The sequence below is a fragment of the Ornithorhynchus anatinus genome, chromosome 2 (genome assembly GCF_004115215.2).
Source record: "Ornithorhynchus anatinus isolate Pmale09 chromosome 2, mOrnAna1.pri.v4, whole genome shotgun sequence".
NCBI classification, from domain to species: Eukaryota; Metazoa; Chordata; class Mammalia; order Monotremata; family Ornithorhynchidae; genus Ornithorhynchus; species Ornithorhynchus anatinus.
In genome coordinates this window covers 85,660,756-85,949,113 of record NC_041729.1, presented here as the reverse complement: position 1 = coordinate 85,949,113, position 288,358 = coordinate 85,660,756, and the positions used below count along the sequence as shown (strand labels likewise).

General features: G+C 41.5%; 1 long non-coding RNA gene and 1 other non-coding gene across 2 annotated transcripts; both read left to right on the top strand.

Annotated features, from left to right (window-relative positions):
- The first annotated feature begins 93,532 nt into the window (after window positions 1–93,532).
- Window positions 93,533–283,163, top strand: LOC114806373. Its single transcript, XR_003754401.1, has 4 exons — window positions 93,533–93,583; window positions 112,172–112,266; window positions 280,808–280,919; window positions 282,157–283,163. It is a non-coding gene; the product is annotated as an uncharacterized LOC114806373 (long non-coding RNA).
- Window positions 279,010–279,147, top strand: LOC114809838. The gene has a single exon (XR_003757612.1). It is a non-coding gene; the product is annotated as a small nucleolar RNA SNORA7 (small nucleolar RNA).
- Window positions 283,164–288,358: the final 5,195 nt, after the last annotated feature.

Here is a 288,358-nt window from a genome sequence, read left to right as displayed (position 1 = left end):
ACTTAGTGGATAGAGCACGGGCCTGGGAGTCCGAAGGACCTGAGTTTTAATCCTGGCCCCGCCATATGTCTATTGTGTGACCTTGAGCAAGTCACTTCACTTCTCGGTGCCTCAGTTACTTCATCTGTAAAATGGGGATTAAGACTGTGAGTCCATATGGGACAGGGACTTTGTCCATCCTGATGAACTTGTATCTGCCCCAGCACTTGTAACAGTGCTTGGCACATAGTAAGCACTTAACAAGTATCATTATTATTGTTATTATCTCATCTTGTTCCACTTATCACTTGTACAGTTGAACAATTTCACTGGTGTCACTTTTTGGCCATACTTAATCTCAAGTGACAAGACAAGATAATGAAAAATGATGTTTGGAACCTAGTTTCCTAGCACTGAGGCTACGTTCACTTTCACACAGTTACGCTGCATGGGACAAGGGAGGAGAATGAGTGACTGCAGGATACCCAAGAAAGAACTCTATGGGTACCCAGGCAACTGCAAAGAGGGCAGAAGAAGTGTGTTAAGGCCACAGTAAAACAAAGCCTTAAGTAAGTTGCATCCAAACTGAAAACTGGGAGTCGGTTGCTAGAAATAGGTCAGAATGGCATACTGCCATCCAGAAAGGAAAGGCTTTTTGGGGGCAAAAGATCACATGGAAAGAAAGACAAGGAGACAATAAAGACAACAGCTCTAGACACCACCCTCATTGTGGACAAAAATGTAATTAGAGACAACCTTTTTGTATGTGCACTGCCCAGGTCTATGTGTCCTGCATTGGACTTTTCCACCACATAAGGACTCATAGATAAACATTCACCATCAGCGGTGTGTTCTTGGAATATAAAGGATAACTAGATATAAAGCTGCTGAGTGAAAAGAACAAGGACCTGGGAGTAAGAAGTCCTGGGTTCTAAGTCTGGCTCCACCATTTATCTCCTGCATGACCTTGGGCAAACCATTTATTTTCTGGTCCTCAGTTTCCTTATCTGTAAAATGGGGATTAAATACCTGTTCTTTCCCCCATTATTTAGATTTTGAGCCTCATGTGTAATAGGCATCATGTCCAACCTGCTCATCTTGTGTCTTATGTCCATTATAGTACTTAGCACATAATAAGGACATGAATATCACAATTCTTTATCATTTGTACATACTATGGATTTTTTTCTTTGCCATTTATTTCTATTTTTTAAGGTATCTGTTAAGCGCTTACTGTGTGTCAGCCACTGTGCTGGGGTAGATACAAGATAATCAGGTTGAACACAGTCCATGTCCCACATGGGATTCACAATCTTAATCCCCATTTTACAGATCAGGTAACTGAGGCACAGAGAAGTTACCTTACTTGCCCAAGGTCACACAGCAGACAAGTGTGAGAGCTGGTCTTAGAACACAGGTTCTATCCCTGATTCTATGAGAAGTAGCATGGCTCAGTGGATACAGCACAGATTTGGGAATAAAAAGGGCATGGGCCTTAATCCTGACTCCACCACATGTCTCCTGTGTGACTTTGGGCAGGTCACTTCACTTCTCTGTGCCTCAGTTACCTCATCTGTGAAATGGGGATTAAGACTGAAAGCTCACCTCCTCCAGGAGGCCTTCCCAGACTAAGCCCCATTTTTCCTCTGCTCCCCTTCCTCTCCCCATCGCCCCGACTTACTCCCTTTGCTCTACCCCCATCCCTGAACTTTAGCATTTGAATATATATGTACATATTTATAATTATAATTCTATTTATTTTATTAATTGTGTGTATATATCTATAATTCTATTTATTTATAATGATGCTACAGATACCTGTTTACTTGTTTTGATATCTGTCTTCCCCCTTCTAAACTGTGAGCCCATTGTGGGCAGGGATTTTCTTCTATTTGTTGCTGAATTGTACTTCCCAAGCACTTAGTACAGTGTTCTGCACAGAGTAAGCACTCAACAAATACGACTGAATGAATGAATGAATGTGGGACAGTGACCATGTCCAACCTGATTTACTCATATCTACCCAGCACTTAGAATAGTGCTTGGTGCATAGTAAGTGCTTAAAAAGTACTGTAATTATTCTTATTATTGTTCGGTCCTGTTGACTCCAGGCCCATGCTCTATCCACTAGGACATGCAGCGTCTCTAAAGTAGGTTATAGTAGTATAAAGTTGGCTATATCACTTTTGTCTGCATAAGCTTTTTTTGTGTGTGTCTATATTCTTCATTTTATAATAACACTTCCTAGAGCTAAACACTGTGTCAACATCATCAGTGATATTTATTTCTGAGATTTTCCCTGGGTTAAGTGGGTAGCACATGTCATGTTCCGTTATATACATGAGGGCAGCTTCTAACCAGACTCTTGTGCCCGAGTCCAACTCCAAAATACATAGGAGTTTGTGCTCTTCTACATTGGACAATCCCTTATTGGAGTATGGGGGCAACTATGACCACTGAATTTGAAAAAGGATCTGGGAAAAGAGGAAGGGGACAGAGAAGACATGCAGACCTTGGAGCAAAGGATGATGGTATTAGGGCTATTTTTCCTGGAGAAGGATACATGAGATTTTGTACAGAGTAGATGAACACTCTCCCCTCCTGTGGTCCCTCCTGACTCCTCTTCTTCCTCCAGATTGAGGGAGTCCTGCAGTGCAGTGTGGCCTAGAAATGTAACGAGCAATGGTATAGTGACTAACCCTCCTCCACTTCTGTGGCATCCTCTTCATCTCTGGAATGACCTTGAATGTTGAGGTGCATTAATGGGGAGGGGAAAGATTTATACAGAACAAGGATCATCCATAGGTGTGTGTCCCTATACTCATATGTAGGTATTCCTAGCCTGCATCGGGGAGGTTGCTGAATGAATGTTCACATTGTGCCAGGAAGAATCACAGGCATCCAATGCAACTGAGGTGAAAGAAATACACTCTTTGTTGAAGTCACACTGAAGGTTGACCTAGGAGACTGTTATGCCAAGGCAGCACTGCAAAGTGTCCAGATGTCCTCAGGACTTTATACATACATGCTGCATCTCTTAAGAAACTTGGGCGAGGCCTACGCCATGAACCATATTTGGCCACACCTGCCATTCCCACCAATTACAGCAGGAGGGGCAGATGAATGGAAGAAAGCGTATGACGTAACGCTATGCGTTCTGCCCTGAGGACACAGAGATGCTGGGTTTTCTGCCTCTGAGTCGTCTTCTTTTCTCTTTCTAAATGGTATGCTTCAAAGCCGTTGAGCACAAGTTTTTTTTTTTCCTGTGGTGCAACTGTTTACCTATTCCACCCATGCTTGGAGCTCTTGTTTTGAGGAGAAAAACCACTAAGAAATATGCTAACTCTCCTTGAGTGAATAATCTGAATCGTTGAAAGGATCCTCACACTTTTTCCTTAGCAGTTATTTTCCATCTGAGCGGTTTCTGGGTAGTTAGTATATAAAGCTGTGTTAGTACTGGCTGGGTGTAAACTGCCATCTAAAGAAGTCTGTTGTGGGGTGGGGGGAGGGTTGTGTACTCCCCTTTTAAAGCAGAATGGGACCCCTGTAGTAAGAACTTCCTCTTTAACCAAATATCAAGCAAATTAACCTTTTAGTGTGCTCCTAGGAGTTTCTCAAGAGAAAGAGCTTTGTGGTGACATCACCAAAATCAAAGGTTAGCCCAAGTGTAAAATGAAATCATCAGGACAGGGGGGCCCTGAGGGAGACTCAAACTCTGTAATTAGATCGAAGGCTCCAAGGAAACGAAGGCTTGTTTCAGGAAGAGCTTTTGCAGAAAGTAATTGGGGTATGTTTTTGCATCAGTGCTGGTGTTACTGCATCACTTACAGCCTGAAAATAGCTGTAATTGTGTATGATGATTGAGTCATTGCCTAAATTTAGTATATCAGGCCGAAAGCAAATTAAATGACTAACACACACTTGACTTTGATACCCATCTTATCTGTGGTTTGGGTCTCGGAAAACATTCTTGGCCTGTAACTGGGTGGGAATTTGGGAGTTTTAGAAGAGCTGGAGTGATAGGAAGGAGGTAGAATGCAGGCAGATGCTTTCCTCAGGGGCTCTGCCAGGGCACCTCGATTCTAACTGGCACTGCTCCGATGCTTTTGGGCACTGAGTGGGTAAGTGAGACTGCCAATTGTTCTGAATTGTTCCTGGGGTGGATTAGTGAAAAGGAGAAATGGCTATTAGGGGAATAAGCTGGAATCGTCACACTCATTATTGTGGCAGCTCGAACCAGGCACGAACCAAGTTCTCCACAGTGAAAAAGTGAGTCGAATACCAACTGACTGAGCTTCCTAAGCTCCTCCCCAGGAGATCACTATAAGTATTCATATAAGCCTGTCTCTTCTGTTGCTTGCAGGGACCCCATTTGGTCTAGCCGTAAGACTGAGGTTTGGCTTGATTTATCAATTTCTGCCCCACTTTATAGTTTCATATTTGGCACGACCTAGGATTGGACCAGTGAACAATAAAACCTAGAGACGGCCGCCTCAATTCCTGCTATTGCCCTGTGGTACCTGGTGCTAGCAATGAATCATCGATATTTGCTCAGTGTCACCATGTTTCCCCTCTCTCCCCCCTCCCTCCCACCTCCCATCCGGCTTCCCCACCCCCATCCTTAGATTCCCATTAAATCTATTTGTTCCCCAGATCTAGGCTGCATTTAGATGCTGCACCGGCTCATCTCTAACCCCATTTCAAATCAGAATCTGAATATTATTTACCATCTGCCTCTAAGGGATGCCCCTGCCAAGTCCCTTAATTTGCTATAATTGGCAGGTTTTCAGTGTACATAATTTATATAAAAAAAGCTATACCAAAAAGAAGATTAATTAAACGGTTTCTTCTGGGCCCTTAAAAGTGCAGTGGCTTCCAGGAGAGGATGACTTTAAGGCCTTAAGGTCTTCTTTGTGTATATGCTGTCACAGCTGAGCACATTAAAAATGTATGTTGGGTTGGTCCCTGGTGTCTCTGTGCTGGTCAGAAGGATGTCACTGGCACCTGGGTAACATCACACATTCACACTGAATTAAACAGCTCACATTTGCATTTTTGCCTTTTGTTCCAAGCTTTCCAGACACTAGAAACTCTGAGACTGCAGCATAATTTATGGATACCTCAGTGTTGGCAATTCTGTTGCTGATATGATAGGGAACGCTAGGAAAAAAAAACCATCCAGATGTACAGAATTCTAAATAGAGTAAGTGAGAGACACAAACTGGTTCCGGGAAGAAACACATGTGGTTGGCAATTACATGATTTACACCTTCATTCTTCTGCCTTGTTTAGTCTTTTAGTAAGTTCCCAGTCTGTGAGGAGACTCCTAGCTGGCAGGAAGAGATTTGCTATGACATCCAGGCCTTCACCTCCAGCATTGACACACAGTTGCTTACTCCTTCTACAGATAATTTTTTACATCCTTATAAATTCCTGGAGGGGAGGGACTGGATCTTGTCTCTTATCATACTCTCCCAATTCAATTCAATCATATTTATTGAGCACTTTCTGTGTACAGAGCACTGTACTAAGCCCTTGGGAGAGTACAGTATAGCAATAAAAAGACACATACTGCTCTTGGTACGGTGTTCTGCACATACTAAGGGCTCAATTGATACTACTGAGAGCTTGACTCATTCTCAACAAGATTTGGCTATTTTTAATCTTCGGACCGAGAGGTGTTCCATTAGACTGTATGTCAAGGAGGGTATCTGTCACATGGCTCCTCTGACATTCTGTTGCTATTGTCGGAGGTGAACACTCGTTTGCTGGGTCCATGGATTTAAATCAGTAATGGCACTGCTCTTGGTCTTAAGTCATTCGCATCTGTTTATGGCGACTAACCACTTGAGGTCTTTCTGAGAACCTGATTTTAAGTCACCACCCTTTCCCAGATCCCAGACTCACCCCCTTCATGGTGTGACACCTGTGACTGACCATTTGGGGGTATCGACTAGAATCGCAGCCCATATCGCATGGGGAACATTGAAACTTGCTGCTTCTGTGCCAACAAAAGGGTCTCTGAATGTTCATTTATACAGATTGAAACTGATGTCAGATCAAGGCAGGGTCCCCAGTGCCCCAAGCAATGCTGCTATTGAAGTCATACAGTACATGATACGAGGAGTCAAGAGATGGGTGAGATGGGAAGCCCCCTTTGGTGAGTTACATCACCCTTAGGGCTTGGATCCTTTGTAATTACTCTTTAAATAGTTTTGATTTTAACATGGACAAGCCCATTCACTATCAATCCCAGCCTCATGACTTTGATGTGTGCAATTGCAGAGTAGGCTGGGGGGAGAGGAAGAACAGGCTCTTTTCTGTCTTTGAAAATGTTTGTCACTCGGCCTGATGGGCTGATATTAGAAAGACTCTTTAGGAGGAGAGCTAGAATTGTGAATACACCAGTGTCTGTTATGGTACCAGCAGAAAATGAATGCAAAAGCTGCTTAGGCTGGGATGCCTAGAGCATTTCAGTCAATTAAAATCCAACACAATTTTTTCTTTAAAAACGAATACATTTTATGAAAGAGCATGCTTTTGCCGGCAAGTCTTTTGTTCATGGTCTCTAAGTCCCTCTCCCTCCCTCATAGTATTAGAATGATAAATTTCCTGTCAGAGTTCTACTTGAAATTTCCACTCCTCTCCCTGTATCTGTCTGGAAGTGTTCCCAGAGAGAGTTCCTAGTGGGAATAACGATGATGGGAATAGTATTTTTCAGGAGCTCAATTGGAAAGGATGTAATGTAGCGTTAAAGCGTATGTGTTTCAGGTAAAGTGTCCAGAATCCAAAATAATCAAAGACAGGGCATTGCCTCTCAGCCTAGTTTCCCACATAATCATCTGAATGAACAGGAGTAATTCCTGAACGCACCGGAATCCCTGTATATAAAATCCAGTGATAATCCATGGTGGGATCTCAAACTATGAGAGTAATACATTTCGGTCATAGACTGTATCTGAAAACATTGCAGTAGGTGTGGCAGGTGGTGTTCAGTTGCTGAAGAATGGACTAGAGAAAAGACAATCTCTTGAATCCTCAAGAAATCTCTTTAATCCTCACATGCCTCAGTTTGGTTTATACACTACCCAAGGTGATAAGACCCTTCTAAGGCAATACAATCTGACCTTTTCCCTTTGGGCAGTGCCTTTAGATAGAAGCTAGTCCTTTTAGTATCTAGGTTCAAGGGGTAAATTGGACTTGACTGAAGTTTTCCTCATGTTACTGGGAATGGGATAAGAAGTCATTTTGTTGGTCAAAGATATTCCAAACCTTACATTTGCTTCTCATGCAATTGAAACCCAGTAATCTAGAGCTAAACTCATTAATTAATGATGCACATTGGGGTGTCATTTTTGCAAGAGATATTTTATGCATGAATTTGGGTCTGTATTTCATGCCGAATTCATAATGGAAAATTAAAATCTTTAGTGGGTGCCCACAAAGCGTCTACCCTGGTCTCAGAAAATGATCTGATTAAAAATCAGCACTAAATAAGCACAGGAATAAATCGAGTGGGAAACTGCTGGTTCCTGCAATTCTTTTAGATTTTTCTTCATCTAAAAAGACAAGATTGAGCAATCCACGACCTGCTAAATGCCAGCAAACCAAACAACCTCTTGTTCTGGAAAGAGAGCTTCTGGTCATCAGCTCTAAATTGCCTCAATCTCTTGTATTTCATCTTTAACACCTTGGCCTCGAATCTCTCCTTTGATTCCTAAGGTGGATGGGTTCATTGCTGTTTTTTCCAAATGACTTCACTGGTGGTGATATCCACCTTTAGGTGGATGGTTTGGCCGAAAAGAACTATGCACAAATCACAGTGACCAATCCGCATTTTGTGTGGGTAAAGATGGTCCCTAGCAGAGCAGTGCTGCTCTGTTTATCCCTTTCAGGGCCTGCCATTTCTATTTCAGCTTGCTTCTTTGGATTCTAGTGATCCTGAAACTTCTGCCCAAGATGAGTAATCCCTCTGTTACTATGCTCACTGCACTACACTGTCCATTACTATCTCTGAACATTCCTTTGAAATGGAGAAGCAGCATGACCTAATGGATAGAGCATTGGCCTGGGGGTCAAAAGGACCTGGGTTCTAGTCATGGCTCCACCACTTGTCTGTTGTGTGATCTTGGGTAGGTCACTTCACTTTTCTGTGCCTCAGTTTCCTCATCTGTAAAATGGGGACTAAGACCGGGAGCAACATGTGGGACATGGACTGAATACCTCTTCAATCTCAGCAACTAGAACAATATATGGCCCATAGTAAGCACTTAATGAATACCATATTTTAAAAAATGCCATTTGTGTGACTGGACTTCATTTTATCTTTAACCAATAAATCAATCAATGGTATTAATTGAGCATGTACTGTGTGCAGAGCTCTGTACTGAATGCTTGGGAGAGTACATTACAGCAGATTTGGTAGGCACGTTCCCTGCCTAAAATGGTCTTACGCTGTAGAGGGGGAGACATACATTAATGTAAATAAATGATTTATAATAGTTTATAGATATGATTAACAGGTTTGTTCTGCACTTCCCACAGCTAAGAAGCCATGTGACCTAGCAGGAAGAGCATGGGCATGGTGCTACCACTCCCACAGAGCTGCACTGTAGAGAACGCCAAGACAACAAGTCGAGGCGTGGCTCAGTGGAAAGAGCACGGGCTTTGGAGTCAGGGCCCATGAGTTCGAATCCCAGCTCTGCCACTTGTCAGCTGTGTGACTGTGGGCAAGTCACTTAACTTCTCTGTGCCTCAGTTCCCTCATCTGTAAAATGGGGATGAAGACTGTGAGCCCCACGTGGGACAACCCGATTCCCCTCTGTCTACCCCAGCGCTTAGAACAGTGCTCTGCACATAGTAAGTGCTTAACAAATACCAACAACAGCTCTCTCTTCGTCCCAGGAAGTCTCAGCTGGTGGGTGCCTCTTCAGGTACAGAGCATGGGCTGCCTACACAGGTTGGGTTTTAACACATCTGTCAATTTAAATAAGCCCACCCTGAGCTGAATTAGTCAGTTCCCCTTGCCCTTTCCCCTCACCCCGAAGATGGTCCCCCCTAGAATGAACCAGCATTAGTACCTGTGCTGTCAGTCAAGTTCCGTGGATTCTCATGGGTGGTTGAGCAGGAGGTTGGCATCCCTTGGTTTCCAGTGGTCCCTGTTCACTGCCCTTGGTCCTTCTGCCATTGATTCTGTTGACCTTCACCTGGTGGTCCGCTCCACCATTGTGAAACTACATGACCTGGGGGGAGGCAGGGAAAGACCCCAAAAGCGTTGGGGAAACACAAGACAGTAGAGTGAATCCCAAGCTATGATGAGGACAGGGGTTGGAGGCGTCCTGTGGTGGCAGTGTCTCCATGAGGTGTCGCACTCTGGGCTCCAGGCCAAGGCTTGGGGATGCTCCATGAGCTGTGGTGGTGGGGTACATGTTTGGGAAGGGGGTGGAAGTCGTGACCTGCTGGACCTGATCCATCAGTGACTGCAGCTGGGAGCAGAGGAGAGGAGGAGAAAAAACCTCTGCAGCAGCTCGAGGAGAACAGAACTCCACTGTGAAACAAAAGCTCCTCACTATTGGCTTCAAAGCTCTCCATCATCTTGCCCTTTCTTAGCTCACCTCTCTTCTCTCCTGTCTTGCTGCCTATCCCTGCCCTATATCCTACCTCTGGCCTGGAACACCCTCCCTCCTGAAATCTGCCAATCACTCTTCCCCCTCTTCAAAGCCCTACTGAAGGTGCACCTCCTCCAAGAGACCTTCCCAGACTAAGCCCCCTTTTCCTCAGCTCCCTCTCCCTTCCACATCGCCTCAACTGGCTCCCTTTGCTCTTCCCCCCATCCATGCCCCACAGCACTTATGCATATATGTATATGTCGATAATTCCATTATTTATATGGATGCCTGTTTACTTGATTTGATGTCCTTCTAGCCCCATCTAGATTGTAAGCCCATTGTAGGCAGGGATTGTCTCTCTTTATTACTGAATTGTATTTTCCAAGAGCTTAGACAGGGCTCTGCATGGAGTGAGTGTCCAATAAATATGAATGAATGAATGAATAAAGGCATCCTGGGGCTCACCTCTCTGCCACAGAGCCCGAGCCCGTGGAAGACAACGGCAACACATGGGAGTTAGAGGCTCTGGGTTATAATCAAGGATCCACCACTTGTCTGTTGTGTGACCTTGGGCAAGTCATTTAACTTCTCTGTGCCTCAGTTTCCTGATATGTAAAATGGGAATGAAATACCTGTTCTCCTTTCCCCTTTGGCTGTGAGACCCATGTGGGGATAGGCACAGTGTCAGACCTATGAGTATTGTATCTACCCCTGTATTGAGTACAGTGCTTGTCATGTTGTAAGCCCTTACCAAATATTACAATTCCTTATAATTATCTTTACCTTGATTATTATTAATAATATCATTATCATTACTTCCAGCTTATATCTGCCCTTTCTTGTTTGTCATAAAGCAATTTCCCACTTGCCATTTGAATGTGTGTTGTGTACTGGATGGAACAAGTGGAATAGTTGTCACATAGGGAAGCATGAGAGGAGAAAACAGGGTAGAGCAGGATCACCATGTAATCTTGCCAGACTCTAATCCTGCAATCTGAATTACACTCCAAGGAAGAATCTGTGTTCTCAGGCTCTCGCTCTTTCTTCCTGCTAACTCTTTTTGTTGAATAGAGAAACATGACATTCTTGTCTTGAGGAGACCATGAACATCCTCATGATGAGGACACACAAAAAAATAAGGCTATATATGGAAGGGAAGAGAGGAGGGGCAACTGCTGCCTTTGATTCTTCTCCTGCATCCTTTCCCCACTTAACATGGCCCTTCTTTGGGGCTACTACAAGAGTAATAAGATTTAACTGGATCCCCTCTTACTAGATGGAATACAGGCTATAACACTCACCATCCTGGTTGTTAAAGAACAATTCTAAATCAATTAATAAATCATAGTCATTAAGTCTTACTGTGTGCAGAGCATTGTGCCAAGCCCTTGGGTGAGTACGATACAACTGGTTTGGTAGACAGTTTCCACAACAAGTTTACAGTCTAGAGTCTAAATCCCCTCAGAATTCAATAGTCACATTGCTATTCACCTGCTTAAATATGAATTCTATTCATCACCCTCATTTACCACCAACCAGGGATCCTATCAGATGACCCGAGTAATTCCTGATATGATTTCATCTGAACAATATTCACAACCCTTTTGGTTAGCTCTGGTTGGCCAAGGAGAAGTGAAGATGACTGTGAAGTTTGTGAGACAGTGACGGTCTCCAATACAATTACCTTGTATTGATCTCAGCACTTAGCACACTGTATAACATATTCAGGGCTCAGTGTATGTCATTCCTAGGTCAAGGTGGAGGAAGCCCTTCTAGATATCCAGGGCAACCTGACACTGTGGTGAGGACTCAAACTGGGGTTTCGCAGGCCTGTAGCATCTTGGTCTTCCTGTTTCTCTCTGGATTTCTAAGACAAAAAGAACTCTCTGAACCAAAGGATTCCCGGTGTGTAAATAAAAAGAAAAAACAGTCAAGTCAGAGACGGTCAACTAAATTGAGAAAAAATTCAGGTTGCCTAACTCAATCCATCAATCAAGCAGTGGTATTTATTGAGCAGTTACTCGATACCAAGAGTTCCAGAGAGTACAATAAAACAGAGTACTTGGGAATGTACAGTACAACAGAATTAGCAGTCATGTTCTCTGCCCATAATGAGTTTCCCATCTAAAGGGAGAGATAGACACTAATATAAATGTACAAGTAATTTATAATATGTGATTTAAATATATGTACATAAATACGTAAGTGCTGTAGTGTTGAGGTGGAGAGAATAGCAAATGTCCAAAGGTCACACTTCCAAATGCAATGAATGATTCTGCATGTAAAATTTCCATGATCAAATAGAAAAATTGGGAGATAGGCAGACCTGATTCAAGTTGAAGTTTGCATAATTGAACCAGGTAAAAGTTCCATGGAGGGAAACAAATACATTATGGATAATGAGTTGAAGAAACTGATACAAAATTGAATTTAAAACCTTAGTTTAAACAAAGTCTGCTCCTTAGTTTATACTAAGATCAATACACATAGCATGTAAAATTTCATAAAATATGGCATACTACATTGCTTCTAGAACAAAACATTCAATATCTTTGATAAGCGTGGACTATTTGGGGGATGATAAATATAATTAAATACAGCAAATCCATACGAATGAAAGCTTGCAAAGAATTTTTCATGAAGTTACAACCAGACCTCCAGGTTGTGTGCAGCGCCATTGCAGTGTAAGAGAAATGCCTCAGCCACTGGAGATTGCATTATTTTATCAGCTATTGATTTTGTGGCTTTGGATTTGCATCCCCATATCAGCGGGTATAATCTGTGTTTTTTGACTTTTAAAATTTAGAGGGATTTGGGGTATCTTAACCCCAATGGTCCTGACTTCCTGGGTAATCTTGGTGGGTGGGAAGGAAAAGAAAAAGAGACAAGGAGGACTGAATATTCAAAGAGGTTTTCTGCTGACCCTTGAATTAGGACAGTGCTTTTCACACAGTAAGTGCTCAATAAATACAAATGATTGATTGAATTAGAAAGAAAAGAGCTACATTGTTTTTGCTCTAACTGTGATAGAGGAAAACTTTGGAGAAGAATGAGTAAGGAATTAATTTCAAAATACAAGGATCTGTGCTTTTATACAGGGCTTGTTCCCTGGATTTTGCCAGAATCTACACAGGTTCTTGCAAATTGCACTTCATTTCTTGTGTGTTCTTTTCCTTCTTCAGTTAAATGAAGTGAGGCAATGATTTTGTTTTGGAAGAACACTGAGTCTATATTTTAGCTCTTGATTTCTCAATGGGACCAGGTTCCCAAATAGTTGTATTCATTCAATCATATTTATTGAGCGCTTACTGTGTGCAGAGCACTGTACTAAGGGCTTGGAATGTACAATTCGGCAACAGAGAGAGACAATTCCTGCCCAACAATGGGCTCTGCCGACAAGAAGAAACTGTACACGGTACACAAACAATAGAAGCTTTATATTCCCTCTTTTCAGAGGGAGGCCCAGAAGCTCCTTCAAGCTGTGTTCTCTGTTGGTAGAGTAGATACCTTCACAACATTGCTAAAATCCACCATTTCCTCTTCATTCAAACTGTTACTATGCTGTTCCAAGAACTTATCCTACCCCGCCTTGACTACTGCATCTGCCTCCTCACTGACTGACCAGCCTCCTGTCTCTCCCCATTTCAATCCATACTTCATTTTGTTGCATAGATCAGTTATCAACAAAAATGTGCAGTCCATGTTTTTCCATGCTTCAGGAACCTCCAGTTGCTGCCCATCCACCTCTGCATCACACAGAAGCTTCTTACCATTGGCTTTAAAGCATTCATACTGTGCACTCTGCTTCTTTAGCTCCAGCTTATTCACTGTGCCCCGATCTAGTCTATCTCACTGCCAACACCTTTCCCACATTCTCCCCCTAGTCTGGAACACCCTCCACCTCCATATAGTCCAGGCCACCCCTCTCTCCACTTCCAAAACATTACTGGGGTCATATTTCCTCCAAGAGGCCTTCCCCAATTAAGCTCTCTTTTCCCCAGCTTGCTCTTCCTTCTGCATCATCTGTGCACTTGGATATGTGACCTTTAGACATTTGATATTCGCCCCAACCCCACTTAGGTACGTATCTTTAAATTATAAACTATAAATTATTCATAATAGTGACTGTCTCCCCCTCTAGGCTGTAAATTTGTTATGGGTAGGTACATGTTTTTTAATTTGGTTGTATTGAACTCTCCCAAGTGCTTAGTACAGTGCTCTGCACATAGTAAGCACTCAATAAATACAATTGATTGATCAATTGATCAAATGACTTCTCTAGATTTGATTGCAGTCCTTCCATGTCTTCCAATTTCCATCTGGAAGGTATGGCTGTGAGATCATGTGTCTCTGCCGATTTCAGAGCCCATCTATTTGGGGGGAACGGGCCGCAGCACTTTAATTTTTTTCCCTAAATGCCTGGGATGCCACTGAGATTTCTTCAGCATTTTATATCTTGTGCTTTCATCAGTAGCTGTGGAATTTAAAAACATGCATTCTAACAAGTCTTGTAGCTTTGGAGAAGGAATTTGTTATTGCTCCATAAGGAGCGGGAGAGTGAGAGCAAATGTTAGTGGGCCAAACCACAGCCGTTTTTAGTACTGCTCAGGCCGAGCTTTTTGTTTACAGAGTCCTCAGAGGGTGGGCACATCTGCAAAATAGCCTTCTCGAGCTACAAAATCTCAGAGCTGGATGTGCTCTTAAGGTTTCATCAAATCCAGCCTTCTGCCTACAAGCAGGACAACACAAAGGTATACTGTTACCGATGCTTTCCTTAGAGCTTTCTAGCAACAGAGGATTGACTGCAGCTTGCAGAGAGCTTGCTCCAATGTTGAACAGCCCTGGGGATCAAGCACAAGAGTATTGCTCTTTTTCAGTGGTTAGTAGGATCTCTAGTTTCTCTTGACAATCACTATTCCCACCTTTAAACCCTTATTAAAAAGATGTCACTTCCAAGAGGGCTTCCCCAACTAAGCCCTCATTTTCTTGTCTCCCACTCCCTTTTTCATTGGCCTTATACTTGTATTAACACCCTTCAATCACTCCACCCTCAACTCCACACACATATGTACATATCTGTAATTTATTTATATTAATGTCTGTCTCTCCCTGTAGACTGTAAGTTCCTAGTTGGCAGGGAATGTGTCTACCAACACTTAATAATAATAATAATGTTGGTATTTGTTAAGTGCTTACTACGTGCCGAGCACTGTTCTAAGCCCTGGGGCAGATACAGGGTAAACAGGTTGTCCCACGTGAGGTTCACAGTTAATCCCCATTTTACAGATGAGGTAACTCAGACACAGAGAAGTTAAGTGCCCACAGTCACACAGCTGACAAGTGGCAGAGCTGGGATTCAAACCCATGACCTCTAACTCCCAAGCCTGGGCAATTTCCACTGAGCCATGCTGCTTCTCAAAAAAATAATGTTGGTATTTGTTAAGTGCTTACTATGTGCAGAGCACAATTCTAAGCGCTGGGGTAGATACAGGGAATCAGGTTGTCCCACGTGAGGCTCACAGTCAATCCCCATTTTACAAATGAGGTAACTGAAGGCACAGAGATGTTAAGTGACTTGCCCACAGTCACACAGCTGACAAGTGGCAGAGCCGGGATACAGTGCTTGGCACATAGTAAGTGCTAAATAAATATGATTCACTGACTGATAGGCACTGGGGAACAATTGGTGGCATTTATTGATCACTTACTGTGTACAAAACGCTGTACTAAGTACTTGGGAAAGTACAACAGAATATATGACCACAACCAGATTCAGGGGTAACTGATAACTTGTAGAGGAACCAATATTCTGATGAATGTTTCCAGGAAAGGTCTAGGCTATATTGGTTCATAATATAAACATTTTTCTGGTGGAGGCTTCTATAGAGGAGACATTTGCTCATAGGTTACATGGAGAGACTGGGAAGTGAGATGGCAGGAGCATCACTTAGCTGCCAGAAAACAAAGCAATAAAGTTGATGTAATGATCTTCATATCAGGATGGGACTGGTTTACCTGTGTTCTTCCATTGCTGTTTGGTGCTAAACACAAGCTGCATTCTGAGAGAGCAATGGAGAGTGTTGAGAGACCATGGGAACTAGAAATAGTCCCTGGAATCCAATAAGATCTCCCGTGTCCTGGTTAAGTTGGGAAATTATCTTGTAAGTATCAGTGACTTTTACCTTGATATTGGGGATATTAATGAATGATTGGAGATACCTTGTGCTTAGAGCATTTGGAGTTCTTTTTTGAATGTTTAAGGCTTTTATTGATTTTATTCTCTGCACAGGTGACCCAGTGTTAGATAGTTGGGCACCCCTAAATGGAAAGCAGTGTATCATTGTTATTATTATTATTCTTGTTTATATTATTATTTGTATTGTATTATTTGTATTGTATTATTATTATGATGTTAAGTGCTTATATGGGTCAAGTGCTGGGGTAGATACAAGTTAATCAAATTGGATGCTGTCCCTGTCCCACATAGGACTCACAGTCTTAATAAGAGGTATAACAGGTATTGAATCCCCATTTTACAGATGAGGAAACTGAGGTGCAGAGAGGGCAAGTGACTTACCCAAGATCACACAGCAGACAAGTGGTAGAGATGGATTAGAACCCAGGTCCTCTGACTCCCAGGCCCCTGCTCTTTCCATGAGGCCAAACTGGTCCTGCAGTCATGATGGCAACTTCCAGGCTTCCTGGAATTTACCTGAAAGGAGAGGATGGTTATCCAACAGTCCCAGAAAAATATAATCTAAAGATATTTGCAGATGAACACACCCAGGAATTTGACCCTAATTGAATAAATATGCTAATTAATTGATTTGGGTCTCTGGGAAGGACAAGGTGCTGTTTTGGCTGGCAACTTCTCGTCCTTCCCTTGTTTTTCCCTCTGGGGGTTTTGGTTTAATTAATAACAGAATGGAGGGAACAGGGAGCCGTGGCCTCCCTGCCAGAAGAATGTCCATGTGTACCAGTCATTTCAGAGCTGATTGAGATGAAGCTGTGAAGGATGTGTTCCTGTAGCAAAGCACATGGGACCTTAGTTCCAAGAAAAAAACAAAACAAAATGCGTTCACTTCATCAGAGAGCTACTCCATGAGAGCAAACGGCCATGAGCCAGGACTGGAAGGGAAAATAGGCAGTGAGCCGGCCTGCCTGCCTGCCTGCTGGTCAGATTGTGCTTGTCTTTTCAAAAAGAAGGAAATTTATCCTTTTTACAATTCCCTTAGACAGCAGCAGTCAAGCCAAGTTGGCTCTCTAGCCAGCTCTTGTTTGTAAAATGTAATTCTGTGGTAATGAGCTGGTGACAACTTGAGGAAAAGAGTCTAAACATCCTGAAAACAATTCCAAACATGACTGAAGACAAGAAGGAAACTTCTAATATTCACCTCAGGGGAATCAAAGTAAACCACACACATACTCACACACGTATACATGCTCCAGACTATCTTAGCTATACATATATCCATATTTCCTCTCATTTGAACACAAGTGAATTTCATATGCACTTAAATGTGTACTTTCTGTGACTCAGATTGCTATTCATGTTCTTACTCATATGTAGCCAGAAAAATGTATATACTTCCTCATTTTTTCCTCTTTATTTTCTCCCAAAAGACATGAGGAATGTAGAAAGCAAAATTATCTCCTTTTAGTCCAAGACCACATTAGCCCTGGCTTCATTCTACTAACGTATTGAATGATAATAGTACTAACTATTTGAATGATAGCTCCTGCCCTACCCAGGAACCACCCTTCTCTTCATGCATGGAAAGCTCACATGGTCAGGTCACTGCCCGGTCTGCAGTGCATTCTGCATGCAGCAAATTCTCATAATACCCAGTCAAATGATCACCAGTTACCTACTTTTTTGACCAATATTCCCTCATCAGTGGATTGTATTTCCACTTTAGGGATGGGAGAAAAATGAGCAAATTAGTGGGAGTTTTTTTCACTTTGGAGAAATACAATAAAGGGATATGGACACATACCATTTTCAGTGCTCATTGTTGATTTTCACTCCAAGCTTTCTGATTTTTCCCCTTTTTCTCCTCTTGTGATTCTCTTGTCCCTCTCTTTCTCTGCTATTTGATAAGGTACTCCTCCTGTTTCTAGCTAAGTTGTCTCCACTTTTTTTATTTACTCCTTTATTTAACCTTACCAGAGGGCCCATCCAGTCTCTGGTGAATGAAGAAAAGTCACTTCCCCTAAGGACATTGCTCATATATTTCTGTCCTCGTGTCAGCAGAAAGCCTCTTTAAATATTCAGTTCTCCTTCTCTCTTTGTCCTTTCCTTCCCAGCCACCAAGTCTGCTTAGGAAGTCAGGGCTACTGGGGTTAAGATACTCCAAATCCCTCCAAATCTGAGAAGTCAAATAGAAGCCTGCTTTTCAAAGGGCGATATACAATGCTGGTCATTCTCCTCCATCAGTGACCAATTTCTTTGAAGCCTTCAACCACTCAAGGCCAGAGGCACAGGGATAAGGGAATGGGCCAGGGACTGGAAAAGTCTGAAATGTAATTTAGTAGCCAGGTAGACAGACTAATATTAAGGTCCCAGAGTGAGCTCTTGAGGCAGTCTACATTGGCAATTGAATGTGGCTTGGTGCTGACATTATATTTACCTTGTACAGATTCAGATTCAGAAATTAAATTTTCTCCTAAGGAATTCTCCCAAGAGTTACTGCTCATCCGGTGTCGCTTTAACTAGTACGTGCTCCAAGAAAATTGGCATGACAGTGGAGGAGAGGAAACACCTAAGCACTAAGAGGTGAAAGGACAGAATAGTTTTTTTTTTTTACTGAATCATCCTGCAGCTGACAACAATGAGTAGCTTTGCTGAGATACCCCAGCTCCAAGTAAAGTCCTTTCCAGCTCTTTTTGATTTGGGGCCAATATTTGGAAGAATTTTACTCCCTACGATGCTTCACAGGCCAAATTTAGATCTGCAAATCAGCTATTCTGAGACCATTTTAATGGAAAACAAGCACTGGCATAGGGGCTGAATACTTGGGGGAAACATGTCCAATCCCTTCTTTGGGCTTAGCACTTCAGAGACAAAGCCAATTACTTTACCCCTGCACCTTTTTGGGCAGGTAGGGCATCCACAGCTAACCTGCCCACCCTTTGGGGATGGAAAGCGGCTGGCATGGAGCCAGTATGGAAGCTGAATCCTTTTCCCTGTTGCCATGAAGTGGCTAATGGCCTGGTCCCAGGTTTTATGGGTTATAATCCTCCTTATCAGGTTGCAAAGTCAGAGGCTCCTTTTAATGCCATAATGTTGGTACTTGTTAAGCACTTAACTATGTGTCAAGCACTGTTCTAAGAGCTGGGGTAGCTACAAGTTAATCCGGTTGGACAGAGTCTCTTTCCCACATGGGGCTCCCAGTCTTTATCCCCATTTTACAGCTAAGGTAACTGAGGCCCAGAGAAGTTAAGTACCTTTCCCAAGGCCATACAGCAGACAAATGGCAGAGCCAGGATTAGAACCCATGACCTCTGACTCCCAGGCCTGTGCTCTATCCACTACACCATACTGCTTCCCTCTTGCCCCCTGCCTCACCACCTGTGAGCTTGAGCAAACCTGGAGATATTGTGCCTCTCTCCAGCACACTGAAGCACCATTAACTGTCAACACCCTGCAATCATCAGTAAATAACAGGGGTGGGAATATGGTCCAACTGAGCCTCTGGCAAAATGGGAGCCACTATGACTCCACCTCAGAAGACCTGGAGCTTGTTGTCTCTGCTTAATGGTATTGATCTGAAAATTGGCTCAGTAACTCCAGATGCCTTGTCCTGTCCAGTTATGGCAAGTTAAGCAGCACAAGAGCACTTGAGGAAAAGGAGAAGGATGAGAAGGAGCAAAAAGGAGGGTGAAACAGCGGCAAGTCAGAAGGGTGGTGTAAACTGATTCATTGAGCACTTTACTGTGTGCCGAGCACCCTACTAGGCCTTTGAGAAAGAACAAGTAAGAAGCAGTGTGGCCAAGTGGAAAGAGGGTGGGACTACAAATCAGATGATCTGGGTTTTTAATCCCCACTCAACCAATGCCTGATGTGTGACTTTGGGCAAGTCACTTCCTCATCTGAAAAAGGGGTTTAAATACCTATTCTTCCTCCCCTTTAGACTCTGAGCTCCACGGGACAGAGAATGTACCCAATCTGATTATCTCTGATTATCTAATGCTAAGCACTGTGGGAGGTACAAGATAATCAGATTGGGCATATTAACAAATGCTATCATTTTTTTAAATTATCATTATTATTACTGTCCATGGTAATTGCCCTTTCCTCTCTTGTCCTATCACCTCCCTCATCCTGGAACGCTTTTAATCTTACCTGAATTCCAGCAGCTCCTGCTTGATGACCTCTTTATCTCTAACCATTTTCCCTGTACAATCTATTGTCCCAATGATTTTCATCAAATACCATTCAGACCAGCTGTCCCTGCACTCAATAATCTGAAGTGCTTGTCTCTGCCATTCAGACAAAAATGACACTGTTGATCGTGGCCTTTGGAGGCCTCTGCTAAAAGACCTCTCCTTCCCTATCCAGTAAGTCCTTTCCAACCTTCACATCATGACTCAAGCCTCAGAAACTCTATCAAACCATCTCAAAGCAATCTAACTAATTCCCCTCCCACCTCTGGCCACCACCTAACCTCTTTCTCTTTTTCTTCCTACCCTCTTTCCTTTTATTTACCTTTATTCATGTTAGAAAAGTAGTCTGCAAATTGCCTACTGTGTGACATTGGGCAAATTACTTTTTTTTTCTTTTTTTGGTATGTGTTAAGAACATATTTTGTGCAGAGCTGCTCCTCTGAAGATAGGGAGGAGATAGAGGAGGAAACTGAGGTCCAGAGAGTTTAAGTAACTTGACCTTCCCACCCAGAGGGCCTGAGTTCAAATTGCCTGCTTGTCTGCTATGTAACCTTGGGAAAGTCACTTAACTTCTCTGGGCCTCAGTTTCTTCATCTGTAAAATGGGGATTAAATACGTGTTCAGAACTCCTACTTAGACTTCATTCAATAGTATGTATTGAGCACTTACTATGTGCAAAGCACTGTTAGCCCCATGTGAGATTTGGACTATATCTGACCTGATTGTCTTTTATTTACTCCAGCGTTTGATATGGTCCTTGGCATGTAGCTGAAGCTTAACAAAAAAACATAATTATAACATTACCAGTAAATTGGAAAATGGCCTTTGTAATATTTGCTTGTTGATCCTCTTTATTCCTCTTAGGTATAATGTTCTTAGATCATCTAATTAAGGTTCAGTTTTGTCTTTGGGCCTACAGGATGGTTTAGTGATAGGTCTACTTGTTCCGGAACAAGAACAATCTCTCCTTCACTCTTCTATTTGGGCAGGGTTATGCCCATCTGAGGGAGGCAGTGGGAAGAGTTTCCTAGCTATGGGCAGCCCAATCAATTGTGGTGGAGGAATGTTGCTAACACTCTGGCTCCCTGAAAAAAGTAGTAGGCTGTTGGACATGGAGTCTATATGAGACTCCACTCCAGACCATGCTCCATTTTGGTGGAGGGTGTCCAGGTCTAAGTGTGGCTACAGCTTGTCTGCACTTGCTCATGATGCGGGGCATGGCTTGGTGGATAGGGCATGGGCCTCTGAGTCAGAAGGACATTAGTTCTAATTCTGCCTCTGTGACTTGTCTGCTGTGTGATCTTGAGCAAGTCACTTCACTTCTCTGTGCACAAGGACAGTGTCCAACCTCATTAGCTTCTATCTACACCAGCACATAGAACAGTGCTTGACACTTAGTAAGCACTTAACAAATACCGTTATTATTATTGAGTAAACTGTCAAAAAATACAGAAAACTGACTTGAGCACTCCTGCACAATTGACATGGAGGTAGAGTGCAACTGCTCCCATTAAGCATTTGCTGATGGTTCTGTCCAGACCCAATCCTGCTATGTGCTACTGAGACACCCAGCTCCCCAAGGGTATGGGGGATGGTAGTCTAAGGAGTTGTTCTGTTGTTGTCAGTCAACCCATCACTCCATCAGATCCCATTCAATGTCACTCTTCCAGGAGTTTGTCCCTGTGACAACTCAAGGAATCCATTTTAATGGTAATGATTATGGGGCTTACCATCCAGAAGGAAAGTGAGGGATTGGAGATTATTTTTTCTAGGCACACACAGGCATTTGGCCACGATACTTTTCAATAAGAAAGCCCTCCCATGAGAATCATATATGATGTAGTACTTTGGCTAACAACAGGATTATGGCTGGAGCACACAATTATTGCAGTTGGGTTTTTTTTTTTCCTACTGAAGACAACAGGACACTAGGCTAGGAATCCAGCAATGTAAACTAATTTTGACTCCGGTTTCTATTTGTCTCAGTTTTTCAACCTGTAAAAAAAGCTTGGGTAAAATGTCTCTAGCCTTCTTCTGAGGACACATGGGTAAATATGTGTGACCAAGATTGAAGTTCTTTGGAGAAGCAATATGGCCTAGTGGCAAGTGCACGGGCTTGGGAGTCAGAGGACATAAATTCTAATCCCACCTCTGCCACTTGTCCACTGTGTGACCTTGGGCAAGTCACTTCACTTCTCTGTGCCTCAGTTACCTCATCTGGAAAATGGGGATTAAGACTGTGAGCCCCACGTGGAACAACCTGGTTATCTTGTGTCCTGGTTATCTTGTGTCTACCCCAGCTCTTAGAATAGTGCTTGGCACATAGTAAATGCTTAACAAATACCATAATAATAATAATTATTATTATTTGGAGGCAAGCTGCTCCACAGATATTATTTTATGTCTGTCTCCCCTGCTCGATCATAAGCTCTGAGATGGCAAGGATCATGTCTTCTAACTCTACTGTGATCCCTTAGCTACTTGGTTGATTTCTTTGCACATAGTAAGTACCAAAAATAATGTTGAATGATTGATCTAGTCTTCTTCTCCCTCCACCCTTAATAGTGCAGAACAAGATATTGTAAAAGCCAGTTAGGCAGGAGTGGAGAATCCTTGCCCTCATGAGGGGAAAAAAAAATAATGCCCAGATGGCTCTAGGGCTAGAAAAACAATGCATTCCTCTTAGGGGGTTTCTTTCATTTTCCATCAATCAATCATTAGCACTTATTGAATGATAACTCTCTAAACTCTTGGATGATTCCAGCAGAGTTATTGAACTTGATCCCTGCCCTCATGTAGCTTGCAGTTTAGTCGGGGAGTAGACAGTAAAATAAATTACAGACAGGGGAAGCAAAGAGGTTTAAAACGTATGTTCAAGTCCTATGGGGAGTTAGGATGAGACCTTAGGCAAATTGCTTAACCTCTCTGAGCCTCAGTTTCCTCAAGGACAAAATGGGAATAATATCTGTTTCACCCTATCTTTTAGGTATATTGTAAAAAGAATGAGATAATGGAGATGAAAAGGCTATGAAAAAATAAAGTGCTTCTAGACTCATTCAAATCATTTGAAGTCCAAAAGCACCAGAGAATTTTCTGCCCAGAATTCTCCAGCTCCCTGAGTATCCAACACATGCCTCTGAGGGGATGTGTGTTGTGGAGAGAGGAAGGAGCTGACTGCTTTCTGGCACCTGGCACCTCACACAAACTGAGGGCATAAACACTCTTCGGCTGGCCTGGCCACCATGCACAGTGGAAAACATCGCTCTCCTATGGGTCAGGAAGTGGGGAAGGGGGAGTCAATGCTTCACTCACTCAATCATCAGTGTGGTGAAGGGATGAGACTTCAGAAGGCACCCTCAGCCAGGGAAGTAGCCACAGTGGCCCAAACCTGACCTGAGCCTGAGGTCAGGGGGACATAGGCATTTTCCTCCTTAATCCACCCTTACTGTAAACCAGGTGTACTATGCAATTGGCAAGAAGGGGTTAACTGTATTTTTCTCCCCCTTTTCAATGCAGTGCATGAAAGAATTGCAAGGTTTCAGCCTTAAGGCCTTTATCAAAGGGAGTGCAGGAGAAAAGAGCTGTGGTTCTTTGATAATGGCTTTAGGGCAGAAACGTTAGTTTTCCTTTTGTTGGCTGTACTACCAAATAAAGTGCACATTTAAATTGGATGTAAAGCTATATGTGTGTACACACACACACCCACACACACACCCACACACACACACACCCATACTTTGGGCCTTTTAGAGTTTAGCAGCTGGGAACTTCAGGATATCTGGAGTGTAGTTACTGATTCAATCCAAGTTTCCAAGTTTAATAATAATAATGTTGGTATTTGTTAAGTGCTTTCTATGTGCCAAGCACTGTTCTAAGCACTGGAGGAGATACAAGGTAATCACGTTGACCCACATGGGGCTCAGAGTCTTCATCCCCATTTGACAGATGAGGTAACTGAGGCACAGAGAAGTTAAGTGACTTGTCCAAGGTCACACAGCAGACAAGTGGCAGAGCTGGGATTAGCATAGAGTTATTTATCCCATATTTTCCAATACACCAACAACCACATATTTCAAACTCCTCTTTATTAACTTCAGTTCTCAAGTAACCCTGGGGAAGATCAGAGGTATCCCAGGTTGCAATCCGGAACAACAGTGGGGCACTAATCCTAGCAAAATTCATGCTGAACTGCCTCCTCTAGGAGAATATATCCCTCTCAGTTTGCAAAAGGAGGTACAAATCATTAAATATTTAGTATAACACTCTGGAAACTTTTAATAATTTTTTTTAAAATTCAAGGTTAAAAAATTTCCCTGTTAGAATATTAGCCAACTTGAATGTGACCCACTTTTGGTTGTTGCTAGCTGTGAGCAAACTGCACAGCTGAACTAGGGCTCCAGCTCTCTAGATGTCAGTGGACATTCTCTCTGTTGTTCTTAATATCCATTCCTTCAGCAGTTATTTTTAATGTTAAAACATGAAGCAATTCTTCACCTTGATTTGCAATATCCCTCTTTTTTTTTTCCTTTTCACTGCCAAATGGAAAGTTTCATACTCATGATAAATTGGGGGTCAGAACTGTATTACGTGGTATTTTATGAAACAGAAATAATGGAATTATTTAATGATACATTTTTGTCACTGAAGAAATCTCTGGGGTGTCATGTTAAATATTTTGGTTAGAAAACAATATCACAAAGTGTAATTTGGGAATCAAGATATAAATAGATCAGGCATTGTCTCCGTTGTGCTGTAAGAAGAGCTGAATTCACTTTATTATTTTCATTTTACCTGTGGAGAAATTGAAACAGAGCAATGAATAAGTAAGGTGACATAAAAAATAACCAAGGACTAAGGGTATAGAAATCTAAACTCTTTATTGTGGATAGATCCCCAAAATGATGGGAAATTAGAGCAAGGATAAGGTAGGTTAATCCTTAACAAAGTGTGAAGGGAAATAGTGAAGCCTAGTGGGAAGAGCATGGTCCTACTAGTCAGAAGACCTGAGTTCTAATCTAGTCTTAGCCCCTTGTCTACTGCAGGACTTTGGGCAAGTCACCTAACAGCTCTGTGCTGCAGTTTCCTAATCAGTTCTGCCTCCTTAGACTGTGAGCCGCATGTAGGACAGGGACTGTGTCTGACCTGATTAGCTTGAGTACCATAATTATTAGTATTAACTTCATAAATCCACCCCCCACACCAGAGTTTGTACATTTAAATTAATTCAACATTTGCTTCTTAAAATTAGATTTTCAAATATGGACTGCCTTATAATATGGTTCATTCAAATTGCAAAGATGCAGACTAATGCTGTCTCTGTAGCATTCTTCTGGATTGTCCAGTGACTTATGTACTTCTCCTAAAGGGCAAGATTCTATGTACTGATGACATGTCAATGTTCTTCCCATAGAATGGTGTTACTTCTTTTGTCCTTATTGGATTTTTTTTAAGCTGCATGAACTAAAGTTGAAAATTCCATGCAGACGTCTCAAAGGAAGAAAGTTTGGGAAAGGCAGAGGGAGTTTTCCATTATATACCACTTTCCTTGGGAGGAAGAGTTGAAAGGAGAATATCTAACTATTTCAATCAATCATTTGTATTTACTGAGTTCTTAGTACACGCAGAGCCCTGTACTAAGCACCTGGAGAATACAGTGTAACAATAAAACACATAACAATATAACACATATCCTGAGCACAGTCAGTTTGTAGTCTAGAAACCCCCATTTCTTCCAAGCATAGCAATATATATATACAACCCATTTCCCACTTTCTTAGCTCTTGAGACCTTCTCTTTGTCAATCCATTAATGATACTTGATGAGCACTTAGTGGGTGTAGGCTAAGGTATTAAGTGTTATATCTTTAGTTTAAGTATGAATAAATGAATAAAACTAGAAGGAGTAGATTTCTGGTGGGTTCTGATATAGAGAAAAGACAGAGAAGAGCCAAAGTGATGGAAGATGATGGAAGGGTACAGTTTGATGGAGGTCTGAAAAAAAATTGACAATTCAAAACAAATTGCCAAATTGGCAATCTTCTTCATAACCAGATGTCCTCCTATGAAATGTGTCACTGAACTGCTAGGCATTTCTGACTCTCCAACTGCAGAAATCCCCATCCCACCCTTCTCTCTTGTCTCCTTGCCACATAAATAGTAATGAGAAACATATCCATAAAAGTAAGTAGATCGAGAGAAGAGCTCATATTCCAGTAAATTAGGAAACCCAAAAAGTTCAAGCTTGGTTTGACCTGGAATAACCTGAGCTATTTTCCCAAGAAGACAACATGTTATCCCTGTGAACCTGAACAGCTGAAGGCCATCTCATACCTCTGTGAATAAACAGAAGGCCACATCAGCTAGCCAAGTTTTGGGGGAGTTACAAAAGAATGCTCTAGAGCATTGGTTTTCCAAACCAAGTCAGTGAAAACCTAAGTACAGTTTATCCCTAGCCTCGTTGATGTCCTCCACTCCATTCTGGCAAATCCATTTATACTTCCTCACATATCTGCCACTTTTATCATATTCTTGTCTGACATGTCCTTCCCACAAAGGAGCATGGCACAGTAGATAGAGCACAGGTCTAGGAATATATAGAGTATGGCTTATAATCCAGGCTCCGACTCTTGTCTGCATTGTGATCTTGGGCAAGTCACTTCATTTCTCTTTGCCTCAGTTCTCTCATCTGTAAAATGGGGATGAGACAGTGAGCTCCATGTGGGACAGGGATTATGATCAATCTGATAAACCTGTATCTACCCCCATGCTTAGTCCAGTGCCTGACACTCAATAAGTGCTTAACAAATACAGCAATTATCATTATTATTATTAATATTAATAATAAACATGGTACCATCCCTCCTTCAGAAATCAGTTTAAAACTATCCTCCCTTAAGAAGCTCTCCCAGATTCCAGCTATTCTAATAACTATAAATCCATCAATCAGTCCATCAATTAGAGATATTTATTGAGCACTTAATGTGAGCAGAACACCGTAATAAGCCCTTGGAAAAGTATAATACAATAGAGTTAGTAGATACGATTTCTGCCCACAAGGAATTTACAGTCTATAGGATAATAATAATAATAATAATGGTGGCATTTGTTAGACACTTACTAAGTGCAAGGCACTGTTCTAAGCGCTGGGGTGATCAGGTTGTCCCACGTGGGGCTCACAGTCTTCATCCCCATTTTAAAGATGAGATAACTGAGGCACAGAGAAGTTAAGTGACTTGCCCAAAGTCGCACGGCTGACAAGTGGTGAAGTCGGGATTTGAACCCATGACCTCTGACTCCCTAGCCTCGTGCTCTTTCCACTGAGCCACACTGCTTCACTTAACACAGACAGAATAAAATGACAGATTGGGGAAATATCCTATTTGGTATCTCATTCCCCCCAGGAATCCTTGTGTACTGGTGGGTTTATTCATTTTCAGTTCAACAAATTTTGTGCATATTTATCATCCTTCCCATTTAGATTTTAAGATCCTTGGTAGAAACTGGAGTTTTCTGTGGAGCTCTGTATGCTTTGGCATCATTGATGAATGTTACCTAAAAGTCCTAGTCATGTTTCTATCCTTCTTGAACAGCAGTTAGGATAGTACCAAGTTTGAAGTTAGTCTGTGAAAGCATGTTTCAGGATTTTTTAGAGTGGAAACCTATCACTAGTACTACTTTGCTAAGGAAAAGAATGCTATTTCTTGTTCCTACAGGAACACTGGACTGAAACTACATTTGTCACAAAACGTTGCCTGAACATAAGTGCTTTTTTAAGATAAGTCAACAAAGAGCTAATTATAACATCCCCCTGCTGCAATAGGCTGGTTACCCATTACAGGGGAATGTTTTTCCAAGATTGCTTATCAGTGAGCTTAAAATGGTTCAGAGGTTTGTGTGGTTTGGACAAAACACGTTAGAGGCTATGTGAAGGCCCAGACTCTTCCACATTTTTTTTATGAACCTAAAAAACTCCTTTACTGTCATAGACAAGTGCTCCTTGTAATATGGTGGAGAGTATATTTGTATTCACGTATTTAGAATTAAAGATGACATTCTATATCAATAAATCATATTTATTGAGTGCTTACTATGTGCAGAGTACTGTATTAAGCACTTGGGAGATTACAATCTAACAGAGTTGGTAGACATGTTCCCTGCCCACAACTAGCTTGCAGTCTAGATGAGGAGACAGGCATTGATGTAAATAAATAAATTATGGATATGAAGATAAGTGCTGTAGAACTGAGGGAGGGAGTGAATAAAAGGTGCAAATCCAAATGCAAGGATGAGGCAGAAGGGATTGGGAAAAGGGGAAATGAAGACTTAGGGAAATCCTTTTGGAGGAGTTGTACCTTCAGTAAAGACTTTGAAGGTGGGTAAAGTGATCATCTGTCAGATAGGAAGGAGAAGGGCATTCTAGGCCAGAGGCAGGATAAGAGCAAGAGGTCAGCTACAAGATAGAGGAGATCGAAGTGTAATTAGTAGTGAGTATACAGTGAGTTTATTTAAATGTATATGTACAGTTGCAGTTTTTGAAGTATATACCACAGACTGTGAAATTCACCCATGAGTGTGTGTGAAAAGGTAAATGCAGCACCCACAATTCCTGCCACATTTTGTGCACAAATAAGACTGGTTCTTGCGGTGTTGACAAGTTTGATATTTTCAGGGTTTGAAACTGCTTCTCCTTTTTCCTTCTTGTCTCTGAATCAATCAGTACTATTTATTAAACACTGCTTTGTGCAAAGCACTGCATTAAGTGTTTGGGAGAGAACAATGGTGTTAGTAGATATGATACCGTCCCTCAAGGACCATGCAATCTATCAGGGAAGACAGACATTTAAATCAATTGTAGGTAAAAACAAAAGAATGTAAAGATGTGTTCCCTGTGGGCAGGAAATGTGTCTACCAAATCTGATTTATTGTACTCTCCTAAGTGCTTAGTAGAGTGCTCTGCACACAGTAAGTGCTCAATAAATGTCATTGATTGGCAGAGGGTAAGTACATCAGTGCAAAAGATGGCTATTTGGTTGATGGTGACTTGGAGTTGGGTGAATGAATTGGGGAGGAGGGCTATTAGGAGATCTTTGAAATTGGGGAGGGTTGAGGTTTGAGAGGAGAGAGGATCATTCCAGGAAAGGAGGAAGAACTGTACCAGGGGTTGGAGAAGGGACAATTGAGAGCAAGGAAGGGTTAGAGGATGTTCTTGGGAGATATAAAGAATAGTTGCTGATGAGAGCAGATTAAAAAAAAAATGAAAAAGCTGATAGAGAACCTTGAAGCCAATGGTAAGGAATTTCTGCTCGTTGTAGAGGAAAATAGGTACCTCTGGGCCAGTTTTTGATGGGGAGATGTGTATCAGGCAATATTTTTGAGTGTTGATCTGGGCCTTAACAAGAAATGTAAATTGAAGCAGTCAGAGGCTGAAGCCTAGGGAAACCATTCAGGAAGCTGATACCTTATTCTAATTGAACCAGGGAGACAGCTATTATTGTGGAGAGGAAGGGCAGGATCCAGGAGATATTGTAGCAAAAAAGCCAATGGGATTAAGTGGCAGAATGAATGTGAGCACTGAAAGTCAGTGAGAATTTGAGGATGAAATGAAGGTTGTGTATTTCCTTGATTGGGAGGGTGGTGGTATGAGGAAGTTGGGAGTAGGACTGAGTTTAGGAAGGAGGATGAGTAGTTGAATTTTATGCAGGTGGAATTTGAGTTGCCAGCTCAAATGGAGATGTCCTAGAATACTGAGGAATTGTGATATTAAATACCTGGAAAGAAGTGATAGCTAGAGAGGCAGATTTGGTACAGTGGGTGAGTTCCTTGAGAGAGTGAATTTAAAGTGAAAAATATAGGGAAAACAGGATAGAGCCTTGTGGGATACCTACAATTTGAAATGAGATGTGGAATAATAGCCAGCAAATAAGAGGAAGGAGGATAACTAGGTGAGTGCTGTGTAATAAAACCATGATCTGATAATGTTCAAGAAGGAAGGAAAAATATCAAGGGTCATAGGACAGAGTAGAGTCCATTGGATTTGGTTACAAGGAGGCCTTTGGGGACTTGAGAAGCAGCATATTATTATTATTTAAAGAGGGTAATATCAGAATGAAGGAAGCAATAGCCTGACTAAAGTAATATAGTAATGATGGTATTTGTTAAGCGCTTACTATGTTCCAGGCAGAGTTCTAAGCGCTGGAGTAGATACAAGGTATTCAGGTTGTCCCATGTGGGGCTCACAGTCTCTATCCCCCATTTTAAAGATGAGGTAACAAACACAGAGAAGTGAAGTGGCTTGCCCAAAGTCACACTGCTGATAAGCGTCAGAGCCAGGATTAGAATACACAACCTCTTATACCCAAGCCCATGCTCTTTCCACTGAGTCACATTGCTTAGTGATGAAAATCATCATGATCATCATCATCATCAGTGGCATTTATTGAGGACCTATTGTGTGCAGAGTCCTCTACTCTTTGGGAGACCACAATAAAACAGAGTTAGCAGACATGATGTTTGCTTACAGTTTAGAGTCAAGAAGGAAATAGGTGGAGAGGCAGGAAAGGAAACAGCTGGATGCAACCCACTGAAAGAGTTTGGAGTGGGGGAAATAGCTAGAGGGAGATGTGGGATCACTGGCTGAGCGGGATGAAAATGTTTGAAGACAGAAGAAAAGGAGCCATCAGAGTGAGACCGTGGAAACAGCAGTCTGGCCACCTATTTCCTCACGAAAATCAACACAATCAGGTCTGAGCTCCCCAAAGTCACCCCTCCGCCTCTCCCCTCCCCCCCACCAACCCTCTCCCCTACTTTCCCATCCTTCCCTGCAGTATCCTCAGAGGAGATCTCCTCCCTCCTCGCAAGTGCCACCCCCTCCACCTGCGCCTCGGACCCTATTCCCTCTCACCTTATTAAAACCATCGCCCCTGCCCTCCTCCCTTCCTTAACTTCTATTTTTAACCACTCAATCTCCAATGGCTCCTTCCCCGCTGCCTTCAAACATGCCCACATCTCCCCCATCCTAAAAAAACCCGCTCTTGACCCCACTTCCCCCTCCAGTTATCGCCCTCTCTCCCTACTACCCTTCCTTTCCAAAATCCTAGAACAAGTCATCTACAATCGATGCTTAGAATTCCTTAACTCCCATTCTCTCCTAGACCCCCTCCGATCTGGCTTCCGTCCCCTCCGCTCTACCGAGAATGCTCTCTCTAAGGTCACCCATGACATCCTTCTTGCCAAATCCAATGGCTCCTACTCCATTCTAATCCTCCTTGACCTCTCTGCTGCCTTTGACACTGTCGACCATCCTCTCCTCCTCCATACCTTATCTCACCTTGGCTTCACGGACTCCGTCCTCTCCTGGTTCTCCTCTTACCTCTCTGGCCGGTCATTCTCGGTCTCCTTCGCTGGCGCCTCCTCCCCCTCCCATCCTTTAACTGTTGGAGTTCTTGGCCCTCTTCTGTTCTCCATTTACACTCACTCTCTCGGTGAACTCATTCAGTCTCACGGCTTTGACTACCATCTCTACGCAGATGACACGCAGATCTACATCTCCGCCCCTATCCTCTCCCCCTCCCTTCAGGCTCGCATCTCCTCCTGCCTCCGGGATGTCTCCACCTGGATGTCGGCCCGCCACCTAAAACTCAACATGAGCAAGACTGAGCTCCTCATCTTCCCTCCCAAACCCGGTCCTCTCCTAGACTTCTCTATCACCGTGGATGGCACGACCATCCTTCCCGTCTCTCGGGCCCGCAATCTCGGTGTCATCCTTGACTTGTCTCTCTCGTTCACCCCACACATCCTATCCGTTACCAAGACCTGCCGGTTTCACCTTTACAATATCGCCAAGATCCGCCCTTTCCTCTCCACCCAAACGGCTACCTTACTGCTACGGGCTCTCGTTATATCCCGGCTAGACTACTGTGTCAGCCTTCTCTCTGATCTCCCTTCCTCCTCTCTCACCCCGCTCCAGTCTATTCTTCACTCCGCTGCCCGGCTCATCTTCCTGCAGAAACGATCTGGGCATGTCACTCCCCTTCTTAAACAACTCCAGTGGTTGCCTATCAACCTCCACTCCAAACAGAAACTCCTCACTCTAGGCTTCGAGGCTCTCCATCACCTTGCCCCTTCCTACCTCTCCTCCCTTCTCTCTTTCTACCGCCCACCCCGCACACTCCGCTCCTTTGCCGCCCACCTCCTCACCATCCCTCGATCTCGCCTATCCCGCCGTCGACCCCCGGGCCACGTCCTCCCGCGGTCCCGGAACGCCCTCCCTCCTCACCTCCGCCAAACTGATTCTCTTCCCCTCTTCAAAACCCTACTTAAAACTCACCTCCTCCAAGAGGCCTTCCCAGACTGAGCTCCTCTTCTCCCTCTACTCCCTCTACCACCCCCCCTTTACCTCTCCGCAGCTAAACCGTCTTTTCCCCCTTTCCCTCTGCTCCTCCACCTCTCCCTTCCCATCCCCACAGCACTGTACTTGTCCGCTCAACTGCATATATTTCCATTACCCTATTTATTTTGTTAATGAATTGTACATTGCCTTGATTCTATTTAGTTGCCATTGTTTTTACGAGATGTTCTTCCCCTTGACTCTATTTATTGCCATTGTTCTCATCTGTCCGTCTCCCCCGATTAGACTGTAAGCCCGTCAAATGGCAGGGACTGTCTCTATCTGTTGCCGACTTGTTCATTCCAAGCGCTTAGTACAGTGCTCTGCACATAGTAAGTGCTCAATAAATACTATTGAATGAATGAATGAATGAATGAATGAATGAATAAGGGAGGGGAGGAAAGTGGGAGCAAGTGCTTTTAAGTGGTGAGGGAGGTGGTATCCGATGCACAAGTAGAGGAGCTCGATTTGGAGAACAGGTGGAAGATCTCCTCTTGACAGATGGCTGGGGAGAAGGAGAAAAGGGGGAGGGCATAGTAAAATGTTGAAAAGGCAGTAGAGGGACTTCGGGAAGTTCTGGCCTAGACCTTGCCGTCTGGTGAACACTGTTCAAGTGTCAGTAGTTAAGAAGGGAAAGACATCAATCGGTCAATTGTATTTATTTAGTGTGTACTGTGTGCAGAGCACTGTACTAAGCATTTGGAAAAATACACTATAATTGAGCTGGTAAAAATATTTCCTGCCCATAAGGAGCTAACAGTTTAGAGGGGGACACTGATATAAATAAACAAACCCTGGCTGTGTACATGATCAGTCAGTGTTATTTATTGAATGCTTAAGGGTGCAGAATACTCTACTAAGCACTTGGGAAAGTACAGTACAACAGATTTGGTAGACACAAACCCCATCCTCAAGAATCTTATTGTCTAGTAAATGATGGATATTTATGAAAGCAAATGTTTCACAGGAGACACATACAAGGATATCTTATTTTGATGTCTGAAAAAGCCAGGTTAGTAAATCTACTTACTAAGGAAGACATCAGTGCAGAACTGGAAACACGGAGTTTTGTCCACAATGGCTTGCTTCATGTATCTGTCAGTGGCCTGCAACATTGTTCCTTCAGGAATTCTCCAGAGAGTTCTGATAATTGGGCCTTTTTATACGTCCTCTTTCCCTATCATGTCTGTGGTCTGTCTGAAGACAGTGATCAAATTGATGGGAAGCAGCATGGTGTGGTGGATAGAGCATGGGCCTGGGAATCAGAAGATCATGGGTTCTAATCCCAGCTCTGCCACTTGTCCGCTGTGTGACCTCAGGCACGTCACTAAACTTACCTGTGTGGTTACCTCATCAGTAAAAGGAGGATTGAGACTCTGAGTCCCATGCAGGACAGGGACTGTGTCTAACCCAATTTGCTTGTATCCATCCTAGCACTTGGTCCAGTGCTTGACACATAGAAAGTGCTTAACAAATACCATTTTGAGAAGCAGCATAGCCTAGAGGTAAGAGCATGGGCTTTGGAGTCAGAGGACATGAGTTCTAATCCTGGTTCCACCACTTGTCTGCCCTGTGACTTTGGGCAAGTCACTTAACTTCTCTGTGCCTCAGTTACCTCATCTTTAAAATGGGGATTAAGAATGTAAATCCCACATGGGACAACCTGCTTACCTTGTATCTACCCCAGCTCTTAGAACAGTGCTTGGCACAGAGTAAGCACTTGACAGATACCATAATTACTATTATGATCCTCACAGATGTTGTCCATTTCTTGAATGGCGAAGGAGCCATCCTTCTCAAATTTTGATCATTAAACTGAAATAATCTGATCACTGAAAAAAGAGACTTCTGTAGCTTCACTATTTCCAGAGTAGTCACTCCAGTTCCATATGTAAGGGATTTTGGTCAGAATATGCAGATATTTTCTTGGATTTATGGGAGTCTCATTGAAAATACTGGCCTCCTGCAAAATAGTCAACCTCTCTAGATGCTGGAATAGGCTGAAGCCATTCCCACTGGAGCCATTGAGAAGAAGCATGGTGTAGTGGATAGAGCATGGACCTGAGAATCAGAAGGTCATGGATTCTAATCCCAGCTCCCCCACTTGTCTGCTGTGTGACCTTGGGCAAGTCACTTTACTTCTCTGTGCCTCAGTTATCCCATCTGTAAAGTGGGTATTGAGACTGTGAGCCCCACATGGGACAGGGACTGTGTCCAACTTGATTTCCTTGTATCCACACCAGCACTTAACACAGTGCCAGACACATAGTAAGCACTTAACAAATACCATCATTATTATTCTCAGACTCCTCATCCTTCTTATCAAATTTCTCTGTCTCCACTGCCTACCAAAACCTGTATATATGTACATATCTATAATTATAATTCTATTCATTTTTATTAATGATGAGTATATTTATTTAAAATGATATTACTGAGGCCTGTTTACTTGTTTTGATGTCCATCTCTTCTAGACTGTGAGCCCATTGTGGGCAGGGATTTTCTTTATTTTTTGTTGAATAGGACTTTTCAAGTGCTTAGTACAGTGCTTTACACGCAGTAAACACTCAATAAATATGATTGAATGAATAATTGAAACAAACTGGAACCAACCAATATAAGTATTGTGGTAAGGAAGATAGGGTGAATAAAGGGTGCAAATCAAAGAGCAAGAGCAAAATAGAAGGGAGTGGGAAAAGAGGAAACGGGGGCTTAGTTGGGGAAGCCCTCTTGGAGGATTTGTGATATCACCAACAGGTCTCATTTGAGTTGTTCATGTAGTTTTGCTACTAGTTTCCGCTGAGCCACCCACTGGTCCAACAGACCACCAGATGATTAATGGGAAGAATCAGTGAAGTGTGATGTCATGGCAGAGAATACCTCTGACCTCAACAAGATCAGGCAACTCTACCCTGTGCACTTAGTTTTATATATATGTAAAATTCAACTATTTATTCCACTACTTCATCCTGTCTCACATAGGTTATTTCCTGTTGTATCTTTGTTTTTCCCGCCTGCCTCTTCTATTTGTAAATCATTTATGTCTGAAAGCTTCCCCACCATTAGACTGTAAGCCCCCTGAAGTCAAGGGCCATGTCTTTTGCTTCTGGTGCTTCCTCCCAAGCACTAACAGCCATATCCTCCACACCGTAGTCCCTTTATGAATGTCACCGATCAATTGATCGATTAAGGAGAGGGAGGAATAAAAGAAAAAATGGCTCATTCGTCACCATTGGCCTCCAGTTGCAGGAATACAGGTGTTATTCCGAGGGAAAATTAGCTGTTCATTGCAATAGAGCACCTTTCATCTCCTTCTCAAATACATATGATTGTGAGAATGGTAAGGACCAGTTAGATATCTACCTCAGTTTTCTGATTGCTGGTTTTTGTCGGTTTAACTAATATTGTTTGAAAGTGCTTTCTGGTGTCATATTTCTTTTAATTCTGTGTTAGCTGCTGTCTGTGTTTGCCTACTGGCTGCTGGAAAGACAAGTGTTTGTGATTCTAAGTCCCTAGAATATGTGAATTTGTTCAGTAGCACAAATATGTTTGCAGTGCATAAATATTATGCCACTTTAACAGATCATGGTCCAATGATATTTATGGTTTTGGTTGCCACCTGCCCTTATTTGAGCAATTTGTTCCTATGTGTATTTACTTCCCAGTTCATACTTATTTGTTTTGGAATTTTTTAAAGGAGAGAAAATGTAAAATGTCCTTGTCAGCAGAATTAAAAAGAATCACATAGCAGAACAGTATTGATTTCATCAAAGCAGAAAGGCAAAAGCCTGAAAATCTGCACAATTCCTCACGGACTCAGCAGAGAATGTGAGAAATGCTGACAGAAATAGCCAAATGGAATATGTCAAAGTTCTGATAGAAATTAAAGGAAAATTCTAATTGACTTTTTGGAAAAGGGTAAAGACAAGCTTGATTTTTGAAAATGAAAACAAGGACAATGGTCTCCCTTGTGTGACTGAAAAACAAAGATAGAATTTTTTCTTAACGGCAATGTTAATGTTTTCCCTAGAGTCTGTGATGATCCAAAAGCATTTTTCTTTCCTTTTGCTTTCATTATCATGTTTTTTTTTACTGTCTCTTGCTCTGTCAGATATTTATGCAAAATATTATGTGAATATCCACTGGATGCAGGGGGCATATGTTCTGTAGGGGTTGAGGATGGAGTTTTCTTTATCCCTTTCCCAGGAAATGATATGAAAAGCGTTTGAGTTAAGTACTGTAAGGAAAACTATTCTCCCGTCAAATCAGCCCTAGAGATTGTATCTACAAAAGTGAGGGATGTGTCAAGTATAGCAATAATCATGTGGGTTCAACAGCTGTCAACAAATTGAGGCCAAAAGATGACCTCTATTTTGCTTTTTCCTTTTCCTCAATTGCAGGTTTTTTGTGGGTTGTTGTTTTTTTTTTCCCCCTCTGGCTTTCCCTATCTAGATAACCGCATCAATTCTCCACTTCATTTTGCCAGTGTAGACAAGCTGGAATGAAACATTTTTACTGTGGGTCTAAGTCATATTTGTATTATCCCGAAAAGGTAATGTACTCTTGAGAACTGTTCCATGAGATTGGAAGGCTCAGGGGGACACTTGCCCTATCACTTCCAGCAATCCAGCCTTAAATGGGGAGCTGGATGATCACAGGTAGGGGGACATTTCATCTCTGGCTTGGAATTCCCTGTGTTACATTAACTTTCTTCTTTACATACGAGTTTTCCACGGAGTTTCCCAGATAGTATTCCTGAATAAAGAAATATAGCATACCTGTATTTGTTGTGGAATACAGCCGAGGGCCAGCCAGCAGCTTCCAGGAAATGTGTTTATATCTGCAGTATCTAGGTTGGGCTGTTTGGTCAGGATTTCCTTTCAGCCATCTCAGTACACTTGTGTACTTTTTGAGTGTTAATTTGTCATAGATTATTCATCCAATTGTATCTACTATTTATAACTGCTCAACTTTCTTCTATTATATAATGTCAATTTATACCTGCTTGTCTTCCCCATTAGATAGTAAGCTAGTCAAAGTTCTCTTCTAAGCTCTCCTGAAATTCCACCACCTTCAGGAAGCATTCCCTAATTAGTTTTCTTCTCTTGGGGTTGTATCCTCCCTGTTAGAGGTTGCGTGGCCTAGTGGATAGAGCACAAGTGTGGGAATCAGAAAGACTTAGTTTCTAATGCTGACTCCACTTATTTGCTGGGTGATCATGGGCGAGTCACTTAACTTCTCTGTGCCTCAGTTACCTCTTCTGTAAAATGTAAATTAAGACTATGAGGCCCACATGGGATATGGGCTGTGTCCAACCTGCTTAACTTATATCGACCCCTTACTAGAGTGCCTGGCACATAGTGAGTGCTTAACAAATATCATTAAAAAAACACTCCATAAAAAACTGTTGCCTCAGCACTTTTGTATAGATTTTCAGATTTACTTATGTACTCTCATATTTATTAGTCAGTTACCTGTCCATCTTCACATTCTATCTTCCTCCTATCTGCAAATTATTTTGTGGTCATCTTCTCACTTAGAATATATAAGCTCCTTGTGGGCAGAGATTTTGTTTTTTGCTTCTGTTATACTCTTCCAAGGACTTAATGTAGCACTGTTCACATAGTAGATGCTCAGTAAATATGAGTAGTTGATTTATTAGATGGAAATCGTGCCATTTAATTCATCTTTATATTACCCAAGTGCTCTGGCAATAGACATTCACTCAACTCAATGATAATAGAAATAATGAAATATGTATGGTAGTTCATAAATGGCAGATCATCCAGTCACTGTGGCTGAAAAACTTTCTGGGTATGCAAAAGTAGGGGAAAATAGAAAAGCTACTTTAATATCTATTTCATAACTAATAGCTTTACTGTGTCTTCCCTCTGGAATAGAAATTGTTGCTCTTCTCCTTTCTACCTGTTGGTGGCACTTCTGCCTCCCAGGACATAGGACCAGCCTAATTCATCATTTTTCCAGGAGTACATCACTATTTATTTTCCCCAAAATGAGGGGTCTGTTGGGTGGAAAAGCTATGCTAACCCCTATAAAAAAAATTTGAAGACACCGTTAGCAGAGGCCCTTTAGAAAAGATGGTTAGAGTGTGTTCCTGGGGGTGCCCTACCCATGAGAAATCCTCTGACAGGCAGTGTGTCTCAGGAAGAGGAGGACCAGATATTTGAGAGAAAACACAACTCTCTCCATCACTGAGACATGTTTGCATTATGGGTGGAAGAAATATAATCATTGAATTCATCTTGTCAAGCTAGCCTCTTGAGCCCAAATGGGAAATAGACCATTGTGTTTGCTTTGAGAAATATGTCAGAAAACATGTAGCTTTCTCCCAGAATGTTGGTTGACTATATAGACAATGTTGTTTCTTGACTGGTGGAGGATGGTGGACAACCACACACATTTTTTCTGGAAAAATTTTCTAATGCGCTTACTAATATTTTCTAATAGTAAGCTCTGGCAACCCTCTCCTTTTCCTGGGTGAAAACTGTGGGTCAAAGACCCTGTGATCTCCCATCAAGGTGTCAGATGTGGAGCAGAAGGATGAAATGGGATAGTGAGAGTTTCTATTTTTCTCTTCAGTAAATTTTTTAAGGGTTGTTGGGGGTGGGATTGGGGGAGGGGCTTCATTTTCATTTATTTCACTTAAATTCTAAAACATTCTCTGCTGGAATCTGGACATTTTAAAGTTTGATTTACAATCATCTAAACTCTGAATCAACAGAGGCCTCCTTCTAACATTGATTTACTCTCAGAGGGTCATTCATAAACACATTCATTACAGACACACTCCACAAATATTCAATAACACATCAATCACTGAGCTGTTTACGTTAGGAGACACAATTGAAATTGAACAATATAATTCAATAAAATTACTGGTCTTTTTATTTATTCATCTAAACCCTCATTGCTCAGGCCCTGTAAATAGATCTGTTGAAAACAATTCTCTTTTTGTTGCTTCAGGATTGATCTTCTTGAACACATGATTGGTCTTAATTCAGACAAAATATTTCATTCCTCTAAATGTATGAAATGGAATTAGAGCCATCTGATCGCAATAAGGGGTGAGGAAGGAAGCGGTGCAATAAAAGAAAATCAAACCTGTTTACAACACTGGGATCTAAACATTTGTGAGGTTTGTGGTTGTTGAAACTATATACATATGTTAAGGAAAGAAAATAATGAACGTTGGGTAAACATCAAGTTCAAAATGGTCTGGGCTAAATTCTCATTCTTCACTGCACCCTAAGGAACTCTTCCAAACACAGAACTCCCCTGGACTTCAAAGGGAACTCAATTAATACCACAGATACTTGGGACACAGAAGGGTACGACAGGCAGTGTAATGTAACCAAGAGGGGACCCTTTCTTAAAGATAAAGGTTTTAAATGTAGAATGACTTGTCAGGATGGCAGTGGAACACACTGGTGGTAAGGTACAGCAAATTGATGTCTTATGCAAGTGGTACATCTGAGTTTCACAAATCTGTTTTCCGTTTCCAGTTCTTCCACACCAACAATAAGCTTGATGAAGCCCTGGGGGATATTGGAAACAGAGGTTGCTAAATTCTTTGTGCAACTTGTTTGAATTGTTTTGTTTTGTAAATGACGGTATCAACATGGCACACCTGGCTTTATGTGAGGCTGGCTTTGAATCAGTGGAATGCAGAGACTGTGGGGAGAAAGAATTTTACAAACAAAATCGATTGTGGAGTCTTCTGACACTGGGGGCTTTGAAACTTCTAAAGTCTAAAAAATGGATCCTAAAGAACTGCTAAAATGGTGAAAAATGGTGATTAAATCCTGCCTCTCTATTTAGACTGTGAGATTCACATGGGACAGGGACTGTGCCCAACATGACTAATTTGTATCTACCCCAGTGCTGAGAACAGTGAATGACACATAGTAAATGTTTTCTAAACACCATTAAAAATAAAACAAAAAAGACTGTCCATTTTCTTTCGGGTGACTGGGCTTCTCAGGCCTGGACATCAGAAGGACTCGGGTTCCAATCCTTCCTTAACCACATGTCTGCTGTTGACCTTGGGCAAGTCACTTAACTTCTCTGTGCCTTAGTTATCTCATTTGTAAAGTGGGGATTAAGACTGTGAGCCCCTTGTTGGACATGGAGTCTGTCCAACCTGATTACCTTATATCTACCCCAGCACTTACTATCATGCCTGAAACATGTCTTCAAAAAATAGCGCCCCCCCCCCCCAAAAAAAAAAGAGGAAAAAGGCTGTGAGTTTGTCATGGGCAGGGGACATATCTGCTAAGTCTGTTTTTATTGTACTTTTCCAGGCACTTAGTACAGTGTTCTGCACTCAGTAAGCGATCAAAAAATAAAAATGATTCATTGAGTCACTTATTGATTTAATTTCTTCAAAATGGGTCCACTTCCAAATAAGAATGGAATTGTTGCACTCAGTTTCTTGTTCAGGAAGGTCCTGATGGAATTCTTGGGTTGAGTCAGCTTCGTGATTTCTCCCACTCCTGCCCAAGAATGAATCAAGAGTGGATCTGATAGCTTTTTTAATGGTAATTAAGAAGTCATTAAGATTGTTTGTTTTCAAGTAGTAGCATGTCTTAAAAAAATCACAATCGGCTTGTACAAAATCATGTTTGGTTGGGACCAGGCCTGAATGAAATCTACAGACCTGTCTTTAAGGTGTTCCAGCACTGGGGACTGATTGGACTAGCCCCTGATCACGGGGATTAATCTTCATTACTGTCTCCTGCCCCATAAATAAATTGATAAATTCTGTCCTTTGGTTTTATTATTATTAAATAAATAAAAATAAATTAATATTAATAATAATAATTAATATTATTAATTAATAATATAATAGTTGTGGCATTTGTTAAGCACATACTATGTGCCAGGCACTGTACTAAGAGCTGTGGTAAATACAAGATAATCAGGTGGGACACTGTCCCTGTCTCAAATGGGATTCTCTGTCTCAATCTCCATTTTATAGATGAGGAAACAAAGGCACAGAGAAGTTAAATGATTTGCCCAAGATCTCATAGCAGACATGTGGTAGAACCGAGATTTAGAACCCAGATCCTCTGACTCCCAGGCCTGTGTTCTTTCCACTAGGCCATGCTGCTTCTAAGCAAAGGCAAACACTGTTGGTCTTACAGTACCCTCAGATGGTACTAGCTGAATATAAAATCAGCCAAAGCTCTGCTCAGCCCTGCCTCCCATTGGCTTTTGGAAAACAGCTGTTCACCACCAAGTTTGTAATTCAGTTGTTATCAGTCCATTTGGTAAGATCAAAATGTGCTTGAATGGCTCTGAAGGTTAAAATATGTTGACTGAATTTTCTCTCTACCATTCCGGAAGGCCAACTAATAGGATCACTGACTGTCAAAAGCAGCCAGAGCCTGCGTTTCTCATGATAATGACACACAGTGGAATTTTTCATGGCTTATATACATCATGATACCTGCACGCTGTATGTCACATCAAGGATAAGAACAGCAGGCAGGCCTGCCAATAGACCTGTCAGGTCTTGCAAACAAACATGTGGAATTGCTCCTTCGTATGAATGACTGGATTCACATTGACTTGTGATGATGTAGGGACACCGCCAACTCTTTTTAATTTTGGCCCTTGTTCTCTGAGCCTTCTGTTGCCTCTTTTGCCATCTGTAACAGCTGCCTTATGTGTTTATCCAGAAGGGACATCCTGATTTTCACAGTTGATCTCCAGACACATCTCTTTACTCAGGCCGGTGACTCCATCCTACCTGGTCTGTAATAAAGTAATCATATCCTTGTCATTTAGAGGGTGGACCTCAATTATTCATCCCAAACATGCTCCTTTCTAGCTCCTGCCCAGTTTATTTTTCCATTTATTTTTTAATGGAGCATTCGGAAGTACTTTATAACAGTTTGTTGAATCCAGAATGATCATTCTTACTAAAATCATTAGACTGGTTTAGTAATGAATGAAGCAGTTGTGATTCTTATATTTATTACATAGATTACTAGGAATGTAAGAATCAATCAATCAGTGGTATTTATTGAGCGCTTACTAAGCCCAGAGAATGCACTATATTAAGTGTTTTGGAGAATACAGTACAATAGAGTTGGTAGATATGTTCCTTGCCCATAAGAAGTTTACAGTCTGAAGGAAGGGACATTAAAATGGATTACAGATCTGTATATGAATCCTGGGAGGGGGAGTGAATAATAATAATAGTGATAGTACTTGTTAAGCACTTACTATGTGCCGAGCACTGTTCTAAGTGCTGAAGTTAATTAGGTTGAACACAGTCCCTATCCCATATGGGGCTCACATTTTGCAGATGGGGTAACTGAAGCCAGAGAAGTTAAGTGACTTACCCAAGACACACAGCAGACATGTGGCAGAGCCAGGATTAGAACCCAGATCCTTCTGACTCCCAGACCATGTTGCATCTACTAAGCCACAAATGCTTAAAGGGCACTGATCGAAATGCATAGGGGGTGGAGTAGGGAGAGGTAGTCAGGTAAATGAGGGCTTAGTCAGAGCCTTGTTGGAGGAGATGTGATTTTAAATAGGCTTTCAAGGTACAGAGAATGGTGGTCTGTCAAATATGAAGGGGGAGGGAGTTCAGGCCGGAGGGAAGACTTGGGCAAGGGATCAGGGGCATGACAGAAGAAAATGAGGTACAATGAACAGTTTATCATTAGAGGAGTGAAGTGTGCAGGCTGGGTTGTAATAGAAAATCAGTGAGGTAAGAGAGTGGGGAAGAAATGATTGAGTGTTTCAATGCCACTGCTAAGGAGTTTCTGTTTGATGTGAAGGTGGATGGACAACCACTTGAGGTTCTTTAGGAGTGGGGAGCATGAGCTGAACTTCTTTAGAAAAATGATCCAATAAGCAGAGTGAAATAAGTACTGGAGTGAGTAGAGACAGGAGGTAGGAAGGTCAGTGAGGAGGCTGATGCCGTAGTCAATTCGTGATGAGATAAGGGCTTAGATCAGCATAGTAGCAGTATGGATGGAGAAGAAAGTGTGGATTATATCAATTGCACATCCAGGAAAAATGTCCTCAAGGCAGGAGGAAATGCAAGGCTGCAAAGAGGGAGAGAGGTCAGAGCTGGAAATGTAGTTTGGAGAATCATTCACCTGAAAATGGTAGCTAAAGCCATGGAAGCAAGTACCTTCTCCAAGGGAGAGGGTGTGATTGGATGGAGATTAGAAAGGGACTCAGAATTGAGGCTTGATGGACACCCGCAGTTAGTGGGTGGGAGGCAGAGGAGGAGTCTGTAAAAGGGACTGAGAAAGAGTTGACAAAGATGTAGAGAAGAGCCAGGAGAGGATATTCTAAATGAAGCCAAGGTTAGTTACTTTTTCCAGGAGAAGAGGGAGGTCTACCATGTTGAAGACGGTTGTTAGGTCAAGGAGGATTAGGCTGGAGTAGAGGTTGTTGGATTATGCAAGAAGGAAGTCACTGGAACCTTAGGGCAAAGTCTCTGGAGTGAAGGGGGAGGAAGCCAGATTGACAGGAGTCAGGGAGATAATTGGTGGAGAGGAAGTGGAGACAGCAGATGTAGGAAACTTGCTTAAGGAGTTTGGAGAGAAATGGTAGAAGTGAGATGGGACGATAACTGGAGGGTGCTGTGAGGTCAAGGTAGGGTTGTACTATGAGAGGTGATCAAGATCATCTATGAAACAGTGGGGAAGAAGCTACTGAAATTTAATGGTTGAAAATGGCTTAAGTAAGAACATAAGTAATGTCACTACTGTGTCTGATTAATGACACAGCCATCCCAATATTCTTTGTTTCCAGCAGTAGCAACAGGAGGACTGGGGGAAACAGGTGATGGTTAACCTGCTTGAAATTCATCCTCCTGACTAGGGATGGAACATCAAACATTCCAGAAGTCCCTTTCTGGAGGTTGGGGACTGTAAAAATAAATCAAAATCATCCCTTATCTCAAATTCATAATTCATTCCTACAGACTCAAGGGGATTTACTAGGGAAGTTTTGAATAATTCCTTAATAGTAGACATCCCAGATTAAAGTATAGATCAGATTTAAGCACAGATCCATATTGTGTTTCCTCGCTATCTAGTGTTTATAACCATAGAACATCTATTACTGTCTTATCAATAGATCTCAACAGGTGTGCTATGATAGCAGGAATCAATGCAGAATTGGAGGAAGGATATGTTTCTTTGCCATAAAATTCTGGCTGCACTAAGATGAAACCGATAGAAGCCTGTATGATTCACTGAATGCTGGTTGAGGGCCAACACAAAGAAAGAGATCAGTCAATCAGTAGGCAGCATTTATTGAGAATCCACTGGCTTAGTCTGCATGGGAAGCCTATCTTTCAAAAGGATTGCTTCTGTGGAAAAAAAATAATCAATTTTTGACTCAAATACACACAGTGAAACCCTAACCTTTAGCACCAAATAACATCAAGAGGATTGGCTTGTAGAGACAAAAATAATCCTTTTGCAGCCATATACCTCTATTCCATCCTAGAGATCCTAACACTAATAATCTTCACCTTATTGACGACAGAATACAGTTCAGGTTTTTTCACTTTCACTTCTCTCCCTTCCCTCTTGCCTCTGTTCATCATCCCTGCATTCTTAAGTAATGGGTCTAGTGGGTGTGGGTTGGGCTGGGTCTTGGCCTTGCTGGTCACTGACTTCTCTGGGCCTCGGTTTCTAAAGGATGATGTGAGCTATGGTGAGATTTCCCCCAGACCCTTGGGCGACCTTTGGTCTCAAAGCTATGCCCAAGGGCATTGGGGTGAGAATCTGGATCTCAGCTGTGTGCCCATCTATGCCTTATAGGGTCAGTGTCACCGACTTCTCCCTCTATGGGATCAGACAGGGGACATATCTACCAACTGTACTATAGAGTAATCTCTCAAGTCCTTAGTACAATGCTCATCACACAGTAAGCGCTCAATGAATATGATTGATTGATTGATCCTTCCACTGCTGCCAGCCTCAGAGGGCCACATCCAGAGCAAGCACTATGGCATAGTGAGAAGGGCACAAGTCTGGGAGTCAGAGAACTTGGCTTCTAATCCAGGCTCCACCACTTGTCTGCTGTGTGACCTTGGGCAATTCATTTCACTTCTCTGGGCTTCGGTTCCCTCATCTGTAAAATGGAGGTGAAGATGTGAACCCTACATGGGACAAGGACTGTGTCCAACCTGATTATGGATGTGGGTTTTAAACACAGCTCTGGCATATGTCTGCTGTGTGACCTTGGTCAAGCCACTTAACTTATCTGTGCCTCAGTTACCTCATCTGTAAAATGGGGATTAAGACTGTGAGCCCCACGTGGTACAACCTAATTACCTTGTATCTACTGTTCTGTACCCAAGAACAGTGCTTGGCACAAAGTAAGTGCTTAACAAATACCAACATCTTCATCATCATCTATTCCAGGGATTAGCACAGCGCTTGGCACATAGTAAGCTCTCAACAAATAACCATTTAAAAAATAAAGAACAGCTACCCAGGTCACCAGAGATCAGATGAAACAAGAGTCTGCAGCTACTGTTGTCTTTCACTTTTTCTCCTCGTAACACATACCTGGGCAACAGCAAGAATTCTATAACTTTAGAGACCAAACATATAAATTGCACATCCTTAGAAATCCTTATTAGGTCAGAGTGAAAGAAACACATACCTGTGAAGTGGCAACCAACCAGACAAGACTTGTGAGTAAGTCAGGGACAATGCTTAATGATACAGCCCCTTGGAAAAAGATAACAAAGATAACCAAGTGAATAACTCAAGTATTCAAGGCCGGTGACCATCTATTTTTTTCCTAAATGATTGCCGGGGATGGAAGCCCACAACTTCCCTTAGACATCTGTTTCAGTGTTTTTAAACCCTCCCAGGCACAGACAACTTCTGTTCAAGTCTCTCCTGCTTTAATTTAAATCTTTTTGTTTTTATTTTGCCCTCTGTGACCTGGAGAAGAATCAGGATCCTCCCTTTAAAGCCTTTCAACTACTGTTCTTGGATAGTGGTACTAGAGTCTATGTTGGCTTCTTCTAGCCTAGGGTAAATGATATCAGATTTCTGGGAGGAGGTGTGGATGGCTAATCCCTAACTTTCTCTCTTGGAATACTATTATAGGGTCCTCTGCCTGTGAACTGAGCCAAACTCTTCTTGAACCTCCGATTCAAGCACCTTGTTAGCTCGCTGTGGGCAGGGAATATGTCTACCAATTCTGTTGTTTTGTACTCTCCCAAGTGCTTAGTATAGTGCTCTGCACACAGTAAGCACTCAATAAATACCATTGGTTGCAACTGTTCCTAAGGAAAGATACTGACTGGAACTGGTTCTTATGGCCCTGGATATACATATCCCACTCGTTTGTCAATTGACTGGCTGTGGAGTCTTCCGGTTTTTGAGCCTGCTATAAGCTCACTACATGGTAATGTGGTCACACTTTCCTAATTTGTTCGTCAGAAGATTGTATGGGATGTTAAACCAGAGACAATATTAGCTAGGGACTCCACTAGTGGACTACAAGAAAATAAGTGATAGCGATTGTTGCCTGAATGATCACATCCACCTGTGGCCTAAAATATAAGGATGAAATTTCAAACCGCCATCTATTCTTCCTCAATACCTTTGAGAAATATTATCACTTTGGCATGCTGATATGATATTAGAAATGATATGGGAAATGAATATGTTTTTTGAAATGTTTTCTCTGCAACGTTTTCCTAGCAACTCAAATCCATCCTCAAATGTTTGCAGGCTTCTCTTAAAGGAACACAAAGAGCAGCATGGCCCAATGGTAAGAGCAGAGACCTGGGAATCAGAGACCATGTTCTAATCCTGGCCTTGCCATTTACCTGCTGTCTGATCTTGGGCGAGTCACTTCTCTGTGCCTAGTCACTTCTCTGTGCCTCAGTTTTCTCATCTGTAAAATGGGGATTCAGTGCCCATTCTCCCTCCTACTTATGTCCTGAGCCCCACATGGGACAGGGACTGGTTAATTTGGATTTACCCCAGGATTAATAGTGGCGCATGACACAAGGTAAGTGCTTAACATATACAATAATAATAAAAAATAATAACACATTAAAAATTTTTGCAATCATAATCAAAAGTCATGAAGCCAGACTAAACCCTACTGTTAAGGGAGGAGGTTTATGATTGGGGAAGAATAAAATCCATTTTTATGAGAAAAATACAATTAGTTACTTTTTAGGGAGCAAGATTTTTCAGAACTCTTATAAATAGAAGGGCCCATCTCAGCTTGATTACTTCAAAACAGCTTCCTGCAACCTCCCACTAAGTAGATGAGCAATTAGTATAATCACAGCAATAAGTCAAAGACACTTGCTGTTCAAATTTGGGTTGTGACTTTTCTTTTTTGGCTTTGCCTAAGGGCTGTAGGGGAAAAATAATCCAGCATTTTCCTCCAGATTTATAGAAGCAAAAGGCACACTGGCTCCTGAGACTTGGTTTATATTTGAAGGTTAAAGAAAGGGCATCAAATATTCTAGCAGTGCTGAAAAGAAGAGTGGCTAAGGTAGGGGTGTCTTGATATCAAGTACAGTCATGCAGATGGAAGTCTGGCCAACACACTGTAAAGCATAAAGTCTGACTGTGAGTCAATCTGCCAGTGGTACAAGGTGACTCAGGAAAAGATTTCATCTTATTTTCTGATATACAGAAACGTGAGGGGTGGGGGGGGATGGAGTTAGGAATTAAACTTAAACTGTTTCAAGACTGAAAAGAATTTGCTCTTAGCAATTGCTTTGTTTTCTGATAAAAAACAAATAAAAACCAAATTGATTTTTTTAGTTCAGATAGGTGAGCATTAAAAGCAATCACTTCCTGTCCATAGTTCTGAGGTGGCTTTGTAATACATACTTTGTAACCTTCACTTCCCTTTCATTTCTGAAATATTTCCTCTAGGAAGAGATGGTGAAGGAGAATCAGTTTTATGATATTAGTGGCAAGTGCTTTTCAGAAAAATTTTGGCACTGATCATTTTTAAGATCAGTTTTAGATTTCTATATGATGATGATGATGGTATTTGTTAAGCACTTACTATGTGTCAATCACTGTTCTAAGCTCTGGGGGAGTTACAAGGATATCAGGTGGTCCCAGGTGGGGCTCACAGTCTTAATTCCTATTTTACAGATGAGGGAACTGAGGCACAGAGAAGTTAAGTGACTTGCCCAAAGTCACCCAGCTGACAGGTGGCAGAGCAAGGATTAGAACACATGACCTTCGACTCCCAGGCCCGTGCTCTTGCCACTAAACCATGCTGTTTTGGGGCCACCTTTGACATCCTCTAAATTGAGGGATTACTATTTGGCGTTGGAGAAAGGAAGAGCCTTCCCATATTTTTGTGAAACACAAGAATTCTACTAATTTCCTTTATTATGTGCCTGCTAAGATTCAGGCATGGTATGTTGGATTTTTAATCGCTTTCATTTTTTTTTTCCTTAATCCCAAGTACTCCTTGCATGAGAAAACTGCAAACAGAATGGAATCCAAAATCCACCTTATGCTTTCTCATAACCTTATCAGTACCTAGAAAAGAATGGAGATAGTCAAATATTCTTGAGGTTGCCTGATGTTTTGAAAATAATTCCACATGGCTTGACATTTGCATTGCAACTTTTGTAGTCAACTGGGGATGCATGTTCTTTGTTTAAAGTTAAAGGAGAATTATTGTCACAGTTTGTCACAGCTGAAGTGGAGAGGGTAGATACATCATCAGCTAAATCTGGAAGAGTCCTATTTCCTGAATACATGCATATAAAAGCAAAGAGATTGCTGTTACTGTGCTCAGAATTATGGAGGAAAGCTTAAAATGGACACAAGAGATGGGATACAGTGGATGGCTAGTAGAGTCACTTAGTCTGAAAGAAGATGTAGGGAAAGATGAGAACTTGAGAGACTGGAGAGGAAATTCTAGAGGTAGAAATTCAAGGATAAAGGTCATCACCCTAAAGGGATCAGATTCTGGGAGTTTCAGCCAGACCGGAGAATTGCAAACTGGAATATGTATTTTCATGTCACTAAATGAAGACCATAATGATTTACATTTAGCTCTGTAGTTATAACAGCTGCCACCTTAGAATGCTGCAGCTGTCTGAAAGAACGCAAAAAATTACAAATAGTGGAGGATGATTGGAGGAGTGCAACGTTATTGAAATTTCAAGGGGAAATAGAGATTTGTAGGAGGCAGTAGAACCTTTATAATGCCCCAAGTCCATCCTGAAGAGGTGTTTGACCCAGAAACCTCTACAGGGTCAGGGGAGTCTCGAACTGACTCCAGTGGAGAGGGGTTGGTAAGGAGGGATGGGAAATATGGTGAGAAATGCCTTGAATCTTCTTTGCCCCCTCTTGCTCCATCTTGAGCATTTTCTAGAAGGGGACTTCTGCTAACCAACAGGAATCCTCAGGAAATCATCTCTATGTTTAAAGGGTGTCCTATTCTTTGTGGACTCTGAGATGTCTAGAGCTCCTACTCTGAGCTACAAATGTGTTTCTGTCCATGCCTTTTGGTTATGTCAGGCTCAGACACATTCAAGGGCCTCACTGTTTGTTTGCCAAATGGAAAAGGGAAAGAACAAATGACATTCCCAGAATGGCCATCTCGGAGTGCTTGTAAAGTTCCCATAAAGCTCTAAGTGGTCAAGGCAGATAATAGGGTTGGCACCCATTTATTTCATAGCTTCACCAAAAGGTGTTCTTTTCCTGCTTCGAAAGGAAACAGGCTGTGGCAAAGCTGGTAGAATAGGTAGAAGATTCTCTAAATTCTTGTCAGATTAGATTTCATATTATTATTTGATCTTGGTTGAGAACTAGTATGCTAGGGCATGCCTGGTAAAATCGCTTTAATTTGGGGACAGGATAAGGAGGGGCTGAGGTTGTGTGAAATTCCCGAATCACTTCCATTCTTACCATTTCTCTCCTCTCCAGTGACTGTCCTCTAAGCTCTAGGATTTTGGCTCCTGGCCAGATCCGGGATAGTAGTTATTGCTACACCCGCGCCCTCCCCTATGAAGGACCCTCAATGTGGCCATTTTAGAATCTGAACAGCTTTTTTCCTAGTCTGATCACACAGCAGATTGCACAGTAGTTGGCCTGAGAGCTGTTTCTGTTCTGGCTATCGAAAGACAGAGAACACGGAAACTACCCCACCTGCTCTAGGGTCACACTGTCAGGTCTGGTGCTCTCTAGCAGGGCACACATTTCTCCTATCACAACCATACGGGCAGCATGGGAGGGAGATGCAGAATCAGACAAAGCATCATTTCCAGCCCCGTTCTTCTTTACGTTACATAAGCGCCTCTGTTCGAACCAGGGAATAATCTCTTCCTGTGCCAATTACTGGCTAAGCCAGTCTCAGTCCCCAGGCTCTGTTATGTTCAGTTCCACTTTGGACTGATAGCTTACAAAAGAAGATCTGGCATTCTAAGGCCCTGATATGAGATCCATTGGTTTGACGACAGCAACATCTTTAGAAATGCTTCAGAAGGACATTGGGAGATGCAGATGAAAATGGCTTTATTCTTAAATTCACCTTATTCTGTTCTCAGCTAAGACTTCTTGCTTATGGAAAATCTGGCTTTAAAAATGTGCTCTGTGCTTTTTTTAGTGTGCCCATTTTTAGGGTGCAAGAAGTAGTTTCCTCTCAAATGATAGCTGTACAGTAAAACTCAACACATTTAGTATTTGCCAGCACTCTTTGTTTTAAGGAGGTTGGAGCTCTCAGCGATAGAAAAATGATTCTAGTGGGCAGGAAACGTGTCTACCAACGTGTCTACAACGGCCATGATGCTCTCGCAAGATCTTAGTACGGTGCTCTGTGCACAGTAAGCACTCAATAAATACCACTGTGAACTTATTGACGGGTGACAGTGGTAAGCTGCAAACAGGAAAAGTTATTTTCTCAAGGAGGCCCTGGGACCAAAATGCAGCTCTGAAGTATTTTCCTGCTCCCTTTTTTTCATGGTGGTTCAGATCTGTTAATAACAAGGCTAAAAAATCTTCCCTTAAACTGAAAAACAAAAACCAAAACGAAAGACAACCCTCTATCAATTGAATGATTTACCCATCCATTTCAAAAGACGAATAATGGTACCTGTTGAAGAAGGAACAGGCTTTCCCTATGATTAATAGGATAGATTAGGAGGGTTTTAAAAGAACCCTCCTAGCTCTGTGAATGGGTATTTGTGACGCTCAGAAGTGAGTCGAGGGGTCACAGATTTTCATCTGACCCCCTCACCTAACTTACCAAAAAATGGATCTTGCACATTCATGGTGAACCCAAATGATATTTTTCCACTCTACTAATTTTCAGCAAGTAAAAGCTATTGCGGGCTGGCATGATTACAGAATGATGTATGGGTAAAGGAGGATAAGGAGAGGGGACTCGCTGGCCTCCTGTTCCAAAACCCTGCAATGCCTTGGAGGGGTGGCAGGTGAAAGGTCACTCAATCAGGAGAATGGTGTGTGTGTGCCGGACGATGGAGTACAAGCCTCTTCCCAGGGTTAGGCTTTGTGCAACAGCTTGGATCCTTTCACAGAGTAGGCTGATGATATTCAGATTCTTTACTGAGACTAATTAAGCAGCATGCAAATTTCCCAGTAGATCACAGTGACTAAACCGTGAATTTTAATTTTTTTAATTAACAAAATGATTTTGTGTAGAAAGCTAGTTTTCTTTGTTAGATTAATATATTTTTTTTAATTTCCAAGGCCTTTTATTAATGTGATTTTTGAAAGGCAATTGGCTTGCTCGAGAGTGATTTGCTAGGGAAGCTAGTGTGCTTTGTTTACTGTTACTTTCATAATCTAAGGAAAATGAATGAGGACACTTTTTAAATAAGGACAAAAATTCCAGGAATGAAAATTAAGCACAAAACATTGTACGTTGGAGGCATCTCAGAAGCAAGAATGGTCTTGAAGGGGAATAAATGTTTTTCTCATTTTACCTCTTACTGAAGAGGATTAAATTTACGTCTGGGGCTGTCATGTGGAAGAGTTTGCCAGATTTCCAGTTACAGAATACCCAGCACCAGCTGTAGGCTGTCATCATCTTCAGCAGCAGCAGCATCATCATCAGTGGTATTTATTGAGCACTTACTGTGGATAGAGCACTCTTCCCTACCCTCTGCATCTAGGGTGAGATGAGATTGCATCTTTCAAATATGGGGCCACGCTGAGTCCCCCTCCTGATCGAGTTTCTGAGGAAAAGACCAAGGCAAAGGAGAGTGGGGTAATCTTGAATGAACAAGGTATATGGATTATAGGAACTGAACGAGATCCTCTCTGTTTTCCTTGACTCCTGGCTATGTCCTGCAACTTCAACCTGATTTAAGACTCCCCTTTAGTGATTAGACTAAATAAGTCTAGTGATTAGTGATTAGATAATCAGTCATTTAGTGATAGAAACAATCAGAAGTTCAAGCATTTCAGAATTAGAACAATGATTATTTGTAAAAGAAAATTATTGTCAACCATGAGAAAGACAAGATATTTGAATCTAAAAGGTCCTCATATTTCTTAGTTTGAATGCTGAAATTATATATAGTCTGGATTCTGCCACTTTTAAAAGGTGGAAGATCTTCAGCAAGTCAGTGGTGAGATCTGATGTTCCTTTGCCGTAGGATTTTCTCTCTGCACGGGTCCTTTACCCAGACACAGAAGGCACATGTGTTATGTTGGACTAAGCTGATCCAGCTCTAAGTTCTCTTAATATGAACTGGAGCTGAGAGATAGTATTGGCAGATGTACCGAACCTTTTAATCATGATGGGTTACTTAAGGACAGGCTGTTAAGCCACTGAATACTGCTGAAGTCAAGGCCATTGTATTCCAGTTATAATTCCCCAAGCCAGGATATAAAAACACTTAATGGGAGAAAAGTACTTCCCAATAAATTGTGAGCTCTCCAGAGACTCTTTCCCATTTTTGTTGCTCTTGACAAATGGTCCTCATAAATATCTGCAAAATACACATTCTGATGCTCAGAGTATTTTCCAAGACATCTGGTATCTTAGGTTTGTAGTTGTGATAGGAGAGAACATTCTATCACCGTTTCTATAACCTTGAAAAAAATTCAGAAGTGAACATTTAATAGTGAAATGGAGACCTCAGAGATGTGAATATTGTGAAACTATGAAGTGCTTATTTGTCTACATTCACTCAAAAAGTCCATCTCATTCAGTTTCTGGGTCTGTGAACTTGTCCTTTAGTCTGCGGGCTCATTGTGGGCAGGGAATGTGTCTGATGTTATATTGTACCATCCCAAGCGCTCAGTACAGTGCTTTGCACACATTAAGCACTCAATAAATACAATTAAATGAATGAATGGGTCCCAATAACCACTAGTCGCCTTGAAGCCCAGGACAGAGAACACTGCGATGGAGGTGTAGAGGGATGTCATGCTGTTGATTAGAGTTATGATTACAGCATCTTTTTCGCAGTCATTTCTGGAAAAAAAATAATAACAATGGTATTTGTTAAGTGCTTACTATATGCCAGGCACTGTACCGAGGGCTGGGATGGACACAAGCAAATCAGGTTGGTCACAGTCCCAATCCCGTGTGAGGCTCACAGTCTCAATCCCCATTTTATTTGCTATTGTTTTAATGAGATGTTCATCCCCTTGATCCTATTTATTGCTATTGTTCTTGTCTTTCTGTCTCCCTCGATTAGACTGTAAGCCGGTCAAAGGTCATGGACTGTCTCTATCTGTAACCGATTTGTATATTCCAAGCGCTTAGTACAGTGCTCTGCACATAGTAAGCGCTCAATAAATACTATTGAATGAATGAATGAAGTACCTTGTTGATCTAAGCAGACCATCAAGAGGTGGCAACTTTTGCCAATTCCTTCTTGTTTCCCAGTCATTTCATCCCATATGGTCTCTTCTGAGTAATCAGATGAGTCTTGCACTGCGGTTGAGTCTTCACCAGTTAAAACCATAAAGTGTCTCTGGACCATACTTAACAGTTCAGAATGATGCACTACAGTTCTATTCACCTCTGGTCATGGTCCCAATGCAGACTCTTATCTCTTCATAAATTACAATCTGAAGTTGCAGATAGATTGTCTAATTCCAACTGGGATGTTATAGGTCATGTCCAAACCATTGCTTGGTTTTGTGGGGTCGAGTGAAAGGGTACCCCTAAATTTACTTTATTTGGTAATTTGGATCATTTGTCATACCCACTAGGTTGTAAGAGCATGGTGTAGTGGATAGAGCATGGGCCTGCTCAGAAGGTCGTGGGTTCTAATTCTGGCTCTGCCTCATGTCTTCTGTGTGACCCTGGGCAAGTCATTTCACTTCTCTGTTTCTCAGTTACCTCATCTATAAAATGGGGATTGAAACTGTGAGCCTCATGTGGAATAGGGATCGCGTTCAACTCGATTTGCCTGTATTCAACCCATTGCTTTGTACACCGCTTGGCACATAGTAAGCTCTTAACAAATGCCACTATTACTATTATTATCCTCCACTTGATTCTAAGCTTCTTTGGGTAGGGGCCATGTCTACCAACTCTATTGCATTATACTCCCCCAGATACTTAGTACAGTGCTCTGCATCCAGTAGTCATTAAATACTACTTATTGATCCAGTCAGTACATATATACCTACAGCTGCAGATTTGTCATTTGATGCCGTCTACAATCTCTCACTTTTATAAACAGATCTGTTTACTTGAAAGTCATATGCAGATGGAGAGTATATTTGTACCTTCACCTTAACAGTAAATGGTAGCATGACACCCTGGAACTCAATAATTCACCTCAAATTATCTTCAAGCAGTGCTGTCTTTTGGCCCAAAGTCACATGGCTGATGACTTGGGACCAAAACCTTAGTCCAACAGATCTCTGGTTAAAATAATCCCCAAATTTGGTTGCTAATGGCAACTAAAGAGCTGAACTGTGCTATAATTTCAGGAGATTGTGGGCTTCTGCAAGAGAAAATGACTTTTGTTACCTAGAAAGCCCTCCCCCTGCTGTTCACCTTGATGTGTGTTGTCCTGGCAGATTCCAAAGCCCTTCGCAGCCATCCTGCCTCTCTATTCTGGATTGTCCGCAAGCCTTAGGAAGCTCTTCCCTCACTAACCCATTTCCCTCTCTTCCTTATATTCACTCTTCCATCCTTCCTAGCTGTCTCTCAAGAGGAGAGTTCCCATCTCAATCAATCAATGTCTACTCTTGTCCAGCACTGCAATGGGTACTATGTACTATGCTAGAATTAGCAGGCAAGATCCCTGCATTAAGGTGCTTAGAATCCAGCAGAGGAGACAGACACTAAAATAAATAACCAAGAGGAGAGAGCATTAAGTTCTTTCAAAGAACTCATTATTCCCATGGCTTTAATTACCATCTCTATTCAGAAGACTCCCTTGCCCCTGCCTTTCCACAAATCTGCAAATGGTATTTCTTCTTTTTTTTTTAAAAAAAAAAAGGTATTTCTTAAGTATTTACTATGTGCCGGGCACTGTACTAAGCATTGGAGTAGATACAAGCTAATCAGGGTGAACACAGTCCAAGTCCCACGTAGGGCTCAAAGTCTTAATCCTCCTTTTACAGGTGAGGTAACTAAGGCACAGAGAGGTTAAGTGACTTGCCCAAGGCCACACAGCAGAGTTGTGGCACACAGGGATTAGACCTCAGGTCCTCTGACTCCTAGGCCCATGCAAGACCTCTCCATGTGGATTTCCTTTTAGTACATCAAGGTCAATATTTATAAAACCAAACTCCTCATCTTTTCACCTCAGTCATCCCCTCCACCTAACTTTCCCTTCATAAGGAAGCACCCTCACCATCCTCCCCATTTCTGAAGCCTGCAACTCTGATGTTATCCTCTCTTCCAAGTCTCACATTCAGTCTGACATGAGTCATGTCTACAAAATTTCCTGGGCTCTGATAAGGTCATATTTTCCCCAGATTCTGATCCACACATCATCCTGAGGTCAGAGAGGCAAAGAGCCAGAAGTAGGGAAATGCACACTGGGGCTAAGCCTTCAGGGTGAAGGTTTCTGATCAACTCATGAGGTGGACAGTCTGAACGTAGCTGGCTACCATGGGTGGAAAATTTCACAGTGGCTATGGTGGTGGCTAACTTGGCAACTGCCCTCTGTGGATACATTGGCACTGTGTTGCAATCATTTTGGCTGAGAGTAGGCTCTGTGTATGAAATTCCTAGCTGCACGTCACAGTGTGCTACACTGCTGTCTTTCTAGTCTCTTGTTCCCCTGCCCCAGCAGGGCCATGACTGTAAGGAAGAGATTCTGAATGTGGCATTACCCAAACCAATAACGTTATCATTATCATTGGTTAAGTGCTCACTATGTGATAAGCACATTTCTAAATGCTGGAGTAATTACAAGACAATCAGGCCACACAAAGTCCCTTTCCCCTATGGGGCTCACAATCTAAATAGGAAAGAAAACTGACATTTAATCCCCATCATACAGATGAGAAAATGCAGGCAAAGAGAAGTTAAATGGCTTCCCCAAGGTCACACATCAGGCAACTAATAATAATAATAACTATGGTGATTGTTAATTGCTTTCTATGTATCAAGCACTGTTCTAACCACTGGGGTAGAAACAAGGTAATTGAGTTGGAGACAGTCCCTGTCTCACATTGGACTCACAATCTCAATCCCCATTTTACAGATGAGGTAACTGAGGCACAGAGAAGTGAATTGACTTGCCCAAGGTCACACAGCAGACAGGTGACAGAGCTGGGATTAGAACCCACAACCTCTAATTCCCAAGCCCGTGCTCTGCCTTTAGGCCATACTGCTTCCCAGCCGAATCAGGGTTCTAGAATCAGGTTTAGAATCTAGATCCTCTTACTGTCAGATCTGTGCTCTTTCCACTAGACCACACTGTTCTTCCCAGGTTTTCAGTTTCAAGTTTCAGGACCAAAGCTCATCCATCATTTATAACTTGAGACTTCATCTTCATTGTCATCATGGGTCCCATTTGCTTAACCTATCTTCTGAATGTATGCACTACGGGGCTCACACCTTTCTTGCTTGGACTAGAAAATACCAACTGAAAACCTGTTTTTCAGAGCCAACTGTGCTCTGAGTTGATTCAAGCTATTTCTCACCATCATTAGCAAAACTGCACTGAGCATTCCCAGTGTAAACTTGTCCTCCCAAAGGAAAGAGAGTTTAAGGCTAATTCAAATGTGGTCTCAGCTATTGTTCCTATTAGAGCAGGATCATTCATTCAATCATGTTTATTAAGCGCTTACTGTGTGCAAAGCACATAGGATCATATATCCATTAGAGTATCTTTACGTTTAGCTCTCTTATACTGCCTTTGCGTGCCCATATAAGCTGTACCATATATTTACTAGAAGATATATTTGCACAGTGAACAGGGCTATAAGGACGTGTACTGCATCTAGGTAGCAATTCTGAACTTGGGCTTCATACTAGGCTTTCATCAGTCCTAAGACCTAGGGAGAATCCAGTAAAAATCTTAGAGAATTGTCTTTTGATTTTCCAAACAGGACCCCGAGGATAGTAATAAGCGATTCATTTAATTCATCCAGAACCTCACTGAAGTTCAGATCTGTGCCTTATTTGATATGTATAGAAAGAAGGAGATGGGAAATGCACACAGCCGGCAAGGGCAGATTCTGATGCCTTTTTCAAAAAACAAACAAACAAACCGAGGAAGCCTTGTTTGCTATGTAGGAAAGTGTCATAGGGTTCTATTTTTTCATCCCAATTGTTCATCATTTACGTAGGCCATTTGAAAAGAGGGATGGGTGTGTGGGGATAGAAGAGGAAACAGCGTGAAAGGGGAGAGAGAAGAGAGGGAAGATAGGAAGGAGAACTGGCTACTGGAAAGGGCACAGGCTTGGAAGTCAGGAGACCTGGGATCAAATCCTGGCTCTGTCACTTGTCAGATGTGTGATTTGGAGCAAGGAATGTCACTTCTCTCTACCCATGTTTCCTCATCTGTAAAATGGGGATTAAATCCTACTCCCTCCTACTTAGACTGTAAACCCCATGTGGGATTCGATGTGAGCAGGGATTGTCTCTATTGCTGCATAGTACTTTCCTAAGTGTTTAGTATAGTGCTCTTCACACAGTATGCTCTCAATAAATACAATTGAATGAATGAATGACAAGGACCATGTCCAACCCACTTATCTTGCATCTACTCTAGTGCTTACTTAATACAGAGCTTAGCATATAGTAAGTGCGTAATAAATATCATTAAAAAACAATAAATCTGAAGAACTGCAAGGCCATCGATACACTGATTTTGCTCAGTCTTTTTTTCCTCTGATATGTTTGGGGAAATTTCTTACTATCCTAAGGAATCCAGGCATGGATTAAAACAAGCTGTCTCAGGTTCCAAGCGGGGAAAAGCAACACAATGGCTAATTCACTGTGTCTCGAAATACCAAGATACCAAGAGCAAATAAGTAGGTTTAATAAGGAAACAGTGAATGTTCTAAAATATTACCCTAAAGATTTTCAACTGTACATCAATCCCCTCTAAGAGATACACTTATAACATGAGTCAGGCTGTCTCCAGAGTTCTATTAGATTGGTTGACTAATTCTTTAATAAGGTTTTGAAATTAGCTTGTTCCTTAATAAGCCCTTAAAAAGGAGCCAAATGACAGATCTATCAGGTAGGCTCTGGAAAGCCTCTGCAAATGGGCATATTATTTACTCAAGCAACCACTCTGGCCTTCAAAATTATGGATCTTAGGAGGCCTGATAACCTTCGAAAGAAAATACAGCTATTGCTGCTCCTGTCTTTTCCTCAAGCCAAAGATATGATTTCTTCTTGGGTGAAAGGTTTTTGAAATTTATAAGACAAAGGAAATTAAATGTAACCTCCATCCACCATTAAAACCTTACACATTAAAATAGTATTAAAAGTGAAGTGTGAAGCAAAGAACATTTGAAGATGTGCTTCCTTACTTCTCATTCTCTAATTCTTACTATTTCTAGCCTTTCATTCATTTTCTTAGGGGCAGACTGTGTTTGCCATAACGTTGGATTCCCTTACTTTTGTTGATTTAAGTGAGACACACTGGGGGACTTTTTTTTAAAGTGGTGTGCTAGGATTTAGCTGTGGGTTGCCCATTAATACACCACATAGAATTTTACTCTCCATAATGACATTTAAATGGTGCTATTTGTTTTAAATGTATTCTTAGTAGGGACCTAAATGTTACCATAGTAAAAACTGCTTGCATAGGTTTGCATTTGGCTGTTTCTGGGCCTGGGTTGTTTAGGGTAGTGTGAGTAGGGGGCAGGAAGGGTGGTAGAAGGAATGCTTCAAAGAGAAGAAAATCGAAGGCTTTAGTATTTCCCTTAGAATTGTATTGTTTTTATTCTTTGGCATTTCCAGTCTAAAAGAGACACATTGGTATTTTGAATGGAAGAACTGGATTCAATGTCTTTAACTTGCTACTTCTCTGATGGAAACTACAGCAAATGAAGTGTATCAGCAAGTTATAAAATAGAATTTTTCTACTTATAAAATAAATTTTTTCCTGTCTGTGATTCTCTCCTACCACAAGCAAACTTAACTATATTTTGCTCTTAACTCATCCACCTTCAAGCCATTGCTCAATGGCTTTTCCCCAGCCAAAGTGCTTTCTCCTCTCAGCTTCACCAAACCTCTCTCCTCTTCAGAGGCCTTTAAAATACCCACCTCCTCAAGGATGCATTCTCTGATCATACCTCCATTCTCCCAATCACCTCAGGACTGCCAAGCACTTATTTGTTTTAGATTTACATATTCATTAATCAATTCCTCAAATCTTCTTTCACACTCTTTATTACACATCTATTTGTATGTGATTTCCTTCTCCTTAAGATCGTAAATTTCTCAAGAGCGAGAATCAATCAATCCATCATATTAATGGAGCGCTTACTGTGTGCAGAGCACTGTACTAAGCACTTGGGGGAGTACAATATAACAGACATGTGCCCTACCTAAAGTGATCTTACAGTTTAGAGGGATCATCCTCATTCTTCTTCTTTGTTTCCCATGCATCTATATTAATGTCTTGCATAGTGTAGCAGTCAGTGATTCTGATGATGCTGAATTGCCACAGTTGGTCAAATCAAAATTTTCCCAGCCTGAGGCAAGTCCTTTTACACCTGTCTGGCATAGAGAAGCAGCGTGGCTCAGTGGAAAGAGCACGGGCTTTGGAGTCAGAGGTCATGGGTTCGAAACCCGGCTTGGCCATTTGTCAGCTGTGTGACTTTGGGCAAGTCACTTAACTTCTCGGTGCCTCAGTTACCTCATCTGTAAAATGGGGATTAAGACTGTGAGCCCCACGTGGGACAACCTGATTCTCCTGTGTCTACCCCAGCACTTAGAACAGTGCTCGGCACATAGTAAGTGCTTAACAAATACCAACATTATTATTATTATTATGGTTCTGGAACTGCCTTCTCTTCCAGTCTGCTTGGCATCTGGCCCAGTCTTTCTGCTCCAACTAGTTAGGTTTTTATTCCTTTACTATGCACATACTTGCTGAATGCTGCCTTTTCTCAGAATCCTACCCATCTAAGGACAGAAATTCTTATTCTTAAGGCATCACTTCCCTTTAAATCTAGCAAATGAAGATATTCCTCCAATTATTTTGTACTTTTGTCCAAACAGCATCTTGTCCATTGTTCGCGAGACGTCTTTATTCACATATTCCGTACAGTAGCAATATCAGTCAATCAGTGGTATTTATTAAATTCTTATTGTTTGCAATATCAACAAATATTGAGCACATCAATTTTTCCAACTCAGTAACCAGTCTACACTTGAGAGATACAGAGATGAAAGCTACCACTGACTTCATTTTCAGACAAAGAGGACTCATTTCTGCAGATGAGTACCTTTCTCTTTTATCACTTCAACAGGAGGAGTCTTCATCAGCCCCTTTCATGGAGATTATATGTTTCCCAATTTACATAATAATTGTGGTACTTGTTAAGCATTAACTATATCTTAAAAATTGTACTAAATTGAGAAGTAGATACAAATAAGTAGCTCTGATACAGTCTCTTATCTTACATGGGGCTCCAAGTTTATGGGAGAGAAAAGTTATTGCATCCCCTTTTCCGATGGGAAAATGGAGGTCGAAAGAAGCAGACGGGGGGGGGGGGAGCCAGGATTTGAACCCAGGTGCCCTGACTCCAGGCCTGAGCCCTGTCCAGTAGGTCATGCTGCTTCTCTACCTTTAAAGGTCTCATTGGGTATAGCGTCTATAAGTGTCTCAAAAATAGGGCCCTATTTTCTCATATTCTCTTCACCATTCCCAATGTGCCGAATACAGTGCCAAATAAAATGGTTCTACCCAGAAGAGGTTAACTCAAAATGAAGAGTGTTAGCCAAGATGAGAAAAGGATAGTGCAGGCTGATAAAGGGCAGGGACTAAGGAGATGTTATTACACCCAACCAATACAAAGAAAAAACTTCCTGCCTCTTTCTACTCACCAAGACTTCTGAAATTAAGGAATTCATTGATAATATTAGTATATATTTTTATAGTCCTATAAGTAGTAACAATGTTGCCCTTAGGATGATGCAGGGCCCAAAGCAATTAAGCTGTCAAGGGACTCCAAGAGGAGATCATTTAAGAGGGGAAGTACAGTCTTAAATCTGAACCTCTATTGTTCTCCTGAAAGTCTGAATCCATCATGGAATTTGTCTATTAGGGAACAGTCTAGTGCTGCCAGAGTCTCATTGGGTTGGGCAGGGAAGACCTACTCCTCTGACACTCCATCACTTCCCTATCCCTGCCCCTCAGGAAGTGGGACTGTGTAGAATTGCCCCACTCAAGGTGGTGAAAGGAAGGGAAACAAGAACGTGATGGGGCTAAAGCCTGCTCCTGTGACTGCTTCCACCTCCCTACCCTGCTCAATGTGACAACAACTTTATGGAACCCTGCTGCTAAAGATGTGAGGCCTGGTACAATATCCCCAATTGCCCCTAACCAAAGGATGGGGCAAGAAGTAGACAACACAGTAGAATTCCTGCTGCAGTTTTAGTCATCCAGTTAATTTCCATCTTTCTACAAAAGATGAGCAGAGCAGGGAATCCATAGCCTCAGACTCTTTAAATAGCCCCTTGCTTCTGCTTCACATTTATTTTAAACAGCATTTACATTATCTTCAACATTGGTAATTACCTCTTTTGCTATATTGCTCTGATAAGGAAACAATTCTCTTATATAAACTTTGTCTCCCAGCTAGAAAAAGGAAGTTTGCTTTGCATGCATTACCATCATCTCATTAGATCAAGGGATATAAGATCCTACTATATCTCAGACAGTTTAAGATAATACAAAGGAAGTTTATTTCACAGGGTATGATTTATTTTTATGACTACCTGCAGTTGAATTTAGATTGGGATAGTTTTATTGGCTAGAAGAAAAGGTGTGCACTAATCCTGGAATGCATGATCATTAAATAAGCATTTTCTCCATGCTAGAGATTTGTCATGCTAAGGAGCACTAACATGATATCATTTCACTGTTTTTATCCTGAAAGTCTGAATAACCAGTGAAATTAACACTGCTGGAGTAAACACAAATGAGGCCAACACTGGAAAAGGGTCTGTTCTTCAACTTGCTTCTTTCACAGTTTCCCCCTCCAACATTTTCCCTTAGCAATAGGATTAGGCCCATGTGGGCAAAGTGGAGCGGAGATGTGACGGCCATTTGGTTCATCTGATCCACCTAGGCTGGCAATTCAGATGACTCAGGCCCTAACCCACTTTGGAATCTCTGTTATTTTGTGTGACCGGACTGCCTATGTGGATCAGAGTGGCTGGAATCATGAAATCTTTTCTCTACCATTGCTGTTTACGAGGGGTTGGAATGGGACCAGTGAATAGACCAACTTCCATGACACCAGCCACTTTAATGCTCCTTAGCAGGACACGTCTCGGATGTAAAAAAATGCTTAATTACTGATCACATATTCCAAGCTAAGTGCACACCTTTTCTATTAGCCAATAAAACCATCCCCCTTTAAATCCAACTGCAGGTAGTCAACCCAAGCTAATGGAGGGCAGCACAGCATGGGGTCTGGGACATGAGCTGCTAAGGCCAAACTCTGGCCGAGCCTCAGTGGACAGTGTAGATGGAAGCCGCAGGAGGCCTCCTTGGATCCGAGGGAAGATCTGCCTCCTGACAGGAAGCCTGGTGTTTGCTCAACTCCTTAATTCCTTCAACACTTCCGTCCTCCAGCTAGTCCCTCACCAAAGAGGAATTTCTGAGTCAAAACCTTTTGCAGAGTACTGTCCATACCATGGATTCATGGTTTCACCTCCCTGGGCCACACACCATTCTCCAGCCTTGGTCCAATAAATGTTTCTCGGTGCTCATTGTGTGAGCCCAGGAACGTGGCGCAGTGGAAAGAGCACGGGCTTTGGAGTCAGGGCTCATGAGTTCGAATCCCAGGTCTGCCACTTGTCAGCTGTGTGACTGTGGGCAAGTCACTTAACTTCTCTGTGCCTCAGTTCCCTCATCTGTAAAATGGGGATTAAGACTGTGAGCCCCACGTGGGACAACCTGATTCCCCTGTGTCTACCCCAGCACTTAGAACGGTGCTCTGCACATAGTAAGCGCTTAACAAATACCAACATTATTATTATTATTACCTTATTTTCCCACAGAGCTCATGGTATTGCCTATGTAAGTGTGGCCATTAACAAAAGGGTGGTGGATCCTGTAGAGAGGGACTGGGGCAACAGATTGAGCCTCTTGCCAAACCAAGTCCCATCTTCGTTAAGATAACTGTGGCACGGTAGTTCCAAGACCCAGAAGAGCTTTTCATTATACGAGGCCCAGTAGCTTGACAAAAATTGTGCTTGTCACTGTTTGTTTTAACTGTCAGCCTAATTCTGTCTTTAAGGTGGCTAGATCCCATTACTAAATTTTCAATATAGATTATTTTTAAGAGAGTGATCCATGGGGACGTTACTATCCATGTGGATGTTCCTGAGACCCTTCCGCTGCCTGTTTTTCATTTCTCAGCTCCACTGAGCTCCTGCTCCCTCCCACCTTACCCACTCACCACTTTGAACACAAATTTGATCTCTTCATTTCTAGGTACTCTACAATCTCTACCCTCATCAACTTTGACATCCCTCTATCTACAACAACCTCCTCACCTGCCTTGTCTCCCACACACCTCCTCCCCGCAAAACTGTGTCTCCAACAGAAACCTCCTATCTGCTGATTCCATCCAATTTTCTCAATTCATCATGCCCCATTTAGTCTCCATACCCAAACAAACTTCCCTAGACACCCAAATCGATACCCTCAACACCACCCTCTCTTTCGAACTCAACTCATTCCCTCCCCTATCTTTTTGTTGATCTTGTTCCATTCACCCACAACCCTAGATCACCTCCAGAGTCCATTTCCTTTGCTTCCGTACATGAGCCACAGAGCACTGCTGACGGAAATCCAGGTATCAGACTGACATCCACCTCAAGTTCATCCTTACGTGCTTTAAATCTGCCCTCTCCTCTTCCCAGCAACATTATTTCTCCGTCCTTATTGACTCCTTTGCCCATTGCCCTCACCAATTGTTCTAGATGCTTAACTCCATCCTCAAACTTCCTATCCCCCAACTTCCCCAGCACTTCTCTTACCCCTGCTGACTTGGTCATGTACTTTTATTGAGAAAATTGAAACAATCAGGTACAGTCTCTCTAAAATCTCCCCTGCTCCTCTACTGTCCCTCTCTCCTCCTGCCCCTTATTCAATTCTCCCCTCTTTCCCAGAAGTATCTCAAGAGCGGATCTCCTGCCTTCTCTCACAATCCACTTGCACCTACAGCCCCATTCACCTCCATTCACAGCTTATCAAAACACTTGCTCCTTCCATTCTGCCCTCCCTGACCACCATCTTCAACTGTTTGCTCTTCAGTGGCTTTTCCCCAACTACTTTCAAACATACTCATGTCTCCTTTATCCTAAAAAACCCCTCCCTTGACCCCTTTGGCTCCCTCCAGTTATTGCATCATCTACCTTCTACCATTCTTCTGAAACCTCCTTGATCAAGTTGTCTATACCATCTCTCCTCCACTTCTCTCCTTAACCGCTTCCAATCTGGCTTCTACCCCATTCACTCCACAGAAGCCACCCAAATGATCTCCTTCTTACCAAATCCAGTTGCCTCTACTCCATCCTAATCCTTCTTGACCTCTCAGCTGTTTTCAACACTGATGACCACAATCTCCTCCTGAAAACATTATCCCATCTTTGCTTCACTGACAAGGCCCTCTTTCAGGTCTTCTCTTACCACTCTGGCCAATCATTCTCGGTCTCTTTCACAGGCTTCTCGTCTGCCTCCCACCTCCTAGCTGTTGGAGTCCCTCAAGGTTCAGTTCTGGATCCTCTTCCTTTTTTGATCTACGCCCACTCTCTTGGGGAATTCATGGCTTAAACTACCATCTCTATGATTGCAAAATCCCCATCTCCATTCCTGATCTATCTCCTTCACTTCAAGCTGTTGCCTGTTTCCTGTTGCTGACTCATCTGTATGGATGCCTTCAAGTTAAACATGTCCATAACATAACTCCTTATCTTCCCACCCCAAACCCTATCCCTCCCTATGACTTTCTCATCACTGTAGATAGCAGCACCATTGTTCCTGTCTCACAAGTCCATACCTTGGTGTTATCCTCTACTCAACTCTTTCATGCAATACACATATTCAATCTGTCACTAAATCTTGTCAGTTCAACCTTCACAGTGTTGCTAAAATCCACCCTTTCCTCTCCATCCAAACTGCTACCACATTAATCTGTGGCTCAGTGGAAAGAGCATGGGCTTTGGAGTCAGAGATCATGAGTTCAAATCCCAGTTCTGCCACTTGTCAGCTTTGTGACTGTGGGTAAGTCACTTAACTTCTCTGTGCCTCAGTTACCCCATCTGTAAAATGGGGATTAAGACTGTGAGCCCCACGTGGGACAACCTGATTCCCTTGTGTCTACCCCAGAGCTTAAAACAGTGCTCTGCACATAGTAAGTGCTTAACAAATACCAACATTATTATTATTATTAATCCAAGAATTTATCCTATCTTGCCTTTATTACTGTACCAGCCTCTTTGCTGACCTCTCTTTCTCCCATCTCCCCACTCCAGTCCATACTTCACTCTGTTGCCTAGGTCATATTTATACAAAAGCATTCAGTACACTTGTCCTCACTCCTCAAGAACCTCCAGTGTTTGCTTATCCTCCTCTGGATCAAATAGGAATTCTTTATCATCAGCTTTACAGCATTCAATCACCTGGTTCCCCCCACATCTTATCTTGTTGCTTTCCTACTCTAACACAGCCCACACAGTGTGGACTCTTCTAATGCCAACCTACTCAGTTTACCTCCACCTCCTCTATCTCACTGCTGACCCTTCACCTGTGTATTGCCATTGGCCTGGAAACACGCTCCCTTTTAATTAATTAATGAGGGTATTTGTTAAGTGCTTACTACATGCCAAGCACTGTTCTAAGAGCTGGGAAAGATACAAGGTAATCAGGTTGTCCCACCTGGGGCTCACAGTCTTAATCCCTATTTTACAGATGAGGTAACCGAGGCACAGAGAATAATAATAATGTTGGTATTTGTTAAGCGCTTACTATGTGCCGAGCACTGTTCTAAGCGCTGGGGTAGACACAGGGGAATCAGGATGTCCCACGTGGGGCTCACACTTTTAATCCCCATTTTACAGATGAGGTAACTGAGGCACAGAGAAGTTAAATGACTTACCCAAAGTCACACAGCTGACAAGTGGTGGAGACAGGATTAGAACCCACCACCTCTGACTCCCAAGCCCGTGCTCTTTCCACTGAGCTATGCTGCTTCATATCTGACAGACAGTCTTTCTCCCTACCTTCAAAGCTTTATCTCCTCCAAGAGGTCTTTCTTGACTAAGGCATCATTTCATCTTCGCTTCTGCCCTTGCATTTGGGTTTATTCACTCCTCCCTCAGCCCCACAACACTTTACTCACATATCTGTAAAGTTATTTATATTAATTTCTGTCTCCCCCTCTAGGCTGTAAACTTGTAGGCAGGGAACATGCCTACCAACTCTTTTACATTGTACTCTCCCAAGCACTTAGTACAGTGCTCTGCACAGAGCTTAATAAATTCATTCAATTGATTGAAGACTAGAAAAGGCTAAAAACTCAGAAGACACATCTGCCTTGTCTTCTGAATCAGAGAAATCATTGTATTTGGAGACATTGCCTGTTTTCTCTGGACACCTTTCCTCTGGTAAACATAAAATTTTGCCTGGCAACTTAGCTGAGCAAAGTAGTTTCTCATATTTACCTGGAGCTGGAGCAGAAGCAGTGTGCCCTAGTGGAAAGACTATCAGCATGAAAATCAGAGAATTTGGATTTTAATCCCAGTTCCAAAATTTGCCTGCTGTGTGATCTTGGGAAAGTCACTTAACTTTTCTCTTCCGCAATATCCTCATCTGTAAAATTAGGATTAAATATCTGTTCCTCTCTCTTAGATTGTGAGCCCCATGTGGGTCGGGTATTGGGACTTATTTGATTAATATTGTTTCTATCCCAATGCTTAGTACAGTTCTTGACATATAGTAAGATCTTAACAAACAACACAAATATCAATATTCACTATTGAATTAGTTGGCTCCCTCTAAACTATTTGCTTTCTTCTTCTGACTCTCTGGATTTCCATAACAGGACCTCACTGCCCCTCATATTTGAGGCAAAAAGCTAAAAACCCTAAATAGAAATGACCAGGAAATACATAACAACCATAAACATGTCCTCAAATATCACTACTAATAGCAGAAAGGGAAACCAACCTATTCCTAGTGGCCACTGTTGCCTGTGACCAGCTAGGACAAGCTCCAATGGCCATATGTGTCCTTGTTTCTCCTCTATCCACAGAAATCAGCTTTGAGAACTGGCACAACTTTATGTAGTTTGATCCTGAGTGAGGATTGCAGCAGCGTGGCTCAATGGAAAGAGCCCGGGCTTGGGAGTCAGAGGTCGTGGGTTCGTATCCCAGCTCTGCCACTTGTCAGCTGGGTGACTGTGGGCAAGTCACTTCACTTCTCTGTGCCTCAGTCCCCTCATCTGTAAAATGGGGATGAAGACTGTGAGCCTCATGTGGGACAACCTGATTAACCTGTGTCTACCCCAGCGCGTAGAACAGTGCTCTGCACATAATAAGCGCTTAACAAATACCAACATTATTATTACTATATGGGCTGCCATTCAATGCTACTTATTGAATTCCTACAGAGTGCAGAACTTGTACAAATCAAGAAAAAGCCTTGAGCACTGTGAACATTGGCTGTGTCAGGAAGTAATCCAATGAATCTATTCTTTCCTCAAGATGAAAGAAGCTGATATAAACATAGTTACCATAATGAAACTTTGAGTTGGTTGAGGGTTGTTTTTCGTTTGAGTTAAAATTCTGCCAGGAATGCTGTTTCAGTCAGGCTACGATATGTTTTCAGTTCTTCATTAGCGTTGCAAAGGGAGCCAATCACAAGAATTTAAAATTCAACCTAGGTAAGAAGCTGATTTTAATCAGGGCAAATGGACTTCCTTGAAGTGTTAATAATACTGATAAATATCAGGGAAATCTCAAAGAAGCAAGTGAAATATAGTTCCTTCCAATTTGCTTTATAAAACTTTTTTTCATTTTCCACAGTCTTCTTAAATTTCACTGGGTGTATCACATGCTATGTACTAAATGGAATTTTTTCTTATTTTTCCCTAACTCTTCATTTCCCATTGAAACAAATGATGTAATACAATTTCTGGTTAAATCAGGGCTTTTCAGGAACACAATTACCAGGTGTAAAGAAATGCCTGTACTTCCACCAGCAATTTAAAAGCCAACCAGTAAGCCAGGAGACTGTCATTCTGAATTTCTTGGTTTTTGTTGGTTATACAAATACCTAACATTATTTGAACATATCTCTTGTTTTGGATTTAATCAGTGGAACTCATGCTTTTTGATGAGAGCATTTTGCCAGCACTATTCTGTTGGAAGACACAAACATGCAATTTTTTTTCTAAATATAGGAGAAAATTAAGTAGAACTCACTACTTCCCTTTTGAAAAATGATGGATGCTGTGAAACCTAACATCTTCAGCAAAAAAAAAAAAAATGTTTTAGAGAGCTGGATTATCAAATATAGCAGTTCAGTGGTTCAATTTATACCTGACAGGCTTCAAAGGCTCTGTATGCAAATCAATCTCCCAGATGCAAGGGTAATTAACGTGGGTCTGCTGCTGGGATCTGCTCTTCTATCAATTCTTCATCATGATTATTTAAGTGACTTAACAATGGTCTGAAACTATTTTATCCACTCTCTCTCTCCCTGTGTAGAAGAGAACTGTCACTGCTTTCCAAAACACAAGAGTCATTTTGAGATGTTCAGTAAGCACTGTAGGAAAGAATGATAAACATTTGAACATTGTACAAACTGTTTTCATTGGGATACATTTTTAAGTTGACCTCTGAACATTTTGGCCTCTGCATACCTACTAATTTGCTATTGATTCTTCCCATTGACATATTAGTTTCGGGTAATTCATAACAGCATGGCTCAGTGGAAAGAGCCCAGGCTTGGGAGTCAGAGGTCATGGGTTCTAATCCTGGCTCCGCCACTTGTTAGTTGTGTGACATTGGGCAAGTCACTTCATTTCTCTGTGCCTCAGTTCCCTCATCTGGAAAATGAGGATTAAAACTGTGAGCCTCATGTGGGACAACCTGATTATCCCCCCCAGCACTTAGAACAGTGCTTGGCACTTAGTAAGAGCCTAACAAATGCCATCATTATTATAACCTAATGTTATAATAAAGATAAGGAATTTAGACATAGTCCCTAGCCCACATGGGGATCATAGTCTTTCATCCAAACATTTCTCTGAGACATATCAAATTGGGCCTCCACTCAGAGAGGAAGAATCACAATACTTTAGTACTGTTAATAGTAAGAATAACTCTACTAGTTGAAGATGAGAGTGATGAAAACCACAGCTCAGTAGGTTTGTGCAAGGTAACTTCTAATCTAGGAGCTTCCACAAAATCCCTATGCAAATCACCTACCTTTCCTGCAGGGAAAATCATACTTTGGATTCAACTTCCCCACCAGGATGAGGAGAGAACTGGCTATAAAGTAGTGGCAAAATGTTGCTAATGGGAATGCAAATGTAAAATCTAAGCATATCTAAAGGAATATCACCAAAGTTTTAGTTGAAGAAAGATTCAATATAAATCATTAGACATGATCTGTTTTTAGGTTCCTCCATATTTTACTGTACCTTTTCATTTGATAAAAACACATGTACTTCTTAAAGGAGGAGCACTTTGTAGTTGAATGTAGATTACTGCTAATGTTTTCTAGAAATTAAATCCTAAATGACCACAATCAAATTCAGTTGGAAAATTGATGCATTTGGGGAATAGATACCTAAGAATTCCTTCCTCATACCCATTTCTCCACCCTCACCCCTGAATTCTGCTTCTTTTTTTCAATGTTGAATTGTCTTGGACATTTTTCACTTTTGAGTCTGGTAAAACTACAGTGACATAGAGCAAGGGCGATTTACCTCCCTTTTCAATGAAGAATTATAAGAGCACTTTGGTGAAAGTTCAGTCTAGCAAGATTTTATTCCATCTAATACCCTACTGTATTTCACATTTATGAGTCTTCTATGAAGTGTTATAAATAATTAAAGTAAGCTGCATATGTATATTTAAAGAAATAAGCAAAGCACATTTTATTATTATTTGATATTTTCAATTAGTAATGTGTAATAAGTCTCTCTTTCATTAGTGTATATTAGTGAGACTTTCTAATTAGCTATAAACTTACTCCTGAATAGTAGTCATTTTAAGTGCTCTATTTGGTATTAAAACAAACATCTCAAAATTACATGATAAGGGGATAATTCTTCATCATCATTAACAACTGCATTTATTAAGTGCCTATTTTATGCAGATATATGTACTACAAATTAAAACAAAAGGTAGGTTTCCTGTCCTTTAGCACTTTTTTTACTGAGGAACACCAATAGCATAAATGGTACAACCTATAATATGGATAGGTGTAAAAGGAATGGAAAAAAAATGTAAAAAAGAAGACAAATCAACCATTAACATTTCTTAACATTTATTTAGTAACATTGAAAATCATTGACAATCAGCATGGCCTAGTGAAAAGAGCACAGCATTGGGAGACAGATGAGCTGGGTTCTAATTCCAACTCTGCCAGTTGCCTGCTGAGAATGTCATTTAACTTCTCTGTGCCTCAGTTTCCTCAACTGTAAAATAGAGATTCAATGCTTGACCTCCCTCTTACTTGAACTGTGAGCAGCATGTGGGGAAGGGAATGTGTCCAAATTGATTAATTCTTATCTACCTCAGCACACAGAAAAGTGCTTGACACAGAGTAAGCATTGAACATATATCAGAAAAAAGGAAACTTACATAAGTGTGGTGGGGCTGAGGGTGGGGTGAATATCAACGGTGGGAAGGGAAATTGTCTGTTTAGTATACTCTCCCAAGCGCCTAGTACAGTGTTCTGCATACAGTAAATGCTCAATAAATGTGATTGAATGAAAGGTATAAATCCAAGTCCCAAGATGACACAGAATGAAGAGGGAGAAGGGGAAATGAGGACTTAGTTGGGGAAGCCACTGGGAGATCTGATTTTAATAAGGCTTTGAAGGTGCGAAGAGTGAACATATGTTGGATTTGAAGGGGAAGGGGTTCCAGGCCAGAGGCAAGATGTAGATGAGGAATTGACAGTGAGATAGACAAACTGAGGTATAATTAAGTAGGTTGGTGTTAGAGGAGGTGAGTGTGCCGAGATGTAGTAGAACATCAGAGAGATAAGGTAGGAGGGGGCAAAGGTGATTGAGTGCTTTAAAGCCAATGATAACGAGTTTCTATTTGATGCAGCGAGGTGGATGGGCAACCACTGGAGTTGGTTTATTAAATGAGTACTTTTTTTATGGAATTTAAGTAATTACTATGTGCCAGGCACTGTCCTATGGAGATGCAATCAGAATTTGTGGACATAATCCCTGCCCTCAGGGACTTACAATCTAATTGGGTGCTGGTGCGGAGGATCAGATTAATATCCCCTTGCCAAGAGGTCTGTCTCTGTCATTAGCAATAGAGTGCTTGATAAGACAATGTAACAATGACTCTCCTTGATGCTCTTTCTCACTGAGTTTAGCAATCTACCACATAACATATCTAACTTTTTCTTCTAATATCCCAATATGAGAATCCATTAATTTTTATAAATCTCTCTTGAACCTGCTGATTTATTCAGGTTGCTCAGCTTCCTGTGGTAACATATTCCATATGCTTACCACCTGCTATGCTAAGAAGTGCTTCCTTTTGTTTATTTTGAACTCAGGGTGGTGAAAGAATGATCCAAGATGCAAGGATATAGATTTATTATCAGTGTGTGTGTGTGTGTGTGTGTGTGTGTGTGTTTTCATTTATGTTGGTTTGGTAATTGGACAGGAGGATTCCCTTTCACGCTTGAATAAACGACCTAGAGAAAATGGAATTTGAGGTATTGTGACCCATCAAGTATATGCTCATATATATATATATATATATATATATAAGTAAATATATATGCCTCATGCTATTTCGAATGAGAATTAGAGAAAATGTTTGACAACATAATAGGGTATATAAACTTTGTCATTTTATTTATTTATTTATGTGGGGGCCGATTAATTGAAGTAAAAGAAAACTCTGATAGCGTCAAATGAAAACCAAGAGGTCAGTCTGAGAAGCAGTGTTCCAAATACAAAGAGCACAGGTCTGCTTGTTAGAGAATCTGGTTCTTATCCCCACTCCACCATTTGCCTGCTGAGTGATGTTGGGCAAATCACTTTAAGTCTCTGAGCCTTAGTTTCCTCATCTGAAAAAGGCTAGTAAAATAACTGTTCTTCCTCCCCTTTAGACTATGATCCCCTTGTTCAACAGGGGCTCACAGTCCCTATATCTGATATGCTATCACTGTATCTATACCAGAGTTTAACAAAACCCATGATTATTATTATTTTATTACTATCATATTGAAGTCAAATGATCACAGGATCTTTTTTTCTAAATTGATATAATGGAAAAGCAATCCAAGGGGTCACAAAGGGTGATTTCATGCAGTATATGATTCTGATTAAGTTTAGCATTCATCAATCAATTTATTAAGCAATTACTGTGTGCAGAGCACTGTACTGAGCATTTCGGAGAGTACAGTAGAACAGAGTTGGTAGACAGTTGCCATTGTTTTTACGAGATGTTCTTCCCCTTGACGCTGTTTATTGCCATTGTTCTTGTCTGTCCGTCTCCCCCGATTAGACTGTAAGCCCGTCAAACGGCAGGGACTGTCTCTATCTGTTGCCGACTTGTTCATCCCAAGCGCTTAGTACAGTGCTCTGCACATAGTAAGCGCTCAATAAATACTATTGAATGAATGAATGAAAGACACGTTCTCTGACCACAACTTACACTCATACTTTACACTTTACGGGGGCAAATGTACAGAAGTGTTACAGGTCTGAGAGTGGGTGAATAAAGGGTTCATATCCAAGTGTAAGGATGCCGCAGAAGGGATTAATAGAAGAGGAAATTATGGTTTAGTGGGGAAGTCTTCTTGGGGGAAAGCAAGGTACTGTGAGTAGGTTGGTGTTAGAGGAGTGAAATGTGTGGGTTGAGTTGTAGTAGGAAATCAGAAGGGTAATGAGCTAGGAAGGGGGAAAGTGACTGTGTGCTTTAATTCCAATAGTAAAGAATTTCTGTTTGTTGTGGAGGTGAATGGGCCACCACTGGAAGTTCTTATGGAGTAGGAAAACATAGACTGAGTGGTTTTGTAGAAAAATGATCTGGGCAGCAGAGTAAAGTATGGACTGAAGAGGGGATAGAGACAGGAGGCAGCAAAGTCAGCAAGATGGCTGATGCAGAAATCAAGGTAGGGTAGCATAAATGCTTCAGTTAGCAAGGTAGCAGTTGGAATGGAGAGGAAAGGGCAGATTTTAGAGATGTGAAGACAGATCTACAGGATTTGTTGACAGATTAAATATCTGGGTTGAATGAGATGAGCAAAGGATATGACTCTAGACTAACAAAACTAGACTGCAACAACAAGTAGAAGGAAGTTAGTATGACCTTCTTCCCTCGCTTCACACTGTCAGTATTTCTCATTTGACTTAAGATGGGAGATTAGGTTGAAGATGGAAATAGAATTGGAGTTGACTTCAGTAGATAAAATACGTTACAGTGATCAAATCAAACATACTCCTTAGGATCGGCTTTAAAGCAATAAATCAGCTCAACCCCATCTACCTTACCTTGCTGATTTCCAATTACAACACAACCTACAAAGTTTGCTTGGCTAAAGCCTACCTACTCCAGTACCTCAATCTTTGTCTATGTCAGAGTCACCTCATGCCCAAATCTTCCCTCTGATTTGGAACTCTCTGCCCCTGCACATTCAACAGACCACCACTCTTCCCATTTTCAAAGCCCTCCTAAAATCACATCTTCTCTAAGAGGCCTTTCTCAATTAAGCCCTTTTCCCCCTACTTCTCTCCCTTCCGCTTTGCCAATGTACTTTGACTTGTACCCTGTAAGCACTTGATAGTCATCCGACCCTCAATCCCAGAATATTGATGTACATATATGTAATCTGTTTATTTCCATGTCTATCTCCCCTTCTAGACTGTGAGCTCTTTGTGGACAGGGAATAGGTGTGCCAACTCTATGGTAGTGTAGTCTGCCAAGGGCTTAATGCAGTGCCCTGCACAAAGTCATCACTCAGTAAATACCACTGATTGATGATCAAAATCTTCTTGTCGATGTTCTGAAGTCTAGATTGTGTCATTTTCAAATTTGATAGTTTCCTGAATCTTTAGATTTTCACTATCGTACAACCTAATATTTTCTTTGAGGATTTTTTTTTCCCAAATCTGTGTACCCTCTTCCTCCTACAGATGAATTGTTGCTTTGTTGCTAGAGCATTGAATTGAGTGATTAGGATATGGTCTGACCTCTGTTTAACACAGGTGAAAAAACAATTACAGAAACAAAAACTGTGGAACCCATGTGGTTTGTTTCTAACATAATTGTTAGCCACTTCGTTTTCAATGTCATGAAGTGGAAGTTGCTGAAAACCTGATGTGTCTTAGATTAGCAAGGAATCGGCAATAAATTTTGGAGGAAGTTAACCTGGGTAGAAATTTCTTTGTGAGACTGTGTCCTTGGTCAGTGTACCTGCCTGAGTGGGCTGATTATTTTGCTCTTAACTACTAAGAATTTGTAAGAATTTATCATTTAGATTTGGTCACTCTAGGAAACACCATAGGAACAGTAGAAGTTGTGTGGGATGGGAAGCTTGAATTTGTAAAACAAAACAGCTACTATAACTATAACCCTTGTCTGTTTTGGAGCTGAAGGTTAGAAATATATATTTTAAATTGGATGATTCCTTTCCAAAATCATCCCTCTTTCCTGGGCAGACATAACATTGGCTGAGTCAATATGGGGCCAACAAATGAATAGATAAATTCATGAATTCATGAATTTCTTACTGGTAAAAATATCAGCAACCTAATTTTCAATTGAATGAAAGGGAAATTTGAAACTAGACCCCCTAGCCTCTAGTTAGGAAGAAGCACTGCTTAACTATATCCACTCCCTTTAGATCCTTCAAGCAGATATTTTTCTTTTCCTTCTGAAATTATGTCCTAGGACATGGCTTCTGATTTGGCTTAGGAGTCTGATTGGCAGTATCAGCCTGTGGGTGTAGATCCTCTTTCTCTTATCTGTTATAGAATTGGTACTGCGATTGTTTTGTCCCCTCCAGATGCTTCCTAAAGAAGAAACCCTCAGAAGTCTTGTTCTGATAAACCAAACGGCTTTGGCTATAACTCAGCTTTTTCACTCAAAGGGAAAAAAAAAATAAGTAGATACTGCACCTGAGCAATCTGGCTCAATCTCTTGTCTTTCCTCATTTTTTTCCCAACGGAGATGCAAGAAGTACCATTGCTCTTGACTTTTGCCTCAGTGACAACTTACTTAGACCCAGGAACTGTGGTCAGAGAGGTAGTGAAGAAGAAGAAGAAGACAGAGACCTGAGAAGATGAAAAGCTATAAAAAGCCTGAAATGTAGTCTGCTGATTCTGTGGACTTTCAGAGAGTTCCTGGTGCAAGCTCTGTGGAGGGCCCAGTGATTTATAGATTTAAAGAAGGAAAAAAAAGAAAAGAACATTTCTTTCAACAAAGTCATTCCTATTCACATTAACTAGGGATCAAAAATTAGTTTTGCCTTACAGAGATTCAGGTCCAAACCAGATTCTTCCTTAGGAAAATTCCTTTAAAAAATATGTCTGCACTATGCTGACATGGCCAATTTTTCTCTAGAGTTTCTTTCTTGTCCCATCCTCCCCTGGAAAATTCTTCACTATTATTCACATAGAAAACATAAAGAATCAAAAGAACACAAACCTTCTCATTAGCTAAGGTTTCAAGATTTGAATCTTTCTCTACAGTTGAAAAGCCTTCATTTGAGAACCAGAAAAGTAATTTGCCAAAACTTTCAAGAGAGAGCCTGTGTCCCACTTTGCTACTTTTTACATAATATCTTGATATTATTATTGTAATATTCCTAGAATTTTCCCTTTAAAAATATATATAGTGTCTTTAAGCCAGTGATGGATGGGTGAGAAAAATGGAGAGGAAAAAAATAGAAGCAATTTTTAGAAACTTGTTGGGGAAATTATCATTAACTCATGGAAATTCTTATCTTTCATATAACCAAACATTTTGTTCTTGGTACCTTCAAAACAAATATATATGAATATACAATTTATTTTAATAATAGTTCACAATAAAGATTTTTCACCACCAAAACTGGTTATTTTTATTCTACTTCACATTCTGCCATATAATTTGTCATAATTTGCAGCTCAAGTAAAGGAAACCCAGTACCTTTACACCTAAACATAGTGAATTTCAATGTCTAAACAAGCAAATTTCTGGTCCTAAGATATACTTCAAACTAAATTATCTGACTATTTCAACTGGATGGTATTTTTTGGCCCAAATAACCTGAATAATTCCAGACAAAAAGTACTTTTTAAAAGTTTCAATTATATGCATGCTTCATGCATATGATTATTCATTCAATCGTTCGTATTATAGATGTATATATATATATATATATTCCATTTTTCTTATCTGAAAACTATTGGAAATGATTTTCTAAGTCAAAGGTATCTAGGCTTCTGGACAGGTAAAGGTTTTGTACTCTACTGTTACCTTTCCAGTGACTGCTCTTTTTAAACCACACTTTTTCCATGTGAAGTCAGAATCTAGAGTTTTCTACTTAATTAAAAAGCTTGAGAATGTTTCCTTGCACATTTATATTTTACCAATACCAAGAAAAGATTGTTACAAAAAAATCTGAGAATATGCCCACTTGCTTCTTAGAGTCTGCTGTGTTTCCAGTTTCATTCCCAATCCAGTGAGGGATGGGAAACAAACATTTTCATCTCAGTTCAGCACATGTATGCACATAATAGCATATAAAGTTTATCTGGCTAACTTGGACTTTGGAGTCTTTCTGAGGCTCCTCAAGTTAACAGAGAGTGATAGGGAAAGGATGAGAAGTTGGAGACCCTGAAATCATTTCTGTGCATTACGGTTACTGGAGAGATCTCAGAGGGAACATGCATTCGTAGTGGGGATGTTTCAGACACCAATGCTGGTTTTCAGATCTGCCCTGGGGCAAGCCATAGCATACCTAGAACTGAATATTTGAAGTTGCCAATTTCTAACTGTAACCAATTTTCTAAAGCTGAGAAATAATGCATGAGCATGTTGAATTGTTGGATAGCCATATGAAGCCTAGGGTTAAATTTAGGACAAGGGTTAAGGCTAGGATTAGGGAGAGAGGTAGTATTGAGATAAACATCTGGGATTGTTCTTGATTATTGGTATTTTATTTGATTCCAGCAAGAACTAAACATTAGACCTGATTTGTTAGCAACTGACCCTTAAGGCATTAGGTTTCAGATAATGTTTATGATCTTTGAATCATTTAGAACTATGTCTAAAGCTGAAATTTCTACTAGAAATTCAATCAGGAATGATATCATTTCTTGTAATAGACATGCTATTGTTGTTCTGACAAGTGACTTTCTCATGATTGATGTTTATGTATATTTTTCAAGTTCCAAATCTCTTCCAATACATTTTTTATCTACTTTGCTTTGACAGTTTTCTGTCTTGTCCTCGCTTTTAAGACTATGAAGGACTTATCATCCTTAAACAGATATTACTACAGTACCATCATTCTTATACAACTTTTTAGGTGACACAGTATCCAGTCTGGACCCCTAGTGGATTCAGTCCAGATTCCTAGTTTGAAATGCTCATGCCTTCAGTGGAATTCCCAATGACTCCAATCAGAAATAATCCTCTGAAGAAATAATCTGTTGAGAACTTGCTGTCCATATATATTCTGCTGAGCTTCATTTCAAGAGACTTAGAAGAAAAATAACAAAGAATAGTATTGCCCTTTAGTTTATAGTGACTTGAGGCACTTGAACCCATATTCTGGACCCAGAAAGAGTCCAGAATAGGGAGTGTAAAAAGTGGTCCCAATCACTGTAAACAAAAAACAACTTTATTTTTGGCATTCCACTGAATTAAGCCATGTTGTAAACTTAATCGTATTTACTTCTTGCTGTCTTTAGAGATCATTTTGTAAACTTCAAAGGCTCATAAATTCTGAAAATGGAGAGAAATTCCAGTGCCCAAGACATTTTCAAACTTGCAGAGCCAACACGAAATCTTTAGGCATGTGGGAAAACACTGTATTCATGCTTAAGGCTCACATTTAAAGCTATAGTGTGCTGCCTTTCATGAAGTATTAAGATCAACAAAACAATTTGAAAAGAAGAAACAATGCATGCCATCTTGGAAATAGTGTCACAGGAAGCCTTTTGCCTCCACATGATAGAAATAGAGTAGGGTAGGTAAGAAAGAACACAGGGCAAGCATCTGGCCTACCAGGAGACACAGCAGATGTAAAAACAGGTGTGGTACATTGCATGTGAGAATGCCCATTTCACCTTTATTCATAGGTTGATCTGTGTGGAAATAGAATGAAGGGCTCATTATGATGGTGATGGTGAAGGGTCTTCTGGCAGAAATGACAGAACAAGTCTCTGATCTGAGAATTCGGGACCAAATACCTGTACAGAGGAATTGATTACAGTGCTAGTGGCTTGTGCAGAACCACTCACTCTCTCATCCCTGACAGTCACGTTCCCACTGAGACAGCCAGCACAGGTGAGTAGATGGAGAATGATGCTTTGCTCACTGTAAATGCATATGTGGTCTTTGCCCACGTTAGCCAGCTACAGGCAGTACCCAGGTCTCCTGATTTCTGGACCAGTGCTCTTTCAAGTGGACTCATGGCAGGGCTGGATCCTCCATCCATCAAATGTTTTCACAATTCTACTGATAGCTAGTGATATTAATAATAACAACTATGGTACTTTCAAGTGCCTATTATGGGACAATCACTGTTCTAAGCATTATTCTACATGGAGCTTACCATCTAAGTAGGAGGGAGTAAGATTTAATCCACATTTTACAGATGAGGTAAATGAGACACAAAAAAGTAAAGTGACTTGCCCAAGGTCACCTACTAGGTGTCAGAGGACATAGTCGCTAATCCCAGCAACTAGTAGGTGTGATGGGGAGCTGGGCTTAGTAATTAGGTCCTCTGACTCTCAAGCCCTTGCTCTTTCCTCTAGGGCATGATGGTTCTCTGATTACACTGAATACCAGATATTTTGTTCATGCAGCCCTCAAGAATTTAATAAAACTCACTAAATAGCCCTATGACCCCACCATTCACTCACCCACATTATCCAACCTAGGCTTAACTGACACTGTCCTCTTTGTTTTCCTGTTATCTTTCTGGTTGCTCATCCTTAGTCTTTTTCCCAGACTCTTTCTCTGCCACCCACTCTCTAACTGTGAGAGTTCCTCATGGCTCAGTTCTGTGTCCCCTTCTGTTTTACATCTAAACCCAATCCCTCAGAATTCATTTACCTTCATAGTGTCAACTAATCTCTACATAGATGATTTCCAAATCTACATCTCCAGCCCTGACCTCTCTCCTCTTCTGCTGTCTTGCATTTCCTTCTGCCTTCAGGCCATCTCTACTTTATTGTCCCACCAACAGCTCAAACCTAACATGTTCAAACCAGAATTCCTCACCTCCTCACCCAAACCCTGTCCTCCACCACCCTCTCTTTCATGTCTTTATGGATAATGCCACCATTCTCCCTGTCTTAAAATCCCATAACCTTAGTATTATCCTTGACTCATCTCTCTCATTCAGCACAAATAATCAGCCCATAACCATATCCTGAGAGCTCTGCCTTTACAACATCACTAAAATCTATCCTTTTCTGTCCATCGCTGCTACTCTGCTGATCCAAGCACTTATCCTATCCTTCCTTGAGTACTGCATCAGCCTCTTTGCTGATTTCCCTGCCTTCTGTCTCTCCCACTCCTGTCCATACTTGATTCTGCTTTCTAGACATTTTTTCTAAAACATTGTTCAATCCAGGTTTCCCCATTCTTCAAGAACCTCCCAGTGGAGGTCCATCCACTTCTGCATCAAACAGCAACTCCTTATCATTGGCTTAAAGCAATCATTCAACCTTCTCTTATCTTACCCCTCCTATCTTACCTCACTGATTTTTCTTCTACAACCCAGCCTGCTCACTTAGCTCCTCTATTGCCAACCTACTCATTGTGCCTTGATCTCATCTATCACACTGTTGACCCCCAACATACATTCATTCTCACTCTGGCATGGAACTTCTTGCCCCTTCATATCTGACAGACCACCACCCTCCCCACCTTCAAAGCCTTTAATAAAATCATATCTCCTCCAAGAGTCTGACTAAGCCCCTTTTTCCTGTACTCCCTTTCCCTTCTGCATCACCCTGGAACTCAGATTGTACTCTTTAAGCACTTGATATTCACCCCACCCTTGGATCTGCAACACCTTTGTACCTATTCTTAATTTGTTTCAATATCTGTCTCTTTTTTAATGATATTTGTTAAGTGCTTATGTGCCAGGCACTGTACTAAGTGCTGGGGTAGATTCATTCAATAGTATTTATTGAGCACTTACTATGTGCAGAGCACTGTACCTAGCACTTGATACAAGTTAAACAGGATAGACAAAGTCTGTGGCCCACATGGGGCTCACAGTTTTAATCCCCATTTTACAGCGAGATAGCTGAGGCACAGAGAAGTGAAATGACTTGCTCAAGATCAATTAAGTCATGTGTCGGAGACAAATTAGAACCCAGTACCTTCTGACTCATAGTCCTGGGATCTATCCATTAAGCCGTGCTGTTTTTTTTATACTGTAAACTCTTTGTAAGCAAGAAATGTATCTACCAATCTGTTGTACTGTACTCTCCTAAGCTCTTAGGACAATGCTCTGCTCAATAAATTGGATTGATTAAGACCAGCATGGATCGGTTTGTGGCTAAATAGACCTGTGAGTGTTCACATTCTGAGCAGTCACAGATTGGGGACTATATAAGTGCCCTGACCCTGAATTTCTTGTTTCTTGGTGCTCCCTAGTTCTTGCATGTGTTAGATTCTTCCAGGAGCTGCAGAGGGTTAAGACAACTGATAAAGATATGAATAAAGATTCAGGGCTACTGGTGGCATGATGACACATTATGTCAATCAATCAATCAATGCTATTTTTTAGTGCTTACTGTATGCGAAGCATTGTACTCAGCATTTGGGAGAGTCCATTACCATAGTTTCTTTCATCATCCACCATTGCCCCTTAAATTGGATTATGCTAATTATTCCTTTGTGATTCAGGTCATTTAAGTGCCTTTTCTCCTCCTGCTGCCTCTCCTCTTCAGCCAAGTGGCAGTGTTACAGGGTGCAGCTTGGAAACCCTGATGATCCTGGATCCTGACCAAATCAGGGCTTATAAAATGGCTGTCCTGGCCAGGTAGTCCCATTGGGAACCACTTGGGCCAGTCTGGATCAGTGGATGATCACCGGGTCACTGTATCAATCTCTGTAGGTGTCATCAATCAATCAGTCAGTCATATTTCCTGACCACTTACTGTTTCCAGACCACTGTACTAAGCACTGGGGAAAAGACAGTATTACAGTTGGTAGACACATTCCCTGTCCACAGTTAGCTTACAGTCTAGAAATGTCTATAATAGACATTATAGAAATTAATTATAGATATGCACATATATGCTGTGGGGCTTTGGGTGGGGTGAATAAAAGGTAATATAATCCAACTGCAAGGATGACAAATAAGGGAGAGAGAGAAGGAATGCAGTAATATAATCCAACTGCAAGAATGACAAATAAGGGAGAGAGATTATAATATGATGAATGAATGAATGCCCAACACAGGGACTAATGAAGGCTTATTCAAGGAAGACTTCATCATATATTAGTCCCTGTGTTGGGCATTCATTCATTCATTCAATTGCATTTACTGAGTGCTTACTGTGTGCAGAGCACTGTACTAAGCACTTGGAAAGTACAATTCAGCAACAGAGACAATCCCTACCCAATAATGGGCTCACAGTATAGAAAGGGGGTGACAGACTACAAAACAAAACAAGTAGACAGGCATCAATAGCATCAATATAAACAAATTCCTTCATTCCTTCATTCTCAATTAATAGGCCCTGAAGGCTGCTGGTACAGTTCTTTTCAGGAGACATTTTTGACACTGCCCATGCAGCACTGAGCATGTAGCACCCTCCACCACTAAATTGCTCCATAGGGTCATTTCCCAACCTTGTGTGTGTTTTAACACAGTTCAGTGAGTCCATTGGAGCTGCTCTGTCTAGTCAGAGGTTTGTTAATGTTAATGAGGAGCAGTGAGGTCTAGTGGAAAGAACATAGTCCTGTAAGTCAGAGTATCTGGGTTCTGTTCTGGTTCTGTCAGTTGTTTGCCCTGTGATGTTGGACAAGTCATTTAATGCCTCTGTGCCTCTTGTTTCCTCATCTGTAAAATGGGCATTTAAGATCTTTGCTCTCTCCTTCTAAGACTGTGAACCCAAAATGGGACAGGGCCTGTGTCCAACCTGATTAATTTATATCCACCCAAGTAATTAGAACAGTCCTGACACATAGTTAATGCTTAACAAATACAATAATAGCAGTGTCTATTACATGGTCCAAACCACTGTAAGAGGCTCCAAAACCACACCACTCAAGGTCCAGAAAGGGAAAATTTTGTTTCTTTAGTAAATGTTTTGAACATTCCCTTTTTTTGCTGATCTTATACCTGTGCTCATGCAAGCTCTCCATATAACTTGCAATGTTAATTATGTTTCTCTGTGATAAACTAATAAAAAGAAATGTTAAAAAGGAAAACAGCAAGGTCATTTACTCCAAATATATAACATGCTTCAAAGCCTCAGCAGTTCCATCTAATTATGATCTGTCTAGATAATGAGGCAAATTAGGAGAATCTGCACAGAGGAGAGCTACAAAGAAAGCACAACCCCAAGCCACCTTCTACAACATTTCAGCTATTTGTCTGGATTAATCAGGTGATAAAATCATTGTTTACCTTTTCAGTTAAAAATAAAGCCTTTCTGAGAGTGCAACTTCTCCATTTCAGTTAAATGTGAATCAGAATGTATTGCTTTATATCCTGTGTCTTTCCCACTGATTCACCTTATGAAGGAAAGATTGATTTCGACTGACATTTAGCCTAAATTAGAGAACATACAATTTTAAGCCATTGCCAATGGAATTTTGACTCAGTGAGGAGGAGTGTGGGATGGGGATTTTTTAAAGAATATTTCCAGACAAAAATAAAATGAGTGGGAATTCTTCCAACTGAATAATTCAGTGTATTTTAAGGCCCCACTAATTAGAGGCAAAGTATAGGACCTCAGAGTATATGTCTTAACATGAAGGATTTTAGCACAGATCCAACTTATCCCAAATAAGGACGTGTTGTGGTTCTCTCTTATTCAAATCTGTCATTTCAGAGGGTTTACCAAAAATAAAACTTTTAAGATATATACACAAGTAAGGACTGAAATAATAATGCCTTGGTCTTCCATGTAATTTATCTCCAAAGGATTTCTTGCTTTGTATATCACTATTTTAAATCTAAATAACCCTCTCTACACCTCTGGAGTCATGTTTGAGGAAAATGTCACTCTGCTTTATAGATAGGAAATATTTGGGCTCTGAGAGGTTGTATGATTTGCCCAACTACATACTATAAGCCAGTACCTGAATCTGTGATGGAGTACAAGGACTCTGTGTGTGTGTGTGTGTGCGCGCGGGAGCGTAGGCATACCCCATGATCCAGCTATGATGTGCTCCTCAAAAAGATGGTTATATTGGGAGTACATTTTTCCATAGACTTACGTGCAAATTTTTAGGTTCCCTTTAAGAGCCAGCCCTTTGAGCTGATGACCAGGTCCCATAGATAAGTAACAATAAATCAATCAGGTATTTATTGAGCCCTTCCTGTGTGCAGAGTACTGTACTAAGTGCTTGGGAGAGTATACTATAACACAGTTCATAGTCATGTTCCCTATCCACAATGAATTTACAGTCTAGAGAATCTAGAATGAAAAAATACCAATCCAGGTGCAAGAGCAATGCAGAAGGGAGTGGGAGAAGGGGGAAATGAGGGCTTAAAAGGGGAAGGTGTGCTTTTAATAAGACTCTGAAGCTGTAATTACACTGTAAATCCCTCCCAACTGCACCTCTCTGATAATTTGTTCTCTTTTGTTTTCTAGCAGCTCTCTTACACATTATAGGTTGAATTCTGGCTCCTCTCCACCTTTTCCCCCTCTTCCCCCACATTACAGATGGATAAATCTCTCTGACTAATTTATCTGCTCTCTTCACTTGCTGTTCCCCAACTCACTGTCTTCATTCCTCCCAAGAAAACATTTGAGCTGTAACTTGCTCTTGCCTCATCTCTGTTTCTTTTTTTTTCTTTTCCTTTTTTTTTGGTATTTGTGCCAGGCACTGTATGAAGTGCTGGGGTAGATAAAACCTCACAGTCTTAATTCCCATTTTATAGATGAGGTAAAAGAGGCACAGATAAGTTAAGTGACTTCCCCAAAGTCCCACAGCAAACAACTGGTAGAGTTGAGATTAGAATTCAGATCCTTCTGACTCCCAGGCCCATGCTTTTTCCATTGGATCATGCTGCTTCCTTGCTCACATTGTTCTACCCCATCTGGGAATTCCCTCCTTCCCCATATCAGAAAGATCACAGCTCTCTCCACATTCAAAATTCTCCTAAAATTCCACCTCCTCCAAAAAGCCTTCCCCAAATAATTTCTCAACACCCTGAGTCATATCATCGATTCTACCAGCTCTAGTTCTTCTGAAACTATTTATAACCTTCTCAGGACTAATTTATATATGTATACTTGATTATTTTGACTACTCTAGTTACAAATCTGTTTGTGTTTATCCCCCTTACTGGGGAGTAAGCTTCTCATGGTCAGGGCATGTATCACTCTTTGTTCTGTATTTACCAAATGTCTAGTACTCGTCCGCTCAACTGTATATATTTTCATTACTCTATTTATTTTGTTAATGAAATGTACATCACCTTGATTCTATTTAGTTGCCATTGTTTTTACGAGATGTTCTTCCCCTTGACTCTATTTATTGCCATTGTTCTTGTCTGTCTGTCTCCCCCGATTAGACTGTAAGCCCGTCAAATGGCAGGAACTGTCTCTATCTGTTGCCGACTTGTTCATTCCAAGCGCTTAGTACAGTGCTCTGCACATAGTAAGCGCTCAATAAATACTATTGAATGAATGAATGAATGAATGAATAGTACCTTTCTCTTCACCAAATGGGTGCTCAGTAAATAGTGTTCCAGCTATTATTATTACTATTTCTACTACTACTATTACTGGGACTTACTAGCTACCATCATCTTCACTCTATAGATTTGCCCTCAGAATGTTCATTTGAGATAGGGAGAGTTGTAGGATATTATTCCCATTTTACATATGAGGAAACTAAGGCACAGTAAGATCAAATGGCTTGAGCAGAGCAATGGCTTATGTAGAAGGCTTAGGGCAGAGCTAAGACCGGATCCAAGTTTCCTGACTTCTATACACTTGGTTTTTCACTAGACCATACTGCCTCTGTAATTAATCAACAGTATTTATTAGGTGCTTACTGTGTGCAGAGGGTTTGGGAAAGTACAAAACAATTGATAGACATCATCTGTGATCTCAAGTAGCTTACGGTTTAGGTGGGGAAACAGACATTAAAATAAAGTTTTGTTAGGGGAAGTGGCAAAATGCTGTCCCTCCTCAGGTTTGACAGACAAATTATTCTCCCTTTCTTCAAAACCTTATTGAAGGCACATCTCCACCAAGAGGCCTTCCCTGACTAAGCCCTCCAGTCTTCTTCTCCCACTCCCTTATGCATTGCCTTCACTTGCTCCCTTTATTCATCCACCCTCCCAGCCCCACAGCACTTATGGACATATATGTAATTGTATTTATATTAATGTCTATCTCCCCCTCTAGACTGTAAGCTTGTTGTGGGAAGGAATGTGTCTGTTTATGTTATATTGTACTCTCCCAAGCACTTAGTACAGTGTTCTGCACATAATAAGCACTCAATAAATATGACTGAATGAATAAGTGCTGTGGGACTGTGGCTGAGGTGACTATAAAAATGCTTAAATGGGTACAGACATCAATACATAGACGGCACAGAAGGGAGGTAAAATAGGGTAGAGAAATGAAGGGTTAGTAAAGGGAGGCCTCTTGGAAAAAAATATGATTTTACTAGGATTTTTGACGATGGGAAGAGTGGTGTCCTGTCAGAAATGAAGGGGAAAGGAGTTCTGGGTCAGAGGGCAGAATTAAGTAAGGCGTTGGCACCAAGACCAGTGAGATTGAGACACAGTGAGTATTCATTCATTCATTCATTCAATTCAATAGTATTTATTGAGCGCTTACTATGTGCAGAGCACTGTACTAAGCGCTTGGGATGAACAAGTCGGCAACAGATAAAGACAGTCCCTGCCGTTTGATGGGCTTACAGTCTAATCGGGGGAGACGGACAGACAAGAACAATGGCACTAAACAGCGTCAAGGGGAAGAACATCTCGTAAAAACAATGGCAACTAAATAGAATCAAGGCGATGTACAATTCATTAACAAAATAAATAGGGTAACGAAAATATATACAGTTGAGCGGACGAGTACAGTGCTGTGGGGATGGGAAGGGAGAGGTGGAGGAGCAGAGGGAAAAGGGGAAAATGAGGCTTTAGCTGCGGAGAGGTAAAGGGGGGATGGCAGAAGGAGTAGAGGGGGAAGAGGAGCTCAGTCTGGGAACGCCTCTTGGAGGAGGTGATTTTTAAGTAAGGTTTTGAAGAGGGAAAGAGAATCAGTTTGGCGGAGGTGAGGAGGGAGGGCGTTCCAGGACCATGGGAGGACGTGACCCAGGGGTCGACGGCGGGATAGGCGAGACCGAGGGACGGTGAGGAGGTGGGCGGCGGAGGAGCGGAGCGTGCGGGGTGGGCGGTAGAAAGAGAGAAGGGAGGAGAGGTAGGAAGGGGCAAGGTGATGGAGAGCCTTGAAGCCTAGAGTGAGGAGTTTTTGTTTGGAGCGGAGGTCGATAGGCAACCACTGGAGTTGTTTAAGAAGGGGAGTGACATGCCCAGATCGTTTCTGCAGGAAGATGAGCCGGGCAGTGGAGTGAAGAATAGACCGGAACGGGGCGAGAGAGGAGGAAGGGAGGTCAGAGAGAAGGCTGACACAGTAGTCTAGCCGGGATATAACGAGAGTGAGTAGATTGGCAGTGAACGAGTAAAGTGTGTGGATTGGGTTGTAGTAGATTAGTGAGGTATTTTAGGAGGTAGCGATGATCAAGTTTCTTAAAACTGATGGGAAGGAGATTCTGTTTGAAATGGAGAGGAATGTGTAAGTATTGGAACTTTTTAAGGAGTGAGGAGATGCTCACAGAATTGTTTTATAAAAAATATATGGACAGCAGAGCAAAGTATGCGTAGTAGTGGGGAGAGACAGTAGCCAGCGTAGTAAATGAGGAGGCTGAATCAATAGTCAAGGAGTTTAGAGTTCTTAAGACATGTTTTCTGCCCACAGAGAGCATAATACTCTTCCAAACTGTAAGCTCCTAGTGGGCAGGGAACATGCCTATCAACTCTGTTGTATTGTTTTCCCTCAATGGTGAAGAGCAACAGTGCTCTTCATACAATAAACCCTTAATAAATACCACTGATTGAGGTAAGATAGATTCATTCATTCATTCAATAGTATTTATTGAGCACTTACTATGTGCAGAGCACTGTACTAAGCGCTTGGAATGTACAATTCGGCAATGGATAGAGACAATCCCTGCCGAATCGATGGGCTTACAGTCTAATCGGGGGAGACAGACAGACGTTGGTATTTGTTAAGTGCTTACTATGCGCAGAGCACTGTTCTAACCGCTGGGGTAGATACAGGGTAATCAGGTTGTCCCACATGAGGCTCACAGTCTTAATCCCCATTTTACAGATGAGGGAACTGAGGCCCAGAGAAGTGAAGTGACTTGTCCACAGTCACACAGCTGACAGGTGGCAGAGCTGGGATTCAAACCCATGACCTCTGATTCCCAAGCCCAGGCTCTTTCCATTGAGCATTCTGCTTCTCTAAATAATAAATACCGTGGATGTGCTCAGACCATTGTGGTAATAGTTGGGATGGAGAGAAGGGGGATATTCTAGAGATGTGAAGGAAGAACTGATATGATTTGGTGATGGACTGAAAATGCTGTTTAAATGGGAGAGATGAGACAGGGATAATGCTGAGATTAAGTTCTTGTGAGACAGGCAGGATGGTGGTGGTGTCTACTGTGATGGGAATCTCAGGGGGAGGACATGGTTTTGTGGGGAAGATGAGGAACTCTGTAGCTGAGATAAATTTGTTTGAGTTTCCCTGATGCTGGTCCTATGTAACTTCTGTTGTTTTTGGATTATTGGCACTCCATAATACTGTACTCCTTGGCAAAACAAGATTACCCCACTGTGCAAGGTACAGGATGAAACCAGGGCCTGTCTTCATCATTATCATCAGAGGTATTTATTGAGCACTTACTGTATGCAGAGCACTGTACTAAATGCTTGGGGGAGTAAAATACTACAGATTTGGTAGACTTGCTCCTCTCCCACAGTGAGTTTACAGTATAGACGCTTGTTTACAATTTAGTTACCTCATCTATAAAATGGGGATTAAGGCTGTAAGCCACATGTGGGACAGGGACTGTGCCAAACCCAATTTGCTTATAGCTACCGTAGTGCTTAGAACAGTGCCTGTTATTTACTAAGTGCATAATAAATACCATAATTATGATTATTATTACTATTTTAAAGAAAAAAAAATATTAGCAGCATTGACCTCTGGCTCTGTGCTTGGCTGTGAGTCGAAGAAGTTAAAATTTCTCTATTGGATTCCTCTCAAACACTTGAGTGGGAGAGTTCTGAGCAACGGTTTAGTTGTAACAGAGGCAGAGAAACTCTTTGATAAACCTTTTCCACTCGTAACTTTTTTTCAACCAAGGGATTTCTTCTTCATGTTGGCATTTCCTCAAGCACCTCAGTATGCTTGTCATTTCCAACATTTGTAATGAAACCATATCCCATTTCATTCTCTTAGGAAAGAGCTCTTGTAGTAAACTTGATCCCTTTGGAGACAAAGCATGCACCTTAGTGACTTTATAGAGCCAATGCAGCTTCATAAAACCTAGCACTCCACCATTGAATATCTTTGGCCGTGGGAGGATCTGATTTATTAAATACGGACATGTCAGTCACTATAAGAAAAACAAAATGAGTCTTTTAACCTCAGCCAAAGGAGTCCATCATGACTGATACAATATATATAGCAATCACATTGTTTTGACAAAGGATGATGGACTGAGCTCTCTCCACTAGCCAAAGAGGACCCACCAATACCACCTCTGAGGTGTGTTAAGGAGAACAACTTCTCTCCATCTTTCTCCTCTATCCTCCCCTCTGATTTGAGAGGGTAATACTCTCTCTGGTCACCTGTATGGAGATATGCTCTTATCATTCACATCTTTTGGAAATATATATGGGAGCTGTGGTAGGACGTTGGTCTAATCCTGGCTCTGCCACCTGTCTGCTGTGTGACCTTGGGTAGCCACTTAACTTCTCTGGGCCTCAGTTACCTCATCTGTAAAATGGGTATTAAGACTGTGAGCCCCATGTGGGACAAACTGCTTGCCTTGTATCTACTCCAGTGTTTAGAACAGTGCTTGGCACATAGTAAGTGCTTAACAAATACCATAATTATAAACATAATTCAATTAGAACTGCTACGCTCTTGACAGATTTATGGATACAACCCCTCCTTTCTTCATCATATTGACTCTCCCTTCTGCTTCACCTATGCACTTGGGTCCATAGCCCTTGAGCACTCTGATACTCCCATCCCACAGCCCTTATGTACACCATTTCCATTTTCTGTAATTTATCTGAATATTTCTCTCCCCTTGCTCAGAGATCGGCTAGACTACTGTGTCAGCCTTCTCTCTGACCTCCCTTCCTCCTCTCTCGCCCCGTTCCAGTCTATTCTTCACTCGGCTGCCCGGCTCATCTTCCTGCAGAAACGATCTGGGCATGTCACTCCCCTTCTTAACTCCAGTGGTTGTCTATCAACCTCCGCTCCAAACAAAAACTCCTCACTCTAGGCTTCAAGGCTCTACATCAACCTTGCCCCTTCCTACCTCTCCTCCCTTCTCTCTTTCTACCGCCCACCCCGCACGCTCCGCTCCTCCGCCGCCCACCTCCTCACCGTCCCTCGGTCTCGCCTATCCCGCCGTCGACCCCTGGGTCACGTCCTCCCATGGTCCTGGAACGCCCTCCCTCCTCACCTCCGCCAAACTGATTCTCTTTCCCTCTTCAAAACCTTACTTAAAACTCACCTCCTCCAAGAGGCCTTCCCAGACTGAGCTCCTCTTCTCCCTCTACTCCCTCTGCCACCCCCCCTTTACCTCTCCGCAGCTAAACCCTCTTTTCCCCCTTTCCCTCTGCTCCTCCCCTTCTCCCTTCCCATCCCCTCAGCACTGTACTCGTCTGCTCAACTGTATATATTTCCATTACCCTATTTATTTTGTTAATGAATTGTACATCGCCTCGATTCTATTTAGTTGCCATTGTTTTTACGAGATGTTCTTCCCCTTGACTCTATTTATTGCCATTGTTCTTGTCTGTCTGTCTCCCCCGATTAGACTGTAAGCCCGTCAAATGGCAGGGACTGTCTCTATCTGTTGCCGACTTGTTCATTCCAAGCGCTTAGTACAGTGCTCTGCACATAGTAAGCGCTCAATAAATACTATTGAAATGTCTATCCACTTTATTTTATTTGTCTTTCCTAAGTGCTTAGTACAGGGTTCTGCACATAGTAAAGGCTCAATACATAGCACTGATAGGTTGAATTGGCAGTCAACAGCATACCCCTTATTTCCATGTCCAAACGGTCCACATTGGGGTTTACACACCTTGCACTTGAAAAGAATTGTCCTCCACGACTATTTGAAACTTCTCACTAAGAGATGCAGTTTGGAGACTCAGGTCACCCCTCTTCAGTGTTATCTCCCAAAAGATAAAAGTGTTTTATTAGGATTTTATCATTCCTTTTCAATATGTACTGAATCCCAGAACACTCTAGTGAATGACTAATTCTGATAGCACCCTGTAAACTAGGAACAAGATGAGAATTATTATCCCCTTGCCCAGATCTGAAAATAGAAATAGAGAGAAAAGGATTAATTTACATGTCTGTGGTGATAAAGTGAAAGGAGGGTCCAGGTCTCCTAGCTCCCAGGCCCAGTGCTGTATCAATTTCTAGATTTACTATAACTCTTGTAAAAGAAAACATGGTGAAAGCAAATTCTGTCAGGTAAAAAGACCTGCAATCATGTTATTGCTTAGTAGAATGTGTTCTTTTAGTTAGATCTATTTCACTTAATTCTATTTACAAATGTTATAACAGGTGCAAATATGTATGATTACTATATGAAGCCCGAAATCCCTATAATTTTAAAATCGCACATCTTTTCTCACTTCTCAATTCTCCTTTCTTCTTTCTCAATGATTTTTGGGCCACAAATTGTGCAGTGCTTTAAACTACTTTAATTGTTTGTTCCTGGGGTTGGGATCATTAGGAAGGAGAAGTCCAGAGAACAAGTAACCACAAAGGATTCCAAAACACTTTCTGCTGCTAGTCCACCTCCAGGCTATTTGTAAGCACTTTGGGAGCAGTGATTTCCAACAAAGTTTCTTCAGTGGCATAGGGCAGGGTAAGGGTGGTGTTGATTCAATAATCTCATTTTACCTTTTACTCTAAGTTCAGTTACTTTTATTGCATTTAGTTTTTCTGAAGCCTCACACCTCTCTCCAGAGCCTCACCAAATACATTAAATTGTATAAAAGCACTAGCCTCTGAACTGTACTAGCCAACCAATGTGGTAAGGAGATTAGCCATCAAAATAAAACTCTCCAGATTTAGAGTGAGGTAGAATGAAAGGGAATTGATAATCAAAAACTACTATGGTGGCTTTGACTCCTAATTTGAGGAGCTGTGTTTTGGGGTATTTTGTTTTGTTTTGTTTTCAGCAGAGGCAAATACCCCAAGACCAACTGATTTTTGTTCCTTGACAATGTAGTTTAATAAGGATAGTAATGATAATTGTGGTATTTTTTAACAGATTACAATCTTCCAAACACTGTACTAAGAACTGGGGTAGATATAATCAGGTCGCACAGGGGGCTCACAGTCTAAGTTAGAGGAGAATAGATAGGTATTAAATCCCCATTCTACAAATGAGGGAAATGAGAGACAGAGAAGTTAAGTGATGTGCCCAAGTTCACACAGCAGGTCTGGGTTTAGAACCCAGGGCTCTGACTCCCAGGCCCCTGTTCTATCCACTAGGACACATTTCTTCCCCATGTACTATGAATGGTTTTATCAGACAGTACGTTTTCCCAGAGTCATGCATGTTATTTTTATCTGTTCCAGAATCTTGGGAAGAATAAGATGAAATTCCTTTAAGTGCTATACAGTGCAAAGGTAAATATCACTAAAGTGTTGTTTAGACTGTAAACTCGTGAGCAGAGAATTTATCTATCAACTCGATTGTATTGTACTCTCCCAAGCACTTAGTTCAGTGCCTTGCAATAGTAAGCACTCAATAAATACAATTTATTGATTGATTCATTCATTAATTTTAAAGTAACAGCTTAATATCAAAAGATTGAATAATGGAAGAGGTTTAATATGATTATGATTTATGAGAAGCTCCTGAAGAAGAAACTTGGTCTGTTGATTGCAGTAGTGGTTTTTACACATTAATGAAGACTGTCATAAAATACCTTGTTCTATTTAAGCATTGTGGCTCAGTGGAGAGAGCCCCGGCTTGGGAGTCAAAGTCATGGGTTTGAATTCTGGCTCTGCCACTTGTCAGCTGTGTGACTGTGGGCAAGTCACTTAACTTCTCTGTGCCTCAGTTACCTCATCTGTAAAATGGGGATTAAGTCTGTGAGCCCCACGTGGGACAACCTGATTACCCTGTATCTACCCCAGCACTTAGAACAGTGCTCTGCACTTAGTAAGTGCTAAACAAATACCAACATTATTATTATTATTTAAACCTCTCTCTTCAATGGAGTTTTTATTTTTTAATTGTGTTAATAAATTAATCTACTGTATTGAAAACAAATGTTTGTCTTCTTTGCATCTTTTTTTATATATGACATTTGTTAAGTGCTTACTACCTGCCAGGTAGTGTACTAAGTACTAGGGTAGATAAAAGTTAATCCAGTTAGACACGGTCCCTGTCCCACATGGGGCTCACAATTTTAATCCTTATTTTACAGATGAGGTGACTGAGGCACAGAAAAGTGAAGTGATTTGCCCAAGATCACACAGCAGACCAGTGTCAGAGCCAGGATTAGAACCCCAGTCCTTCTGACTTCCAGGACCATGCTCTATCCTCTAGGCCATGGTGCATCTTTCAGTGACAGTGATGAGGGGATTGTTGAAGTTGGAAGGCAATGAACAAGGAGGAAGGGTAAAGGGCAGTGACTGTTCTGGAACTTCATCAGGGAGGAGCCTATGGAGGCTTGACTGGTCATCATTTATTCATTTATTTGTATTCATGTCTGTCTCTCCTTCTAGACTACAATAATAATAATATTAATGGTATTTGTTAATCGCTTACTACGTGCCAAGCACTGTCCTAAGCGCTGGGGTAGTTCCAAGCTAATCAGGTTGTCCCACGTGGGGCTCACAGTCTTAATCTCCATTTTACAGATGAGGTAACCGAGGCAGAGAGAAGTTAAGTGACTTGCCCAAAGTCACAGAGCTGACAAGTGAGCTCGAGGTGGGCAGGGAACATGTCTACCAGTTCTCCCAGGCACTTACTTAGTACAGTGCTCTGTACATGGTCGGCACTCAATACATACCATTGATTGATCAATTGTTACTGCTGCATCAAAACTGACTATGTCTCAAGAACCATACATGAGGGTTTGCCATGTGGTTGGAGCATGTTTCTGGCCACACCCAAAACTCCCACTCATGCTTCAGGAATCACCACCGGCACTGCCACTGCTGCTGTCACCAATGCCCAATGGGAAGCCGCCCAAGTTGTGCACTTAGAGTTCCTGTTTCACTAGCCTGGGGGGTGGAGGCAGAATGAGTGAGACTTTACTTTGGCCTTCTCTTCCTTTCATTTTCATTTCTTGTCTGCCCCTCTATTTGTCCCTCTTCTCACCCCCTCTATATCTCTTTTCCTCTCTGACTCTCTCCACTTGTACTCTGTCCCCTAGCTTTCATGGCCCTTCACCTGAGGATAAGAGGGCACAGCATTTAGTAAAGGGCTCTGCACACAGTAAGCGCTCAATAAATACACTTGAATGAATGAGTCAACTTGGAGGCTTCACATCTATTGCTGCAAAGCCCCGGTTCATAACCACCAGGACCTTTCTGGATTGGGGGAGCCTTGGTGACACATAGTAGAGTTCAAACCACACCTCTGATCACCAAGGTTACTGTGGAAAGTTTTTATTTAGTTTTAACAACGTGCAAGGGAGTGACCCGTTCACACACATGCTCACTCACTCACTCACTCACTCACTCATTCCATTCCACCAAAGGTCCAATACCAGCCTATGGTCAAAGGAGCCCATTCTCCCAATGCTACATGTCTGCTGTGTGACCTTGGCCATATCATCTAACTTCTCTGTGCTTCAGTTACCTCATCTGTAAGAATGGGATCAAGATTGTGAGCCCCATGAGGGATATCGGCTGTGTCCCACCTGATTACCTTATATCTACCCCAGCGCTTAGAACAGTGCTTGGCATATAGTAAGCGCTTACCAAATACCACAGTTATTATTATTGTACTGTTTCCAAGTACAGAAGCAGCGTGGCTCAATGGAAAGAGCATGGGGTTTGGAGTCAGAGGTCATGGGTTCGAATCCCGGCTCAGCTGTGTGACTTTGGGCAAGTCACTTAACTTCTCGGTGCCTCAGTTACCTCATCCGTAAAATGGGGATAATGACTGTGAGCCCTACGTGGGACAACCTGATTCCCCTGTGTCTACCCCAGCGCTTAGAACAGTGCTCAGCACACAGTAAGCGCTTAACAAATACCAACATTATTAAGTGCTGCTCTCCTGCTGCTCTAACCATGCTTCCTTCTTGTTTCACTGCAGGGTTCTGCCCCTCTTTCCTGTGTGCCTCTGTGTGTCTCACAATGAGGACCTTTTATCTGTCTTAAGTATCACATCTATGTCTCTACATGGCAGTCATTGATTGATCCAGGCCTGTTACTGGGTAGAACAAGGAGACAAAGCCCTGCCTCCCTCAGTGCTCTGCCCCCACAGGCCAGCAATCACCTGCCCTCAGGTAGATCCCCTCAGGGCATTCAGGGATCTCTTCCTTGTTGTTTGTGGGATGACAAACAGTCATTAATAAGTTTGAATCCCGGCTTTGCCACATGTCAGCTGTGTGACTATGGGCAAGTCACTTAACTTCTCTGTGCCTCAGTTACCTCATCTGTAAAATGGGGATTAACCGTGAGCCTCAACTGTTTGTTCACCAGTGGCTTTTCCCCCACCATTTTCAAAAATTCCCATGTTTTCCCCATCCTAAAAAAATTAAAAACACCTCCCTTGACCCCATGGCTCCTTCCAGGTATTGCCCCATCTCCCTTCTACCATTCCGTTCCAAATCCCTTGAGCGAGTTGTCTAAACCCGCTGCCTTCAGTTCTTCATCTCCAATTCTCTCCTTGATCCCAGAACCTCCAGCCCGGACTTGGAAGTCAGAGGTCATGAGTTTGAATCCCGGCTCTGCCACTTGTCAGCTGTGTGACTGTGGGCAAGTCACTTAACTTCTCTGTGCCTCAGTGACCTCATCTGTAAAATGGGGATTAAGACTGTGAGCCTCACATGGGACAACCTGATTACCCTGTATCTACCCCAGCGCTTAGAACAGTGCTCTGCACATAGTAAGCACTTAACAAATACCAACATTATTATTATTATTAGTAAAGCAGCTTATTGTGGGCTCACCACATCTATATTCCCTGGGGCCAAGGGAAATCTGTTCAGCTTAAATGTTCTAGTTTCATTTTTCTCCAGCTTCCCCACTGAATGGTCAACAGGATCACCCAATCCTCTCTCCTTAGTCTAGGAATTGAATTTTCACTTCCTTTCAGATGCTTTTCTCGTCCTTTCCTGCTGTTTCTCCAAGCTTCATAGTGCAGTAGTGTATTGTTACTGTACATTGACAGCGAACAATGTAATGGTTCATTTAGAATAGGTTTTTATGGAGCCTGTCAAGATTTAGCTATGTTTTGCATAGTAAACCTAATATTAAATGACAAAATACATCAGAGCAGCTCCTTCAGAGCCATTAGTGTGAAGCAGTCAATGTGCAAGCGGATTATTGCACATTGCATATAGGGAAGCCACTCAGATAATAAATAAAATAGCACTGAAATCTTGGGGGTTTTAAGTATTAGGATTGTATTGTGGTTCCATTGAACAGCTTGTCTACAAGTGCTGCAGGAAGTGTGGCAACTATTCTAGTGTGCCTGGTGTCTTGGCACAGCAGGTGATTCTCTGAACTTAATAACCTGCTGTTCCATTTTAGATTAAAAATTGTCAAAAGGCAGCCAAGTCGCCCCTGATATGGGCTAATGTCCTGAAAACATTTTCCTGTTTACAAGAGAACTTGCTTTTGATCAGCGAAGGATGAGGCCTGCCAAATACAATGTAAAAGAAAAACAGCCTCAACTAATCTCCTAACTGGTTGTCAGTGGATTGTCAGAATTAACGAGCATTCGGTCACTGGTGCTTTATGGCAATTTATGCCTTAAATTTGGGGAAACAGAGGGAACACATAGCATTTGGAGACTCTGATTTGTCCTTCTGAGGTCGGCAGGATATGCATTCCAGTCAAATCGAAAGTTGCCTGCTGGAGGATCTTGGGTAAGTCACTTAACTTCTCTGTGCCTCAGATTTCACATTTGAGTGCCTGTTCTCTCTCCCCTATAGACCCTTACCCCATGTGGGTTTGGGATCGTGCCTGACCTGATTATCTTGCACCTACCCTAGCTTTTAGTACAGTGTTTGACACATAACAAGGACTTAACAAATACCACAATTACTAGTGGGGAAGAAAGACATTAAAATAATTTACAAACAGAAGGAAAAGGGGAAGTGTAGAAGGGTTAGTACTAAGTGCTCCAGGAAGTTATGTGTTTGAATGCCTTCCACCTAACTTTTACATCACAGTTGACAGCACCATCATTCTCCCCTTTTTCTAGGATGCAACCTTGGCACTCTCCTTAACTTCTTTCATTTTTGCAGCCCTTATCTTCAGTTTATCACTATTGATTCTTCCTCCACAACACTTACAGAATGCACTCTTCCCTTTCCATCCAACTAACCACTAAACTGCCCCATGCGCTTCTGATATCCTGGCTTGACTATAGCATCTTTTTTTCTCCCCAGTTCTCCCTGCTTCCAGTTTCTCTCCTGTCCTTTCCAAATTTTACGCTGCAGCCTGGATATTTTTAAAATGTCATTCTGCCTGTATCTCCCCCAGTTCTCAAAAATACCTTAGGTATTAATCTCATATACTCTATTTCTTGTATCTTCCAACTGCCGCTTCAATACTCCCATATTACTATTATTATTATCATTATCGTTATTGTACTTGTTAATAACTTACTATATGCCAAGCACTAAGTACTAAGTGATGAGTTAGATAGAAGAATAATCAGATTGGGCACAGCCTTAATCCCACACAAGACACATAGTCCAAGTAGGAGGGACCTGGGTTCTAATACTTGTTCTGCCACATGTTGGCTGTATGATCCTTGGCAAATTGCTTCACTTCTCTGTGTCTCAGTTCCCTCATCTGTAAAATTGGGATTAAAACTGTGAGCCCCATCTGGGACATAGACTGTGACAAACCTGATTAGCTTGTATCTACCTCAGCACTTAGTACAGTGCCTGGCAAGTAATAAGTACTTAACAAATACCATTAAAAAAAAAAAAGATTAAATTCCCATTTTTCAGATGAGGGAACTGAGGCACAGAGAAGTGAAGTGACTTGACCAAAGTCACACAGAGCAGACAACTGGTAGAGCCAGTATTAGAACATAGGTCCCCTAATGCCTAGACCCATAGTCATTCCACTAGGCTACACTGCTTCCAAATACTCTATTACTTTGTCATATCTCTCACTTATTTCAGTGTCTGTCTCCCTCTCTAGATTAAAGGCAGAAATCATGTATATCAATTCTACTCTACTCCCTCAAGTATATAGTGCAGTGGTTAGCATACTCTAGATGCTCAATAAATTCTATTGATTGGTTGATGGATTTAGACATCCTCTTCATCATGAGTCAGTTTTCTCAATGAGGATATATTGGATGTCTTACTCCCTTCTCAGGACAGTTGCTCTGGGAAATCCATAAGAACTAGGGAAGATGAAGAAGAGTGATGGTTGTTTGTTTTCTGAATTGACACATCTGATGAATAGCATGCAATGTTTTTTCAATATTAAATACCTTCAGGAAATCTTGGGAAATTTTAGTTTTTATCCTAGAGGAAAGCATATTTAGAGACTGAACAATAGAAACAGGGAGTAACAACTAAGTTAAATTGCAAAAAAGATAGTCAACATGCTAATCATCATTTGGTATGACAAATTCTTGTGCTATCTCTATCGGAGCCAAATCAATCTCTACAAAGTTATTAAATGTGAGAGATCTTATTTACTTTAAAGATCCTGATTCTGGTACTATTATTGCATAATTTGCATACTGGTTGGGCAATAGGTCTTGAGCTACATTTCCCCAGCAGTTATTATAAATAAAGTGGTAAAATGGAATGGAAGAGTAACATCCTGCAGAGAGAAACTATTTGAAACAGTGCTAGTGGAAAAAGCGTGGGCCTAGAGATCAGAGGACCTGATTTCTGACTTGGGTTTCAATCCCGTTTCTGCTAGTTGCTTGCTGTGTGCTCCAGGGCAAGTCACTTAACTTCTCTGTGCCTCAGTTTTCTCATCTGTAAAATTGGAATTTATTGCTGACCAGATCATTTTTCTAAAAGATCATTCTCTGGACATATCTCCATCCCTCAAAAACCTTCATGGTTGCCCATCCACCTCCACACCAAACGCTAATTCCTCACCGTCTACATTAAAGCACATAATTAGCTTTACGGCTTCTACCTAGCCTCGCTCCTCACCTAATACAACAAAGTCCACACATTTAACTCCTCTAATATCAGTATTCTTACTAAACCTCGATCTCACTGTCAACTCCTTGCTCATGTCTTTCCCCCTTCTTGGCATTCTTTCCCCCATTATATCTGACCAACCACCTCTCTCCCCACCTTCAAAGCCCTACTAAAATGATATCTCCTTCAGGAAATCTTTTCATTCATTCTTTCAAATGAATTCATTCATTCACTGAGGGTTTACTGTATGCAGAACACTGTACATAATGGTTTCCATTAAACTCTTATTATGTGCCAATCACTGCTCTAATTTCTGGGAAAGATACAAGCAGGTTGAACACAGTCAATGTCCCACATAGGGCTCACAGTCTTAATCCCCATTTTACAGATGAGGGAACTGAAGCACAGAGAAGTGAAGTGACTTGCCCAAGGTCACACATCAGGCAAGTTGCAGAGCCTGGATTAGAACCTGCATCCTCTGACTCCCAAGCCCATTCTCTTGCCACTAGGCCATGCTGCCCCCACTCTTTCCTCCCTCCCTTTTGCATTGTTTATGCACTTGGTCCATTCCTACTAGATACTTTGATATTCAACCCAACACCATTCGCACAGTACCTCAACACCATCTGCACAGGACTTATGTACACATTCCTTATACATTGTTGCTCTCACTATCTATAATTTATAATAATAATGATGGTATTTGTTAAGCACTTACTACGTGCCAAGCACTGTTCTAAACATTGAAATTGATGCAAGGTAATCAGGTTATTCCATGTTAAATTGACAGTCTCTTAATCCCCACTTTACAGATGAGGTAACTGAGGCACAGAGAAGGGAAGTGACCTTCCCAAGGTCACACAGCAGACAAGTGGAGGAGCAGGGATTAGAATCCACGGCCTCTGATTCCCAAGACCATGCTCTTGCCACTAGGCCATCCTGCTTATCTGCTGAGGACTGTTCTAAGTGCTGGGGTGGATACAAGGCAATCAGGTTGTCCCACGTGGGGCTCCTAGTCTTAATCCCCATTTTACAGATGAAGTAACTAAGGTTCAGAGAAGTGAAGTGACTTGCCCAAGGTCACACATTAGGCAAGTGGCAGAGCCTGGATTAAAACACATATCCTCTGACTCCCAAGCCTGTGCTCTTGCCACTGGACCACATTGCTTATCTAATGTCTGTCTCCCCTCAATAGATTGTAATATCCTAGAGAGCCGGGATCATGTCTATCAACTCTATTGCATCCCAAACACTTAGTACAGGACTCTGCACACAGTAAGTACCATTGATTGATTACCTCTCATAGTCTCCCAAGCTCTGAGAACAGTGCTCCCCAAATGGTAGGAACTCAAAAAATACTATTGTTTGCTTGCTTGATTGATTGCTCTCCCTTCTGTTGATGTTTTTGTTAGCTTTTCAAGGGAATCATGTTGGTTCTGTCTCACCAGAAAGCTAACAGAATCAAGACAAGGTGGTAAGAATGGAAGTGTGGAGGGGAGACAATGACAGATTTTCCATTTCTTAACTTCATTTTTCCAAAGCCTCCAACATTGGAAACATATTTACAATATTTCATATTTTTGCTTGTAGGTGTATGTGTGTGGGAGAGGAGACAGGATGGGTGCTTTCAGGAATTGTAAGAATTAGAAATATTCTGATAGTCCTGCTATGAAAGCTAGCTATATTTTTCATGAACATTTGAATAAAAAAAGAAGTTTGATGCTGTTGGAGATAATTGAGCTAAATCAATTGTCCAACTGGTTGACAAATAAAGCAATTCAAGAGGATGAAGTGGCCAAAAGATCTAATGTGTGTCTATACATAAGGTTCTATAATCTTACTCTAATGGATATCTAACAGCTTCAACTTCAGGAACCCAAGAACTGATTATTACCACAGTGAGTGAGTAACATACATCGATAATCCTCACTTGGCTAGTCCACAAATCCTTTCATTCTTGCCAATAGGCTGGCAATTTTACCCCACTCCAAAGTGAGGATTTAATGACAAGGTCCTTTAGCAGGGTTTCGTATTAACAAGACTCCATTAGTTTTGCCAATAAAAGAGTATATAATTATTTGGTAAGCTGTGAAGGATCATCTTAAATAATTGAAACTGAGCTACAAATATAAAATTGAACAAAAGCATCATTTTTGATGAGGTGGGCCTACTATTCACTTCATCAAATTTTGTCAGTTACTTGCTAATGGGCAAAAATCACAAATCAGTGTTATTCATTGAGAATTTTCTGTTCACAGAGCACTGTACTTATCCTTGGGAGAGTATGATACAACAGAGTTGACAGGCCCACTCTCTACCCACATTGACTTTACAGTCTAGAGGCGGTGACAGTCAGTAATACACACATAATAATTTATCATCTATAATCTATAGATTTGTGCTTAAGTGCTGTGTGGCTGAGTGTGGGGCAAATATCAAATGCCCAGAGGTCACAGATCCAAGTGAATAGATGACACAGAAGAGGGAGGAAGCCAGGCCCTCTGTTAAAAAATGTGGAGATTTACACCTTAATCTGTATAGGTCTTCTTCTGGAAATTGTTGTTTCCCCATAATTAAGTTTCCTCCTTGTTAAGAAAACACTGTATGGGGATGGGGATATTTTTATGTTGACCTGGGCCTTGTGATGCTGGACTCTCTCATGTCCCCTTAAGCATTTCCAATCTCCTATGAATTATTTCACCCTTTACCTAACTCTCATCCACTGATTGCTCTGGATGTCACTTGCATCTTATGTCATGGAATGGCATGAAAGGCTGAATGATAATGAGCATCTTTACAGTGGATGACTCCATTCACATTTTCATCAAATGCTTTATTCTTCTTGATTCATCTGCATGAAAGAGTTGCCTATCTCTGCCATTTCTGGTACCTCATAAAGAGGGTGTATTCTAGTGAGTAGAGCTTGTAAAGTGAAGGAGAGGCAGTGAGTGAGAACTTTTGGGTTGATACAAAGATTTCCTCAAAGGCTCTTCTCTTTTCATTGTCCTTTTAACCAATTCCTTTACAGTTCGCTTTCCACATATTTTCCCAAGTGCTTAGTATGGTGTTCTGCACACATTAAGCACTAAATAAATGTGATTGATAGCTTCTCCGGGCACTGGCTGTGGGGAGTGAGAGCATCTTAGCAATTCTCCAGAACCTGGTGAGGACAGGGAAGACTTTTCTCATTACTTATGTTTTCTCACTCTAACCAGATCTCAACATGTCTTCACTGGTTATGATCTGAGAAGTCCTCTCTAAAATGTAAGCCCATTGTGGACAGAATGACTTCTCTCCCAAGCACTTAGTCTAGTGCTCTGCACACAGTTAGCACTCAATAAATACAATTGATTGATTGATTAAGAATCACATTGCCCTTCATAGCAACATATTCTCCCTTGGAGAGATTTTTTTCAGCCAACTTCAGTATTTTTCCATATTCACCCAATCACTCATACTGATTCACTCCCAGGCTTCTCTACTTTTATTTCACTAGTTATTACTTTGTTACATCCTTAAACAAATTTGGTACGAACTATCCTGGGCAAAGATTCCAGAACATGGCTATTGGAAGCAGATGGTACAAAGAATACCTGAGCAACTGAAAATATCGAAAACTATCTTGATTGCCTTTTGCTCAAATCACACTCAGTTCTCCCCAAAAGTCCATTTTCACTGTGTATTTTGCATAGAATACTGTTAGAGATCAGGGAATATTTTTCCAAAATCCCAATCATAGTCAATTCAGTTAGATCACCTTGCCCCTTCCTACCTCTCCTCCCTTCTCTCTTTCTACCGCCCACCCCGCACGCTCCGCTCCTCTGCCGCCCACCTCCTCGCCGTCCCTCGGTCTCGCCTATCCCGCCGTCGACCCCTGGGTCACGTCCTCCCGCGGTCCTGGAACGCCCTCCCTCCTCACCTCCGCCAAACTGATTCTCTTTCCCTCTTCAAAACCTTACTTAAAAATCACCTCCTCCAAGAGGCCTTCCCAGACTGAGCTCCTCTTCCCCCTCTACTCCCTCTGCCATCCCCCCTTTACCTCTCCGCAGCTAAAGCCTCATTTTCCCCTTTTCCCTCTGCTCCTCCACCTCTCCCTTCCCATCCCCACAGCACTGTACCCGTCCGCTCAACTGTATATATTTTCGTTACCCTATTTATTTTGTTAATGAATTGTACATCGCCTTGATTCTATTTAGTTGCCATTGTTTTTACGAGATGTTCTTCCCCTTGACGCTGTTTAGTGCCATTGTTCTTGTCTGTCCGTCTCCCCCGATTAGACTGTAAGCCCGTCAAACGGCAGGGACTGTCTCTATCTGTTGCCGACTTGTTCATCCCAAGCGCTTAGTACAGTGCTCTGCACATAGTAAGCGCTCAATAAATACTATTGAATGAATGAATGAATGAAAAGAGTTATGCACTTGTGAGCAATATTGGTCAAAGTGAGTTTACTATAATGTGAGTTTACCTTACCACAGAATCCATTAGGAAGCACTGCCCTAGTGAAAATGGTGCAGTACTCAGATTTGGAAGATCCACGTTCTGGGAACAGCTCTGCCACTGGCCGGCTGTCTGACCTTGGGCATATCACTTAACCTCACTGGGACTCAGTTTCCTCATCTGTCAAAGAGGGATAATGATCCTTCACTCCATAGGGGTGATGTGAAGAAGATAAATGCCATCAGAAGAGCTTTGGACAGACAGCAAGGGTGGTAGTAACCAATTCAGTTCATTATATAGAAACTCTGGACCATAATACCTAATAATTGTGGTATTTGTTAAGTGCTTATTATGTGTCGGGCACTGTTCTAGGCTCTGATGCGGATTCAAGCAAATCAGGTTGGATACAGTCCCTGTCCCACGTGGGGCTCAAGGTCTCAAACTCCATTTTACAGATGAGGTAACTGAGGCACAGAGAAATGAAATGTCTTGCCCAAGGTCACAAAAAAGACAAGTGACTGGGACAGGATTAGAACCCCTGACCTTCTAACTCCCAGGCCCATACTCGATCCACTACACCATGCTGCTTCTCATACACTATGCTGCCTTTGAAACAAATCATTTGGTTGGGGTGGCTGAAGTAGGCAATGATGAGGGTGAAGGTGACTCTTCTGCGGGCCCAGGGGCAGCTATGCCATTCCATTGTGGTGACTCCCATGTCATTTAGGAGATGGGGAAAGGTGCTGCATGACAGTGGCCTGCTTGAATGGAATAAGGTGCAGTTTCCAGGTTGCTGCTGGTCCTGAGGATCTAGAAGGAGAGAATGGAACTCATGAGACAAATCCCTTCGTAGTATGAAAAATGTACTTTATCAGTTTTAGAAGGAAATCACCAACTGAGATGTTGGTCATAAAAATTCATTGCCACAACATCTGTTGGGTACTAAAATTATTGACTAAAATGTGTAAATAGGTGTAGGTTTCACAGTCAGTTACAGGAAAAGCTGCTTTTTGTAGCTTTTTATTGTATCTTTTATGATTTTTTATAATGAGGCTCCAGTTAGGTTAGATTTCAATAACATTATCCTTGGTTTCCACAAAGGGCTGAGGCAGCACTGCAATTGGTGGAAGCCCCATCTTTTACTACAGTCTAGGCTTCTCTAATAGTATTTTTATTTTTATACAATTCTTTTATTTTTCCAAAGAACTTTCTCATTTGTTATCTCATTTTAAACTCATATCATTCCTGTGAAATAGGGTGAGGGAAGCATTATCATCTTCATTTTACAGATGAGGGAACTGGAGCCTAGTGAGCCCATTGTGGGCAGGGGTTGATTCCCTTTATTGCTGTATTGTACTTTCCACGCGCTTAATACAGTGCTCTGCACACAATAAGTGCTCAGTAAATATGGTTGAATGAATGAATTAATGAATCAAAGGAACCTGTCCAGGGGTCACACAGCAGACCAGTGGCAGAGCCAGCCCCTCATCCCTTCTCTTTTCCTTGAAGTATGACTTTCTCCTCTGCTTTCCTGGAGGAACTGCAGTTCTGCATTCAAACAGTTACAAGGTGGCAGTTTGAGAGAATGGAAAGACTTCTAACAGTGTGTTTGGCTGGAGTGGATGTGGATTGTATTGGTAATTTATGTACAATGACTATCTCCCCCTCTGGACTGTGAGCTCAATGTGGGTAGGGATCTTGTCTACCAACTCTTTTATATTGTTCTCTCCCTAATGCTTAGTATAGTGCTCTGCACACAGTAAGTGCTCAATAAATCTGATTGATTGATGTGCACAGCACTGTAAGTAGAGGTATGTTCACACTCTTGAACTAAGCAATTACTTCACTGTTAGTGACATTCAGTTATGTGATAGCACATGAAAGATGACCACTTTATTCATTCAACAGTCTCAGTTGAGTGTCTCCTATGGGCAAAGTACTGTATTGGGTACTGTTGAACAATTCAAGGATGGTAATTCAGTCAGTGTCCCTACCCCTAGGGGGATCATAGTCTAAAAATTGCTGAGAGAGGAGTCTGGTGATGGTTGCAGAAAGAAAGATTGAAATAATTAGAGCAACGGAACAAATTAAGAAAACAAAGTGATTAAAGCAAACAATAAAAACCTATCTGCTTTAAGGCAAGAGGAACTGTTGTCAGTTTTATCACTGCACTGGTGGGCCTGTATAGAGTCCAGTAGACTATACGAGGGTCACACCTAGACATTTGTCCACCTTGGGATGGGGGAAAATTTGCTATCCCTTCCTGTTTCATATGACAGCATAATGTTGCATTGAATCCCAACTGTAAAAAACATAATGATGTCCTAGGCTCCGTTTTGTGGAAAGCCAATAAATTTACCCTTACCTAAAGAGTGCTTCCAGGGTGAACCCTGACACACCTTTCTTGCCCCATAGTTATTGTCCTCCCTTCCCTGAGCTCTATTAACATAGAAGATGTTTTGGCCTGGAGGAAGAAGGATAGGTGCTTCATTGCCGGTTCCAGGGTCAGCTTTAGACCATAGGCTAAGTATACAGTTGCTTCGAGGTGATAGCCTGCCTTGTGGAGCATTAAAAATGGCTGCTTCTTGGATAGTCAAGCTAGCTGCCGAACCAGAGACCTCATCAACATGGCCACTACACATACAGAGTCCCTACCACCCCTTCTCACATGTTGAACAGGCATCCTTGTTTCATTTTTGTGATCCTACTTCCTCCTTCATCCCTTCACTGTCCCCTCTGTTGTTAGGCTTGTTATTTCATTTGTAACTTTTCTCTCGACACTGTAAAATCTGGATGAGGAGGGGTTAAATGGTGTGGGGATGTGGCGGTGGCAGCAGCACATGACAGATGGAAGGGGAGGCGGAAATGAATCGATGGGTTATAGGTGGATGGAACCTGGCCCTGGCATGATGGGCAGAGGGCTGCAGTGAGGGACAATTGGAATGGGAGTCCAGGAATCTGCAGACTAGCCTCTTCCCTGAGGGTATGGAACTCAGGAGGGGCCCAACCCTAGAGCTGTCCAACCAGCTTTCCCTTGACCGATGCCTGAACCTGTGGGAGCCAGCATCTCCTGCCTTGCTCACTTCATCCTTAAGTCTGGCCACTGAGGGAAATTCTGGGGAGGAACTTATGGTCAATGGGACTTGATACTGGGCCTTGCTAGTCTGCGGGGTTAGAGCTGTCCAGAGCTGAGTCCTCTTAGTCTGGAGCTGGGCATGCTTAGTGTGGAGCTAGGACTGCTTGGTCCAGAGCTGGGAATGTTTAGTCCAGATCTTGGGTCATTTAGTTCAGACCTAAGAGGTCAGTCCCAAGATGGAGTTAGTTAATCCCAAACTGGGGCCAGTTACTCTCGAGCTGGAGCCCCTTAGTCTCAAACTGGAGCCACTTAGTCCAGGGCTGGGCCTCTTAGTCCAGTGCTGGGGCCGGTTACTACAGAACTGGGATCAGTTAGTCCAGAGTTGGGCCAGGGGCCACGAAGAGGAGTGAAGGGGACAGAAAACTCCAGCACCTCCATCACTACACTCTGTGGAGAGCCCACCCCCATTCTCCATTCTTCTTGGCCTGGCACTTCCCTGATTGTGTAGGCTGCATAAAGTAAGACATCATTCAGTAGGTGCTACATCATGCCAACAGGTCATGTGAGAGGGCAGCCAATTGAGCTCCTGATCCTGGAGCTGGTCCTGCTTACAACCCCCTTTCTGTTGGTGCACCTGAGATGGCTTACCATCCGAAGTCAGCTCCTTCCTCTGCCAGGAACTCCCTTTAGTTCTAATCCACTAGTTCACAACCCTCCCCATCTTCAAAGCCTTTTTGAAATCATATCTCCTCCAAGATGTTTGACTGACTGATTTGTCTTCTACCCAAGTCATATCTCCCCCAACTACCTTCGGAGTATTTCTGCACAAACTAAGCACTCTGACTCACAATCACATACGGCACTTCTGTGCATATCAATTTACATACCTTGTTACTTAAGCTCTAACCACTACCTATGCACTTTTCCTTCTTCTTCCTATCTGTAAATCATTTTAGTGTCCTTATCTAGTTGATAAATTCCTTGAAGGGAGTAATCATACCTATTAACTGCATTGTATTTTCCCAAGCACTTAATACAATGCTTTTTACAGATTATGATGCTCCAAAAAAGATTCCAGCTTGTCAGTGCATTTCACAATTTCTTTAACAAAAGCATTTGGAAATACATTGATGATGATGATGGTATCTGTTAAGCACTTACTATGTGTCAGGCACTGTACTAACTACCGGGGTGGATACCAGCAAATGAAGTTGGACACAGTCCCTGTCCCATATGGGGCTCACAGTTTCAATCCACATTTTACAGATGAGATAACTGAGGCAAAGAGAAGTGAAATGTCTTGCCCAAGGTCATACAGCAGACAAGTGGCAGACCCTGGATTAGAACCCATGACCCTCTGACCCCCAGGCCCCTGCTCTATCCACTATGCCATACTGCTTCTGGCATGGTGCTTTTCACATGCTCATCTCGCTTCTCACATTATAGCCATTACTTTGGCACTGTGCCCAGAGCTCATCTATCTCACCACCGGCCCCTTTACCACATCTTTCCTGTAGCCGAGAACTCCCTCAACTCCATGTACACCAGTCTTCTTTTTCCTTTTGCATTGTCTATGTACTCGGATCTGTGACTTTTGCACACTTACTATTACCTCCTTCCTCACCCCCACTGCACTCATGCATATATGTATGTATTATATATTATAAACTATGTATTAATGTCTGTTTCCCCCCTAGACTGTAAACTCGTTGTGAGGGAATGTGATAACTAAGTCTGTTTCACTGTACACTCCCCCCCACCCCTACCGTCCCCAGCCCTGGCCTCCCCTCAAGACTGTAAACCTGTTGTGGGCAGGGATTATCTCACTTTATTGCTGTATTGTAGTTTCCAAGTGCTTAGTACAGTGCTCTGCACACAGTAAGCACTCAATAAATATGATTGAAGGAAAGAATAAATGCTCTCCCAAGTGCTTAGTACATTGCTCTGCACACAGTAAGTGTTCAATAAATACCACTGACGATGATGGTATGGTATATAGCCAAATAACTTGAATCCAGTTTTTTTCTGCATATTTGACTTGTTTGTTTGGGAATGAAGTGTTACCTGTTTTATAATTTGGTATCTATGAAGTCATGGTGATTTTGTATATTAATATCTTTTCAAAGAAACTTAAAGTTTCAGGAGGTTTAAGGATAAAAGGAAATTCAGTGGGGTATGATGAGTTATAGTGTAACAATTGATCATATTTTCCTTCCATTTAAACTAAAGTTTCCATGCATAAACACTTTAAGAATTCCTTTAAAATTACATAGTACTAAGTTTCTTCCTAGCCTGACATGTTGAGAATAGTCTTAATTCACAAATACAATGTTCCCAGAGCGGGGGCCAACTGAAGTCAAGACAAGCCCATTTAATATCTGCTACTTTAAAAGAGGACAAATTAATTTGCCATTACAGTAACTGTTTGTTTTCTGAGTTCTATATAATAACACCATGCTGTCATGTGCTACCTGGAAAATGCACACTATAACTCTTTTTAATGTCTCAATTAAGAAACTCCAGTTCCACCACCATGACTTTGTTTAAATTTGTACCCGGAAAATGGTGTAAAGATACTGTTCCCCTGTTCTATGTAATGGTATGTTATCATGCAACACAGTTCTACAGTTAAAATTCCATTGAAATCTTTATATCTTACAATTCCTATATGTGCTCCCGTCAGGGACTAACCCAAGGTAAGAGATCAGGTGGCCACCTTAAAGGCACAGAACATGTCTTTGTTCCCACTTCAGAACTCAAAATTAGCAAGAGGTACTGAAGAGCAATGAGTCCTTATTCATTCATCCTGGAGGCTGAGTTTCATCACCATGGCAACAGTACTGTGTTCCATCAGTTTGCATAGAGGGAATCCCAAGGTCACTACAGAAATCAGACCTTCTACAAGATACTGTGTTTAAATCATGTTTGTTGGCCAGAAATTACACTGTGATTGACAAGAGTTGTCCTACCATTGAAATGAAATTATATTAAAATTGTCTTATACCCTTTGATCTATTAACTGTAGGGGGTCTTTAGACCAATCTTCCCAAAACAGTACCATGCCTAGCTTTAAAGAAAAGCTGAGAAACTGAGAATATGGAAGCCCTTTTGTGAGTCTAATCTCACAACTAGAATCAGCAAGTTCAAGTGCTTGAGAGTGTCTTCCCTCCTTTGCTCAACCACAGGAAAATGACACCTTGTTACAAATGGTAGGAAGACTCCTTTATATTCACACATTTGTCTGTAGCCATGCTGATGATAATGGGGTTGAAGAATAATGATAGTAATTCCCGTGTCTTTACTTCTACATTTACATTGCATTGATCTAATTAATACTGGTGTATCAAGGATGGGAGGTGGCAGATTGTAAACAGAAACCTTACACCTTACTTTAGAACTTTTCAACTGGGTTGCATGTCTAGAATTTGAGAGTGTTGTGCATATTTCAATCCTTTCATCACCTAACTTATTTTTATAATAATAATAGTATTTGTTGTGTTTATTTTCATTCCTTCATTCATTCATTCAATAGTATTTATTGAATGCCTACTATGTGCAGAGCACTGTACTAAGCGCTTGGAATGAACAAGTCGGCAACAGATAGAGACAGTCCCTGCCATTTGACGAGCTTACAGTCTAATCAGGGGAGACGGACAGACAAGAACAATGGCAATAAATAGAGTCCAGCACCCTCCTAAATACTGGAGAAGATACAAATTAAGCCAGCTGGACACAGTCCTTGTCCCACATGGAGCTCACAGTCTAAGTAGGAGGGAGGCCAGGTACTGAATCCCCATTTAACAGATGAGGAAACTGAGGCACAGAGAAGTGAAGTGTCTTTCCCAAAGGTTATACAAACGGCAAGTGGCAAAGCCGAGATTAAAACCCACGTTTTCTGACTCCCAGGCCTGTTCTCTTTCAGTTAGGCCATGTTGTTGCTCTAATATCTTCATAGGCTTATGCTAATACACTTCTTATATTCTTTGTGAAATACATGTTCTTCCTCCTGCATCCACTATTTTTAAATAATCAAAATTTTATTCTGTCCGTCCCTAAAGAGAAACCCTGTAAGTCTCTTGAGGACAGTGATCATCTCTTTCCTGTTGTACTCTCTCAATTGCTTAGTACATGCTTATCGCTCAATAGGTAATTAATGCTTGCAATTGATGTTGATGATAATGATAATGATGGAAAAATACTAGTATGTTAGACCATTGGAAGTTACTATTTTTAAGTCATGAACCCATTTCAATTTATGATGATTATTCAGTTTATATATAATTCTGAAAACATACTAAATGTCTTATTTTCATCAGCATTGATCAAGAGCAACAAGCCACCCAAAGAAATAACCAAAATTTCTCTGTGTGATTGTCTTTCTCTTAGGGAACGGAACTGAAGTGTTCACCCAGATGATCCTCTTGATGCAACTAGTGCCAACGGGCTATACAAGGAATGTGTACATGAAATGAACACAGTGGGTGAGTTTTTTCTCTGACTACAAATAATATGAAGCTAGTCACCTTCATAATAATGATTGCACTGGAAAAATAATGAGCCTCCCAGACTGAAGATTCTACTTTTAAAGGCTGCTTGTGAACGAATGAGATATCCTGTGGTAGAAAAAAAGTCTTTGACTTGGAAGCAGAGATAGCAGTGAAGAAAAGTTGCTTATCCTAATCTGTCCTCTTCTCATGAACATTAAAATGAAATCTTGGTTCTTGGACTGAATGAGAACCAAGTGCCTTTTCCTGTTTAGAGGTAACTTGAGAAATACTAGATACTTATGCCTTCAGCTTGTGGGAATGTGAACACCACAGGATGTGGGGCAGATGCTCTGAAAAAGAACTGAGAGTTACAAGAAGTAATCTTTCTCTCACTTCCTCCTCCAAACATGCTCTATTTGGTTGGATTATTTGGAGCTGATATGTTTACCTCAACCTGCAGCCTCTAAAGATGTGGACTCTACAAGTGCAAAATTTTCTTTTGAAATGAGCTTTTTAGTAAGTTTAAACATTTAGGTTACCAGGGCAGTAAGCATCATCGATAATGTCACTTTAAGCAATAGCAGATGGAAATGAAATTAGAATAAAGAATTTCCTTGAACAAGCATTCTTAAGATATTGTGTCAGTTTAAGAATGATCTAGGGTCTAGTTTACAGCCTGATTTTATACAGTATGTCACGCTCCACACACATTTGTGTCTTATTAGAAGCCAGATAGCTGCTCTTCCTTTCCTCCATCAGTTGATAGGAAATCTACATTACAGGAAATCTGCATTAAAGGAAATCTAAATAATACAGGATTTAATTTGACTGCTGCATGCTCTCATACTCATGGAATACTGAAGTATCTGTGACCTTTGGACAATTGGCGGATGCTCCAGAGAATTTATGTACACATTATAAATTACTCAGGATAATGTCCATCTCCCCTCCTATACTGTAAGCTCACTGTGGGCATGGAACGTGTCTGCCAAGTCTGTGTACTGTACTCTCCCAAGCACTTAGTACAGTGCTCTGCATTCCGTAAGTGTTCAATAAATAGCACTGAATGATTGATTGACATTTGTGAAGGGATAAGAGCATTGGGGGGCCTTCTGGATTGCAATGTTTGATGCTGATTAGGAGCTAACTCTGGGTTACGGTATCCAAAAGTCTTGATGACTCAGAAGTCCAGAACTAGATGGTCTGGAAAGTGACTTTATTACTGGTCCCAGATATTGCAGCTAATGGGGGTATGTGTGCCCTTAGTTTCTGTGGCTCTTCCTAGAGAGTTGTTGAATTCATCAGATGGTTTCCAACATCTCCTTAACATGTCAATGAGAATGGATTTGTTAGATTGAAATATTTTCCAGCAGGACTGGAAACTTGATTTGGGAGCCAAAATCAAGAGAGAAACTGAATAGAAGCAGAAAGTGCCTGTCCAAGCTAAGGAAATGCACAAAGTAAACAAGGGTTATAAATAGAAAGGGAATTTAGGCCTGTGGTCAGCAAGGCAGCTTGGGAGGCCAGAATAAAATTCTGTGATTTATTCCCAATCTCAGTCCCTGACTGAAGGACCTGAAACAAGTAATTTAAACCCTCCTGAACTTTAACATTTTTTTCTGGAAATGAGGATGCAACAGTGATACTATTTTGAAGAGCTTTGGAATCCAAAGTGTTGTGTGAGTAAAAGTGTTGTTTAACCTGTAAAATGGAATGTGAAAGAATATTTTGGACTATTTAAGTAGAATGGACAAGGAATGATAGCAGTATTTTTTGTGTCCATTTTTAGTAATAGAAGAGTGATAATAGCTAGGCCTAGTGGAATGAGCATGAACTTGGGAGTCAGAGGATCTGGGTTCTAATTCTGGCTCTTCCACTTGAGTGCTGTGTTATTTGGGCAAGTCACTTGACTTCTCTATGCCTCAGTTTCCTCATCAGTAAAATGGGGATTAAATGCCTGTTCCCCTCCTATTTAGATGGAGAGCCCCATGTGGAACAGAACTGTTTTCAATCTGCATATACTGTATCTACTCCAGTACTTAGTAAGGGCTTGGCCCATGGTAAATACTTAACAAATACTGCAATTATTATTTTAGAATTCAATTTTACATTCTGAAGAAGGATTCTTGTTTGTTGATTTAAAATTTTTATAGTATCCTTGCCAAGCAACAAATTGTTGTTTATAATTTTGTGTAATAACAATTTCTGATGAATAGCAGCAATATTAGTATCTGTTGAGCATCTACTTGATGCAATGCATTGTACTATGTGCTTGAGAAATACAAATGAAAGAAAAGGCACATTCTCTGCCCAAGGGGAATTTTACACATTAATAAGGGAAACATTATAAAAATATTTACAAATAGAGCAGTCATGAAAAATAATTGAGTGTTCATTTGAATAAACACATTAAAAAAGTACTGAGGATAGGAATAAATAAGTTCATAAGTGCTAGAGATGGCTGATAAGTTCATATGACTTAGGGGGCTGGCAATTCATCAGGTTAGACTTATTGGGAGGAGGCAGAATTTTAGTAGGGCTTTAATTTTAGAACTGTGGTCTATTGGAGTGGGATATAAATAAATATTTATTCATACCTTAACTCCAAAGTATAATGAAATATGTGTGTTTTGTTCACACATTCCTTTTCTTTCATCAAGTCTGTCCTCATTTTTGATGCCTCTGGCTTCAAGAATGTTTCCGTCTCCTCCATGGTGATATACTGAAACAAAAAAAGAACGACCAAAAAATTCTGTCCCCATCAGTATTCTCACCTATTGTCCATTTCCTTTTCCTCTACTTCCTTATTTCCAAATTCCTTATCCTCTGCAATTCTCCATCTCCTTTGTCTTCTAAAATTTAAGTTTTTCCTTCTTCAATTCATAGCAACTGTTGCAACCAAGGTCTCTTTTAATCTCTTCCCGGTCAAATCCACTGGTCTCTTCTTGATTCTAAATTTTGTGCACTGCTGTTGACCCCAGGGTTACCATTTTACCTTTGATGCTTTGGTCTTGGTTTCAAAGACAGTCCTATTCAGCATCTAGCCTTTTTGGCTATCCTCTGTTTCCTTTCCTGATCTTGCCTCTCCTTACCAATTATGATGGATAAACTCTGTCCTGATCAAAAGCCTAGGCAAGTAGGTGCTTTAGGATATTGGCATCCAATTGCTTATGAGGTATTAGAGGCATTTGGCCACTCTATGTGTATATTGGGAACAGTCCTGTATATGTGAGGTTCACAATCTAAATAGGAGGGGAACAGGTATTTAACCCCCATTTTACAGATAAGGAATAAGCACAGGGAGTTCAAGTAATTTGTCCAGGGTCACATAGCACTCACGTGGCAGAGTCAGGATTAGAATCCTTTGACTCCAAAATCCATGTTTTTTCCTCTAGGCTAAGTATTTGTTACATTATTATATATGAACCACTGCTCAGCCCAAATGGAAATTGTTCTGGAAAAGATACCCCAAACATGACTTGCCTCATCAAGCATAAAAACAGGGTCCCCTTTATAGGACAAGCCTATTAGTATGAAAAGTGGTTATCTTTACAAGCAGTGTGGGAGAGACTGTCGGTCTCCTAAGAGATGTACCTCAGTATCCAGGTAGGATTTTACCATCAGCAATATCAATTTTATTCATTGAATGTTTAGTGTGAGCAAAGCACTGTAGTAAATGCTTGGGAGAGGACAGTGTAACAGAGTTGTTAGACTTGTTCTCTTAGAACAAAGAGCTTACAGTCTAGGCTGGAGATAGACACTAATATAACTAAATTAAATTATGGGTGTGTACATAAGTGCTATGGGGTTGAGGAAAGGGTGAATAAAGATTGCAAATCCCAATGTAAGAGCAATAAAGAAGGGAGTGGGAGAAGAGGAAATTAGGTCTTAGGAAAGGTTTCTTGGAGGAGATGTGTTTTTAATAAGGCTTTGAAGGTGGAGAGTGTGGATCATCTGTCAGATATGAAGAGGGAGGGTGTTCTAGTCCAGAGGCAGGACATGGAAGAGAGGTCTCAAGCAACATATACAAGATTGAGGTACTCTGAGTACTTTGGCATTAGAGGATCAAAATGTGCAGGCTGGGTTATAGAATGAAATCTGGGAGAGGTTACTAATCAATAACATATCTTTGAAATTGAAAGACAATTCCTCCACATACTCAGACAGCTGCCCCCCTAAGGATAGGCAGTGGAAGTATTTGGGAGGTTATTTGGCCCTGAACTGTTTGAAATTGAAATTATCTTCGTCTATGAAAAAACTGGATGCACTTTTTGCTGATTTGCTTTACTCGAGCCTTTTTCTTAGCCTTCCGAGTCCGAGGAAAGCAAGGGCTAATGCTTCTGCCTCGTGCAGGCAGATTGGGCTGCTAGTCCTCAAATGACATTTGAAGCCAATGTTTAGATCTCGATGTTATGTCCTTGCCAGGTTTCCTTGCACTAATGATCATCAGCTTCAATAGTGTCTGTCATGCAGATGAATTGCGAGGTACTTTGGGAGTTGTACTAACTTATCACACAGGTTATATCACAGATTTATTTTCTTCCTCACCTCTGGATTAAAATGTCACCTGCTTTAATGGTGCCCAGCATAGCTCAGGGGGAGATGTGACTACATACCATACTCAACAGAAACTGCAAGGAGGAAATGAAGGTTAACGAAATGTCACTATCAAATTTAAGCAATTAGACCGGACAAAGGAATGAGCCATTCACTAACTCACCCTTGGGGAAGTGCCCAGTGGATTCATGAAGATCGAAGATGGCTGTTCCTTGATTTTTCAGATTTTGCTTAACCCAGAGCAAATCTAGTGGAACAGCATCCACTAAGAGATCATTTTGAACAGTAAATCATAGCTACAGCATATCCAGTAGCACCACAGTATCCTGAATGAATCATTGGAGCTTGCAAAAGTGCTTACCCTATTCCCAGGGAATTTTTTATACCTGGAATGAATAAACTGGATCAATGTTTAGGTAAAAGTGAAGCATCAGGCTACATACGCTGGGATCCCACTATAATTCAATTGTATTTATTGAGAGCTTATTGTGTGCAGAGCACTGTACTAAGCACTTGGAAAGTACAATTTGGCAACAAATAGAGACAATCCCTACCCAACAACAGGCTCTCAGTCCATAATGTACCATGCAAAAGCACAGATCCAATTTGCCTCTCAAATTTCACAGATGTACTGGGTGATAGAGCAGGTTTTCCATCCCCCAAGACTGATTGACTGGATGGGGTGGAGGAATGGCTATTTCCCTGTATCTAGTCCTTGCTTACAGTGAGATCTGGAGAAATGTTGAACCTGTCACCATAATTTCTAGATTTCCTAAGCATCTGCTTTTCATACATATAAAACACTGATAATTAGGAAAGATTGCACATGTTTTCACTTCATATGTACATACCTGTCTCAGACAACCAATCAGTGGTACTAGAGTGCAAGGACAGTCCTATCACTTGTGACTATGAAACAGAAGTAAGACCCATGTTCACTGTCCTCTGAGAATTTGTGATTGAATCTTTTTACCCTCTCTCCCCTTTCTTACTCTTTCCTAGATTGTGGTTCCTCTGAATAGTCAGACATGGATTTTCAGTTACCAAGTTAAGTTTTCAGTGCAAGGAACCTATTCTAGAGCCCCTGAGTGTCTTTACATAGACACTTAGAAGATCAGACAAATCCCACCTCCTGCTTCACCCAGGTGACCAGCAAGCCATTAAGACAGGACCATTTTCAATCCTCCAGTCAAAACCACAGTATTACTCCATCTTTCAGCCTCCCTCGATTAATAAATAACAATAATGATGGTATTTGTTAAACGCTTACTATGTGCCAAGCACTGTTCTAAGCACTGGGGTAGATACAAGGTAAGCAGGTTGCCCCCTGTGGGGATCATAGTCTGAATCCCCATTTTACAGATGTGGTAACTGAGGCACAGAGAAGTTAAGTGACTTGTCCAAAGGCACACAGCTGACAAGCGGCGATGGTGGGATTAGAACCCATGACCTCTGACTCCCAAGCCCGTGTTCTTTCCACTAAGCCACGCAGCTTCTCTGTAGCATGATTTAATGGTAAAACAGTTTGCTTTTTCCTCAGAGTGTAAGCAAGACATGGATTCTATTTTGGTTATGTTTGTGTCTAGACTGTAAACTCATTATAGGCAGGGAATGTGCCTGTTCATTGCTGAATTGCACTCTCCCATGTGCTTAGTACAGTGTTATATACACAGTAAGCACTCAATAAATACAATTGAATCAATGAATTTGTCCCAAGCCCATCATAAACAATTATATTCAGCTACAACAGTCAAGATTAGGACTCCTTGTTCTGTGTTTCCAATTCCATGAAGTCTATGCAGCACAGACTGAAACTGAGGTTTGAGTTACTCAGGCAAAAGCCTTTTTTACAATCCAAGTGATTCAGATCAAAGCAGAGTTCTTTGGGTTTTTTTTCTGGGAACTATGAGGTAACTGTGTCTGTTTAAACCTAATGCTGGCCAAGATGAGCCATGGGGACAATTCCCTGGGTAGCTCACCTGACCTGAAGACATTTCAATGGGGTTGGAGGGAATGTCCCTGGCAGAGGGAGAGAACAGAACACCTGGAGTACTCTGTAGAAATGACCCCGAACTTTTGGAAATGATATACTATCATGACCTATCCATGTTTTAAACAAAAATCCATGAGTAAAACTGCCAGCAACATTTACGGCCCATGCCCAGTTGTGGATTTTTACACTGCAGTATTTTAAGCTTTATAATCACAATAAAATAACACCAAAAGCAAATGGGCCATATTATGTACAAATTGCTTGCTAAATTTCAGTTTCTAAATCAAAGCAGTTTTTAGCTGTGCCAGAACAAAAATATATTCAGCCACAAATGCTCTAATGTGGATGCTTTGAGAGAGGGGAAGAGTGTGGGAGGGTATTGCTTATGAAAATGATAACAATTAATTCTTTCCCCTTAAATTCCAGTTTTCACAACAAGAGAGAAAAGATGCAGCAGGCCTCAGATGATCCTTTTCTCATCAAGTTTCCTCGAGTATTTGGTTTTCTTCTTGGGTTATAAACTCCTAGAAATGAGCATATAAAGAAAACAAATGCTGGTTGATGCCTAATGAAGCATGTATAGTTTGATGACAAAACAGAAAGCAAACGCTTTCAATGGATGTGCATCTGTGATTTGGGGTTTGGATAGGGAATGCTATCTTGTCGTAAGGTCAGATAATAGGATTCTATGGCCTGTTTTATAGCACTAAAACAGCATAGGAGAAGTGTAATTATCATAGCACCACAGTCATCTAGGAAGATTGAACAAGACTACTGGCATGGGGGCTACAGTTACCCCATGATACAACAACCTATATGTTTAGATCCAGTGCTTAGAACAGTGCTCATGACATAGTAAGCACTTAACAAATACCATTATTATTATTATAAGGCAGTCAATCCTTTCCTCCTCCCTCCCCACATGGACTGAGATTTAAGCAATTAACCATGAAGAGATTTGGAGGGAGCTCGGCCCTCAGGTTGTGTCAGATTTCTCATGAAGTTGAAGAGAACCCTGAGTAGATAACCAAAGAATCTGTTGAACTGGGGAGGAAACTTAATTTAGAAATGATGTCAATAAGTTAATTGCATCTGGCTCAGAGGAATTGTTGTCCAACGAGAGCCTCATTGAACTTTAACAAGTCGCTGCTGTTCAACCCGAAGCAAGCAACTACTTAAACAAAAGTTGAAAAACCTCTAATATAGTCTGCAGAGCAAGCTTCTACTTAGAGTAATGGAATTTCTTAAGTATTCATTATGTGCCAAGCACTGTGGTAGATAGAAGATAATCAGATCGGACACAGCCCCTGTCCCCTAAGGGGCTCAAAATCCAAGGCGAAGGGAGAACAGGTATTGAATTTCTATTTTGTAGTTGAAAAAACTTAGGTACAATGAAGTTAAGTGAATTGCCCAAGGTCACACAGCAGGGATGGGGGAGATTCAGGATTAGAACTCAGGCCCTCTGTCTTCCGAAATTGTGTTCTTTCCACTAGGCCAAATTGCTTCTCTTGCTGAAACAATCATCTCTCAAATTTATTGAACACTTACTGTGTACAGAGCACATATTAAGATTTATAGTACAATTGAATTAATGCATATGATCCCTGCTGTCAAGGCTCTAGAATCTGGGGGGGGGGGGGGGGGGGTGAAATGACACTAAAGTAAATTTCAGATAGTAGAATTTAATGAAATATACACGATGTGTATGTAAATGCTATGGGTGATTCCTTTCAATCAGTCAATCAATTGTAAAGGAGACAGCATTAGCAAGAGACTAGTGGAAGAAGAGAGTTGAACCAAGGATAGTGATAAGAATAGTTCAAGAGGAAGAAAGAGCTCAAGGTGAGATGCAGTAGGAGAAATGAGAAGATATGCAGAAGGGAGAGAGCCTATAGAGGGCCTTAAAATTGACTGTCATGAGCCTCAGTGCATATGGAGGTTTTTGAGATTGGGGTAATATGTGCAGAATGTCACTTTGGAAAAATGATTTAGGTAGCAGAGTGAATTATTGACTGAAGAGGGGAGAGGCTGGTGACAGAAACCAATGAGAAGATTGATGCAGTAATCAATCAATCAGTGATTTTTAATGAGTGCTTACTGTGTGCAGAGCACTGTACTAAATGCTTGGGAGAGTACAATATAACAGAGTTGGTAGACTCGTTCCCTGCCCACAAGAAGCAATAGATCAGAGAGGTGACTTTTTGGATGGAGGAGGGAAGGATGAATTTTCTGGAAATGTTGAGGTTGAAACACTGATAGGATTTGGCAAAAGACTGACTAGGGGTGTTGAAAGAAGGAGAGGAATCAAGTATAATACCAAGTTTATGGATTTGGGAGGAGGGAGGATTGAGGTGGTGGCATTAACTGTGATAGAAGAGTTAGGTGGATAGCAGTGTGGCCTAGTAGAAAGAGCACAGTTCTGGAAGTCAGAGTCTCAGGGTCCTTATCCTGGCTCTACCCCTTTTCTGCTGTGTGAGTTTCAGCATTTCACTTAACTTCTCTATGTCTCAGTTTTCTCATCTGTAAAATGAGGATTAAATACCTGTTCTCCCTTCCCCTTGAACTGTGAGCCCATGTGCACAGATATGATTATCCTTTATCTAATCTAGTGCTTAGTACTTTGCTTGATACATAATGAGCACTTAACAAATACCATAATTACTGGTATTACTAGGTAGAAGAAAGGGAAAATGAAGAGCTTAGATAAGCAGAGTGGCTTAGTGGAAAGAGCCCAGGCTTGAGAGTCAGAGGTCATGGGTTCTAATACCACCTCCACCGCTTGTCAGCTGAGTGACTTTGAGCAAGTCACTTAACTTCTCTATGCCTCAGTTACCTTATCTGTAAAATGGACATGAAGACTGTGAGCCCTATGTGGGACAACCTGATTACCTTGTATCTACCTCAGTGCTTAGAACAGTGCTTGGCACATAGTAAGCGCTTACCAAATACCAATTAAAAAAAGAGCTCAAGTTATTGATATATTGGGCTTCAGATATCAGTGGGACATTCATGTAGAGGTATTCTGTAGGCAGGAAGAAATCAAGATTACATGGTAGGCTAGAAGTCAGGGCTAGTGAAGTAGATTTGAGAACCAATTGTACAGAAGTGGTAGTTAAAGCTATGGGATAAGCCCTCTGAGGGATTGAGTGTAAATTGGAGAGCAAAGCAATGTGGTCTAGTGGATAGACCTTCACTGGTAGATGGAAGGACTGATAGAACTGGTCCTTCTATCTCCCAGGACCTGGGTTCTAATCCCAGATCTGCCAGTTGTCTGCTGTGTGACCTTGGGCAAGTGACTTCACTTATATCTGCCTCAGTTACTTCATCTGTAAAATGGGGATTAAGACCATAAACCCCACACAGGACAGGGACTGTGTTCAGCCCAATTTGTTCATATCCACCCCAGCACATTGTAAGCAAAACTATCATTATTGTTTTTGTTAATTATAATAATAATGATAATAATAATAATGATGAAAGAAGTTGCCCCAAAAGAGAGCCTTTAGAGGCATTGACAATCATAGGTGGGAAACAAAAAATTTGTGAAAGAGTTGGAGGAGGATTAGCCAAAATGGTAGGAAAAGAATGAAGAGAGAACTGAGCAGAAAAGCTAAGGTTAAATAGTATTTACAAGAGAAAGGAGTGGAACACAGTGTTGAAGACAGACTAAGGACTGAAGGGAATTGGGATTAGATTCTACTAGATTTGGCAAAAAGAAGGTCAGTTGGTCACTCCTATTTATTGAGCACTTACTCGATACTTAATACTAGGAAGAGTACAATATAACAGGCACATTCCTTACCCTTAACGAGTTTATCTTGGATAAAACAGTCTCAGTGAAGTGAAGGGGATGGAACCAAATTGAGAGAGTCAGTAAGGGAGTTGGAAGGGAGGAAAAAGATATGTGTATACCACTCATTTATGGAATTTGGACAGAAATGGGAGGACGGATATGAGGCAACAGCTGGATGGTGCAGCAGGGTCTAGAGAATGTTTTATTACAATATGGAAGGAGTGGGGTGTTTAAAGGCTGAGAGGAAGGAACCAGCTGAGACCAGTGCTTAGAACAGTGCTTGGCACATAGTAAGCACTTAACACATACCATAATAATTATAATTATTACTATTGAGCATTTGGAACTGGTGGTCAGTGAAGGAAGAAAGGGGAATGCAAGTGTTTTTAAAAGAAAATAAAAGATGGGGTTGTACAATGGGTAGATGTGAGTAGATGGAAGAGTGAATGTTGGGGTTGGAAGGAGCTGTGTAGGTCATGAGGAGATTTTGGGGTGCTCCTATATGATGGTTTTGGTTATGTTAACAAAGTAATTGGCACAGAAATCAAGAGCAAGAGATGGAAAATTAGGGTCAGGAGGGAATTAAAGTTCTGGAACACTTGTTGGGGGGCAATGGGCATAGAATTTGATGAGGGAGGAGAACAGTTCTGCTGAACAGAGGAGAGGGCAGGGTTGTATCAAATAAACATGAATTTGAAGTGGCTGAAAGTGGGCTGGCTCATAACTAAATTACAATTCCTGGTTTATTTAATATTGTGATACGTGTTGAATAACTTCAATTAAAATAACGGAAGAGTTTAGTGGTGTTTATCATTACAGGTTGTAGGAAGGGAAGGACTTTAATATTACCTTTGCAAAAGCTCTGGAATGCATTCTAATCAATAAAATGAATTAAACTTACATACAAGCATTCATGATGCAATCACATTTTAACAGAATATAACCCAGTTGAATGTAAATCTTCAACTTGGTCTGAAGCCTGATGCTCCTTTGTCACCAAATTGTCAATCTTCCAAAACCTGCCCAAGTCATTCAGATTTTTTGATTCTGTCATCTTCTAGATGTTGAATACTTCACTGTCCAGATAGCAGAATTCGGTGATTGGATCCAATTCTGCTTTGCAGATAAAAAGATCTCCGGTCGTTTGAAGAACGTCTCAGATGTAGACTGCTCCTGTTGCTTCATTGATGGATGCCACCTCCATCAAAGCTCCTCCACTACCTTGGGGTGGCCTTTTGACTAGCAAAGACTCTCAAAGAAGGAGATCCCACAAACCTTCTCATTCCTACTACAATGATTTAAAGCTCTTCCATCAATCTATCCTGACTCCCTCTCAGCTTCAGCCCATTTCCTCTCTCTTTTGGAAAAGGAGAATAGCAGTTCACCATCATACATACTGGAAAGCTGCTCTTAAATCATCATCCAGACTTCTCTCTTCCAGACTAAATGATTCCACTTCCTTTAGTCTTTCCTGATTGCAACTGTTTCTCAGCCCTTAACTAGATAATTCCAACAGAAAATTGTGTTTTTCCTGGAATAGCCAGATTGACCTTCTCAGCATGTTTAAATCATTTGGCAATTTGTAACAAAGACTGTAAAAAAGGTAATATGGTAGAAGGACATATTTATGGAGTAAAATCCTTGGGAACTGTAAGGTAATCCACCTCCTCTGCTTTTCATTGTTTCAATTTCGACCGAGGTTGTGTCTGATTGATGCAACACTAGGGAATTATTCAGATTTTCAACTTCATATACAGGCTGTAAACCCTGCTAACCTTCTGATTTTGTTCTCAACCTCTTTGTCTACCCATGAACTTTGGGATAATGAATTGTCTAGGTAGCAGAATTCAGTGACAGTTTTAAGCTTTGTTGTTGTGTGTAGGATTTCGTATGCATAAGCGGATACATAAATTCGATGTTTTTCAAGTCTAGGAGGTCACAATGGTCTCAGTGCATTGAGAGGAATGGAACACAAATTGTTGAGTCAGAAATCCCTCGGAGGAAAGGAAATGGAAGCAGTGGATGTATACAACTGTTCAAGGTTTAGACAGGAATGGGAGGAGGGAAATGGGGTCAGAACTGGATGGTACAGTGGGGCTCAGAAAGTTTTATTGATAATAATAATGATAATGGTATTTGTTAAGCACTTACTATGTGCAAAACACTGTTCTAAGAGCTGGGGGGACACAAGGTGATCGGGTTGTTCCACATGGGGCTCACAGTCTTAATCCCCATTTTACAGATGAGGGAACTGAGGCACAGAGAAGTTAAGTGACTTGCCCAAAGTCACACAGCTGACAAGTGGCGGAGTTGGGATTAGAACCCATGACCTCTGACTCCCAAGCCCGGTCTCTTTTTACTGAGCCACACTGCTTCTCTGCTTCATGATAGGAAAGACATGGGCATTCTATCATGATCCTGAAATTTCTATTCTGAGCTTCTATTCAATTCTTGTCTGTTGTATGATAGTTTGATCTTTGACAATATATTCTCCCAACAGTGATCCTGAAATTTCTATTCTGAGCTTCTATTCAATTCTTGTCTGTTGTATGATAGTTTGATCTTTGACAATATATTCTCCCAACAGTCCCCGGCTTTATGTCTTGAATATCTAATGTTTCTTCTGTCTTCTTTGATGGTAATCTCCACATTTCAGGTCATTATACTGCTGATCAATTAATGGAATGCATTGAGTCCTTACTGTGTGCAGAGCACTGTACTAAGTACTTAGGAGATGCCTGGTCATCCCTTCATCCATTTTCCTCACCTGTCCCACTCTCACAAGCTGTGCGGTGATGACCAGTACTTTAATGTTGGCAGATTGTCTGAGCTTCAAGACCTCAGTGATTATAAATCCTGGCTTTGTTTTATAATGTTAACTCTGGAATGCAGGTGAGGGGTTAAATTTAATAATCTTTTGATGTCATCTGTGGTGGTCCAGAAATCATGGCCAGTTTGAAGGTTAGACACTACAACTGGCCTGTAGATGCTCAGTTTGAGCCACACAGGTTAGTGACACACAGTCAATTTTTCCAAAGAACAATCTGGTTTCCTTTCTCTTTTTCTCATTAGACTAACATCCTATCATTAGATAGTGTTGCCCAATATTGTGGATTATGTGAAATTTCAGTGATGAGCTATGTTGAACAAATTCCTTAAAATAGAAAGTGCCATCTATCATAAAATGATCCCCTCTTTTTCATAACACTATATGTTCAATTTTGTGACCTAGACCAATTGAAGAAGGGAATGGGGAGAGCACCTAAGATGTCTAATAGGTTGGAAAATCGAACCTGGATCCAGCTTTCCTGGCAAAGAGAAGCCTGAGTAGGAGCTTGATAAACCTTCAAGAACATGGCAAATAATTTAAATAAGGATGATCACTTGATAAGAGCGTCAGAAAAGAATTCAATTTAATCAAGAGAATTTCAGGATAAACATGAAAAACAATTGGCTGAAAGGGTAGTGTGACACTGGAACAGAGTACTTGGTGATATTGATGGATCCTCATTCAGGAGAGCTTTAGATTAGGTTGTAAAAATTGTCATTCAAAATGAAATGCATCTGTTTGGAACACTTTCCTGGAGGTACTTAGATGTGTTAAGTTACCCCTAGCATTAAAGCCTACTTGAATATAAAGGTCCAGAATATGATGAGGCCACCATCCAATTACAATTCTGGTGTAAGACCTGAACCACCTATAGGTACCATCCGTATTCAGTTCCTACATCTGTTTCAGGAGTGGTATTGTGAGCCTTAATAAACACCAAATGAATAGGCTAGTTTACTCATAATGAAGTCCTGGAGGGCAGCCAATCTGCAGCTATCGAAGCCTATGTTCTGTGATTCAGTTCTCCTGGGCTGGATGAATGAGAAGGTCCCATACCCATGCAACTGCTTTGGAGCAGGCTGAAATAGGGTAATCATAGCCTGCATAGGAAGGTGAAATTGAGCGAGGGCTCTAAAGGACAACTTGACGCCACATGACATTGGTTTCTGGGAAGCAAGGGGAACAGACACAACGTTATAATGTGTGGCAATCCTAGATGGGGTGACTCAATTTGAGCCAAAATGCTGTGTAACGCCTGAGGCAAAGAGACAACCACAACCACTCATCGCAGTTGCTATACACATATGCACTCAGTGGGAATGAACTGTTCGATTTGTTTAGTGATACTTTGTTCATCGGCATCAACATCTTTGGATACAATAATAGAAACACCATTGGGGGTAGTATTCCTTGACAGCTCCCTACTCTGGTAGTAAAATCACTGGAGAGCGAGATTTGGCTAAATAGACATGCAGACTCAAACTGTAATGCTGGCTAACTGGGATACCATTCTTGCCAGTCCTTTCCGTGGGTTGGAGACAACAGGAAAGCTGAGCTTCACAGCAGAAATGAGAATGACCAGCAACAGTTGGTGGCCCAGACTAAATAGTACATTATTCCTAAAAGCTGCTTTTTTTTTTGGTTTGAATGACCTCTTTATTCTATAGCTGTTTAATTGACAATATTCTGCCTGGCCTATTCCTCCATCTCACAGTTGGAAGACAACATGCTTCTCATTACTGGGGAATTTGTTATGGGATTCATTAGATGCTTGCCATGTGCCAAGCACATAGAAGATTGAAAGGATTTGCAGAGTTTTTGACTATATGTTTTCATGGGGGCCTCTGATGATTCTTGTGGTAGAATATAATTCCAGATTCAGAGCTATCCTTCAGCACAAGGTTTGGCAACTTTTCTGTACAGAAGAGCGAAACAAAATGAAACACTTGGGCTGTTGGTGCCCAAAGAACCATTCAAACAATTTAGACAGACATCAATATAGCTTGCTTCATTGTTAATCTTATGGTTTCAAAAGATCCCCACTCCATAGCTGTGCAATATCTGCTTGGCAAAGGTTGGGTCAGATGGGGAGAGATGACAGGAGAAACAGGAGGTAGAGTAAAGGAGAGAGAGGAAAGAACCCAAATGATAGGTTATGGCAGATATTAGTCCATTCCTCCCACTATCACTTTCTCCATTTGTTTCTTCCAGTCTCCCTTTTTTTTTAATGAAAATGCACTTATTACGTGTTTACTCCTTGTTAAGTTCTGTTTTCTGGGAAACACTCCCACTATCCTCCCACTATCACCCACTATCCCTCCCACTACCACCTCCCACTATCATCTCTACTTCATTTGCTTCTCCCTGTCCCTCATTTTCTTTTTTAATGAAAAGGCACTTATTATATGCTTTCTCCTTATTAAGTTCTGGGCTAGTCAGGAGATAATGAGATAAGCAGATACAGTTCTCTGACCCACAGGGGGTTCACAATCTAAGAGGGAGAGGTATCTTATCCTCATTTATAGATGAGAGAACTATGAAAGGGCAGTGCTCACACTGCTGGGGATGGGCCGTGAGGACACGGCCCCTCCTTCATCGACTGGACCCTCAGCAGGGGACAGGACTCAGACAGTCATATTTATTCAGCACTTACTGTGTACTGTGTGCAGAGTGCTGTACTAAGCGCTTGTGAGAGTATGCTATAACAGACACATTCCCAACCCACAACAAGCTTACAGTTTAGAGAGTCCTCCCGTCCCTCAGCAGCAACGAGGTATTTTGCAATGGGTGAGTCCTGCTCTCTTCAGCTCGGGACAAGACACTGTCTCTCTCTACTCTGTGCACTGTGACAACTTTTGCCTGAGCTTCCCAGGTGGGCATAGGGCAGGGGTAGGGTTTCCCAAGGCTGCATGATGGGTGTCTAGAACCTGCTTCTGCTACAGATCCTTACAGTCCTTTGTTCCCCACCTCTGTCTGCCCACCCCCACACCCTCCAGCTCTGAAGAGCTGCCTAATGTGGCAAAACTGTGCACAGGTTTGGGCATTCCCCTCTGAGGCAAAATGTTGCTAATTCCCCAGTTGCTATGGACTGGAAGGAATTCAGCTGCCCTGCTCCTTCTGCCATGATTTTTAAGTAGTTCAGGGGAGGGGCAGGCACCATATATTGTGGGAGGCCCTGGGAGGCAGTTTTAAATGCCTCCCCGCTTCCTTCTCTGCTCAAGAGCCACATTTAGCTCTAAGAAGACCAGAAGGAAGGAAACAGCATGGCCTAATGGAAAGAGATTGGGCCTGGGAGTCAGAGGACATGGATTTTAATTCTGGCTCCATGAAATACTTGCTCTGTGACCTTGGGCAAGTCACTTCACTTCACTGTGCCCCAGTAATCTCAGCTGCAAAATTGAAATCAAGAGTTTGAGCTCTATGTGGGACAGGGACTGTATCCAACCTGGTTATCTTGTATCTTTCCCAGGGCTTAGTAAGTATGTGGCACATAGTAAGAACTTAACAAATACCACATACATATATATGCGTCTCATCCTCCATCCTTTCACCTCCTACTTCTTTCTTCATGCATCTCCCCCTCTTTAAAATGATAATTTGTGATATTCCAGTCCTTATCCTCAGTCTGGAATAACACACTTCCATTCCCTTATTGCTTTTTTCATTCTCCTCGTCAACTGAAGTATATTTTTCCTCATATCATCTGCAGATGATTTACCTTAACTATATTGCTTGATTCTGTGTGTCAGAATTATATATTGAATAAGATTTTGAATAGAGCAATTTTGCTTGCCATTTCTTGTTAATGATGCCAGCAGTTCCAAAGGTAAAAATTAATGCACTGATCAACACAGATGAACAATATTTGAAAGGCAAATAATAATGATGTTGTTCAACGGTAAATGCTCCCAATCTCTTTTGTGTTATTGTACCTAATCGCACCTGCAAAGGCTGAGAATCAATTATTTAATGCAGAACATTATAACTAGGGTTAAAATCTGGATGAGGATAAAAAGAAATTCTGGAAATGGTTCTCACATAAAGCTCAGCACCATTACAATATGCTGGATGCCATCCAAACCAGCAATTAGACTGGGATTCCTGGTACGTATTTGTGTACCGATCACTATGGAAGCATAGGAGAAAATAACCATGCCCATGGATCCACCTGTGTGGTGTTGGATGGTGCCTAAAAACAACTTTGTATAATTTAATTTCATTTTACACCTGATGAGACTGGCATTCATGAACTCCTGTGGAATCTAACCAATTGTCAAATCTATCAACTTCCATTTTTTCTAGGGAAAGAATTAGCCTGATTGTACTACCAGAGTTTTTGTCCTTGTAGCAATGGAGTTTAAATATTGTTTAGCTTAGGCATGTAGACATGCCAAAAATCCTGAAGTAATAGAATTTCTGGACTATATTACCCTTTAGTCAAAGAAGAGTGAAAACAGGTAAAATGTTGTGTGTGTGTAGTGTATGTGTGTGTGTGTGTGTGTGTCTATGTGTGGCCAGTGCAATTCTCCTTGCCTATTAGCATATTCTGTGTATAATGATTGAGAATGTAAGCTCGTTGTGGGCAGGGAATATGTCTGTTTATTGTTGTATTCTATTCTCCCAAGTGCTTAGTACAGTGCTCTGCACACAGTAAGCACTCAGTAAATACCCCTGACTGACTGACCAGTGCAATTCTCCTAGCCAAAGAGACACCTCTCTGGACATCGTGGAGAATCTTGCAAACCCTTCAGAGCCAGATATACAACTCTGGCTGAAGGAAACCGGATTTACTGCACCCAGTGAAAGCCTACTTGCCTGGAACCCTCAGACAACCTCTGCAAATGTAGGTAAGCATGAGGCTGCTGGGAGCCATCTCAAATACACTCCACCCTCTTCACTTACCAAGATCTTCTGCAGGTCTACCTGGATGGGCCAGGTAGCGGAGACAGAAATGGTTTTCCTTAAGGAGGAAATCAGTGTCTGCTCAGCCACAAGCCTCTGCTTGTGTATTCCCTAGTGGGAATACATGATTCAATACGTGATTGAAAATGGAATTGCCCTAGTGATGCAAATACACTTCACAGTACACATGGTCACCTCTTAGGGGAAAAGTAGGAAATATTCCAAAGTGTTCCAAAATCCCTGTTCCTTGGACTCTATAGGATCTATGATATTCAATATATAAAGGGTGACTGACACCATGGAGACCTCCCTCCCCTCTGAAAGTATCAGCCTTGGTTTTGTTGATGTGGCACTAACCCAGGTTTCCTCTTACCTCTCTGACCACCCTTTCCTAGTTTTTATTATTATTCTTTTCCATATGTCATCCTCCTACTATGGTGGTTCTGCAAGGGTCTATTCTGTGTCTCCTACTCTTCTCACTTTACATTCATTTATTCATTTGGTTGCTTTTCCTGAGCACTTACTGTGTGCACAGCACTGTTCTAAGTACTTGGGAAAGTACAGTACAACAGTAAAAAGTGACATTCTCTGTCCACAATGTGCTTTCAGTCTAGAGGGAGGAAGACAGACATCAGTACAAATAAATAAAATTACAGATATGTACATAAGTGATGTGGGATAGGTAGTGGGGAAGAGCAAAGGGAGCAAGTCAGGGCAATGCAGAAGGGAGTGGGAGATGAGGAAAAGTGGGGCTTAGTCTGGGAAGACCCCTTGGAGGAGATGTGCCATCAATAAGTTTTTGAAGGGAAACTCATTCTGTGGGGAACTGATTCACTCATGGCTTCAGCTATCAATCAGTCAAAATTGGTAGACATGTTTCCTGCTCATAAAGCAGTTACAGTCTAGAGGAGACAGACATTAAAATGAATTAGAGATATGTACATAGGTGCTGTGGGGCTGAGGGTGGGATGAATATCAAGTGCTTACAGGATACAAATCCAAGTGCCATGTCCACTTAGAACCCTCAGCCCCACAGCACTTTTGCACATCTCTCTATATTATTTATTTATATCATTGTCTGCTTCCCCCTCTAGACAAGAAGCTCATTTTCAGCAGGAAATGTGTTTGTCAATACTGTTGTATTGTACTCTCCCAAACTCTTAGTGCAGTGCTCTGTACACAGTAGGCATTTCATAAATACCATTGATTCATTGATTAATAGGCAAAATGAGGGCATACATAGTTGGACAAGGCCTCTTAGAAAAGATATAATAATATGAATAATTATGGTATTTGTTAAGTGATTACTATGTGCCAGGCACTGTACTAAGTACTGGGGTGGATACAAGCAAATTGGGTGGGACACAGTCCCTGCACCACGTGGGGCTCACAGTCTCAATGCCCATTTTACAGATGAGGTAACTGAGGTGCTGAGAAGTGAAGCAAATTGCCCAAGGTCAAACAGCAGACAAGGGGCAGAGTTGGAATTAGAACCCATGAACTTCTGACTCCCAGGCCTGGGCCTATCCACATTGCCATGCTGCTGATTTTAATAAAGCTTTGAAGGTGGGAAGGATGATGATCTGTCAAATATGAAGAAGGGAGGGAATTTCTGGCTGGAAGTAGTATTTGGGTTGGCGGGTCAGGGGTGAGATAGAAGGGACATGGAATTGCAGATTAGATGAGAGGTCTGGGTGAGAGTGGTAGATTTGGGGGTCAACTACATAGACATAGATACATAACTACATAGATTAAACATTCAAACATGCTCATGTGTCTCCTACCCAAAAACAAAAAACAAAAAAAACCCTTCTTGGACCCCATGGCTCCTTCCGGTGTTTGCCCCATCTCCCTCTCCAAACTCCACAGGAGGATTTTCTACACCTGCTGTCTCCAATTGCTCTCCTCCAATTCTCTCCAATCTAGTTTCTGTCCTACTCCATTCTATAGAACCTGATTCTCTAAGGTCACCATTGACCAATGACTTCTTTTTTCCAAATCCAGCAGCCAGTACTCCATCCTAATCCTCCATCTTAATCCTAGACCTCTCAGCTGCCTTTGACAATGAGGATGCCCCCTTCTCCTCGAAACATTATCTAACCTTAGCTTCACTTGCACTGTATTCTGCTGGATCTCCTCCTATCTTTCTGACTGCTCCTACTCAGTCTCCCTCCTTCCAACTCCTTTTCTCAAATCTAGGTTCCAGGTCCCCTTCTATTCTCCATCTACATCCACTTCCTTGGAGAACTCGTTTGGTCCCACAGTCTCAGATACCAGTTTTATGCAGGTGATTCCCTATATGACATCTGTCACCAAATCCTGTCAGTTCTATCTTCCCAAATTCAAAAATTCACTCTTTCCTCTCTATCCAAACGGCTAATGTGCTCATCCAAACACTTCTCCTCTGCCACTGGATTTCCAGCATCCCAAGTAATTCAAACACACTAGTAATCCCCACCATTCATTCATTCATTCGATTGCATTTATTGAGCACTTACTATGTGCAGAGCACTGTACTAAGTGCTTGGAATGTACAATTCGGCAACAGATAGAGATAATCCCTGCCCAACAATGGGCTCACAGTCTAAAAGGAGGAGACGGACATCTAAAACAAAACAAAATAAGTAGTCAGGCATCAATACCATCAAGATAAATAGAATCATAGATATACACATCATTAATAAAATAGAGTAATAACTAATATGTAAAAATATGCACAAGTGTGGTAGGGAGGGGAAGGAGGAAGAGCAGAGGGAGGGAGTAGGGGGAATGGAGGGAAGGAGGGGCAGAGGGAAAGGGAGGGCTCAGTCTGGGAAGGCCTCCTGGAGAAGGTGAGCTCTCAGTAGGGCTTTGAAGGGGGGAAGTGTGCTAGTTTGGCCAATTTGAGGAGGGAGGGTATTCCAGGTCAGTGTTAGGATGGGGGCCAGGGGTCGACAGTGGGATAGACAAGAATAAGGCACCGTGAAGAGGTTAGTGGCAGAGGAGCGGAGTCTATGGGGTGGGCTTTAGAAGGAGACAAGGAAGGTGAGGTAGGAGGGGGCCAGGTGATGGAGAACTTTGAAGCCAAGAGTGAGGAGTTTTTGTTTCATGCGAAGGTTGATAGGCAACCACTGGAGGTTTTTGAGGAGGGGAGTGATATAATAATAATAATAATAATGTTGGTATTTGTTAAGCACTTACTATGTGCAGAGCACTGTTCTAAGCGCTGGGGTAAACACAGGGGAATCAGGTTGTCCCACGCGGGGCTCACAGTCTTAATCCCCATTTTACAGACGAGGGAACTGAGGCACAGAGGAAGTTAAGTGACTTGCCCACAGTCACACAGCTGACAAGTAGCAGAGCTGGGATTCGAACTCATGAGCCCTGACTCCAAAGCCCATGCTCTTTCCACTGCGCCACGCTATGCTCTTTCCACTGCGCCACGCTGATATGCCCAGAGCGTTTCCGTAGAAAGATCATCTGAGCAGCGGGAATGAAGTATAGACTGGAACGGGGAGAGGCAGGAGGATAGGAGATCAGAGAGAAGGCTGAGGCAATAATCCAGTTGGGATTATTATATATACTCATTTCCAGGGATTATTATTTATATTCATTTCCAGCATGTTTGTATATATGTTTTTATTGTAAAATCGAGCATTTACTTTACTCTATTTGTAAAATATAGTTATGTTGGTTTTTCCTATTAGAGTATAAATTCCCAGTGGGCAGAGATTGTGTCACTTCTGTTTTATGCTTCTCAAATGCTTACCATAATACATTGGATCTAGTAAGTGCTTAGTAAATACTATTACAACTAAAGGAAGGAATTTTCAAAGATGATTTTGAAACTTTTCCCTTTAAGCTTTATCATGTATATTCAAAAGGATCTGTTACTTTAGTAACTAAGCAAACTAAATGTTAACTATCTTCACACTAGACCAGTTCTGGAAAATGATGCAGCCTGTCCTATTTTATGTAGGTTTTTTTTAACAGTAGAAATTTCTTATTTCTCTTGCAACTGGAATAGTAAAGGACACTGTTACCCATCCAAGAATATCTGCCTTATTTCTTTATGGAAAGGAAGGATAACTTCCACTTTCCTACCGGATCAGCTTTAGACTTGGTGGCGTAAAATATAGGACCGTAGGTTTGACCCCTTTTCAAAAAATGAGGTATGACCCATCATCTTTGCTTTTTTATAGCCATTCATTAAATGGTCATCTTTTTTATGGTGTTTGTTAAGTTCATACTATATGCCAGGCACTCAGCTAAGCACTGGGGTAGTTACAAGCTAATCAGGTTGGACTCAGTCCATGTCCCACACATGGCTCACAGTTTTAATCTCCATTTTTCAGATGAGGTAACTGAGGCACAGACAAGTTAAAAGACTTGTCCAAAGTCCCACAGCAGACACATGGTGGAGCTGAGATTAGAACCCATGTCTTTCTGAATCCCAGATCTGTGCTTTATCCACTAGGCCATGCTATGTCTCATCATGTGCTTCTCTGATCATGTACTAAGAACTGGCATTGATTCAAGGTAATCTGATCAGACACTGTCCTATCCCATATGAGGTTTCTGGATTTAGAGGTAGAGAGAGAAGTTATCTTTTCTCCATTTTACAGATGAGGAAACTGAAGCACAGAGATGTTATGTGACTTGCCCAGTGTCACCCAGCAGGTCAGTAGCAGAGTTGTGATTAGAACCTGGGTCACCTTATGCCCAAGACTCTGCTTTTTTTATTTCCACCAGGACATGCTGTCACCCATTAACTACTGTAGGATGATAGATTAGATCCTAATTTTTTTCCCCAATAAAAATACCTTGAAATCTGTATTAAAGTATATTCATTTTTCAAATCATTGTCCTAATTATTGTTTTATTTTTTCCTTCTGACATTCCTGTGAGGCGATAAGAGACCAATAGACTTATTCACATTTTACTGGTGAGGAAGCTGAGGTTTAAAGAGGTTAGGTAACTTACCCAAAGAGGCAGAGCTGGAACTAGAACCCAGACTTCCAGATGGGTTTTATTTTCACTAGACCGTACTTATGCCCTATATTTCAAATACGTAGTAACCCCCATTTCACCTGTGAGTTTTGTCATCTGAGTTTTTTAACCTGACCATCTGACAAATACCCATATGATAATGCCAGTAGGAGCTCAAACAAATTTTCCCTGTCTAGCTGCCTCGTAAATGGAAAACCACTGAAGGGTAGGGTGGGGCATGTTTAAAACAGAGGTAATAGTAAAATGAGTGGTATGAAGGATGTTAGCTCATCTCCTATCCATGGAATACAGATGTTGGCGTTACTTGAGATTTTGCTTCCAAGGATGCTGAAGTCAACTCAAAACTTACAACAGAATAAGAGAAAATAAACTGTGTCTATGGAAACAGAAAAGCACCCAATAATAGGTCAATATGGGGTACATTTATCACGTTGTGTGTAGGAGGCCTACATATAAATCATTTCAACAGAGAACAGAAGGAACAATTTAACATTAAAGTTCAAGTTCAAAACAGCTAAAATAAAAATGCATAAACAAAGATGAATAGAAGAGAATAGAGTTTTATAAGGGTTGTGCCATTGAAAAAGATGTTAATTGCTCACTGTATCCTACAGGGCCCATCCATCTTGCCCCTTTTATAGTTGAGGAAGAAAACCCAGAGCACTCCTCAGAGAATGCAAGGGATAGTCATCTAATGAGATTGCTAAAGTGGCTAAGCACTGTTAACACTGATTTTGAGTGTCGGGGCTTCCAATTATGCTGAGAGACTTGTCCCTTCTTCCTGGATGCTTGGAAGACATCACTGAATATTTACAGTTAAACCTTCCCAGAGCCCTTCCTGTTTATATGAGATGAGCAGCTGTCTTTTGATGCTAGTTTACTGTCTTATACATTTAGAAACTGAGGCACAAGGAAGTTAAATGAACTATTAGGAATTGGCTTGTAGATGCAATTTGATTTCTTGAAAGCAATCACCTGCCTGATGTAAGTTTCTTGATCTCAGGAAACAAATGATCTGCCTCTCTGAGACAAATTCTTCATAGGAAATCTTCATGGTAGGGAATATTTTTCTTTAAAACCAGGGACCATTTTCATCTTGCCCACCACAGGAATGGCCCTGTTATGAATATTGAACAGTGTATATATTCACTCAGAAATAGTGTTTAACAAGATGCTGTAGCCTAACTTCCTTTGCCCTATGTGGAGGAAGAGAATGGGTTTACTGGAATCAGGATATTTCTAAGAGGGTAAGAATGAATAGAGAAAGAGAGGAAAGGGAACAAGAATAACATAGGTGGACAATTGGGACCAGTGCTCACTTTAGAATAAACCTGATTATTTGGCTATCACTTTCTGGAAAGCAAATCACAGATATTAGCAAACCCCTAATCGGTCATTTAACTTTCCTGTGCATCAGTTTCTAAATTTATAGGATAGTAAACTAGCATCACAAGACAACTGCTCATTGCATTATAAATATGAAGTGCTCTAGGAAGGCTTAAAAGTTAGGGATCAATCAATCAACTGTATTTATTGAATGCTTACTGTGTGCAGAGCACTGTCCTAAGCACTTGGGAAAGTACGATATAACAGAGTTGGTAAACATGTTCCCTTCCCACAGCGTCTTCAAAGCATCCAGGTGGAATGGAACTCTGAGTGCCATCAAGTCACTTGGCATGACTAGAGGCAGCCAGCAATCAACAACTTCATTTTCAATTCTAAAAACGAGGGATATCCAAACATTTATTTTGTGTCATCATTTTTGGAAGGCCCTCTATTGGAGCCCTAGCCAATCTAGATTGTAATCTTGCTCTTGTCTGCTACCGCTTACCTTCTGATTGAGCCAGGAGAGCATCTAATTGACATTTCTGACAAGAAGATCTGGGGGCTGTGCATTGGTTCTGTCATTCTGCTGCTAGTCTACTGAGATGCTAGTAGTAGTAGTAATAGCAGTATAATAATAATAAGAAGAAGAATAATGGCATTTGTTAAGTGCTTACTATGTGCAAAGTACTGTTCTAAGCTGTTCATTTTACAGCTGAGGTAACGGAGGCACAGAGAAGTTAAGTGACTTGCCCAAAGTCACACAGATGACAAGTGGCGGAGCCAGGATAAGTACCCATGACCTCTGACTCCCAAGCCGATGCTCTTTCCACTGAGCCATGCTGCTTCTCATTTATTGGTTGCCCACTTGGTACAGTGTACTGTACTAGGCACTTGGGAATTACAGAATAATGAAGTGACACATCCCCTCCCCCAAAGCAGCTTGCCCTCTAATGAGGGAAAGCAAACAAAAAAAATCTTTCCAGATTGCCCACAGTGGCAGTAGAGTTGTGGGATAGGGATAGGGGCCAGTGGGAGTAAGTATAGGTGCCTGGGTGGACTCTGTGTCAGAGAGTGGGATGGGAGGCAATGGGGCCTGGTGGAAAGAGTGAATGCTCTTATCCAGGATAAGACCTGGATTCTTATCCTGGTTCTGTGGCTTGCCTCATGCTTTTGAGCAAATCACTTAATTTCTCTGAGCCTCAGTTTCCTCATCTATAAAATGAGGATGACATACCTGTTCTCCTTCACTTTTAGACTGTGAATCCCCTGTGGGACATGGACTGTCTGATCTGATTACCTTGACTCAGTCCTAAGCACTAAGCATAATGCTTGGCACAGAGTACTTAATAAGTGTCATTTTCTAATTTTATTATTATTACTAGTTAGTCAATCGTATTTATTGAGTACTTTGAGCACATCACTGTACCAAACATTATTGTTAGTATTCATTTTATTATCTCTTTACATAAGAAAGAAGCATCATGGTGTCGTGCATAGAGCATGGGCCTGGGAGTCAGAAGGTCTTGGGTTCTAATTCCACTCTGCCACTTTTCTTCTTTGTGACCTTGGGCAAGTCACTTCACTTCTCTGCTCCTCAATTACCTCATCTGTAAAATGGGGATTGAGGTGGTAAGCTTCACAGGAGACAGGGATTGTGTTCAACCCAATTTGCTTATATCCATCCCAGTGCCCAATACAATGCCTGGCACTTAGTAAGTGCTTAACAAATACCATGATTATTATTATTAAAAGTATTATTATGAGACTCTCCACAATATTTATTATGTCATATGTTACATCTGCTGCATTTACATTTAGCTCAAACAGTCTCCCCCTCTAGACTGTTCTTCTCTTCTGGATAGTAAGCTCGTTGTGACCAAGGAATGTGTCTACCAACTCCCTTGTATAATACACTCCCAAATGCTTGGAATAGTTCTCTGGACACAGTAAGTGCTCACTGATTACCACTGACATATTGATATGAAATCCTTTAAAAAAATGCATATGCACCACAGACCCAGCCTTAGAGTTAAAAAAGAAAAGGATGGTAGAGAGCTGAAGATTCATTCATTCATTCAATCATATTATATTTATTGAGTGCGTTTTGTGTGCAAAGCACTGTACTAAGCACTTGTGGGATTGAGGAGTAGCAGTAGTGGTATGGAGTACCTACTAAGTGCAAATGCGTTGTCTTAAAGTATATTAAACTTCTTTCTCGATTTGCTGTTTAGCCTAACCCAATTGATTGTCAACTGTGCCAGGGTATGTTTACAACAACCCATTTCTCCTTAGATACAGGGAGAGTCATGTTCTGTGTGTGTCTGTTCCCCACAAATAGCTTGCTGAAATCCCAAATCCCTTTCCAGTGTGCGCCAAGGTCTTTGGTGTGGTCTGAGAAATGTATTTCTAATTCAGTGATTGAATGTGATTTTAAATTGTTTTGTTGCCAGTCCTCCTAGGTACACCTGGAAACTCTGGCCTGATGGGGGTCATGAATGGTAGATTGAATCAAATATCTTGGATGCCGAGTTAAAACACTTGAGTATGCATCAAGTTGCATCACCTCATAGTTCCCAAATTGGTTGGAAGCTTCTTAGAGAAATTTTCTTTGAAACTTTTACTGGAGTTTCTAGATCTGATAAATAACTTGGAGCTCCCTAATGCTTTCATGTGATTTTTTTGGTCTTGATTCATTGGAAGAGATATGATTCCCATAAAAATTAGTAATAGTAGTAGTGGGCAGTGAATGTGTATGTTTATTGTGGCATTGTACTTTCCCAAGCGCATAATACGATGCTCTGCACACAGTAAGAGCTCAATAAATATGATTGAATGAATGAATGAATGAATAATAGTAGTACTAGTACTGCTTTCACTACTATAACCCACCCCATACACTCTGCTCCTCCAGCAGCAGTTTACTCACTCTATCTCAATATCCTCAATAATCTATTAGTAAATCCCCTTGATTGATAGTAGTATTCATTCAATCATATTTATTTAACGCTTACTGTGTGCAGAGTACTGTACTAAGTGCTTGGAATGTACAATTAGGCAACAGAGAGAGACGATCCCTGCCCAACAACGGGCTCACCATAAAAGGGGGAGACAGACAGCAAAACAAAACAAGTAGTCAGGCAGCAATACCATCAAAATAGATAAATAGAATATTAGCAGTAGGAGAATATTCATTTAGTTACTTTTTAAGGCTATAGAAGAGTTTTCTGTGTGCCAGGCACTCTACTAAGCACTGGGGGGAGATACAAGCTAATCAGGTTTGACAGAGTCCATGTCCCACATGGGGCCCACAGGTTGAATTCACATTTTACAGATGAGTTAACTGAGGCAAAGAGAAGTTAGGTGACATGCCCAAAGTTACACAGCAGGCAAGCGGCGGGTCTGGGATTCGAACCCAGATCCTCTGACCCCAAGCCTGTGATATATCTACTACGTCATGCTGAATGAATGAATATTACTATCAATCAAGGGTATTTATTGAGACCTTACTGAGGAGATTGAGATAGAGTGAGTAAACTGCTGCTGGAGAAGCAAAGGGTATGGGGTAGGTTATAGTAGTGAAATCAGTACCTCCAGTGGTTGCCTATCAACCTTCACATGCAACAAAATCTCCTCACTCTTGGTTTAAAAGCTCTCCATCACCATGCCCCCTCCTCCCTCACCTCCCTTCTCTCTTTCTACTGCCCACCCTGTACACTCCACTCCTCTGCTGCTCACCTCCTCGCATCTGTCTTGCCGTTGACTCCTGGCCCATGCACATCCTACCACTGTCCTGGAAGGCCCTCCCTCCTTACATCTGTCAAAGTAACTCTCTTCCCCTCTTCAAAGCCCTACTGAGAGCTCACCTCCTCCAGGAGGCCTTCCCAGATCGAGCTCTCCCTTTCCCTCTGCTCCTCCTCCCCATTCCCCCTTCTCCTGCCCTCTGCTCTTCCCCCTTCCCCTCCCCTCAGCACTGTGCATATTTGTACATATTATTTATTACTGTATTTATTTCAATAATGATATGTATATATCTATGATTCTATTTATCTTGATGATCTCTATGCCAGACTACTTGGTTTGTTTTGTTCTGTTTTGCTTTGCTATCTGTCTCCCCCGTTTAGACTGTGAACCCGTTATTGGGCAGGGATGGTCTCTATCTATTGCCAAATTGTACATTCCAAGCATTTAGTACAGTGATCTGCATATAGTAAGTGCTCAATAAATACTATTGAATGAATGAATGAATAAATACTGCTTCCCTGAGCTGCTAGTCAGTGAGGGGCAATGTATTAGGTGTTTAGGAAGTATCAGTGGCTCTGCCTCTTGTCTGCTGTGTGACCTTGGGTAAATCACTTAACCTCTCTGTGCCTCATTTACCTCATCTGTAAAATGGAACTCAAGACTGTGAACCCCAAGTGGGATATTCATTCATTCATTCAATTATGTTCATTAAGTACTTATTGTGTGCAGAGCACTGTACTAAGTGCTTGGGAAAGTACAATATAACAATAAAGAGTGACGATCCCTGTCTACAACAAGCTCACAGTCTGGAGGTGACAGAAGAGACATCAGTACAAAGAAATAAAATTATAGATGCATACATAAGTGCTGTGGTGCTGGGAGAGGGGGGAAGACCAAAGGGAGCAAGTAAGGGTGATGCAAGAGGGAGTGGGAGATGAAGAAAAACGAGGCTTAGTGTGGGAAGGCCTCTTGGAGGAGGTGTGCCTACTGTAAGGCTTTGAATGGGTGGATTTGAGGAGGGATGTCGTTCCAGGCCAGAGGCAGGATGTGGGCCAGAAGTTGGCGGCAAGATAGGCGCAAGCGAAGCACAGTGAGAAGGTTAGCACCAGAGTAGCAAAATATGCAGGCATGGATAGTATGCAGGACATGGATAGTGCCCAATCTGATTAGCTTGTACATATCTACACAGTGCTTAACGCAGTGCCTGGCACACAGTAAGTACTTAATGTATACTAAAAAAAAGGAAAAAAATGTACAGAATAAAGAAGTAGCAGATTCCCTGCCAACAAAGACTTTTTACTCTAACAATGAGACAAACATAAAAATATTTACAACTTGATTAGTCAAATTGAATACATTTATATTCATATGAATGCACTTGGATTTCCACCTTTATTCACCTCTCCCTCAAACCCACAGCAATTAGGTACATATCAAAAAAAGTATTTATAATGTATTTATAATGATATCTGTCTCCTCCCTCAAGGTTGTAAGCTTGCTGAGGACACAGGTCTGTCTGCCAACTCTGTTATATTGTACTCTCCCAAGAACTTGGTACAGTGCTTTGCATGCAGTAAGCTCTCAATAAATATGAATTATAAATTGATTGATATGCATGAGTTGTAAAGAGAGTGTAAACAAGTTCATAAATGCAAGAGTTGGCGGACAGGATAATATGACTCAAGGTGTTGGGAAATCCCAGCTCTGCCACATGCCTGCAGGTGTGATGTTGGGCAAGTCAATTAACTTCTCTGTGACTCAGTTTCCTCATTAAGACTGTAAGCCCCATATGGGGCATGGCCTGTGTCCAACCTAATTAGCTTCTGTCCACCCCAGCACTTTTTACAGTGCCTGGCACATAGTGAGTGCTTAATAAATGCAATTAAAAAAGGAAGAATAGCAAGATTTGGCAGTAGACTAAATGTGAGAGTTGAACGATAGCAAAGAACTACCATTTATGGCATTATGGAGGACCTTTGTTTTGAAGAAAAAGAGCTCATGTTGTGGGATTCAAACACACCTAACTCTTCTAGCCTAGTCTTTAGTTCTCCTAAAGATCAATGTGTAGCTGACATTTGGATGTACCTCAGCATCAATGCATTGCTGACATTTGGAGTTGCCAAGGATGCTATTTTTGTTCAAGAAATTAGCTCATCATTTAAATTCTTCCATTGATGCCTCTCCTCCCCAGGCGCTATGCTTTTATCATGTTCCTTTGATGTTTCGATATTCTGCTGAAAATAATAATGGAACATTGTGATGTATCTGGCACTATAGGTGCATCAGGTTTCATATGTCTACTCTGTTTAGAATCATTAAAACAATCAAGGATATTCTCATCCTGGTACCTTAATGTTTCCAATTCTGGGTCTTCATCCAATTTTATCCCTCCCATTTTGGGAAAGGGTAGGGGGAGTTGTCTGGGGAAGATGAAAGCTATGTTTACCATCCCACTCTCTTGCCATATCAGGAAACAATACCCAGGCCTATTACAGAAATCTTGATTAAAATAATCATGTTGAGCAGTGGCCAACAATCTATTTATGTGCCTTGCTAGAAACGGGTCCTTGGGATGACTCACTTCCAGTTATTCCATGAAAATACATTTATCACACAGGCCCATATTCACTGACAGGCCAAGATATCACCACTAATTCTAATCCTGACCTATATGAAGAACACAGCTGGGTCAACGAACAATGATTCGGCAAACTAAACTAATTGAACATTTATATTCTGCGCTGATAATTCATTGAAGGGGTATATGTAATATTATATTGACCAATTTTCTCCTAGATGTGTCCAAAATTTGATTTATCCCCTTCCTCTACTGGTATGAAGAGGTGTAATTTGATTTAGTGTGGCTCAGTGCCACCAAGTGAGAGTCTGCCAATAATCTGTGTTCACTCTATCTTTTGGACAGAGACATAGCACTTAAACCAGATGAAATGCCAATGGGCTTATTTTTCACTAAGTTAAGGTCAGCAAAAATATTACCCTGCAATGGAACATGCCATCTTGGCAGAGGATGAGAAGGTCAATTTTGAAAGGAATAAAAAATTCTAGCGCGTCTCCAAACCACTCTAAATATTGCCCACCCTACATTAAAACAAGATCTGTTTTTCAGAAGCAGTTTTTAGTCTTGCTATTTTTCTGGAGGTCTGATGAACTCTGATTGAAGATGGCCTCTGCCATGCACCTTGGATTTCTTCATGCAGAGCTTTATATGAACTTATCAGTCACTCAGTCATATTTCTTGAGCACTTACTGTGTGTAGAGCACTTTACTAAGCACTTGGGAGAGTACAATTTAACAGAGTTGTTAGACATATTCCCTGCCCACACTGAAGTTATGGTCTAGAGGGGGAGACAGACATTAATTTAAATAAATGAATTATGTACATAAGTGTTGTGGGGCTGAATAGGAGACTGAATAAAGGGAGCAAATCAGGGTGATGCAGAAGGAAGTGGGAGAAGCTGAAATGAGGGCTTATTCAGGGATGTCCTTCTGGAGGAAGCTGGGAGAGTGATCATCTGTTGGATATGAAGAAGGAAGGTGACCTGAGCCAGAGGCAGGACATGGGTGAGATGATGGTGGTGCGATAGACAAGATTGAGGTTCAGTGAGTAGGTTGGCATTAGAGAAGTGAAGTGTGCAGGCAGGGCTTAGTAGGAGATAAGTGAGGTAAGCTTAGAGGGGACAAGGTGATTGAGTGTTTTAAAATCGATGGAGATAAAAAGGACATAAATTTCTCCCTGGTTCCTATTCCATTTGATAGAGTGGGTTGAGAAATGGGTACGGGCTAATGGCAAGGAATTGAAGGAACACCCACCCCTTATAAACTACTGCTGAATCACCAGACAATATCTTCTGCATTGGCCAACAGTGAATTGGGTTTTGGAATCTTATCCAAGAATTGGGCAAGAGTTGGACTCTCGAGTGTATTTGATCTTTGCCACCATTAAACACTGAGTCAACACCTAATCATCATCATCATCATCATCATCATCATAATAAATTGTTTATAGAGAGCTCAAAACCAGAAGACCTCGAGAAATGCCTTTGCTCAATCAGGTCAAGGGACTATCCGGCCCTGGATTGTGTCTCCAGTGGCAACAGGATGCCTGGACAAAGTCTTATTGAAGGCACATCTCCTCCAGGAGACCTTCCCTGACTAAGCTCCCCTTTCCCTCATCTCCCACTCCCTTCTGTGTCACTTTGACTTGCTCCCTTTGTTCTTCCCCCTTCCCATTCCCACAGCACTTATGTGCATAACTGTCATTTATTTATATTAATGTCTGTCTCCACACCCCCTGCCCTCTCCCCACTAGACTATAAGCTCATATGGACAGGAAATGTGCCTATTCATTCTTGTATTTTACTCTCCTGAGTGCTTAGTATAGTGCTCTGCACACAGTAAGCACTCAGTAAATATGAATGAATGAATGAATGAATGAATGAATGAATGGAGAAATGGTGATGGTTGCCCCTCTCCAGGATTTGGCCATGCTAGGATTCTTTAGGGGTGAGTGGCAGTAATAATAATAGAGGTATTTGTCAAGCGCTTACTATGGGTACACAGAGAAGCATCATATTTGTCAAGCGCTTACTATGGGTATACAGAGAAGCACCATGGCCTAGTGGATAGAGCCTGGGCCTGGAAGTCAGAAGGTCCTGGGTTCTAATCCTGGCTCCACCTCTTGTCTGCTGTGTGATCTTGGATAAGTCACTTCACTTCTCTGAGCCGTGGTTCCCTCACGTGGAAAATGGGCGTTGAACCTGTGAGCCCCACATGGCATGAGGACTGTGTCCATCTTGATTTGCTTGTCTCCACCCCGGCGCTTAGTACAGTGCCTGGCACATAGTAAGTGCTTAACAAATACCATCATTATTATTATTATTATGGGGCAATCATTGAACTAGGCTCAGATACAAGATACAAGATATTCAGGTCAGAGAGTCCCTGTCCCACACAGGGCTCACACTCTAAGGAGGAGGGAGAACATGTGATTAATCCCCATTTTATAGATGAGAAAACTGAGAAGTTAAGTGACTTTTCCTCTGTCACACAGCAGGCAAGTGATGCAGCCAGAATTAGAAGTATTATAATACAGTTGTCTACTCTCCACTCTCTGCCCTCTGCTCTGGAAATTTCTGTAGCTATTCTATAATATTATGAGCAATCGCAATTATAAAAATCAGTAACAAAATAGTTTCATTTAAACATTGGATCAATGTAAATCCAGTATTTTAAGCAATTATCTTCTCCCTCTAATTGATTTTGAAAAGAATCTTGTCCTTCTTCATTCTCTTCTCCTCTGGTATTGTCATTACTGCTGGGGTTTCAACAATACTCCAGCAATGAATTGAATATCCTAGTTCAGTCTCTTTGAATTTTTCCAGACCTTTGAATCCAGGCCAGTGGTTTTATTTTTCTCAGTTGGTAGTAGTTGTGCATTCCAAACCTAAATAAGAATGCCTATCGGGCTACAGATTTCCTTTTGGCTCACTTATTATCCCACTAATTTCCCCTCCTTAGGTTTCATTTCTAAATTTGTTGGGAAATCTATTTCTGACTTTCCACTAAATTAATAACTCTGCTTGTGGCCATCCCATTGACATAGGTACAGTTTGGTAAATTAATAAGGCAAATATTAAATCATCTGCTTTAGAAAGAAGTCACTAATTCTTTTCAACCCCATTTTATCCTAATACATTTGACTGAGGGTACACATGATTGGACTGAAAGGGACATATTAGCAGTTATATCCCAAGGCAAATTTCTTAAATTCAGCAATATTCATTTCTGATGCGCTATTTGTCACAGCCTTAGATTTTGTACCTTTTTTTGGAAAAATAGACTTAGTTCAAATAATTACATATGATGTTATAGCACCATTCAAAATCACTCTTCAAGAAATGAATACTAGCCAATAACTAAAACCTTAAATTTTCTCTTGTGCTAATATGTTTAGCCTCTAAATAGAAGGCACCACTTCCCATTTAATTTTAAAAAAACCCATGTGTGGCACTTAATGGGTTCCCTGAATTCTTGGAACCCATCCCAATTAATTGTTATTCATCACCCTTTCTAGTGTTTATTTTATACAGCAACCTCTGCAAAAAATGTCCCACATTTTATCAGTCCTTATCATTTTCAGATCTGGTAGTCATGTTTTGCTCTAAATAGTGTATCTACAATGATGAATGGACACTCTAACAATGGGGCATCTTTGTGATGTTTTTTCTGTTAGTTGTGGTTTCTTCTATATTTGGACAATAGGGTCTAGCAAGAATTCTGTTTCCATTCCATTTAGTGGTTTTTTTATTTAAACTGCAGTGTTTCTATTCATTTTCATACATTTTCATGTGTCCTTTTATCATATCTGCCTTTATAATCCACATTTGTCATCTTTCTTAGTCTCATAAGTTACTTAAGTGGGCTGTTGCCATTTTCAATTAATTATACAAGCTCTTTCTTTTTGGCTATTGTATTCCTTTTCATTTGACAACTAATAAAGCATGATTTTCTACATTAAATATGTGAAAAGTATTATAATGTACTATCACATCATACCATTTCAATAAGGTAGGTCACCAATGAGAAGCAGCATGTCTCAGTGGAAAGAGCACAGGCTTGGACTTGGGAGTCAGAGGTCATTGGTTCTAATCCCAGCTCTGCCACTTGTCAGCTGCATGATGTTGGGCAAGTCACTTAACTTCTCTGTGCTTCAGTTACCTCATCTGGAAAATGGGGATTAAGATTGTGAGCCCCATGTGGGACAACCTGATTACCTTGTATCGCCCCAGTGCTTAGAACAGTGCTTAGCACATAGTAAGCACTTAACAAATGTCATCATTATTATTATTATTATTTTAATCATTATTATCATCAGTGTGATAACATGAGAGCAGAACACTTGGCTGTGCTAATCCTTTCATTTACCAAGTATTTTGTAAAACCTAATGTTGCATTCACCCCACAGTTGCTGGACAATCAACCAATTAATCAGTCAAGCAACAGTACTTACTGAGTTCCTACTAAATGTAGAGCACACTTTGAAGTGTTTGGGAGAGAACTGTGGACATGATCCCTGCTCTCAAGAATTTTTCATTATAGTAGGGAGACATTCACTAAGTTGAATTGTAGACAGGAGGAAGTAATAGAGCATGGAAGATATGTACACAAGTACTAAAAGTGGTTGTGAGTCCTGAAGTACATGGGTGGCCAAAAAGTGCTAGACTAAGAGATGAGAGATGGAAAAATGGGGAGTCTAGATAAACTATTTGAATATGAAGGGTGACAGAGATTGAAGCAATGGGGACAGTATGAGCAAGAGGTCAACAAGAGGAGAGGTGAAAATGAGACACAGGGAGTAGGATAGTTTGAGAAGAACAGAGAGTAAGCTGAGGTGTACTGGAAGAAGAGAATGGATAAGTCAGAAGGAGAAAAACTATGATGTGCCTTGAGTTCAACTGTCAGTTTTTTTCTTGATATGGAAGATAATGAGCAACATATTGGAGGTTTTTGAGGAGAGGGGAAATGTGCTTAGGATGATCTTTCATCAGAGCGATCTGGGCCCTTGAGTGAAGTCTTGCCTGGAGAAGGGAAAGCCTTGAGTCAGAGAGATCAGCGATGTTGCTGATGCCAAAGTCAAGCCAGGATATGACAAGTACCAGGACTAGTGTGGTGGCTATTTGAATTGAGGGGAAGGGGCAGATCCTGAAATAAAGGTCATAAATATATGTGACCCTCATTGGATATGACCAGAGACTAGAGCCCTAAGGGTTCCTAAACATTATTTTACAACCAAATCTTTTATCAAGTGCCATTTTATAAATGATAAAAACACCTAGTGCTTAGAACAGTGCTTGGCACATAGCACTTAACAAGTACCATTATTATTATTATTTTTAGATGAGTACTGAAAAATGGTGGGATCTGTGCAATCTTGATATTTCAGTTCTGGAAAGCAATTCAGATTTATCTATTTGTGAATGAAAGGATTTTTTTTATTTTTAGAAAACCCTTTTTCTCCCAAGTGCAAAGCATGTTGAGTCTTCCAAAGAGACTGGCAGAGTCCAGGACATTCCCAAATCCATATAAATAAAGATAATTGTTTTCTTCTGACACCCTTTTTACTTTGAGGGGAATATGAGATTCCACTTTCAGCTTCTCCCTAGCATGACTACTACTGTTTTGGGAACAAGAATAATAATGCTTTATGCCTTACTGTGAAAACCAGGAAATTTAAGGCTGACTTCAAACACCCAGAACAAAGAAATAATCAAGAAAGCAAACACAATGCCATTGCAGGCCAAATATTTTCCTCCTTTTTAAGCTGTTTCACTTTGAAGAGCGGCCTTCTGTTTAGTAGATAAATATATGGACAGGCAGAGACCTGATTCATCCTTGTTCACAGCACTCCTTTTAACACCTTGGTGCTAAGTAGTACCTCTCCAGGGTAGGTAGTAAGACTTTCTTCCTTTTTTACCATAAAAGGAGCACTGACTGAGAAGAAAGGATTCTTATTTGACTCCACACCAGGGTCCATTTGTGTGCTGTGAGTTTGTGCAAACTGCTGATTTTTCTTATGGGGAGATATTTGGTGGTTTCCCAATTCCCAGAGGCAACACTGTTCTTAGGCAACTGCAGTAGATATAAAAAGTGAAAGCAGAATCCAGCCTTTGGTTTCTTAAAAAACAAGATGAACACCATTTTGTATTTGGTATTTGTAAATGGAAAGCTTCAATGGACCCCACAGGTTAAAACCATGTCTTCCCTAGACTGAAAGCTCATCTCAGAAAGGTAATGTGTCTACTAATTCTGCTATATCGTACTCTCCCAGGTGCTTAGTACAGTGCTGTGGACATAGTAAGTGCTCAGTAAATACCACTGATGGATTCACTGAGAGTCAAGATTAGAGCAAAGTCATACCAGCTGTTTACCTTGGCCTTGGGTTGCCTTTTCATGGACAAGATCTGAACTCGGTTATAGTTGGCCATGAGCAGAAGTTAATCATATATTCTAGAGTCTCTCTAGAGTTTTCAAGGCCCCGGCGGAGACTGAGACATTATTATTATTATGGTACTTATTAAGTGCTTACTGTGTGCCAAGCACTGTTCTAAGCAAATGGGTTATTCAGGTGGGAAACAGTCCCTGCCCTACATAGGATTCACATTCTTAATCCCCATTTTACAGATGAGGTAACTGAGGCCCAGAGAAGTGAAGTGACTTGCCGAAAGACTAATAGCACACATGAGGCGCAGCCGGGATTAGAACCCATGACCTTCTAACTCCCGGGCCCATGCTCCGTCCACCAAGCTATGCTGCTTCTCCAGACTTCCAGGCACAAGGTGGCCACTGGTGGCACCCTAGGATCCTGGCACTTCTTTGCTGACCCACAAACAACAGGCAAACCTCACCTTATGCCTGCTACATCACATAGCAGAAGAGTCTTGTTAAGACACATGACAAAGTTCTTGCTGGAAATGCAGAGCCTAGAGTAGTCACCTGAGTGACCCCTGACTTCCCCTCACTTCTGAGACATTTGTTCTCCTCAGGCAAAACTGCTTGATTTAAAGACATCCATTGCTGTATCAGCACCAGACAGGGGTCATCTGAAAACCTGATAATGGGGTATAAAAATTATATCCTTTTCTGCAGTGTTCTTGCTTTCAGAACATCTCTATTTGGATGTCCTACTGACACCGCAAGCTATGTCTTATCTCCTTGCTTAACCTTGTCCCCTCCAACCCCTGAGTTTCCCATCACTGTAGACAGCACCACTAACCTCCGTGCTTCAGAAGCCTGTAATCTTGGCATGATCCTTGACTCATCTCTCTTATTCAACCCATATATTCAGTCTGTCACTAAATCCTGTCAGCTCTGCATGGCTAAAATCCACACTTTCCTCTCCATTTAAACTACCATGCTGATCCAAGCACTTACTACATCCCACTTTGACTATTGCATCAGCCTCCTTGGTAATCCCCATGTCTTTTGCCTCTCCTTATTCCAGTCCATGCTTCACTCTGCTGTTTGGATCATTTTTCTACTAGAAACTTTCAGTCCATGTTTCCCCACTCCTCAAGAACCTCCAGTGGTTGTTCATTTAACTCTCCATCAACAGAAGCTCCTTACCATTGGCTTTAAAGCACTCAATCTCCTTGTCTCTTTTTACCATACCTGGCTAATTTCCTACTACAATCCATCCTGCACACTTTGCTCCTCTAATTCCAAGCTACGCACCGTATCTCACTCTTGTCTATCTCGTCATCAACCCCTTGCCCACGCCCTTCCTCTTCCTCTCCCTTTATATAAGACAGTGCCACTGCTCCCCTTCCAAAGCCTTATTAAACTCTCATCTCTGCCAAGAGTTCATCCCTGACTAAGCCCTCGTTTCCCCTACTCCCTCTCCCTTTGTTGAATATGCACTTTGATTTGTACCCTTTAAGCACTTGACATTCACCCCACCCTCAAATCCATACCACTTATGTACATAACCATAAGTTATTTTAATGTCTGTCTCCCCCTCTAAACTGTAAGATCCTGGTGGGCATCGAATGTGCCTACCAAATCTGTTATGCTGTACTCTGCCAAGTGCTTAGTACAGTGCTCTGCACATACTAAGCACTCAGTAAATATCATTGGTTGATTGATTAAAAACCAAGTGAATGACCCCCTTATCAAGGCAGATGTGCAGGAATGAGTCTAGTGGCAAGATGGGGATCAGGAAATGTGACAAATGAAGTTATTTCAGACATTAGAGGAAATACATATCCTTGCAGGCAAGGATAGCTTCTATAGACTCTATTGTACTTGCCCAAGTGCTTAGTACAGTGCTTGGCACACAGTAAGTGCTCAATAAACACCATTGATATTGATTGATAACATTAATAACTCTAGGTATTAAACAGGAAATTTTGCCAGCTACAAGACATATCATTCATGGTAGAAGAGAAGTTAAATGCTGTTGCTGAGAAATCCCAGGGCACAGCAGTAAAAGCAGTAATCAATCAATCAAGAAATCAATCAATGGTATTTGTTGAGTGCTTACTGTGTACAGTGATAAGGAAAACTGCAGTTCAGTGCATCATGGTAATGACATGAAATGTTAGTTGCAAACTGAGGGTTTCTATACAGAAGGAAAGTAGAGACAGACTTTTAATGGGTTCTTAGGCCATGAATTTTTCCTGACTGTTTCATCCAGGCTCCTTATATGCTTTGAGATTAATAAACTATGAGGTTACTATGAAGTTCATGCTTCCAGAGCTTTTTGCAGTGAATATTAGAAGCAGCATGGCCTAGTGGCAAAAGCACAAGACTGGGAGTCAGAAGGACCCGGGTTCTAATCCAGGCTCTGCCACTTGCCTGCTGTGTGACCTGGGGCAAGTCACTTAACTTCTCTGTGCCTCAGCTACCTTATCTGTAAAATTAAGACTGTGACCCCCATGTGGAAAATGGACTGTGCCTAACCTGATTAGTTTTCACCTACCCCAGTGCTTAGTTCTGTGACTGCCATGTAGTAAGTGGCTAACAAATAGCATTTAAAAAAACAGCCAAAACTGCCGAATCTTTCCTGACCAGATTTCAACAATCACTAGATGTGCCTCCAACTGTGCTCCAGAGGAAGATATCTTACTTCAGATGCATTCCAACTTCATTTCATGATCACAAAATGGCCAAAATGGCAACATGCTTTTTGGTGAACCCTTTCAGTCTATCCTTACCACTGTCTTCCTCATCATCAATACTGATAGGGCACCTATTATGTTCATATGCTGAATCAAGCTTTGGTTTCGATTATTGTACTCCAGGATTAACACAGTAGTTGATGTTTATGTCTGACTAGGAACTCTTCCTATTCCACAGGGATGCTGAAGGAGAAAATGAGATCATTGATGTGAAAGTACTCTGGGAAAATAAAAATGCTGTTGACTCATCTCACCTCACCACGTGGTTTTTAAGGATGCCTTATTAGAAAACTGAATTGACAAGAGTAGACAGCCCATCTCCTGTGATCTCGTCTGCAAAGTGTCAATACATTGAAAAGCTCCAGTTTCTGTTTTTTTGAGGTCCCCAAATGAATCTGTAACAATTTGACTGCCTTTTCGCCCAGATATGATTCATGAAAGATAGGAGTTTCCAAGCACTGTTCACATTTGTTCTTTAACTTCATTCTCAAAGGAAAGTGGAGACATTGAGCAATGATCTCCTGAGTTTAGACCCTAAACTTGGCTCGTATGAAATACTGCCTTAGAAAAGACATAATCACCTGACCTCCAATTATAGGGCTGTAAATATCTCTAAAGGATGAAATTTTGCACTAACTAATGAGATTTCACTTTAGGAGCAACCACAACGTGTAAGGAAGAGGATGGAACTGGTGATTTGTAAGGTTGGTGCAGTGACACAGATGACATCTGAAGTCTATATTCGCATGGGTGTACGGACGTTTAACGGCTGATTCAAATTTACTCATGATAGTTGATGATAAAGATTCTCTTCATGAAAGGAAAATAGCCTTCCCGTCTAGACATTCAGAAAAAATCATCCTTTAGTCTGCTGTATTCCCCTACAGATTGCTGGATTTTCTGTCCCATTGTTCTCCTGGGGGCTGGGGAAAAGATGAATGAACCTACGGCCCTCAATTCTCCACACTTCCTCCAGTGGCAGCGTTATGTTAATCTCTTCATAAATGGCTGATTTCTAGTCTCCATGTGTGGTCATGAAGAGAGAATAATAGGCGTTTAGTTCACCTCCCCAAGAGCGCTTTGACTACCTCTCTTATAAATTCTTTCCTTTAGCTTGCCGGGACACCACTGTTTACTTTCCCCCTTACCTCCTGCATGGTTTTCTATGCAAGTGTAAGATGCTTTGAATCCACCACCTGCTCTCCTCCCCTCTACTATTAGCTTGTGCAAAGAACATTCCCTTCCCTTTACTTTATTGCTGGTAAAAGATAAAAACAACAACAGCCAAAAACATGCAGCAAAAGGCACAGAGTGAAGGAAACATGTCATCCTGTCACTGCTGTGAAGCATAAAGTCGCCAAATGTTTACAGGACACTGAAAAGTGAGAAGGGAAAAATAGCCTGAATTCTTTAAGTAAAATGTTATATTTAAAGAGAAGATTGTGACTGTTTCTTCCAGATAGCAGCAAATTACCCACTGATTACATTTTAGAATTACACTCGTACTATAGGGATTAAAAGAATATTGTGGCACGCTCGTTTAAATTACCTGCATTTAGCTTTCATTCTCTCTGGGAAATGGTCCCTTTGCTGCCAAAGGAAGCATTTCAGAAATTCAGTACATCTTTATATAGAGGGTGCCATTTCCTCTGGGATCCCTCCTGGACTCTACCTCTCTGTATTCTGCTGGTTCGGATAGGGCTGCACAAACGTGGAGGTCTCCTCTGCAAATATTGATTGATGACCCTGATTTGAGAACAAATTCCCAAGTTCCACACTCCTCGTTTCTCTTTACCAATGTCTTGCTCTATTGTTCCTTTGTCATAAGGCACCTCTGATGGGTTCTGAAGTCTTTACTGCATAAGTGGTCGGTCTCTCTGCTCTCTGCCTAGTAAGAACAAAGTGGTAGTAAAAGATCAATAGGAATATTGCCCCAGGACTACAAACTGGAGCCCTTTAGTACTTCATCCAATTTAACTTCAAAATGGGGGAGTAGGAATATCCTCGTTTAGTTTACTAGGTTTGTGGGAAAGACTAATTAGACTTCTAAAATGTGTTTTAAAATGTGTTTTCATTGTCTGATGCCCAAAATAAAACACAAATTAAGTCAAAATAGAGCAAATACAGTTATGCTAAAATTGTCCAAAATCCATGATTGTATTTGCTTTGAATGTACACTTTGCTATTTAAGACACTATTATTGTCTCATTTCTTAATTCTTAATTCAGAAAAAAATATATGTCACGTGTGAGTCAGTTCATTCACCAATCAACACTGGCAATAGGACAAAAAGTTTCCTGAGTAGGGTGCATTACAGAATGTATCTGGATCAGAAAATTTTAATAAATAATCCGCATTGAATTGTGTGAATATTCTTCATTGAATGTGAAATCAATAGAGCATTCCTAATGAATCTGTCTTGCTAATGAATAAAGATTTGATCCAAATACTACACTGAAGGCAATGGGACATTTATATTCAAGCCCAGTGGGATTACTTAGATCCTGATTAGTTAACAGACTGTATTCATCAGAGGGTGTATTGATTTCAATAGCTTTATTAGTTTCTGTTCTGCTGAACTGGGGAGACTAGCATCTTGATGTGATTTAGGGTCAGTTAAGAAAGTGTCTTGAAACACATCTGAACTTTATAATCTCTGTGGCTTTTACATTTCATCTTATTTTATTTTCCCACCTCTTTCCCAGAGCAGTTGCAGTAGTGTTCATTTCTGTAACAAGATGGGAACAAATAAATCATATTTAGAGACAGAAAAGTGCTGTTTCATTCAGAACAATTTCTTCTCTGTGTGAGATGGCATCGTCATAGATGAAATAGAGTTGGCTTCCCTTCCTGAATACTCCTGAGTATTCTATAGAGGGAGTCCTGGGAACCCTGGATCCCAGCTAGAAGAAGTCTTCCATGTGGCAAGGTATTATTCTCCATACCTGGGGTAAAGGGAGCTCCAGCTGAGCTAAAATTTGGAGTTATTTTAGCATGAAGCTTTGTCTATCATCTTCCCCCACTCTCTCAATGCAAAAGCCCTAGGGGTCCATATAATAATAATAATGATCACTGTGGTCATTGTTAAGCACTTACTATGTGCCAAGCACTGTTCTAAGCTCTAGGGTGGATACAGCAAATCAGGTTGGACACAGACCCCTTCCCACGTGGGGCTCACTGTCTCAATTCCCATTTTACAGATGAGGTAGCTGAGGCACAGAGAAGTAGAGTGACTTGCTCAAGGTCACACAGCAGACAAATGGCAGAGCTGGGATTAGAACTCGTGACCTTCTGACTCCCAGGCCAGTGCTCTACTGCTATGCCATATGACTTTGTGCATGGCTATTGACTTTATAATCGGGCAATCAGACTTTGCATTCGAAGCTTTAAACTGTTCAGGTTCTAAATATCATTAGGCAAACTTCCATATTTGCTTCTCAGTTAGGATTCCTTTCAATGTGTAATAGTGATAAATCTTGACTTTGGACATTATTTTCTGTGTGAGAATGAATGTGGATCAGCCATAATTACTGGGGCCTTTGCAGAGTTAGCAGACAGGGATCTTGACCTATAGCTATACACCTCCTTTTTCTCTGTATTTCTTTAGATTTTTCCATATTGTCATTTTTAGTCTTAATGTGGTGTTCAACAGCTAAGCCTCTATTGATCAATGACATTTATTCAGTATTTACTATGTGCAGAGCACTGTACTAAGCACATGGGGGAATACAATGCACAAGAATTATTAGGCATGTTCCCTGCCCTCAAGAAAGTTCAGAACCTTTCCATCAATCTCTCAAACCAAAAGCTTCCAAGTCTAATACTCTTCTGAGACACTGCTCTATTGATCTTAGTAATGCTAATAATAATAATATCAGTGATGATGGTATTTGTTAAGTTCTTACCATAAGCCAAATATTGGGCTAAAAATAATAATAATAATGTTGGTATTTGTTAAGCGCTTACTATGTGCAGAGCACTGTTCTAAGTGCTGGGGTAGACACAGGGGAATCTGGTTGTCCCACGTGGGGCTCACAGTCTTAATCCCCATTTTACAGATGAGGCAACTGAGGTACAGAGAAGTTAAGTGACTTGCCCACAGTCACACAGCTGACAAGTGGCAGAGTCGGGATTCGAACCCATGACCTCTGACTCCAAAGCCCGTGCTCTTTCCCCTGAGCCACGCTGCTTCTCTAAACACTGAGGCTAAACACTGAGGGAAGATAAAATACAATTAGATCACACACTGTCTCTATCCCACCCGGGCCTCACAGTGTAAGGTGGAGGGAGAATAGCTATTTAATTCCATTTTAGAATTGAGGAAACTGAGGTCTAGAAAAGTGAAAATACTTGCCAAAGTATCACAGTGGTGAATTTATCCCAAGAGTCTGACCAGAACTGTCCTCTAGAAATTGCTTTTTGAGTAGCAATGGTAATTATTGATCATCTGCTGAAGGCAATACATGACTAAGGACCACAGAAACCGAAGACATGTGCCCTGCCCAGAAAGAGCTTGCAATCTAATAAGGGTGACGGACAGGTCATATATTTACAAATCATGGGTGCAGTAGGAAGAAGAAGGATAAGAAAGAGAGAAGAACTAATATGCTAGAGCCTTCATATTTCCAGCCTTATTTCCCTACATTTGTCTGACCTTGCATTTGCACTGGCAAAGGTAATTTTTTTTTCTTTCCACTTGGATCTGCCATTGCTATCCTCAGCCTACCAAATGGCTCCCACTGTTTCTCCCCATTCAGTTCAGTTTTCACATTCCCTGTTACTGGGCCCTTCACTCAGCTATTTTCTTTAACAATCTCTGTCTCTGCTAATGATGAAGTTGTTGCTGTCTTTGGCCAGTCTATGCAATCTCAACTCCATAGTTGTTTCTCTCAGAACTGCAACTGACATTTCTCTCATCTCCAAAATGTCCTAAAATTCTAAAATCCCCAGGAACAATTCTCTGATTAAGTGAGAATGAAATGATTGTTTTCTGGTCCTACTTGATTTCCAGCAAGACACTCACAGATTTCTCAACATCAAACTTCTGAGCTTGCATAAAATTCAAAGGCTTATCTATTACCTCATGTTCTTTCTGGTACAGTGGCGCTGTCTTCATGAGACAGCATATTTTTGGAAGCTGGTTTTTCTAGGTTAAGTTTCTCATCGTATCCTTCTTGTATATGCATTTGACCTTGAAGGAAAGCATAGTGCAGATAAGACTCTTCTGCCTAAGGTTCTCTTAGTTTATCCAAGATTTTGCTCCAGCAACTATTATGTAACCATATCACCAGCATAGGAGGCTTAATGCTCTTAGATCTCCCATATGCTGGTCCGGGTCCTTTCATGGTCCAAGATCTTGGAATAATAATAATAATAATAGATTTGCTAAGCACTTATTTTGTTCCAGGCTATGGGCTGCTCTGTGGTGGATACAAGTAAATTGAGTTGGATACAGTCCATGTCCCATGTAGGGCTCATAGCCTTAATCTGCATTTTACAGATGAGCTAACTGATCCCCAATAAAAGTAAAATGCCCAAGTTCACACAGAAGAGAATGGTGGAGCCAGATAAGAACCCAGGTCCTTCTGACTCCCAGGCCTTTGCTCTATCCAAAAGGCCATGCTGCTTCTCACCAGACAATGGGCCCAATGATGATAAAGTGGAGCAGTCCTAAGGGCAGCTTAAAGATACCAGTTATTGCCATTATATCAGATCCAACACATTACTTTGAGGATCCAGGTTTCAAGTCCCTGTTTGGGTGGAAGATCCTTGTGGGCTGGGAATGTGTCTACCATTCTGTTATATTGTACTCTCCCAAGTACTTAGTAAGCTGTTCTGCCCACAGCAATAACTCAATAAATACTATTGATTATTTGACTCAGGAGTCATTGATTCATTCACTCATATTTACCGAGTGCTTACTGTATGCAGAGAACTGTATTAAGCCTTTGGGAGAGTACCGTACAACAATAAACAGACACATTCCCTGCCCACAGTGTGCTTACAGTCTAGAGTGGAAGTTTTAAAGTCCCACCGAGTCTTGTTGCCCAGGCCCATGTGTCACCTGGGGGGAAATGGGGAGCTGGTGAAGGATGCATGTAGGATCTTCTCCATTTAGACAGGGCCACAAATGAAGGACAAAATCAGGAGGTAGAGTCTCCCACAGGGAACGACAGATGACTCTCCACTCTGAGTCTTCAGGATTGAGGAACTGATCAGAGGAATGAATTATAGTGATATTAGCTTGTGCAGGATCATTTCCACTTTCTCATCATTGCCAATCCTGTGAGGAAAACAAGTACAGTAAATGAGCCAGTGGGTGTAGGTGCAGGACATTAAGTGTGAGTGTGAGGTCATAAAACCCAAATCTCTTGATTCCCATATCAGCATTTCGACTGGACCAACAACAGGGCACAATGTCCTGGAAGGAAGTGAAGTGGATGTTTGTGGAACACCTTAATCTGTGTCATGTTAGTCAAACCCCAGGAAGTATAAGGGGAGGAGGGTGATTCAAGCAGTCCATCTACCTCCATCACTCCATCCTGAATCAGTATTTGTTATTCTACATTGTGACAGCATTATTTCTATTGGCTACTTTCAGATTTAAATTCTTTAAGGGAAATGGGTGTGTGAGACTGTTTAAAGGCCATGCTTATTAGGTTGCCTAAAAAACATTCCTTGATGATTTTGATGGGTGAATAAATCTGAAGTAGGGATGGGAGTCAGTTCTTGAGTCTGGGTCTTTGTTTGAAGGAAGATTCATTTATTCATTCATTCATTCAATCATATTTACTGAGCACTTACTATGTGTAGAGCACTGTGCTAAGTGTTTGGAAAGTACAATTCAGTAAGAAAGAGAGACAATCCCTGCCCACACCAGGCTTTCAATCTAGAAGAGGGGAGGCAGATATCAAAACAATTAAACAGGAAACAATATAAACAATAAACAATATAACAATATAAATGAATAGAATTATAGATATGTACATATCTACAAGTTCTGTGGCATAGGGAGAGGGAGGTAGAGCAAAGGGAGCAAGTCATGGAGAAGAAAAGGGGAGTGGGAGATGAAGAAAATCGGGCCTTGGTCTGCAAAGGCCTCTTGGATGAGGTGAGCCTTCAGTAGTTCCTGGAGGGAGAGAGAGAGAACAGGGGAGATATAGATTTGGGTGTCATCTGCATACAGATGATAGTGGAAGATGTGGGAGTGAATGAGTTCTCCAAGGGAATGAGTGTAGATGGAGAATAGAAGGGGACTAAGAACTGAACCTTGAGGGACCCCCAGAGTTAGGGGTTTGGGAGGGGAAGGAGGAGCCTGCAAAGGAGACTGAGAATGAATGGCCAGAGAGATGAGGAGAACCAAGAGAGGATAGAGTCAGTGAAGCCAAGATTGGATAATGTGTTGAGGAGAAGGGGAGGTCTATACCAGCACAAAGACCTGGAATGACAGAGCCCATCAGAGAAACACACTGAAGGAAACAAATTGTTTACTCCCAGGGATGAGAAGCTTCTAGGGGACTCACTACTGGTCCATTTGATTCATTTCATGTTAACAATGAAGAACTGTTATGAGGGAATTGTCCTACATATACCCCAGAAGCAAAGCTTGTCTCTGACTACTGGAAGACCAAATTCAAATAGTTCCATTCCTCCAGAGAATGGTTTCCCTACCATTTTATTCTGAAAGGTCATTAGGAATCTTAACTTAAAAGCTTGTCTTTAAATTTGCTCAAAGTAGGCATTGGATACACAAAACCCTAAACTGTTTACATATCAGGGCCAATTTAGACCAGAATGATGCCCTCAAATTAAAAGGGATTTCTTCTTTATTAATTGAATCCTAAATAGATTCTGAGGTAAATGAGCCTCCGGTAAACTTTGTAGGAGTCCTCACCTCAAACCAGTTTGGGAACCTCTGCTGAAAAGACACCCAGTGGTGACCAATCAAATAAAATACCAGGGAGAGAGAGAGATAGAGAGACAGAGAGAGAGAGACAGCCAGGAGGGAAGACCTGAGTACTAGAGCAAAATTACCAATATGAATTAGATTTGGATTAGTTCAATCCTGAAAAGAGATAGGCGATCTATATTCTGAATCAGTTGTTTCCTATGTTGCTCCATCCCTACCTGCTTTTTCATTCTCTTCAAAAATCCCCTCCCAAACCCATCACTTCTGGTTGTCATTTTAAAGCCACTGATCTAAAATTCCCTCATTCCTGGCAACTGAGGGCCAGACTTTAGTAAGTGATATGCTAGGGGTCTTTTCAGACATAAAAGATGAAGAAAGCAAAACAATTGCTAACCATAGTCTCCTTATTTCAGATCAAGGAAACCACTGGGCTAGGACAGGGGTCATTGCCTATCCTAATGTTAACTAGATACTATAGCAGTGTGAGGATTTAAGATGCGTAGGAATGAATGATACATTTGTCTTCTGAATTTGAAGTTTGACAGTACTGACATTGAGATGTTTATCATTGTGTATGGGGTGACTGAAAAACCAGTGCATGACCAATCTCATCCACATCGGAGTGCCTAAAAGGTGGCCCCTTACTTGGCAGTTGCACTAATACCTGTTGCCATTTTCATTTTCCATTCATTCATTCATTCATTCATTCAATCATATTTATTGAGCACTTACTGTGTGCAGAGCATTATACTAAACACTTGGGAGAGTAGAATACAACAAAAAACAGACACTTTCCCTGTCCACAACAAGCTTAGAGTCTAGTTTTGGTGTTTAGCTCTTCTCACTATCATAAGAAAGGTGGTCTCTGTAAAGGTTCACTTGACTTTCAGTATGGTGGAAAGCTTGCTGTCTTGTTGGTGTTGCACTCTGTCAAGCTCCCAGTGGACACACCAACCTACGGAGCAGAAAATCACACTTAGGATTGGTTCAATTTGCCTAGCTAATGCCTGCGTTAGCTTGCCTTGTAATTAAATTTCTCTTTCAGCCCTGAGTCATTTGTGTTTTCACTGGTGGTATTAAGACCCAGTGGACAGAGAACACTGGAAATGACACATGTTATATCAGATTTCACTAAAATGGCTATACTTTATAGGTTCCTTCCAAAGAGTATAACCTCCTTCCAGCAAGGCTTATATTGGACAACAACATTAACCCAAAGATGATACTTATGAAATGATTTAAGAACCGTTAAATAAATATTCCATGTTCTAATTTTGAAATTTAAGGAAAGGTTTATAAAGGCAGTTACAGGATATTCTTTATGGTAACAGGTTTTACCCCACCACCCTATTATTATTTTCTTTTACAAGACGTGCAGAAGTGCATGCCTCACATACCACAAGTTTCTCATCACTGGAGATAGTCTGCATTCCAAGAGGAGAGTAGTCATTCACTAACATTCTAGGTTAAGCAGGGTCAACAGGCATGGCACCTGAGTAAATGCTGACTTTTGTTTAGCTAGATCCTTTTTGACCTTCCTCTGGCTCTTGAAAATTTTCCACTTTTTTGTGGTACCTGAAGGCATAGATGGAATTTGTATGAATGAAAGGTATGAAATTCATTTTTCATAAAATTCCCATCACTCTAAAGCACTTAATTGATCTCTGAGCTTTTTATAAGATCTATGCACTTGATTTTTTTTTCCCACTCTTCTTCATTTGATCTAAGTCATTGAGGGTAAGACTGAATTTTTTTTTTCTTTAATCATTTCCTTTGTAATTCCTCAGAGGTTTGCAGCTAGGCAATCAGAGCAGGAGCCTCCTGGAAATTGCTTATGATGCTGAAAAACCTAGGAAAGGCTAGACGTGACTCTGGGAAACCCCTCGGGTCATTTCAGGAATCCCCAGAGTCAGAGTGACATCCTCTGACCTGCAGTGCCTATAGTTGACCACCTGGGAGTAGCCTATTTCTGCTGATTTAATAGTTCTGAAAGTCACTGTGGATGGGAGGGAGGGTTCTGAGACTGGATGCACCTTAAGGATTCCACCTTAAGGACTGGAAACTCTTGGGGTTACTTCGGGTTGCAAAGATCATAAGAAATTCTAATTTATCTTCATTGCTCAGGTAGTTATGGAGGTGGATTTGAAGAGCCAAGTTATAGGACCATTGCCTGCCTTTCATGCTAATGGGGGTGGAGGGAGGGTTGATTTATGGAGGAAGGGGGCTTCATCATCCCTAGGAGTTGTTGCTACATGACCACCGAGCTGGCCCTCACTCCCCTACTATGTCCCATCTAGATATGGGGAGAACCTTTGACAAACAGCTCTCAAACTTGCCAACTACTGAGAATGATTTATACAGATAATATGAATAAATACTACTGCCTTTCAAAAATGTTGACTGAACAATTAAAAGTGGCAGAGAGCAGGGATTCTGAGATGGGAGTGGGATAGTGGGAGTTCACATAGGAGCAGCTGAATGAATTCATGATACAATCAGTTTGTACAAATCATTCTCGCAATTGGCAACCCGGCTGGAGAGGCTGCAGGAGAATTCCCAGGTTGAGAGACCATCACTGCCCGAGTTCCTGAAGAGATTTTAATTTTTTTGTTTTGGATTTTTTAAAATGGTATTTGTTAAGCACTTACTCTGTGTCAAGCACACTGTACTAAGCACAGGGAAAGATACAAGATAAGTTGGACACAGTCCAGGGGGCTCACTATCTTCTTCCCCATTTTACAAATGAGGTAACTGAGGTACAAAGAATTTAAGTTACTTGCCCAATCTCAAACACCATCTTGAGCAAATACCAAAGGGGCAGGGGCAGGAGCTTCTATCCTGGGAACTTGAGGAAATAATTCCCTAGCAGAGGCGAGGTGCTCTGGATGAGGAAATTAGCATGAAACCCGATGGAGCAAGTAGAATATAATTTTTAGAAATGATCATGGACCTGGGAGTCAGAGGAACTGGGACCTAATTCCAGCTCTGCCACTTCCCTGCTTTGTGACCTGAGGTGTCACTTCATGTCTCTTTGCTTCAGTTTCCTTATCTGTAAAATGGGGAGTCATTACTTGTTCTGCTTCCCTCTTAGACTGTAAGCCCCATGTGGGACAGGGACTGTGTCTCATCTAATTATCTTGCATATGCCCTAATGCTTATATATTGGTTGTCACAGCAAACTTAATAAATATATAAATTGTAATACTAATATAGTAATATTGTATTATTTTGATAATATATCAATATATTCTTAAGATATTATTAATGTTATTATTATTTTCAGGAAAAGGGTATCTGAGTTCTAATCCCAACTCCATCACTTGCCTGCTGGGTGACCATGGTCAAGAGCCCTAACTTCTCTCTGCCTCAGTTTCCTCACCTGCAAATGAGGATTCAATACCTGTTCTTCCTCCTATTTGGACTGGGAGCCTACTTAGTAGAGTGGCTGGCACAAATACCACAATTATTAATGAGGAATATGGATTACAAAGAGGACAACCATCAGATGTTTCCTTCAAGAATACTGTTGCCATTTTGAGAAGTAGTACACCAGGCTGAATGGACTACTCGATCCGATCCAGTAATGGCATTTATTATGTGCTTATGGTTTTATGAGTTAAAAATGCAGCCTGCTCCGTTGTGACCTCTCTCAATCCAACACTCGGAGTAGGGATATTATACCATTCCTTTGAGCAGAAAATATGCAGGAAGGGTTTGACTAGGAATTGAGTGGATTCTGCTTTCAGCCTGGCTGCTTTTGCACCCTCTACTCCACATATCTATACAGTCTAAAGAGCTGGAAGGTGTGGAGTGGATTTGATGGCACTGCCAACAGTTATTTTCCCAAAAGTGATTCTTTAGAAACTAGCCCAAGCCTGCCTCACCCATACCACTGGGAAGGGCAGGGGAGACAGTTGCTAGCTAATTTCTGGTGCCTAAGTGAAGGCTCCAGGAGAGAGTCAAACTCAACAATAACAACAGCCTGGCAATGAATCAGATGGACTGTAAGCTCATTGTGGGCAGGGAGTGTGTTTATTGTTCTATTATATTCTCCTAAGCGCTTAGTACAGTGCTCTGTACACAGTAAGCACTCAATAAATATTATTGACTGAATAATGGATGAAAGGGCTTAAAATCAATCAATCAATCATATTTATTGAACATTTACAGTGTGCAGAGCATTGTACCAAGCCCTTGGAAGAGTACAATATAACAGATTTGGTAGACATCTTCTCTGGCCACATGAGGTGTACAGTCTAGAGGACTCTAAGGTCTTTACCTTGATCAAAGAGACACAGATCCTTTTCTCCAAATTTAGTCTTACCAAGTTTTCAGAAAGAAAGGAAATGAGTAACAGGTCAAAAATGTTAGGAAGCCAGATTTGCCAGGCTTAGAGTGGAATTTGGTTTTTCTGATCAGTCATTTATACTACCCATCATTGTGCCCTTATCAAAGCCACTTCCTATTGTCCACAATTGAATCTTACTTGGGTTTTGTGATTACTGGTTTTTCACTTAAAGTGATCATATTAGACCTGAACTGTTTCCATTTTGCAAGATATATCACATCTACTGCAACCCTGGATAACATATATTTGAGTGGAATTTGATTAAACTGGACAATTTCCTTGTGATTCATGCCTATTGTGAGGCAGCAAGGGAGGAAGAAAGAAGCTGGAACAATTTTGAGATACCTAAGGTACAAGTTAACCTCCCTGTGACCTTCATATATAATCAATCATTTTGCCAATTTTGGAGGCACATCACAGCTTCCTCAGTGGTGGACAATTATCTCTTTTCAGCTGTATTCTTGGGTGGATTTTTCCTTTATGAATCCAGTGGAATGTGCATCTTGAAGAGAAGGATAGCCAGAATAAATATAAGGGGAAGAATGGAATGCTAAAGGGCTGAGGGACATAAAGATGGAGAACTAGGACATGGCATACATCAAACTCGTCCATGCTAAATTTCAGATGGATATCTCCATAAGACTCCATTTTAACCTTAATCCTATTACCTATCTTGCTTTGTCTGTGGAACCTAAGTCTGGTTCTGGCTTAGAAAAACAGCATGACTTAGTGGATACTGCACAGATCTGGGAATCAGAATGACCTGGGTTCTAATCCTGGCTCTGCAACATGTCTGCTGTGTGACATGTCACTTCACTTCTGCTTCACTTCTGCTGTGTGGCAAGTCACTTCACTTCTCAGGGCCACAGTTACCTCAACTGTAAAATGGGGATAAAGATTGTGAGCCCAATGGACTGTGACCAACCTGACTAACTTGTATCTACTCCAGGGCTTAGAACAGTGCCTGGCTCATAAGTGCTTAACAAGAACCATAATCATTTTCATTAATGCAAAGGTGATGTGATGGGTTCCAAATGGAAGAAAGGAAAGCATTTTTAAGCAACAAGTAGTGTGCAGGCAGAATTCATTATCACAGGAAATTGGGCAGAAATTAAAGAGAAATATTTTACAGAAAAAATAATGCGTAAGAAGTCCCAAGTAAATTATAGAAGGAAAATGCTAGTAGGGTTAGCAAGTACATATAGGGTTGTTAACAAAGTCAACCATCACACTGTTCCTCTAAGCAGAGGTTTTAGCCATTTTTTGAGATAGAGCACCAAGATGAATGGAATTAACTTGTCCTTATGTTTTTATGGGTGTAGGTCCAATTACTCAGTGGGACGTATTTATTGAGCACTTACTGCGTGTAAAGCACTGTACTAAGCAGTAGCAGATTGGACTGCTCTTAATTCCATTCTGTTCATTCCACAGAATCTCTTATTTTGCTCTTAAGACATTTACTTTCATCACCATCAATTATATTTATTGAGCGCTTACTATGCAGAACACCATACTAAGCACTAGTGAGAGTATAATACAACAGACTTGGTAGACATGTTCCCTGCTCACAACGAACTTCTAAAGCAAATATTTTTGGGTCTAAATAGCTACTAATTGAACAAACATTTTAGAGGGCCTTTGATGGCTTTTTCCAAGTACAGGAAAATTCTTCTGGAGTCTTGAATTTTCTCAATTGATATCCTGATTTAGATTCCACATTCAAATAACCTCAAATTCTGTCATTTAAAAGCAGTGCCTTTCATTTGGACTTGTAAATCAAAATTTCCTTTTCTTCTTCCTCACCTTTCTTTTCATTTTACCTCAGCCACAGTCCACTTAAACACTTGCCTTTCAGACTTGCTTACTGTGGTAATGTCAAAGCAATCTTCATATGATCCATTTTTTAATCCCATAAGCAGTGATTACATCAATCAATCATATTTATTGAGCATCTATGTGCAGAGCACTGTACTAAGTGCTTGGGAGAGCACTATACAAGTCTATACAAGCTTATAGTCTACAGGGGGAGATAGACATTAATATGAAGAAAGAAGTAATTTATAATACATAATTTAAAGATATGTGCATAAGTGCTTTGGGGTTGGGGGTGCGGAGAATATCAAATGTTCAAAGGTCACAGATTGAAATGCATAGATGACACAGATTGGAAAGCGAGCGGGGAAAAACATCTTTAACTGGAGAAGTCCTGCTGGGGGAGTTGTGACTTTAGTAATGCGTTGAAGGTTGGGAGAGTGGTGGTCTGGCATATATGGAGGAGGAGAGACTTACAGGTTAGGGGACGACTTGGGAAAGGAGTCAGCAGGGAGATAGATGAGATCGGGACAAAGTGAGTAAGGGGGAGCTAGAGGAGTGGAGTGTGGTGGACTGGGCTATAGTAGAAGATTACATGATACATGATATAGATTACATGATACGATATGAAATGGGGCCTTATCTAGGACTGCCATTCTCACTGGATGTTATAATTTTCATATGGCAGGAAACTAGACTTAAAGAGAAACAATAAATGAAATGGGATGGCTTATGTCGCTGATTTACTATCCCTTCAGGAATGTGTGAGCATTCTGTTGTATTATACTCTCCCAAGAACTTAGTACAGTCCTCTGCATACAGTTAGCACTCAGTGAATATTATTGATTGGCTGGTGAGCCTCTGTCTTGAGACTTTTGGTCTAAGGATCCAGGCAGAGAAACTGATTATAGTGCTAGTTGCTTATGCAGCACAGTTTGCCTCTCTCATCTCTGTCACTGGAACTTGGAGTGAAATGTCAATTAGAGAAGAAAGGGGTTTGGATAACTAATCCACTGGGATGGATTTAATGCATTTTTCCCTTCCACCGCTTGGTTGGATATCTGACTGGACACTACTGTGAATGTGACTCCAGCTCCATGGTCTAAGTCTTGTTTGTTGTCAATCTGACTACTACTTGATGCTGTCAGCCTAAACTAATTATCATGGTATAGTAAGTTCTTCTATAAAGCAAGGGTAATGTTCTTGATGAAGTCTACTGGCCTGGAATGCCTTCCCTACTAAAATCCAACAGACAATTACTCTCCCCTGCTTCAAAACCTTATTGAAAGCACTTCTCCTCTAAGAGGCCTTCCCTGACTAAGCCCTTTTTCCTCTTCTCCCACTCCCTTCTCATTACGCTGACTTGTTTCCTTTATTCATTCCCCCTTTCAGCTCCACAGCACTTATGTATATATCTGTAGTTTATATATTGATATAAATTTCTCTCTCCCACTTTAGACTGTAAGCTCACTGTGGCCAGTGAATGTGTTTTCATTGTTATATCTTACTCTCCCAAGAGGTCAGTACAGTGCTCTGCACACAATAGTTATTCAGTAAATACTATTGAATGAATGAACTTAGATCTACAGCTTTAAGCACTTGATACTCACCCCACACTCAGCCCCGTAGACAATTATGAACACATCTGTAATTTATTTTATTGTCTGTCTCCCCCTCTAGACTGTAGGCTCCTGGTGTGAAGGGAATGTGTTTACCAACTATCCTGTATTGTACTCTCTCAAGCGCTTAGTGCAATGCTCTGCAAATAGTAAGACCTCAATAAATGTCATTGATTGATTGAGAAGGGTCACCCAAAAGCTCTTATGCCTTGATAAAAAATACAGTAATCATGGCACAGCCATTTCTTCTGACACCCTGTTGGGTTCTATCTTCCCAGGCAATAACTCATTGTCAGAACATTCACTAAAATGCCTAGTGAAAACACATTCTAGGAGAGCTTACTGAATTTTTGATAATGTGGACAACCTTATGGCAGATAAAACAAGGCCTTGGCACAATGAAATAATAGTTATATTCAAGAAACCATGAGTCTTCCAAGTATGAAGTTAAATGCTCAACAAAAGTGGGATGATCCTAAGAAATGTGAAATGTAAGAGCATTGAGGATTATGATGGTGATGATATCTGTAAAGCATTTACTATATTCTAAGCACTGTACTAGGCTGTGGGTTGATACAAGATAATCATTTTGGGCATAGTCCCTGTCCCACATGGATCTCACGTGGGAGGGAGAACTGGTATTGAACCCATATTTTGTGGATGGGGAAATGATGGGAATGGGGATGAGACACAGAGAGGCTAAGTGAGTTACCCAAGTTCACACAGGAGGCAAGTAGAAAAGCCAGGATTAGAAGCCTGGCCATCTGACTCCTTGGCTCAAGCACTTTCTGCTGGACCACACTCTTTCCTACAGTGGAATCATTTCCTGTCCACAAAAACTGCAAGTTGGTTTTAAGGCTTGTGAAAGAAACAGAATTGCCAGCCATTTCATCCCACCCACCAGCAAGCATCCCTCAGGAAGAAATGGAGTCTTTGTAATAATTCTCATTATTCTGCACTATTGGTCCCAAACAGTGACTCATATAAAAGTTAATAATCATACATTATTATTGTTCTATGTTGGGTTTGTTTCTCACAAATGCTTCCCTGGGCTAAAATTATGTGCAGGATCACATTATAAATAGGGTAGACTAGATTATATGAATCTATAAACTTTATCCACTTAAGGAACACAAAGACCTCATGATGTTTACAAAAAATCATTTCCTAAAAACCCAAAGATGGGCAGTGTGAAGGGTGGACCGCTTTTGGATATGACTTTTAAAAGAAATTGATTTGTTGGTCTAATTCATACTATGATTTGGCAGAAGGACCAGTTATTCTAGGATTCTTGCTTTAAGAGTTTCAAAAAGGTTATTCCTTTCTATTGAAATATGATCTGTATTTGTTAAATCATTCTCTGGAGAGGTATGCCTGTGTTACTCAATCCACTAATTACTCACAGCTGAACACCAAAAAAGAAAAAAAACCAAAAACCCAACAAAAACTCCACATATTTGGAGGATCGCTATTAACAATTAGCTTCATCTTCTTCTTTCTATTCCTAGAGGGGCACAGCTTTAAAGTGAAATCAAAAAGTGAATGCAAAAATATCTGTTCTCTGGTACCATCATCTCATTCTCTCCATCATTAAAGCACTAGTTGAGTCAGCTGGCATAACCTGTGAGACATTTAAGGAGTCCTGTCTCCCTACTACAGATAGCCTGCCTTTAAATAATGGGAAAGATTTGCTCTGAAATTGGACACCTTTTGCCCATGGATTACTGAGGTTGAAGGGTAGTGGAGAAAATGTAAAATCCTGGGGGTGCATAGAAAATTCACTTTCCTTCCACTAAAGAAACTGTGACTGCAGTTTTGAAAGGTGGAAACAATGAAAAATGACAGCAGGATCCAAATGTCTTGTTGCAAAGGGCAAATCAAGTGAAATGGAGACAGTGAGCTGGAATATGGGAACTTGTTTGATCTGCTCCTGAAAGGAAGATTGAGCCACACTTGGAAGTAAAAGGTTTGGTGTTTCTCAAGCCAAAGTTGTAAAAATATCTTGCATAGCCAGGAAAGGGAGAGGAATTCCAGGGAGATAAAGCACTATTGGTCTACTGCATTTCTTTCCACCGAGGATGTAATGGAATTGAGAAAGCTGAATAATAAAGATGAAAAAAAATCTTGCTTTTGGAGATGGACTTAAAGTGTCTCAATTAGATATCCAAAATATCAGATGATTTCTTTTTTGACCCCGGTGACAGCTGCCATCCTACACTGCCAAAAAGAGATTTAGGATGGACATAATATTTTCTTAATGGCTATTTTGAAAATCACTTGCTTTAGTTTCCAAAATAAACTCCTGAGGGATAAGATGTGGGATTAGTGACATTTTCATGAGAGAATTTAAATAAACACTCATTTGAAAGACTGAAAGACTTTTGAAGAGTTAGTTATAATTATGTCCATTTTCTCACCCCCTCCCCATTTTTCTTCAATTTTGGCAGGCTTTGTGTTAAATGGATTTCCAAGAAGTTATATTTTCACCCATTTTAAGGCTATCCAATAATTTAACAATTTACATACCTTAATAACACCACTTAGGGAGTTATTTCTGCTCATAAAGAGTGTAAGAAATTATGTGTTTAACTTTGGTGAATTAATTGTTGTTTTGATTCCTTCTAACTAAGAATCTAGAGCAAAATGTCTAAGGGAGCATGCCAAAAGGGCAGTGGTGCAGAAGCAGCGGGCATTAGGGGAATCTGGCTTTATATTTAATGCCGAAAAAGTCACTTTGCCTCATTGTCCTTCAGTGAAACTGAAAAGAAATCCCATTGAGAAAAATTAGCAACACATTCAAAACACTAGCAACATCATCCACCCCTAGAAGAAGAATGCCACTTGTCAGCTGTGTGACTGTGGGCAAGTCACTTAACTTCTCTGTGCCTCAGTTACCTCATCTGTAAAATGGGGATTAGGACTGTGAGCCCCAAGTGGGACAACCTGATTCCCCTGTGTCTACCCCAGCACTTAGAACAGTGCTCTGCACATAGTAAGCACTTAACAAATACCAACATTATTAAGTACATGCCTACATCATGCAGGGAACTCCATCTGTTCCCTGTTTCTACATTTAATTCTTTGTTGTTCACAGAAGTCTTGGACAGCCCTCCATATTACTTGTCTGGGCCACCAATTTAGGACTTTGTTTCTAGAGTGTACAAAGGTTTGAATGATCTCAGGGGGTTAGCTACCCTGGGGATATCTGGATTTGGTCTGGGCACTTAATGATTATGGTATTTGTTAAGCGCTTACTATGTGCCAAGCACTTTTCCAAGAGCTGGGGTAGAGAAAAGGTATTCAGGTTGTCTCTCCTAGGGCTCATAGTCTTAATCTCCATTTTACAGATGACATAATTGAGGTACAAAGAAGTTAAGTGGCTTGCCCAAAGTCACACAAAAGACAAAATGGGATTAGAACCCACGTCCTCTGACTCCAAGCCCGTGCTCTTTCCATTAAGCCACTCTACTTCATTCATTCAGAGAATTCATTCAACTGTACTTATTGAGTGCTTACTATGTGCAGAGAACTGCACTAAGTGCTTAGAATGTACAATATGGCAACAGATAAGGACAATCCCTGCCCAACAACAGGCTCACAGTCTAAGCTAATCAGGTTGGACAGTCTCTGTCCCACATGGGGCTCCCAATCAATCTCCACTTTACAGATGAAGTAATTGAAGCACAAAGAAGTGAAGTGACTTGCCCAAGTTCACATAGCAGACATGTGGTGGAGCTAGGATTAGAACCCAGGTCCTTCTGACTCCCAGGCCCGTGCTCTATCCATTAGGCCACTATCCTTCTCGACTTGGGTTGCCTCCCTCACAGCCAAGAGCTTTTCGGGCAGGGGTAGATGAGATGACCGACATGGGAGTTATCCTTCATCCTCACTTTTTTGTAGTTCTGGGGACTCTCACCTATTCCTAATTAAGCAAAGTTGAGTCAGGGTCTTTTGAGCCAGGTTGGCTGGGGGTGCCTCTCCCACATGGCTGGGGGCTCCAGTTTCTGTGTGTCTTGTGCATTCTGATCCCAACAACAGGTCAGAGCTGCAGGAAGGAGAGGGAGTTACCTCATGGGAGAATGAATGATTGGGAAAAAACCATTTTATATACAGCCACGTTTGAGGATAGCTTCAGGGAAGGTGGTTGCTGTAGCATCTCTTCCTGCCTCCTCCCCATGTAACACCCACCCCCCTCAACACACACATACACACACACATGCCATCATTAACTTCATTAAGTGGCTTTGAACCAGAGAAATCCTGGGTTAGGGTGGACCCACTTCGATTTTATATTCATAGCCCTAGGTGAAGGTTTAGATAAGAAAATTTGTTACCAAGATAATGGGATCTTCTCTCCACCAATATAGCAGGAGGCCGACATGGGGAATTACCTTCAGCACAGTTTCTTTTGCGTGTTGTTGGTTGAAGCACTAAAATTGCAATTTCTCCACCTGGATGTCGGCCCACCACCTAAAACTCAACATGAGCAAGACTGAGCTCCTCATCTTCCCTCCAAACCCGGTCCTCTCCCAGACTTCCCTATCACCGTGGATGGCACGACCATCCTTCCTGTCTCGCAGGCCCGCAATCTTGGTGTCATCCTTGACTCGTCTCTCTCGTTCACCCCACACATCCTATCCGTTACCAAGACCTGCCGGTTTCACCTTTACAATATCGCCAAGATCCGCCCTTTCCTCTCCACCCAAACGGCTACCTTACTGCTACGGGCTCTTGTTATATCCCGGCTAGACTACTGTGTCAGCCTTCTCTCTGATCTCCCTTCCTCCTCTCTCGCCCCGCTCCAGTCTATTCTTCACTCCGCTGCCCGGCTCATCTTCCTGCAGAAACGATCTGGGCATGTCACTCCCCTTCTTAAACAATTCCAGTGGTTGCCTATCAACCTCCGCTCCAAACAAAAACTCCTCACTTTAGGCTTCAAGGCTCTCCATCACCTTGCCCCTTCCTACCTCTCCTCCCTTCTCTCTTTCTACTGCCCACCCTGCACGCTCCGCTCCTCTGCCGCCCACCCCTCCTCACCGTCCCTCGATCTCGCCTATCCCACCATCGACCCCTGGGCCACGTCCTCCCGCGGTCCTGGAATGCCCTTCCTCCTCACCTCCACCAAACTAATTCTCTTCCCCTCTTCAAAACCCTACTTAAAACTCACCTCCTCCAAGAGGCCTTCCCAGACTGAGCTCCTCTTCTCCCTCTACTCCCTCTACCACCCCCCCTTCACCTCTCTGCAGCTTAACCCTCTTTTCCCCCCATTTCCCTCTGCTCCTCCCCCTCTTCCTTCCCATCTCCTCGGCACTGTACTCATCTGCTCAACTGTATATATTTTCATTACCCTATTTATTTTGTTAATGAAATGTACACCGCCTCGATTCTATTTAGTTGCCATTGTTTTTACGAGATGTTCTTCCCCTTGACTCTATTTATTGCCATTGTTCTTGTCTGTCTGTCTCCCCCGATTAGACTGTAAGCCAGTCAAACGGCAGGGACTGTCTATATCTGTTGCCAACTTGTTCATTCCAAGTGCTTAGTACAGTGCTCTGCACATAGTAAGCGCTCAATAAATACTATTGAATGAAAGGTTGTCCCATGTGGGGCTCACAGTCTTAATCCCCATTTTACAGATGAGGTGGCTGAGGTACAGAAAAGTTAAGTGACTTACCCAAAGTCGCACAGCTGCCAAGTGGCAGAGGAGGGATTAGAACCCATGACCCCTGACTCCCAAGCCCCGAGTCTTTCCACTAAGCCATGCTGCTTCTCATATATAGATCCATGTATAGATCCATGGATCTCATGTATAGATCCAAGTGCAGAGGTGACACAGCAAGGAGAGTATGTAGGGTAACTGAGAGCTAGTTGAAGAGGACTCTTGGAGGAGATATGATTTTAGAAGGATGATTACATGCATATGCCTAACTTGTTGGTGAGGCTATGGATTTTGATTCAAAATCCTAACCCACTTTAAGACTTAAAATGCAAACAGTATGAAATATTTGTCTGCCCAATCATTTTTATCCAGCTCTCATCCCCTCTGCTTGCCTTTCCTGCTTTCATTGATTCAATTGGCCTCATCTTGGGCAGGAAGACAAAACTGTTCTTTCAGGTTTGACTCAGTGATGCTGTTAATTCTTGATTCTTCTTAGGTAGTCATTTTCTTCCCTAAATCATTTTCTAATCTTTCACATATTTGTTATTTAACCTGTGTAAAAAAAAAATAAATTCTGGCAGGAACACCATGGTGGATGGGCATTTCTGGTAGGGTGAGTGATGATGGTTGAGGGGTTGAGTGGTCTTTGGTTGAGTGGGATGGCATGTGTCCAGCTGGCCATGTGAGCTTATTGTGGGCAGGAATGTGTCTGTTTTAATCTTGTACCCTTCCTAGCACTTAGTACAGTGCTTTGCACACAGTGAGCACTCAGTAAATATAATTGAATGAATGAACGAGTGAGTGAGGAAGACATTGGGCAGGCCTCCCAGTGCCTTCCAGAAGATTAAAATGGGAGAGGTGGGGCTGGGTTCAAGGGAGTGGCATAGCCTCTCCCAGACCCATTGACCCATTCCCCACCATCTTAAAATGCCTGTCCTGGGACATTTTTCTTATATTGGAGCCAAAGTCAGGGCTCTTCCAATATACTTCTAGCACAAGAGCATTAGGCTTCAGGCAGGGCTAGATTATTCATTTAGTAGTATTTATTGAGACTTCTGATGTGCAGAGCACTGTACTAAGTGCTTGGAATGTACAATTCGGCAACAGATACAGTCCCTGCCCAGTGATGGGCTCACAGTCTAAACGGGGGAGACAGACAGCAAAGCAAAACAGAACAAAAGAAAACAACATCATCAAGATAAATAGAACTAGTGTTGAGATCTTTGCTAATTCGGAGTTTTGTTCAAGGCTCATTGTAATCTTGACAATCATTAAATGTGAAAAAATAATACCAAACTTGAATGTTCCATCCCTGAATAGGAAGAACTTGAATTAAATGAATGTAACTAGCCTAGCTAGCATTTACCCAAATTAAGGGAGGAGACTTGAAATATTTCCCATCAGGACTTAGTTTAGGCTAAGTGGGAGCAGGGAGGAATTTTAATTTATCCAGCCATTTTCAGGTAAAGCTGAATATATCAGAAACCAGGAAAGATTCATTTCTAATAATAAAGTGGTTTCAGTGCAAATGAAACTACCTTACTGGCTTCTTATGTAGTTCCTAAGGCTGAACCACAGTACAAGCTCTTTGCCATTCAAGCATCATGTCATTGGTTAACTACAGTAAAATAAACTGTGAATATCTCTTCTAGAAAATATAGTAAATGTATTTATTTTGGCTGAGTCCTAAATCTGCATGGCTCTGAATAATCACTCCCTTCCTCTTCATTGTGAAAAATAGGAAAAACAATGAACAACAGCCAGGCTTTCGTTACTGTTGGTCAGGGCCTAGCTATGGAATTCACCTTCTTCATGAGACTTCGGTCAGTGGTGGATCCCACCAAGTTCAATGCTGTAAAAAAAGTAGTTAAATGGCTGAATTCCGTCTACCTCAGATTCACCTAGTCAGTGGTTCACAGACACTCAAGTCACTCTAGGGCCACGTACCACAGAGAAGTGTTGTTTGATTTCAGGCTGTTTAAAGTTATAACTGCTATTGGTTTGGAGAGGAGAGGGAGCCTGAGGGTGTATAATAATAATAATATTGGTATTTATTAAGCACTTACTATGTGCAGAGCACTGTTCTAAGTGCTGGGGTAGATACAGGGTAATTAGGTCGTCCCACATGAGGCTCACAGTCTTCATCCCCATTTTACAGATGAGGTAACTGAGGTACAGAGAAGCTAAGTGACGCCCACAGTCACACAGCTGACAAGTGGCAGAGCCGGGATTTGAACCCATGACCTCTGTCTCCCAAGTCCGGGCTCCTTCCACTGAGCCATGCTGTGAACTAAGATGTGGAGGGAGAATTGTTTATGGGTTTTTTCCCCATTGTTCTTCTTAAACAGTCTAGTTGAAATAGAATCAAGGAGAAGAGTGAAATGCAGGAAACAAAAAGCAGGCAAAATACCCATAGCTCACCAGGAAGATAAGATTGTTCATTTTTCAGTTCTACTGAATCTTACTGCCAAGTCAGCTTCCTGTGAAAACTTCCCAACAATTTCATTCAGCAATGCTACCAACTGGATGACTATTTACATGGCCTTTTAGCAATATGTTTGCTGCTCCATTTTCAGGACCAATATTCTACACAGGGGTACCCAGGATTTGTTTGTGTCCCATTAGAATCTCTCTACATTAAGGGATGGGGCAACTATGACAAGATTCTGACATTCTCATTTTCACCTTTTAGCTGCAAATTGTTTTTATCCAAAAGGTTTAGGGGGAGGTGCACTAAGGGATAGATGTGAGAGAGCTAATTAATTAGCTATTTCCCTTAATTGGAATTGGGCAGAAAACAGTCCATGCAAAATCTGGTTCAAGAAAAATGAATTCTGTGGGACTCAATAATGAAAACACTATTAAACAGTATTAGCTGATGGAAAATGTAGCCAGTTTACCCCTCCAAGCCAAGTACTTCGAATACAAGCACTACTCTTAAGTTTTCTGGAATAGAGCAGGATTTTCCTTTGGACAAAGGAGTTTATTAATGTGAATTTCAGGAAGTTTGTTATTCAAGGCAGAAACAGAGAGCAGGACCAATGCACAAAAACACTCTGCAGCTATACGTCATGATGTACAAAACTCTATTTCTTTGGGAAATATGCATGCATCCTCTTTTCCTGAAGGACAGCATGCTTATTTTAGTCTTTTGGATAAGTCCTTTTCCTTTTAGATACATTTATTCAATACTATTTTTTGAGCAGCTACTGTGTGCCAGCCTCTGTGCTAGGCACTGGGAGAGTACAGTAAAAGTAAAGAATATGGTCTCTACTGCAAGGAGTTAAACGTTCATTTTTACCTTTGCTCTAAATCAGGAAAGCAAACATTGCCCCAAGATTCAGATTTGCAGCCTATGTAAATAAGAAATTCATCAGGTTGGAGGCTCTATAAAAGTTGTAGCATTACAGCAATTGATTTCCCTTTCCTGTTAAAAGGCCATAACTTTGGATCAACAACTACTGAATATATTAAAACCTCACAGCACAGTCATTCTGTGTGTTTAACACGGACATACAAAGTCTCCCAGCTAACTATTGAAAGCTCTTCCTACTCGTCTGACCTAGAATTCTGTAGTCCAGTCTGACGTGTCTTTAAAGAAACATGAGCCAAGTTTCACTCAGCATGATATTCTGAAGGTTCCCGGGCTATAGACATTTCAGCCACAGAACTGGCAGCAGTGTTAGGCCCCAAAATGCCAGTTTTAATGAAAAGCTTTAAGATTTTATTACATCAATATCTTATAGGCAGTCCAAAGTTCATACCAGGCAAGCTCAGATGAACTGAATCAAAGAAAGGCAACTTTCTTTTAATAGAATTCTTGAGGTCCTTCTAAGTGTGGTTCTGACATTGTCAAAAGGAACGAAATATGCTTTTTTCAAGTTGAGGCCTGCCAAGTCAGTGGTTATCTTGCTAGGCAGTTATTGCCAAGGATCCAAGCTTTGGACCTGAGTGTGAATTTTGCTTTTCATGGACTGGAAGGGATATGGATGATTTTCCCATGTGGCCTAGTGGCTAGAGCAGGGCCTGAGAGTGAAAAGATCTGGATTTTAATCCCAGCTCTGCCACTTGCCTGCTGTGTCACCTTGGGCAACCTACTTAACTTCTCTGTGCCAGTTACCTCATCTGTAAAAATAGGGATTAAGACTGTGACCCCCACATGGGACAACCTGATTACCTTGTGTCTACACCAGTGCTTAAAACAGTGCTTGGAACATAGTAAGCACTTACTAAATCCCATTGTTATTATTATTATTTTCTGTGCCTCAGTTACCTCATCTGTAAAATGGGCATTTAGACTGTGAACCCCATGTGGCTCAGGGACTATGTCCAACACAATTTGCTTGTATCCACCCCTGCACTTAGTACAGGGCCTGGAACATAGTAAGCACTTAAAAATATTACTACCATTTTTATTATTATTATTATTGTTGTTGTTGTTATTAATGTTTCCACTGGACTCAAAGAAGCTAATTTTAAAAGGGGTATGTCAATTCTGCCCCAAGCCCAGAAGAAATGGAGATTAACTATAAGACTGACAAGGAAGGAACAATTAATTGTGGAATGCCTTCAGATGTATATTAAATGATGGACTAAGCACTGGTTCTGCTAATGTTGGTGTCAGTGTTCTTTGACAAGTCTGATGAATAACTATAAAGTCAGCCCCTACATTAGGGTAGAAGTTGAATGATTTTGATGGAGTTATTAATATGATTGAAAATGATTGCTTTTTGATTTGTTGTTAGGCTATTAGATGAAAAGATGAATCAACGTCAGTTTTGTACTGAAACTTCTCCCTCCCAAATCAATGATGAGATTGGTGTGAGCTGTTTTTGATGCTCTCCACTATTCAGTCTGACATGTGACCCTGAGATATATTATTGTACTGTAAGTTTTATGTTTGTGTGTGGAGAACATATGACAAAATACTATAGCTACTATGGTGAAAACTTTCATTTTTAAGTAGCTAGTGGCTGTCATACCTTTAATCATTTTAACAGAAATGTGAGTATTTTAGAAAAACCAACCTAAACTATGACTTTGACCCCACTAAATAATAATGTTGTTTTCTAGACGCTGTCCTATATAATCACTCACTCTCAAATTAATCCTATGAACTCAAAGGAGTCAAAATAAAATCAAAACACCACAACATTGACAAAAATGACAAGAAAAAGTAAACTTAAATGACAAGAAACTTAAATCACTCTCTCTATGAATCTGAATCTGCCCTGTAATTAAAAAAGAATGTCCAAGCCTATAATTTCAGCTCAGCAGGCAGGAAATTGTTTCTTCAGTTTCCTTTAGTGAGAATCTCTGAATTTTAAAATTTCAAATATTCTAGAGTTGTTGTTGTTGAGGTTAAATTAAAATTGGGCATTAAAAACACTGGAAGTGAAATAATCTAGCTTCTTTTTCCTCTGGTTTCCTTGCCCTTGATTCTTTCTTTTCTCCTTGAGTGTCCCAGATTGAGCCCCAGATTGGTGTTCAGAATTGGAATCTAAGAAGGCTACTGCATTAAGCTGTTTAGATTGGCAAGCGGTCAATTTGGTTTGTACTATTTTGGGGACAGTAAAACCATTTGTTTGAGCCCATGCAAACTGGGATTTTTGGCCATGACAGCATTCTCCTCCTCTCATCCTGCTGAATGACTGGGGGGCATGCATGATTGGCAGTTGCTGCTGCTTGACATACAGCTGATTCTTGTGCTGCTCCTTCTGACAGCTAAGATTCCCTGCTGCACTGCAAGATTTAACAACCCCTCTCCCCCACCCCCGACACACACTATTCTGCAATCTGTCCATGCTCAGGAAAAAGGACAGTGCTTGCAGATAGCAATGAACGTAGGGAAACAGCATGGCCTAGAGGAGCTGGAAATCAAACAGCCTGGTTCCTAATCCTGGCTCTGCCACTTAAAGGCTGAGTGACCTTGGGAAAGTCAGTTGACTGCTCTGTGCCTCTGTTCCTTCATCTGTGAAACAGGCCTTAAATATCTCCCTCCTACTTAGACTGGGAGGCCCTATGGGACTAACACTGTGCCTAGCCTTATTATCTTGCATCTTCCTCAGTGCTTATCAATAACAATAATAATGATAATGGTATTTGTAAAGCACTTAGTATGTACCAGGCACTGTACTAAGCACTGGAGTGGATACAAACAAATCAGGTTGGATACAGTCTCTGTCCTGCGTGGGGCTCACAGTCTTAATCCCCATTTTACAGATGAGGTAACTGAAGCACAGAGAAGTTAAGTGACTTGCCCAAGACCACAAAGCAGAACAGTGGAGGAGCCTGGATTAGGTCCCATTGTTGCTTTGCACACAGAGGACACTTAGTAAATGTTATCATTACTATGGTGGCCAGTTATCTGGGTCAACAATGGACGGTCTGGACTGATAGGATACTTGACAAAACTTTGTCCTGTTTTTGATCAGCACAGAGCTTCTCCTCCTGCTTCCGAGTTCTGCTGTTAGAACACAGTGGCCAAGCTCCTAAAGACCTGGGAAGCGAAAGCAGAGACTCTGGAACATATTGAGAAGTCACTGGTAAAATGAACGGATGAAATGCTCTAGGATGCTGTGAAACAGCACACTTCTGCAGAATGACATGTCTGATGTCAGGACATCCCGTTGAGTGTCCGGTATTTCTGGTGAGATGTCACATGGATTTCTTGGAGCAATATTTGCAAAGGCCATCAATGGCCCTTCTAGGTGAAAGCTGTACCCAGCTGATAACCAACAGGAGAGAGATATTCAAAATAAGAATCAGAAAAACTATAAAAATCTTAAATAATGAATGATAGGGGCAAGTCACCATATACTTGCTTTGTTAAAACAAATCTTATAAAGTCAGTAAAAAAGATCAGCAGAATAAAAGTAAAGCAAATAGGCAAAATTGAAAAACCATAACAAAATCAGGTCTCACCTACTCTGGGTACATTAACCACTTACCATGTGCCAAGAACTCTGCTAATCACTAGAGGCAAGATGCAAAATAAGCTGATGGGATACAATTACTATCACACATGGGGCTCACAGTCCACATTTTACAGGTAATGGAACTGAAGCATAGAGAAACAACTTATCAGGGTAACCCAACAGGCAAGTGACAGAATTAGGACAAGAGCCTGCATCTCCTGACCCCCTTTGCTGCCTTTCCTTCAAAGATGGCATCCACCACCTAGGTAAGTATGGCTTGGTGAAGTGAGTAGGTACTGTGCCTACCTTCAAACAATGTTTCTGGTAAACCTAGACCTGTGATTCTCAATGGTGTAGAGAAAAGTCAATGATCCTTTCTCTTGAAAGACAACGGAACTTTTCTGGAGGGGCAGAACCTCCAACTTTTTCAGTCAATTAATGGTATTTACTGAGTCAACAGTGTGGCCTAGTGGAAAGAGCGTGGGCCTAGAAGTCAGAGGACCCAAGTTCTAACTCTGGATCCTGCACATGTCTATTGTGTACCTTTGGGCAAGGCAATAAACTTCTCTGTTCCCATGTTACCTCATCTGCAAAATGACAATTCAATCTTTCATCCTCCTACTGAAGCTGTATTCCCCCTGTGGAACAGTGACTGTGCCCATCTTGATTAACTTTTTATCACCCTCAGCACTTAAAACACTGCTTGGAACATAGAAAATGCTTAACAAGTACCATCATTTATATATTTTTCATTTTTACTTACTCTATGCTCATTATGGTCAGGGAATGTGTCTACCAACTCTTCTACTGTCCTCTCTCAGGCACTTGGAGTTAAGTGTTCTGTCCCAAGTAAGTGACAGTTTTGTGCCAGTTTTGTATCAGTTACAAAATTTGCCTTTTTCGGGACAATAGGCTGTGGACATGAAATCAATTCTTCCACAGGAATGTAAGCATGGACAGTTCTGTGGGTGACTCCTGGTCCCTTGGACTTTTAGGCAGCTCAGAATGGTAGAACAGTTGGGAAACCAGAGCTAAGTGAATGTCCAAGATTGTGCTGTTCTCTATCAGTTGGGTAGATAAGCTGATGTCATGGATTTGGGAGAAGGATCTCTGAGGCAGGGGTGGGTACAGCATGGTGTAGTGGATAGAGCATGGGCCTGGGATTCAGAAGGTCATGGATCCTAATTCTGGCTCCGCTACTTGTCTGCTGTGTGACCTTGGGCAAGTCACTTTATTTCTCTGTGCCTCAGTTACCTCATCTGTAAAATGGGGATTGAGACTGTGAGCCCCATGTGGGACAGGGACTGTGTCCAACCTGGATTGCTTGTATCCATCCCAGCACTTAGTACAGTGCCTGGCACATAGTAAGCGCTTAACAAATACCAATAGTATTATTATTATTACAAGCCAATCTCACTGGGGTGGATACAAACAAGTGACTTGCCCAAGGTCACAAAGCCAACAAGTGGAAGAGCTGGGATTAAAACTCAGGACCTTCTGACTCCCAAGGCCATAGTCCATCCATTCAGCCATACTGTTTTTCATGCCATACTGTTTTTCATGCCTGAAATGCTCTGGGTTGTATTTGTCATATAAACATAGACATATACAAATCCCCCTTTAGACTGTAAGCTCGTTGTGGGCAGGGAATGTATCTACCAACTCTGTTGTACTGTTCTCTCCCAAGTGCTCAGTACAGTGTACTACATACAATAAGTTCTTAATAAGTGTCACTGGATGACTGATATACAGATACAGGATTGAAATGGAAGCTTTCCATTATGAGGTATATCCAAAGCACCTCTTGTCCCATTCTGATTTAGCCAGTTTATGCCCTGCTGAGTACTAATGGGAAAAGATCTCAATCAATCACCCAATCAATAGTATTTAAGGCATGCTTATCGTAGACTGAGAACTCTATTAAGTGCTTGGGAGGGTACAATACAGTAGAGTAGTTAGACATGATCCCTACCCACAAAAAGCTGAGGACCATGAGGTTATTTTTCATAGAAATGATCAGAAAAAAATCTGTAAGATTGGATGGAGTTCACTACATGGCCACCTGGACAGATGAAATAGCAGACTCAAGAGCAAAGCCCCTTCAGTTTACTGGGCCCAAAATAACTTCAAATGATGAGCAACAAAAAGAATCTCTGAAATGGTCAATACAAATAAAAGGGGAAAAATCATCTCTTTTTGTGTCAGAAAGCACACGTGCACAAATCACCAGAGAAAAATATCAAACCTTTTGGTTATGTTAACAGCGGCATGCTGACCTTAAACGTTCATGAGTAGCAGAGCTTGTGGGAAGTTTATTCTTACAAGAGCAGATGGGGCTTTTAGGATTCTTCACTTTTCATTTTAGTTTACTCTGATTTTTTTGGTAGAGGGTAGAGAGGTCTAAGTCTCCTTGGAACATTCTGCCTTTCGGGAATCTTTATTCTGGGAATACTAAGCTTTCAAGTGAAGTGCCTATAATAAAATGGGTTGAATTGGTAGCCCTGAAGATTAATGTATCTCTCAAAGTGAATTCCTGTCTGTGTCCAAACCACTTCAGCACCTTTATCTAATTCATCATCATCAAGTGTATTTATTAAGTGCCTGTTCTGTAAGAAGAACCATACTAGGAGTTTGGGGAACATCTTCAATGATTTCCCTGCTCCCTATCTCCATCTTCTCCAGTCCATTACTTGCCTGCTCCCCAGATCATATTTCTAAAATGTTGTTTTTTCCCCATCTCTGCACTCCTCCAAAACTCTCAGTCTCTGCTCCTCTCAAGTCAATCTACTCTCTGTGCCTCATTCTCATCTCTCCTGCCTCCGACCTCTCGCTAATGTCCTAGTCCCTTGCCTCCCCCTGCATATCCTACACACCAGTGTTTACCCTATCTTCAAATTCACTCTAAAATCACATCTCCTCTAGGAAGTCCTTCCAACTAATCTCCAATTTCCCCAACTTTCACTTTTGCACCTCTATGCAACCAGAGCACTTAAAGTACTTTTGACTGAATAAAATACTCACGAACAGCTCCTAATCCCCATCCAGAGTTATGTATGTATTTTTATATTCTATTATTTCCTCCCATTTGGAAATCATGTTCAGGTCACTCTCCCCCACATCACAAGTTTATGAACTCCTTAACAACAGAGGTCATATATCCTAATTCTACTATACTCATTAAGTGTCTAGTTTAGTGCTCTGTATAGGGTAGGTGCTCAGTAAATACTCCTGATTCCTTGATTGATTGGAGCATGATTCCTCCCTTCAAACAGTTGAGAAGGAGTGTTGTCTAGTGAAAATGGCATGGGCATGGGAGTTAGAGGTCCTGTATTCTAAGCCTAGCTTTGCTATTTGCCTGCTCTGTGCCTCAGTTTCCACATCTGAGCAATGGGATTTAAATCCTACTCCCCCCCTTCTTAGACTATATGCCACATGTGGGAGGTGGATTGTGTCAAAACTGATTATTTTTCATCTATCCCTGTGCTCAGTACAGGGGTACTTGCCACATAGTAAGCCTTTAACGAGTATTGTAATTATTTGCAATCAAAGTAGGAATACCAAGAGATATAAAATGAAGTAAAAGGAAATGTAAAATGATTTTAGATCATGATTGGATCATGTCAAGCAATAGAATTTATTGACCATACGTAGCTATAAATCATTTATTTACATTAATATCCATCACTCCCTCTAAGACTGTAGCTCTTTCTGGTATCTACCAAGTAGCTCTGTTGTATTGTGCTCTCCCAAGTACTTAGTACAGCACTCTGCAAACAGTAAGCACTTAACAAATACCACTGATTGATTGATAGAAGGATGGAGCGCTTACTCTGTGCACTGCACAATCACCTTATCCTCCTCTCTCACCTCATTACTCTCTTCCTACAACCCAGCCCGCACACTTCGTTTCTCTAATGCTAACCTTCTCACTGTTCCTTGACCTCGTCTATCTTGCCGCCGAGCTTGGGCCCACATCCTACCTCTGATCTGGAATGCTCTTTCTCCTCATTTTAGACAAATAATTGCTCTCCCCCACTTCAAAATCTTTCTGAAGGCACATCTCCAAGAATCCTTCCCTGATTAAGCCCTCCTCTCCTCTTCTCCCACTCTCTGCTGCATCATCCCTACTTACTCCATTTATCCTTCCTCCCACCCCCCAGTACACATATTTTTATATATATATCTCTATATAATATCTCTATATATCTGTAATTTATTTATTCATTGATATTAGTGTTTGTCTCCCCCTCTAGACTCTGAGTTCATTATAGGCAGGGACTGTGTCTTTTTGTTGTTTTATTGTACTCTCCCAAGTCCTTAGTACAGTGCTTTTCACACACTAAGCACTCAATAAATATGATTGATTGAATAAATGAATGAATGTATTAAGTACTTGCAAGTGTACCTTAGAATTAGAAAATTCCTACTTTCAAAGATTTTATAATCTAGTATTTGGCATTTATGCAATCTTAATCTTCCCTGCCAATTAAAAAAATGATTATGTTCCTACAGTCACATAACAGTTCTGTAGTCTATCTTTCCAGTTTCCTACCCCTGTAAGTGGCAAACAATGGAAGTTCCATGAAACTTTGTTGTGGTTGCTTTCTGTGAAATCCTTCCATGTTGTAAAAGATGTTTTTTTGAACGTTAATGTGTTTTTTTCTCGAATGCCCCATTGTGGACCTATCATTCATGAATCTGTTTAAATCCTTGAACTTATTGAAGAAACATCTGCTTTTGTTAGTCTTGAACCTACCATCTTCAGCCTGATCTCTAATTCGGGATCGGATTATTTCATGTTTTCCATGTAAACATCCACCCCTCCCAAGATTGACTCTCAAGGGGTGAATAGAGCATTATTAATACTATATCAGCTTGCCTTACCATTTCCCCACAATCCGACTCATTATCCTACACAAAAGCAATCAGTTCTAGGGGCTATACTATAATTTCTTCCCTGACTTCAATCACTTTTAAATCTCTTTGCTGAGACTCCTTACAAGTTCTGCTTGGTAATTTGGAAAGGAATAGATTAATGTATTAATCAAATTATTGGCAAATCAAAGATCTGCTTGTAGAATAATAGTGTGATCTGAATGGGACATAGTGGGCATCAATATAGTAAAATATCAAAACATCTATCAACAAGGAGTGAAAAATTCTGATGTAAGCATTTTTTAATCTATTTATATTCACTACTACCCTGGTGAGGCAGGTAGCTGGTTAGAGTTATTATCTCCACTCTACAGGAATATATGTGATTCTTTTGACATTATACTGTAGTCATATATAATTCTCAGAAATTATAGAAGCAGCAGGGACTAGCAGAAAATCCCAAGCCTTGAAGTCAGAGAGGACCTGAGTTCTAATTCCAGCTCGACTGGCTGTGTGACCATCATTACATTTCTCTGTGTCTCAGATTCCTCAACTGTAAAATGGGGATTCAATAGCTGTTCTCCCTTCTACTTAGACTGTATGTTCCATGCAGGAGAGGGACTCTGTCAGACCTAATTAACTTGTATCTACCCCAGCATTTAGAATGATGCTTGATACATAGTAAGCAGTTAAAAAGTAACACACACACACACACACACAGAGGATGAATGGTGATTATTAATGGCTACTACAAATAGGGCCAGATTAACATAGAGGCTCATGGGTCTAAAGCCCTTGGTCCCAGAGCTGATGGCTAGCTCCTTGGCCTAATCCAGAAAAACCCAACAATATGGCCCTTAGACACATGAGTTGCTATTATTGCCTCACTCCTACCCTCCTTCCCCTGTGCCAAAATCAGTGCAGTTAGATAGAGCACACTTTTCCCCCAAAACATTCCATCTCCAGTGGCAGAACAGCCTCCCCTCACTGCACTCTAGCCTGAAGCTGGGGACAGCTTGCAGGAGACACATAAAAACTGATTCCTTCATCCTCTTGTAACTGCAGGGGATCCGTAGTCTTGACTAATTTGACTAATCTGAGTCACAAGATCAGAACTCAACTTCTGGAAATCAGGAAGAGGGGATAGTCTAAGTCAGGAAGAGGGGAGAGCTCCCTAGCTTGCAGGGAGAGAATTGAGAGAGGAAGGTTACTCCCTCACTGATCTCTACTCCCCTTCTTTAGCCCTCAAAATGCTCAACTGCAGGAAGATGCTCCAGGAGGAGCTGCACCAGGGGCCCCCAAGAAAGCCCAAGCAGCCACAGTGCATAGTAATCCTCTCTTCAGTATTAACTATTGCCCCAGCCAGTAATATCAATTAAATCACAGGTAGGAGATCCTTCAGTGTTATTTGTGGGAGGCAAGAGGCAGGAGGCAGGAGAATACCTTGAGAAATGGAGCACATATCCTGGCAGCATGGTGTAAAGGAGCCAGCATGGGACTAGACAAGGTCAGTCAGTCAGTCAGTTGTATTTTTTGAGCACTTACTGTGTGCAGAGCACTGTACTAAGTCCTTGGGAGAGTACAATATAATAGACACATTCCCTGCCCACAATGAGAAAGAAGACAGGTATTTAGTCCCCATTTTACAGATGAAGAAACTGAGGCCCAGAGAACTTAAATGACTAGCCTTAGGTCACATAGTAGGCAAGTGGCAGAACCCAGATAAGAGTCAAGCAATCAAATGGCCCTTTTTATGTGTGCTCATTGTGGGCAGGGCACATATTGTGAGTAGGCATTTATTGAGCACTTAGTATGTGCAGAGCACTATACTAAGTCCTTGGGAAAGTACAATAAAACAGACCTATTCCCTGCCCACAATGAGCTTACAGTCTAGAGGGCGAGACACACATTAATATAAATGAATAAATGAATAAATAAATACATACATAAATAAATAACAGATATGTAAATAAATGTTGTGGGGCTGGGAGGGGTGGATAAATAAAGGGAGCAAGTCATGTGATGCAGAAGGGAGTGGGAGGAGAGGAAAGGAGAGCTTAGTTAGGGAAGGCCTCTTGGAAGAGATGTGCCTTCAATAAGGCTTTGAATTGGGGGAGAATAATTCCCTGTTGGGTATGAGGAAGGAGAGTATTCCAGGCCACAGACAGGATTTGGGCGAGATGTCAGCAGTGACATAGGTGAGATGGAGGTACAGTGAGAAGGTTAACATTAGGGGAGAGAAATGAGAGGGTTGGGTTGTAGTAGGAAAGAAATGACATGAGGTGGGAGGGGCAAGTTATTTGGGTGCTTTAGAGATCCTCAAGCAGTGGGAATCAGTGAAGCAAGGGAGTCTGCTCCAATGTCAAAGAGTTGGCTGAATCATTAGGACTTATATAAATGTCATGTATTTTTGATGGTTGAATGTTTACTTTTCCCTTATTGGTTGTAACTGATTCTTCTTTTCTTCATGACTACTCTCCCCCAGTTAGGAAGTGAGCCTTTTGTGGTGGAACAGGGACTGTGCATTTGATTTTTATCTTGTGCATACCTCCAGTGCTTCATTCAGTGCTCAGCACAATCTAATGAACACTCCTACTGAGGTTAGCAGATGAGCCCTGGTCCTAAGAAAACACGACAAAGAATTAATCTATCAATCAGTCCATCGACAACATTTATTGAGCAATTACTGTATGCTTGGCACTGTACTAAGCCTTTGGGAGACAGAGTTAATAGATATGTTCATTCATTCATTCATTCATTCAATAGTATTTATTGAGCGCTTACTATGTGCAGAGCACTGTACTAAGCGCTTGGAATGAACAAGTCGGCAACAGATAGAGACAGTCCCTGCCGTTTGACGGGCTTACAGTCTAATCGGGGGAGACAGACAGACAAGAACAATGGCACTAAACAGCGTCAAGGGGAAGAACATCTCGTAAAAACAATGGCAACTAAATAGATTCAAGGCGATGTACAATTCATTAACAAAATAAATAGGGTAACGAAAATATATACAGTTGAGCGGACAAGTACAGTGCTGTGGGGATGGGAAGGGAGAGGTGGAGGAGCAGAGGGAAAAGGGGAAAATGAGGCTTTAGCTGCGGAGAGGTAAAGGGGGGATGGCAGAGGGAGTAGAGGGGGAAGAGGAGCTCAGTCTGGGAACGCCTCTTGGAGGAGGTGATTTTTAAGTAGGGTTTTGAAGAGGGAAAGAGAATCAGTTTGGCGGAGGTGAGGAGGGAGGGCGTTCCAGGACCGCGGGAGGACGTGACCCAGGGGTCGATGGCGGGATGGGCGAGACCGAAGGACGGTGAGGAGGTGGGCGGCAGAGGAGCGGAGCGTGCGGGGTGGGCGGTAGAAAGAGAGAAGGGAGGAGAGGTAGGAAGGGGCAAGGTGATGTAGAGCCTTGAAGCCTAGAGTGAGGAGTTTTTGTTTGGAGCGGAGGTCGATAGGCAACCACTGGAGTTGTTTAAGAAGGGGAGTGACATGCCCAGATCGTTTCTGCAGGAAGATGAGCCGGGCAGCGGAGTGAAGAATAGACCGGAGCGGGGCGAGAGAGGAGGAAGGGAGGTCAGAGAGAAGGCTGACACAGTAGTCTAGCCGGGATATAACGAGAGCCCGTAATAGTAAGGTAGCCGTTTGGGTGGAGAGGAAAGGGCGGATCTTGGCGATATTGTAGAGGTGAAACCGGCAGGTCTTGGTAACGGATAGGTTGTGTGGGGTGAACGAGAGGGACGAGTCAAGGATGACACCGAGATTGCGGGCCTGCGGGACGGGAAGGATGGTCGTGCCATCCACGGTGATAGAGAAGTCTGGGAGCGGACCGGGTTTGGGAGGGAAGATGAGGAACTCAGTCTTGCTCATGTTGAGTTTTAGGTGGCGGGCCGACATCCAGGTGGAGACGTCCTGGAGGCAGGAAGAGATGCGAGCCTGAAGGGAGGGGGAGAGGACAGGGGCAGAGATGTAGATCTGCGTGTCATCTGCGTAGAGATGGTAGTCAAAGCCGTGAGAGCGGATGAGTTCACCGAGGGAGTGAGTGTAAATGGAGAACAGAAGAGGGCCAAGAACTGACCCTTGAGGAACTCCAACAGTTAAAGGATGGGAGGGGGAGGAGGCTCCAGCGTAGGAGACTGAGAATGATCGGCCAGAGAGGTAAGAGGAGAACCAGGAGAGGACAGAGTCCGTGAAGCCAAGGTGAGATAAGGTATGGAGGAGGAGGGGATGGTCGACAGTGTCAAAGGCAGCAGAGAGGTCAAGGAGGATCAGAATGGAGTAGGAGCCATTGGATTTGGCAAGAAGGAGGTCATGGGTGACCTTAGAGAGAGCAGTCTCGGTAGAGTGGAGGGGATGGAAGCCAGATTGGAGGGGGTCTAGGAGAGAATGGGAGTTAAGGAATTCTAGGCATCGATTGTAGACGACTCGTTCTAGGATTTTGGAAAGGAAGGGTAGTAGGGAGATAGGACGATAACTGGAGGGGGAAGTGGGGTCAAGAGCGGGTTTTTTTAGGATGGGGGAGACGTGGGCATGTTTGAAGGCAGAGGGGAAGGAGCCCTTGGAGATTGAGTGGTTAAAAATAGAAGTTAAGGAAGGGAGGAGGGCAGGGGCGATGGTTTTAAGAAGGTGAGAGAGAATGGGGTCCGAGGCGCAGGTGGAGGGGGTGGAACTTGCAAGGAGGGAGGAGATCTCCTCTGAGGATACTGCAGGGAAGGATGGGAAAGTAGGGGAGGGGGTTGGTGGGGGGGAGGGGAGAGGCGGAGGGGTGACTTTGGGGAGCTCAAACCTGATCGTGTTGATTTTCGTGAGGAAATAGGTGGCCTGATCATTGGGGGTGAGAGATGGGGGAGGGGGAGGAACAGGGGGCCTAAGGAGAGAGTTAAAGGTCCGGAACAATCGGCGGGGGTGACAGGCATGGGTGTCGATGAGGGAGGAGAAGAAGCTTTGCCTGGCGGAGGAGAGGGCAGAGTTAAGGCAGGAAAGGATAAATTTGAAGTGTGTGAGGTCTGCTTGGTGCTTGGACTTTCGCCAGCAGCGCTCAGCAGCTCGAGCATAGGAGCGTAGGAGGCGGACGGAGGAGGTGATCCAGGGCTCTGGTGTGTATGGTCTTTTGGTTTAGTGAACAAAGTGCAGGCCTGAGAATCAGATGACCTTACTACAGTGCTATGTTCTTAATATGGTGCTTAGCAGTCAATCAGTCAATGTTATCTAATAATAATAATAATGATGGCATTTGTTAAGTGCTTACTATGTGCAAAGCACTATTCTAAGAGCTGGGGTAGATACAAGGTAATCAGGATGTACCATATAGGGCTCACAGGCTTCATCCCCATCTCACAGATGAGGGAACTGAGGCCCAGAAAAGTTGAGACTTGCCCAAAGTCACCCAGCTGACAAGTGACAGAACTGGCATTAGAACCCACAGCTTCTGGCTCCCAAGCCCAGGGTCTTTCCACTAAGTCATGCTGCATCTCTTGAGTGCTTACTGTAAGGAGAGTGCTGTATTAAGGGCTTGGGAAAGGACGATATAATTATTAACTGACACATTCCCTGCTCACACTGATCATACATAAAAATGACCATTTGATTGACTGTCTCTAATCTGGGTTCTTCCACTTGCCTACTATGTGACCTAAGGCCAGTCATTTAAGTTCTCTGTGCCTCAGTTTCTTCATCCGTAAAATGGGGACTAAATACCTGTCTTCTTTCCTACTTCAACTGTAAATCCGCTATGAGACATGGATTGTGTCTGAATTGATTATCTTGTATCTACCCCAGCACTTAGTTCAGTTCTTCTTATTATTATCATTTTCTGGGAAGGAATCGATCAATGGTATTTATCGAGAGCATACTGGATAATAGTAATAATAATTATGGCATTTGTTAAGCACTTACTGTGTGTTATGCGTCAGTCATTGTACAAGGCGCCTTGGTGGGTACAAGCAAATTGGGTTGGACACAGTCTCTGTTCCATGTGGGGCTCACAGTCTCAATCACCATTTTACAGATGAGGTAACTGAGACACAGAGAAGTGAAGTGATTTGTCCAAGGTCACACAGCATACAAGTGGCGGAGCCAGGATTAGAACCCATGACGTTCTAACTTCCAGTCTGGTGGTCTATCCACTACACCAGGCTGCTTCTCAGAACATCATCATCAGTGTTATCAATGGTATTTACTGAAAGCTTACTCTGCATATAGCATCATATGGAGAAGCAGCATGACTCAGTGGAAAGAGCCTGGGCTTCGGAGTCAGAGGTCATGAGTTCGACTTCCGGCTCTGCCACTTGTCAGCTATGTGACTGTGGGCATGTCACTTAACTTCTCTGTGCCTCAGTTCCCTCATCTGTAAAATGGGGATTAAAAGTGTGTGAGCCCCACGTGGGACAACCTGATTACCCTGTTTCTCCCCCAGCGCTTAGAACAGTGCTCGGCACCTAGTAAGCGCTTAATAAATACCAACATTATTATTATACTAAGCCCTTGGGAGAGTACAATATAACAGAATTGATGGATATGATTCCTGTCCACAAAGCGCTAACAGTCTACAGGTGGTGACAGACGTTAAATTAAATTACAGATAGGGGGAATGGGAGAGTGCAAGGATGTGAATTCAAGTGTTGTGAGACTAGGGATTTGGGGTATAGATCCAAGCGCATAGGTAATACAGAAGGGAGGGTGAATGGGGAAATAGAGGCTTAGTCAGGAAAGACTTCTTTGGAGGAGTTGTGATTTTATTAGGGCTCTGAAGGTGGGAAGAGTGGTGAACTGTTGGATATGAAGAGGGAGGGATGTCCAAGCCAGACCAGGGGCATGGACAAGGGGTTAATGGCAAGACAAACAGAACTGAGGTACAGAGAGGAAGTTGGTATTAAAGGAGTGAAATGTGTGGGCTGGGCAGCAGTTGGAGATTAATGAGGTAAGGTAGGAAAAGGAGAGCTGATTGAGTGCTTTAAAGAGAATGGTAAGGATTTTCTGTTTGATGGAAAGGCAGATGGTCAATCATTGGAGGCTTTAAAGGGCCGGGGAGACGTGGACTGAATGTTTATTTAGAAAAATGATTATTGATTAGTTGTTTTTTGTTTGTTTTTATTTTGTTTTTATGTTAAGTCCTTACTGTGTGCTAGGTATTGTACTAAGCCCTAGGGTAGATACAAGCTAATGAGCTTGGACACAGTCCATGTCCCAAATGGGGTTCACAGTCTTAATCACCATTTTATAGATGAGGTAACCGAGACACAGAAAAGTTAAGTGGCTTGCTGAAAGTTACACAGCAGGCAAGTGGAGGGTACCCAGGCCTGTTGCCTATCCACTAAGTAAGATTGTTTCTAGTTATATGTGGAACACCACTTATCTCACCAACTCTTGTCTCCACCACTCATGTTCCTATTAGCGCCACAAATCCAATAAACAAGTAGGTAACTTGTGAAGTGCATGCAAATGGTTTATTTTTATTTGTTTGTTTTCTATGCTGGGCCCATTTGTGGCCAAAATGATCACAGCAGAGTGTCAATGCTGTACCAAAAACACCGTGATCTACCAGACAGTTGCCTAGGGGGCCACCGAGATCTCTTCAGCCCTCACTGGCCAGGTAATTTAGAAGATTCCCCACAGAATACCACAGATGATTTTTTGGTGAGAAACCTGCACCATTGCGGCATACCTTGGGTTGAAAAAAAACCCTGATCTTCCTTCTAGACCAACAGCAGAGCTGCATAAAATGCTCAACAACAACAATGATAATCATTATAATCAGGCACCTTACTCCAAAGAGTAAAAAAGTACCAAAGGCATTATTCAACTTCATTTCTGGAGATACCTCTTCAAAACTTTCAAGGGAAGGGGAAGGGTCGGACTGTAGATTATATTTTGCTTTTCATTATAGATGAAATAATTTCTGCTTCAATCAATTCTTCAACGGTATGTATTGAGCTCTCACTGCATACAGAGCACTGGGCTAAACGCTTGGAAGAATGCACTACAACACAGTTGTAGTTCCCTGCCCCCCAAGGAACTCATAAGGCTGGAGGGGGAGACAGACTTCAAAATAAACACATAAATTACAGATATGCACATTTACAGACAGGGCTGAGGGCGGGGTAAACACTGAGTGCCATCAAATCTAATCAAATCAAAATAAGGATTAAATCTTTACCCAGATGCTATTTTACTAGCTGGTATTCTTATGGAAATTGCTTCCCCTTGGATGAAACTTGGGGTAATACTGAATCAGGTATTAGTGTCCAATACCCTTTAAAGTGGAATTAACTTTCGAAGTTGTCTAGCTAAGAAAATCATATCCAACAAAACATTGCAGAATTTGAAAGACAAGTACGGCTGGCAGCTGCAGGCTTGTTGCAAAGTGGAGGCAACAAGGAAGAGCGCTTCATCCTGCATTACTAATCCCCTTCAGCCATTCAGGATTCTGAAATTGTGATCCTCTCTAGAGCCAACTCATACTTTACAGATGCAAATTAAGAATGAATATAGCTCATTACCTAAGGTGTTCCCTATTTTTGAAGACAGAAAGCAATCTGCTCAGGTCTTGTAAGTGTTTCTTTTCCAGCCTAGAAATATAGCTGGATGCAAAGCTTCTGATTTTCCTTTGTGAATATTCACAATACAATGAAGGATGAAATTTTACCCTTTACACCCATAAACCCAGATTTTCGCAGCAAAAATAGCAAGCTTTCTCCCTCTGGGAAATACTAGGAAGTGTAATCAACTTTCTGAAGCTCGAATTCATGTATTTCAGACAAATAAAAATACCGTATTTACTCACACAATTACCTCCACCACATATCGTACCTCACTACAATTTTTGTGGATAAAATAAAAGATTATTTTTATAAGCAGTGATAGCAGGATGCACTTATGTAAGAAGAGAAGATTGAGTTAGGGCTGTCACCACAGAATCAGGCTGGGGCATGGGGGTGAGTTTCTTCACTAAGACCTGGAAACAGTGGGGCTAGAAGAGCAGCATGGTGGGAGAGTTAATTCACTGACTGCCCAATATATGCAGCTCTTGGCAAAGTGTGAGAGATGCAGTCTGAAATACCCTCTTATCTGTCTTTTCCTTCTTCCATTGTCTCTTCCAACTTTTTTCTTCTCCTTTGTCTCCTGCTACCCTTATGGGTAGACTTATATCACCTCTTTTAGTAGCCTGTTTTTAGCTGCAAAAAGGCAAAAAAGTGTCAATTATGCAAGTAAATACAGTATCCAGACATTTTACTGGCTCTGCTTTGGCTTTCCCAAACTCAAGCAACCAAGGAAATTGCTATTTATTTTCTTAGATAATTTATTTTCTCTAAGAAATTCTATTTTCTCTAAATACATTCTTAGAGAATTAATTTTTTTAGAGAATTTCTTAGGGTAATGAGCCCAGATGATGGGGGTAAGGAGGAGGAAGAGGAAGGGCATATAAACAAAAGCAGTCACAGTTTTCCTGATATTTTAAAAGTAACTTTGAAGACAATTTCGCAGTAGCATATTTAAGCTTTGACTTTCGATTTTTTTCACAATATAGCAACTTAAAAAATACCATTAATGTCTCAGACAAATGTCCCATCCAACCCAGCTTTCAGTCTCTGATACAGCAACCAGATCCTTGGGGAGAGGCTGTGAGAGTTTCCTTCCTTGCCCTCCCTTCTAATGATTATGAACATATAATTTAACATCCTCAACATTTCTTGTCTGTATCTTTAATGTTTATTCCAATATTCCATTGAATGTAGAATTAAAATTTACATATAGTGTGAAGCGGGGGAGAGGGAGGGAGAAATTTATGCTGTGTGACTTCGGGCAAGTCACACAGCTTCTCTGGACCTCACTTACCTCTTCTGTAAAATGGGGATTGAGACTGTGAGCCACAACTGGCACAAGGACTGTGTCCAACTTGATTAACTTGTATATTCCTCAGCACTTAGTACACTTCTTGGCACACTGTAAGCACTTCACAAATACCATTAAAAAAAAGAGACAGAGAGAGAGAGCTCTGTATTTTGACAATTTCACTAATGATGAATACACCTACCTGGAACAATCAGTCAACCAGTTAGTGGTATGTTTTGAACATTTACTGTGTGCAAAACACTGTACTAAGCCTTTGAGGGAATTACAGTAGCATAAGTAGACATGATCCCTGCCCTCAAGTAATTTACAATCTAGTAGGGGAGACAGACATTAAAATGCATCCAAGACAGGGGAGTGATTTCCACAAGGAGCATCTGGTTGGCTTACAGATTTATCTGGGCATCCTATCAGTTCCACCAATCCTGAGATAAAGGGGTTGAACTATGTTCTAGCAAGATAACCAATCATATACATTGCAATCTAATGCCATCCTGGTGTCTGCCCCCCATGACATTGAGGGAATAACAGTAGTGTAAGTAGACATGATCTCTGCCCTCAAGAAATATACAGTCTAATACGGTGCTCAGTAAATGCTCGGTAAATATGATTGATTGATTGATAGTGGGGGAGACAGACATTTAAATGCATTCATGACAGAGATGTGATTAGCATAAGAAGCATCTGGTGGGTTTATAAATTTACCTGGACATCCTTTCAGTTCCACCAATCCTGAGGTGAACTATGTTCCAACATGGTACCAACTCCCCCAGCCAGGCATACAGGATGCAATCTGATGCGAGCCTGGTGCCCACCCCCATGCATGTCCTAGCTCCTACCCCTTCTGCCATCTCATGCACGACAATGGCAGTGGTGGAAGCACTCCATGCCCCACCAGGAAAGCCCTGCCCATCTCTCACCCCTCCTGCAGTCCCTGTCTAGTAGCAGCGGTGACGGTGGCTTCAGCAGCAATTCTCAGTGCACAGCCAGGAGAACCCTGGCTCCAGACCAGACTTAGCCCCCACCCCGCCCTTCTCAAGGGGATCAACTTGAGAAGAAAGCCCCACCTCCTTCTCCCCGAGCACCACACCCTGTTGGGAAGGTTGGATGACCTCATAATTTAAAGTATGCTCACATTGAGCAAGAGGTAGTATAAACAGTTCATTTCTGGGAACATATTGAAGGATTTCACGTGATGAAAGATTTGTAAAGCAAAATGTGCCAAGCCATCACGGAACCATTAAAATAACTTACAGGGAGAGAAAGGAATCATGGAGAAGGAAATGTACACAGTGCCTCGGAGGCAGGGTGAATGCCTATATGCTCAAGGGGCACGACCAAGTGCACAGGTGGCACAGTAGGGTGGCGGAATAGAGCAGAGAGAAGGAAGGTTAATCAGAGAGGGCTTCTTGGAGAAGATGTGATTTTAGTAGAGTTCTAAAGATCAATTAATCAATCATATCTATTGAACACTTAAAAAGTGCGGAACACAGTGTTTTTACTGTAATAAGCACAGAGTTGATAGACACTTTCCCTGCCCTTAATGAACTTGCAGTCTTAAAGGGGAGACAGATATTAACATGAATAAATATATAGATTACAGAGCTGTACCTAAGTGCTGAGAGGCCTAGAGAGAAGTGAATAAAGGGTGCAAATCTAAGAGCAAGGGTGATGCAGAAGGGAATTGGAGAAGAGAAGCAGCATGAACTAGTGGATGGAGCACAGGCCTGGGAGTCAGAATGACCTGGATTCTGATCTTGCTCTTCCACTTGTTTGCTGTGTGACCTTGGGCAAGTCACCTCACTTCTCTGTGCCTCAGCAACCTGATCTGTAAAATGGGGATTAAGACTGTGAGCCCCATGTGGACAGGACTTGTCTAGCCTGATTAGCTTGTGTCTACCTCCACACTTAGTGCAGTGTTTGGCATGTAGTACATCGATTAGACTGTAAGCCCGTCAAACGGCAGGGACTGTCTCTATCTGTTGCCGACTTGTTCATCCCAAGCACTTAGTACAGTGCTCTGCACATAGTAAGCGCTCAATAAATACTATTGAATGAATGAATGAATGTAGTAAGTGCTTAACAAATATCATTGGAAAAAAAAGGGGAAATGAGGGTTTAGTCAGGGAAGACCTCTTGGAGGAGATGTACTTTTAACAAGGTTTTGAAGATATGGAGAATGGCTGTCTGTTAGAAATGAAGAGGGAGAGCATTCCAGGCCAGAGGTGAGATGTGGCCGAGATGCAGGGGCAAGATAGATGAGTTCAGTGTACACTGAGTAGGTTGGCATTAGAGGAGAGAACTGTGCAGGCTGGGTTTTAGTAGAAAAGCAGAGAGGTAAGGTAGGAGGGGGTTAGGCACTTGAGAGCTTACAGCTGATGGTAAGGAGTTTCTGTTTGATGCAGAGGTGAATGGGCAACCACTGGAGTTTCTTGAGGAGTGGGGAAACATGGACTGAACATTTTAGTAGAAAAATAATCAGGGCAGTTGAGTGAAGTAAGGACTGGAGTGGGGAGAGATAGGGGCAAGGAGGTCAGGAAAGGATGGATTTTAGTAGTTTTGTGAAGGTTGAGTTGACAGGGTTTGGTGACAGATTGATTATGTGGCTTGAATGAGAGAGATGAGTCCAGGATAAGGCCGGGTTTACGAGCTCGTGACATCGGGAGGAGAGTGGTGCTGCCTACTGTGATGGGAGGGTTGGCAGGAGGACAGGCTTTGGGTGGGAAGATAGGCGTTTTGTTTTGGACATGCTAAGTAATAAGTCAGGGACATCCTAATAGAGATGTCCTGAAGTCAGAAAGAAATGTGAAACCAATTCCCTCCTACTTAGACTGTGAACCCCATGTGGAGCAAGGACTGTGTCTGACCTAATTAACTTGTATCTCCACCAGGGCTTAAAACAGTCCTTGACTCAGTAAGTCCTTAACAAGTACCATAAAAAACAAAAAAAAAAATGGGGCTCAAAGTCTAAGGGGCAGAGAGAGCAGGTAATAATAGTAATAATTGTATTTGTTAAGCACTTACTATGTGGCAAACACTGTTCTAAGCTCCAGGGTAGATACAAGATAAACGGGTTGGACACGGTATCTGCCCCATATGGGGATCACAGTCTTAATCCCCATTTTATAGATGAAGGAAAAAAGGCACAGAGAAGTTAAGTGACTTGCCCAAGGTCACACAACAGACATGTGGTGGAGACAGAATTAGAACCCCCATCCTGTGACTCCCAGGTCTGTGCTCTTTCCACTAGACATTTTACTGATGAAGAAACTGGGGCACAGAGAAGGTGTGTGATTTATTCAAGGTTACACATGAGGCAATTGGCAGAGTTGGATTAGAACCCAGTACCCCTGAAACCCAGCTCTGTGCTCTCTGCTCTTGCCACTAGGCCCAGATGCTTCCCATAGTAGTATTGTATTATCAATAAATAGTAGTAGCAATTAAGCATCTAATAGGTCCAGATAACTAGCCTCAGTGATTGAGAGAGTACAGAATAAATGCAAAAGTAAAAGGAGTAGACACTGTCCTAAAACCTACCTCTGCATATCCTTCCTCCCCACAGCAAAATCTCTTGATTACAGCATTCATATTTAGGCCCTCTAAATGGCTTTTGAGCATGTATTGTCATCCTGGGCTCTCAATGTGTTCATGAAGCATGTGGTCTGCTGCTTCAGTGTTAAATTTCTCCTCCGGACATTAAAATGCTCCTCCAGACATTCTCATAATTGTAGAAAACACCACTACCCTCCCTGTCACACAAGCTCATAAACTTGACATATTCCTCAACTGTTCTCTTTGATTCACCCTGCATATTCAGTCTTTTACCATATCCTATTGGCCCTACTTTCTTAACATTTCTAGAATCTGCTCCTTCCTCTCCATTCATACCTCTACTATGCCAATCTAAACTTTTATCATATCCTACCTTGATTACTGCATCAGTTTTCTTGCTAACATCCTTGCCCCCAGCTTTCCCCTATATTGTCCATTCTCCACTCTACTTCCTGAATCTGTTTTCTAAAGAACTTAGTACACAACACTCTTCTTGTAAAACACCTTCAATGGTCACTCATCCATCAACTCATCTAATAGAAATTCCTCAATATCCAATTAAGGCACTCAATCAGCTCTCCCCCTACCTTACCTCACTGATCTCCTACTACAACGTATCCCACCCACTGTGCTTCTCTAAAGCCGAACTATTCACTGAATGTCAATCTCATCTTTCTCATGCCTTCCCCAAATCTTTCCTCTGGCCCGGAACTCCTCTCCCTCCATTCATTTCCAGCAGACCATCACTACCCTTATCCTCAAATCCCTACTAAATTTGCATCTCCTCCAAGAGGCCTTTCCTGATTAAGTTCTCAAGTGTCCAGTGTGCCCTCCTTGCTGCCTTGCTTATGCACTTAGGTCTGTACCCAATCAATCATTCATTCATTCAATCGAATTTATTGAGTGCTTCCTGTGGGGAGATCACTCTACTAAGTGTTTGGGAGAGTATAACAATAAGCAACATATTCCCTCCCCACAAAGAGCTCACAGTCTAGAGGGGAGACAGACATTAATATAAATAAATATACAAATTAAATGTTTCTACATAAGTGCTATGGGTCTGGGAAAGGGGATGAATAAAAGGGGCATGTAAGGGGGATTCAGAAGGGAGTAGGAGAAGAGGAAAGGTGGGCTTAGTCAGGGAAGGCCGCTTGGTGGAGATGTGCCTTCAATAAGGTTTTGAAGGCAGGAAGAGTAATTTTCTGTAGGATTTGAAGTTGGAAGGCATTCCAGGTCAGAAACAAGGTGTGGACAAGGGGTTGGTGGCAAGATAGGATCGAGGAATAGTGAGAAGGTTAGCATTAGAGGAGAGAAGTGTGCAGCTGGATTATAGAAGGAGAGTAGCGAGGTGACTGAGTGCTTCAAAGTCAATGGTTTTTGTTTGAGGCAGCGTTGGATGAGCAACTACTGGAGTTTGTTGAGGGCCCGGGAAACGTACTGAACATTTCTGTAGAAAAATGATCCGAACAGCAGAGTGCAGTATGGACTGGAGTGAGGAGAAACAGGAGGCTGGGAGGTCAGCAAGGAAGCTGATACAGTAATTGAGGTGGGGTAGGATAAGTGATTATATTAATGTGGTAGCAGTTTGGATGGAGAAGAAAGGGCAGATTTTAGCGATGTTGTGAAGTTGGAACCAACAAGATTTAGTGATGGACTGAAATTGTGGGCTGAATGACAGAGAGGAGTCAAGGATAATGCCAAGGTTATGGGCTTGTGAGACAGCAAGGAAGGCAGTGCCATCAACAGTGATGGGAAAGTGAGAGGGAGTACAGGGATTGGGTGGAAAGATAAGGAATTCTGCTTTGGACATGCTAAACTTGAGGTAAACAGGAGGACATCCAAGTAGAGATGTCTTTGATTTCAACCCACACCCACTGTACTTATGCACATATCCTTATATAACTTCATTTAATGTCTGTCTCCTCCTCTACTCCATAAGTCTGTTGTGGATGGGGCTCTTGTCTACCTACTCTGTTGTATAGTACTGTCCCAAGCTCTTAGTACAGTGCTCCACGCATAGTAAGCACATAATAAACACCATTGATTGATTGATTGAAATATATAATCCCCATTCGTGATAGCCTACGCTGAGAACAGTTTTCATCATCTTATGCACACATCATTGGTGGGGGAGAAATGCATATCCTAAGCCCAAATTTTAAATTTTCTTGCCTTACTGTGTTTGCCTCTTGTTCTTAGATTTGAGAAACTCTTAAGTCAGGGGCTGATTCTGATCTGTACTGTGCACCAGCATGTTTGTGCATCTTTTTCTTCTGTTTCACTTTCTGTACATTTCCCAATGATAGGGTGTTTGATATTAGATATTTTTTGAGCAACATTTTAGTCCAGTGATACACATTTTAGCACACAATAAAATGAAGTGCTTGGTGATTTACACTCTCCCCTAATAAGAGTGTGTGAGAAAGCTTTCCCTCAACCCTCCTATAATTGGGCTTCCTCTGGCACACAGCGTACTAGTTCTTGTATGATTTCTTAGATCATTCTGCACTATTTTAAATTCCCTCAATGATTCAAGTCATTTAGCCTCTGAAATGTGTTTTGTTTAACTGGAGAGATGTAAACAGCTCGTTTAACTTGACCTTCAAATGTCCTTTCCTTTGTCATTCCATTGGAGTGCATAGAGTAAAGCCTGTTACTCTCAGATATAGCTGCAACGTGGCATTTCCCCTTCCCATTCTTGATGCCTGTCATGCTTCGTCAATGCTGACAAGCAATTATTAGTCTTTGTTTCTTTTACACTGTATATTGGCAAAACAATCATTGCAAGGAATTGTAGAGGTAGAAACCATTATCTTTGTACTATAGTGGTAACATAGCTTTTAGGTTTACTGAGAATATCCATTAGGTTCTGTCCTCTTATCTAGAAATGATTTCTACTTGCTTTGTGTTGCTCCAGGAGTTGAATATTTCACCAACTTCTGCCACATTAGGGATGGATAACTTTATTCTTTCAATAGTTGATTTTTTTTTACTGGCCTTTATTCAATGCTTAAAGGCATTCTTCAGTTCCATTTTTATTAGCTGTAATTGAGTCCCTATTGTAGCTTCAGTGACTAAGGGGTTTTTTTTTCCATTTTAATTTTTCCTGTGTCTCTTCCTCCCAGTCTGCCCCACTCTCCTTCGCTTCCTTCCCTGTTGATTCCCTGGAATCAATCAATCAGTGGTGTTTATGGACCACTCATTTTGTGCAGTGCACTGTACAAAGCACTTGACAGTACAGTGTGACAGAGTATGTAGACACCTTTTTTTGAGAAATCTATAACACTCTTGTTACAACAATACAACAGCTTCCTTTGGCATTTAGGTATATTATTCCTAATCTCAGCATTTATGTGTACATGCATATTTATTTGTATATTCAGTATTTAAATAATAATAGTTTTTATCATTAACTACATGCTAAAGACTGAGGTAAATAAAGGATAATCAATTCAGGCACAGTCTCTGTCCCACATGGTGCTCAGTATCTAAGAGGTAGGGAGACCAAGTAATTTTTTCCCATTTTATAGTTGAAAAAGTTGAGGCCCAGAAAGAATAGGTGATTTTCTGAAAATCACCCAGAAGTGGCAGAGCTAGGATTAGAAACCAGGTCTCTTGATATCCAGAGCACTGCTTCTTCCCCTAGCCCAGTATCCTTGCCTGGTTTATTTAGCTAGTTCATCCTGATGTATTGTGCTACTTACTGTTATATCTTTGTATTTCCTCCTGCCCCTTGATTTGTAAATACTTTTTTTTCAATCTGTCCATCCCATTTTATTGTAGCAGTGAAGGCAGGTATATGCAAGTTGCTTCAGTGGTAATTAATCAGTGGTATCTATTGAATGCTTACTGTTCAGTGGTATCTATTGAATGCTTACTGTGTTCAGAGTATTGCACTAAAAGCTTGAGAGAGTACAATATAGCTGAGTCGGTAGACTCATTCCCTGCCCACCAGGAGCTTACGGTCTAGAGGTACTGTTCCAAGCACTTATTGCAATGCTATGGACTCAGTAGATAATCAATAAATGCTATTAAATGATGAATCAATAGCATTTTTCCTATTCCACCTTCATTACTGCATTAGCCTCCTTGCTGACCTCCCCGAATACTGTCTTTCCCTAACTCCAGTCCATACTTCACTCTACTGCCCTGATCATTTTTTTTTTTACAAAACTGTTCAGTCCATGTTTCCCCACTTCTCAAGAACCTTAAATGGTTGCCCAGTCACCTCCACATCAAACAGAAACTCCTTTCCTTCGACTTTAACAATAATAATCTCTCTTCCCATCTTCAAAGCCCTACTGAGAGCTCACCTCCTCCAGAAGGCTTTTCCAGACTGACCCCTCCCTTTCCCTCTGCCCCTTTTCCCCTCCCCATGCGCCCTACTCTCTCCCTCTGCTCTTCCCCCTTCCCCTCCCCACAGCACTTGTGCATATTTGTATATATTGTTTATTACTCTATTTTATTAATTATGTGCATATATCTATGATTCTATTTATCTTGATGGTATTGATGCCTGACTACTTGTTTTGTTGTCTACCTCCCCCATTTAGACTGTGAGGGATTGTCTCCATCTGTTGCCAAATTGTATATTCCAATTGCAGAGCACTGTACTAAGTGCTTGGAAAGTACAATTCGGCAACAGAGACAATCCCTACCCAACAACAGGCTCACAATCTAGAAGGGGAGATTAATGGCCCGTACGGGAGTCGAAGCCGCAACCTTGGCATTACTAGCACCACGTTCTAACCGGCTGAACTAACCTGCCAGCCAGCACTTCCTGGGACAAGAATTGCTCTAAGTTCTGGGTTAGATACTAGGTTATCAGTTTGACAAAGTCCCTGCACCACATGGGGCTCACAGTCTAGGTAGGAGAGAGCAGAGTTTAATCCCCATTTTTGCAAATGAGGAAACAGAGGCACACAGAATTAAATTATTTGTCCAAGGTCACACATCAGACAAGTGGTAGAGCCAGGATTAGACCCAGGTCTTCTGACTCCTACAGGCCCAGACTCTTTCCACTAGGCCACACTGCTTCAGTGGAAAGAGCTTGGGCTTGGGAGTCAGTGGTCATGGGTTCAAATCCTGGCTCTGCCACTTGTCAGCTGTGTGACTGAGGGGAAGTCACTCAACTTCTTTGAGCCTCAGTTACCTCATCTGTAAAATGGGGATTAAGATTGTGAGCCTCACGTGGGACAACCTGATTACCCTGTATCTACTCCAGCACTTAGAACAGTGTTCTGCACATAATAAGCACTTAACAAATACCAACATTATTATTATTATTCTCTTGGAAGCGCTCTCCAAATTCTCCAATATACACTTTACAAATACCACTACAGTGATCAAATAACCCTAAGTGAGTTTACACTGTCATATCAAATGGATGATCACTCTCTTGATCTTCAAAGCCTTAATGAAGGCATATTTCCTCAAAGAAGCCTTCCCTGACAAGACCCTAATTTCCCCTTTTCCCACTCCCCTTCTGTGTCACTCTTGCACTGGGATTTGCACTCTTTATTCACCCCTCCCTCATCCCTACAGCTCTTATGTATGTAACCATAATTCATTCCTTTATATTAATATGTCTCCTCTTCTAGACTGTAAACTCACTGTGGGCAGGGAATGTGTCAAACAACTCTGTCATATTGTATTTTCCCAAGCACTTAGTACAGTGGTCTGTACACAGTAAATTCTCAATAAATATGATTGATTGATTGAAGTAGGGAAACGAAGAACTTCCCCTCTAGTATTATGCTTATGCAGTTGCATTGCTGATTACTGTAGAAACCCCAAATTCTCTCTTTCTAATACTATTAATTGATTAGGAGAAAATGGGATGTGGACAGAAAGTGGTTCTTTCTGTAATATTGGAGAATACATTGTTTTAGTTTATGGATTTAAAAGAGAACAATTGAATTCAAAACATTTGTATCTTAGAATGATTTTCAGCAATTAATGCACATGGATTACCTAATGGTTCAAATCTAACAAGGTAAAATAACTTGATATACAGTGTCAATAATGAGAAATGGCTGATCTTTAAAATTATGACATTTATTATATTTTTGATTTATCCATTGTGTCCTCACAAGTGAGGATGAATGTCATAAGAGATTAGTCTGTATGTCATAGAAAGTAGAACACTCTTAAAAATGTCTTTTTTTCCATTGAAATGACTTCATTCTAAGAAGAGGATTAACTATGACAGGAATTTCAGAGTATTTAAATAATGTGGAATTTACATTCTCATTCTCCATAAATGGACTTTCTCTGTCGGTGAACTCACCATAAATGGGTTTTGAATATTTTTTTAATCTTATGAGCACCTCTTTACATATTTATAGAGATATTTACAATAGGATTGCTTGCCATTATTTTTGAAAAATCATGAATTTTGAATGTTTGGAGTTACAATTTGTAAATATTTTTATGAACTTATAAATAAAGCATTTGGCTCACCACACACTCAAATGGTGAATAGGAAATGACTAACATCTTTATGGTCACTCTGGTTAGGGCTAGTTAGGCTCACCTACCTTATGAGTCATCATTTTTTCCCATTTGGAAAGTGGTGGCGAGGGAATGTGGAGTGATGCCCAGTGCTTGGAATTTCTTTAAGGCCGAGAACAAGCACTTCATGAAATTTGTGAGTCTGAAAGAGGAAATCACATGTTCAATTTTGTCCCGTATCTGGGGGGTGCCGGGGGGAAGTGGGCCATAATCAGTGTAACATGGGAGAGGGTGATGAGAAGATGGAAAAGGGAAGTTAAAAAAAAAAAATCTCTCCTGCCCTCTTCACCAAGCAGGCATTATGGAACCTGCATTGTGTACCCTTATTATGTACCCTCCATTATGGGTCCCTACTTCCTCTCCCTTCTGCATTTGTTTTTCACTTGGATTCAGACCTTTTATACACCCCACCTTCAGCCCCATAGCTTTTATGCACATATCAGTAATTTAATTTAATCTATGTCTTCCCTCCAGACTGTAAGCTCCTTGTGAACAGGGAACATGGCTATCAACCCCGCCATAATGAACTCTTCCATGAACCTAGTGTAGTGCTGTGCATATAACAAGCTCTCAATAAATATGATTGATTGAGTGATAAAGGGTCAAGGCGTGGGATATGTATACTGCAGGAGGAGCTATGGCCAGTTCCAAACTTTCTTCTAACTACAATGCCTAAGAAGTGACAAGACAGGATCACAGACAATGAAAATCTGGAATGCAGTCCAACTATCTCTGAAGTGAAGCTTGTTGTAGCTCCCTTTCAATGGGTGGGGTTTAGGAGGATATGTGAAGACCTCACATTTGAGCTGAAATAGGATAACCAAAAAGAGGGTGGACAAAAGAAATGCTTTAAAACAATCATTCAATCAATCAATCAATTGTATTTATTGAGCACTTATTGTAAGCAGAGCTCTGTACTAATCGCTTGGAAGAGTTCAGTATTACAGAGTTGGTAGACAAAATCCCTGCCCAAGGTGAGCTTGAAAGAAGCGGTGGAGCCAAAGTGCTGTAGCATAACAGTGGTCCGATGGGAAACAGAAGCTAAAGACAGATCAATCTGGGCTGCTGGATTCAGAAATGGGGTTCCTGCTTAGGGGCAGAGAATTAGGGCTGATTATGTCACCAAGGGGGAGAAAGAAATTCAGGCATTGTGGATTCCACTTGCCACAGTGTGGGGATCAGTCGTTTTGTTGCACAGTATTTGGAAAGGATTTTCAGCCACTCAGTCTGATTGGCTTCGCTGTAGTACATGAAGAAGATTCAGGCAACTGTGTCATTTTTGAACCCAAGGGAAAGCTATATTAGGGCCATAGTTTTAAATTAAACACAAGGTCTTTCAGAGTGAGGATAAGAATAGTAAGGAGCAAGGAGAAGCTGGATTAAGCTGGGCTACAGATATAGGGAGGGTGCCCCAAAAACGTTGGCCTTGGGGAGAGTCAAATTTGATAAAAAAAATAGCTTCAATTAACTCCTCTCTGAGTTTTTAAAGATGAATAATCTAGCAGACAGATCTGGGCCGACCAAGAAACCATTCTTGTAGGGCGGATGAAAATGGCACTATTTTGTTGTTCCATTGTTTACATTCCAGGAATCCTCTCTAAAGCCCTTGATCCCTTTTTTAGTTTTGCTCTCAAAACCTTTGTGGTGGATCTCACAGATGTACCTATTAATGAGAGTTTTGTAAGAGATTCTAATTAGCCTGCAGTTTTCCATTTTACCATTATGGGCATGGAATGGAGGAGGTGAATATTTCTTCTTTCCTGTACTGATGCTATGCTGCCTTCCATCAGAGCAAGAGAAACTCATTCAACCAGTCCCAGCTCTCCAACTTTCCATTTATCTGCTTTCTCCCCCCAAATACTGAACTGCCTCTAGTGGGGCTGGTGAAGGAGGTTTCATTGTTTTTTTTGAGAATTGCCATTCCTTCTCATTGTTAGGAATAACTCCAGGCAGAAGGGGTACTTGGTCTACATGGGAGACAAAGCTGACCGGCAGCTAAAAGTAGGGACGGAAGTGCTACAGGGAGGAACTGGGAGATAGCCGACAGACTATAATAATAACAATAATAATAATAATAATGATAGCATTTGTTAAGTGCTTACTATGTGCAAAGCACTGTTCTAAGAGTTGGGGGGATACAAAGGTGATCAGGTTATCCCAAGTGGGGCTCACATTCTTAATCCCCATTTTACAGGTGAGGGAATTGCGGCACAAAGAAGTTAAGTGACTTGTCCAAAGTCACACAGCTGACAAGTGGAAGAGCTGGGATTAGAACCCATGACCTCTGACTCCCAAGCCTGTTCTCTTTCCATTGAGCCTTGCTAGATCAAAGCGAACAGACTTGCTGATATTTGGTGTTTGGAGACAGGGTCGGGATTCAGGTGCCTGGCCATTGGGGTCCCCCATGGAATTCCTGCCCCTTTCCTCCTGGAAGTGGTGGTAACACATGGCTTGAGCAGGGACCAAGGGAGTTCCTAGTTTACAATGGAGAAATCAAAGAATGGGTAGGTGGCTAGGGCAGAAGAAGCTTGGGGATATAGGTGCAGGGGATCATTTTGGGAACACGTAGGTGTCTAGACTGTAAGCTCATTGTGGGTAGGGAATGTGTCTCTTTATTGTTGTATTCTACTCTCCCAAGCACTTAGTGCAGTGCTCTGCACACAGTAAGTGCCAAATAAATACAACTAAATGGATGAATGAATGAATGGAGATGCAGATTTAGGAATCATCCACATAGAGATACTAGTTGAAGCCATGGGAATGAATGGATTCTCCAAGGGAGTTGGTGTAGTGGAAAATGGAAGAGAACTTAAAACTAAATCTTGAGGGATCCCCACAGTCAGAGGGTGAGAGGCAGAAGAGAAGCCAGTAAAAGAAAGTGAGAAGTCGTCAGAGAGATAGGAGGAGAATTAAGAAAGGACAGCAGTATCTGTGAAGCCAAGTGTGATAAAGTTTCAAGGAGAAGGGGTTGGTCTTCAGTGTCTAAGGCATCTGAGAGCTAGAAGTATTAGGATAAAGTAGAAGCCATCAAGTTTTTCAAGTAGATCACTGGTTACCTCAGAGAGAGATATTTTGGTGGAGTGAAGTGCCCAGATTGGAGAAGAAAGAGAAGAGAATTGGAGGAGAGGAATTAGAGACAGCAGGTGTAAACAACTCTCTCAAGAAGTTTGGAAAGGAATGGTGGGAGGGAGATAGGATGATAACTGGAGATGTCAGCGGGTGGTTTTCTTAACATAGGGACTACTAAGGCAAGTTTGAAACCAAAAAGCTGTTGGGAAGTGAACAGTTGATGGTGGGCCATGAGAAAAAAGGAAGTGAGTGAGTGTTAAAATAAGGAATGAAGGGATGGGGAAGCACAGGTGGAGGGGGTAGATTTAGAGAAGAGGTGAGAAAACACTCAGGAATAGTGTAGGGGAAAGGAAGAGGGGAAGGGTGCAATGGGGACTGATCTACAGTGGAATTTTAATTACCTGTAGGTTTCGGTTGTCATGTCATACTTGGGTTGGGAGCAGAACCTAACCAATTACAACCAAGTCTGTGGAAAAATGTAACCCATGATACAGTGGCTCACAATGCACCCACATTTTCAAGAACCTATTACATATTGGGGTGCACCAGTACTGGTTTTAAGAAATTCACTAATTAACAATGAACTTTTTAATACTATTGGATAGCAGTAATCTTTCCAGAAGAAAAGGGTCACTTGCATGGGCTGTTCCCTTAGAGGAGCAGTAAGCACCATGCTGCTTTACACTGCAATATTTCATAAGTCTTCCATTCATTTTTAACATTTGAAGTTTTCTTTGTCTCCTAAAAAGAGGTTTCTAAAAACCTATAGTGAAGGCATTTTGTGCCATGTTAGGTTGAAGGCAATTTTTATGGATTTTTCAAAATTCTGTAGAAGGAGAATTGTAATGGCCAAACTGACAGATTACTATCCATATGGTGCTTGTTGATGCGACTGTAATACTTTGAAATCCATAATAACAATCCATGCTACAACATAATAAAATATCTGTATTAACATTAACCTGTCTCAGATAGAGAACATAGGGTCTTTTAGAATAAGATGTTTTATTGCAGGCTGCCACGGTCTCCAGCCAACAGTCTTTATACAATATTTACATTCAGCTCAGTTTACTAATTATATCTTTTCTTAAAACGATTATTGGCATTGAGAAAATGCTTCTTTCATTTGGATTTTGTCTCCCAGCTAAGTCATGAATTATTACCGCCGAACAGATTGTAACTTCTCTCTCCACTCTACACATGTTGAGGCTGAAGAATAAAAAGATAGAAAATGGATTAAAAAGTAAGAGAAATACCAAATGAGCTGAATCACAAGCTTGGTCATTTACACATGTTTGGGACACTGGTCAGAATTAAAACATCAGAGAATCTGAAACCTCTCTGAACTTTTAATTTTAAACTTCTTTCCCCATCTCTCTCCTTCAGCCACTGTCCCAAAAATGCATGATAAGCAGCAATTGACTGATTTGACCTTCCTTTTCTCCGTCTACCGACTCTTGTATTGTGTTCTTCCAAGATCTGCACACAGAACACTGTACAGTGTTCTGCAAACACAGTAAGCACTCAATAAATATCATGGATTGATTGATTTCCTTCCTTTCCCCACCCAAGAATGAAGAGCAGAAGGCAGTGTGGCTTACTGGAAAAAGCAACGGCTTGGGAATCAGAGGACAGGGGTTCTAATCCTGGTTCCGCCACTTGCCTGCTGTGTGACCTTGGGCAAGTCACTTAACTTTTCTATGCCTCAGTTACTTCATCTGTAAAAATGGGAATTTAAAGTGTGAGCCCCACGTGGTACAACCTGATTATCCTGTATCTACCCCAGTGCTTTGCACATAGTAAGAGCTTAACAAATACCATAATTTATATTATTATTATCGTTAGAAGATTGTTGCAGGAAAATGGCAGGGTGGATAACATGGACTATGAGTGCGCCACTCATGAATATTTTAGAGTACTTGAAATATTTCAGACACTTACTCAGGGTCAGATAAAAATGAGCCTCATAGTACAAATGAATAACACAGATTTTATGTATTTGGCTTCCTGTTCCCTGCCTGATCACTGAATAAAGAGGTAGAAAATATCTGTTGGCTGGACAGTGTTTCATCCTTACCTACTCGTCTGCTATATCTAGAGCTCTAATGTAACATGAAGTTCAAATGGGGAGACAGAATATAACTCATCAATGATTACTCATCATAATGTCTCATCCACAGGCTTTCAAATAAATTCAGTAGACTTTTCCTGTGCTGCTTGCATCATAAGGCGGATAGATAGTATAATGGATTGGTTTGTCTCTCATTAGTTGGATTTTCCTGTAAAGGCAGGAAAGGAAAATTGTCCCAAAATAGCTGATTTATATTGATTATTAAAAGGCCACTAAGGCAATTACTGGAGTTGTTTTGAATGGCCAGGTTCCTCTTCTGACTTGGTAATCCAAATAAGCTTTCAGTAAAATTCAGGTTTACTGACAGAAACGATGCTTTATTGTCTCAACAGTAAAAATCCTTTTTCTCCATCTTTGCCATTCACCTTTGCTTCCCAGAAGACATATGATGCTCTCCCTGCAACCAACAAATCAGGGTTTTCCTATTTCAAGAAATATTGCAGAACTCCATAAGGCCACACAAAAATAATTTAATCGAAGACATTGTGGGACAAGAACTAAAAGAGGTCTGTAGAAGTACCAAGATGATGATTTCATTCAGGTCACCTTTCCCCACATTGTTTTCTTTGTTTACTCCATTTACCTGCAGTGCTAAGAGTTTGGTCAAAGAAGGATGGAAGTGGCAGGTGGATAAAGAAGGCAGCCATAGAAATGGTGATAGGATCAAGAGAGACCATCAGAGAAACTTAGCTCTGAGGAGCTTGGGGAAGGGGCTTGGCATCACATTTCACTCTCCTTTTCCTTTCTCCCCATATTTCTCTTGGGCCAGATTTGACTCTCGCTACTCTGCTGAGCTATACTGGAGAAACAGGATAGCTATTGATTGGTCAGAAATACCTGGTAGGCAGATTTGCCTAGTGGAACGAGCATGAGCCTGAGTCAGGAGACCAGCATTCTAATCCCAGCACTGCTAGTTTCATGCTAGGTGACCTTGGACACGTCACTGAATCACTTTGACTCTCATTTTGCTCATTTGTAATATGGGGATGAAGTACCTGTTCTCCCTATCTTTCTCAGATTGGGAGGTAGGGGTTGTGTTCAATCCGATTACCTTGAATCTATCCCAGTACCAGTACATACTAAGTGATTAATTCATTCATCCAATCACATTTATTGAGCACTTACCGTGCAGAACACTGTACTAAGCACTTGGAAAGTACAATTCAGCATCAAATAGAGACAATCCCAACACACCAATGGTATTATTAAATATAATTGCTATCATTATTTCTATTCAGATGCAGGAGGTTCTACTCACTAACACTTTATTGAGAAAATATATATTTAACTTTTATTTTTTAAAAAATATCCAAATTATAGAAAGGTCCACTAGCATGGCTCAGTGGAAAGAGCCCAGGCTTGGGAGTCAGAGGTCAAGGGTTCTAATCCCAGCTCTGCCACTTGTCAGCTGTGTGTCTTTGGGCAAATCACTTAACTTTTCTGTGCCTCAGTTTCCTCATCTGTAAAATGGGGATTAAGACTGTGAGCCCCACGTGGGTCAACCTGATTTCCTTGTATCCTCTCCAGCGCTTAGAATAGTGCTTGGTATATAGTAAATGCTTAACAAACACCATCATCATTATTATTATTAATACAATAGACTGCTCAGACTGGAGATTCATGTAACTGGGGATTCAAATAATTAAAGGAAATAAGAAGTACAGCATTAAAAAAGAATGGATGCTCACATACTAAATATTTGCTTTTCAGAATGGTCTTTTGATACTTTGATTCTCAGCAGTATCCCTCTCAGATGAGAGGGAGTTTGATTTGGCAGGGGAGTTAACACACATTTTCTGATGTAATTTAGAACCTTTGAATCATAAGGTTATGTTTTCTTTTGTTTATTCTCACTCAGGGTCAAATTCTAATTTTTTCCCAACAAACTTCAAAGAGCCCTTAAAACAGAAAAGACACATGGATTATATATTATGAATTACCTATTTATTCATACTACTGTTTATCTGCCCACTCTGTACGGTAAGCACGTTTTGGGCAGGGGATATATCTGCTAATTATGTTGTATTTTCCCAACCGCTAGTACAGTGCTCTGCACATAGTATATGCTCAGTAAATACCACTGATGACTGATTGATTGATTATGGGGAAATCAGCGCCAATGATCTTTTGCCCTGATACGTTTCATTTACAATTTATTACAAACAAGTTACCAAATTCTGATTGTAATTCAAAATGAGATCAACCAAAGGAGCGAAATGCAAATGTGGAAAAAACCTACAACAGTTTTGATTTTGGCAATATATTAATGGCATTTAGTTAGTTTTGTTTTCAGGTCAGATTTCTGAAATATTTTAAGTCTGGAAAAACTATACTGGAAACACCAAACCTGCTTTTTATTTTCTAGCAACCAGCAGAAGGCTGTGAGCCATAGTCTATTCAGTTGCTTCATAGATAAAAAGGAATCAATTGAGAATCTAAATTAATAATGCACTTGGAGCTGAGTATCATGTTCCTCTCACTGATGAGGAAGCTTATCAGGTGATTCTTTAATTCAGTAAGAAATGTGACAACTCACCTGAATGCACCATTTACTGAGATTTAGTGGGCTTTTTCCCTTTTTGCTCCCTCCAAAGCACAGACAATATGTTCTTCAGAATGATCTATTTGCTAAATGATTTGATTAAATGTTACTCTGTTATGGGGAGAGACTGAAAGTTAACAATATAATTATCATTTAAATCTGGAGAAAATTCCCTGCTAGATTGTAAAATCTTTGAGAGTTTATTAAATCTGCTAAATGTACTCCACTCTCCCAAGTGTTTAGTACAGTATTCTGCATAGAGTCAGCTCTCAGTCAAAACTATAGATTGAGAAAGTATAACTGATTACCTTTCCTCCACAAGCTGTCATAGCAGGTGCTTTCTGTGATTTTTTTTATGGTATTTGTCAAGTGTTTACAATGGGCCAGGCAGTGTTTTTGAGTGTGGGAGTGAAACATAATCAGTTTGAATGCAGTCCAGGCCCCACATGGGGCTCACAGTCTTTATCCCCATTTTACAGATGGGGGAACTGAAGCCCAGAGAAGTGAGATGAATTGCTCAAGGTCACACAGCAGACAAGTGACAGAGCCAGGATTAGAACAAATGTCCTTCTTGCTCCCAGGCCCATGCTCTAGCCACTAGACCATGCTGCTTGAACTGAAAAAAGATACTGAATTGATCTCAAGTCTTCTACAACTTCCCCTCATCTCTTTTTATTTGCTGAGAAACAGCACCTGGGAAAGAAGATGAATAATGCTGAATATATTGGGAGGATTATCAAGAAATATTGCATAGAGATGTTTGTGAATAACAGTATCCAGCTTGCTTGTGTAATATAAGTTCATCTTATCTATGACTCTGGATCTTTTTTCATCTGCATTCCAAACTGTTAGTCTTCTCTATGTTTAATTTGTACAGTTTGTATTTCCCCATAATTACCCTTACCTGGTCTTCTTCTAGATTATAAATTTTGGTTCCTTGGTTTTGTAAAACCTCCTCAATTGAACATGACCGTTTTGAATTTGAAGACTCAATTCTAAAGTGCTAGACTCAATCATAAAATTCAATCATATTTATTGAGAACTTACTGTGGGCAGAGCACTGTACAAAGCTCTTGGGAGAGTACAATGCAACAAGAAACATACAAATTACCTGCCCACAATGAGCTTACAGTCTAGTGGGGGAAGACAGATATTAATATAAATAAATAAAATTACAGATATGTACATAAGTGCTTTAGGGCTGGGATGAGGGATGAACAAAGGGAGCAAGTCAGAATTATGCAGAAGGGATTGGGGGAAGAGGCAAGGGGACTTATTCAGGGAAGGTCTCTTGGAGGAGCTGAGCCTTCAATAAGGCATTGAAGGGGGGAGAGTAATTGTCTGTCAGATTAGAGGAAGGAGGGCATTCCAGGACAGAGGCAGTATGTAGGTGAGGGTTCAGCTGAAGGGTAGATGACCAAGGCACAGCATTAGAGAAGAGAAGTTGTAGTAGAGGCTGGGTTGTAGTAGAGTAGCAAGGTGAGGTAGGTGATTGAGTGCTTTGAAGCCAAAGGTGAGGAGTTTTTGTTTGTCATGGAGGTGGATGGGCAACCACTGGAGTTTTTTGAGGAGGGGGGAGACATGTCCTGAATGTTTTTCAGAAAAATGATCCGGGCAGTAGAGTGAAGTATGGATTGGAGTGGGGAGAGACAAGAGACTGGGAGGTCAGCAAGGAGGCTGATGCAGTAATCCAGGCAGGATAGGATGAGCGATTGAACTAATGTGGTAACGGTTTAGATGGAGAAGAATGGGTGGATTTTAGTGAAGTTGTGAAGATGAGACCGACAGGATTAGTGATGGATTGTTTATACCTTATCTACCCCTCCTTCATTTCAATTTCAGCCAGTTTCCTCTAGTTGTATCCTCTATGGAGTTGGAGAACAGGTGACTAGCTCCGGTGTAGATGGTATGACCTATCATAAATGCTCACAAAGTGAATGGAACGGTACCCATGTGCTAGTGGAAAGAGCATGGGACAGAGATCAGGAGACTTGGATGTCTACTCCTGGCTCCTCCACTTTCCTGCTGTATGACCATGAGTAACTCATTTACCTTCTCTGTGTCTCAGTTTCTTCATCTGCAAAATGTGTATGCCTGTACTCCCTTCTGTTTTGAGTGTGAGCCCCTTATGGAACAGGGCTGCGTTTCATCTGACTATCTTATATCTAGCTCAGTGCTTAATACATAACACAGTTATTATCACTATGAGGATTACCCCTCCTCCTCCCTCTAATTCTGAAGGGGGCACGGCTTCCTTATTGAGAAGACCGACGGGGATGTAACCCTTCCCTATCCTCTAGACTATATGTTTACTGAAGGCAGGGAATGTGTCTACAACTCTGTTATATTGTTATACTCTCCTAAGGTCCTAGTACAATGCTTTGCACACAGTAAATGTTCAATAGATAAGATTGATTGACTGAAGAGAGTCAGGCCATATTGTGCCTTCATCAGCCTTCTGCTGCTGCATGGAATTTTGAGGATTGGATTAAAAACTCTGATAGACAGGATGTGGCTGGCAGGTCAGAGTTTTCCCGCTGCTGCTAGAGATACTGCAATGAATCTTTTATGTATTATGTTGCTGTTAATATAACACGGAACTATTACAGTCTCAGATCCAGACTCAACTTATCCCAAAATCCAAATTATCGAGACTTTTCTGGGATGCCTGTGCTTGCCCCCAACTGACAGAGTCATGGCTATTAAAAGACCCAACTGGAGTATTGAACAGAGAGACCTTATGTCTCTCTAAGAGAACAAGTGTCTTATGTGTCTGAGACTCCAAAGTTGACTAATAAACAAGACAATCAGACCAAAATTCCAAATTAATTATAGAAATAACAAGGTACAAGATAATTTCATGATTCATGCAGATGTTAATAATGCATACCCATGGTTTAAATAACAGAAACCAATGAAAAAAATATTACAACATGTAACACACAGGACACTGGTTGGATGACTTCTTTAGCTCTGGCTAAGGAAGAGAATGCTTTAGCAGGTCTTATCATTCATCAGGAATTGGTCTTTGCCTCCTTTTTCTTTGTCATGCCTTCTACTTCTTGCACTGCCTATAACTCCAGGTCATCTTCTCTAGCTCCTTCTTAGAGAGCTAAAGAGCAGTAATCTTTTGTCATTCATTCTTCAGGCTTAGATAATACACAGACAGAGTTAAGGAATACAAACTGTTCTAAATCAGTAGTGCTTTCCCTCCTACAATAATAATAATGGGAGAGTCAAAATTACCCATTAACTTTCATGTGATCTCTGTTCCCAGGGACTATTTGGTCACTGATGTCAAATTCACAGGCAAACAAATGCACATTGCTTCTTAAGGTTTACAAGGGGCATGCAATAATGGCATTCACACCATACTGTGAAAGTCTATCTAAGGTCACTCAATCATGAGCATTTATCCAGGGGAATCTCCCTTCTTACTCCAAAACTTTTGAGAAAGGATATGGGAACCACTTCTGAGTCCTGGAACTAGGAGGCATGAACTGAGGCAGATGGGAACTGGGTGTTTAAAATGAAAATACTGGACATAAGGGCACCCCGTAATGAATCTGTACTGAACAGGGAATGAACCAGCTGATTACCCTACTTGGGACCTTAGGCCTCAGATTTTCTTTCTGCCTTTGTGCCACATCAACTAATACCCACCTTGTCACTGTGAAATTCAATTTGGTTCTAAACATAATCATTCATTAAGTCTATTAGTAATAATTTATCGGACACTTACTCTGGGCAGAACACTGGAGTAAGTGGTGGAAGAGGTACAGTAGAGATGGACATGACTCTGGCTTCCAGGACATTACAATGTAGTTGGTGAGCCAGACCCTAAATTACAGGTAGGGGAAAGCAACAGCTTGTATAGATATGTAGTTACCTACATTGTCCAATTCCTTCAAGAGGCCTTCCCAGACTAGCCCCTTTATTTTCCGATACATCCTTCCTCTGTGTGGCCTGGACATTGGCTGTGTACCTCTTAAGCATGTTGATATACTCACCCCAGCCCCACAATTCTTATGCAAATATTCTTATCCTGTACTATTTCCCCTATCCCTAATCTATTTTAATGTCTGCATCCCCCTGCAGGCTGTAAACCTCTTTTGGCCAGGGATTGGGTCTACCAACTCTGTTATACTTTCCCAAGCACTTAGTCCAATGCTCTGCACACAGTAAGAGCTTAATAAATATGATAGTTTGATTGATTTGTATCGCAAGTGCCATGGTGTAGGCAGGGTGGAGGATGGGAGTGAAGTGAAAGTGCTGGAATGAAAATAGTTAGGGAAGTAGGCAGGAATATAAGAGAATAAGCAGAGAGGACCTCCTGAAGGAGATGTAATTTCTGAACAGTTTTGAAGATAGAGAGCAGTCTGCTAGATGTGCAGGGAGAGCAAGTTTCAGGCAAGAGGGATGGTGTGATCAAGAAAATCAGTGAAAAGAGAAAGAGAATGATTTTATATATCTTCCTTCAAACCTTTTTCTCTAATAAATTTGGGTCACTTATAATTCTATTTCTGTTTTCTGAGTTGTACACAATTCAAAAAAGACTACTGCAATGTACCAGTTAAGGAGCACTAGGGTGTAAGCTTGTTGTGGGAAGAGGTGTCTGTTATATTACTGTTTTGTATTCTCCCAAGCATATAGTACAGGGTTCTGCACACAGTAAGTACTCAATAAATATGACCGATAGATTGATAGATGTTCTCAACTCTACCTTTCAAATAGTTGTTGAGTGCACTGAAAAACACCTGGCTTACAAGAAAGGTACAATTGTGCTTGGTAGACAGAGCAGGACCTTGGGAGTCAGAGGATCTGGGTTCTAATCCCAGCTTCACCACTTGCCTGCTGTATAACCTTGGGCTAGTCACTTAACTTCTTTGTGCCTCGACTTTATCATCTGTAAAATGGGAAATAAATATCTAGGTCTTCCTCCTACTTAGATTGTGAGCTCCATAAGCGACAGAGATTGTGTTGACCTGATCACTTCCTCAGTGCTTAATATAGTGCTTGGTACATGGTAAATGCTTAACAAAAGCCAATATCATTATTATGATTAATATTGTTATTAATAAGAGGAAGTGGAAGAGGAGGAGGAATGTTCTGGAATCACATCTTATCCCTAGTAGGTTTAATACATCTGGTTGCGTTAATTGCTTTATAGGTAGGAGAAAATGTTTATGTCAAAATCTATCATCATTTCTCCAACCAGCTGGAATTCATGGAAGATTTGTTTGGCTTTTGGTGGAAAAGTGACTTCTATCTCCTTTTATAGCTATTATTGATTAAGGTTGAGGCAGTGTTGGAAGTAGAGAATGAAGCAGACATTTCCTTGACATCCACTGACAGGTGTAGATGCAGTTTCTATTGTAAAAACATGTGTGAGAAAGGGTTCATTTAAATGTGGAATTAGAATGGATGTCAACAGTAACTTTTGTTTATAAAACAATGCAACTAGCGCTTTAAGTATAGTTCAAGTCGAATTGGAAGAGCTGCATCAACAGTGAGAAATAGTTCCTGGATATAAGGGATTTATAGTAAAAATCCAATAACCACTGTAGACTCATAGTATTTTGTTACAACCACGGGTGAGCGTATGCTTCAATTTGGCTATTCGACTGGCATTCCTCTAGCGTGCTGTAATCCCAGAAACACTGCTCATCTCGTTGAAATTCGGTGCACTGGGGTTCCATTTCCCTAAGTGAGGGAACATGTTAGACAGATAGTATTGTTGAATGCAGTGGCCAGGAAGGCAACATTTATAATTTTACTTGCATTATAAACCATAAGTGACTTAGGAAGGGCAGATGGATTTCTATCACCATTGTTTCCCATTTTAGAATTATTGTTCAATATTTATTGAGTGCCCACAATGTGTATCTCATAAAGAATGGGGCGATGGCGATGAGCCACTTGCATTACAGATTCATTAGTACATTCTACCACATTCCATCTCAATTCTTTGCCTTAATGAGTTTCTGAATAGCTGCTGAACGATATTTTTATGACTTGCTTATGGTGGGCTTTTCAGAAAATAGGGGATGAGTTGCCATTATGCAGGGGGTCCTCGTCATTTGAACTTTTCCTTCCCTCACCTTCTCACATCCCATACAGGGTAAATGCTCCTCTAAGAGGTTTTTCCCCTTGTGGATCATTGATAGGGGATTTTAGGGAAAAAGAAAATGTTCAATGTTCACTTCCCAGGTGCTAATATCTTAAGACTGTGAACAAGGAAGCCCAAATGACCTAATTTGCCTCATTCCCTGCTATAACAAGCGTCCAGCAATCTATAGATTTGAAGAAATGCTTGAATTTCAGCTAGGTGTGACTTTGGCAGGTTGGGTAGACTCCATTCTGCACATTGATTTAATCAATAATAGATCTGACAGAGAAGAAAATGAGGAAAATATGTCTTTCTTCCTCACACAGTAAATTATGCCAAAATTGGTTTATCGATCAACTCCCTAGATACAACAGTACTAAATACCACATTAAAACTCAGCTAGAACTAAAGCATAACATAGTCCCCATAAAGAGGAAATATAGCTTTTGGTATTAAAGGACTCATAACTCAGGGTCGCACCTGGAGAGTTTCCAGTACTCTAATCAGTCTCGGCTATGGGAGGGAGAGTCAAGAAGAGGCCTACCCATTCTATTCCTAACTTGGGCAGTGACTAGTGAGTGGAAAGCAATCTGCTGCAAGTCAAAACTCACCCAACCTGGGCAGCAGTGGCATGGGAGAGAGTCAAGGGCAGAGACTCAAGTTTACTGTGCAGAAGGCAGCAGTGATAAATCACTTCCGGATTTTTACCAAGAAAACTCTATGGATCCACTACCAGAACGATTACAGATGGAAAGCAGGGCGTTCTAGGAGATGTGTCCGTGGTGTTGCTATGGGTCGGAAAAGACTCTACAGCATAAGACAAGATTAAAGGACCAGAAAATAATTTAAAACTATATCATCTGGAACAATAACAACAATGATGAAATTTGTTAAGCTCTTACTATGTGCCAAGCCCTGTTCTAAGCGCTGGGGTAGATACAAGGTAATCAGGTTGTCCCATATGGGACTCACAGTCTTAATCCCCATTTTACAGATGAGGTAACTGAGTCACTGAGAAGTTGTGACTTGCCCAAAGTCATACAGCTGATAAGTGGCAGAGTCGGAATTAGAACCCACAACTTCTGACTCCCAAGCCTGGGCTCTTGCCGCTAAGCCATGCTACTTCTCTAAACCAAACTGAATTTTGAGTATCATGGAAAGGTAGCAGGGGTAGCAAGTGTCAAACATTCATTGCTGAGCCTGAAGAAAACTAAAGTCGGGTTTAAAAACACAAATCCCCATCATTACTAAAGCAATTTTATTAAACTACGCCAGCTGGGCCAGTTGAAAGATATTCACTCTAGGTATCAAGAATATCTGGAGCCTGGTGCCAGTTTCATAAGCTCTATACTGTAAACTCCTTGTGGGCAGAAGGTCGAGGAAGGAGAGGAAAAGGAAGCAGAGTGAGTTTCCTGGATTAAAAGGTCCAAAGATTGAGGGCTGGGGTGCAGTGAGGAAGAGTGGAGAAGTAGGTGGGAGTGGGTTCAATACAGCCAATGGGCAGGAGTTTCCACTTGTCACAGAGAGGATTAGGCGATTTTAAGGAGTGGAGAGGTATGCGTGTTTTCAACATGTACAAAACTGAGCTCCTTATCTTCCCTCCCAAGCCCTGTCCTCTTCCTGACTTCCCTGTCAATGTGGATGGTATGACCATCCTTCCCATCTTTCAAGCCCGCAACCTTGGTGTCTTCCTTGATTCAGCTTTCTCATTCACCCTGCACATCCAATCCGTCACCAATGCCTGCCAGTCTCACCTTTACAATGTCACCAAGATCCGCCCTTTCCTCTCCATCCAAACAGCTATCATACTAGTACAGGCTCTCATAATATCCCGGCTGGATTATTGTATCAGCTTTCTCTCTGATCTCCCTTCCTCCTGTCTCTCCCCGCTCCAATCTATTCTTCATTCCGCTGTCCAGATCATCTTCCTGCAGAAACTGTCTGGGCATGTCACTCCTCTCCCCTCCTTAAAATCCTCCAGTGGTTGCCCATCAGCCTCCGCATGAAACAAAAACTTCTCACTCTGGGCTTCAAGGCTCTCCATCACCTTGCCGCCTCCTACCTCTCCTCCCTTCTTTTTTTATATTGCCCACCCTGCACGCTCCGCTCCTCTGCCGCTCACCTTCTCACCATCCCCCATTCACGCCTATCCCGCTGTTGACCCCTGGACCACATCCTCCCACTGTCCTCGAATGCCCTCCCTCCTCACCTCTGCCAAACTCTCTTCCCCTCTTCAAAGCCCTACTGAAAGCTCACCTCCTTCAAGAGGCCTTCCCAGACTGAGCTTCCTCTTTCCCTCTGCTCCCTCTCTGCACCCCCTTCACCTCCCCTCAGCTAAGCCTCCTTTCCCCCCTTTCCTTCTGCTCCTCCCCTCTCCCTTCCCCTCCCCTCAACACTGTGCTCATTTGTATATATTTTTATTACCCTATTTTGTTAATAAGGTGTACATCCCCTTGATTCTATTTATTGCGATTAAGTTGTCTTGTTTTTGCCCATCTGTCTCCCCCGAATAGACTGTGAACCCATCAATGAGCAGGGATTGTATCTATCGGTTGCCAAATTGTACATTCCAAGCACTTAGTACTGTGCTCTGCACATAGTAAGCACTCAATAAATACTATTGAATGAATGTCTGTGGCATATGATGTGTTAGAAAAATGATCTGAGCAATAGACTGAGGTTTTAACTGAAAAAAGGCAGGGTGATCAACAGGAAAGTTAATATAGTGGTCAATCAATCAGTAGTTTTTACTAAGTGTTTGGAAAATACAATTCAAAAGAAGTAGTAGATGTGATCCTTACCCACAAGGACTTTACAGTACAGGAGGAGACAGACATTAAAATAATTAGGGGTAGGAGAAATAGAAGACTATAAGAATATTTACATAAATATTAGACTGGGGTGAATATCAAAATGCTTAAGGGGTACATAACCAAGTTCATAGTTGATGCAGAGGGGTAGGTGGATTGGGAAGTAAAGAAAGGGCTTAATCTGGGAAGGCTTTTTAACCGTCCCCCATTCTCGCCTATCCCGCCGTCGACCCCTGGGCCACGCCCTTCCACGGTCCTGGAATGCCCTCCCTCCTCACCTCTGCCAAACTCATTCTCTTCCCCTCTTCAAAACCCTACTTACAGCTCACCTCCTCCAAGAGGCTTTCCCAAACTGAGCTCCCCTTCTCCCGCTACTCCCTCTACCACTCCCCTTCACCTCTCCGCAGCTAAACCCTCTTTACCCATTTCGCTCTGCTCCTCCCCCTCTCCCTTCCCATCCCCTCAGCACTGTACTCGTCTGCTCAACTGTATATATTTTCATTACCCTATTTATTTTGTTAATGAAATATACATCACCTTAATTCTATTTATTTGCTATTGTTTTAATGAGATGTTCATCCCCTTGATTCTATTTATTGCTATTGTTCTTGTCTGTCCATCTCCCCCGATTAGACTGTAAGCCCTTCAAAGGGCAGGCACTGTCTCTATCTGTTACCGATTTGTACATTCCAAGTGCTTAGTACAGTGCTCTGCACATAGTAAGTGCTCAATAAATACTACTGAATGAACGAATGAATGAATGAAATATGATTTTAGGAGGATTTTGAAGGAAAGAAGGATGACGGGCTCTTGGTAATAAAGTGGGAGGGAGTTCCAGGCCTAAGCAAGAATGTGGATAAGGAGTCATTAGCAAGGTAAATGAGATTGAGGGACAGAGAGTAGGTTGGTGATAGAGGAGAACTATAATAATGTTGGTATTTGTTAAGCGCTTACTATGTGCCGAGCACTGTTCTAAGCGCTGGGGTAGACATAGGGGAATCAGGTTGTCCCACGTGGGGCTCACAGTCTTAATCCCCATTTTACAGATGAGGGAACTGAGGCACAGAGAAGTTAAGTGACTTGCCCACAGTCACACAGCCAACAAGTGGCAGAGCTGGGATTCGAACTCATGAGCCCTGACTCCAAAGCCCGGTTGGATTGCAGTAGGAGAACAGGGAGGTTGGGTAGGAGGGAGAGAGCTGATTGAGTCCCTTAAAGCTAATGGAAAGGAGTTTCTGTTTGAGGTGGGTTGGATAGACAACTATTTGAGGATGTTGAGGAGTGGGGAGATATGGACTAAACTTTTTTTTAGAAAATTGATCCTGGTAGCAGAGAGAAGTATGGTCTTGAGAGGGGAGAGATAGGAGGCAGAGAGGTCTGTGAGGAGGCAGTAGTCAAGGTGGGAAATGATAAGTGCTTGAATTAACATGGTAGTAGTTTGGATAGGCAGGAAGGAGGGGCTCTAGGGGTGCTGTGAAGGGAAAACAAACAGGAGTCATGACAGATTGAATGAGAGAGAGGAATGAAGGATAATGCTAAGGTTATGGGGTTTTGAGAGAGGGATGATGGTAGTGGTGTCTACAATAATGGAAAGGTCATGGGGAGGACAGGGTTTAGGTGGGAATATGAGAAATTCTGTTTGGTATCAGTGAGTCATCCAAGGCAAAATGGTCTGTAGGCAGGAGGAAATGCAAGACAGCAGAGAAGGAGAGAGGTCATGGTTGGAAAGGTGGATTTGGGAATCACATTCCTAAACATGACAGAATTAAGATCACAATCTGGAGTATAGTGAGAGGAGAGAATGCTGACTGAGTGCTTTAAAAATAGTCCTGTTTCCCCATAGTTTAAAACTAAAACGTACTAAAAGTAATTGTCCTTAAGCCTAGTGCTTTAAAGAGCTCTGGACAAGGGGTCAGCATATCGCCAAGCCTAGAGAAAAGAGCGGGTTGGAGAGAAGAGAGAATTCTGCTCCTTCATCATCATTATCATTATCTTTTTTTTTCTTTATTTCATCATCTTATTTTTCTTTCTCCTCCTTGTCCTCCTCTTCCTACTCCTTCTCGTCCCTTTTCTTTGTCTTCTTCCGGATGTTAATGATATTTATTAAGAACTTGCTATGTGTCAAACACTGTTCTAAGAATTGGGGTAGGTACAGGTTAATTAGGTTGGATATAGTCCCTGTTGCACTTGGGACTCACAGTCTAAGTAGGAGGGAGAAAAACTGAGTCACAGAGAAATTACATGTCTTGCCTGAGTTCACACAGCAAGCAATTGGCAGAGTTGAGTGTCTAGGCCCTCTGACACCCAGGCCCATGGTCTTTCCAGTAGACTTGTGTTCCTTTCAGTCAGGTTAGACACAGTCCATGTCCCACATGGGTCTCACAGTCTTGATCCTCATTTTATTGATGAGGGAACTGAGCGGCACAGAAAAGTGAAGTGATTTGCCCAAGGTCACACAGCAGTCAAGTGGTGGAACCAGGATAGAACCCAGGTCCTTCTAGATCCCAGCCCCTTGCTCTATCTCCTAAGCAACACCGCCATTCTTGTTCATTAACAACTCTCTTCATAAGTTTTGCCTCCTTATGTAAATATAAAATTCTATGGGTTAGAATAGATGACCTGTATTGTGGCCAGGGTTTCATATTCCTAGTGTTATGTCTAGGTCTCCATCTAAAAGCAGTGTTGGCTCAGTGGAAAGAGCACGGACTTGGGAGTCTGAGTCATGCGTTCCAATCCCGGCTCTGACACTTGTCAGCTGTGTGACTGTGGGCAAGTCACTCAACTCTGTGCCTCAGTTACCTCATCTGTTAAATGGGGATTAAGACTGTGACCCTCACAGGGGACAACCTGATTTGGAACAACCTGATTACCCTGTATCTACCCCAGTGCTTAGAACAGTGCTCTGCACATAGTGCTAAACAAATACCAACATCATTATAATTATTAATAAAAATTTTATTATCTGGTGTGCTTGGGAAGAGAGGTTGATGCTGGTTAATCAGTACCTTTGATATCCAAGAATCACATATACTCTATCAATGTCTTTGCCCACTTACCCAAAGAGATCAAATAAAACCCCTCTAGAAGTTTAAGGAAGGTCCAGAAAGGCAGGAGAATCCGATTTGCTCATCAATTATTGGTATTTATTGAGCACTTGCTATATGCAGAATACTGTACTAAGCACCTGGGAGAGTACAATATAACAGAGTTGGTAGACCTCCTTGTGGAGAGGAAAGTTACTAGGACACAGTAGTTTGGTTCAAGACCCACTGAAGACCTAGGCAATTCTAGAAGGGTTTACAGCACAGCAATCCTTGCTGCTAACAAGCGGGTATTAAAGCAGGACTATTTGTTGATCAGATTAGGAGATAACCCCACTGCCTAAGCTTGTTAGAGGGAAAGAACTATTTGCTAATCACTTTGAACAGAACAGCAAATTTAAGCATATGGAGCTGGAAGCTGAAAGAGCAGATTTTAGCTGGGAAGGGGGCTCACTGGCCACGGTGAAGCTTTTTGCTTATCAAATTAGCAAATATTTGTGCAACTGCCCCCAGGTTGCTGTTTACCCACAGAATGACACTAACACTGTAAGCATCATCTCCACAATGAATCAGTGAACCAATTGTAATTATAAGGTTGCCCTAAGTGTTAGTAGATAGCTTTCCAATTGCCTAGGCACTGAGAAATATAGATTTCCCTGTATTCTGATGATGTTGACAAACACAATGACATAAACGGGGATATTAACAAAGACAACTATTTCCTAGATTGGTTTCAGCCTCCAGAGGCCCTGGGAATGAAAATCCAGGGGTCACTTTGGGTCCTTTCATATTGTACCCCGGAGCACATACCTCACCCTAACTTACCACATACCTGACCCTCCCTGATAATTCTGGAATGAAATTTTGGAAGGAATCAACATGCATGCTGAATGGAGCTGGGATAGATACCTGTTGAAATGGCATGATGCATCAACAAATTTCTCACAGAGACCAAGTAATGTAAAAATGCTCAATTGGCCTAATGCATTCAGTATCCTAGATTATTACAATAACTGAAGCTATAGAAGGTATCGCAGTGGAACAATCTTGTTCAATATAAGTGAAAGTGGATCTACAGAAGTCTCTTGGGCTATAACTTCTAAACTGCTGATATGCATGGCCCGCAGCTGACTTGGTTCTTATTGGAAAGGCACAACTACCCCATTACAGAACTCCACCACAGTTCAATTAATCAGTAAATCAATGGTATTTATTGAGTTCCTACTTTTTACAGAGCACTATACCTAAGTGCTTGGGAGAGTTCAAGCAGAAGTTCCGTGTAGAATGCACCTCTGCCACAGAGAGGAAATTAGTGTGGCCTGAAAGAAGCAGCATGGCCCAGTGGAAAGCGCATGGGAATCAGAGGACCTGAGTTCTATTCCTACTCTGCCAAATGCTTACTGTGTGACCTTGTCCAAGTCACTTAACATTTCTCTATATTAATTCTCCTGTTCTCCCTTCTACTTAGACTATGAGCCCTACGCGGGACAGGGACTATGTCCAATCTAATTAAGTTGCATCCATCCCAGCACTTAGAACAGTGTTTGAAACATACTAAGTTCTTGACAAATACCATTAAAAAATGCATTTTCAGGCAAAAGAGATTCAGTCTTCACATTTCTGGCAAATTGTCAAAACGATGCCAAAATCAACAAAGATGAGCTGTGCCAGAGATACACCATGCTTTCTTAAACCATCAGTTCCACCATGCAGCTTCCACAAAGCTGCTGGACAGCCATTCTTTACCGGTCGTGTTTAATGTTTCGAGCTGTTACTGTTGTTACAGTTACTACTGCTGCTGCTCTCAACCTAGTCTCGGCAGATCCAGTTGATTTGAAACAGAAGCAGCAACCCCGCATGATGTAAAGCTACTTAATGATTAATTAGAGCTCCTCTCATGCAGCACATTAGGAGAATGTGCTTCCAGGAGTCAGGATTCATTTCAAAACTGCAGATGGTTGAAGCAGGCACAACAGATTCATCTCGTGACATATGCTTGGTAGTCTAATGGTGTATTTAGGTAGCCACATGTTTGGTAAGCTAATTGCATACTACAAAGGGTTTCCTTCACATCAGTCTTTGAACAGCATCTTCTTTCTGGAACTCAATTAAATGCCTGTGGGTATTTTTTTTCCCTTGCAATTTAGTAACTCTTTCACAAATATAGAATATTAAGCTTTCCTGAAGTCCTCTAAAGAACTTGCAGACATGAAATATGGATATGCACTGGGACCCAGATATATATGCTTTTATAAAGATCTGTTGGCTGCAGTCCGGAATCAAGGAAAAGATTAAAATGGCATGTCGGAGAAAATAATGGCAAGGAATCTAATTTAAAATAAAAAGGAAAAAACCCCGCCCTTCTCTTTGTCAATGTTGTGTCATTTCCTCTTCAATATTTTCATATATTTTTGTGACTATGGACATTTGTGTTGGTGATAGTTACAGTAGTGAAAATCTGACACTGGTAATATTAGATTCCAGTGAAAATGATGGGAGATTCACTAGCAGAGGATATTCCATATATTGTCCTTCGGAGCTTTTTCCCAGATTACAATCACCCCAGAATACATGCAGCCCCAGAAATATGTACAGGGTATGTATCTTGGTGACAAAACCCAGAATCTGCAAGCCCCACCCACATTGTTGTGCCCAATAAATTGCTGGAAAATAAATTGCCTCTCCAACCCTCCTCCACCCCAATTGCTCCCTTCCCTATTTCCTGCTCTCCTCAATCAATAAGTCAATCAATGGCATTTATTGGGCAGTAACTGCTCGCTGAGCACCGTGTTAAGGTCTTGGGAAAGTACACTTTAACAGAGCTGATAGACACGTTCCCTGCCCAAAAGGAGCTCATAGTCTGGAGGAGAAGCATACCTCAACTCAGTTCTCCATTTCCCTCTCTCTGCTGTGGTCCAGTATTTTAAAATAATGATGCACATGTTGCTGATTCTGCATACAGATGTAACATGGCTATTGTAAGTCACCACAGCGCGGGTGTCACTGATGAAATAAGCAAGTGCACGTGGTTCCATTGTTGCTGAAAGCTTCTGGAAAGCATGTTCTGCTCACAAAGAAAGTCGCTGCAAAACATGTGCAGCTGCTTCTGAAAGCCTCAAGCACTGCTGGTTTGAGCACACTTTCCTAAATCTTTATGCCAGGTACATAGCCACAGTTCACTCTCCCTATTCATTCATTCATTCATTCGGTTGCATTAATTGAGTGCTTACTGTGTGCAGAGCACTGTACTAAGCTCTTGGTAGAGTACATTACAACAGTAAAGAGACACATTCCCTGCCCACAACAAGTATGATAATATCAATCAATCATCCATCCATATGAAGGATAATATATGGGCTGTAGAAAAGAAGGAAGGTAGGGTAACCACCATCAGTGGTATTTATTAAGCACTTACTGTGTGCAGAGCACTTTTCCAAGAACTTGGGAGAGCACAACAAAGAAGGTGGGTGCATTTCCTCCTGACAATGAACTTACAGTCTAGACTTGTTAGTTAATTCTCAAACAGCTGCTGAGGAAAACTCTAAACACCAACATGCATCTTTTAAAGGAAAAGGTGGATTTTATAGGGTTCCTGGCACTACACACGGTTTTATGAAGGTCTGATCTCTTAACAGACTCATCAAGGATTAATTTAGTGTTCTCTAAGGCCCACCTATAAATTTCTTTCCAGTTTTGGAAGGCAACAAGGAAAGCATGAGGTTTGGAGAAAGAAGTGAGAGCAGTAATGGTATTTATTAAGTACCCACTGAGTGCTCTGCACTGTGTTAAGCACCTGAAAAAGTACAACAGAAAGGGCAAGAGCAGAAGGAGGTGCAAGCTGCACGGATAGTTAGACCGACCTAAAATTGGCTAGATCATCACTCCAGATAAAGAGGAAGCTGGTCGAGATGAAGAAGGGCCAATCAGAGACCATGCTGTGAAAGCGTCACCTAAACTCCTTTAAGAAGAGCAGCAAAGTAGAGGAATCCTGGGAAGCAAGAGCTATGCTAGGGTTTCTTTTTCCTTAAACACTTTGAACCCTCCCAAGAGCTTAGTACAATGCTCTGCACACTGTAAATGTTCAGTGAACACTATTGATCAATTCAGCCATTGAAATGGTGGGTCATGAAACACAAAGATAGAACGGAAAAGGTCTTTGACCCAGTGAAAGAAATGAAACAAATGTGTGCTTTTGCAGAAACTCCACTTTTCATTGAGAATCTCAGCAGTTATGGTTTCTATTTTTAGCTTTAACAAGTTATGACATCTCACAGAGGTCCCCTCTTCTCATAATGCTCATGGGAGCTTACTGAGAATTAGTGCAGCCTGAACAAAAAGCCCTCCAAGGTCCCTCTCAGAGAAACTCTCAAAGGTGTCTTTCTAGAGCACCTGTCACGTTGTTCCTTGGCGAGCATATGTTTTTCAAAAGGCTGTGTTAATCGCTTTGCTGCTCGTCCTCTAACCCAGCTGCAGCACACTGTAGCAACTTTTAGTCACTCTATTCTGGCTTTCCAGGAAATGTGGAATGTTTTTGGCACACTGGTCAGTCCGGAGAGTGAAATCTCCATGTTTTATTCTTCCTAGGGAAGCGATGAAATAAGTACAGGGTATTGCTCTCAGTGGGTGCTCAATAAATATCATCTCTCCTACTGGCTGGAGTGACCTGACTTCTGAGGACTGGAGGATGTATTATAACTTTAATTCTCAGGATCTCATTGAAAACCTACTGTAGCAAAGTCACATTAATTATGATAATAAATACCTTTGGAAAACTTAGCAGTGAAAATGGAAAACAAAAATATTTTATGTTCTGTGGAGTTGCCTGGGAATTATGCACATCACTAAGGACTCCGTATTACTATTTTTAATGGGAATTTGATACCAGCTAGAAATCCCATCTGCAAGGTAACAGTCACCTACCCAAAGGGTGTAATCATGATCTTTTTAATTAATTAAGGCCATTATAATTTTACTCCTTAAAGGGATCTGATGGTATTGTTTTGAAATGGACAAATGCAAAAAGACATTGATTTCATTGCTTTTTCAACCAAATACTATCTATATTAAAAATGCCATTTTTCAAAGTGAGGGAATTTTAGTGTCTTTCAATTCAAGTGTTTCTGTTAGAATTATTGATCCCTGTTCCATAGACATGGAAGAAAATCCTGCTCATTGCTCCTCTTATAACTCTTGGAAGACAGATTATCTGCTTTAGATTAGCCAGTCACTTGTCATCTGTGGTCTCAGCAAACTAAGCGTAATCAAGCATGTAATCTAAAAAAATGAACAAGCTAGATTTGGACTTCTTGACAACTCTTGCCCAGAAATCCTCAGGGACAAGTTCGTCTGTCCTCCACGACATTACCGTTTTAAAAATCTTGTCCCAGAAGATCTATATGATGGGTGTGAACTAGAGATCTGCTCAAGTACCAAAATTAACATCTGTACCCCACCCACCCCTGTCGACCAACCAGCAACCATCCTCATCACTGAAGGAATTTGTTGAGCACTTGTCTAGTGTGAACCAGTGTACTAAGTACTTGAAAGAGCTCAGCAGAAGCAACACACTCTCTTTCTGCCCTCCAGAAAGTTGTAAAGTTATAATCTAAAGGGGGTTGACAGACAGAAATTAGTTCAAAGTGTTGAGCTCAAGAGAAAGAGCAGGCATATGCCAGGAAGCAGTGCAAATGAATTAGGATAGGATAGCTGTATTAATAATTGTATAAAAAATTGAAATAGCCCTTTTTACTAAATGCTGAGAATAAAAGATAGAAGCACTAAAGTTAATCTTGAGTTGATGCAACTGGAACATTGTAAATTAATTAGGGAAGACGTCCTGGAGGATGTGGGACATTAGCAGGTTCTTGAACATGGAGAAAATTGTGGTCTAGCCGATACTGAGGGGAGGCATATTCAGACTGTGGGAAGAGCATAACTGAAGGATTTGGAGCCCAGGAAGGCCAGGAGTGGGGTACAGTTAGGGGTGAGTTTAGGACAAGTAAAGAGTGTAATGCAAGCTGGAGAGCACTGGTTGAAGATTGCTAATTTGTAAAATTGAACAAGCTGAAGGAGAGCCTTGTAGACCTGGAAAGGAGTTTCTGCTTGATGTTGGAGGGAGATGAGTAATAAGTGAAGGTTTCTGAAGAATGGAAAAATCAAGCGGGGCATGCAGACTGAAGAGGTGAGAAGGTAGAGGCAGAGACATGAATGAGAAGACATATATTGGTCTAACTGTAATATAAACAGAAGGTTGGACCAGGTTGAAAGCTAGGTGGATAGGGAGGAAGGAAAGGAAAGTCTATGGAGGAAGAACCAGGAGGGTTTAGCAGTTGAATGAGTATGACAGCTAAAATATTGCGAGGCATTGAAGATGACAACTAATATTCTGGGATTCGGGAACAGGAATAATGATGGTAATGTCAACAAAGATTGGACATTGGAAGGAAGGGAGGACTTAAAAGGGAAGATGAGAAATCCAGATCCTCCAAAATACCTGCTCTACATCTGCAAAGCCCCTCTCAGTATCACATCTGGAAATTTTCCAGGACAATTCTTGTCTCAGCTAATCATTCATTCATTCAATTGTGGCTATGGGAGGGAGAGTCAAGCAGAGGCATAACCATTCCATTCTTAGCTTGGGCAATGGCTAGCGAGGGAAAGCAAACTGCTAGAAGTCAAAACTCACCTACACTGGGGAGCAGCAGCATGGGAGAAAGTCGAAGGAAGAGACTCAGATTTACTGCTTGGAATAAGGCAATGGAAAACCTCTTCCATATTTTTTAACCAAGAAAACCCTATAGCTACACTACCAGAATGATTGCAGGTGGAGGTGGGCGGTCAGGGAGAGATGTATCTGAGGAGTCACTATGGGTTGCAGATGACTCAGCAGCATAAGACAAGACACATCTGCAAAGAAAGTCTATTTGTCCTTGACCAACAGCTTTGCTGTGGGTACCTACAGTTCAGGAATGGAAGGGAGGAGCAGGGTCAAAAGGGCAGCTGCCTCTGTACCTCTCCTCCCCAGTTCCTTTTTTCCAGTAAGAATAATAATAATGACAACAATAATAATACTAATAATTGTGGTGTTTGCTAAGTACTTACTATGTGTTTGGCACTGTACTAAGCACTGGAATAGATACAAAGTGATTGGGTTGGACATTTTATAGCCCCATTTTACAGATGAGCTAACAGGCACAGAGAAGTGAAGCATCTTCCCCAAGGTCACACAGCAAACAAGTGTTGGAGAATGACTAGAACCCAGGTCCTTCTGACTCCCAGGACCATGCTCTATTCACTAGGCCACAGTGTTGCCTCTCCTGATAGACTGTTTCAGTACATAGGCAGCCACTCTGCTAACCTTGCCATTATCACCTTGGGGAAGCACGGCCTCAGGCATGTTTAAAATAGGAGAAGACTGGCCAGGACAAATGCCATAGGGAAAAAGAAGGGAGTGGGCAGACTACTTAGGCTAAGCAATGAAACAGTTCTGGGCATTATTCACTTCTGTTATTCTGGAAACTTTAGTGGCAGTGGTGGTCTACTCATTAATTAATTAATTAATTCATTCATTCATTCAGTCATTCATTTATTCAGTGAACTGCAACGTGTCTATCTCTGACCTATATCAGCTTCCTAACATTAATTACATAACCCACCCTGTGACTTTGCTGCAGGTATACTCCAGTATATTGGGGTAACTCAGGTAAGCAAGTATGAGCTCAAAAGATGTTCTGATTCGTTGGAGCCAGTGTTATTTTAGGGAACACTTTTATGCTTCAAGCACAGTAAGTCCTCAAAAAATACCATTAATTGTTTTGCATAGCTGAGACTTTCTTTTTCTATAATAGTGTTTTCCCTCTTGCAATATGATGATTTCAGCTATGGGAACCAACTCAGAATTATTGGGAAGATGTTCTCTTTAAGTAACTCAAGCTAAGTTCACTTTAAATTCTGTCAGTGTTGGAAGGATGCATTTAGCCTATTGTTTTACAAATTGGGTCTTTTCAGTCTCAATATTGCACTAGAATTTTACATCCACCATTTTAGTGGGGGAATGTTGGATAGAATATTCAAACATTTAGTCACTTAGGGGATAGATGTTTTATCTTTAAACATATAGTTGTCAGAAGACCCATTTTATTGAGGCTTTTAAAAGATGAGGGAATCAATCAATTAATGATATTTATTGAGTGCTTACTGTGTGCAGAGCACTGTACTAAGTGCTTGGGAGGGTACAGAACAACAGAGGTGGTAGATGTGTTTCATGCCCACAACGAGCTTACAGACAATGGAAGAAAGAGAGACCAATTGGCTATGTCAGAGTTTCAGAACTGTCACCTAGAGAATAATTATTGCTCACAGTGATTTGCTCAGTGAGTATATAGTGTTGAAATGTTATAGGACATTTTTTTTTCTATTATGGTATTTGTTAAGCACTCTCTACATGCCATGCATTGTTCTAAGCACTGGAGTAGATACTAGGTAATTAGGATGGACACAGTCCATGTTCCACTGTCTTAATCCCCATTGTACAGATGAAGTAACTGAGGCAAAGAGAAGTTAAATGATTTGTCCAAGCTCACAGAGGAGAAAAGTAGTGGAGCTGGGTTTAGAACGCAGGTCTCTCTGACTCCCAGACAATTGGAGGTTGCCTAGGTTTTTGAATTGTGGGGAGATATGAACTGTATGCACGTTTAGAAAAATAATCTGGGTAGTAGAGTGCTTTATGGACTGGAGTGGGAAGAGAAAGGAGGCAAAGAAGTCAGAGAGGAAAGTGATGCAGCAGTCAAAATTTGGATCAGTGTAGTAGCAGTTTGGATGGAGAGGAAAGGGCAGCTCTTAGAGAAGATGTAAAAGTAAGACTGACAGGATTTTGGTGACAGATTGAATATGTTACTTGATGAGAGGGCCGAGATGAGGAAAATGCCCATGTTAAGGGCTTGAGAGACAAGGAAGAGAGTGGTGTTATCTATAATGATGGGAGAGACAAGAAGAGGACAGGGTTAGGGTAGGAAGATGATAATAATAATAATGTTGGTATTTGTTATTACCATGTGCAGAGCACTGTTCTAAGCACTGGGGTAGATACAAGGTAAGGGCTTGAGAGACAAGGAAGAGAGTGGTGTTATCTATAATGATGGGAGAGACAAGAAGAGGACAGGGTTAGGGTAGGAAGATGATAATAATAATAATGTTGGTATTTGTTATTACCATGTGCAGAGCACTGTTCTAAGCACTGGGGTAGATACAAGGTAATCAGGTTGTCCCACGTGGGGCTCACAGTTAATCCCATTTTACAGATGATGTAACTGAGGCACAGAGAAGTTAAGTGACTTGCCCACAATCACACAGCTGAGAGGTGGCAGAGCCGGAATTCAAACCCATGACCTCCGACTTCCAAGCCCAGGCTCTTTCCACTGAACCACTTTTGGACATGTTAAGTGTGAAGTTTTGGGGGACATCCAAGTAGAGATAATCAATCAGTGATATTTGCTGAGCATTACTGTGTGAAGAGCACTATACTAAGGGCATGGGGGAGTACAATACAACAATGTTAGTAGACATTCATTCATTCATTCATTCAATCATATTTACTGAGCACTTACTGTGTGCAGAGCACTGTACTAAGCACTTGGAATGTACAATTTGGCAACAGATAGAGACAATCCCTGCCCAACAACGGGCTCACAGTTTTGTTCCCTGCCTACAGCCAATTTACAGTCTATATGTCCTGAAGGCAGGAAAAAATGTGAAACTGTAGAGAAGGAGTGAGGTTCCTAATCCTCCTTGACCTCAGATGCTTTTGACACTGTGGAACACCCTCTTCTCCTGGAAACATTATGCAACGTTGGCTTCATTGACTCTGTCCTCTCCTAGTACTTCTCATCTCTCTGCCCATTCATTCTCAGTCTCCTTTGTGGGCTCCTCCTCTGCCTCCCACCCCCTAACTTTAACCTCCATTAAGGTTGAGTTCTAGGCCCCCTTCTAGTGTGTGTCCATCTATACCCACTCCCTTGGAGAACTCATTCACTCCTGTGGCTTCAACTACCACCTCTGTGTGGATGATACCCAAATCTACAACTTTATCCCTGATCTCTCTCCCTCTCTCCAGTCTCACATCTCCTCCTGCCTTCAAGACAACTCCATTGGATGTCCTTCCATGATCTCAAGCTTAAGATATCCAAAACAGAGCTCCTTTATCTTCTTCCCACCCAATCCCTATCCTCCCCTTGACTTTCCTATTACTGTAGATGGCACCACTATCCTTCCTGTCTCACAAACCCATAATTTTGGTATTATCCTTAACTCCTCTCTGTCATTCAACCAACGTATTCAATCCGTCAATAAATCCTGTCGGTCCCACCTTCACAACATCGCTCAAATCCTCCCTTCCCTTTCTATCGAGACTGATACCACATTAATACCATCACTCATCCTATCTTGCCTGGATGCATCAGCCTCCTTCCTGACTTCCCAGGTCCTGTCTCTCCCCACTCCGGTCCATACTTCACTCTGCTGCCCAGATTGTTTTTCTAGAATAATGTTCAGAAAATGTCACCCCACTCCACACAAAACCCCAGTAGTTGCCCTCCCACCTCTGTAACAAACAAAAACTCCTCACCATTGGCTTTAAAGCACTTCATCACCTTGCCCTTCCTACCTCACCTTGCTTCTCTCCTCCTACAACCCAACCCTCACACTTAACTCCACTAGTGCTAACCTTCTCATTATTCCTTGATTTTGCTTGTGTCATTGCTGACCCCTGGCCCAAGCCCTGCCTCTGGCCTGGAACATCCTCCCTCCTCAAATTCAACAGACATTTACTCTCTCCCCCGCTTCAAAGCCTTATTGAAGGCACATCACCTCCAAGAGGCCTCCCAGACAAAGCCTCACTTTTCTTCATTTCCCACTCATTTTTGTGTCTCCATAACTTGCTTCCTTTGCTCTTCCCCTTCCCCCATCCCAGCCTCACAGCATTTATGTACATATCTGTAATTTGATTTATTTATAGTAATGTCTGTCTCTCCCCCTCTAGACTGTAAGGTCGTTGTGGACAGGGAATGTCACTGTTTATTGTGTTATTGTACTTTCCCAAGCACTTAGGATAGTGCTCTGCATACAGTAAGAGTTTAGTGTATTTGATTGAATGAATTAATGAAATTTCAGGCTGGAGAGGTAGATTGGAGAATCATCCATATGGAGATGGTAGTTGAAGTCATGGGAGTGAATGAGGGGTAGAAAGAAGGGGAAAAGGAAAGCAATTATCATGATATAAATAGTTGTTCTCATGTAAAGCATTAATCCTGAACTCTAAGAGGGTAATGGAGTTTTTAGTCAAGTTGTATTGTGCCATTTTAAGTCTCCAACAAATATTTCTGGGCAGTAAACAAATTAGCTGAGTGCTCTTGAATCGTTCTGTAGATCAGTAGTTTTCAAAGTTCCTGAGTCTGGGGAACCTTACCAATTTCTTCCAGGAATTTCAGTTCCCCTGTGAGCCACTTTGAGTCACTTTAATCAAGATAGTATTTCTTCTTTTGACACATGGCTGACTTGATTGGTATAATTGAGACATGGTGGGTTAATTCTCTCAGCAGGAGCTAGAAAGATGGACCCTATTCAGGAGAACTGGCAAGAATGAAAAAGCTAAAGTGTTAAGGCTTCTGGGACCAGAAAGCAAGGGTGAAATCAGCAAGTAGAATGTCTGAGTTGAGAGGGAAAAAGACCAAAAGAAACTTTTAAATGAAGTTTATTTTCAGCCTCTTAATCGAAAGAGAAGATTGGGTCAGGATTCCTTTAAGCAGTTAAATCATGTGGATAAGGACTTAATCAGTCAAATAATGACATTTATTGAGTTCTTCCTATGTGCAGAGCACTGTAAAAAGCGCTTGGGAGAGTATAATAGAAGAGAATTAGCAGACCAGTTCCCTGCCCATAACAAGTTAATGGTGTTCTGGATTTTCACTACCCAAGTACCAAGAGGAAAACCAGTCAGTGTATCTTGTGATGTAAGGTTTACATGATGCAGACAATTTTCAAACGGAGGTGTAGAGGAAAGACAAGGCTCGACTAGAGAAGGTGATGTTCTTCTGATATTTGCAAGCTGGGAGGTGCTGGTAGAGGATTTAAAGGTGGAAGTCGCCTTGGAGAAAAAAACTAAATGTTAGTATGGGTTCTAAGAAAACAGAGGAGGGAATTCAGAATTAGAAAAAAAAATCATTTTAAGAAATCAGGTTAATAGACTTGAAACTTTAGTTGAAAAGCCTCCTTGGGAAGAGCATCCAGTTCTATAGTTGGGGACTGGATTCTTATAGTGAGTATAATTCACTTGTAATACCGTCCTCCAAGTCCAATTCCACCAGCACACTCCAAAACCACTGCTTCTGACTGTACATCAAGGTTTATCCTGAGAGGTTCCTGTGGCTGAAAGAGTGGTCCCTAATTTGCTGTCACATTTTGTCTAAATTGTGTAGTGAAAGAACACATTCTGTCAAAATAGAGATTAGGTTTTTATTTGTATTGTTTTATGGTACTTGTTCAGTCCTTTAGCCAAGCAGTATACTAAGCATTGAGGTAGATACAAGATATCAGGTTGGACACAGTCCTTGTCCCACGTGATACAGTCTAAATGGGAGGGAGTAAGATTTAATCCCCATTTTACAGATGAGGTAATTGAGGAACCGAGAAGTTGTGACTTGCCCAAGGCCACATAGCAAACTAGTGTCAAAGCCAAGATTAGAACCCAGGTCCTTTGAATCCCATGCCCATATTCTTTCCAATAGACCACACTGCTTCTTCCAGTAGTTGGAAGGAGTAAAGGAATTTTGCAAATCTGAGTATTTCTTTAAGAAAATACATAAAGGGTACAATAACAGGTCATCCTAATAGAAGTAAAAAATACAGCATGGCATAGTGGAAACAACATGCGCTTGAAAGTCAGAGGACGTGAATTCTAATCCCAGTTTCCCCACTTCTCTGCTGTGTGACTTTGGGCAATTCACATAACTTTTCTGTGCCTGGATTACCTCATCTGTAAAATGGGGATTAAGACTGTAAGCCCCACGTGGAACAACCTGATAACCTTGTAACTACCCCAGTGCTTAGAACAGTGCTTGGCACATAGTAAGCACTTAACAAATACCATTTTTATTATTAAAAGGTAAAGTAGAAAAGGAGATACAAGTTGCAAGAGATGAAGACAAAAATAAAACAGTTTGTTTAACAACAGAGCCAAAGTATAAAGGAAACTGTTGCTCCCCTTTTAGGTGAGGAATCGATCATAGATAAGAGTAAAAAAGCAATTGTTGGATGCTTCTTCGATTTCCATTTTTATTTAAAGATTTGGGAACAAAGAAAAGGAATAAAGAGATTTTGAGGGTAGAATACCAAGGTAGAGTAGGGAAAGGTATTCATTAGGCTAGCTGGTGTGAGATTTGCAGCTCTAGATGGCTGGCATTATAGTCTAGTATAGTCACTCTGACACCACTAGGCATAATTTGGGGGAATTTATGAAGGAATCTAGAGATTCCTGAAGATTTGGGAGGAGACTACTTAAGATAGTTCTCTTCAAGAGAATTGTTCACAATAAAAATCCTGTAAATCAAATTCTCGAACCTAGGATACCTAAAGTATCGCAAATCAATTAGCAAACACCTTGAAGAGAACAGGTGACTGAAATAACAATAACCATGTCCTGGAAGAAACCAATCCTGTAAAACTAATCTAATCTCTTCCTCTGATGGAGTGACAGGCTGGTAGAACCCGGAAAGTGACAGATGTAATCTGCTCCGACCTCAGCAAGGCTTTTGATTCTGCTGTGCCCTTTCACCCGAATAATAAACAGATGCAGGATGTCCCTTTCGTTGGTTCTGCAATTGTGTGGGGGTTTGTACTGGGAGAGGAGTATCAGTGGAGCAGTCATTATAAATGGACATAACAGCTGGTAATTCACTTGCTTGATATTTTCATTTTTGATCTGATCTGTGGAACTGAGCGTGTTTTCATTCGGCTTGCAGATGCCATCAAACTGGGCAAGTGTGAGAGAAGAGAGGATCAAAAATCTGTGACCTCTGTAAACTGTGAGAAAGCGAGAAACAAATTGAATGAACACTGAACAAAGGATAAAAACAAGGTCAGGTGGGCACAGGTTTGTTGCTTGGGGTGCAACAAACCCGCACAGATGCAAGACAGGGAAAGGTTAGCTTGATATAACTGCGACATTAAAAGATCTGAAGGTCATAGAGCACAACAAACTGATCATGAATCAGCAGTGAAACACTGCCTTTAAAAACAAGCAAATTAAGTAAATAACATGCAGGACCAATAAGATCACTTGGAAAAAGTTATCCAATTATAGTCAGATTAGCAAACTCTATCTGCTTCTAGATGTCACAATTATAAAGGGGGTCAGTTAGGGAAACATTTTTCCTGTTCTCAGTGGTGATAAACGTGGTTACTGAACCTCAAAGACTGATAATCCTTACTGGAACAGACCCCTCCCCTGCAAAAAAAAGGATGATTTTTAAAGTGAAATCTTTTTCCCAATATACTGCATTGCTTGATTCAATGCTCTCATGCAATAATGAATTCTATAAATTAACACATTGATTAAAAAACAATTTTCAGTTTTAAAAGTATTGTGAAAAGATGTTGCCTTTTGTAAGGAGTTCCCCATGAACAAATTTGACAGTGGGGATTAGGTGTTGAGATATCTCTAAAATTAACTACCTAGCTTGAAAATGGCAGTGTTGATATTTTTGCAGTAACAAATTGTTTAAGTGGAGTGACGAGTAAGAGCTTGTCTGGATTGATAAACGAAGATCATTGCTTTCAGCCACAGAGCCAATATAGATCCTGCATGTCTGGTCAGGATATTTCTCTTCACTACCATTTGCCTTCAGAATGGTCCAAGTAGATAACTAAATCCATGAAAAATTTCCTCATTATCAAATGATCCCATCTGGCTTGTTCCTTGGTGTTTGTCTGCTTGTGAGCATGCTCTTTGGGCTCTTTGTGAATTTAAATATAAGCCCTTTGTATTCAGGAAAGAGGCAAGGAGAGTGAAACAGATTCCTGAATGCGAACACAGTGGCTTTAGGAGATAAAATCAAGCAGTGTTAATGTTGGCCTTTGTTGCTGCCAATTTCAGTCTCATTTTGAATTTGATATCTGTGGGGATTTCACCCTTTTGTCTGCCACTGGATCACAAGGTGGTGAAACAAAAATCCATTGGTTTATTAGTTGGACTGTATGCTGGAGGTAGCAGGGTGGTTAATTAAAAAAAATGCTTAACTGAAGGCCAGTGAAAGATATGTTTGCTGACAGGAGCTTGTGGGAAGAGGTGGACTTCAAAGTAGCTTCTTGTTTGGAACATGGAAATGTATCTGAAAGGACAAATATTGTCACAGTACAGGGCCTGTGGTTAAGTTCAGATGAATGAGCACATCTCTTTTGCAATGATAGGTGACAGAGAGAAGACTGTAAATAGAACATCATTTGAAAAACAAAATAATATTTGTGAGGGGTGTATGTGTAAAGAGACTTCTGAATGAAAGTGTAATTTTCTAGGATGTTAAAACTTTTAAATCCATATAATGGAAGAGTTCACTCATCCCAGCCTTCTGTTCAGTCAGACAAGCATTTTAATAGCCAAGAGCATGCTGTTTACCCACAGTTTTATCAAATGGGATGGCTGCAGAGGGCATTCAAGTCCTCCTGGATGACATTAATTTGATAGGCTGTGTCATATTTCCTTACTGGTTCGGATACATCAGTGACTTAAAGTTTCTTATATTCATCTTTCCAGTTCCAAATCTATAATTGACTGTCTCTTGGGATGGAGCAAGGAATTTTTTTTCAATTTTCTGAAATTTTCTAAGATGCCTTGTGTGAATCCTTTGTTTACCTACAGGTTATATTCAGTCTGAGAATATATATCTTAGAGTTTCTTTATCTTTATATTTAGATTTATAGATTTAAGATTTAAGATAATTTAGAGTTTCTTTATATTTAGAGAATATCTTTATCTTAGAGTTTCTGAGGTGATTAAGTAGAGGGTTGTTAATGTATAAATGCACTGAGGAAATTTGGGGGTTCATCTACTCAGATGGATTATAAAAACCATTTGGACAACTGATGATACGTCACTGCATCAGAGAGTTTTGCACTGAAGAAAAATGCCAAAAAATGTTCAAAATAGAAATATGATATGATGAATTGATTGACTTCTTTCCCACATCCCACTCATTCTCTGATGACCTGTTCCCCTCTCTTTTCAAATACACTTATGCCTTCTCTATCCCACTGACACCTTCTTTAGACCTCACTGCACTACTCAGATAAACCCCCAATCTTCTCAACTGACTTGTTCATACCAACTGCATCAACTTCCTCTCCTTCCAACTCCCTCTTTGAACCCTCTATAATCTGGCTTTTACCCCATTCATTCCATGAAACTGCTCTCTCCAAGGTCACCAATGACCTGCTTCCCCCCTATTTGTAATTTATTTTAGTGTCTGTCTCTTCTGTTAGGCTGTAAATTTCTTAAGGGCAGGGATAATGTCTACTAAATCTATTATACTCTTCCAAGCTCTTACATATTTGTAATGTAATGTATTTATGTAATGTAATGTGATGTTATTTATGTATTTATTTATATTAAAATCCCTCTCACCCTCTAGACAGTAAGCTCTTTGTGGACAGGGAACATGTCTGTTTATTGTTATGTTATACTCTCCCTAGTGCTCAGTACAGTGCCTTACACACAGTAAGTGTTCAATAAATAAGATTAAATGAATGAATGAATGAAGTAGAGTGTGCTGCACACAGTAAATGCTCAAAAAATATTATTCGAGTGAACCATTTTTTCTAGAAATTCAGTAATTTTATTTAACATCTGAAACATTTTGGCAAAATATCCTCGAGGCAAATTTGTAGCATGTTCACTTAATGATATACATTGTTTATATTCATGTCTTTAAATTATATCTTATAAAGCATTTATATTAATGACTGTCTTCCACTCTGGACTGTAAAGTCACTGAGGGCAGGAAAAGTGTCTACTACATATGTTAGACTGTACTTTCCCAAGTGCGATACTCTGCACATAGTAAGCTTTCAGTAAATATCATTGACTGATTAGTGATTTCCACTGCAGGGTTGAGCCTTGATTTATGAAATCTTTTTGTCCACATTTCTTATTAAGAATCTATTCCTAAATGGACTGATTGGATAGCCAAAGATGTTTTGGATAGCAAAAGATGTTTTATTTTTAAGAAATCCATTTGTGGAGTCAGGAACTCTAGAGTTAGTGAGCCTAAGAAGATTCCCACATCCTTCCAACCATTATACAAGTACTAATGAACTGTTCAGTTTTCACCTCTTATGGCTGTAGAATGGTTCAATTTTAACTCACCTGGTGAGTTTGAATTTTGCATTGATTTTAGCATTTAACTTTATTCTGTGTTTCTGCCCTCACCCCACTAAAATTTAAGCCCCCAGTGGGACAGAAAGTGGGTTTTAATTACCCTCAATTATATTTTTCCAGAACTCAGTATAGAACTTTGTACAAAGAAAGCTCTTGATAGGTGGTTTTAGGGATGATTTCTAATGCCACTATTTTTTTTTCCATTTAGTTTCAGGTCAAATTAAGGTGTGTTTCCCTGAATTCCTTGGTTAGCTGCAATTGTGTACATAACTCTCCACTGAAGTTTCACAGTTTTTACTGGATTTGATTTGGTCAATTAAATTGATCATAGGAAGAGGATTTCATTTTAAATTTTCTGGTAAAACTTCTCTGTAGGTAAATTTATAAATATAATTTGGCCAATATCACACTTTCTTATCTGAACCTATCTTTACTTGTTCATTCTAAATTTCATATCCCTAAATCTCACAGCCTGCCAGGACAGGGACCTAGGTGCCCAGAGGTAGGTCCATCTCTAACTGTGCTAAGATCAAAACACCTCCCAGTAGAACACCACAAATGACTTTGGGGCCTTAACTAATTCAAACAGTATAAAGGCTATTGAATAAGTGACCTTAATAGTACGTGCTCCAAATCCTCAAGCATTCTGTTATGTGCAATACTTACTATTAAGCATTTACATTCAATTAATAAAGTTGCTTGATGGCAGAGCCTGGTTATGAGACTGTTTAGGCTTTATATATTCATTCAATAGTATTTATTGAGCGCTTACTATGTGCAGAGCACTGTACTATGCGCTTGGAATGAACAAGTCGGCAACAGATAGAGACAGTCCCTGACGTTTGACGGGCTTACAGTCTAATCGGGGGAGATGGACAGACAAGAACAATGGCAATAAATAGAGTCAAGGGGAAGAACATCTCGTAAAAACAGTGGCAACTAAATAGAATCAAGGCGATGTACATTTCATTAACAAAATAAATAGGGTAGTGAAAATATATACAGTTGAGCGGACTGTATATATGTATACATATATACAGTATTTGTTAAGTGCTTATTGTGTGTCAGGCACTCTTCTAAGTTCTAGGGTAGATACAAACTAAGGTTGGAACCAGTCCATGTCCCACTTATGGTACACAGTTTTAATCCCCTTTTTCAGATGAGGTAATTAAGGCACAGAGAAGTGAAGTGACTTGCCCAAGGTCACACAGCACACAAGTGACAGAGCCAGAAATAGAACCGTGGTCCTTCTGCTTTCCAGGCCTATGTCCTATCCACTTGACCATAGTGGTTCTCTACAGGATTTCAACTGAAGTGGGGTTGATGGCAATAAATAATTTTCCTTGAAACTACATTTCCCAGAAGGCAAAGGGCCTATATTTCCCAGAATCATATGGGAATGAGAGCCAATCAAATTGAGTGGAGTCTTTTAAATTCAGAGGAGATGCTCTGTCACTGATCATCCTGCTGAAGTTTAGGGGGAAGATCTGATCTGTGCTGTTTGTGGGTATACCTTCTTAGAATTTTGCCTATTTAGATAACTTTGTAAGGGAGTGACTTTTTATGTCTTTACGGATGCTTGTGTGTCTGGGGTTACATTGTAATTTGCATTTGTTTTGGCCAAAGTATATTTCTTGGGCTAGTTCTGAATAGTTGGAAATGGCTAGCGGTACTCTGAATATTTCTTAGGTTCCTTCTTTGGGTAACCCTGACAAACCAGTGAGTCAGTCAGTCATATTTATTGAGTGCTTATGGTGTGCAGATCACCCTACTAAGTGCTTGGGAGAGTACAGTATGGCAATATAACCGACACATTCTCTGCCCACCAAATGTATATAGATTATCACTGTGGTCCTGTGGCTGATAAATCACACTCTGAGACTTTCTAAATTGTTCAGCAGTGGTCACAGAAGTTCAGAGATTTGCTGATCCAAGACTTGTATTGTGAGGCTTGGAACCACTGTGGGTGTTTCCAGGACTATAAAAAGAATTAGATCATCCCACTGCAGAAGACCACCCAAATCCAGCATATTATGTCAGTGTCAACAGTTTTCCAGGAAATTTTTAAAAGAGAACAATCCTAGACCAACCAAGCCATTATGGACAAACCAAACCAAGGTGAGTCCCTTCACCATTTTGTGCTTCAATTTTCCCAATATGTGTCCTTCCTATTAGGCATATTGTTAGGAAAAGTAAAGAAATATGTGTGAAAGGCATTGCATTTTTTGGCAGAAGGCCATTATATAAATATCAAGTGTTATTGTAATTTATTGCATTTTTTAACTAGTTCTAAATGGAAAGTCTGGCTGAGATTTCAAGTTTTGCCTTATATCTCATAGAAATTAAAATAAACAACAATGTTCAAACTTATGGTCTCTTACCTTGCTATCCATAAGCAATTTAAACTAATTGGTAAGCAAAACCCTATTACTTTCAGCTGAGAATTGTTTTTGCTTGAAATGTATATACTTGCAAAGCCTTTTTGGTCTAGAAGGCAATGGTTTCTAATGGGAAATTGCTGACACCGTCTTTAGAGCAACAAGGCTTTGAGGTGATGTACGAGCAAGAATTTTTCCCAGGTGACAATTAGAGCTGTCTGCTGGGTTCCAACTTGAAACTGAAACTGTTGAGTTTTGCCTTTTTTAAAAGGTTACATGACAATCCTTTAGTCCTTAGACATAAGAAAAAGCCTACAGAATTGGGAAAATCAGACCCTTTTAGTGCTAGGGACAGAAGTGGACTTTTAGTTATCAAACTCCACAGAATTAATGAAAATAGATGCACAGACATTGTTCCAATCATTTGCATAAAATTCCAACATGTTCTTTCCTCATTTAGTGGATGTGGAAAACTTACTCAGTTTGATAACTCAAACCTGGACTCTACTCTGACCCAAAGGTTAGGTTTGGCCACATCACACTACTCCTCGAATCCCTCGACCTTTCTTCATTTGTCTGATAGAGCAAATTCTTGTGTGGAGGCTTCTATCCAAAATTCTTCCTTTCCCATTTGCAAGTGCTGTTTTTCTCTAGGAAGCCAAAGAGAGGTGAAGGACATATAGTAGGTGCTCAATAAATGACAGGTGTCAATAGTTGGAATGTAAATACCCAGGTTAGGAAGAGGTAAGGGGAGGGAAAAGGTCTGGCAAAGAATCCAGTTTCAGACCCCACCAAACAGCCTTTCAGACTTTCCCACGTCTGGTCCCTGAAACATACAATATTGAGAAATCTGACCTTTCTCCCTCCCTCATCCATTCTCATCCATTCTTTATGTCTGGAAATCCACAGATGTGCAACATTGTTTTTTATTTGGAGAAACACGGATTCATCCTGACTAGGTAGTAAGCTCCTTAAAAGCAGGTATCATGTCCCTGTAAGTTATTGCATGTTCTTTCCCAAATGCACAGAATAAGTGCTCAACAAATACATTGATTCACTGACTACCCTCAGTGCGTGGCTCAGTGGAAAGATCCCGGGCTTGGGAGTCAGAGGTCATGGGTTCGAATTCCGCCTCTGCCACTTGGCAGCTGTGTGACTTTGGGCAAGTCACTTAACTTCTTTGTGCTTCAGTTCCCTCATCTGTAAAATGGGGATTAACTGTGAGCCTCACGTGGGACAACCTGATTACCCTGTATCTACCCCAGTGCTTAGAACAGTGCTCTGCACATACTAAGCGCTTAACAAATACCAACAATATTACCCAAAATATCTCTAATCCCACCATCTCCTTGTCACATTTCCATTCATGCTTCTATCTCAGATCTTTCTCTCTCTCTCTCTCTCTCAGCCCTCATCTTTCTCCCCCCACCCTGTCCATCAGTTAGAATTTAGTTCAGAGGCCAGCCCCTCTAGGAAGACTTCATTTATTATTATTATTATAATTATTAATAATAGTAATAATCACTCTATATGAGCGTGGCTTGGTGGAAAGAACACGGACTTGGGAGTCAGAGGTCATGGGTTTGAATCCCGGCTCTGCCACTTGTCAGCTGTGTGACTGTGGGCAAGTCACTTAACTTCTCTGTGCTCAGTTACCTCATCTGTGAAATGGGGATTAAAACTGTGAGCCCCATGTGGGGCAACCTGATCACCCTGTATCTATCCCAACACTTAGAACAGTGCTCTGCACATAGTAAGTGCTTAACAAATACCAACATTATTATTATTAATTATATAACATTGTATTGCATCACCTTATGTAATTACATGCTTAGTATAAGTATAGACATATAATGTAATTAATAATACCAACAATGATAATAACAGTGCTAGTTAAGCACTTATTGTGTGCCAAGATCTATAATAAGCGATGGGGTAGATATTAGTTAATCAGGTTGGACACAGCCCTCATTCCAAATGTGGCTCACCTACCACCCTCTCCCTTGTGCTCCTAGGTGTGTGGCTGGGAGAAGTGGAGTTGAGGGGCAAGAATAGGATGAATGAAGGTCTGGAATATTATTATGCACCCCATGGACTAAAATCTCTAGTCGAACCTGATTTACTGCTGTGGATTTATCCTGTATCTTGCAATGATTTTAGGCATCAATAATTATGGATAATCACAAGTAAGAGAGAGAAACAACCACTCAAACACAAGGCAGAACTACACAGCATCCTTGAAAGAATTGAACTCCCAGTGAAAGTTCGGATCTATCTCCCAATTCCCATTCTATGAATACATTCTTATGTAAGTGAGTTTCCTTAAAATATTAACTTCTCTAACATGTGCTTCAGGGTTTTTGGGGAGTGGACTCCTGTAAAGAACCACAGCAGTTTAATTCTTAAAAATTATTCACTGTTGGTTCTTTTGTGGTTTTGGTGCAGCAACACTGCTTTGGGGCTGGTTTGAATAATTTGGCATTTTTCTACCATGGATCAGATTGAAACCTTAATTTATGGTGCATAAGCCATCTATTTTCTGGAGACGACAACTGTTACATCACTACCAGCTAAATAGTATTCTTAGTGGTTATGTATTCCATTTTAAATAATTATAATAAATTATGCAGTCAAAAACTTCCCATAGTATATACAAACAGAAAAAGACATGTTTAGCTCTAGAGCTGTTTGGGTAAAATTTGAAAGCCAATGAATGATAAATTCTTAAATCTGAAGTGGGAAAAAAATTTCTCAACCTTCCCTTTTTTTTTACCATTTTCCAAATTAAATCCCCCATACTCTTTGATGCATTTGTTGGGGTCCACCCATAGATATATAAACCTCAATGAGTCGTCAATTATTCATGAACCTAACTGTAGCTGACAGAAAGGGGTAGTTGCGTTTATGCAGTAACTGCCATTACATGCAATTTCATTCAAGCAAATACCCGGTGGCTATATTCTTGACAAGTTCCATAGTATATTCTGAAATTGGCTTTTTTAAAAAAGGTACTTTGACTAAATATTATTGAACAATAAAATGCTAGTCTGGCATTCTACTTGTAACATTCTACATCTCTTCGGAGGACATACTTTCCAAGTCTTCATTGCTCAAACTCTTTTCCAAATAATCCCTTTCAATTTATGAGCTTCCTTATTTTCATTTGTAGTTTAGCAACCAACTTTTTGATCAGTGCCTCTGAGTGTCTTCTTGTGTCAGAATCCCAGACTGGTTAAATTTAGGTCTGCCAGAAAACCAAAGGACTCTTCCAATATCTCATACTGATGTCACAGTTCCAGGTGACACTCTTCCAAGGAAACCAAGGGGGCCATCAGTAAACCTTCAGTATTAACAAAGAGATCTCCCCAGATGAACCTTCCTCACAAAACTTAGTGAGATGTTTCCTAGACATTGGATGTTTCAGATTTTAGCACCTTTCTTTGTCGGAAGTCAGGAAGCAGCTAAAGAGACTTACTCATCAACTGCTAGAGGTAGAGGAAAGCTCAGTAACAACATTGTTTCATGTAAGAGACTCGGATGCACATAAAGGGAAATGATTAAACTCCAGTGAACTAATAGTGTCATGGAAGTCGAAGAGTGAGTGCCAGATGGACTAGGCAGTCATCAAGTAAATGAGGTTTAGTCACTCCATTACCAACCATCAATTATAGTTTTAGTGGTCTGAAATTGGTGCAGGCTATGAAGCAGAAGATCTCATGAGAAGCGAGTTCAGAGTCTTGATTACCCCGTGTGAACTCTTGAGGTTTGCCGTTCTCTATTCCTCCTCTGAATGGAAGAATTCCAAATATGGGCTGTTGCCATATTTAGGGATTAAAATATTCATTGCAGAGAGTGGATAGAGCTGCTTTGAACAAAATTGGTCACTCATGGTTAGCAGAGAGGATGCTGAGGTCTTGACCTTGGTTGCTTCAGACTCCAAGTTCGGGCTTCTAAACATGAAAAACAGGCAATATATCAATTGGATATGTGTGTCCTTTTTGTCTGAATATATATCTTCCTATCAGAACAAATATGACCTTCGGTATTTTTCCAGGATTTCAGACATTAGAGAAGAAAACGAGATGAAGGTATAATTCATTTTATCGGTATATTTGTATATCTGCAAAACCTGGTACTTTTCCTCACTCATAGCGTTAGAATTCATATCTAGGAAGGCATGAAACGATAGAAACCTTTAAAAATTGTTTACTTTTACTAAAGAAAAAAAAGCTGCTGTGGTGCTCAGCCCACTGTATTGCTCTTTGGAAACATGGCAAGAAGAAACTGTTTAAAGTCATAAGGCAGGTTATTATTTTGCTTAATGTGAAATGTTCATCTGACAAGCTTATTGAGTTTGATTTGTTTGCAGAACTCTTCGGGAAATCTACAGTCTGATTTTTCCCTCTCCCTCCTGCCCAGACAACGACTATTGTGCCATCTGAAAAAAAAATAAAATAAGGCACCTGGAGTATTAAAGTGATTTAACCAGTTTGATTTATGTTAATGGTACAGAAGAGAATATTTTTTGGTCCTCAAAAACATAACAGGCAATTGATGTGCCATATTGCAGTATGGTTTTAGCTATCAACATGTCAAGATTTAGTTTTGCTGTTAACATTTTACGATTTAGAAGGCTATAAGAATATGTGCAGTGTAGCAACAACACAGGCTTCATTCCCTCTGCTATATTTATTGGGCTTTCATTTTTTTTCTTTTTATAGAAGAAATTGAAAAAGAAGGGGAGCAAGGAGACAGCCAGGCAGTCACTCAATCTATTTTGTTTTCCATTAATACATCAAGTTATGAGAAATAAAGGGATAGAATATTGACTTACTAATGTTCTGTGTTCAGACCAAGGTGGACCAAAGGCAGAGGGACCCATCTGCAGAGGAGTATTGGTTCTTTCCTCATGATAGGTAACCTAAGCAACACACACATGCATGTGTATGCTCACATATGTGCATGCTTACACACACCACACATATACACACAAACACACACATATACTCTTAACCTGCCCCTTCCCCATCCATTTTACAGTAAGCCAAGTGTAGAGTCACATTTTCCATGTTATTGAAACCACAAATGTCCCCCTTATCTATTACATACCACAAGGAATGTGGAACAGAAAGCTCAGAAAATACCTCTCTGAAGAATCTTTTCCACGCCAATGAACTCCGCCTCTTCCTTTTCCTTTTTCTCAGTTTCTCTTTCTCCTCTTCCTCCTCCTTATTTCATATTGGTGAATGCTTGGGGCTGTATGGAACTCCACTAGGCCCTTGGGAAAACAGATACTGTGGTTAATCTTAAAGGACACATTCTCTGCTTCACTGACCTAATACTTTAAGATTTGGAAATCTTGGTGGGGATTAGAACAACGAGAAGGGATTTAAGATAACATGCCACTCAAAATTCCTGATTCTCTGGTTGGCTTCTGGAAGAGTGGTGATTCTGAAACTTGCCAGGTTTAGAGGGAAAGAGAAGGACTTCCTTTGCCATACTCAGCGTGACTTAATGGAAAGAGCACGGGCCTGGGAGTCAGAGGATATGGGTTCTAATCCCACCTCTGCCACTTGTCTGCTGTGTGACCTTGGGCAAGTCATTTAACTTCTCTGTGCCCCATTATCTCATCTGTAAAATGGGGATTATTAAAAGTGTGAGCCCCACGTGGGACGTGATTACCCTGTATCTACCCCAGTGCTTAGAACAGTGCTTGGCACATAGTAAGCCTTTATCAAATAACATCATTATTATACTCCTGAATCTCTGGGACCTTCATCTTAGGCTTGGATTCACCAGCAAAACCAGGTGCCTTGGACCCTGGCCAAGCTTCCAACAGTTGACAGATTTATTAGAAAGGATGCCTACACCCAGGCATATCCCTCCCAAATGGTAACGTTGTGTGTCCAGAGCATGTCTTCCTAGAGATCATGCTCTTTAAACTCTCCAAGTGCTTTCCTTAATGCACACACCGCACCTTCCACCTTTTGGGATTATGCCCCTCTTGGTTGCCCAAGTTTGTTACCCCTGTACTGGTCAGCTGTGTACAAGTAATCAGTCTTATGGATTAGGACACTTAGGCCCTTGTGCATCACAAAAAGCACCCACTGAAGAGGTGTACGCTGTTAAGATATATGTATTCTGACATTGTTTTTTGGAAGATCTTGCAATACTAATAACGTTAATTGTCATATTTATTAAGCCTTCCCCAACTAAGTCCTCATTTCCTCTTCTCCCACTCCCTCTGCATTACTCTTGCTCTCAGATTTGCACCCTTTATTCACCCTCCCTCAGCCCCACAGCTCTTCTGTATGTATCTGTAGTTTATTAGTTTATATTAATGTCTGTCTCCCCCTCTAGAATGTAATGCTTGTGTATGCAGGGTACATGCCTACCAACTCCATGCCTACCAACTCTGTTATATTGTACTCTCCCAAGAGCTGAGTACAGTGCTCTGCACACAGTAAGTACTCAATAAATATGATTGATTGATTAATTAAGCACTTACTACATACCAAATACTGCACTAAGCATTGAGGTATATACAAGATAATCATGTTGGATTCTGTTTCTGTCCCACATAACACTCACACAGTCTAAGGGGGAGGGAGAACAGGTATTTAATTCCCATTTTATAGATGAAGAAAATGAGACATAGAGAAGTTAAATGACATCCCAAGGCCATCCAGCAGGCAAGTGGCAGAGCCAGTAATAGAAACCATATCCTCTGATTCCCAGGCCTGTGCTCCTTCCATTAGGTCACCCTGCTTCTCACTAGACCATGGTGGAAAGGCATGAAGTTGGCTTGGCCAGTACACTGAAAAGCCATGAGCCGAGTTAGTCACAGTGGGCCCATCTATGGTAGGGGAGTGCTTCTTCTCTGGAGAAAACTGGAGGAAACTGCTTTAGTCATGGCAGTGAACTTGTGCCCAGAAAAATCATCTTCCAGGGCACAGAGACCTCAAAATCATGTCTGGGGTGCTTGCCAATATTTTTTTCTCTTTCTGTCATGGCCATCCAGTGACCACCTCAGCACTTTGACATTGGCAGCCATCCATATGTCCTTGTACCAAAAGCACTTGTCTTCACCTATCCATCTTAGCATTCTCATTTTTCTAACTGCAAATCATTTTGTGTCTGTCTTCCCCATTAGATATAAAACTCCTTCAAGGCAGTAATTGTGTCCACAAACTGTATTGTAACAGTTAATGATATTTATTGATCTTGCATTGTGTGCAGAGCACTGTACTCTATGTTTGGGAGATACAGTACAACAGACTTCTCTCCCAACCAGTACAGTTTTACACACACATAAGGTGTGCAATTAAATCTACAGATCAGTTGTAAGTTCAGGAACAGAGACACTGATGTAAAACACAAACTCAAGTGGTGGTATAAAATCTGGGAAAATCTTTTATTGAAGAACAGAGGGTCTAAGCTTTAAAGCTTAGTTAAAGTTTATGGAGACAGCATTCCATGTAAGTGATACAACTAGCCAAAGCTTGTTTCCTATCAAGTACATTCCTAGGCCTTCAAGAAGAGAAATTTTGAGACTGCTTGAGACTGAGAAGAAATGGTCAAATTATTTTGACCATTTGCTTACAGGAAGCACGATAATTTGGAAGAACACTCCCAATTTTTGCACAGTCTGTACCAGAAAATGTCAGCAAACCCAGGGCTTCTAAGTTGCACTTTTAGATTTGATAGCTACCTACTAGAGAACTAACTGCTGTCTACTGATTCAGCCAGGAGAATTTAATATATTCATGAGAAGGGTGGATGGAGTTTATCCCAAGTTCTCATAATATTATACAAGGAGAGTTATTGAAAAACAATCCAAGAAAATATAATTCCAATGGAAAAAAATTCTTTAAAGTGGCAGCAATAAAGGGCATAACAATAGCGATTTCCTAGAAATGAAACCTATCCAACAGCATAAATGTCCATAAAATAGCACTTTGCATGTCAGCATTGAGGATGTCTAATGAATAACCCTGCTGCTGTCAAAGCTAATAGATTTGATATTCAATTTGTGGAGGCAAAAGCAACTGAAGGAAAATCTCCAATCCATGTGATTGGAGATTTCCTAGGTAAAAATCACCCTTTTCTTATTCTACTGGGGAGGTTTTTTTCAGAAAAGTTGAAGACAGGTAGTTTTTGTTACCTTGCTAGTGGCATCAGGTGACTTAAAGCACCTCCCAAATGAATTGAAATAGAGTTAGGGGAGGATGAGAAGATTAAAAATATTTGCCCCAGCAATGGATTCTGATTTGTTGAAGTTTAAAGTGCATATCCAATAGGAAAGGGCAATAGCATCCAGAAGTCATTTTTCACAGAATTGGTTGTCCTTTTCTATGCTTAGCTATTTTGGGGTGAGTGAGTTAAACAGATTTGAGAGCCCAGCAATTACACACAACTAGGGCTTGGAGAATACCTACCATCATCTCTATGGTCCCTCTTTGTTCCCTGTTCCTTCTGTTCAGGGTTTACAGTGGGGCAGCTGTTCTTCACAAATCAAATGCAAGTGGTGTGGCTTAGTGGAAAGAGCATGGACTTGGTAGTCAGAGGTTATGGGTTCTAATCTCAGGTCCACCACTTGTCAGCTGTATGACTTTGGGCAAGTCACTTCTCTGTACCTCAGTTACCTCAACTGTAAAATGGGGATGAAGACTGTGAACCCCACGTGGGACAACCTGATTACCTTGTATCTACCCCAGTGCTTAGAACAGTGCTTTGCACATAGTGTTTAACAAATGCCATCATTAATTAAAGCAGCCCTAATGTCCACAGTCTGAGTAGTGTGATTGGTAACTGTTACCTCTTCCCTAAGCCCTCTTTTCCTTTTCTTCAACTCCCTTCTGTGTCACCTTGACTTGCTCCCTTTATTCACTCCCCCTCCCAATCCTACAGCACTTTTGTACATATCTGTAATTTATTTATATTGATGTCTGACTACCCCTCTAGACAGTAAGCTCACTGTGGGCAGGGAAAGTGTCTGTTATATTGTACTCTTCCAAGTGCTTACTACACTCCTCTACACAGAGTAAGCACTCAATAAATACGATTGGGTGACCTCTTGAGATGATGCTTTTATTAAGGGGATGAGCCAATCAACTCTTCTCAGAGCACCGTTTAGAGCACAGGAGATGTCACTGCAGCAGTTTTTTAATTTCCTATTGAGTCCCATAACAGTGAGCTCTTGTGTATCTTGACCTATTAGCCAGTCAAAATATTTAATAATAATGGTATTTGTCAAGTGTTTACTATGTGCCAATCACTGTTCTATTTAATAGTTAATAATAGTGAATGAGAGATAATCATTTTCAATTTCTGAATCAGACTACCAATAGCAGTTAAAAATGCTTTTGAAAATTATATTCCTTACATCAGCAGGTAGGCTAGGTTATTTGCTCAGGAGAGCAAATTTTCAGAGGACTGCACACACAATTTTTTCTCTTATTTTTACCAAGTTGCCTTACCAGTCAATATCTGAATAATCAAATAAATGCCACCATAAGCACCACGTTTTTGAAGTCAAGCATTTTACCATGTTGTTTACTGCAATTAACTAACATCTTGATGAACCAGCTTAAGAAATGAACATTCATTTGACAGTCATAAAATGAGCCTACTGTTCAGACTAGTCTATTTGTCCACTCTCTCACCCAGGTCCAAATGTCCAGAAGAGCATGCATAGCACAGCCGAAGCTGTACCATAAATTACTTTCATCATGAAAGAGAAAGTTTTCATTATGGGTCAGTGGATTTAGGAAAAATATGATGAACAGACCCAGCCTTGACAGATTTGGAAATAGAATTAGACGAATTTGGCTTTGAGCTGGCAGTTCCATTGATTCCTCTTAAACAGAATGGTAATTACCTGCAAAGGGGATTGAAAAGCTATGTACAGTAGGATGCATGAGTTATCTTACTAAATGAATATGTTATTTGTATTCTATATGGAAATGAGATGGTGTGTTTTGACTTTATGCATGAGGTTTAGACCCCCTGGGTATCCTGTAGGGAATGGGAAGCAGCTGATTTCTTCATCTGCAAGGCAGAAACCTGACAGCCACAGATGTGAGCTGTTCCAGTTTTAGGTGTGAAAGCTGCTTTGTGGAGCCAGAATTTGGGCAATTAAGCAGGTTCTCCTCCTGGTAGGTTGGTAGTTAGCCAGGACACTGTCAATTTTGTATACCCAACTCCAGGCAAAGAAGGGCTGCAAGAGAGCACACCTGAAGCTTTTTCTGGGGAAAAGAATAAGGACAACGAAAAAGCTACGTACTTTAGTTGACACAAAACTGTTTTGGCCCCAGGCTCTTCAGCATTTCTGAATTGATTTAAATACATACTAATGTACCAATAATACAGAACTTGATTTGATGGAATATTTTCTGGGTACTGTTTATAAAAAACATTTGCCACACTGAAGTCATTCATAAGTTATGAGCCTGTTTACCCAATGAACCATTAGAAATGCAGTTGATTGAAAACGGCCTCCATCCCTTTTGCTACTTATCACTCCTGTCAATACATACTCATTTGAGTTCCTCATTGTGGAATTTTTCTGAGTAAAAAGCAAATACAATAGATGCACTTGAACACTGCTGCCTTGAACTGGAGGCCGTCAGAAAAAAAACTAAGGCAATGGGAACACGATTAGCCCATGTACAAACGGAAAAATTTCCTTTGGGTTTAGGGCTGATCTCATATTCATTATTTAATGAGCCCAATTCCCAGCTCTTCACCTTCCCATTCATGGAAAAAGTAAGTGGCTGAGTGGTTCTGTAAGGATACCTTGGTTGTCCTTTTCTTCTTGAACATTCAGGAAAGTTATCTGCCCTCTAAGGGAAGGGTGCTGAGCTCCTACATTCCATCTTTGCAGGGTGTAGATACTGAAACTCTTCTCTCTAGGAAGAAGATGAAGACAAGAGTGAGTTGAATACTGGCCAGGCTATCTCGCTGCCAACCTCTTACACACGTCCTGCCTCTGGCCTGGAATGCCCTCCCTCCTCAAATTTGACAGGCAATTACTTTCTCCCACTTGAAAGTCTTATGGAAGGCTCATCTCCTCAAGCGGCCTTTCCTGACTAAGCCCTTCTTTCATCTTCTCCCTCTCCCTTCTGTGTCACCCTGACTTGCTCCCTTCATTCATTGCCCCTCCCATCACCACAGCACTGTCTCTAGACAGTCTCCCGCTAGAATGTAAGCTCATTGTGGGCAGGGAATGTATCTACCGCTGTACTGTCTCAAGCACTTAGTAGAGTACACAGTACACTTAGTAGAGCACACAGTAAGCACTCAATAAATAAGATTGAATGAATGAAGTAGCTTAGCCCTTAGATTATGTGGCTAATAATGATTAATCAATGGTATTTATCCTTATTATCATCAATAGTATTTTTTGAGCACTAACTGCAGAGCACAATACTAAGCTCTTAGGAGAGTACGGTACAACAGAGTTGGTAGAAGACATGTTCCCCACCCACAATGAGCTATTTTAGTATTATTAATTTCTCTCCTGTTGTCTGCAGAGAGAGGGAAAGAGAGCTGGGTATATTCAAGGTTGGTGAAATATCTTCCCCTTTTTTTTTATAGAAGGTAGACAGTTTGGGTCCAGATATCAGCCTGGCCCAAAGGGGAAAGGTTTGGGATGGAGTGTGTGGGAGGTTTGTGTTCACTGAATTTTTACTGTATGCAGAACACTGTACTAAACACTTGGGAGAGTACAGTAAAAAAGAATCTGTAGACACATTCCCTGCCCACAACAAGCTATTGTTGTATAAATTTCCCTCATGTTATCCCAGAGAGAGGGAAAGAAAGCTGGGTATACTTAAGGTTGGTGAAATACTTTCCCCTTTTTAACAGCAGGTAAACAGTTTAGGTCTAAACATCAGGCTGTCCCAAAGGGAAGAGCACTGGGATGGAGAGAGGCAGGGAAATATATTGGGGATGGGGGCAGATATCAGTCAATTGTGTTCACTGAGTGCTTACTGTGTTCAGAGCACTGTACTAAACCCTTGGGAGAGAACAATATAGCAGAGCTGGGGTATACGTTCCCTGCCCAAGAGAAATTTACAGTCTACAGGGTCTGGAGGATGAGAAGAGATTAAAGGACAGCAGGTCATAGCTAGAATCACCCCGAGAGAATCCGGGAACTCTTAAAGTGAATTCTCCCCAAGTCAATCCTAATATTTTCCAAACCTACTTCCTTACTGAAGTGTCTTCTTATGATGACATCACAAACACTGGTTGTGTCTTATCTGAAGTCTTTCATTATAAACTCGCTCTTGGTGGGGAACAGATCTACTCATTCTGTTGTATCGTATTCTCCCAAGCTGTTGGTACAGTGCTCAGTGCATGCCAAGGACTCAGTTAATACCATTGATTGATTAATTGATTGATTATGGCAGGTTAAAAAAACCCAACAAGAATGAGTAAAGTACTGAATGGACCAGAAGCCAAAACAGATGAAAAACAAGTGCAGATTAAGGGATTTACACAAACTCGATTCTCAGTTTGCCATAAGAATCAGCCATTGTTCTGTAGGGTTGGGACCATTTGTGTTTTGCATAAACCCATTCCAAACACCCATCAGGTCTAGAGAAACTCCATCCCCATCATTCTCTCCCTGATTTTAATAAAAATAAACATCAGTGACTATTTGATTATATCCTACAAACACTCTTTTTATTTCATAATTTTTAAAGCGTTTACCAAAATATTTGCAGCTACCAAAATATTTCCATCTGGGCACTTTAAATAATATTAATGCATAAGTCAATAGGAAAGGCAGAATATCTACAAAATGGACTTACGCCAAGCCAGCCCAGGCCACCACCACTAACCCACAGAGGAAAGGCAGTAGGAGCAAAACACCTTTGAAGAAGGGCCTGAAAGAGATTTTGGGACTTCAGCAAAACAGTGGGGTGTCCTCTCATCCCTAACCAAAGACAGAATCTGGGTCCAAGTTAGGGTTGGCAGATTTCAGACTTGAGAATACATAGCACTCCCCCAATCCATTTAGAGTCTACCCCCACTCATGAAGAGAGGAGGGACTTGGGTCTTTAAGGGGAACATGGGAGACAAGAAAATTAAGGGGCAAGCCTGAATATCCAGGATATAGACACATTTCTTAGCTGGGAGTCTTTTCTTGATGAGGATTGTTGATATAGGTGTGGCAAAATTGGTCCCAGAATTTTTCCTGTCCTGATCCAACTCCTACAGTGTCACAGTCTGTCACAATTTGCTGAAGTTCCTACAAAGAATTAGGGATTCTGGCAATTATTTGCCTCTGAGGCTAATAAGGATGAGGGAGCAACTGCATTCTGGAATCTTACAACACAGAAGCTATTCTATCTGAAAATCTGCCCTTTTTGATTTAGTGTCTGTTAAATGCTTCGAAAATTTTATGTTCATTTAGACAGAAGGGTGTTTGGTGCATGACATTTAGAGACCTATGTCAGTTTGAGGGATTCTATTCTCTGTTACTGTCAGCTTCGAGTGGGAGAACTTCTCAGGGACATTTTGGGAGGAAAGTTCTCATTTGTTCCAAGTAATTTTGCAACACAGAAATGTTAACTCACAAATTACACAACTCTGCCTTATAAAATCCTTTCTTTTTCTGGAAAATGGTCATTATCATTGATGTCATTTTCTACATTTTCAGGCACAAAAATCCTACCAAGAAATCTTATTTTATCCCTCACCATAGATGGCACATCAATGAGTCAATGATATTTTTTGAGTGCTTACTGTGTGCAGAAAGCTGCGTTAAGCATTTGGGAGAATACAGTTGGTAGATACTACCCCTGCCCACCGGGATCTTACAGTCTAGAGAGGGAGACAGATATTTAAATAAATTATAGGTAAGGGAAATGGCAGAGTATAAGATTATGTACATAAATGTTGTATGGCTGGTGGGAGTATCAAAGTGCTTAATGGACACATGACCAAGTGCACAGGAAATGCAAAAGGGAGGGCAAATAGGGTGGGAAAATGAGAGCTTAGCTTTAGTTGTGCTTTGAAGATTGTTATGAAGGGAAAGGTAATTTCAGGCCAGAGGAAGGACATGGGCAAATGGTCAGTAGTAAGATAGATGAGATCAAGGTACAGTGAATAGGTTGGTTTTAGAGGAGAGAATTCTGTGGGCTGGGAAATTAGCAAGAAGGAGAGCTTATTGAATACTTGGAAAATACAAGAAAACTTTGGACAGAGAAAATGCCTGTATTTCAAGTTCTCCTTTTTGTTTGAATGGTCTGTAGCATTCTTTATAACAGAACCAGTTAGGAAGGAAAAAGAAAAAAAGTCAGTATCAGCTAGAAGGGTATATGTAGCCTGCAATCCGCTGAGATTTCCAAGTAGAAAACACAATTTCACAGGGAATTCAAATCAGGTACTTGGCTAGGTATCATAGAGAGTGACTTAAAACAACCATGATGTTTGTGTACTCTACGAAGAGCACAGTTCATACATAGATACATGGAACAGCATGATGTTGGTGTTTTTGATTTTTCTATAATAGTTGTAAAGCACAGTTCATGTCCCACTGGGGTTCACAGTCTTAATCCCCATTTTACAGAAGTACAGAAAAGTAAGTCATTTGCCCAAGGTCACACAGGAGACACATTGCAAAGCAGGGATTAGAACCCATGTCTGCTGAATCCCAGGCCTATGCTCTTTCCCCTAAACTTTCCTGGTTTTCGATATACTGGTTTGTTCAATTACTGGTCTGTTAGAATCTGTGTCTGGGTTAATTTCTGCTGCAATTACTTGGTTTTTTCACTAGGACAGCAAGAGACTCTAAATCAGCAAAAGGCCCTGCAAGCAGTGGTGCATAAGGGCAGTCAGGACATAAATTAATGTGCACCCTATGTGGAATGATACATTATTTTTTCTAGCCACACCCACCAGAAGGATCCAATTCCCTTGATATATCCTCTTTAAAAACATAGTCAATCTATCACTGGTATTTATTGAGCAGCTACTTTTTGCAGAGCACTGCACTAAGCACTTGGGAGAGTATAATGCAACAGGACCTTAAAATATCCATGTGATACTTACATATGGCTGGCCAAGCAGATCATATTGTCCTTGTAAATTAGGCTTTATTAACTTCTGAGACCTTTTGGAGAGGAAATGCTGGCTTAGCTTTAAAGCCCTTGCAATTATTTCTCTTTCTTTGCACCACACCATCATGTGGGAATCCAGCTGCAATGGTGGATCCTGTAGTACTTCAAGTTTTCCAAACCAAAAGGAACAACCAAACCTGTCTCTTGAGAATTTCTGCATCTAGTGCTGGGTGGCCTCATAAAATGTCTAGGGACGCAGCTTAAAAGCTATAGGGTGTCTGGCCGCTGAAGTAGTTGAAAGATAGTCCAAGGAAGGAAGGAAACTCAAGTGATCTTTTTATTGAGCCTCCACCCCTCCTCCCCCCGAGACTCCTTTCAGGCAGACAAAAATATATTCAAACCACCCAGGACAGAATAAATAACAAAATAGAGTTTTTACTAACTCCCTTCCTTTCTTTCCTTCACATATTATCATGAGATTCCTTGTCATGTACCCTTATTGTTGTATATAATGCATTCTATATTATATGATGAATATACTATAGATAAATTTTAAAAATTAGAAATTATGAATTAATATGAATGTCCATATTCCCCTCTAGACAGCTTGTAGGGACAATGTCTACCAACTCTGTTGTCTAGTACTCTCCCAATTCTGTATTTGTATGCTCTGCATACATTAAAAGCTCAATAAATACTATTGATTGGTTTTTCTGCCCTGATTAGTTACAATGGACCTCCCTTTTCTTCAGGACTATAGTCATGGTCACTTGGCTGGCCATTTCAACCCAAGCTTCCCTCCAGTGACTATTCAACAGTTAAAGTCTTTTCCTCCTCATTTCTTTCCTCTTTGCTGGCACACCACCAGGGCTGTGAAAATGAAATGTTACAGTTGACAATGTATAATATTATTTGTTCCTTTAACTGTTAACACTTCTATTATTATCCAAACATTTTAATCACCACTGTCTGCTCCGAAAGACCCGCTGACATGTCAAGTTAAGCTTGGATAAACAATTCTGCTGCATTTCCTAGATTTTTCTGTAGGATGTTCCCCCTTTCCTCTTTTTATCTCGTTACTAGGGATATTTACTGAAAAGAAGGTCCAGGTTTAAAAGAACTGGTCAATTTCTGCCATTTATTTCCCACTTGAAGGCATAATGCTTTGTTTATGGTGAGCAATTCGTTGCTGTGGAGGTGATTAAAATGTCAGAAACGTAGGATTATTGTGATTCTAAGTAGAGAAGCAGCAGCTGATGATTTCCTAGGGAACAAAGATGTCATTTTCATGTAAATATCCTAACCATTATAAAGTAATGGAAGCAGGAGGAAAAGGCATAAACTATGAGACCTAATAGTGCTCTTCGTGAATGAAATACTTAAAGGTTAAAGATTTCCATGAAATAGCAGACGGCTTCCAGAAACCAAATCTAGGAAAACTAGGCCATAAGCTGCTAGCTGAACAGGATTTAAACCTAACCTAGGCCAGTGGTTACAGAGCAATTTTACCTCTCATAATGATCCCCAAGCCCTTTAGATAAAATTGGCTCTATAAAGATCACTGTTTTTTTAAATCACACTCGTGAGCTGAATATGGTTAATATTTTGATTTCTCTTGGCAGCATCCTCCTCCTCCTCATCCTCATCAATACCCAATGTCTTCTAATAATAATAATGATAACTTGGTTAATTGCTTACTCTGTGCTAATCACTATGTCAAGTACCAAGTGCTTTTTCCACTAGGCCGTGCTGCAAATCTTTTTTTTTTCCTTCAGTGGTCTTTGTTAAGTGCTTACTATGTGTCAAACACTGTTCTAAGTACTGGGGTAGATACAAGTTAATTAGGTTGTACACAGTCCTTGTCCCCAATGGGATTCACAATCTAAGTAGAATGGAGAACTGGGGTACAGAGAAGTTAAATGACTTTCCCAGGGTCACAGGGCAAGCAAGTGGCAGAGCCAAAATTAGAATCCAGCTCCTCTGACTCGCAGGTCCATGGTCTTTGCACTATGCCACGTTGCTTCTCCTGGAGAAGCCCATACTATTCCCTTGTAGATTGAAGACACAGCTACCAAAGCCAGCATGGGCTTCTCTAAGGTTGGAAGAATCACCCTGTTCTCAGCCAGATAAAACACTGCCAGGAAGTGGAGCCTTGAGGGGGCATTGCAGACTGGGGCTGGAGGCTCTGCCTGATCAGTGAGTCTGCTGTTACCCCTCCTCTTCCTCCTTAAGTCAGTCAATCCATCATATTTATTCGGTGCTTACTCTGTGCAGAACACTATACTAAGCACTTGGGAGAGTACAGTACAACAGCGTGGTAAACACATTCCCTATCACAACGAACTTACAGTCTTATACTTCTCACATTCCCAAATCAGATATCTGGTTCTTTAAGGCATCTATAACAGTAATAATAATAATGTTGGTATTTGTTAAGCGCTTACTATGTGCTGAGCACAGTTCTAAGCGCTGGGGTAGACACAGGGGAATCAGGTTGTCCCACGTGGGGCTCACAGTCTTAATCCCCATTTTATTCATTCATTCATTCATTCAATAGTATTTATTGAGCGCGTACTATGTGCAGAGCACTGTACTAAGCGCTTGGGATGAACAAGTCAGCAACAGATAGAGACAGTCCCTGCCGTTTGATGGGCTTACAGTCTAATTGGGGGAGACGGACAGACAAGAACAATGGTAATAAATAGAGTCAAGGGGAAGAACATCTCGTAAAAACAATGGCAACTAAATAGAATCAAGGCAATGTACAATTCATTAACAAAATAAATAGGGTAACGAAAATATATACAGTTGAGCGGAGGAGTACAGTGCTGTGGGGATGGGAAGGGAGAGGTGGAGGAGCAGAGGGAAAAGGGGAAAAAGAGGGTTTAGCTGCGGAGAGGTAAAGGGGGGATGGCAGAGCGAGTAGAGGGAGAAGAGGAGCTCAGTCTGGGAACGCCTCTTGGAGGAGGTGAGTTTTAAGTAGGGTTTTGAAGAGGGAAAGAGAATCAGTTTGGCGGAGGTGAGGAGGGAGGGCGTTCCAGGACCGCGGGAGGACGTGACCCAGAGGTCGACGGCGGGATAGGCGAGACCGAGGGACGGTGAGGTGGGCGGCAGAGGAGCGGAGCGTGCGGGGTGGGTGGTAGAAAGAGAGAAGGGAGGAGAGGTAGGAAGGGGCAAGGTGATGGAGAGCCTTGAAGCCTAGAGTGAGGAGTTTTTGTTTGGAGCGGAGGTTGATAGGCAACCACTGGAGTTGTTTAAGAAGGGGAGTGACATGCCCAGATCGTTTCTGCAGGAAGATGAGCCGGGTAGCGGAGTGAAGAATAGACTGGAACGGGGCGAGAGAGGAGGAAGGGAGGTCAGAGAGAAGGCTGACACAGTAGTCTAGCCGGGATATAACGAGAGCCCGTAACAGTAAGGTAGCCGTTTGGGTGGAGAGGAAAGGGCGGATCTTGGCGATATTGTAGAGGTGAAACCGGCAGGTCTTGGTAACGGATAGGATGTGTGGGGTGAACGAGAGAGACGAGTCAAGGATGACACCGAGATTGCGGGCCTGAGAGACGGGAAGGATGGTCGTGCCATCGACAGTGATAGAGAAGTCTGGGAGAGGACCGGGTTTGGGAGGGAAGATGAGGAGCTCAGTCTTGCTCATGTTGAGTTTTAGGTGGCGGGCCGACATCCAGGTGGAGACATCCTGGAGGCGAGGTAACTGAGGCACAGAGAAGTTAAGTGACTTGCCCACAGTCACACAGCCGACAAGTGGCAGAGCTGGAATGTGAACTCATGAGCGCTGACTCCAAAGCCCGTACTCTTTCCACTGAGCCACGCATGAGGTGGAACAAGAGAGCTGTGTAGCTGGCTTCCTGGTGTTTCCTACCCTCTGGACCTACAGACAGAGGTAGATGGCAGGTTGCTTTGCTGGATATATGGGGGATCTAGAGGCCAGGGCTTCTGCAGCCTGTCATTCAATCATATTTATCCATTCAATTGTATTTATTGAGCAATTACTATGTGCAAAGCACTGTTCATTCATTCAATAGTATTTATTGAGCTCTTACTATGTGCAGAACACTGTACTAAGAGCTTGGAACCCACACGCTCCGCTCCTCTGCTGCCCACCTCTTCACCGTCCCCCGTTCTCGCCTATCCCACCGTCGACCCCTCGGCCATGTCCTCCCGCGGTCCTGAATGCCCTCCCTTCTCACCTGCGCCAAACAGTTCTCTTCCCCTCTTCAAAACCCTACTTAAAGCTCACCTCCTCCAAGAGGACTTCCCAGACTGAGCTTCCCTTTTCCCTCTGCTCCCTCTACCCCCCTTCACCTCTCTGCAGCTAAGCCCTCTTCTCCCCCCTTTCCCTCTGCTCCTCCCCCTCTCCCGTCCCATCCCCTCAGCACTGTACTCGTCCGCTCAACTGTATATATTTTCATTACCCTATTTATTTTGTTAATGAGATGTACATCACCTTGATTCTATTTATTTGCTATAGTTTTAATGAGATGTTCTTCCCCTTGATTCTATTTATTGCCATTGTTCTTGTCTGCCTGTCTCCCCCAATTAGACTGTAAGCCTGTCAAAGGGCAGGGACTGTCTCTATGTATTACCGATTTGTACATTCCAACTGTTCTGAGCACTTGGGTGAGCACACTATGACGGCAAGCATTCACATTCCCTATTGAGCACTTACTGTGTGCAGAACACTGTACTAAGTTCTTGGGAGATTACAATATAACAGACACATTCCATGCCCAACAGCAGTGGTTTGGAGTGTCACAGAACTGCATTTAGATAACAACAATAATAATAATCATTCATTCATTCAATCATATTTATTGAGCACTTACTGTGTGCAGAGTTCTGTACTAAGCACTTGGAATGTAAAAAATTTGGCAACAGAGACAATCCCTGCCTAACAATAAGAATAATTTTGGTATTTGTTCAGCAATTAACAAGTGCCAGGCACTGTACTAAGCACTGGGGTAGATACAGACAATTGAGTTGGATACAGTCCCTGTCCCATATGGGGTTCACAATCTTAATCTCCATTTTACAGATGACGTAACTGAGGCCCAGAGAAGTGAAGTAATTTGCCCAAGGTCACACTGCAGACAAATAGCAGAGTCAGGGTTAGAACCCACATCCTTCTGACTCCCAGGCCCATGCTCTATTCATTAAGCCACACTGCTTCTCTAGGTGAGGTGGAAAGGGACGACAGGTGCCTGCAGCAACATTGTTTAGTCAAGAAGGGAGAGGAGAGAAAAAGATTTTGAAGGGAGTCTGAATGGGAAGAAAGGGGAAGACTGTGGTCCTAGGAGATATAGTTACCCCACCAATACCCTGTCAGGGAGTGAGGGTGATTGGAGTAAATCATGTGGAAGGGAGGAGGCACAAGAAGGGAACAGTTTGCTACCAGAGGCCTGAATGCCCTGCCTACAAGGACAAGTTTTAAGAGTGATGAAGAGCACAATTTGGCTGACTTTTTTTACACTAAGTTCACTTTGGGAGTGCTCGAAAACTGGTCTCTTCTGGGGCCAGAGAAAAATATCTAGCCTTTTCTCTTGTATTGGATTTTCTTAAGGGCTGGGCCCCGGGCTGCATCCTGAGTGGCTGTGCACTGGATAGCTACATTTTGAAGCATAGAATTAATGGAAGGCCTATTTGCAGAGATGATGCATCCTGTTCTGCTATCACATGCATTTCAGTACATGATTTGGATACAACCTGATGGAAAAATTAGTGATGTTCGTCCCCAACACCCATACATTTTGGTACAACATGATCCATGAGTTGGCACAAGTAGCTTTAAGGAAGGATTGTGGACATATGGGTAACATTGGTCAAGGTTAGATGGTGGTGTTGGTGTTGGTATTTGTTAAGCACTTCATCTGTGCCAAGCACTGAATTGAGCACTAAGTTAGATACAAGGTAATGAAATCGGAAACAGTCACCGTTCCATATGAGACTCATAATCTAAAGGGGAGGGAGAAGAGTTATTTAATTCTCATTTTATAGATGAGAAAAGTGAGGCACAGAGAAGTTAAGGGATTTGCCCAAGATTGCACAGCTGGCAAGTGGCAGAAGCAGAATTAGAACATTAGAACAATAATAATAATAATAATGGTATTTGTTAAGCACTTACTACATGCCAAACACTGGTTCTAAGCACTGGAATAAATACTAGGTTATCAGGTTGCCCCACTTGAGGCTCACAGTCTTAATCCCCATTTTATAGATGAGGTTACTGAGGTATGGAGGGTTAAGTGACTTGCCCAAAGTCACACAGCTAACAAGTGGCAGAGCCGGGGTTAGAACCCAAGACTTCTGATTCCCAAGCCCATGCTCTTTCCACTAAGCCATGATTCCCGGTCCTTGACTCCCAGGCTGGACTGTGATTCTTATCTGCTGCCTGGCCTCTGTCGCAGTATTCCTGCACTGTCCTGGTTCCTCTCATTATTCACTTTTAAATATTTTCTACCAGATATTTTTTTTCCATCCTCTCTTCCTCCTGCATTGTAGAGATACATTTGCCCTAGGTGGTGGGGGAAAATGTTTCTCCCACTTCCCTGTTTCTCTGCTTCCCTTCCTTCTCACCTCCCCTCAAAAATCTGTGTTTCCTGGGATGGGGTTTTGTAAGCTTGCCTCCCTCCTTATCTTGGGGGAGAGAATTGACTGTGATACTCTACAGATGGGAAATTGGAGGCCTTGACAGGTTGAATGACCTTCATTAGTAGCATCCCTTTGGCCAGGAGAGGAGATGTAGTCCTATAGGCCAGTGCTCTTCTGCTGGCTCCCATGTCTGTCAGGATGTCAGAGTTCTTGAAATTCCATCATGATTCCTGAGAATGGTTGGCAGCTGAATTTAAAGAGAATCAGAATGTATAGTTAATTCATTTGAAGGACATAGCATTTATTTCCTAATATAACTCCTCTCCACTTTCTAAAGATCTAATTTCACTTTAAATAGAGGAGGAATTTTATTTCAGGGTCTCAAGATGAGGCACATCTAATTTTTAATTATTAAATTTTGAGTGGTAGAAGGAAGAAATTTTAAAAGGTGTTCTCATTCTGTTGTACTCTAATTTATTAAAGAAGGATTGGATTACTAAGATCCCTCAGGGACAACCGGGACCTGAGCAGTATATCTACTGTTTCTACAAGGAAGTAGCATTTTAAGGGGAAAATGCCAAATTACTGTTCTTTAAAACCAGGTTGAAAGCTAGGTTTTCATCTAATTTACTAATGGTGAAAGACTGAGGAGATTTTTGTAGATCACCATGTGTGGTTCATAGCTTGATTGTTTTGAGTTGGAAATATATTAAGAAACTGAAATCCCGCCAAATTCACAAAGCCTGTCCCGGCATCTGGATGAGAAGTTATTTTCCCTGACCTGTCCACGACCCACTCTCCTCTCCTCTTTCTTCCTTAAGAATATAGGTGCCCCAGGCAATGAAAGGTTTGATGGTCTCTTAAAGCTCAAAAGAATAAAAGTAGCATATCCCTTAAGTGAGGAGGGAAGAAAAATATTTCCTCTGCTCCTTCTCATATTCTTCTAAGCAACTGAATTCAAAATGGCAAGCCTTGCCAACCCTGACCTTTGGCTTCTAGGCTCTCCAATAGTTTTTTCTCTATTTATGTGCCTTTTTCACTTACAACTCCCGTCCCACAGGACTTGAAGATGAATCAATCTTATTTATTGAGTGCTTACTGTTTGCCAAACACTGTACTCAGTACTTAGGAGAGTACAATGTAGCAGAGTTCTTAGACATATAACCAGCCCATAAGAAAACCATTTCACTCTCCACTTCCCTGATCTATTCACCTTCCTGGTTTCTTGTCCCTGGCTCATGCCCTCCTCCCTGCTTGAAACTCCTTTCCCCTTCAAATCTTCCATATCTTCCCATTTAAAACGTTCTAAATCTCCCCTCCACCAAGAGGTAGTCTCTGATTAGTTATCTTCGCCCAAGGTAATATCCTCCCAACTCTTACCTTAGCGTTTATATATTAACAGCCACCTGTAAGACTTCTGTACATACAAATGTACAAACGGTACTTTTTAAGGACTCATTTATTCATTTATTCATCTCATTCTCTCATTACTAGTAATTACATTATTAGTCACTAGTTATTATATTACACTACATTATTACATGCTTTCTGTTTTTCTCCCTAATTTTGCATCTCTACCATTATATTGTAAGTTCATCGAGGGTAGGCATCATGAGTTTTTCCTTCTTTTTTATATACTTCTCCAATCATTTAGTACAGTGCTCTGCTCTCACATTCATCCCACACATCCAATCCGTCACCAAAACCTGCCGGTCTTACCTTCACAATGTCGCCAAGATCTGCTCTTTCCTCTCCATCCAAACTGCTACCTTGCTGGTACCATCTCTCATCATATCTTGACTGGATTACTGCATCAGCATCCTTTCTGATCTCCCTTCCTCCTGTCTTTTCCCGCTTCAGACTATACTTCACAATGCTGGACGGATGATCTTTCTACAGAAATGCTCTGGGCATGTCACTCCCCTCCTCAAAAACCTCCACTGTTTGCCTATCTACCTTCTCATGAAGCAAAAACTCCTCAATCTTGGCTTCAAAGCTCTCCATCACCTTGCCCCCTCCTACCTCCATCACCTTGCCCCCTCCTACCTCACCTCCCTTCTCTCCTTCTACAGCCCAGCCCGCACACTCTGCTCCTCTGCAGCTCACCTCCTCATGCTCCCTCGTTCGCGCCTGTCCCGTCATCGATCACTGGCCCTTGTCCTACTACTGACCTGGAATGCCCTCCCTCCTCACAGTCACCAAACTAACTCTCTTCCCCTCTTCAAAGCCCTACTGAGAGCTCACCTCCTCCAGGAGGTCTTCCCAGACTGAGCCCTCTTTTCCCTCTGCTCCTCCTCCCCTCCCCATTCCCCCTACTCCCTCCCTCTGCTCTTCCTCCTTCCCCTCCCCACAGCACTTGTGCATATTTGTATATATCATTTAATACTCTATTCATTTTGTTAATAATGTGTATATATCTATGATTCTATTTATCTTGATGATATTGACGCCAGACTACTTTTGTTTTGCTTTGTTTTGTCTGTCTCCCCTGTTTAGAATGCGAGCCAGTTGTTGAGAAGGGATTATCTCTATCTGTTGCCAAATTGTACATTCCAAGTGCTTAGTACAGTGCTCTGCACATAGTGAGCACTCAATAAATACGATTGAATGAATGAATGCTCCCAGTAGGAGTGTAATAAATGCTACTGATTGAGATAAAATGGTGATGTAGGAGACATTTCATTTAAAGTATGAAAGTCAAAAGTTGATAAGATTTTGATGGAGAGAATGTGAGTTGAGCCTTCAGGGTGACAGGCAGGTGTCAGAGAGCTAATAGGTTTAAATCCTAATGTGGGATTCATTTCAACCCCTCTCAGAAGCTCTTGGGTCCTGTTGGAAAGCTACATTGTTAGAGGCTGTGAGTCCAGTCTCAAAAGTCATAGTGAATTGTTACCACAGATGTTCATCCCAAGCGCTTAGTACAGTGCTCTGCACATAGTAAGTGCTCAATAAATACTATTGAATGAATGAATGAATGAAAATAAATGGTAATGATGTCTATCTTTCCATCACCCTTTGATTGGAGAAAAGGGTAGGTTTGCAGATGATAAAATCTACTCATATTACTATTCACTACTTACTACTCACTACTACTACTCACTACTCAGTTCTGCCGTAAAGTGGGTTTTTATTATGTATTATGGACAGAAAGATTTTAGGGAATTAGGAAATGAAGAGAAGCAGTGTGGCTCAGTGGAAAGAGCACGGGCTTGGGAGTCAGAGGTCATGGGTTTGAATCCCGGATCTGCCACTTATCAGCTCTGTGACTGTGGGCAAGTCACTTAACTTTTCTGTGCCTCAGTTACCTCATCTGTAAAATGGAGATTAAGACTGTGAGGCTCACGTGGGGCAACCTGATTACCCTGTTATCTACCCCAGCACTTAGAACAGTGCTCTGCACATAGTAAGCACTTAACAAATACCAACAACAACAACAAAAAATTCTTCCAACCATATGAGCCTCTTTTGAATGCAGCAGGGTGCAGTGCGAAGGTAGGAACTCTGGGCTCATAGAAAGGAGCTCTTCCTTGTCCAGAACTCTTGTCCAGAATAGTTGCCTCTCACATTCCACACCAATTGTTCACCTCTGGAGGTGCTTGGGTGAATGGGTGCAGACTAGGAAAGAGATGCCGTCTGGTTCTGGCTCTGTTCTGGGAACTGCTGGGAGAGTGTGGGAAGAAGTTGCTTTTTGGAGAAACAGACTGGCCCAGTGGAATGAGCATGGGCCTGGGAGTAAGAGGATCTGGTTCTGCCTCTTACCTGCTGTGTAACTTTAGACTAGTCACCTAACTTCTCTGTGCTTCAGTTCCCTCATTTGCAAAATAGGGATTCAGTCCCTGTGCTCCCTTCAATTTGGAATGTGAGCCCCTTGTGGGACCTGATTATCTTGTATCTACCCTAGTGCTTAGTACAGTGTTTGCTCAAAATAAGTGCATAGAAAATATGACAAATATTATTATCATTATTATTATTTTGTGTCAACCCTGGGAAAGACAGATGCTGATTCCATAAAATGTAAGAGTGAAAAAACATGGATAAACTGGTTATCTGAAAGGCAAGTGTGTGTGTGTGTGTGTGTGTTGTGTGTGTGTGTGTTAGTGTGTGTGGATGTGTTTGAGTGTGGATGTGTGTGGATGTGAATGTGTGTATTGGGACTTATCTAGAGTCCCGCCCGGGTTAAGAACCAGCTTGCAAGGACATGGCCAAGTGAGCCAAAGATGGGTTTCTATCCTTTCTCTTTTCTCCCCTCTGTTCCTTTTTCCATTTTCCTCCTGCTCATTTTTTCTTCCCCCAAAATTAGGACTAGTGGTGGCAGTCGTCCTACCACCTTTCCTAATGGCAGAACACCTGGCAACACTAGCCAGCCTGTTAATAACCCATTTGGATCTTTTTTCTCTGAATTCCTTCTTGTACCAGTTGATATTTTTCTACATAAATCCCTGAGTCTGAGATTTCTTATGTTTACCACCTGCTGGTCAAAGGTGTTTCCTTTTATTTATTTTAATGTATCATCTGTGGGCTTCACCTTATCCTGGTGGCTTGGTGCTTGGCAACAATTCTCTGTTGACCATTTGTCTCTCTCTCCATCTGTTCTGACATTCCCCCTAACCCCGCACCCCTTAATGTAATGGTAAACTTCAGTCATGCCCCACTTTGGCCTTTGATGTCCGGGACTGAAGATCCCATCCTTTCCTGTCAGTTCTCAAATCAAAGCTTATTCACCTCCCTGGTCATCATGGTTCCCCTTCCCTTTCCCAGCCTCATTCCATCTTTCCTGAGGTGCCAAATGGGCACTGCATGCAAGACACCATGTCCAGTTGTCCCACGGTTTAATGTTGTGTCAAAACTAAACTTTTTATTGTGTTTTCCTTCCCCTTTCTGCTGAGGCCAGTGTAGAAAGAGCACTCACCAGAGACTCATAGAACCTGGTTCTAATCCCAGCTCAGCCACGGGCCTTCTGTGTGACCTTAGACAAGGCACTGAACTTTTCTGTGCCTCACCTTCCTCATCTGTAAAATAGAGGTGGAATAGCTCTTCTTTTTCCTATTTGGATTGTGAGTCCTGTGTGGGACAAGGACTGTATCCGCTGTGATTATCTTGCATCAATCCCAGTGCTTAGTATAGTTCTTGGTACATAGAAACCCCTTTAAAAGATAACAGTTATTGTTATATTATTGGGCTAGCAGAAGAAACAGTTGTGCACACACACACACACATGGGCAGGTGCAAATATGGGCAGTGTTGGAAAGGGTAATAATAATCTGTTAAATCTTTATTTGTGCCATGCACTGTGCTGAGCACTGATCAAGATACAGTGCAGTCAGATCAGACACAGTCCTTTTCCTACTTGGGACTCATAGTTTAAGAGATAGAGGGACCAGCTATTAAATTGCCATTGTGCATATTGGGAAACTGAGCACTGGGAAGGCAAGTAGCAGAGCTGGGATTAGAACTCAGTCGATCAATTGATAGATTGTATGTATTGAATGCTTACTGTGTGCAGAGAACTGTACGAAGTGCTTGGGAGAGTACAATATAACAATAAAACAGAGTTGGTAGGCACATTCCTCGCCCATAGTGAACTTACAGTCTACAGGGGTCTCCTGACTGTGAGAGTACAACAGTTGGGGATTTCATAGGTGCAAGAACACAACTCCCAATATAGGAAAACTGGACATACTTTTCCCAAGGCAAAGCAAGGTGCAGCCCAGGTGTAGACTGTGAGCCCGTTGCTGGGCAGGGATTGTCTCTATCTGTTGCCGAATTGCACATTCCAAGCACTTAGTACAGTGCTCTGCACACAGTAAGTGCTCAATAAATACTACTGAATGAATGAATCCTCAGTCCTTCCCTCTTCTGGGTGGAGCATGGTCACCAGTGACACTTTACAAAAACTCAGGGCCAGTATTAGAAAAGGGAAATCAATGTGAAGGTGCCCTAGTCTAGAGCACTATAATTTGCATTAATTTGCATTCACTTTTAAGAGTGCATCACAACTTTGCACTAAGACAGAGGTGACTCAAGCTTAGTTGTCTCTGAAACTACCCATATCTAAGAAGAGAATCCTAATAGCTTTAATTTCATATGATGCTCTTGGTCTCCAGTATTCTCTGGGGGAAAAGAACCATTACTAAGTTTATCCCTGCAATTATTACTAAGCTTGGTTTCCCTCCAGCCCCAGGGGAGAATGGACCATCTAAAGGCCAAGTAGAGACACACCTACAGTTAACTGACTTTTCATAAGGGTATCAGAGAGGCTGGGATTGGGCCGCAGAATAGAGAATTATCTTGAAGAACTTCATACCTCTCCTCCCTTCTCTCTTTCTACTGCCCAGCCTGAACGCTCCGCTCCTCTGCTGCCCACCTCCTCACCGTCCCTCAGTCTCGCCTATCCCGCCGTCGACCCCTGGGCCACGTCCTCCCACGGTCCTGGAATGCCTTCCCTCCTCACCTCCGTCAATCTAATTTTCTTCTCCTCTTCAAATCCCTACTTAAAGCTCACCTCCTCCAACAGGCCTTCCCAGACTTAGCTCCCCCCTTTTCTCTCTGCTCCCTCTATCCCCCCCCTTCACTCTCCGCAGCTAAACTGCCACTTGTCAGCTGTGTGACTGTGGGCAAGTCACTTAACTTCTCTGTGCCTCGGTTCCCTCATCTGTAAAAGGGGGCTGAAGACTGTGAGCCTCACGTGGGACAACCTGATTACCCTGTATCTTCCCCAGCGCTTAGAACAGTGCTCTGCACATAGTAAGCACTTAACAAATACCAACATTATTAAACCCTCTTCTCCCCCCTTTCCCTCTCCTCCTCCCCCATCCCGTGCCACCCCCTCAGCACTGTACTCGTCCGCTCAACTGTATATATCTTCATCATCCTAGTTATTTTGTTTATTTTGTTTAATGAGATGTACATCACCCTGATTCTATTTATTTGCCATTGTTTTTATGAGATGTTCTTCCCCTTGACTCTATTTATTGCCATTGTTCTTGTCTGCCTGTCTCCCTCAATTAGACTGTAAGCCCGTCAAAGGGCAGGGACTTTATCTGTTGCCAATTTGTACATTCCAAGCGCTTAGTACAATGCTCTGCACATAGTAAGCACTCAATAAATACTATTGAATGAATGAATGTTCCAAATAGAGACTATGGGAGGAGACGGGAGGTAGCTCCAGCCTCCATGGCAAGATGCTAGAAATTGGGCACACTCCTACGGCAAACGCTGGAAAATTCTTGGCCAAGGAGAAGAAGGTGAGATGGTTATCAGCTGAGTAGAAACTGTCAGAAACTACTCGTGCAAACTCCCCCATTTATTCAATTGGAATGGAGGCTGAAATTGTTTTTGCAATTAAGGAGCACATGGCTTTGAGATTTTCTGAGCAGAAAGGAATTTGTTAAGCCACTCTCCCCCTCCTACCTTACTTCATTGATTTCCTACTACAACCCAACCCACGTATTTCACTCTTCTAACACCAATCTACTCACTGTATCCGGATCTCGTCTACCCTGCTGCCCATCCATGAGGTCTTCCCCAGTTAAGCTTTCTTTTCCCCAAACTGCTTCTCCCTTCTGCACTGTAATAAATATGGTAAGCATTGTTTCATTATATTGTTAATAATAATAATAATAATAATGACATTTTTTACACACTCACTGTGTGCCAGTCACTGTACCAAGCTCTGGGGTGGTTAAAAGCTGATTGGGTTGGACACAGTCCCTGTCCCACGTGGCTCACAGTCTCAATCCCCATTGTATAGATGAGGTAACTGAGGCTCAGAGAAGGAGAGACGGGGGTGGATAGAGGCCAGGCCTGTGAGTCAGAAGTTTGTGGATTCTAATTAATCTATGCTCTGCCACTTGTCTGCTGTGTGGACATTGGGCAAGTCACTTCACTTCTCTGTGCTTCAGTTACCTCATCTGTAAAATGGGTTTTGAAACTGTGAGCCCCATATGGGACAGGGATGGTCTCAAACTTGATTTGCTTATATCTATCCCAGAGTTTCATACAGTGCCTGGCACTGCTTAAGTAATAAGTGCTTTATAAATACCATCATTATGAGGAGCAGCATGGCCTAGTGGATAGACCATGAGCCTGGGAATCAGAAGGTTATGTGTTCTAATCCCAGCTCCACCACTTGTCTGCTGTATAACCTTGGACAAGTCACTTAACTTCTCTGTGCTTCAGTTCCCTCATCTGTAAAATGGGGATTAAGACTGTGAGTCTTATGTAGGACAGGGATTGTGTACAACTTGAATATCTTGTAACTACCCCAGCACTTAGAATGGTGTGTGGCACATAGTAAGCGCTTAACAAATACTGTTATTATTATTACTAGTATTAAGTGAACTGATTTGCCCAAGGTCACACAGCAGACAAATGGCATTGTCTCTGCACCCATTGGACATTTGATATTAACCCCACAACACACAGTCATATCTGAAAGTTATTTATTTATACCATTATACCATTATCTGTCTCCCCCTCTAAAGTGTGAGCTCATTGTGAGAAGAGGATGCATCTACTAACTCTGTTGTATTATACTCCCCCAAACACTTAATGCAATGTGCTGCACAGAGTAAGTGCTCAATTGTCCCCCTTTTTTTTTTTTACACGGAATTTGTTAAGTGCCTTCAATGAGCCAGGCACTGTATTAAGTGCTGGGGTAGATATAAGATAATCAAGCTGGACACAGACCCTGTCCCACATAGTCCTCATAGTCTTAATCCCCATTTTACAGATGAGGTAACTGAGGCACAAAGAAGCTAATGAGTTGCTCATGGTTACATAGCAGACAAGTGGCAGAGCTGGGATTACAAACCGGATCCTTTGACTCCCAGGCCCTCTGGCTTTGTACTCCTCCCTTTTCTTGTCTATCAGTCCACCATCTCACCACTCTCCCCACTTTCATAGGCTTCCTAAAATCACATCTCCTTCAAAAGGCCTTCCCTGACAGCCCTGCTTACGTCAACCCACGTTCTCTTTAGTGTAGCCTATGTACTTGGGTCTGTACCTATGAAGCACTTGATATTCACCCCACCCTCAGCACTTACGTAAAGTGCTGAGGGTGGGGTGAATATCAAGTGCTTCATAGGTAAATATTAAAAAGGGGTAAATATTAAGTGCTGAGGGTGGGGTGAATATCAAGTGCTCAATAGGTAACATTTTGCCATTTACCCTATTTGTAATTTAAGTGCCTGTCTTCTCCCTTGGACTGTAAGCTCCTTGTGTCTAACAGCTATATTATTGTATTGTACTTTCCCAAGTGCTTAGCACAGCAATCTGCAGTAAGCACTCAGTGAACACAGCAATCTGCACAGTAAGCACTCAATGAATGCCAATGATTATATTACTGAATAGGTCTCTGTCTTTATTAAGCCTAAAGAATGCAAACTCCATTGGAAATAATAGAAACCATGCTTTTACTTTGCTTATGTATTTCAGCTTCTTTTTATGCCTGAGAGAATAGTTATTTTCATCTTCTCACTGCATCAAGTTATCATCACAGTAATAGACAGTGAAAACTCAAAAGAGAGAAATGGGAGAAATTAGTATAACCTGGGAAACCAATTGAATTTGTGGAGGAACCATTAGGCACTGGCTTTTTAAAATGTTTTACTGTATGTTCATTCCATTCTACTATCCATTCACCCTTTACGCTTCTATCACAAAATAACTCTGGGTAGCACATGTGTGCAATAAATATGCACAGCTGGATGTGTGTCTCTGCTGATGCATCTGGTGAAACACCACATGTTCTATTTAGGGTGGTCTGAGATAAAAACCCATTAGAGAAAAATTCCCAGGCTTAATTAAGAACTATCATACCCCCTTCATAATGTTAAAATGTGGGTTTTCTTCCCTGACTACAAATACTATGTTAACTTTAATCAAGCTCCCCTAAGCTTGTTAACTAAAGAAAGTTGGAAAACTTAAAAAAAAAAATAAGCAAACCCCAAACAATCTCTGTCTTGCTCACCATGCAGAGTTTTTCCCCACCCTCAGTTATCACAGAGCTCCTTTGAGTCTAGTTTAAATCCTGGTTCGGGTTTGATACTTTTTCCAGAATAGCACTCAAAGCAGCAACCATCTTTTTCACGAATGAAATGTAAATCCCACTTGTGTTTAAGGTATTTTTTCCCTTTGTATCCCCAGAAGTCAGGAGTCAGTGGCAGCTTGGGATGGCCTTTCTCCAGTTATACCATTCAACTGTTCATTCATTCATTCATTCAATCGTATTTATTGAGCGCTTACTGTGTGCAGAGCACTGTACTAAATGCTTGGAAAGTATAGTTCAGCAACAAACATAGACAATCCCTACCCAACAATGGGCTCACAGTCACACTCCCCCCAACTACTACCTCTCTATCTCCAGCTCTGATATCTCTTCCTCTCTGCAGTCTCCCAATTCCTCCTGCCTTCAAGACATCTCTACATGGATATCTTTCCATCACCTCAAGCTTAACATGTCCAAAGGAGAACTTCTTATCTTCCCACCCAAAACCTGGCCTTCCCCTGCCCTTCCCATCACTGTAGATGTCACCATCATCCTTCCTGTCTCACAAGCCCATAACCTTGAGTTATCTTTGACTCTTCTGTCTCTTTCAAGGAACATATTCAATCCATCACTAAATCCTGTTGGTTTGACCTTCACAGTGTCACTAAAATCCTGCCTCTTCATCCAAGCTTCTACCATGTTAATCAAAGCACTTATCTTATCCCAACTTGAGTACTGTATCAGCCTTCTTGCTGACCTCCCAGCCTCCTTTCTTTCCCCACTCACGTTCATACTTCACTCTGCTGCCAGGATCATTTTTATACTAAAATGTTCAAGCCACGTTTCCCCACTCCTCAAGAACCTCCAGTAGTTGGCTATCCAATTCCGCATCAAACAGAAACTCCTCACCATTGGCTTTAAAGCACTCAATCACCTTGCCCCTTCCTACCTCACCTCGCTACTCTCCTACTATGACCAAGCCTGCACACTTAGCTCGTCTAAAGCTAACCTTCATTAATTAATTAATTAATTAATTCATTCATTCATTCAATTGTATTTATTGAGTGCTTAGTATGTGCAGAGCACTATACTAAGCACTTGGGAAGTCCAATTCAGGCACAAATAGAGGCAATTCCTGCCCACAGTGAGTTCAGAGTCTAGAAGGTGGGAGACAGACATCAAAACAAGTAAACAGGCATCAGTAGCACCATTATAAATAAATAGAATTATAGAAATATATGCATCATTTAATAAAAATAAATACAATTATAATTATAAATATGTACATATATACACAAGTGCTGTGGGGCAAGGAGAGAAGTAGAGCAAAGGGAGTCAGTCGTGGCAATGGGGAGGGGAGGAAGAGCAGAGGAAAAGGGGGTGTAGTCTGGGAGGGCCTTCTACTTCTCACTGTACCTCAATCTTAACTATCTCTCTGTCAACCTCTCACCGACATCATGCGTCTAGCCTGGAATAACCTCCCTCCTCATATCTGAAAGACAATAACTCTCCCCCAACTTCAAAGTCTTACTGAAGGCACAACTCCTCCAAGAGGCTTTCCCTGACCAAGCCTGCTTTTCCTTTTCTTCAATTCCCATCTGTGCCACTCTGACTTGCTCCCTTTACTCATCCCTCATCCCAACCCCACAGCACTTCTGTATGTATCTGCAGTTGATTTATTTATATTGATATCTGTCTTCCCCTCTAGACTGTAAGGTCATCGTGGGCAGGGAATGTGTCTAGGGAATGTTATATTGTTATAGCATGGCATAATGGATAAAGTTAGGTCCTGGGAGTCAGAAGGTCATGGGCTTTAATTCCAGCTCTGCTACTTGTCTGTTGTGCGAACTTGGGCAAATCACTTCACTTCTCTGTTCCTCAGTTACATCATCTATAAAATGGGGATTGAGACTGTAAGCCCTACATGGGACAGGGACTGTGTCTAACCTCATTTGCTTATATCCACCCCAGTGCTTAGTATACTGCCTGGCACACAGTAAGTGCTTAACAAATACTGTAATTGTTATTATTATTATTCTCCCAAGTGCATAGTACAGTGGTTTGCACCCAGTCCCTTGCTCTTTCTACTAGGCCTCGCAGATCATCATAACAGTATGTAAACATTTCTGATTCCTCTGCCTTTTGATAATACTGTTCAGGGTCCCTTTCTTTGAAAGGTTCTTGTTCTGATGCTGATAGGCATGAATCTTCTCCTTGGGCAGTTCCAGAGATGACCAGGTTGTCTCCCCTAGACTGATGAAGGCTCTGCCCAGTCTCTTGCTGCTCTTATTCTGCAGTCAGTTCACCAAATTGCCTGCTGGACCCCCAGACCATTGGTAACCATGCATTTTTACACTCGGGTTGCGGTGGTGTTTGGACAGTGCTGCTAATATGTTTATACATTATGTTTAAACGTGTTTATATGTGTGTTTATACATGTTTACAATGTATAACTTGAATGAGTAAATCCACTCCAGTTCCCAGAACTTCTATTTGCATCAACAGAACTAGCATTCAACTGGTCTGATGGGCTGTTGTAGGAAGAATGTTCTTGAATGGTGTTCTGATACTACTAATAATAATAATAATTACAGTACGTGTTAAGTGCTTACTATGCACCAAGCACTGTTCTAAGCACTGGGGTAGATATAAGAGAATCAGGTTGGACAAAGTCATCATTTTAAAGATGAGGTAACTGAGGCACTCCCCTCTCAGGATCGCACCTAGAGAGTTCCCAATACTCTACCAGTCTCGGCTATGGGAGGAAGAGTCAAGCAGAGGCATACCCATTCTATTCCTAGCTTGGGCAATGGTTAGCGAATGGAAGGCAATTTGCTGCAAGACAAAATCACCTGTGCTTGGCAGCAGCAGCATGGGAGAGAGTCAAGGGCAGAGACTTAATTTTACTGCCCAGAAAAATACAATGTTAAACCACATCTATATTTTTCCCAAGAAAACTGTATGGATACACTACCAGAACGATTGCAGGTAGAGGTGGGATGTGCTGGGAGAGATGTGTCCATAGACGCTCTATGGGTCAGAGATGATTCAACAATATGTGACAAGAACTGAGACACAGAGAAGTTAAGTGTCTTGCCCAAGGCACACAGTAGGCAGGTGGTAGAGCCAGGATTAGAACCCATGTCCTCTGACTCCCAAGTCCATGCTCTTGTCACTAGGCTATTCTGCTTCCCGTGTGTTTTCACTGCTCAAATTTTATCCAATTTGAACAATGGAAACACAACCCTATAGAAGAAACAACTGTACCCAGCTACGTGGCTGCTAGGATGGGATGTGGGAAGGAAGAACAAGTATCAGACCTATCTTAAAGTGTGAAAAGCCCCCCTCTCCCCACCAAGGCATGGTTTTGAGGTTGGAGAATTGCTATAGTCATGCTGCTCTCAGTTGGGCCTTGTTAGGCTGCTCAGATTAACTGTTTTTGCTGTAATCCATCAATCGGTCAGTGGTATTTATTGAGTGCTTACTGAGTGCTTGAGTGCTTACTCCAGTGGTTGCCTATCGACCTCCTCTCCAAACAAAAACTCCTCACTCTAGGCTTCAAGGCTCTCCATCACCTTGCCCCTTCCTACCTCTCCTCCCTTCTCTCTTTCTACCGCCCACCCCGCACGCTCCGCTCCTCTGCCACCCACCTCCTCACCGTCCCTCGGTCTCGCCTATCCCGCCGTCGACCCCTGGGTCACGTCCTCCCGCGGTCCTGGAACGCCCTCCCTCCTCACCTCCGCCAAACTGATTCTCTTTCCCTCTTCAAAACCCTACTTAAAAATCACCTCCTCCAAGAGGCGTTCCCAGACTGAGCTCCTCTTCCCCCTCTACTCCCTCTGCCATCCCCCCTTTACCTCTCCACAGCTAAAGCCTCATTTTCCCCTTTTCCCTCTGCTCCTCCACCTCTCCCTTCCCATCCCCACAGCACTGTACTCGTCCGTTCAACTGTATATATTTTCGTTACCCTATTTATTTTGTTAATGAATTGTACATCGCCTTGATTCTATTTAGTTGCCATTGTTTTTACGAGATGTTCTTCCCCTTGACGCTGTTTATTGCCATTGTTCTTGTCTGTCCATCTCCCCCGATTAGACTGTAAGCCCGTCAAACGGCAGGGACTGTCTCTATCTGTTGCCGACTTGTTCATCCCAACCGCTTAGTACAGTGCTCTGCACATAGTAAGCGCTCAATAAATACTATTGAATGAATGAATGAATGAATGAATACTGATTAGGTGCTTGAGAGAGTACAGTACAACAGAGTTGGTAGACACATTCCTTGCCCACAAGGATTTAATAGTCCAAATGGGGGAGACAGACATTAAAATAAAGTATGGCTCTGTGGGGCTGAGGGAGAGGTGACTATCACACTTTTGTAATGTAAAGATCTAATTTATAGACAGACAAAAGCTGGAAGAAGGGATGGTTTTCCTGCTGAAATGCATTGGCTCTGGGAAATGTCTGGAGGTTTTAACTGTAATCCTGTTCTCTTTCCCTGAAGGTTGTTGGAATAAGTGCTGTTGTTCCGTGGCTATGCCCCAGGGGCGTGGAGAGACAAAACTTCATCTCCTGTGAGACCCTGACCTCCCTTTCTATTGACTTCCACTTCTGAGGTATAAGCACGAAGCATAGCTACAGCTATTCCCATGTTTTGGGTTGAAATCATTTCCTTTGTAATATCAACTCATATTTCTAATTGAATAAAACACTCAGTCATTTCTGGAATGTGAAAAAGGAGGAAACATTTAGTGATATTTGGGGTCGTTTTAACATCCAGTCCCCTGATCAGTGTAGCGACTTCTGCAGACCTTTCAAAGCTTGGGTTTTTATTGTGAAACTAGGAAAAACATTTAAAATTCTATTTAGAAACTCAAAATAATTACTTGGACAACAAATAGCTTTCATTAGGAGGTAGTTTGATAAGGTCACTGTACATGAGTCAGAAACATGGATTTCATTTTCCTTAAAAATAATCAAGAAAATTTGGACTGTTGGGCAATTTCCAAATGTTGTAGGGAAATAATACGATTCCTTTGCTAAACCCACAACAGAGGTGAGTACACCTGTCTCTTCCAGTAACTTCCTCCATGGAGGTTAGCCTTAGGCACTACTTAAATAGCATGTAGCCTAGGTAGCCATAGAGCAGACAATCTTATTAGAGAACATCATGACAAAAGTGTGGTCTAATAAAGCGGAGGGAACATTTTTTTTTTCCATTTTAAACAAAGAGAGCTCTAAGGGAGTGATATTGTTCCAGAGTACTGACTCAAAACTGTTCTCTATCTGAACTCTATGATTATGAAATTTCAATTAAATCTAAAAAAAGCAAAGCTAACAGACACCAGAGAATGCCAGAGGAAAACAGGATGTTCTTTTTGATTGGGAAATAATTATCCCAGTTCAGTGGCAAGGCCCAGGTAGCTGCAGTTGACATTAGTTTTACCTCATTAAAGAAACAGTTGAATTATGGTAAATTTTCCCCAAGCAGCAAAGCTGTCATTCAAAAGGGTGATTTTATTGGGGTGCAAATCCCTTCAGTTATTGCTGCAGTCCATTTCTAAAATGTATTTGAAGCCTGAGGGAAAAGGACAAATTAAGACAGATTTTTTCCTTTATGCAACGAACCTACCAGGGCCTTATGTATGCTTTAGAAAACGACATTACCTGCAGGGTGCTCATCCACCATGAAAGTCCTCTATTATCTCATTCTTTACATGAATGAAATGTGAATATAGTTCTCCTCTTTCTCAGAAACCATTACACTGATTGGATTGTGTCTGGAAGCAACAGAATGAGTTTTTCCACACAATTATTTTCAACTGATTGAAAAATGTATGTTTCCTCTCTCAGGTGACGATGGGACCTACTCCACACTTTCAAGACTGGAGGAAAATAGTAACACCAGTGACCTTTTGAAACCTTCAGCTTAGGAGGGGGGAATCAACTTTTTAAATGGTTGGGAAAAAATGATTTGCTGGGATATTTTTTCTTTGAGAATGTCAGCTTCTTTTATTGGTGCAGTTTGTAAGGGTGATTTGGCTGAGGAAATAACATCTAAAAGGTTCCATCATAAATAAGATGGATCTTGGAAGGGAATTATAATCTCTTTTTAAATGACTTTGAAATATTTATTAAGCACCCACGTTTACACAACACTGGAGCCTGTATGAAAATTAAGCCAAAATATTAGGTTTGTATTTGTCTATTCTCTGTGGGAGGAAAAAAAAACTGCTCTTTTATTCTCTCTTTGAAACTTGAAATTGCTTTAGATATAGTTGCCTAGTGATCTGACATGTGTAATTTTTATTTCTGAGAGTGTTCCCAGCACTAATTCTATTAATAACTCAAAATGATGATGATGGTGCTTTAATCTTGTATTTGAGTGCCTAGCCAACTAATCCAGCTTTTGCTTAAACTAATTCAGAAATATATATAAATCAATCTTCTGCTCAGCTCTGGGAAAGGATATTTTACAACTTTCTCTCACATAAAGGCGTTACTAACATCTAACCTAGGTATTTCCTGCTGGTCTCTCAGATGGTTTTCGTCTCTTTGGTCCTCCACAAAGTTGGACAATAGCTCATTACCAACATCCAAAAACAATCTCCATGTAGACGAAACCTAATAGATTTCAATTCATGCAGCCTAAGGAGTCTTTCAACTTTTCCAAATATAATCAGTTCTGCCATAACAACTATTTTAATAATGAGTTTTGACTAGAACATTGTTAGGGAATTAGGGGAACATTCATCTGACAACTTGAGCCTGTAATATACAACATACCATGGTGCCTCAAGAAACAGTCTGTGTAGTAATAGAATTTATTAAGCACTTACTGAGAAGCAACATAGCCTAAAACAGAGATTACAGGTCTGGAAGTCAGAGGACCTGGGTTCTAATTCTGACTCGGCCACAAACCTGCTGTGTGACCTTGGGCAAGTCACTTAACCTCTCTGTGCTTTATCTGTAAAATGGGGATTCAATACCTATTCTCTCTCCTATTTAAATGGTAAGCCCCGTGTGAGGCCTGATCATCTTGTATCTACCACAGTGCTTAGCAGAGTGTTTGACACACAGAAAAGGTTTAACAAATATCAATCATTATTGTTATTATTATCATTACTAAGTTCAGAGTAGAGTGCCTTGCACATAGTAAGCACTTAACGAATACCATAATTATTATTATTATTATTAAGTACTGAAAGAATAAACAGTTGGACCCTGGCCTTCGGAGAGCTCATAATCTAAGGCTATAAGTAGGGGAGAGGGGACTAGAGACAGACCCATCAGGAGTGATGAAACAATGAAACACCTAAACAGCTTCAAGGACAAAGCAAATAAACAAAATGAAAACAAAAACCAGTAGAAAACTGGATCGGAAACATACTCTGACTCCAGGTTCCAGGTCTCTTGCTGAATCCTCAACCAGACTGACACTGACTATGACCCAGCTCTGCTTTGTTATGAGAGTGATGAGTCACAAATGTCACCTCAAAATCTAACCTGACCATCCATGCCATTCTGTAGTAGATTGAGTCTTTCTTAAATATTTTTAATATTTAAGCACTTACTATGTGACAAACACTGTTCTAAGTTATGGGGTAGATACAAGTTAATTAGGTTGGACACGGTTCCTGTCCCACTTGGGGCTTACAATCTAAGTAGGAGGGAGAACAGGAGAACTGAGGCACAGAGAAGTTAATTGACTTACCCAAGATCAGTCAGCCAGAATTTGGCAGAAGTAGAAGATGCATCTTCTGATACCCAGCCTGTTCTTTCCACTAGTCCATGCTGCTTTTCCTTAGGAAGCCAAATTTGCTCAGCAGTTGCTAGAACTTTGGTCAGTTGCTTGTGTCTTATCCTTTTTCAAGGTCTACAGGGACTGTTTAGGGGTCTTGGGTTTATTCCCTGAACTTTTTCTATATCTGTTGGGCTTGAAGGATCACATGCACCATCACATGCACCATGCTACATTATGGTAGGAAACCATGCTATGTTTCAGGCAGTGCATGATGGACTGTACTTTTCAAGAGACTCACCAGCACAAGCCTGATTTTTCATCTTTGCTAAGCATACTAAGCTCCTTTTGCTCTCTTATTTAAAATTCTGTTGGAAACATGTTTGCTGTAGGCCCTCCAGCCACGATTTATGACAAAATGTGGATGAACTACGGACACTAAATGAAGAAAATCAGCATGGCCTGGGAGAAGCAGCATGGCCTAGTGAGGAGAGCACAGGCCTGAGAGTCGGAAACACCTTGGTTCTGATCCCGGCTCTGAAAATTGTTTTCTGTGTGACCAGCAAGTCACTTAACTTCTCTGTTCCTCAGTCCCCTCAACTGTAAAAAGGGAGCTAGCTGTTCTCCCTTCCACTTAGACTGTGAGCTCCAAGCAGGAGAGGAACTATGTCCAACCCAATTAACTTGTACCTACCCTGGCAGTCTTTGAAAGATATTAAGTGCTTAACATATACCATAAAAAAAGAGTGAGAAAACCATTCATACTCAGAGAATCCAGTGACCACCCCTCCAAACATTAAAAAGCATTACTATGTTTTTATTGGAAACTGTTATGGTATTTAACTAATAATTAACATCCATCCCTACTAATAGCTCTGTATATGTTGCTGCAAAAACAAATTAAGCATTCTTTGCAACAGGCCAGCTATCTAATGAACTGTCTGACCCACACCTCTGATTGATTGGGAGCCAAGTATACAGAGCTGTTTAACTTGCTTCAATTCCTAACTTGTTTGGTTCTAGTTGACCTCCATGAATTTGACTTGAGCTTGACCTGTCTCTGACTTTCTCTGAGGGCCCTAAGCAGTGGCCCTATGGGTCCAGAATGACCCAGTGGAACTGAAATGGCTCTCTAAGGTTTGGGATTTTCACTCATTCATTCAATCCTATTTATTGAGCACTTACTGTGGGCAAATCACTGTACTAAGTGCATGGGAGAGTAATAATAATAATTATGGTATTTGTTAAGCGCTTACTATGTGCCAAGAATTGTTCTAAAAACTGGAGTAGATACAAGGTAATCAGGTTGGACACAGTTCCTTGTACTACATGGGGCTCACAGTCTCAATCCCCATTTTACAGATGAGGTAACTGAAGCACAGAGCAGTGAAGTGACCTGCCCAACATCACACAGCAGACAAGTGGCGGGGCGGGATTAGAAGCCATGACCTCTGACTCCCAAGCCCATATCTTGCTACTAGGCCATGCTGCTTCTCATATGGAGTACATTATGGAAATATAACAGTCGTATTCCATGCCCACAGTGAGCTTACAGTCCAGAGGGAGAGTCAGACCACACCACGGGGGAGGAGAAATGGGAGAGAAACAGTGACGTTTCCTGTGATCTGTGGCCATCAGTGGATGAGGGGATCTGATATAAGTGATATCTTGAATATGCCAATCAGAGGACATCTTGTGAGGGACGGAGGCCCTGTTATCACTGTTGTGTTCCCCTTGAGATGACCGCATATCATCGCATGCCAGACCAGGGTGAGCTGGGAGCTGAGTTTTGCAAGAACTCGAGTGGCTAGGACAGTTAGTGCTACCATACTTTCCAAAGGCCCAAAGAAGCCAAATTAATCCCCCAAACACTCAAACTCAAGAAGCAAAATTGTGATGAGGGTTATGAGTTATGTGAAATTGATGCAACTAAATGTAGAGTGTTTACAAAACACCAAAATAAACCCAGTGTAGCAGCAATAAGTGAACATAAATCCAACTATTTCCTGGGATTTTATAAGAAAATAGGCACTTGCTCTGGGGGTAGTTAAGAGTCTGGAAAATAAAAAACAAACGAACACCTAAGTGGAACCTGTCTTCCTCTTGAATTTTTCAAGTGACAGAATGCACGGGCTTCTGGACTAGACAGTTGGGGTAAGGAAGTAAGCTGTCAAATTCAACACCTTTATGAATGATTTAGTAAAACTCTAATCCTTGATTTCATTGTCTTACTCATTTATACCACTTTTTCCAGCAGTAATATTTAATGAGATGACTTGGAAGGGGAAAATATGCTGATACTTTAACCGACAATTCAGCTTCCTACGTGAATCTCTCTGTAAATAAAACACAAAAACGGATTTGTCTATACTGCTGCTGTTCATCCTGATACAAGAGTTGGTGTTTCTTCTTGTACTACCAGATGGAGGAAGAGTCCAGTAAGATGAGAAGATTAGTTAAGCACATACAGCTGCATTACCTTTATGAAAATGGCAACTCTAATTTCACTCCGTACAATGTCTCTAGAGTGGCCATCGGGCAATTCTGTCAAATCGGGCCAAAAGTAGCCAGCCAAGCCACTGAGTGGGACATTCCAGGCAGAAGACTGTGGCCCTGTTTATGGTTCTGTCAGGTATTCAGTCAGTTGTATTAATTGAGCATTTACTGTGTGCAGAGCACTGTACCAAGCGCTTAGAAGAGTACAATATATCAGTATATCAGAAACATTGCCTTCCCACAACAAGCTTACAGTCTGGGGCTCCTATCGTTTCTCCTGTTACCTTTGCATTTTTTTGTCTGGGTGGCTATGATTTTGGCCTAAATTCTGGCCAAAAGAGCCACAAGAGTCACTGTAGGAGTGGTTGGACACCAGCCAGCCTCCAATGAGTCCAAGCACCCTCCAAATTCCACAACGGATTGGCATGTTTGTGCTACGACCCATTAATCAGGTGAGATCCTTCAAGATGGTAGGATAAATGAGCAGGGACTTTCCTCTGGAGGTGATCCTGGTGGCTGGGGCCTGGGGACAGAGTCTGTCGGGCATGGTTTTCCCCACTGGGGACACATGTGGAATCCAGGGGCAAGGGTCTGACTGGTGTGCGAGCACCCAGCTACATGACTTCTTCCCTAGAAATGACCTCTGTGATGGGGGCAAGAGGGACAGAGTCTCTGATGCATGGTTTCCTCCAAGCTGACCCTTGTCTGGGCCACTGCAGCTGCCCTGGACCGAGAGAAGCAGCATGACCTAGTAGGTAGAGCATGGGCCTGGGAGTCAGAAGGACGTGGGTTCTAATCCTGGGTCTGTCACTTATCTGCTGTGTGACCTTGGGCAAGTCACTTACTTTGCTGGGTCTCAGTTCCCTCATCTGTAAAATGGGGATTAAGACTCTGAGCCCCATATGGGGTAGGGACTGTGTCCAACCTGACAACCTCATATGTACCCCAGTGCTTAGTAGAGTGTCTGGCACATTGTAAGTGCTTAACAAATATTATGTAGAAAAAAAAAGAGAGGAGAGAAGGATGAAAAACAAATGCTGGAGCCACGGAGAAGGAAGGAGAGGCTTCGGTGAGTGAGATGGGAGCGAGCATGGAGAGCTGTCCTTGCTGCTGCCACTACTGTCTCACCCATGCCAGTTTCCCTGTCCAGGCCCCACAGCTGCCCTGGGCAGAGAGGAGGTGGGGAAATAAACAAAGCGGTCCTATCCTGGCTCCTCGGGAGCAATTGCACCCACCTGAGGCATTCCCCTCTGTATCCCCTGGTCCCTGGGGCCACTGCTCCTTTTGGGGACAGAGAGGAGTTGAGGGAAGTTGGAGAAGAGGCAACAAGAGTGGAGAAGGACAGAGAGGAGGCGAAGGGTGCTACTGGAGGGACTGTGGGGGTGGAGGGTGAGAAAGAGGCTGCTCAGATGGATGGGGGGATGGAATATCTGGCTCATGGTTTCATTCACCGGACAAGGTTCGGGGGCGGTGCCAGACTGGCCTTAGATTGCGTTTAGCTAACCTGAATGTGGGAGGCTGAAAATGAACAGTGAAAAACAATTTGTAATTCCAGTTTTTATTTTATTGGAGTTTCGAGAGTTAGCTTTCAAGTATCTGGGTTCAAGCAGAGTGGCCTAGTCGATAGAGCATGGGCTGGGAGTTAGAAGGACCTAGGTTCCAATCCCATCTCTGCCACTCATCTGCTGTGTGACCTTGGGCAAATCACTTAACTTCTCTGTACCTCAGTTTACCTCATTTTAAAATGGGGATTAAGACTGTGAGACCCAGGTGAGACAGGGACTGTGTCCAACCTGATTAGTTTGTATCTATCCCAGC